The sequence below is a fragment of the Zootoca vivipara genome, chromosome 11, assembly GCF_963506605.1.
Source record: "Zootoca vivipara chromosome 11, rZooViv1.1, whole genome shotgun sequence".
NCBI classification, from domain to species: domain Eukaryota; kingdom Metazoa; phylum Chordata; class Lepidosauria; order Squamata; family Lacertidae; genus Zootoca; species Zootoca vivipara.
Genome location: NC_083286.1, coordinates 26,034,664 through 26,323,021, shown reverse-complemented (window position 1 = coordinate 26,323,021; position 288,358 = coordinate 26,034,664). Strand labels below are relative to the sequence as shown.

Genomic DNA, 288,358 nt, shown 5'->3' with positions numbered 1-288,358 from the left:
TTCATGAAACACTGTGAACCTGGCATAAATATTACTTTAGAATCCTTTTGCTTGCAGAGGGGGAAAAAGACTTAACCCCCCTCCCCCTTTTTGAGGGGGTAGACAGACGAGAAGGCTGATGTAACCCTAGGGAAGGAAGAAAGGTTGTTGCTAGAATGATAAAAGTTACACTTATTGCTTATTCTTTTTCACAGTAAATCATACAATTTTAAAACTCACCTGAGCGTTTATAGGCTCTGCAAAAACCTCTCCTCTCCTAGAAACTTCACAGGTCTAATGCTTTTGGTATAAGCCAAACACCTCCATATAAAAGTCAAATAAAATTATTCAACATCAATAGATGTTTTTTTTCAAAGTTTTATCTTGATTGGAAGCTCGATGCCCTTTTACTCTTCTCCCCAGTTATCTGCTCCCTTTGACCTTCCTAGTCAGTTCATCTATTAAGAATAATGCATGGGGAGAGATTCACCTCTCTGCTTTTGCATACGATTCACTGACAGTATATTTCAAAGTCCTCCGAGCGCAGATTCATTTAGTTATTTATTTAAGGAATTTATACATTACTCTCCATCCTATTCATCTTAGAGAGATTTCTAATGCGAATCAAAACTGCTGATTGATGTTTTAAAACTTTTTTTTTTTACCCTGCTCTTCAGTGGCTTACAAAGAAAAAAACCCCAGACAGGACAGTATTCAACCAACTTTTACGCAAGTAGACCCACTGAAATCCACGACCATACATTCATTAATTTCAATGTGCCCATTCTAAGGAAAAGTTAGTGGGAAATGGACATTTTATGTTGTACTTTTATGTTGTGAACCTCCCCAAGATCTATGGGTATAGGGCAGTATACTACTGAAGGGAGAGATTTGCCAATTGTGTTATTGAGCTAAATCTGATCATATAGTTTGCATTGTATAATTCTGATTGTATGGAACATTCTGATTGAATGGAACTCAACCCCGGTGTCGTTATTGACTGTCTCTGTCCCTGCCTGGGCGCAACTTAAGAACACTTATCAGCTAATAAGGCCACACTACTACTACTACTACTACTACTACTGCTACTACTACTGCTGCTACTACTGCTGCTGCTGCTGCTGCTGATGATGATGATCTACCAAGCATGAAGGCTCTCACTTTCTGTAAGCAAAACCAAATTTCAGGGATTTACTTTCTTCTTTTTGCCAGCTACTTAGCAAATTGAACCCATTCCATAACAAAGACTTGGGCAGCTATCATACTCCTTCCAAGTTTCATGTCACTTTTAGGTGTCCAAACTTGATTACTGTCTTCATCTGTTAGAATATTTGCTACACCCTTAATTCTGATTTCTACATAACATCATTCTTGGCCACCTTCCAAGAATAGGAGCCAGAAAGAACCCTCTTTTGTTGTATGCAGATGATGCGGCCATCCTCTCTCGCTCTCGACCTGGCCTGAAATACCAACTGAGGAAGTTCTCAGATTATTGCTCTGTCAATGGGTTGTCCATCAATTATGAAAAATAAAAAAAATACTGGTTTTTGAGAAAAGATTTTCCCCGTGTAAATGGGCACTGGATGGCCATAACTTAGAGCAGACCAAATGCTTCCAGTATTTAGGGCTCTTATTTCATCACTCAAAGTTCTGGAACTGCCACAGGCAGACCGCCTATCAAAAAGAAGAGATAAGCAAACTCGCCATACTCTGATCTTTTTTTTTTTTACAAAGGGAGGCCATTATGTTCCATCAGCCATAAGGATTTTTAATGCAAAATCTGTTTCCCAACTTCTCTATGCTTCAAACGTCTGGTACAACAGTTCATTTCACAAGTATAGGTTGTACAATGACAATAAATGTAGTATTATTTAGATGGGTTCAAGGCAAAGTTTCTTCGGTTCCCAAACTGTGTCCTAAATTTGATTCTGTTTCTGGAAACAGGTGAATGCCCACTCTCCACCACAGCATGGTGGGCTCAAGATCTTCACTATTCAGCCTGGGGAAGGGATTATTAGTACATCTAACCAATGAGAAGTTGTCAGCCTATGACTGAAAACTATGGCCAGGAAAGCCACCTCGGTTGGACTGCCATCATCCCTCATATCATCTGGGTTACGACACTGCCCTTGACACTGAGGCAAAGGCTTTGGGACATCTCACATAGCGACCTGCGATCCCAATCTTATGTGATTTGTAGCCCAGTCACAGCTGGAAGCCAATACGGGTGTGACTTTCCGAAATCCATGCCTTAGGAATTTGTCTGTACCTACCTATCAGCATTTATTTACCAAAGTCAGACTAAATAATAATAATAATTTATTATTTATACCCCGCCCATCTGGATGGGTTTCCCCAGCCACTCTGGGCGGCTTCCAACAGAAATATTAGAATACACTAATTTCTTAAAGATTAAAAGCTTCCCTAAACAGGGCTGCCTTCAGATGTCCTCTAAAAGTCTGGTAGTTATTTTTCCTTTTGACATCTCGTGGGAGGGCGTTCCACAGGGCGGGTGCCCGAGATGGCCCTCTGCCTGGTTCCCTGTAACTTGGCTTCTCGCAGCGAGGGAACCGCCAGAAGGCCCTCGGCACTGGACCTCAGTGTCCGGGCAGAACGATGGAGGTGGAGACGCTCCTTCAGGTATACTGGACTGAGGCCGTTTAGGGCTTTAAAGGTCAGCACCAACACTTTGAATTGTGCTCGGAAATGTACTGGGAGCCAATGCAGGTCTAAATGTATTTTCCTTGGAAGTTCTAAATGACAGACTGAGAGGCATCCCCTATCAGAATAGGCTTTGTTTTTGTTCCCAGGACGTTGATTGTATGAAGCATATCCTACTGGATTGTGAGCAATATGAGCAAGCAAGGGATCAACTGATCAAACCCTAACTGGCAAATTTGCTGGGAAAATCCAAAGCCTCCCATCTTAAATATCTTTTGGAAGACAGGTCAAATGATATTACACTGGCCATGGCAAAGTTTCTTTCGGAGGTTGTAAGAAACAAAGATCATTATGCCCTAGATAAAACAAAATGACTGCCTTGGTTTCTTCCATCTGTCTGTTTGTTTTAACTGTATCTAGTTTTGAAATTGTTTTGTAGGTCTTCGGAGCACAATAAAGTTTTGATTTTATATATATATATATATATATATATATATATATATATATATATATATATATATATACACACACACACACACACACACACACACACACAGTATATACAGTATATAAATTTGAGTAGACTATGAAATTATGCATCATTACAGGGAGGGAGCAAGCGATTTAATAGATTATGAAGTTATGAACTATCTCAGAGTTGTAACATTCTTCAGAAGAAGTTTATTTCAGATCTTTAGCTCCTTTTTATGCCCAGTGTTTGGAGAAGTGCTTTCCTAGCCTTTGAAGTTTCCATTTCTGTTTCGGGGATGAATTTTTTAAGGGCTTCTTGAATGAAATCGCTAGTTTTCAAGAATTCTTTATGCATGTGATCTAATTAAATTGGGATTTCAATCACCCACATGACACTATATTCCATCATCTTTTTACAGAAGTCATTAACCTTCATTTCATCTGATGTGATCACTGAATGAGACCATATTACTTGGATTTTTTTATTTTATTTTTTTACCGGCAAGAGGACAAATGACATCAGCAAGCCATTTTCACTCTTATAATATATTTTTTGAACGTTTTATGGTATTTTGAAAGAATTAAAATAAATACTGCACTACAGAGCCATATGTACTAACTATCCACCTTATTTCATTTGTGATCTACAGTGTTTGGGGGTATTGCTCCCCGCCCCAATTTTCTTCCGGCATTATTTTTTTACTCAGCTTCAGGGATTTAAATCAATAGCATGCTATAGACATTTCTAACACACAGCATGCATGCATGCATGCACGATCCATTCTTTCCTCCTGTTACCTATGCACACACATGGGGACATAAGCAGCTAGCACAATCGGATGTTAGGGAGAATGTGAGGTCCATGCACACAGGGGATAAATTAGTTTGGTTTGCATTTTAATGTGAACATAGCAATTATTTTTTTACTTCCAAAGTAATAGGTGACCAGCCGCCCTTTGGAATCTGCACAACTGCAATCTTCTGGCCAAATACTGAATAAATAATGTGCATAATAATATTGGTATTACAGGAAAGTGCATTCAAAATTGTATACATTAGTAGACATAATACAAATTTTATATGGGGAAATTCCCTGCAAAATATGTATATTAGGCAAAAATGCATATAGTGACAAAGCAGGTTCTCACTATAGGTGAGAAAGGGTTGCGGAAGGGTTAACAAGATGTCCCAGGGCTGTTAGGGGCGGGTCAGTCTTGATGACCTTGTTGTATCTTATTGGAGGGTTGATTGTTGCTGGGGAGTTTTAATTGTTGCAATTTCATGATTGACATTTCAAGTCTTACTTAAGCTTAAGAAGCAGTTTGTGCCTCCTCTTTGCTGCTTGCTTTGATCCTAAAAATGGAGCTTTCCCACTTTGCAAAAAAGATGCACAACTGTGAGCTGACCCCCCCCCCCTTAACGGTGTTTTTCCCATTTGCAAAAAAAGCTGCACAACTTTGAGCGGATCCTCAAAAAAATTGGAGCTTTCCCCCTTTGCAAAAGAAGCCTCCTCAAATATTTAATGAGGGGGGGGGGGCAAAGGCACCTGGGCCTCTAGGAGTTTGCTGCTATGCCTAGGACTATTCAAGAAAGCAAAAATAAATAAATCTTGTTTTCCTCCTCTAAAAACTAGGTGCGTCCTATGGTCAGGTGCATCCTATGGAGCGAAAAATATGGTGGATGTTTAAATCTATTGCCTGGCATCCATCTGTCTCGGAAGACAAAGGAAGGGGGTGCCTTCAGGGGCAAAGTCAAACCTCTGAAATGTAATATAACTGAGGATTATTTAAAAAATTCAGGCGTAAAGTTGAAATGAAATAGACTTTTAAAGATACATATATGAAGGTGGCACAGAATGGAAATAAACTGATCTTATGCATTCCTAGGAAATGGAATGGAGTATCCAAGGGAAGGGAAGGGAAGGGAAGGGAAGGGAAGGGAAGGGAAGGGAAGGGAAGGGAAGGCTGGCATCTAGAACAAGAGCATTCCACATTGTTTGTTTAAAGTCACCCTCGTATAATGATACTGTAACTTTAAAAAACAAACCACGATCACACAACATTAGAAACCAAGGTAGACACTCGTGAACCGCACACCTTTTCCTGCCAAAATAAAATGCATGTGGCTAACCCATTTGACTATAATTTCCATATGTATCCAATCTTAGAATCTGTTCAAAAATACTTTATTTGAATGGCAAATATGATTCGTCTAAATTTACATTATGTCAAAAGTGGTAGAAAAATCAAGTCATGTTTAAACAGCCAGAAGTCTACCCGGATAAACCTTACACCTGGCTAGAGGAAATGTTTTAAGATAAATAATGTAAAGTAAAAGTTAAATTTGAACATACTGATTTGGATATCTCCAACACTGAGCTTTCCTTTTTAGCTTTTGCTTGGCATAAAGCAATATGAATTATTTATTCTCCTGTAAATTTTCTCCTACCATCCCTTACTTTCCTCTTTATGATGTTGCCACTACAGAGGTAAACTTCATTCAACCTGATTTAAGGCACTAAAAATAAAGTGTTTGGAGTGGGGTTAAATCAAGAATGAAGACCTCAAAGCTGTTGGATAAATTCTGTCCTGGGCTGCACTCCTGTATATGGGAATTAACAATCCTCCAATGGGTTCCTTAATCCATAATTTTCACAGTCATAATTTTACATAATCAGAAAGTCAGGATTTTGGTATAAGTAAATAGTTTGCAGTGAAAACAGATAGACATACCTGCACTTAGAAAATAGAAAATCAAATCTTAGTCAATTGGCATTCATTCTTTGGCCCTGACCCAATCCAGAGTTAAATATTCAAGCCCCATTGATTTCAATTCAAGTCTTAATCTCTTTCCCACTGAAACCAGTGGGACAAGGATATAACCCTAAACTCACATTTTAGGTACATTTATGAAGGATTAGGCAATCAATGGCTACTTGTCACGATGACTGTATGTTACCTGAATCATAGCTGCCAAGTTATCCCCTTTTTTAAGGGATTTTCCCTTATGCTGAATAGGCTTCCTCGTGAGAAAAGGGAAAACTTGGCAGCTATGCCTGAATGCCAGTGGCTGGGAAACAACAATGGGAGGCTATGGCCCTCGAATCCTGCTTGTAAGCTTCCCAAGAGGGGATAGGGGAGAAAACTGATCAATCAAGTTTGCCAAGAGGCATTTGTGCTTAGAGAGCAAGTCCCATTGAGCAGAAGACTTGAGTCCTGAGTAAATGCAGTTAGGATCACTCTGCACAGCACTTAACTCTGGGTACATCATACTCTTTATGAAGTCACACCCAATCTTCCTGAATCAAGTAGAAAGGTCTGAAGGAGGGTGAAAAGTATATCAGGTCGAACATACTTACATCACTTACTGCAACCAGGAGCTCACACCTAGGGATGGGAGAATCTCTCATTTTTCAATTTCTCTTCATTTCACATTTTTTCCAATCTTAAATTCAGTTCGCCATAGTTCTTCATTAGTTTGATAACTTTTCAATAAAGCAATCCTCATGAAAATTCACCATCCTTTTAATGCAAATTTCTCCAAATATGCACATTTGTGTACAATTCCCCTAATATACATGTTCCCCTAATACACACAACATATCAATTTTTTCTACATATTGTACCCAAGTACGTGCATTTTTGTACACATTACCCGGCAAGCAAAATGCATTGCAAAATTCAGAGCAGTGCGAATTTCGAAGGATGGCAGTGTTTTGATTCACTTATCGTTTCAGAAAGTGTGGATGAAATAGTTTTGTTTTAAAATACAAACTTGATTGATCAGTTTTCTCCCCTATCCCTACCCACACCTCTTCCGTGGATACAAATTCAGAATGTCCAAAAAGGACTAAGGGGGAAACAGGCTATAACAGAGCCTTTGTTCCCCTCTTGTTGGCAATTCCTGTACCTCTTGGTCTAGACTCTAGCGGCCTGCAGTCTTAGAAGCTCAGGTTTATTACTTAGCCTGTCCATGTTGCTGCTTTGAAAACCTGTGGGCATTACCTACCTTCCCTCTGCCAATGTTTTGTCATCTCTAAATAGGTAAGGTAGTTATTATAATTATAATTATTAATAATAATAATTTCCAGTGTCGTAGATTAGGATTCATTAATGGGTTTTAAATACCTTGACAATCTTTTTTGGTAAATGCCTTTGTGTAATTAGTGAGAATGACAGCAGTAGAGGAGCAATTCTTTTCCACACTGTTTCCCCAACATACGCTATTAATTTTTCTTGTGCATCGCACTCCAGAGAGGTTGCTGTTCTCCATTTTAGCCAAGGATGCCTGTGGCCGTAAAAAGGAAGGAAGGAAGGAAGGGTGAACTTTAAGCTCAGTCACATGGCAGTACTAAGGCAGTGGGGATCATAGGCCACAGTCTCCATGGATCGGGGCATCTGGCATGGGCAGATTTCGAATGAAGAATGCCACAGCGGTCTAGCCAAGCAGTCAGTCTAGCATATGGCAAGGGAGGGAAAGTGATGAAATTTCCAGGAACAGGCAAACATGAGCCATGGAAGGGAGCCAAGCCATAGTGACTAGAGCCAAGCCTAGTCAGACCACAGCCTGATTGTTCAGAACAGAGAAGAGCAATCAGCTAATGTGACTAGGAAAGCCAGCTGTTTAAATTGCGTTAACTAATTCCAGTTATTTCAGTACTGCATTTTTCATACTGTTGTAACTGGGAACTGTATGCTGAAGGACGGTCAAATCCAATAAAGAAATAGAATCTGTTAGCTGGTCATTGTTTGGTCATGAGCAGGCGGTATTCAATCCAGGGTGTGTACTGCAGAGAGTTAGGGTGGAACCAGATGATCAAGAACTGAATATTCACTATTATAGCTGCTGTAACCACATTTGTTTAGGGTCTGGGGGAAGGCGGGTGTTGTCTGGCCACATAGAAAGGTCAGAATTACCACAACCCAACACTATGGATATGAAGAGTATTGCTATTCAGGAGAGATCTCAGTAGGTGTGCTTTAGTATGAGCTAATAAAACACACTTCCACTCACTTTATCCAGTCACATTTAATGTGGGGATCTGCTTTGGATCTTTATGTAACTACATCATTCCACACTCATATCCTTTGAGTCATATTTAAGTGCTGCAGGAGAGCCAAGCTTATATACAATTTCTTCTTCTTCTCTCCTCTTCTTCACGCTTGCACTCCAGTAGACTAATCAGTCTCCGTCCCTCAAGGAATCAGAGTTTTCAGAATGTTTCCTACGCAAGCCTTCCTTTCTTTCATTTCCCTTTAGAACAACCCCCGGGTACAAGCAATTGCATGCCTTTTTTTAAACACTGCTCCATTTGAACAGAAAGAGCTCTACGTTCTTGTTGTCAACACCAAAGTCCACAGAGATTTCCAAACCAAGTGGTGTTACGTACAACAAAACTTGCTTATATTTCCCAAGCCACATACAGCTATTAAGGAATAGAACAGGAACTAATGAATATGACTCGCATTTTTAAAGTTCAGGTCAGAGACTTGCCAAGAACTGAAGTGCTATGGTGCTTGCTATTTTTAAGGGCATTGTCCTGGACTTCCCTTGCTCTCTTCTTAAGAAATCATTGAGCTGAGTGGGAGTGGCTCTATAGTTAAATTCTGGGGCATCTACCCCTTACGAAATCAGGATGTTTTGTCCCATCAGCCTTTGGTCTGGGTGATGAGGGAGAAAGCTGATCAACATTCAAACCCATTGGATGACAAATGGCTGAGTAGCAGCTTGTTAGAGGCAGATCAGAAGAGCTTTAATTAGCTTTCTGCACCATTTTTGTTACTCATCTGAAGGTGTAGATATTTTTTTTAAAAAAAAAAATCTTTTGTGTGTCCCAGGTGTGCTTTTTTGTGTAATGTTTGAAATCCATTGCATACATTTAAAATTATGATGTGTTACTGTTCCTGTGTTATTCAGTAGAAAGAGATGGATGTGCAACTTTGATCACACAGGCTCATTGGTGGGCACTATGGATGTAAGTAATTAAGTGAGCAGGCCCACTACCTCTTCAATTTTGGTGGAGCAGGTACAGAATAAAGAGTGGACCTCTCCCCACCAAGCTCTCCCGGTGCACAGGAGAACTGCTGTCTTACATTCATTTCAATGCAAAGGAAACCTCAAACAGTATATACCGTATATAAAATTATGAATGATTTACGAATTACAAATTACTTAAAAATGATGGTGGCAATATGAATGAATGGTGACTGTATTCATTTGATTAATTTCTGTTCCAGAATGCAGATGAACATGTGACCTGCAGTGACTGCTGTTTCCTTTTCTGTATTTGTTGGAATTTTCTGGCATCCAGAGCTGGGAAGATCTTATCTACCAAATTCCAGTATCAGTATAACCCAATTAAGACAGGCTGTTCAACCATACGTTTTCTGAGCTGTACACACACACACCTCAGTCATCTGGTGCTTATCTTGGAAATGCCATGTACATCACCAAAAAAGGGGTGGTGTCAAGCTTCTGGGTGGCCATTATACATGGCGACTAAGCTGACTTGTATTGGGGTGAATAATGAAGCTGATAGAGCTGCCTCGAGAAAAGAAATAAGAAACCTTAAGCATTCAGGATTGAATAATCCCTAACATAAAGACAGCAAAAGAAAATCAGTGACCCTGGTATCTTTCACATACATGTGATTTTCAACCCTTCTAAAGTTGCCCTTAAGACAAGAACTCTTTCATGTACCTTTCTTCCTCTCTTTCCTGAGAACAAACATTTGCTTTCTGCCATGAGAAGGTTTTTACATATCCGATCTGCAATCGAGTCAGTTCTTCAGACAGAATAATTAAGAGAGAAACAGGGGTGTGGGGAACCAGAGCGCTTCATCAGTAAACAAATATTGAGCATCAAAGGGAATTATTGCAGGAAACTGGTGTGGCAAAGGGTGTCTAAAGAACAATTCACAGATATGGCAACTAGGGAGGGTGGGGTAGACCGTCAAACGGGTTGTAGTTACAGGTGGGGGAGAAATTCAATTCAAAGTTACCTAATTCACATTTTCCAAAATACAGCTAATCCTTCAAAATCCCCACTTCTCTATATTGTGCAATGCTCTCTTCAGCCAAGTAATATGTACATAAAATGTGCATATGAATGCAAATATTAGGGAGGGGCATGCAGAGATGTGTTCCATTAATGGAAACTGCTTTCCCAAAATGTCTGTGTTAGGCACAACTGCATACAAAAAATGTCTCCGTTAGGAAACAATTGCACCAGGATGCCGATGAAGGGGGTTTGTTTTTGTTTTTTGTTTTAAAAAGAAGAAGTTGTAAACAGATGTGGAAATGTGATGGGAAAAACGAGAAACCGAAATTGGCAGATTTGCTCATCCCTAGGGATAGGAAAGAAAAACCTCCTGCAAGTTGCAGAAATAAGAAGGCTAAGGATAGATAAACAGGAGGAGAGTTCTCAAATATTGTTTCAGAGTAAACCAAGTAAATCTCTATTCACTGTTCTCTTTTTATATCTAGAGACCTCATTCAGATTTTGGAGCCGATATGAAGCGTGTCAACATTCACTCCCATGCACAAATAAATTCTTGCATATCCTACATTTTTTTTCTTTCACATTTATGGATTAAGTGTCATGCCTATCTTACTTAAAGGTAAACAGGGTTACCTGCTACGAAGCACATAGAACGAAGCGCACATTTGTTCCTGTAAAGCCTTCTAAAAGATCTCGCCTTCTTCAGAGGAAGTTATTTCCAGCCACCTAAGCTCTTTAAATATTGCCTCTTTCAAATCCCTGTGCTTCGTTCCCCTCACCAACCTAAACGCAGGGATTATGATGGCTGTAATCCTGGATCCTTTTGTGTACCGCAAACACAGCCTTCTAATCCTCGTTCTGTTTTTGCAAATATGAGTTAAATTCCATTATAAGCTTTAGATGAGGAGGGCAGCTGAACAGGCTGTCTGCAAGATGTGCTGAGGTGAACTTGTCGTGTGTTATATTTTAATGGGAATAGTTGGAAAGGCCACACCTAAAGTCTTGGCCAGGGTGGCACATAATGTAATGCCTGGATGTTTGCAATGCACTCTGCAAAGGGCATCTTATGCCTCTGAGACTGAAGGAAGGTAGAGCAGTGTTGTGCTCACATCCAACTTGCAGGCTTCCCACAGGCATCCGATCAGCCACTGTGAAAAGAGAGATCAGGGATGATCACTTTTGTGCCCCTTGGGCCAAACACAATTAACAGCTCAGTTTTTATCTGACCTTTGAAAGTTCAGTGAAAATTCGATCAAGGTGTGGCAGCAAATGCCCTCATTTATTCATTCATTCATTCATTCTGAAATATGAATATTCAATATTATGCATGTTTACTTGGACGGAAGTCCCACTGAGTTATTCTTAGTGTGTGTATAATTGCTGCCCTTTGAGACAGCAAGAATCTTATAGGATTAGTCTTTTTTCAGGATTAGTTATTTCTTTTCTTATTTTTTGTCTTCAGGTTGCTAAATGTTGGGGAAGAACTGGGTGAAGAGGCCTGGACAGAACCCTGGGGACGTCCTGCGCAGCAGCCTGCCTGCAATTGGCCAATTTGCAGGCAGGCTACGATCCGACCAGGCCCCACACCCAGTGCCTCCTGCGATTGTGCAGGGGGACAATGCCAAATCACAACGCTGCCTGCTCAATAGGGGGCAATCAGACTTATAGGATTAGGAATTTTTTTACACAATGATGTATTACATTTGTATATCCCCTCTATACCCTCAGGTCTCAGGGTGGTTACAGCATAAAAATTCAATATATATAAAAAACATAATAAAAACAAAAAACAAAAACAACCCAATAACCCCCCCTCCGCAACCCATCTTAAAGGGGCATTGGGGCATTTTTGCATGGCTCCTAAAGGTGTATAGCTGTACCTTGGAAATTGAATGGAATCTGTTCCGGAAGTCTGTTCGGCTTCCAAAACATTCGCAAACCAAAGCGCGGCTTTTGATTGGCTGCAGGAAGGTTCCTGCAGCCAATTGGAAGCTGTGGAAGCCCCGTCGGACATTCGGGTTCCAAAGAACGTTTGCAAACCAGAACACTCACTTCTGAGGTTGCAGCGTTCGGGAGCCAAAACATCTGAGTATCACGGTGCTTGAGATCCAAGGTACGACTGTATAATGAAACCGCCAGTTGATTAGTTGTCTTCATGTTGCTAGATGTTGGGGAAAGCCTGAAGCTCACTGGTAAACACATTCTTTGCATACTAAAGGTCCCAGGTTCAGTTGCCAACATCTCCGCTAGGATTGGAAAGAGTGCCTGTCTGAAACCTGGGGGACTCACTGCCAGACAGTGTATACAGTACCAAACTAGATGGAATAATGGCCTGACTCTGTACAAAGCAGCTTCCTAAAGTATTCTGTGGCCTGGCACATAAATCATTGACGGCAGCATACCTACGCATTTACTAGTACATTAACGAGGACCACACTGATTTAAGAGAAGGCAAACACCGTATTAAGCACGCTTATTATAAACACATTTAGGCTGACAATCATGCCGTGCAGGTATGTCACTTTAAGCAATTTGCACATCACATGAGGCAGCACGCTATTGCTGAAAGCAGACAGGCAGCGCAGGAGCGAGAAATGGCAAAGCAATCTGTAAACAACAGCAGAGGGGGGGGGGAGTGTAGTCGGCCAGTGGTTATACTGAAAAACTTATTCATCATTTTGTGTGTGTGTATGATGGAACTGTTTGAGCCTGGCTGATTAAATTGCGATGAAATAGCTAGAACTACGGTGAAATGCTGTTTGATTTCCTAATTATTACCGCCTCCTGAGCCCAACCTCTGCTACTCTTCCTTCTGAATCGTTGGCAGCCCGTGTCGCTTCTCATGTATTATACATTAAACCCATATGGCACTTTGAGGTGGACGGTCTCGGGAGGAAAGATCCATACTGCTCTTTTCACTGCAGAGATGGATGGGAGAAAGGTAAGGTGGGGAGAGAAGGAAAGGGTGAGTAGGGGGAGCCTATATAGGAAGCAGCCTAGCTAACCTCTGACATAAAGAAAAGGGAAGCAGACGAAATTATACCACAGACACTTCTAGGAAGAAGGTGCTGCGGTCTGTGAATTGTGCAGCTCCAACCGCACTCTTGTGACCCGTGCCAATCACAAATAATAAATCAAAAACCTTCCTCTCCAGTTGCCAGAAGTAGAGACTTAGGTCTGAAACAGCCTCAGTTGGTTCATGGGTCAAACGGAAGGAGAGTAAGCTATATATCCTGATATGGATCAGTCTATATTCAGTCTATGCCCATTTTACACAGGTTTATTCCTAAACCAATTTTGTCCCATTTGAAAAGGTTCTCATTTAAAAAAACAACTGTACTTCTTTTGTTCAAACACATATTTAAATATGCACTCAAAGACCTATTTTGTTCCAAAATACGCATAATTACACCTGCATTGTATTTCATTGTTACACATACAGTAGTTTATCCTAAAACATGCACTTCTTCTTTCTGACATTCATTTGTTGTGTACTACATAAAATGTCTCAATGTGACTTACTGTAAAAAGCACACACCATACAAATACCAAAAAAGAAATTCAAATGAAAATCAAGAGAATAAAACATTATTTACTAAATGTGCCCACCCTGTAATATTATAAAAAGGATGATTCCTACCCCACCCTACTTAAATATGAACACAGCAACATTATTTAGTAAAAGTGCTTGTCTTGCAATATGGTAAAAGCCCACTGGATTAAAAGATGAGCACCATAACAGGTTGGGGTAACTTAATACCATAGAATCCCAGTTAAGAACCAAATCCCTGGGTAAATGGCAACTTCCTCACTTGTTGCCCCAAAGTTGATAATGATGGTGCCAGCTACATCTCTGGACCCATCTTCAAGGGCAGCTCCACATAGAGGACATTACAGTAGTCCAGGCATGGACAACTGAGGCCAGGCTATCCCAAATCAGCAATGACAGAGTGACAGGGCTATCTCAGGCAAATGATGCTGGATGGGGTGAGGAACAGACATAATAGAACAGAACTGTCCTGTGCTGTCCTCTCAGCTAGCCTACAACCACCAAGTGCAGCGAAGGAGGCACCCACTACTGAAGCAAGAGACAACTGTAAATATGAGGACCTGGAGCCTTCCAGAGAAACTGACTAGTGGAAGATTCAGAACAGGTATCCTGAACAAAGTGTATTGTTAAACTACGAAATTCACTCTTATAAGATGCAATGGTGGCCACCCAATGGGATGGATGTTTTTAGTCTTGTGGGATTTTATAGGAAAGTGGAGTTTATAAATATTTGAAGGAAAGAAATACAAATTCATGGAGGATAAGGCTATCGGTAGCTACTAGCCATGTTGGCTATGTTCTGCCTCCCAGTTGCTGAGAATCACAAATGGTGAGACTGGTGTTTGTGGACAGGACATCTTTTTGACCGCTGTGAGAACAGGGTGCTCAACTAGGCTGGCCTATCATCTACTCCAACAGATTCATGCATTCTCCTTGATGGGAATTTCTTCTAAATAACTGTAGATAAAAAATAACTTTTTTATGGTTGAACAGTGAGATTTTTAAGAAGTGGCAAAATAAGAAAAGATTGCATCTATAAAGCCAGCTCATATTGTATACAGCCCTCTGTATACAATAGAAAAAGAAATATAGATTATTAATGGAAGAAATATATATTAAAATGGAGTTTCATGGAGTTTCAGAAATTACTTCCTTAGTTTACCTCAGAAAGATAATGCACTCTTAGAAGAAGACTTACCGTAACAATGTTTAGATCTTGAAAGCTGAACCTCAGTATGCTTCAGTTTTGATAAATAGGCCTTTCCGGAGCTATCACTAACAATTTCCTCAACTTTTTGTGGCTACAGGGAATGTGAGGAGTAACAAGTAACCGAAGGGGTTAACTGTGTACTGTGTACCACCTGACCACTGAGGAAGATATCATGTTACAGAATGTGCCAGAAGTGTTTCTGTGTGTATCACTTGGTTTCGTTTTTGCCTGGGAGACGGTCGCAAGATGTCTGCGCTCTCACCAGGTTGTTTGTTATTTTCTCTCTAGAATAAACTTAAGTAGTTATTAGAACACCTCAGACTCTGTGTGTTCTTAAGAGGCTTTTTATCCAACGGCTATACAAGTTTCCGCTGTGTGAGAAGAAGAAGAACTCTGCTGTGTGTGTGTTTTACTGCCAGCCCGGGTCTACGGAGCAGAGGCGCTAGAGAAAGCGTGCCGGGCAGGTAATTAGTGGCTCCTAATTGAGTCATAAAAAACTCAACGGAGCCCTATATCCGTCACAGGTTATGGGTCACAGGTCATGGACCCACCTGTCACAAGTTCTGGGTGACAGGTTCTGGGAGATAAGAGGTCCTGAACTTAATAAATCACCAAAGCAATAAAAGGTGATTGCAGCTGTAAAAGCCTTGGAGAAAGCCGGTGTAAAGAGCTAGCTGGGAGAAACCTGTTGTTTTGCAGTCGGCAATTAACAGATGCACTCGCTAGCAGAAAGACCCTGGACCAGAGGCTGGGATCCGCAGTCTACCCGGAGGAGCAACGTCAGCTATTCTGAGTGAGTACACGGACACGGAGCCCGGGGGTGGACAAGATGGCGGAGCAGCTACAGGAGTCATTTGTCGTGCCGTTCCAGAGGTTGAATGGCGACAACTATGCAGAGTGGAGAGAAAGGGCCAGAATGTGGTTGCTAGGAAAGGATTTATGGACTTGTGTGTTAAATCCTCCAACCCCTGTCGCTGATAATTCAGCAGCTGAAGCACAGAGGTTTGCAGCAGAAACCAGGAAAGACAATAAGGCTTTATGTGCCATTGCCATGAGCTGTGATGCTACGCAACTGCCCTATGTGCAAAATGCTGAAAATGCCAAGCAAGCCTGGGACAGTTTGGAAAGGGTCCATCAGAGAAAAACAGCTGGAGCTAAGCTGCATGCTATGAGGCATCTCTTTGAGTTGAGACTGAGACCAGGGCAACCCATTAAGGAGCACATTGCCAATGTGATTGATGCATTCCATAAGCTGCAGCGGCATGAGCTTGTGTTCAAAGAGAAGGAAAAAGTTTATATTTTGCTGTCTAGTTTGGGAAACGCCTATGAGCATTTGTGCTTAACGTTTGAGGCCATGCCTGAAGCTGAACTCACGATTGCTTACGTTTCTGGGCGTTTGGCGGATGAGGAACAGAGACGCCAGAAAGAATCGGCTGAGAAGGGGGGCCGTGGGCGCAGAGAAGCCAGTGGGGGTGCAGTAAAAAGCACTGAGGATTCCACTGTGAGTGCGTGCGCAACAAGGCTTTGTTATCGGTGCCAGCAGCCTGGGCACGTAGCGAGATTTTGCCCAGCTCCGGAAGCAGCCAAGGTCACTCAGCCAGGTGCCAGGCAACCCAGCGGACGTGGTCGTGGGACCAGGCAGCAGCGCCGAGGCAGAGGACATGGGAAAACTCCAGATAAGCCTGTCAGCCATCTTTCTGCTGCCTTAGCAACGATTCGAAACAGAGGACAGGACAGTTTCACTTTTATTATCGACTCAGGCAGCACCCATCATCTTGTACCGCCTTCAGGACAGATCCTGAACTGCAGGCCACTTGAAGATGAAAAAAGCCTGCATCTTGCTGATGGTTCTTCTGGAACAATTAAAAGCAAGGGTGTTTTTTATATGCAATGCTTAGACACTAACCTTGATGTTTATGTTGTACCAGGCATGGAGAATGGTCTTTTAAGTGTGTCTTGCTTATTGCGTGAGGGCTTTGAAATAAGTTTTGCCAATGGTGTTTGCAAAATTGCCAGAGATGGGGCTGAGCTGGTAAGTGTTACTGTTGGGTCTGATGGTCTGTTTGTCCTAGATGGGAGGGGGCAAGCAGGTGAAAGTAACACTGGTGATGCTCAGGCTAAAAGTGCTAATACCCCAAAGGGCACAGAGGGCGCTATCCATAAGGATTGTATTCATGCTTGGCACCGTAAATATTGTCACATGTCTTTTCCTTATGTGGAAAAAGCCCCTGATTTTGTCAAAGGTTGCAGGTTCAAGCCATGTCAAAAACACCTGCAATGCCGCGCATGTGCGAAAGCGAAGACGAAGAGATGCTCTTATCCTAGGTCTGAGAGGAAGAGCACAAAGCCATTTCAGTTAGTGCACTTGGATATTTCTGGGCCTATGTCAACGTCAAGTTTAGGTGGTTCAAAATATGTTTTGTGTCTTTTGGATGATTTCAGCCATTTTTCCTGGGTCATAACACTGAAAGAGAAGGGGGAGGCTGCCAGAGTGATAAAAGAGTGGGTAGCCGAAGTAGAACTACAGTTCTCCGTCACTGTCCAGTGTTTTCAGAGTGACAGGGCGGGAGAGTTTTTGAGTGCAGAACTACAAGGGTTTTTCCGCAGCAAGGGAATTAGGCACAGGAAAACCGCCCCTTTTAGCCCACAAGAGAATGGTTTAGCTGAAAGAAAATTTAGGACGCTGTCTGAACTGGTAGAGGCAACGTTGTTTGATGCAGGACTACCCCAGAAGTTTTGGGGGGAATGTTATAAATTTGTGAATTATTGTTCAAACCGCGCTTTTAATTCAGTTGTGGACAACACACCCTACTACATGTTGTATGGCAAAGTTCCGAAGGTGCACTATTTCAGAACTTTTGGGTGTGAGGCTTGGGTTCTAATTCCAAAGCAGAAGCGCAGAAAGGGAGGATCAAGATCCAGGAAAATGATCTTCTGTGGTTACGAACCAAACTCAAAGGCTTGGAGGTTTGTACCAGCAGAGGGGGACCAAACCCGCGTTCACATTAGCAGGAGTGCTACGTTCTGTGAACAAGAGGGCTGGAGACGCATTCATGCTAACCCCGAAGTTCTTCTTGACTGGTCTTCAGGTTTTGACCAGGAAGAGGAAACTCAGGTGGCTGATGCTGGAGTTCCAGGTGCTGCAGGACCAGATCCAGGTCAGGCAGCTGGTCCAAGTGGTGTAGCTCCTAGGGAAGTGAAGCAAGTAGTCAGAAGCGCACCGACTTCACCCCAGGTCAAGCCTGGGAAGTACAGCAAACGTGGTAGGTCACCCACTTCACCCAAAGCAAGCCCAGAGGGGGCTGCAAAGCGTAGTAGGTCTCTTGACAGTGCTGCTAGTCCGAGAGAGCCACAGTCAGAGACAAGCAGTTCGGATTTAGAGGGGGAAGATGTGGGACCAAGGCGTTCAAAACGCACCACGAAAGGTAAACCACCTGAAAGGTTTTCAGCTGTCAGTGTATGGGCGAACCTAGCAGTGTGTGAGCCTGAAAGCTTTGAAGAGGTGCAACAGTTGTCAGTGGAGGAAGCTAGTAAGTGGAAAGTTGCAATGGAGAAAGAGTTGAACTCCATGCAATCTCTTGGTGTGTATAGCCTAACACAGTTGCCAGAAGGCAAGAAAGCAGTCAGTTGTAGGTGGGTCTACAGGTTGAAACCCACAGTGACTGGAGAGCCGCAGTACAAGGCTAGATTAGTGGCTAGAGGTTTTACTCAGAAGAAAGGAATCCACTACACAGATGTCTTTAGTCCGACTTCGAGAGCGGAATCTTTCAGGATGCTTTTAGCAACTGCAGCGCAGAGAGGCCTAGTGGTCAACCACTTTGATGTGGACACCGCTTATTTGAACTCTGACCTCCAGGAGGAGTTGTACATGTTGCCTCCTCCAGGGTTTGAAAGTGACGTGCCAGGTCAGGTGTGGAAGCTGCACAAGTCGATCTACGGTCTGAAACAATCCGCTAAAAATTGGAATTCATGTCTTGATTCTGTTTTGAAGAGCCTAGGTTTCAGGAAGAGTCTAGCTGACAGTTGTCTGTATCTCAGAGGTGAAGGAGAACAGCAGGAACTGTTGCTTGTCTATGTAGATGACCTGATTTGCTTGGCGAAGAGCCAGATGCAGGTGCAGAAGTTTGCAAAAGAGCTAGGCAAGAGGTTCAAACTCAAGAATCTAGGTGCAGTGAATGTTTATCTAGGTGTGCAGATAGACAGAACTGAGGATGGAAGTTTTTTGCTCAGTCAGAAAGGCAAGATTGAACATTTGCTTGAGAAGTTCAGAATGTCTGACTGTAAAGGGGTCAGAACACCCATGGAGACAAACTTTGTGAAAGAGTCACAAGTGAAGGACAAAGTAGCGTTTGAGAGTCCTGAAGTGTTTCAGTCAGCGCTAGGGAGTCTGTTGTATTTGTCACAATGGAGCAGACCAGATATTGCTTTTGCAGTCAATTTGCTCAGCAGAGAAGCATCGAAACCTAGCGTGCATGCTTGGAATGGCATTAAGAGAGTGCTTAGGTATTTGCAGGAGACCAAAGAGTATTGTTTGGAAATGTCAGCGCAAGGTGAGCCACAACTCACTTGTTTTGCAGATGCTGATTGGGCCAATCAGGAGGACAGGAAGTCAGTGACTGGTTTGGTAGTCAAGTTTGGAAATGCCCTGATTGGTTGGCGGTCTCGCAGGCAAAGCCTAATAGCAATGTCTTCCACGAAAGCCGAATTCTGTGCGTTGTCTGCGACATGCACTGAATTGGAGTACTACAGATGTTTGGTCCAGGAAATCTGGGGTGATTGTAGCCAGCCCATCACTGTTTGGGGCGACAATCAACCATCTTTGAGACTGGCGGAGTCTGGACAGTTCAAGGCCAGAACCAAACACTTAGACATCCGCTTCCGAAACGTATGTCAGAGCATACAGGTAGGCTTGGTAAAGTTGAGGTATTGTCCAAGCCAGGAGAACCTAGCAGATGGGTTCACAAAACCCTTGAGTTTCCAACGGCATGGGGAATTCTGTGAAGGGTTGGTTTTGGGGTAAGTTTGGATACCCGCTATCCCCAGTGTTCAGGTGAGAGGGGGTGTGAGGAGTAACAAGTAACCGAAGGGGTTAACTGTGTACTGTGTACCACCTGACCACTGAGGAAGATATCATGTTACAGAATGTGCCAGAAGTGTTTCTGTGTGTATCACTTGGTTTCGTTTTTGCCTGGGAGACGGTCGCAAGATGTCTGCGCTCTCACCAGGTTGTTTGTTATTTTCTCTCTAGAATAAACTTAAGTAGTTATTAGAACACCTCAGACTCTGTGTGTTCTTAAGAGGCTTTTTATCCAACGGCTATACAAGTTTCCGCTGTGTGAGAAGAAGAAGAACTCTGCTGTGTGTGTGTTTTACTGCCAGCCCGGGTCTACGGAGCAGAGGCGCTAGAGAAAGCGTGCTGGGCAGGTAATTAGTGGCTCCTAATTGAGTCATAAACAACTCAACGGAGCCCTATATCCGTCACAGGGAACTCTACTGACTTTCCATATGCATTGTCAAAACATTATGATGATCACAATTGTCATTTCATGGAGAAGTTGCTGAGTTTGAAAGGAACGAGTATGTCCAAGTCACCCTGTCAATCAAGTCAGGTTTCATACCAGAAGATGCACGATTTGACTGAGAGCTGGGCTTTGGATATGAGAATGGGGAAATTATATGTGTATCAGCTCTGTATCCCAAAATATGAGGCAGATTGCCTCCTTAAAGCAATTGCTGCATTTTTTATTTTTTTTATTTAAAAAGCAGTGAAACCAAGTTGACTAGGTTGAGCTCAACTGACAAGGTTAAAGGGCGGTGCGGATCTTTCATTTTGACATAGAATTTTTTAAACAGTGCACTCTGTTCACAGTGATTTGTGGGAAGGATGTTGAACTAAGCATTTAAAACAGTGCTGTTTTTCACATGGATCTACGCTACGTTTTCCCACCCCTTTCCCCAATGCAATGGAAATACCATTCTTTCCCACCTCCCAAATGATCATTGGGGTAACAGTGTGCTTGCTGTGAGCATGACATTTTCCCCAACCTTAATCTTTCCTTGGAATCCATGGCCTTTCCCCTCTATTTGTGTCAATCTCCCAGAGAGAATAATCTCTACCTCCAAAAATCCATGGTGGGGGAAGAAGCCTATTGCTCACCAATGACCCTTGGGGTAATAGGGTCCTTGTGGTGAGGGTGAGATTCTCGACAATCTTTTCTGGGCCATTATCCACCCTTCCCATTGATTTTTATTGTACTCACACTAAAACAGTATAGGCTGGTTTTGTCTCTTCATAAGAGGGACCCAGGTGGCGCTGTGGGCTAAACCACTGAGCCTAGGGCTTGCTGATCAGAAGGTTGGCGGTTCGAATCCCTGTGACGGGGTGAGCTCCTGTTGCTTCGTCCCAGATCCTGCCAACCTAGCAGTTCGAAAGCACATCAAAATGCAAGTAGATAAATAGGAACCGCTATAGCGGGAAGGTAAACGGCGTTTCCATGTGCTGCTCTGGTTTGCCAGAAGCAGCTTTGTCATGCTGGCCACATGACTTGGAAGCTATACGCCGGCTCCCTTGGCCAATAATGCGAGATGAGCGTGCAACCCCAAAGTCGGTCACGACTGGACCTAATGGTCAGGGGTCCCTTTACCTTTAAGGGATGCCCATGTCCCCAAATTGCTTCAAATTCTGGCAGAAAATAAAATACTCTTCACTGGGGGGAAAAATTAACAGAAAAGGCGCCTTGTACAAATCTACCTAGCTGTACTTGCCTAGAATCTGCCAGGTTTAATCCATTTTGAAGAGCTCCTATGCATGCAATTCCCACCCAGCTGTGAAAAGAGAGAGAGAAAAGTTATAGCTATTTTTAGATTCCCCATTATTGTGGAAGGGGGAAAACAGAACTTCACTTTTAACAGATCTTATTTGGTCCCAAATAACAAGTCCAATTGAAAAGAAACAGAGCAGTTCTGAAACAGATCAGGCTGTGTTCAAAAGCTACAGATACAGGTCAAATACTGTGTACTCCTTGTATTGGACATTAGGAAAATAATGTGAAAGGTTTTTATTACTAATTTACGCCACACAAAAAATAGTATGCACTTTTATGCATTATTTATTTCAAGCTGCTTTAAGACTCTGTAGGGAGAAAAGCATGGTTTAAAATGTTGTAATGAAAGAAAGAAATGCAGTCTGGGAAGATGATAGGGATGACATGGGAAGGCAGGGAAGCACAGGCAGGGCCGGCCCTACCTTTAGGGAGAGTGAGAGAGAGTTGCTTCAGGCAGCAGGTGTTGAGTGTCATGAAAGGGCAACAAATCATTAGCTGGTTAGTTTTTATTATTGTTGCATTTCTGCTGCCAGGGAGCTGAGGGAGAGTGGCTTGTGGAATTTTCTGCTTCAAAGAGACAAAATAACTTGGTTGGCCTTGGGAACTCCATGCCTTGACTTATGGTAAGCGGGTGACATTTGCTACTCTGCCAAAGACAGCAAAATGTTTTGGGCTAGTCCTAAGCCCAAGGTGGGAACCAATTATCTTTAGAATCCTTTTGGAGGATAAGATCCAGGATTCAGATTATCCGCAACTCTCTCTCTCTCTATCGGTCTAATCCAGAACCCAGTGCACAACCCTAATAACAAGTCTAAGGTGTTGATCCTGGTCTTCCACACCAGCAGCGGGCACCATAGCACACAACTGCATATGCTTTGTTTTCTATTGCATTGCATTGTTCAGGATACTTGTTATAGTTGATGCGCATAAGAGTGTTGAGACAATCACCGAAACTGGGAAGCCAACAGCCCCCCTTCTTCTCTTCCTCCAGGAGCCGGTGTCTCGAATGGAACACGACCCAGGGACCGCAGTAGCCTGGGCACGTACTTAGCAGAGCTTATCCACGCAGGGTTAGCGGAGAAGACGAAGCAGATGAGAGGCATCTTGTATTTCCATAAGCAGTTTTATTTACAGCATCTTAGAACACTTGGAAGAGAGAGAGAGCAGTGCTTCTCCTCCTATACTCCCACAGCAACTCATACAGCAACTACAGCACAAAACGGAAATGCATAGACATGTGACACACTATCTCAGCAACATGTCTAACCCTTAAGGTATAATGCTTAAGGTGGAACTGAATTTACCAACAAAGAGCACTTCCAGGCTGAGCGGCAGGTCAGATAAAATGGCATGCCTGGCACTTGGAAGATCTCCAGGCAAGTCCAAAGGGCAGACCAAGGACTCGGCAATGAACCAAAGCTGTTGCCTGGGGCAGAAATATTTCCAAAGGCACCAGTCCATGTTCTTCAGTCCAGGATCTTGTCATTTCTACTTAGGGAAAGGGATGTAGCTCAGTCCACATGCCTTCCATCCTCTTCATATCTCCATATATGGCTGGTAAGGCCCACTGTCCCCCGGGGAGCTTTTGCCAGTCATTGTCGATGATACTGAGCTAGGTGAACCAAAACTCTGGTTTGGTACATGGCAACTTGGTAAAGCACATTGTACAGAAATTTGGGGGGGCACAATTTTGGGCGACACAACTGCAAACTGCCTGTGCAGTCTTGCCAGAGTGGTACATTAGGGTTGCCATATTTCAAAAAGTGAAAATCCGGACACAAAAGTTGTTGAGCTTTTTTTGCTGAGGTCCAGTACACTGAGGTCCAGTACCGAGGGCCTTCTGGCGGTTCCCTCATTGCGAGAAGCCAGTTGCAGGGAACCAGGCAGAGGGCCTTCTCGGTGGTGATGCCCGCCCTGTGGAACACCCTGCCATCAGATGTCAAAGAGAAAAACAGCTACCAGATTTTTAGAAGACATCTGAAGGCAGCCTTTTAATGGGAGTCTTTTAATGTTTAATAAATTATTTTATTTCATTTTTCTGTTGTAAGCCGCCCAGAGTGGGCGGGGTATAAATAAATTGTTGTTGTTGTTGTTGTTGTTGTTGTTGTTGTTGAGCTATTTTTGAGGAAATTCACCAAGATCTACCCTTCTAACATAGGTGTTGCCATACGACCAGATTTTCCCAGACATTTCAGCAATTACCACCTGAACACTGAATTCCAGCTATGTTTGGGAAATTCTGGACGTATGACAGCCCTAGCACGCTCTGGTTATCTCCTGATTGGACTACTGCAATGTGCTCTACATGGGGCTACTTTGAAGGGGACTTGGAAACTACAAATAATCCAGAATACAGCAGCTAGACTGGTGACTGGAAGCAACTGCTGGGGCCATATAACTCCTAAACTCTGGTCCTCTGACTTCCAATACATTTCTGTGCACCAAAGTGTTGGTGTTAACCTTTAAAGCGCTAAATGGTCTCGACCCTGTATGCCTGAAGGAGCATCTCCATCCCCATCGTTCAGCTCGGACACTGAGGTCCAGGGCCGAGGGCCTTCTGGCGGTTCCCTCACTGTGAGAGGTGAAATTACAGAGAACCAGTCAGAGAGCCTTCTCAGTAAGAGAAGCCCACCTTGTGGAATGCCCTTCTATCAGATATCAAGGAAAAAAATAACTACCGGTATACAACTTTTAGAATAATAATTATTGTTATTGTTATTATTATTATGATTAATACCCCACCCATCTGGCTGGGTTCCCCCAGCCACTCTGGGCGGCTTCCTACAAAATATTAAAATACAGAAATCCATCAAACATTAAAAGCTTCCCTAAACAGGGCTGCCTTAAGATGCCTTCTAAAGGTCTGGTAATTGTTGTTCTCTTTGACCTCTGGTGGGGGCAACTTGGCTTCTCGTAGCGAGGGAACCGCCAGAAGGCCCTCTGCACTGGACCTCAGTGTCCAGGCAGAACGATGGGGGTGGAGACGCTCCTTCAGATATACTGGACCGAGGCCATTTAGGGCTTTAAAGGTCAGCACCAACACTCTGAATTGTGCTCAGAAACGTACTGGGAGCCAATGTAGGTCTTTCAGGACCGGTGTTATGTGGTCTCGGTGGCCGCTCCCAGTCACCAGTCTAGCTGCCGCATTCTGGGTTAGTTGTAGTTTCTGGGTCACCTTCAAAGGTAGCCCCACATAGAGCGCATTGCAGTAGTCCAAGCGAGAGATAACTAGAGCATGCACCACCCTGGCGAGACAGTCCGCGGGCAGGTAGGGTCTCAGCCTGCGTACCAGATGGAGCTGATAAACAGATGCCCTGGACACAGAATTGACCCGCGCCTCCATGGACAGCTGTGAGTCCAAAATGACTCCCAGGCTGCACACCTGGTCCTTCAGGGGCACAGTTACCCCATTTGAAGGCAGCCCTGTATAGGGAAGTTTGTAAGGTTTGATATTTTACTATGCTTTTATATTATATAACCACGCCCAGCAACCCAGTCAGATGGAAAGATATAATAATAATAATAATAATAATAATAATAATAATAATAATAATTCCCTTTGTTTATTGACATATATTTTCCCTGTGGTTTCTTTTCCCTTTACTTTAAATTTAGCACTATAACCAATAAATCAGCTATGGGTGAAGATGTCATTTTGATACTACTTAAAAGAGTGAGGTGGGTTGGTAAGACTAAGAGGCTTTTGGGTCCACACTTTTAAATACAAATAGATCAGATCTGGTGTGAATTTGCCAGGTTACTAGGTAGCACCATTTTTAAAACACTCACTCATGCCTAGAAATATAAATGTTGCCAATGTGCCAAATCATTTTATTTGGATTTCTTTCTTTTTTTCTTAAAACAACAACTGGTAATGCTTGAAATATTAATGGCATTTAGGTCAAAGTGCTTCTTAGAGCTATTCTAGCCAAACTTTAATTATTCAGTGCTTCAGGGATATATTATTAATCCTTTTAATGTTTCTTTCCCCCTGCTTCCCCCGCGTTTCACACATTTAATGTTCATAAGAAACATGCTTGTTTTTATTGACATACATGTGTGTGCATGTACACAGTCACATACACAACCCATAACGGTCAAGCATAGCAGGGAAGGAGTGGAATGGAGGAAATGGAAGGACAGCTTCTCATCAAGACCAAATAATTGGTTAAATTAATGAAGTTCTCAGCATACACAATAGTAGCTATGAACCTAACCACGTGGTCTGATGAATGCCATTTACTTGGGTACAAAAGAAGGTCATCTGATCAAAATATGACAAATGGAGAAAGCATTTCAGGATAAGGATACCGAACTCATTATCACAAGTATTTTAAGCAGTCAAAAGTTACATTAAGAAGTCTTTATTTGCAAAATTCATCAGTTTAAGGGTGTCACAAACAGGGCCGTCTTTACCCAGGGATACAAGGGGTGTGGGGCACCTGGGTGCCAAATTCTGGGGGGGCACCAGGCATCCGCTGCTGAAGCCGCCTCAGCGTATTGTATTGAGCTGCTATGCAGCAGCGGGGTCAGTGGCATCTTTGACACGACTGACGGGGGAGTGACAGGAAAGAGGGAGAGACAGACATAAAGAGTATGCACCTATCTAGCGACGGTAGCGCACACAGACTCCGGAACCTTCCCAAGAAGAACTCGTTTTGCGTGCTCGCAAGGGCCCTCCCAGCTCCTCTAGAAATAAGGTTACTCCCACAATGAAAGGCTGCCCAATATGGCTCTGCCACGCATACGCACAATGCCCTCAGACACCTCCCTATGTCCATAAGCTCATGCGTGGAGTCTTTGCACCAACTTCCAATGTGTTCTTTGTCTTCTTTAGAAAAAGCTGGTTTTAAACAAAACACGCACATACAAAAAAAACCCCTCCTTTTGGAGTCGCGCAGGCGTGAGCACTATTTATCAAATGATAATAGTGACATAAGCATAATAAAAGTTAATTTGGGGGCGGCTAAACTAAATTTGGGGGTGCTGGGCAGATCTTTGCACCCTGGCAGCGCATATGCTAAAGATGGCCCTGGTCACAAAACACTTTTTGTTGCAACACCCACCTCTTTGGAAATTATTACTACAGTAGCCTTTCATGTATGCAAAGCTTTTAAAGGGACTGTTCCCTCTTTATATTTTAAAAAGCCCACAATACTTGTTTTCCACACAGCTTGTTTCACAGACTTATGTGATCCAATTTCAACCACCCTCTTTCACACCACCAGCCATCTGTGAGATACAACGATGTTTTAAAGGTGCCAAGAATTAGCTTCTTGTAATTCCATAGTTGTAAATTGGGCATATCATAATTAGAGACGAAAAACAAACCTATTAATTGGAGGCTCAACTCTAATGACAATTTTATTAATCAAATGCTGGAAATTACCGCAAACAGAATGGTGAGGTTTCGAAAGAGGACAGGGAAGCACCTGAGATATACGGTGGGAAAGGTGTAATAGGGGGGAAATATAAAACGACTGGGGCATGTTCAATTTGTAGAAGGGGAATTGTGGAAACCTATAATAAAGAAGAAGAATGAAAGAATCATTCTGCCTAGTCAGCGGGAGAAAATCAAGAATCAGTCTCAGTTCCATTAAATTTTCTATAAGTTGGATATTCTGGAACAACATATGTAAGAACAGCATGGAAGGGCAGGTTGAACCCATATCCTGTTCCTCCGAGAAACTCGTAATGCAAAAACATTTTAAAGTTCCCTTAGCAACATGTTTAGAAGGAACTTTTGAAAGAACGGAACGGGAAATGTTCACTTTTTATATAACACAATGATTCAATAAAATAATGTCACCAGAAAGAACTGTCACGAAACCTATGACAACGTTAATTGCAGTGTGTGACATTGAAATCTGTAGTTCTGATCCGCTGCATGAGATTTAAAATCTGTTCCCTGGAAATCTAATGACTCCAAATCGAAATTCGCTTTATGGCACACAGCAGTCTGTAACACCCACCAGCTCGTCCCCACTGTGTCTTAGCACTCCCCTTTCATACCACTGTGAATCTGATTAACAACTTTCATTAATCCTTCTGTTGCATGCTACCACCTGTTTCTGATGATTATTATTAACCAAAAGAATTGCTGCTGATTGCCTTGTCTAAAGGTAATTTCAGCTCAGAAGGCATATGTTCAACATCGCCAGCAAGGCACTTCATTGATTGGGGGGGAGGGACCCCCCCCAAACAACAAAAAACAACTGCTCTGAGCCCAGGAGTTTTGTGAGAGGGTTGGCAGATATCACTTAACTACATTTCCTACAATCTGTTACTTTATTTGTTTTTTGGTGATCCTTTCAAACAAGTGGCAGTGCATTTTCATACCACATTTGTTGTGCTTCATTCTGAAGGCTCTTTTTCAATATGCATTGCCTACACAGAATACACTTTCAGTTTTGTTAAGGAAAATGGCAGCCCAGATCTCAAACTGTTACATTGACATGAGCTAATTGAAGCTAAGTGGATATTGAATTAGTGTCCTGTTGTCAGGCACAAAATTGATATGCAGAGGATGTGAGGTGGGGAAAGGCAATACCTTCTGAATTGGGGGGTGGTGGAGACACTCAACTGTGGTTTAGTATTTATTTGATAAGTATGGAACCCTCCCTAATTAGAAACTGTTGAGACAATTTAGGACTTGAGTAATTTAAGATGACCCAGGTGGCGCTGTGGTTAAACCACTGAGCCTAGGGCTTGCTGACCACAAGGTCGGCGGTTCGAATCCCTGTGACGGGGTGAGCTCCCGTTGCTTGGTCCCAGCTCCTGCCAACCTAGCAGTTCGAAAGCATGTCAAAATGCAAGTAGATAAATAGGAACCACTACAGCGGGAAGGTAAACGGCGTTTCCATGTGCTGCTCTGGTTTGCCAGAAGCGGCTTTGTCATGCTGGCCACATGACCTGGAAGCTATACGCCGGCTCCCTCGGCCAATAATGCGAGATGAGTGCGCAACCCCAGAGTCGGTCACGACTGGACCTAATGGTCAGGGGTCCCTTTACCTTTACCTAATTTAAGATGATGTGCTCCATTATCTGAATTTTATAGCCCTCCATTGTATGGAAGCAACTGGTATATTATTAGATTCCTTGGCCCAACTTTGTACATGCAGATACTCCGAATAGGAAGAAAGAAGAAAAGGAACTTATCACAATGGAATATCCAGCCTTATATAACCTATATGTTTAACTGTAATTAGTGCATGAAGGAGTTAAGACCATAAAGTAAGCTGTCCTACCAGGCTTAGCTAGGCCACTCCCCCTTATTCCTCAAGCCTGTGTTCTCCTCATTTTAGCATGTGAACCCTCCCAGCAAAGAGGTCTAAACTGGATGCTCCAAGCTTAGACCACATGGCTTCAGCAAGCCATCTTTGTGTTTCTATACAATTCAGAAACATTTTGGAACCTAAGTAATACTCCCTGTGTTTTCTTGCAGTGGGCAAGAGCAACACTAAAGAGGATGAGGGATCATACTTTATCCTATTGTGGGTTGGGTTGGTGCTGTGGAGCACTGACTCCACAGTTCACCTGATAGTAGCACTTCTGGGGCTAGCCTTGAGTGCCCTTCCTCAGAGTCCTGCCCTTCTTCACCCAGTGAAGAGGAATCTGACTCCTGGTCCCTGGCACTCAATAATTTTCAGTCTTCTCAAGTAGTCCCAGGAGCTGGAAAATCTGGGAACCTCTGGTTTGCTAGAAAGACATATGCAACTGTCTTTCTAGCAAGCAACAAAATGTCATTCCCTGACAGAGCTGGATGGATGCCAAACATGCCCACTCATTTACAGTAAGGAAATTCACTAATTCCTCACATTCTACCGAAGTCACAAAAGACAGACATTGATATATTCCTCTGTTTAGTAACTTGCCCAGTCCTACTTCCTCTCCCCCTTGCACAGCTATTCAGCAAAGAAATTCTTTTCACAGGGAGCCTATTCAGACTCTATGTGGGTGTCACATGGATTTCTTGAGGTGGGCCATTGTAATTCTGCAATATTTCAGAGGGAAACTTCATTTTAAAGTGTCTATTAACTAATTATAATGAATGCCGGGTGAAAATGAAACTCCTAAAGAGAGATACGCATGACAGCCACATGAATATAAAATGCATTCTTTGTGATTACACTGAATAGCAAAACAACAAATAAATCCTAAGTAATTGAACATTTCGAATGTAGCATTAGTTAAATGACTTACATTTCCTATTGCATGAGCCCATTAACTAGCAGGGTTAGAACATGTTTTAGATATTGGAACAGACTCAGTGCTGTGATTACATTTCTAGAGACTTCTAGAGTAGGACCAAAAACCTGCTTTCATGAAAACATGAGCACACCTCAATTTTATCACACACCTCCGTATTGTGGATACAGTGTAGCTGCTGATACTGTCTTATGATCTCTCTCTCCAACCTCCTCTAATGGCAAAGACGGAAGGGCACCAGAGTTTGCTCACACTGTTTTGTAAAGAACAGTAGGCCAGGATTCAGAAGAATATTGATGACTCCCATCAAGCTGGAGCCACCACCAAGAAGCTGCTGTTGTGTGCTCTAAAGGTTTTTTACACAGCCACCAGTGGAATCTGCAACAGGACATCCTTTGCTGCACTTAATATGCAAAAGAGCCCAGATAGAGAAGTCTCAAAACGGAGGTGCTTTTCATTGATTCTTTGCAAATATTTCAATAGATTAGCATGTCAAATGCTATTTCAGACTAGGGCCCTTGCCAATATACTGTAATACAATCGGCACAAATGTAACTGTTATTTCGGTACCGAGTATTTGCCCAGACATTTAAACAAATTAAATTGGTTTAATAATCTGCTTTGGTTGTTTTTATCTGCCTCCATAAGTTTTTGTGTGCTGTTGTTTGTTATAATAACATATCTTTGGTATGTTGTGCATTGGTTATGTCTTCTGCAGATCACCATGATCTCTATGCGGATGATTTAAAATATAAAAGTATCTGTATTCTAAATTTTGATAGCGTGGTGGCTGAGCTCTGCCTCTATGGCTGGAAACAGTAATGCTGTGGAATACCAGTTGATGGAAACTGCAGGTGGGGAAAATGTTCTTGTGCTGCTGCTGGATTTCCCACAGGCATTTGCTTGGCCACTGTGAGAACAAGATGCTGGACTAGATGGGTCTTTGGCCTGATCCAGCATGTATTAAAGAAGTAAAGGTAAAGGACCCTTGGGTGGTTAAGTCCAGACAAAGGCGACTATGGGGTTGTAGCGCTCATCTTGCTTTCAGGCTAAGGGAGCTGGAATTTGTCCACAGACAGCTTTCCGGGTCATGTGGCCAGCATGACCAAACCACTTCTGGTGCAACGGGACACCGTGATGGAAACCAGAGCACACGGAAATGTTGTTCACCTTCCTGCCCGAGGTACCTATTTATCTACTCACACTAGACTGCTTTCCAACTGCTAAGCTGGCAGGAGCTGGGACAGAGCAACAGGAGCTCACCCCGTCGCGGAGATTCGAACCGCCAACCTTCTGATCGGCAAGCCCAAGAGGCTCAGTGGTTTACACCACAACACTGGGTGATATTCAACTAAGTTTTACTCAGACCAGAGGCACCAGTTTCTCAGTATGATTGAGGAGCCCAGGGGCAGAGCCGAATGCCCTCTGAACATTGAGAGGGACCGGTCCCCTGAAAAGAAACATTGGGGGAGGGTACTTCTGCCCCAGGAGCCAGCACCTGCGACTCAGACTGTATCTATTGAAATTAATGCAGCTAACATAGTTGTGCTCACTAATTTCACTGATTCTACTCTGAGTATAACTTAGTTAAACACCACTCTATGGATTTGTGCCACTGACAGATGTGCAAAACCAGGACCACCATCAGGGATCTCATGTGAGCCAGAACTGTGTGCTATGAATTCATGTGGCTTATTTTTCATGATAGAACTAACGCCAGAGCAGGCCAAAAAGGCAGCCAGTCATGGAGGCAGCATATATTAATAACTCCGCAGCTGCCATGTTTGTGATAGACCATTCCCCAGATAAAGTCCCCTCTGTTGCTAGCAATGGACCACAATCTCGCCATAAATGTCTGATAAAGAGCAGCCAGTGTAGCTGTTCTCCTGAACTAATGGGCTACATTTTTCACTCTGAAACCAAGTTCAAATGCCATTTTAGCCACTGGGACAACAAATCTACAAGTCAAGTACGTTCAACCAGAGTCACAATGAACTTTTCAGACACTTACAAATTGTGCAAAAGATGGCTTGTGCTGCTCAGCTCAGCCGTGTGTGAAACAAACAGCTAGGCAAATGGAGAGCTTGCTGTTCCATTGCTTTCTCCCAAGCCAACCAGGACGAGCAAAAAGGGCACAGGAATTAATCTTGAGGTGCCCTCATTTTGTAACAGCTGACAGCTGCTTCAGGAAGTAGCACTTAGTGTCCTTATCAGCCTCATGGGTGATGGAGAGAAGCTCTAAATCACATTGAGAAAGTCATGGAACTGAAGAAGAAGAAGAAGAAAGTGAGCGCATTGGAACACATCGCAGCTATGAACAAAAGTAGTGTTCAGACTTTAAGGGACGCCTTTCACACTGCCTTTTGTTCTTTCCTTCACATGCCAAAGTACAAAATGTACACAGATTGCAGTGGTGGATGTGTGCAGTCCCATTCATAATATACGTGAGCAGCACTGGGGAAAGGTGTGGGCATCACCTGTGAGTGTTTAGAAGGAAAACATGGTGAATGATACCTAAGCTGTGCTGTTAATTCTTGACACAGCCCATCTGTGTTTCCTTTGAAGATACTATTTGCCACAATTCATGGTACGTTCTTGTACAACCTGCAAGAAAGGCAGGTGGTCCCCTGTCACTGTAAGCGCCACTATTGATTCTCCAACAGAATATCCACTTGTGGTTTTAGGAATTTGGGGATCTCCTAATTCATTACTACCCCCCAGCACACAACTGTCCTCCTTTCTCCAAGGAGCTCAGGGCCGTGCATGTGGTTCATCCCTTTACATTTTATGCTTGCATCAACCATAATGTGAGTACATGTGACCTGAGGTGGTAGATTATGACAGGGTCAAGATCACCCAGTAAATTTCACAGCTGATTCCTGTGTGTACCCAGACCTATTCAGACAACTAATCGCCACAAAGGAATGGCTCTCTAAAACATAAAATGAGATTACAGGCAACCCTCGATTGGTGCAGGGGTTGAGTCCTGGGTCACTGCACACTTGCATGAAATTGCATGCAATTGAAACCCACAGTTCCACCCCGGTTCTGCCCCCACCCCACCCTTTTATGAGGTTTGTGGGTCACTTCCAGGTCCGGCACTGTGTGTGTGTGTGTGTGTGTGTGTGCAATTTCACACATATTGGTTGCGCCTAAAAAGGGGGTTGCCTGTATTGTACTGTTCTGTTTAATGAAGATTTTGAAGCATCCAGATCCCAGAAGGTCTCATAGTTCAGTAACAATGTAGTATTACACTTGTAATCCATTGCAACTCTGCCACCTTTCCAAAATAATGTTCTGTACTCTACCTCTTCTATTAAGCATTGCTGCAAGCAAACTTATTTTTTTCAAAATGGGAACAAGTTCCACAACGGGCCTGGTGACTAACCATTTTGAACAAACAATGCACCCTAGAGCATCTTTAATCAGACCATTTTTTTGAAAGTTCACAACATATGGTAGGGCTGTCTTTTGTTCCCTATTCCACACCCCACCCCAGGGGCAGACCTTGTTAATATGAAGACTTGTGCAAGGCCAAAAATTGACACACACCCAAGCCCAAAGTCACCTTACCAAAGTTGGATAAGGGAGGCACTGAGTTTTGAGAAGGAGGCACAATGCGTTGGAAGGGTCCTATAACCCTCCCACCTCCTTCCCAAAGCTGGGCAAGCACTAACTAGGCTTTGGGAAGGAGGCAGAAGGATTCCGGGACCCTTTCAGAGCACTCACGTCTCCTTCTCAAAGCAGATTCTGACTAGGCTTTAGGAAGGCTCCCCCTTGGCTTGAGGGACTAGTCTTGCTGCCCTAAATCTGCCTCTGTCCTTCCCTAGAACTGAGCCAAAAGACGGGGTCCTTAGTAGTAGAGCTTAGAAACAGCAGCATGGCACAAGGGCGTGACTGTTCATACTGTAGCCTAACACTTGGGGAGAAACTCTTATGCAAAAAGGGGGTCCACCAGTAGGAAAAGTCTCTTACCCGTCCCCCTGATCCATCACAGGCCCTGGTTGCATAATTTCCAAGTCCAAAAACAAGTTAGGGACTTTGCTATTGGGCCAGCATGTAAACACACATTACCAAATTTCTTCATGTTTTTCCAGTGAGCCATGAGACCAAGGCTCAGGCGAGGATTATACGAGAGTTGGAGAGTTGATAGCAACAATGATGGTAGATCATTGGTGATGCAGATCTCTACTTCTACCCCTTGTTTTTTGTTTCAGTGATAAAATCACTTATGGTGCATGTGTGGAATCTGTGTGCTTCAGGCCAAGACAAATAGCCATTTAATTTATTGTAAAATCCAGTCTGGTTTTCTACATCAGAAGATGAATCACAATAATTGGAATGGAATCACTGCAGATATTTAATATCTATTCAAATTGAAATGTTGATACAAAAGGCATGAGAAGCCACCTGAATTCCCGTACAAATGCAATCCCTTTATTTATTGCTTCCTAAGGAAATGTTTGACATTTTTCTGTTTAATTGTTGGATTGATAAAAAAGAATGCTTTCAAAGGGAGGCAATTCCACAATCTGGGAGCAGCCAGAGAAAAGCCTCTTTTGTGTGTCATCATTAGCTTGGAGAATGAGGATCTTAGCACCTGGGTAGGTAACACCTTTCAGATATGATCTGTTCTCTAAGCATATCTGAATTTCATATATTCAAGCGAATGGTACTTGTCTGGGATTTTTGAAAATGGGACATGGGCCAATCATCCACCTCTTAGACATTTACAAAGTTCAGCTTAATTGCTTAACTGTATCTTCTTTCCTTATATTTTCTTTATAAAAACAGATTCTGCAGCAGTGAAACAGCAGCTACTTAAGCACAGGAAGCTATTTCATCATTTTTTGAGGTTAGGATTGTACCCTAAAGCAGAGGCAATATTCTATTCCCTGGACTGATGTGTTGCACAGCTAAAAATTGATATTCACTTTCTGTAATAATGGAGGCAGGAGTCTCTGTTTTCCCATAATTCAAAGCTGGATAATGGACAGAAGAAGAGGCAACCGTCTTATCATTTTGAGATGCATCCCTCTGGAATCTGTTGGTGGACATTTACCTTGCAGTTATCTGTTCAATCGTCCACATTTTGTTTTTGTTGTTGTTGTTAAGTTTGAAATACTGCATTACCTAAATAGAAATGCCAGACATAACAGTCCAAAAGGAGGGTGATTATGTCTGGTGAATTGTAAGGCATTAAACTTTGTCTGTTAACACATACAAAAAGTACTGGAAGACAACTGAATGATGGTTCAGTCACAGCGGGCGAATGCTTAAAAATGTTCCCAGATTCTTCCGAACCAGCAGGCTTAGGAAGAAAGGACATATGAAAGGTACTGTACACATCATTGCGTATTCTAATAATGTGCAAGATTCTTGGATATTCCATGGGGACAATAGCTACCTTTTGTTCATGGTTAATTTCCCAACCACATTTACAGCTGTGACTCAGCCCAATCTTTTAACTCCAGCTTCTGCCCATGAAAGGCACTTGTCAGCTTAGCTGAATCCCATAGGTATTCACAAATTCTTTCTGATTCCTGCAAGTTTTGATAGATGGCTAGAACTCCCCTCCTCAGGAAAAAAAAATACTGGGGAGGATGGAGAGAAGAAAGGAAACCTTTCAAGGGACTGCAGAGAGGAGAGTCCTGACAATAATGCAACCCTATAAAAACCACACTTGGTCAGGGAAATAGAATTCGGCCCCAAAATGAGATAAACAGCAGATGCTGTAGAATGAGGAAGTCATATGTAAGCATTTAGGGGAAAAGTGAAGGCTGGAACAGTTCTCCATCAGCCAGATGTCTGAAATGGACACAGTTGAGCCATTTCTCTGAAATTCAACAACAGAGTCAGCTGAAAAAGCAGAGACGTTCCCACCAAGGGTCACTTGCTGAAATTGTTGACTGCAAATCAATGTTCTGCTTTTGAGATCATTCAAAACTGTAAAGATGTGGCTGGGAGGGGGGAGGGGGGTTTATAAACACCAATCTGTAAAATATCCTTTTAGAGATTCAGTAACTCTAAAAGATTTACCCGCTTTGAGCCCGGCCTCGGCCGGGGAGGGCGGGATACAAATAAAATAAAATATTATCATCATCATCATTATCATCATCATCCTGGGTTGCAAAATGTCTATGATTACATGAGAAATGTCCTGATTATGCATGCTAATCAAGGCATAGCACAGAATTGGAAAGGGCAGCAGAAAAATCCCCAGCATCTCATCACAAGTTTATTGGGCGAAAGAAAGAAAGAATGGAATGTGTAAATAGGGAATAATCTCCCAGCATCCATAGTGGGAGTAGAGTTACACTGATCGAAATACTGAGTAGCACCCAAACTGTGGAACTCTCTCCTTGGGGAAACCCAGCCAGCACCCTCTCTTTCTGAGAATAAATGTGCTTTGAAAATGCTTTCATTTCAGATTCATTTTATGAGTCACTTTAATCTGGGTGTACTGGCATGTTAAGAAGATCCCATTGAGCTGTGTTTTACTTTGTTTTTTGTGATCTTACAGTTTTAGTTGGTTAAGAGATGGTTTAACTTTTTGCAAGCTGTGTTGTAAAGACTTTTCCTAAAAGGAGGAGTATAAATATATCGGATAATAAATGCCCAAGAACAGCCTTCCTATATGGCCTTGTTCAGAACTAGCAGCTGCTGAGATCATTGGTTTGGATCCTCACTTCTCTTCCATGAACAGAACAGAGTTCACAGAACGATGCCATCCTGCTTCCCCCTACCCTCTGCAGTCCCCTCCCTGCACATATATGTATTATTATTGACACAGTTGTGGTTGCATTTCCACAACAAAAGTCTCAACTCCCTAAAACACAAAAAAGGCCAAGAGATCAGTAGAAAATTAGATAACAAGCAAGCAAACAAGAAAAAAAACTGGCAAGAAACACATGGACTTCCTGAGGTGTTCCTCCAGCAATACTATAAAAATGGCAAATCCCAGCTAACTCAAATTAATGATGAGCACCACAAAAGAGGCCATAATCATACCAGGGCATGATGCCATTTAAGAGCCAATAGCCAGGGCAAAGAAGCCTGACACCAAAAAGCTTTCAGACATGTTCACTGGAAAATCCTGTTGTCACATTGCGATGTGAGGTGGATAGTGTGAATGTGGTCTAGAGAACCTTCCTTTACTGCTTCTATTAAAAAAATTATAACTAAAACACATCTGTGTGCCTAAGATCTTACCTAAGTTTTTACTGAATGATGTCTGGGGAGGGATGTCCCAACCTTTCTAGATACTGTACCAGTTTCTGGGATATTGTCCTCTGAAAGCCTGTACAAAAAACATGACTGTAGCTCCTGCCAAAATAGTAATGCTCTAGCCTGGATCGATATATATCTGATGTTTGTGTGTGGCCTCAGAATACTGCTTTGAACAGCACAAATCTCTCCCAGCCCATTCTGCTCAATTAGCCATTTTCCCAGGGATGCTGCACAGCTTTGCCAGAGTTGCTGCTGTCAAGTAGCTAGAGGAGCCTGACAATCTAAATGAGGTTGGTAGAGGCTTCTTGAACATGGCAATGAGCGTCTTTCAAACGAGCGTCTCAGGTGAGATCACAAAGAAGCCTCCAGCGCAGTCCTGACATGAACCTACCACAGCGGGGGAAGGAAGCCCTTCGCTATCAGCTGGTACTTAAAAAGAGAGATTTTTAAACATTTCAGAAATAAGGTTGCCAGCTGCGTACAGGTTAAATGATGAACGACTCTCCTCACCAGGCACAGTGTCCTTGTTTGGGGAATAAGAAGAAGAATTGATTCATTACCTTCCTTAATTAACTCGGACTATCCTGCTGAATCAAAGAGATCAGTGTTACTTATTGGATTAAATGAGATATTCTTGATGCTCTATAGCAGTGGTCCTCAACCTTGGGCCTCCAGATGTTTTGAGACTACAATTCCCATGATCCCTGACCACTGGTCCTGCTAGCTAGGGATCATGGGAGTTGTAGGCCAAAAACATCTGGAGGCCCAAGGTTGAGGACCACTGCTCTATAGTACCCAAGTATATCTTTTTTAAAAATAAAATAAAATAAAAAATCTAATTAATTGATATTTCGCTGGCAATAAAGACTTCTGGAGGGAAAGTGAACTCTGAATAAATGATTTCACCCATGATACCTTAAAGATTGTCTCACGCCTTTTATATCCAACTGAGCATTGCAGATACAGTCGTACCTTGAATCTGAAACACCTTGGCTCCCGAACAAATTGGCTCCTGAACGATCGAAACCCAAAAGTGAGTGTTCCGGTAATGTTCTTTTGGAAGCCAAACGTCCAACAGGGCTTCCGTGGCTTCTGATTGGCTGCGGGAGCTTCCCTGCAGCCAATCAGAAGCCGTGCTTTGGTTTCCAAACGTTTTGGAAGTCGAACGGACTTCCGGAATGGATTCTGTTAGACTTCCAAGGTACGACTGAACTTTGGAAGCTCCATTTTGTCTCCCATTGCATCGCTATTGCCTTTTAAACACCTACTGAAGAACTTCCATTTTCAACAAGCCTTTTAAGTGGTGGTTTCTACCCCAGACTGTACCTGTATTGACCTGGAATTGTTTTACAGATGTTTTTTTTATTGCTTTTACTGTTAAATAGCTTCAAGATGTTTCCCGGGAAACATTTCATAAAGGGTAGTAGTAACGATAATATAATGGTACCTTTTTCAACTCTGTAATTGCAGCTCTGGGTTGCTAAGCCTGAATGGGCAGCGAGGTCAGCATTGGGGCCAATTCACACAATGTCATATGCCCAAGTTAGGCTGAGTTGGAATGATCTTAACACGTGCCAGAAAATCCATGCCACCAGAATACCACCCACATTCCAGGGCTTACATAGATAGATACAGATGATAAAAGCAGATGAGCCAAGTCTCAAACTGCCAGGATAGGACAGGCTGGACTCAAATCTCCAACCAGTTTAAAGATGTGAATGCTCGTGTTAACTTCTCTCTTCTTGCCCATTTTATTTGTGTTTATTATTATTATTATTATTATTATTATTATTATTATTATTATTTATATACCACCCTTTACCTTATACCCGGAGGTCTCAGGGCAGTTCACAGAACAAAATCAAAATATAAAACCACAAAATATACAATCAAAATAAAAACAACAACCCAGTAACCCCCCCCGGCCCAAACCCCCCCCCCCCACATTTTAAAATGGCATAGGATGTCAATAAAATCAACCAAAGGCCTGGTTAAAAAGGAAAATCTTTGCCTGTCACCTAAAGGTGTATAATGAAGGCGCCAGGTGAACTTCCCTTGGGAGAACATTTCACAAACAGGGAGCCATTGCAGAGAAGGCCCGTTCTCATGTTGCTGCAAGAACGGGCCTTGTTGTTGTTCCATTTTATCACACAGAAAGCAAGTCAAGCATGTCCTAATTTATTTACAACGGTGTTAAGATTAGTGCCGTGCAAAAATTCCTCTTGTATTTCCTCTCCAACCATTCAAAAAAGAAACTGCATTCAAAGGGGAGATAAAATTTCAGTGCATTGCTCATGGATTGGGTGTATAATGCTTACCTGATTTCTGAGGTGGCCAAGGGGTATTTCTGAATGTCCCTTTCTTTCATCCTACAAACCACCTCATCAATGGTCTGAACTCTGCAGTATTCTCAGGTGCCCACACTTCAATTAAAGCCCATGGGGTAACTTCTCTCATGGTACCTTTTCATATCAGGAAGCCTGGGCAGCCAGGGAGGCTGCAGAGTACTAGAAAAATGCAGGAATGAAAAATACATGCTTCATCCTTGGCCATCCTGCAACAATCAGGTAAGCTGAAAAGCCATTGAGAGTGTAGTGTAGTGTAGTGATTAACGTGTCAGACAAGGAAGTCGAAGCGCAGTCAATTCCCACTTGGCCATGAAGCTCACTGGGTGACTTTGGGCCAGTCACTGCCTCTCAGCCTAACTTATCTCACAGGGTTGTTATGGGTCTTAACTGAGGAGGGGGAGAACCAAGTATGCCACCTTGAGCTTCTTGAAGAAAAGGTGGGATATTAACGCAATAAATTAATGCATAAACAAACAAAAAAACTAAAAAAACTCACCGCCACCATCAAAATTCTCTAGAAATTCTCAACTGCTTTGAGAATTCCCACTGAAAAACAGAAACCTCTTTCATGGAGGAGGAAAACATTTGAGAAATTGGAAGACGGATTCCGGCACAGCACTAGTTAAGATCCCTTTGTGACCGTAAATGTTTCTATCTGCCATGAAATAATATCTGGTCTTCATGACAGGACATGATATCATGTAACTGCCCTTAGAGCTGCAGAACATTTTTTTTTTTAACACCCAAAGACAAACCAACAGAACACTTGGCTTATTGCCAGTTCTATTTCCCGCACTGGGGTGTTTTGTTTTTGGCTTGGTAAACCAATTTGGGTGGAAATATTCCCTTCTTTCCCTGGGCTGAAAATAACTTTTTCAATATGATTTTAAAAATTAAAAGATGTGGAGTTTGTTGACCTTATACGTAGGTGAGGGGTGGGGAATGAGTAACATTCAGTAGCATTTAAAAAACAACAAAAGAAACAACAATAAGTAAGCAAGTACCGTGGTACCTCGGGTTACAGACACTTCAGGTTACAGACGCTTCGGGTTACAGACTCCGCTAACCCAGAAATTGTACCTCAGGTTAAGAACTTTGCTTCAGGATGAGAACAGAAATCGCGTGGTGGTGGCATGGCAACAGTGGGAGGCCCCATTAGCTAAAGTGGTACCTCAGGTTAGGAACAGTTTCAGTTTAAGAACAGACCTCCAGAACGAATTAAGTTCTTAACCCGAGGTACTACTGTAAATGAAACTATTTCCTCGTAGAAAGATCACACATATTCAGATAAATTATTCTGTGCCTCCCAATGCCATGGGATTGTATTTTCAGAACTGCACTTGCTGGATAAGTTTCTCCTGCATGAGAAAACTTTATAGACTTATGATAGCTTTGCAATATGGTATGTTTCCTAGCAATATGTTAGCTACACATGTACCCGTGTGGCAGACCTGTAAAGGGTGCAGAAAATTGCACACAAGCATAAAGGACTGGTTGGAAAGCAACATCAGCCCTGAAATCAAAGAAGTATTTTTTTACATTAATTTTTTTAGGGTGCTTTAAGATTACCTGTAATAGTTACACACACACACACACACACACACACACACACACACACACACTGCCCATCTGGCTGGGTTTCCCCAGCCACTCTGGGCGGCTCCCAACAGAATTAAAAGCAAAGTTAAACAGACATTAAAAACAGGCCTGCCTTCAGATGTCTTCTAAAAGTCAGATTAGTTGTTTATTTCCTTGACATGTGATGGGAGAGTGTTTCTCTTGACTGCAAGGGAGATTAGACAACATTGGCCATATAATGAGCATTCTGTATGATTTGTTTTGGAAGTGTGTTTGTGTTTGTGGGGGGGGGGCTCGATTAATTTCATTGTACACAGGTCGTACATTGACAATAAAGGTATTAGCAGTTGTAGTATTATCCAGAGCATTTCGCCAACACGTCTTTGGGGGAAAGTGGCCAATTATGCAAGATCTCTCCCAATCAACTATAATTTCTCAACCCGAACCTGCTAGTAAGAGATGGAATCCCACCTGAAAATAGGAAAACCAACCTTTCCCTAGACCAGGTAGAATTTTTTCCAACCGTCACTCTGGCATGAGGTCCTCAAAGTCCATTGCACGCCTTGATTTCTCTGCAAACCAGTACCTGATGTCTCCCTACGCTAACCAGGCCGTGCGTGAGCCCAGCAGGAATGTCACTTTGCATAACAGAGCAGGATGGCTGGTGGCAATATTCTTGCATCCGTCTCGGCTGCTTTGTTAATGGTTCTTTGGCTTCATATTAGCCTAATGATGCCAGGGGCTTATTTTTATAGTTTACAAAATGAGAACAGAATTCTGCCTATAATGAAATATTTGTATTAGCGCCTGACATGGCCAGCTGAGATAAGCTTAGCACAGCTTTCAAACGATCAGCTAGGGAGCCCTCCTGCCAATCAGCTATGGCTGTTCAGTGGGGTAGGGCCTCAGCTGTAGCGGCAGTCAGCTCAAACATTACATGCCCAGATTATGGACTGGTTATTCTGTTAATTGTGGGGCTCCATTGCTTTCTTTGGCCAGCTGTCACCAACCAAAGATATAACATTTTTGGGAGCCCAGGGAGGACAGATCAACAGATGAAAGAATCAGTAGTTGCAGACGGCAAATCAAATACCCTGGAGATATTCCAGTTCAATACGCCTAGGATGGGTGGTTTAAAGATTGCAGTCAGTTTATCATCTATGCACTATGTTGCAATACAGGAATTGTGCCAATAGTTTCCCCAAAATATGAGCCAGGCTTCCTCCAGGGAAATATGGACAGTTGCAAGCTCCTGTCTGGTCTACTTCTGCCAATCTGTAGTGCAGGCATCCCCAAACTGCGGCCCTCCAGATGTTTTGGCCTACAACTCCCATGATCCCTAGCTAAGAGGACCAGTGGTCAGGGATGATGGGAATTGTAGTCCAAAACATCTGGAGGGCCGAAGTTTGGGGGTGCCTGCTGAAGTGTTTCTGTGCATGGATCCATGTCACCCATTCAGGATGCTGAGGCTTATTGGGATAGAAGGAGCACAAAAGCAGTATTCTGTTGTTAGAAGCTTTATTTAAAGCATTATTATACACAGTGCAGGTGGCGCTGTGGGTTAAACCACAGAGCCTAGGGCTTGCCGATCAGAAGGTCGGCGGTTTGAATCCCCGCGACGGGGTGAGCTCCTGTTGCTCGGTCCCAGCTCCTGCCAACCTAGCAGTTCAAAAGCACGTCAAAGTGCAAGCAGATAAATAGGTACCGCTCCAGCGGGAAGGTAAACGGCATTTCCGTGTGCTGCTCTGGTTCGCCAGAAGCGGCTTTGTTATGCTGGCCCCATGACCTGGAAGCTGTACGCCGGCTACCTCGGCCAATAGAGCGAGATGAGCGCCGCAACCCCAGAGTCGGACACGACTGGACCTAATGGTCAGGGGTCCCTTTACCTTTATACCACTTTAACCTTCATAGTTTCCCCCAAAGAATCCTGGTAACTGTAATTTGTTAAGGGTGCCGAGAGTTGCTAGGATACCCCCCCCCCCACACACACACACTTCTCCTCCCAGAGCTAAAATGCCCAGAGTGGTTTAGCAAACAATCCCTCTTCCCGGGGAACTGTAGCTTTGCGAGGAGGGGAATTGGTGCTTCTCCTGAAACTTCTCATCAGCCTTAACAATTCCCAGAATTCTTTGGGAGAAGCTGCGACTGTTAATGTGGCGCAATAATGCTTTAAATAAATGGTAAGGATGTGGCCCCAGTGAGCTTTGTAGACATGTGGGGATTTGAACCCTGTCCTCCCCAGTCTTCCTCAACGCTTTAACCACTGACTATACTATGCTGGCTCTCTTCTGCTACACTTTCCTGAGGGGCAGCAGTGGTATGTTCACACATCTTCTCTGTGCTTTGCAGGATACCTTTGGAAACACCCCCATGTTTTAAAACAAAATTGATTATTCCACAGCAGCACTGCACCTCTGATTATGAAGTAGCCAGTGCAAATGCGTCTAATGCCTGTGCTTTTATTCTCCCCCACCCACCCTATTTATGGACTTCTGCTGCCTTTTGAGTACTCCTACAAATCTCCCCCTCCACCATTGCAATCTCTTTTCTTTTTCACCACCCCCTTGGCAACCTGAGATGCCACCTCTGCTGCTTCCCCACCCCCACCCCTTCCACCCTCGGCGAGAGTGAATGCTTCCAGATGAAGAGACTCTTCATTTTATCTCCGCAACACGTCTTGGGAAGGGGCAGGGCCAATTTGTGCGACCACTTTGGGTTTCATTTCCCATCTGTGGCAATTTTTCTTGTCAGACTTAATGCAGGGGTGGTGAACCTGATCTCTGATCTGCACCGTGAGGATTGTTCCAAATTGTTCAAAAAGATGCCATAGCAGCAGGCTGAATCCACGATGCTTTTCACAGGATTACTTCGGTACTCCGTGTAGACTGAAATACAAATCCATTACAGATGGAAATAGAAGACAAATAATAGCTGTGTGAAAATGATTTATCCAGATTAGCAGAGGATTTTTTTTATTTAAAAACAATAGTTGCAGGAGGAGATGTGCATATCACACCATCACTGCTTGCTCCCCGCGCTTCTCTTTTCCCATGCAAAAGCATGTACTCAAGGAATACTATATTTTGTGTGGTCTGGCTAAAAACCACTTGCTGTTCCTACCCTTTTGCTTTGGAACGGCATTGTCAGATTTTGCTTTTGTACAGTATTTACCCCAGTTGCAGAGAATAAGCTTATTCTTATGCACTTTGCATTCAGGCTACTGGGATCTGATCCTGTCTCATAACTTTTTATGCAGCTTAATTGCAACTTCAGGTAGTATTGGGACCATTCCCTACTGCCAAGATTGAGCAGACACCAGGAGAATGAAGGTCTACCTGCTTAGTCTGTAATCTCTGCTGTCAGTGATTTGACCTTGTAGTTCAAACAAGAACATCTCCCCCTTTTTAAAATTACCAAACCAAACAAGAAAACATTTGGCATTCAGTTTCAGATCAAAAGCGAAAGAAAACATTGCTCACTCTCAGGCTGAAGTCCGGGTTCAGTAAGCATTGTTGTTTCAGGTGTCCCGGGCAACAGTTCCTCCTTCTGCTATTTTATTTGAATATTTTATATTTAACCCTTCAAAGTTAAATTATTCTTAGTTTTTTGGCATGAAGAAGAATAGGTTTATATTGCTTCTTTTATAAATGAAATGCATTGTTGTTTTGCCAGTACCAAGAAAAAAGTTGTGGAACAAGGATGTGACAGTGTTATATATATTGTTAGCTGGAGGTGGGGGAAATTGAAAGAAGCAGAAATTGCTGCAGTTTCTGTGTCCGTCTGTGGTCAGCAATGTAGATCAGTCAAGTAAATACCATTGGTATTAATTCACATCATTCTTCCTGAAAATGATACAGAGTTAATTGCATTTTTAACAATGTTTTGATGTTTGCTGTTAATAATAATAATAATTGAATGGATGTAAGTTGCATAAGTTATGTAAATAGTCACACAAACTGTAACAACATGTTAAATAGCATGCAGCACAACAAATAGAGGAGTTGGGAGAAACTGAACTGCAGCAGAATGGAAACGGCACTGATGGTGATGCACACAGGTCAGAGCAGAAATCACAGCCTTCTTACATTTTTATCCCCTTTGAGTCTTACCCAGCACAAGTTTTGCACAGCCTAATTTTATGCATATGATCTAGAAGGAAGTGCTACTGCATTCAACTGCTGCAGAACTGACGCAGTTAGAGGTGCCTCAGAATATCCATCCCACGTTTGTAAGAAATCAATATTTTAGTGTGGCAGCGCCCACACTTTGGAACAACTTGCCTACTGCCATCAGGCAGGTGCTTTCACTTTTTTCGGTGCCTGCTAAAAAAAAGTTTGTTGAGACAAATCTACTCAGATACAAAGATTGTAGATGTGGGTTTTCATCTGGTTTATGTTTATCAGTGGTTTTAATTTTTTGAATGTTTTAAATAGTTGTCCTTAACTGTTTTTACTGATGATTTTATTGTTTCATTCTTTTTGTAAAACCTTTTGTGTGTGTTTTTTAAAAAATCAAGTACTTAATGAATGTTCATGAGATAAATAAGTAATAAGTAAAATAAATAAGTAATAAAATGGCTGTGGGGAGAAGGGAGGGAGGGAGAGAGTGCACAAAACAAAGGGAAAAGACACCTACATCAGCCACTGTTGCACTCACAGATCTCACAGAGAGAGCTTTGCAATTCTCTGCTCCGAATGGGTGGTACAATGCGCAGGGATGGGTGAATCTGTCAGTTTCAGTTTCTTATTTTGCCATTCTTAAATTCTGTTTTCCCTATTTCCACATCAGTTTGCCTTTTTTATTTTTTTATTTTATAAGGCCTCGTGAAACTTCACCAGCATTTTAGCACATATTTCTCTTAATATACACACATTTGTATGCAATTTTGCAACATTTATCGCAAAGCCGTTTCCCCTAATATTACGCATTTTATGATATTTTCATAAATATTTGCGTTTTCAAGCAGGCTCCACACGTATGCACTTTGTGCATATCAGTTGCCTGGAGAACTGTGTTGAATAATCCAAAGCAGTGCGAATTTTGAAGGACGGCTGCATATTGCTTTCCGAATTTCTTCAGAAAATGTGAATTAGATAGACCCATCATTAAATGCAAATGGAATCAAATTCCTCCTCCATCCCTAGTGGTGGGTATCCAGTCCTCTCATCCAACAAAATGTGGGGATGTATAAGGTTACGTTCAATGTGAAGAGGCTGAGCCAGTTACACCACGGACAAAGGACCACTTGTAGAATGGACTTCATCCCAAAGTATATGGTTGCTGATATGTACGCTTTATCAAGTCCCATATTCTCCAGCAGTCCTGTGAACCTAGACTTTGGCCTTTAAAGGGGTGAGGCTGACAATATTGATTTCTTGGAATGTAATGGGACAATTCAATTACAAACAGTTTTTCACTTTATTCACTTAAATTGTTCTATTAAATTTGTTGCAGACCTAAGTATTTAATGGCTCGGTGGATAATACTTTGTAGCAGGGGCGCATGTATCTGTGTAGAGAATGTACAAGATTTGCTGCAGCACCGGCAAGTGTTTGGTCTGCTGTATTATGCTAACACACAGCACTTTAAGAAATGCCAAAAAGGCACTTATACTTTGGGATGAGATCCATTCTACTCTTCATTCCGCTTTTATGCTTACAAGGTGACAGCTTTAATGCATCTTCGATTTTATGCTCTAACAGCAGATGAATTTTTTTAAAGTGTCACGGGGATAGGAGGTGTGCAGTTAATTTTTAATTTAACCTGTGATTAAGTCCAGAGGGACTAATTCATCGCTGGTGAATCTACACTAACATAAATTAAGTTACACTTGGGATAATTTAGACCTCAGGAAAATCAGAGATAAATGGATTACAGCAAGCACTGTTAACGCGGGACTATATGTGCTATCTTATTATCCAAATTCAATTTGTATATTGAAAATACATAGGGGGCAAATCTCAACTCTGAGGGAGGACAACTGAGGAGCTTCTGGATGCTGTAAACTGCCCTCTTTTCTGGTAGAGAGGAAGATCCACAGGTGGAGAGAAAGTTCCATGGGTGGGAAGAAAAGTCCACTGCTGGGAGTCTTCTCACTGTGAGGGCGGAAAGTTCTGCCACCATTGCTGGTCCACTGGAGGTGTTTTAAGAATATAAGAAAAGCATCTGGACCAGGAAAACAGCCCATCTAGTCCAGCATCCTGTTCTCACAGTGGCTAACCAGATGCTCATTGGAAGCCTGAACACAGGACCTGAGCACAACAGAACTCTCCCCACTTGGGGTTCCCAGCAACTGGTATTCAGAGCTGTACCTTTTGCTGCTATTGTTACAACACACTAACAAAGCTACCCCTCAAGAACTCCATGGAGAAATTCATGGAAGAACAATTCTGGAAGCTTTCTTACACTGGAACTCCACTGGCTAAACTAGTTCCTCTCATGGTAAGCGTGGTTTTGATATATCCTGTGTTTGTGCCAAGATATGCAGCCTGATCATGGGCACATTTGCTTAGAAGCCCCGTTCCATGCCCAATAAGCACAGGACTCCTTTGCCCATCAGTGCTTGCAGCAAAATGCTGGGCAAGGTTTTTTTGCCCAGGATCTTCTCTGTGTGATGCGCTCATGGGGAAAAGCTGTCCCATGAGCCCTTGCTGCAGAGGGGAAGGGAAAAGACTGGTGCTCGCAGCCATTTTGCTTTGAGAGCTTCCCGCCTGCCCACCCTTGGGTTAGAGCCTTCACTGAGCAATTTTGGGTCACTGGTTGATAGGCCAGAAAGGATTCCCCCCCCCAACCCGATTGGCACTTGGTTGGAGGTTTTTTCACTTTCCCCTCACTGAAATTATGGCTTTCCTTTGTTAGGTGGAAGAACATTGCATGAGGGCAGAAATGGCATTGGTCAGGATCAGCATAATATAGGGGGGGGGACATAAGAGGCCTGAGGGGAGGATTGGCCATGGCAAACCCAAGTGAGGGTTTGATATCTGCCTGGTTGGAATCTGCACCCTGTTCCCCCAGTGAGACCTTGCTTGCTTGGCTTGAACCATGGCAAGGTTCAACACTGGTTTGGAGTGATCCAAACCCAGTGGATCCATTCCATCAACATGGAGCTTGTGAAATGAAGAACTGATCCTGGGACCCAATGCCATGCCAACTCTTGTCCTGCCTGCTGCTGTCAATTTTGCCTGATTTTATTCCATCACCGTTGTACCATATGGTTATTTTGCTGCTCTCATGGGTCACGTAATACACCTGCCTGGACAACTAATTCCCTCTAAGTTTATTGGGGAAAGCCTCCACATAGGTTTGTATAGGGTTCCAATCTTTGAACCAGTTTCTTTTCAAAATGCAACCATAGCACCCTATGCATATATCCCAAGCAAACAGGATTAGAATTATTTAAATCCTTCATATAGCTCCTGAAATCTCAATTTATATATGAGAATTCCAGAGGATAGGAATGCAATCATTCAAGCTTTGGAAGTGTGGGTTGAAGAGACAGGCTACAGATCCTCAAAAGCTATTTATGTCTGGATTAACAAGCTGTTGAAAGAGAAATGTTTTCTAATATTCCGGTTAGCTTCCCTGAAACTGATACTTGTGAATTTGCAAATAAGCAATTTAAAGGACCTCTTGTTCTTCTTAAATTGTTACAGGTGCCAAAAAAAAGACATCTTCCACCCTTTCAGAAGCAAACACCACCTTGATTTTAAAAGAAATAAAATCTAAGACTTTGCACATCGAGTGTCTGCTGAAAATGTTATTCCTCCACCAGTTTGCTGGAATACGCTTTTAAAGAATCCATTGCTATAGCAACCATTTCCTAGCACGCATGTTGTCTTGAGATACCATGGGTAACTTCTTCGAATAAGTCAGTGCTGGGCGACAGTACAACATACCAGCTTTTACCTAAAGAAATAACTGTGTCTTGATACTGTAATATCATGGCTAATAAAAGAGAATGGTTAAGCCTATTTTGTTTGTTTGTCCTTAATCAAAAATTACCTACGCATGTGTCGTTCCAGAGTCCCTTTAATTATATGTGCCCGATCGTATAATTAAAAAGCAATCGTGTAAATATGAGTCATATGTGGAGAGTAATGTTCAATTTAAAAAATTGTCCACTCAGTCTTCTTTTGCGTTGTGGCGAAATTTATGTGGCCATATTTCAAGGAGAGATGGGGTGTGGAACTTGTTGCCCTCCAGATGTAGCGATGCAACGCCCCTCATTCCGGGCTGTTGGCCATGCTGGCTGGAAGCGTGAGCTGGAGTCCAGCAACATCTGTGGGTCCACATGTTCTCCACCCCTCCAAACTTTGTGGTAATTCATTGTTCTGGCAAAAAAAAACCACCACCTTTCTGTGGTTTACATAAAATGTGGCAAAAAGTTTTATTAGCAGTTCTTCAACACAGAAGTGATATTTTCCTTCTTCCAGAGGGGAAAAAAGCATTCCAGCAGAACCAGTAAGTGATGGAGAAAGCCAGTAGGGAAACCTCGACATGCCTCTAAAATAGTTTATGCACTAATTGATGTAACAAACTTTGAACACTTTTAGAAATCATGCATTCTGCTAAGACGGACAGCATCGGATGCATGTATTCTGGACCCATAATGTATTCCTGGATAATTACAAATTGATGCTTCATAAAATTCTTGGCAGTTGAGTCGTTTAAGCAGCAACAGATGTGTTAGAGTGAGTAATAAACTTCCACATAATTCCCCCTAAAGGCAACTGAAGTTCAAATAATCACAGTGAAGGCAAAGGTGAATTGACAGCATTTAATTAAATGTGCATGCCAAAAGACGCTTTTGCACCATATCTAAAGACAAATTCTGCATGCAACAGTATCCATATAAATCAGTCATTACTTTCACTTCAACGGGGCGTTTGGACGCGGGTGGTGCTGTGGCTTAAACCACAGAGCCTAGGGCTTGCCGATCAGAAGGTTGGCGGTTCGAATCCCCACAACGGGGTGAGCTCCCATTGCTCGGTCCCAGCTCCTGCCAACCTAGCAGTTCGAAAGCACGTCAAAGCGGGAAGGTAAATGGCGTTTCCGTGTGCTGCTCTGGTCCACCAGAAGCGCCTGGAAGCTGTACGGTGCCCCCCACCGCCACCAATAACGCGAGATAAGCGCCACAAACCCCAGAGTCGGTCATGGTCAGGGGTCCCTTTACCTTTACACTGTGCATATATGCATGTTAGTTTAAAGATTCATGGCTTCCCCCAAAGAATCCTGGGAACTGTAGTTTGGTAGGGAATGCTGGCAATTTTCTGTTAAAGAGCTCTAGCCTCTCTCATAGAACAATTGTTTCCAGAGTTCTCTGGAATAGTGCACCAGCGGTAGAATTATCCTGGACCATCCACACATCACTCTTCTTCATTAGTTGTTCTGTGATGCCATTGCCACCTGGAGGGAAACTCATGCACTATAATAGTACAACAAATGCTCAACGGAAAACAAACCGGAACATCTGCTGCATTAAAAGTTGCAGGATTCCAGCAGGAAGTTACATCGCATGGAGTGCAGGAAGTAGTATATCCACCGAAAAATGTCTGCAGACTCAAAGGGGATTGAAAGCAGAATCACGTATAACTGCCTCGATATCATCATGAGCACAAGTCATTGCGAATGCACAACAAAAAAAGATGTCTGGAGGGGGGCTTATTTTTGCTATGATAAAACAATATCAACAATACTCTTCAGTGGCTATGAGCAAGAGATGCACTGCCTATGCCATGAAACCTCCAAGAAATGAGCATGACCTGGCCAGCCAAACACAAGGCTAAGCCTAGTTTGTTGCCAATTGTCTTCAAGTCAAAACACAGTTGATGAATAGGATTGGATGATATCTCAATCCTAAATTTCTTTCACTTTATTTGTCCACTGAATTTTTTCAAGAAAATATAAATGTTTTTTAAAAAATAGTACTAGGCAGACCTGTTAGCAAAAATCCAGCTAACACTCCATATACAATATTCTAGGCTACAGCTTCTAGTCATTTTCTTCAAATTTATCAAACTCTCTCCCTGTTGAAACATGCTTCTCCCACACATTACCACTATTTGGACATAATATTAAAAACATTTTTGTCCATTCGGGTACTCAGAAAGTGGTGCGTTTCAGCAACTTGGAAAGCATTCTATATTCTGAAATGTGTTTTACGTGCTTTAACTGTATAATGTTTTCATTGTGTGTGTTTTTTCTGGATGGTGTTACATGACTACCCTGAGCTCAAGCAGGAGAAAGAGCATCATAAAACCTGAAATAACAGCAGCAACAATATAAACTATTCTCCTTAGATCCTCCTGTACATTTTTTAAAAATCTATTTACAATGTTCATTGTTTTAATTGTCACTGCTCCTGGCACCATTTGATTTAAAAGAACAAAAAAACACAACACAATGGGCATTATGAAAAATTAGCATTATCTATTGCCACAGCTATTTCGACTGAGCAGAAACATATACACCCTGATGTGTGTTAAAATGGATTGCAATAAATATAGGCTTTAAAAAATCCAGCAGTGTTCCTTGTGGATGGGAACAGATGTTCCAGCATTCAGGCTAGATAATGTAACCCTACAGGTTTAGAATTTAGTGGCATGTCTGAGGGAGCCTGAAAACATTTTGGACAGCTGAAAATGCCCAGTTTCTCAACGCTGTGCAAACATTACAGTGTTGACACCTCTTTGACTCATTCTTCCCGTCCACGATACCGACTATTTGCATGGCTAACTGAAATAATTGCATGTTGATAGGGAAGTGTCACAGACCTCAGTCACATGGTTGTTGTTTTTTCACATTTGAGCCTGCCGTTGGGAAGGCTCCATCAGGAATTCAGTCTCTAAAAAATGTTTTCTCCAATAGTCTTATTCACATGTTACTTTATTTATTAAATTTATATCTCACACCTTCCTCCGAAGGCAAATATGTCAATACTAAAAAATGCAATTCAAATTTCTAAAAACAGTTGAAAGTGACCTTCTGAAAACAACTAAAAACTCCTAAAAACAATCACGAATAATTTCACGGGGTGCCAGGTGCAGTAACTTATAGCCACCAGGTGCCCAGGTAAGCGGGAATGTTTTAAAATCTCTCCTAAAAGTTAATAGTGTGGGAAAGTGATTCATCTCGCTAGGAAGGACATTCCACAAATGTAGAATTGGCTTGAAGGCCTAGTTACAGGACCTGCCAACTGGGTATAAGCCCCAGTGATGGCATCAACAACAGAGCCTTCCTGCCGATCATGGGACCTGAGATGGTTGATTCTGGAGAAAGCACTCTTTCAGATACCTGGGTCCCAATCAATTTAGGGCTTTGTATGCTAGTACAAATACTTTGAATTTGGCCCGTTAGCTGACTGGCAACCCTTGCAGTGTTCTAAGGACTGGTGTTCATGTCTAGAGGGCAAACATGGCCACATGGGTTGTTGGACCACACATTTTAACCTTACCCTCAAAGTTGTACTCCTCCTTCTGTCCCCGTCACTGTCATGTTAAGCATCACATCTGGAGGGGAGAAACTTCCCTGTGGATGGAGGCTCCTCCCACAGTTTAGAAATCAGGGCAATCAGGATTTTTCAATTGCACAGGGAACCTCCATTTATATAGAAGACTCCCTGTTGCTCAACATGGCAATGGCAACATTCTGCATTGGAGAAGCAATGCAACTTAGGGACTCCACATCTGCTTTCACCGCCCTGGCCCTCTACTGGAGAGTAATGCATCAAGAGGACTATTTTGTTGCTATTGATTCTTCTAAGAACCAAATGGTTTACAGGTATCCATCAACCATTCTAAGATCTGACTGTCTTAATGGCTGCTAATGCTACCTGACCTATAGCAGACTGAAAAACAAGTGCTTTTCCAGGTATATAACATTTCGTGGAGAGCAAGACAAGGCTAACTAGGGAAGATGGATTGAAGTCTTTATACTAAAGATTGAGAGCACTTTGGTAACATTCCTCTGTTAATGAATTTACATAAAAAGAACAGTGAGAAGATAAGAAGAGACTGCTAGATCTCACCAATGGCCCATCTAGTGCAGCATCCTTTTCTTGCAGTGGCCAATCAGATGTCCGTGGGAAACCTGCAAGTAGGACTTGAACACTCCTGTGGTTTCTAGCAACTGGTATTCAGACTCTTCACTGCCACCAACCATGGAGGCAGAGCATAGCCCTCATGGTGAGTGGCTAGATATAAATAATATTATCAGGATATTTAAAACAGGCAATAGCTTTTCTTGACCTGAGTAACAGATGCACATGATTTATTCATTATCCAAACATAATATTCCCTGATTGTTCAACAAACACATTGTCAGGGTTGTTGCGACTACTCTAGAGTAACGACTTTCCACATGCTTGTCTTTTAACAGTCTTTATTGGTACACTCTATTTACAGTGTAACGAGCTGTTGGATGCATATCTGCTCATTCCGATCCAGAATCTGGCACTGCCCCTTTGCGCGATTTCGACCAATATAATAGCCTCGGGACAGTGAATCTCCTCCCCCTTCTCCTCCTCCTTAATTCTGGTGCTGGGGGAAAGGGTCTATGCTCTGTCTTTTCCCTGTCCCCCCTTTCCGCCTCTCTCTCTTCCCGCCTGTGGAGCAGGGGCTCTCCCATGCTGCCAGAGACCTGGCACTCTCTCTCCGCTTCCTGACTAGCCCCTTCAGACCCCGCGCTTTCATGGCTGCTTGGGGACGAACTGCTCCTGATGAGAGGGGGAGGTTCTCTATACTCTCTCCCCCTTACACACATATAAATAAATTTGTGAATATTCTGTGCTCTGCATTCACTACTATTCTGGCCTTTTTACAGAAGGACTTCTTCATTAATGCTGCAATTCCATGCATGTTCACTATGTTTGCCTATGTTCAGTGGAGTTAAGTAAACATGCATAAGGCTGCTTCCTAAAACATTTCTTTAAATCCATGATTAAGGACCTATTAATAGATAGTACTGGTAATTTAATGGAATTAGTCGTGCTATGTAACAGATCAAAACCAAATACGTTGATTTACAAGAAAATATTTTTTCCTTCTTCAGTTCCTTCCGGTTGTAAATGTTTGCCTTGTACATAAATGCCCGTTTTCCCATTAGGATTTAATTCACGAAGTATACTGCTGCAAAGGGATGTACAAGGGTTCATTTCAATTTTTAAAGAAGGGCTGGATTATGAAGATACATAGCAGCTTTGACAAAAGTATTCAGTAATCCATAAATGCCACACTTCTCCTTAACCTCATAACTATTAAAGGCACCAGAACTGAAGGTGATAACTCTACGACATAGGCTAGAACATGCTCACTTCATCTACCGGTACCTGAAAAAAGTTATTAGTGCCTTTGGAGCAATGAGAAGCTTGATTTGATAACCAGCAAGATGTAGCAAAAACAGCAATTGCTTTCTTACACATGGACTCTTAATGAGAACAGGGGTGCAATGCAAGAGAAATATGTGTTCTTGAAAAATTGTAAAACTTTAACTCATAGTTAAGCTGCTTTACTTGATTGGAGATACCTGCAGCAATACCACAGGCACAGCTCCACACTATTCCAAGGTCAGGCAGGTGGGTTTAGATATGCTGTTCTTTATTTGGGCAAACACCGTTTGAAAATACGAGATGAAAACAGCTACCATTTCTGAAGCTGCGGTAACGTTTCAAGAATATACACAACACTTCCCCGTGAAATTTCATGAGAGCACCTTGACAGAAAACATGGTGTCCGCTTTACCTGAAAGGAAAGATCTCCATACTAGAGACCAGAGAAGTGCAAATGAGTTGATTTGTAAAATTTGTACTCTCCTTGCTCTCAAAAGGAATTCAAAGAAGCATAGATAGAATTGCTCCATTTTAGCCTCACATCAATCTTGATAGACACATGAAATATAGTGCCTTGCCAAGGCTCACACAGAAAGCTCTGTGACGGGGGAGAGATCTGAACCTAGATCTCCAGCAACAAAGTCCTGAGGGGATGAGAATGGGCTGTACCACTTATTACTAAAGGTGCAGAATCAATTTTTCAAATATTCCTCTAGAATGAGAAGCTCTCATATGTGGACAACTAGCACAGCAGGAAGTGGACTGGATTAGAACTTTCATTCCTGGTGTGCAAGGTTTTTGTGGGAGAGGGGAGCACTGGAGTATTGGATAATGCCATCTTCCGCAAATTACCTAAAGTGGGTTGGTCTGCTACAAGAATAGCCAATGTGGTTGCCTCCAGATGCTGAGCACTACAATTCCCATCAGCCCCAGACAGCCAGGCCAGAGGTCAGAGATGATACAGATTGGAAGTCCAGAACATCTGGAAGGTATCCCTGCTCTGCTATATACTTCCTCAGGCTCTTACCACCTCATTCTGATGCAAGCGGAGACCAAGCCTTCAACCCACACTGGATCTGGATTGACACTAAAAAGCAGCTTTCTTTTTAAAGGAAGGAATAATAGGTGCTTTGGCAGTAGGTATTTCAACCCTTTGTCATGTGGAAGTCAGTCTATCTCTCACACATACCTAGCAGAGCTGCCAAATGCCTTTTGACAGGCACTGAGCTGTCCACATTAGCTCTGTTTTCTTGAAGGACAGTGACTCATAGAAAACCAGAGTCTTTTTTTAAAAAAATAACATCTGAAGGGAAGTTTGAGAATGCATGGAGTAAAATATTGCTGGCAACATAATGGCCTTCTTGAGATGTTTATCCTGTTCATGAGAAGCCCTAATTGTGCTGACAGCTAAAGAGCTCTTATTTGGTTTTATTTTTTTATAATAAAAAATCTTTAAAATGCCACATGTAACTAGAACCAATCTAATATATTTTGTCTTCCTATCCAGACATAAATCTATCTGAACTCTTGTAGCAAAATAAATGCAGGGCAAATTAAATCTTCCCTGTGAAATGACAAACGGAAGCTTTGGAAATGGAAGGAGAGGCTGAAAAATAAACATATCTCTCAGGATTTTATTTCTGTAGCAAGAAGGAACATACCCAAGCAGCAGGGAGGGACACAGTGATTTCCTCTTATATTTGATCCACAGTTGTCTTTTGGGCCTGGGTGTGCTATGGGGAAGAGTTTCTTGAAAGTACAGGACGGCAATACATCCTTGAGCTGGCATTAAGTTCCAGAGGACAATTGCTCTCCTCAAGGTTAGCCAGCAATAATACCAATGCTCAGATTGTTAAGAACACAACGCCTTGAAAAGATTGCACATGCAGCACCTAATCAAGAGGTGAAAATTTAATTGTGTGCTATTCTTGATAACGAAAAGGCTGAGAGATAAAGTTTTTAGAAGTCTCAAAAGATCTACAGCTAAGTTTGACTTGTATCTAATATCTCCATGTAGATTCTGAATCCATAATTTGCTTATCTACTCCCTTCTACTGAGCAGAAAAGGTTAAGTGCATTCAAAGGCAAATCTCCCAAACATTTACATACAGACCCACAGAACACATATGATTTTCCAGCATCCAATACTAAATCACCTGTCTCAATAGTGTAAGTTAGCTGGGAAGAGGCAGGGCTGCCAGATCCCTTTATTTGCAGGCTGTACAGCTCTATTGCTTGGGATAGCTGTCAAGGAGAGACTGCTGCTGCGATATCATACAGTGTGGCTGTTTTAGGTGGAAAAGGTTTGCTGGGAGGCTTCATCCATACATTGCATCATCTCATGCTAGCAAAAGCCTTATCTGAATTGATTTCCTGGTTTTTTTTTTACATGTATCTCCCTGGGTAAAGGGGCTAGAAAATAGACCCCCAAAACACACATTGCCCTCTGCATACGCTTTCTATTCAACAAAAGAACAATAACACTATTGTTCTGAACTGTGAAAAGGAATCTCATACCCTATGAAAGGAAGCATGGATTTCTGCCTTAAGATATAACATTGCATGTGTGCTTAAAGCACTGCTCTGGGCTCCTTTGAGAGGGAAGGTGGGATAGAAATTTAATGAATGAGTGAGTGAGTGAATGAATGAATGAACCACTCGATCAATAAAGTAACCATGTATGTTTGAAGCAGAGATGAGGAAACTGTGACCTTCTATTTGTTGTTGGATTCCAGATCCCATAAGTCACAGCAAATATTGATAATGGGATGATAGGAGTTGTATTTAAACAATGGATTGGGGGCCACTAGTTTCTCATTCCTGGCTTAAAGGTTGATATTCTCTCTCTCTCTCTCTCTCTCTCTCTCTCTCTCTCTCTCTCTCTCTCTCTCTCTCTCTCACACACACACACACACACACACACACACACACCTACCTTGTGGTATCTTGCCCAGACTGACCATGGCTGCTGGCAGGGGCACCATCTTGGGGGGGGAAGCTGAGCCCCCCCCCCATTACTTGGCTGGAGAATTTGCAGTGCAAATTTCACAGAAGTGCGAATTTCGAAGGATGGCTGGGTTTCAGTTTGTGTTTCATTTCAGAAAGTCAGAATCAAACAGATTCACCTTTAAATGTAAACTGACTTGAACTTCTCCTCCACCTCTAGCTATGGAATATTTTGCTGTCAAGAATTCCAAAGTGTAACAGGGGCTTCCAAATGGGTCATTGAGATCTTGTGAATGAATCGTCAGCAACAGGTATTTTTAACTTACTAGCTTTCCCCTGGAAATCGTGAATCTAGTCAGTTAAGGAAAAGGTGTTGCTGATGACTCATTTGTGATATTTCAATGGTCCGTTTTCCCTGGAAATTGTGACTGGCTTAAATGGTGGGGGGATATGGGCTGGCGTTTTGATGGCAATGGTGTTGTGTGGGTGTTGGGAAGGAAAAAGAAATCCTTGCATGCATGAGAAACACCAATCTCATTATACAGTGGTTTTCAACCAGCGTGCCCTGGCACTATGGGGTGCCTTGAATGATGGTCGGGGTCATAGCTGCCAAGTTATCCCTTTTTTAAAGGGAAATTCCCTTATGCTAAATAGGCTTCCTCATGAGAAAAGGGAAAACTTGGCAGCTATGGTCGGGGTGCTGTGGGCAACACTGGCCTCTGTCCTTCTTTCCTTTTCTTCCTCCTCTGATCCCCTCTCATGTGCCTTCCTCACAAAGGCTTGCATAGCTGTTTGTTGCAGCAGCTGTGGCTTCAAGCTCTGCAGGTGAATGGTGCCCCTGGGGCTGGTGTTAGGACTCTTAGGGGGCTTCACATGATTAAAAATTCCAAACTCCGTAGCTGGTTTTTACAGAGTTTTTATTATATACATAAGTACATCTCAAAGCTCAAAGAGTCCATGTCCATCTTATTCCGAATCAGAATCTGGAAGTGCTGCACGCCTGGACTTTTGCCAGCATAGGAACCTTGCCCCCCCACCTCCTCTTTTGCTCCCTGCATTTTTCCCTCCTGCGGATTTGGGGCGAAGGGGTAGGGATAGTTCCTTCTCCCCCTGAACTGCTCAACAGTCACGTCAATTCCCTGGCTTCCGATGCCTTCCCCTCTGCAGCACTTTGGTCCGCCACTTCAGACCTTCCCCAGTGCTCCTGTGAGCTGCTAGCATCTTCAGAGCCCTCCTCCACCATGAGACCCTCAACACCACCCTCCGAACGGTGCTCTGGCCAAAGCTCTCCCTGAGGCTCTGGCTCCGTTCCGCTGGGCTCCACAGTGACCCCTGGTGGTCCCCTGACATCCGGCCAGGGCATGCTGGTTGCCAAGAGCTAAGAAGGCCTCAGAGTAAGCAAGTAAGTAAGCAAGCAAGCAGGCAGGTGAGGGAGCCCTGCCAGCCAGTCCACCAGCCCTTGCTGTTGGGGATAGACAGACAAGTAGGAGGCCAGGCATGCAGGCAGTCGCTGCGCTGGCATTTCTTGTGCTTGCAAGGTTTGCCTGTGAGCTGAGTGCCCAGTGCCAAAGGGGAATCTTGCTGCCATGCAGGCCTGGCAGCACCTGCTGCTGCCACTGCTACCTCCCAAGGTAAAGTGCTGGCCTCATGTTCACCTTTAGCCAATCTCTATTGGGCCACTAAGGCTGGGGGCATGCTCTTCCCAGGCCCCTGTGGAGTAGTGTGTGGAGGCACCTCTCTTTGGGGCTTAGTAGTAGCAGCAGCGGCTGCCCAGAGGACACCCAAGGTGAAGGGAGAGGAGAGGAGGCTGAGGGAACACTCCACAAGGGAGGGTGTTTGAAAAGGGATGAAAGGATGCCAGTTCTGCAGGCAAGGGGTGACATAGCTGGACTCCTGAGCCCCACAAGGGTTCTGCAGGTGGTCAAGGGAGCTGTGGACTCAAAAAGCTTGAAAAGTTCCACCATAATAGTATATGCCTATCTGGAGGGACCCCACGTGATCTGGCACCACTCAATCCCATCTCCTGCCTTCTAATATATGGTTCAGATTTAAATTAGATCATCCATGAACATCTTCCAAACCTTAATAAATGTGATTAAAAGCAGAACTGTGATCCGTGTCTGTTGTTTATCATCGTCCCAACTGTTATTTATGTAAGCATTTCACATCTTCACGTCTAAATCTTACCCTGAAATGCAATGATAATAAAAACGAGAGCCTGCAGAGAATGGAAGGAAGTGAGTTTGGCTGCCTCTGAACACCTGCGAATACCTTCCTTCCTGCTCAGCAGCTGCAAAGGAATACCAAAACTAAAATCTTAGCATGGATTGATCCTGTTTCCCTTTGCATACTTGGCTCAGCAAATGAATGCAGATGGCTGCAACACTCTTCCAGGACATTGTTCTGAGCTGTTATGTATATCTTCAATGTATTGCTCTAACAGACCAAACAAGAGAAATACCTTCTACAAGAGGTTCAGGCCTTCCAGCAGAATTGACCCTATGCATGTTTTCTCATGCTCTAACTTGGGATACATCCAGACATGCACTTAGCAGAACAACCATTTCCACTGTGTCAGGTTGACTTCCACCTTATCAGTGTGTACAGTGTAAAAGCAGCAAAATGTCTTGTGGCACCTTGAAGCAGGACAGCCAATGTGATGCCCTTCAGCTTGGCCACAATTTCAGAAGGGCACTATGTCTTAAAGTCGAACACATTTATTATGACATAATAAATTTGTAAGACTGCAGTCCTAAGCCCACTCGCCTGGGAGTTGTTTGCACCTGTCTTTCCTGGAAGACAATGGAGGAATGTGCTTTTGGGAGGGAAGTCAAACCATTGGAGAGTTACAGCACCTGCTGTGGCTGAAGACATGGGAGAGACATGTTTTCTTGCAGCTGGGGTGTTCCCAGTGGTCATTCCTCCTCTGGTCGCCGCTCAATTACATGGTTGGGGTACAATTATGATGATGGTGATGATGCAGAAGGTCTATGGTTCATTAAATTTGCCAAATTGCTACTGAGCTAAAGCCCTATACCGTTCTGGACCTGAGCATTTGAGAATCTCTTACATTCTGCCCCAGTCACTTAGATCTGCAGGTGAAAATTTCTGAATGGCCCCACTCATCCCTGGAGTAAAGCACGCTGTGGCTTATTTCTACCCCTTTCCATTGGTTTAAGCAAAAAACTGAATAGCAGCTTCCCTAAAGCAGCCATCTCCAACCTGGTGCCCTCCAGATCAGACGCACCATCTCACCCTCAGGATTATGGGGGCCCTTTGCCAGAAGACGGACGTGTGATGTCACATGTACATGCTTGCACATAGTGCGTGCGACGTCACACGCACCACATGCAGGTGTGTGCATGTGATATTGCATGTCCACATTGTAGCCAGTGGTGGCTCCTCTTCCTCCTCCTCTCCACAGCCAGTGAGGCACCCTTTTCCAGGTGGTGGGGCTCAAACAAGCCCCTCCCCATGGAGGGGAGGACTTTCTCACTGGTTGCGGAGGGCAGGGCTGAACTGCTTCTCTTTCAGAGGAGGCTCCACTGCCACCTGCCAACTTTTTTTATTGACTTTATGGGTGCCCAGCGCCCACAATTATATTATTGTGGGTGTCCAAGCACCAACAGCACCCTGGAATTGGCACCTATGCTCCAGATGTTGTTGGACTGCAACTCCCATCAACTCCCTGACCAGTGACCATGCTGGCCAGAGCTGATGGGTTTTGTTATCCAACATCAGCTGGCAAGTACGTAATTGTTCACATGAGTCTTCCCAAATTATTCTATTGAGGTGTGTTATTCAGTGCCAGAGCACATGCTTTGTCTCCAGAAGGTCCAGGCTTCAGTTTTGGGCAACTCAAGGTAGAGCTAGAGAGTGCCATTGTTTGATTCAGCATAAGGTCACTTTCCATGTTCCAGATACTTATCCAAATCTCTTGCACTCTGAAGTGAGGTAGGAAGTGACCTCAGAGAGTGATATTTTCAGTTCATGTCAAATGCCCTCCTCAGGGAGAGTCTCCTGAAACCAGTTCTGATATCTTTTTTTGGCACCTGGCAAGGACCTTTGTATTTATTCAGGCCTCTGTGCAATTTTTTAATTTATTTTTTTTACCTCTGGGCTTAGCATGCTACTCATGCCTTTGAACAAGGTTTCTGCCTGATGATTTTTTTACTGGTGCTGCTGGTTTTTATTATGCTACCTGAGTACTCTTCCGCTGCGTTAATCAGTAAGTTTTATTTGATGCTGTTTTTACGACTGTTGTGAGCTGCCTTGAGAGTTTTATTGTGCTGAAGGGTGGCATAAAAATGATACAAATAAATAAGTCCAACTATATATTGTTCCCTTAAGTGAGCGCAGTTAAGAAAATGTTTCATATGCATCAACTGAAATCAATGGATAGAATACATTAAAGAGTTGGTGCTTATCAGTCAGGCAAGGGCTTCCCTACCCCATTGGAAGACATGCTTTTTCTTCATTAAAAAAAATGTAAAATAGGCAATTTTAGATCAACTTCAGTTTCGGCCTTGTTTTCATAATTATAGCCCAGAATTCAAGATCTCAGTCCTGGGCTGTCAATCTCTTATGTAGGGTGTCTTATTGCTAATTTCAATGAAAATGCAACAGGAAAAGTATGGTATTTCCTGTCTGTGCATATTTTCTATGTATTTTTTAAAAAAAGACACATTGTTGATTTCTTGTTTGCTACACTTAGGTCATTCGGTCCCTTCTTCTCCCCCACCCTCCGAGCTTGAAAGCCAAGAGACAAAGCAATATATTGTATCCATGTGACAAGCCCACTCCCCAAAACCAAGTGAGCTCATCTGAAGTGTCACAATTAGCTGAGTTTCTTCAAGTTATGTGTAAAAACAAGAGCCTCAGTTGTTGCCCCAGTCACATGTTGCCCCGTGATGCCGGCACTCTTAGCCATTTCTAATAGCTTTAGCAACCATGTCCAAAACTGCATTAGGAGGATAATATATAAAGTCCACATTAGAAGAAAATTGCGGGTTTTCAATAGCTTTGGGGTGTGTTCAAGGTAGGTGACTGTGGTTCCTTCCCATGATGTCATTCTAAGCATGTGAGTTCAAGTTCAAAATAGCATCCTGGAGGGGTTTTTATTTTTTCTCTCTCTCATCTCCACCATTCACCACCTGAGGAGTCTGGGACAATAATAGAAGTCAAGGTTGGCAATAAGGAGGCGAAACTGACGATGACAGAAAAAGAAGAAAAAACGGAAATGAACATGTCGTAGAGCTGTGACCAACACCCTCCATTTCCCTCAACCTTCCCCAGAGTTTTAGACAGGAATCTTTCCCTGCCCTGCCTGGAGATGCCAAATCTCGAAGCCAGGACATTCTGTATGCAAAGCAATTGCTCTAGCACTGAGGTATAGTCTTTTGGTCCAGTATACCTGAAGGAACGTCTCCAGCCCCATCGTTCTGCCTGGACACTGAGGTCCAGCACCGAGGACCTTCTGGCGGTTCCCTTGCTGCGAGAAGCCAAGTTACAAGGAACCAGGCAGAGGGCCTTCTCGGTAGTGGCACCTGCCCTGTGGAACGCCCTCCCACCAGATGTCAAAGAGAAAAACAACTACCAGAGTTTTGGAAGACATCTGAAGGCAGCCCTGTTTAGGGAAGCTTTTAGTGTTTGACAGACTATTGTATTTTAATATTTTGTTGGAAGCCACCCAGAGTGACTGGGGAAACCCAGCCAGATGGGCGGGGTATAAATAAAATAAATAATAATAATAATAATAATAATATTTCCCAAATTTCCATTACTTGTTAGGGACAACTGCTTATTATTATCATTATTATATTATTTCAGTGAACAGCTTTCATAGGGTTGTATCCAACTCAATTTTACTCAGGACAGACCCACTGAAATTAAAGGACTGAAGCTATTGATGTCCATTAATTTCTGTGGGTCTACTCTTGAGTGTGACTAACAGTGGATACAACCCATAGCATTTTAACCAAACACATTCTCTGTGCATCAAAGGGTACATTAGATACCAACGATTAGGAACAATTTATCATTTCATAAGTGTTCTTGTGCACTTAGCAGGAGCTTCCGATGCTTCAAAGGATGGTAGCAATGCATTAGAATGATAATGTACAATAAAAGGAAAATAATAATATTCCAGTGCTAAATACATTTGTCTAACTGGGTGCAATAATCATATTTGAACACAGATGAAGTCAAAAGATGCACAAGCAACAACAGCTACTCCTATCTGAAATCTCTTTCAGTCTGTTCTTATCTGTTTGCTGCCAGGCTTTTCAGATTTGCCTTTTCAGAGAACAAAAGGGATCCTGTATTGCATACTGTTGTTAAAGTACTTAGCTATAATTTGTTTTTTTGTCAAACAATAGCATAGATAGAATGTAGAAAGCTGTAAACCAGCCATTCCTCTTCCAGTTTCAGTTGAACAAACTTTTTTTACAGTAACTTCTTGCACTGCATGAGATTCTGTTTCTATAACACGTGATCGTATTAGCAAATTTTACTATATAATAAAAATGTAAGCATGCCATCATGCAGACCCCATTGCAGGCTTTGTACTGCTGTATCACAATTCTGGATTTGCATGAAGTCAGGGTTGGGTCAGAGAGTATAAATGAAGGCAGGTTGCACAACAGCAGTGACATGGGAGCTAGGAGGAAACGATGCTGAGAGCATCAAGTGGTGGGAGATGTCTAGATAGACTAAGAAGGGGGTTGGTTGGTTGGTTTTTTTAAAAAAAAATAAGAAGGAGAAGCACAGTGGGCTCAGCAGCCAAAAGTTGGCAGAGGTACTTCTAGCCCCTTGCAGATTTCCTATATCATCCTTCCTTCTGCATCCCTTTGCAGCACCCTCCAATCAATTTCTGGTCAGAGGACCTTCAGAAACAGTGCATAATGTGGCACAGTTTGGGAGCCCAGAGGCAGATTTAGGTCAATATAACCAGTTCCCACACACTGGGTGCCGAGCTTGCGGGGGGGGGTGTTTGCAGGGAGTTGCAGCTATGATATAGTGCACATGCAGAACAGAAAGTGAGAAGTGGGGGCACCAAATTGTGGCCTTGGACAGAGCTCCACTGAAATAAGAAAGACTAAAGTCTGCCCTTAAGGTGCCAATAGGTGAAAATTGGATAACTGCCGCCATTTTACTTGCAGAAGTACATTCCACTCCTTATGGGGACTCCCTGGATTAAAGCTCCAAAACAGAAGTCCTTTGATCAACCAAGAGAGGTGATCATAAACAACCTTCAAGGCAAATAACCAGCATTCTGTATATGTCAACTTGCCAGTGCCAATTTCCATCTAAATACACTTCCCAATTCACAATGGAGTTCTCATTTGACCCTTATTAAAAGGTTGAGATATATTACTTTATGTGAATGGGAATGCACAGCCACATCTAAGGTTACATATGACCAGTTGGCCACAGCAATATTTCATGCCCAAAACTAACTGGTTAGGGTAAATAGAGGGCAGCTTTACCCAACCTGGTGCCACCAGTTGCTGCTGAACTGCAATTTCCAACACCCCTGGCCTCTGGTTAAACTAGCTGGAGCTGATGGGAGTTTGACTCCAAAACATCTGGAAGGCACAAGGTTGGGGAAAGGTGATGGAAGGAATATCAAAAACCAAAATGCAACAGCCATTATAAGGAATTCCTTTATTGTCTCATATGCAGAATCTAAAGGATTGTGTAAATATTATTCTGTTTTCCGTGATGCTTACACATTGCTATTGTTTATCTACGTTGCTTTAACACATTTTCAGATGTGTTAATGAGTCTCGAACTCAAAGAGGGTACGCTGTGAAAATAGAGTTCAAGCTTTCAAAACAAACCCATTTTTTCTGCTGTCATCTCAATGAATGTCAAACCCGCCATTGCTCTGAACTCAGGATCCCCATTCTTTAATTAACTTTCTGACACTTTGTTTAACAAGATGTTCCACACTCCCATGTTAGGTAAAACAAACTGAGAGGTGTTTCCTGCTTCAATACTAAAGAGCTGCCACTACCATGTTAATTATTCTAAATATGAGCATGTGGAAATCCAGAACTGAGGATTTTTTAAGGAAGATATAATCCTGAGCAAAACTCTTTCTAGTATGTAATAGCATACACAAAGATGATGACACAGGAAAATGGTTATTTAACCAACTTCAGTTTTCCGAATCAATATATTTATTAAGTGACGTCACCAGCACTCCACTGGCGATGCATTGGTGACGACACGCTTGAGGTGGTAGACAGTTTTGTCTGCCTGGGCTCCACCAAAACCAGCAACCTTTCAATCAACACTGAACTGGACAAGCATATTGTCAAGGAAGCTAAAACAATGGCTCACCTCTCCAAAAGGTTATGGGAGTGTGTGGTGTTAATGACCAAGATGAAGTTCTACCAGGTTTGCATGTTAAACACACTGCTTTATGGAAGTGAATTGCAGGTAACTTACAACTGCCAGTAGTAATGACTCAATGCCTTCCACATATTCTGCATCAGGAAGAATTTGGGCATCACATGGGATGATAGAGATCCAAAGATCTGCTGTCCCAAGCCCACATTCCCAGCGTGTTCACACTCCTGCCTCAATGTTGCCTACGTTGGCTTGGTCATGTACACAGAATGGAAAAGGGCAGGATCCATAGCTGCCAAGTTTTCCCTTTTCTCGCGAGGAAGCCTATTCAGCATAAGGGAAAATCCCTGTAAAAAAGTGATAACTTGGCAGCTATGGCAGGATCCCCCCATGGACATGCTCTACGGGGAGCTGGCTTCTGGCACTAGGCCTGTTAGCAGACCACCTCTGTGCTACAAATATATCTGCAAATGGGACATGAAGGCTGGCAACATTAACCCCGCCATGTGGGAATCCCTTGTAGACAACCACAGTGCCTGGAGACAGACAGGTTGTGCATCCATAGCAGTGACCAGGGGAGGAATGACTGCTGGGAGGAGTGCAGAGAGAAGAAATGCCATGGTGTTTAGCAGCACAACCAGATGCCTTCATCTGCCCCAGCTGCAATAAAGTATGTATTGGTCTCTACAGCCACAGCAGGTGCTGTAACTCTCCAATGGTTTGACTTCACTCCCAAAGATGGACTCTTCCATTGTCTCCTGAGATGCCAACAACAGGTTCAAAATAAAGGACTATGAGTAAAGGGAATTCCATAAAAAGAAAATAGAAGCAGTAAATTGCAGCTAATTTTATGAATACAGCTTGCAATGAGACAATTTGAGACAAACCAAGAGCCTTGGCTTGGACAACATGCTAAGCCAAACCATGGTTTATCTCAGCACAGCAGGAGGAAGCATAGCTGCCAAGTTATCCCTTTTTTAAAGGGATTTTCCCTTATGCTGAATAGGCTTCCTCGCGAGAAAAGGGACAACTTGGCAGCTATGGGAGGAAGACTACAAGAAGAACAATACGGCCATGATCCCCTCTCCGGGAGCCCATACATTCCTGCCAAGTCATGGTTTGGCTTAGCATCAGTGCTATTATTTTTCTAGAAAAAGAGGTGCCAGAACTCACCATGAATGCCTCCCTTGTTCTCTTATAATGACAATGGCGCCCACCTGAGAGGTGAAAAAAACTCTGCTTAGCGTTATGTGCAAACTGTGGCAATTTTTGCTGCAACTTTTCATCCCTTTCGTTCATTTGCAACTTTTCATCTGTGTTGCTGCTAAACACACGCACATAGCTAAAACACTGCAAAAAAGCATTATGTATCATACGTACAGCATTTTTGTGCAGTGCTCAACCAATTCACCCCTGCACACTACTGAAACATTTCACAGGCAGTATCTTGATACAACCATGCACACAATCTTATCCTGATATTATTATGAATAATAATAATAATAATAATAATAATAATAATTGCCCACCCTTGGTCCTAAGCTTCCAAGGCAGGTTACAACATTAAAATACAGCATTAATGCATGGACAAATTAGCAAACCACTGCACTAAAACAGTGGGAGGAGGAGAAGACAGGAATAAACTGAAAAGGTTGGATAAACTGTGTACACACAACAAAAGCAGTTGCAGATAGAGGCAGAATATGCTCACACATGCAGAGGAAAAATCAAGGCTGTAGACATGGTCATTGCATATCTAAAAATACCCAAGGAAGAGCACCATCAACAATACAAACAGCAAGAGAGGGAAATAGGGTAGCTGGTCTTGTTATAGGATTCGCCTGAGGCCAAAAATAGAATCAATTTCACCAAAGCATTAGGGAAGTGCTTATTATTAATAAACTCACATCACCTACATGCTCTGTTTTCAACTTTCCACTTACTTCTACTTTTGTATTTCCTTGAGAATCAGCAAAATAAGCAGTATTAACTGTACCAGACTGGTAGGGCACATCTGGCAGTCCAGAAAGTGTATTTTGCCAGATGTTAGATATTAGGTGGAGGTCATTCAGTTAATAATAGTACTCTCACTTGTATTCCAATTTAAGTGAATTATTCTAAAGGTTTTTAGATTATATGCAGAATATAAGTAAAATACTTATCATCAGGGCATGTGAGTCTCCACACTATATCCGTTACTCTTCCGAGTTTTTGTTACAAAATTCTGCTATTTTGAGTTCCATCTACAGTATATTTGGGAAGCACTGTTAGCTGATGGTCAAAAGCTCATTGTCAATGGATTGTGGAGAAGAAAACTATATTTACAGATCTCTTTACTGCTTTGGGAATGCTGAAAGATCTGGCTAACAAGAAATCGTTTTCTCTTATAGACGCAGAGACACATTTTTCCTCAGGTGATTTTTCAGGCTCATTTCTGTGTGTGCGAAAATTGTAGATAAATACAATACAGCTTAAAAGCATACAAAGATGTCGTTTGGTTGCCAGTGCATATCCCTACATAGACAGCAGTTAGCCACAATCTCTCTCTCTTGATGCATATGCTTTGAATGTAAGGAAGCTGAGACAAGATTTTTTCTATGTGAGATCACCTTAATAGATGGTCCTGGTTGTGGGCAGGCCCTCAACCCGATCCCCGCACCCTGGCAGGGGTGGATCCATTGCCCTCATGCCAGGGTGGCATCATGATTAACTGGGGCTAATTGCCCAATCAATTTGAGTGGGGTGATTGTGGGGGGGGAGTATAAAAGCGGCAGCGCGATGTGTGCTAAGCACATGCTTCACGCTGCTGAACACACGCCCACCCTCCCTTTAATTTAGGTGTCCTCTGGCCTTGCTTTGGACTTTGGTTGGTTGCCGGTCTTGGGACAGGAACCGGGTAGGAATTTTTCCATTTGGCATGGCACTAGCCACTTGGTTTTCACCTACCTCTTAGCAATCGTCACAACTTTGAAAGGTTTGGCGGTTAGGCATTGGATTATAGTTGAGTGGGGGAGGGGAGGTCGGCCATCGCCTGCCCCTCCATTGTCCAAGGGTATTCTGTTAAAGGAATCCAGGGCCTGGATCCTGTCTGAAGTCCGCTTGAGGGGCTAGGGCCATGCCAGGGGGAGATGTAGGCGGGTTCCCCTGAAGCAGCTCCCCTTTGGGTGGTTTACCCTTACAGACTTCCTGCAAAGGGGACAGGAGTCCGATATAGTCTTTTGCTAATGCCTAAGCCTGCATTTACTGTAATTAATAAAGTTGTGGCCAAAAAATTGCCCAATAACCTTAAACCTAAAGTCTGTGTCTGTGTGAATTTCTTTACTCTAACGGGGGGTTGGCTTGAAGGTCTTGACACGCAACTCTTGAAAACCAGAACTGAGTACCTCTCTGAGCATGAACCTGACACAATAGACTAGCCATTGTTGACCAATTCTTCTTTCTCAGAATTTAATTTTATTATAGAAATTGTAAATATCACCCATCATGCCATGCTGGGGGTGCTTGGGGAATTTGTACTTTGTGAATTCTGGTGCTAACTGATCCAATCTGCACCTCCCAGACTAATGTGAGGATTGGAAGACATTTCCCCCTCAGAATTTCCCGGGAAGTGGGATTGATTGTTAAATGATTATAGGAAATGTAGGTCCGTAGCTCTGTGAGAATGGGTGTCTCCTAGCAACTCTCAGTCCCCTTATCAAACTACAGTTCCCCGGATTCTTTGGGTGAAACAATGACTGTTTAAAGTAGTATGGTACTACTTTAAATGTATAGTTCAGATAAGGGCTGACATGGGCTGGAAATACACTTAACTATGAATCCCAGCTCCATTTTCTTCTAGTAGTCTGTTCTGTGGAACAAACTGGTTCTTTTAAGTCTCATTGGCTTTGGCAGGAAAGGGTTAAACCTGTGCCTACCATCTCTCCCAGTCAAATCTATTGGATGCAGAACAACTTAAATCTTGCTGGTTAGTGTCAACTGAGTGCACGCCTACTAATTGGATTCAAGCATTTCTACTCTTACGCATATTTATGTAGTGAATAACCTAACTTGGAGGGCTCTTGTAGAGTCCTTCATTACGCTAAAATATTTGATTGCATAGATGAGCACTCAACAAAAAATAGGTTTCATATGTGCCAGACTTAAAATATTTATTAGCTGAACTCAACGATAATGTTTATTTATAGCTTCATCTCAAAAGATTTGCAAAGCTCTCAGTATTACAATAGGGCCCACACCAAGTTATCATTGCTACTCAGAATACATAATTTCCCCCTGCTTAGCTTCTTTGTGCATATCCATTTTTAGGCTAAAAGATTCCTAATGGCTTCTAGAAACTTCAGCTCCTTTTCAGACAAACAACTTGGGAATTGAGGATGTAATAAATCACTCTGATTGACAGCTCTGGCATTTCACTGAGGTGAATCTCTAGCAAGCAACTGTGGGACTGCAATTTTTTTGATGCATACTAGGAAAGCTGTCAGAAAGCATGTTTTCTATTCCTTCAAACAAAACACCAGACCACGTCTCGTCCACAAGTTCCCCCTCAGTTATTTTACAAGGGCAGCGAGACTCTGGTGACGTATGGAGAAGGCTTACAGCAGAGAATTGCTATTACTTGTGTAAAAACAACAACAGCAACCCTACCCTAAAGCTAAAAACCAGCTTGATAGTTTAATTATAAGTCAGTATATCCAGAAATGTTACCCACAGCAAACTCTGCAGTGATTCAGCCAAAACAACATACACATAAAAGCAAATATCATTTTCTTTCTTTCCTGCTTCTTCGCCAAGCACCTGTGATCTACTACTAAGATGACATTGCTTCTATTGCATCAATATATTTCCTGCTGTAGAAGAATAGGTGTTAAGAGTTCTGGGTCAAAGCACTGTCAGTCATATGCATATGTTAGGAAGTATGTTATCACATTCACCTAGTTTTTAAAGAATTTCCACATCAGGAATAGTAAGAAGGGTTGCCAATCTGGGATTTCAAAATTTCTGGTACTAAGGAACTGGACGTATTACCAAGCTATGGCCCTGCCCTAAATTTTATATGTGACAACTTTCCTAGCAAGAAGACCCATTGAATTCAATGTGCCTTACTTCTGAGCAGACCTCAGTACCTTAGGGATCACCTCTCCCCATATGAACCGATCCAGGCTTGCACTTGTCCAGCCTTCTGAGGCCCTTCTGTATGTATGACCACCATCCCAGAGAGGTTCGAAGGCTGTCAACAAAAGAACAGGCCTTTTCTGTGGTGGCTCCCCAATTGCGGAATGCTCTCCCCAGAGAGGCTCACCTGGCGCCATCATGTCTTTAGGCACCAGGCAAAAACATTCCTATGGTTATTAAACAACCTATGGCCTGTGAAAGAGTAGGAGATAGGACTGTTATTAAGATGACTGTTTTATTTAAATTAGGCTGTCTGTCGGTATGGTTTTTTTTTAATGCTTTTATCATTGATGTTCTGTAATGTGTTTGTAATGTTGTACACCGCTCTGGGATCTTTTGATAACAGGCAGTATAGATATAATAATAATAATAATAATAATAATAATAATAATAATAATAATAATAGAAGACGTGTATAGGTCTTCCCTGGTATGCTCTTAAAATAATCTAAGCACATTACAGTCCCATTTATTTTGATGAAAGAGAGCTAACCATGTCTCCCATTGAATTCTATTGTCTTCTAGATGCTTGTCTTTCACTCAGTTGTGAGATATATAATCTGCTCAAAGAAATACCTCAGTTGTGTAGCCCAAATCAGAGGGGAAGGCACAGTCACCAATGCTGTGAGTAAATTTTCTTTTTCTCATATTCATCGTAAGCACATGGAGAACAGCAATGAAAAGAGCTTGGGAGAATTGGAGGTGGGACTTAGGAAAGTATGGGTATTATTTACCCATAACCACTCTAACTACCAATGTGTTTTCATGTGAACTCTTGTCTATAGCCATAAGCGCTAGAAACTTGCTTCTAAAAATAAAACGGGCAATCTCCTCCTTTCATAACATATTTGCAGCCATGCAAAATCATGGTTTTAATTTATTTTGTTTAATGGCAAGTTGTGCAAACATAGAATAATTCTGTCCTGTTTCCAATGGTGGAAATAACTATGCTGCAGTTAAATCCCAGTTAAATACCATGGGGGACAGGGACAGGATGCTTAATATTGATGATATTCCCTTAGTCAGTGAGTCAGTGGCATAGTGTGGATAGGCACAGGGTCTGTTTCCCTGGGTGCAAAATTGTTAGGGAGGGGTGCAAAATTTCAACACCTGGAATCCAGCACTTCCATCGCTGGGTTCCATTGAAAATGGCTTCTCCATGCGAACCAGGAAGTGACCTCTCCAGACAATGAAACAACTCTTCTTTTCTTATCTCTGTGGCTGTGATCTCCTGTGTGATGCAGATGCCATTAGGCAATTGAATGTGTATGTATGCTCCATCTGTTTCCCTCCCTCCCAACCCTCCCAACCGGGCGTTGGCAACCCACAGTATGTCACTGCAATGAGTCATTCACTCACTGTTGTCTATTGTGCATTTACTACTGCATATCTACAGAAATTAGGGACCCAGGTGGCGTTGTGGTTAAACCACTGAGCCTAGGGCTTGCTGATCAGAAGGTCGGCGGTTCGAATCCCTGTGACGGGGTGAGCTCCCGTTGCTTGGTCCCAGCTCCTGCCAACCTAGCAGTTCGAAAGCACGTCAAAATGCAAGTAGATAAATAGGAACCGCTACAGCGGGAAGGTAAACGGCGTTTCCATATGCTGCTCTGGTTTGCCAGGAGCGGCTTTGTCATGCTGGCCACATGACCTGGAAGCTATACGCCGGCTCCCTCGGCCAATAATGCGAGATGAGCGCGCAACCCCAGAGTCGGTCACGACTGGACCTAATGGTCAGGGGTCCCTTTACCTTTTTATCTACAGAAATTAAAACTGTGCAACTACCTAGAAACAGCTGCACAGGTGTTATAACAATGGTAGTGTTTTCATTCTTCAAAACATTATGCTGTTTGTGTGGCCTTAAATTATGCTGCTATCACCTTATGTCCCTTCCCAAGGCACACTTTTGTCGATGTGATGAGGATCGAATATGCTGTGCTGAAAAGCCATAATTTTATTTTGCATGAACTTCTGGCATGGCAGTGGAAGACATCTAAATCAAAGCATGTTTACCGCTGTGTGCCCTGTAGGAAGCTGAGTACATCAATGCCACAAGGCAATTTGGAACACTCTGTGTCTATGTGCTGGTATATAAATAAGACATCAAGGAAAGATTAAGATTCCAACAGGAGGAGGGGAAAGCTAAAAGATGAGACTGATTTTCTTCTTAATTACTAGAAAAAACAGTCGCACAAACAGTCTCTCTCTGTCTCCGCTATAGCCAACCAAGGGCGTAGCCAGGATCAAAACTAGGGGGGGGCAAGCCATGATCATTCAGGGGCGGGGCCACAAAGTGGGAACGTGGGCGGGGCTACAGGGCCAGCTGGCCTGAGGACATCGTGGTGGCGGCAGCGGCGGCAGCGGCCACCTTGTGCTTCTGGGGCTGGCAACGGCGGCGGCTACCCTGCTTGGCTGGAGAGGACGGGAGGGTCGGGCAGGCAAGAGGGGGTGACAGGGTGGGCGAGGGCAAGGCAAGGCACGGCCGCAGTCACGACGGCTCCGAGGCGTTGCTGCATATCAGCATAATATTTCAACCATGTTGTGGGTTCAAGCCCCACCTTAGGAAAAAATTCCTGCATTGCAGGGGGTTGGACTAGATGACCCTTGTGGTCCCTTCCGACTACAATTCTATGATTCTATTGATATATTGCCATAGCATATGCATCATTCTGCTTTCTTGAAATGTCCTACTCCTAGGCATAGCAGCCAACTCCTAGAGGCCTAGGTGCCTCCCCCCCCCCCAAATACTAGTAAATACCGTATGTGAAAGAGTCATCCCCCCCATGTTGATGGGCTTTCTATGTGGGGCTTATCTGCCCCCCCCCATATTTTATTAAGAATGGAAGAGGGAGGGAAGGAAGGAAGAAATAGAGAGAGGGATAACTCATCTTTGTGGCTGCCTCTGGGTGACGCTGTGATGCTGGAACTCTGCAGCAAGAGGACGGGAGGGTCGGGCAGGCGAGAGGGGGTGGCAGGGCGGGTGAGGGCGAGGGAAGGCACGGCCGCAGTCACGACAGCTCCGAGGCGTTGCTGCATATCAGCATAATATTTCAACCATGTTGTGGGTTCAAGCCCCACCTTGGGGGGAAAATCCTGCATTGCAGGGGGTTGGACTAGATGACCCTTGTGGTCCCTTCCGACTACAATTCTATGATTCCATTGATATATTACCATAGCATATGCATCATTCTGCTTTCTTGAATTGTCCTACTCCTAGGCATAGCAGCTAAATCCTAGAGGCCTAGGTGCCTCCCCCCCCCAAATACTAGTAAATACCGTATGTGAAAGAGTCATCCCCCCCATGTTGATGGGCTTTCTATGTGGGGCTTATCTGCCCCCCCCCCATATTTTATTAAGAATGGAAGAGGGAGGGAAGGAAGGAAGAAATAGAGAGAGGGATAACTCATCTTTGTGGGTGCCTCTGGGTGACGCTGTGATGCTGGAACTCTGCAGCAAGAGGACGGGAGGGTCGGGCAGGCGAGAGGGGGTGGCAGGGCGGGTGAGGGCAAGGGAAGGCACGGCCGCAGTCACGACAGCTCCGAGGCGTTGCTGCATATCAGCATAATATTTCAACCATGTTGTGGGTTCAAGCCCCACCTTGGGGGGAAAATCCTGCATTGCAGGGGGTTGGACTAGATGACCCTTGTGGTCCCTTCCGACTACAATTCTATGATTCCATTGATATATTACCATAGCATATGCATCATTCTGCTTTCTTGAATTGTCCTACTCCTAGGCATAGCAGCCAAATCCTAGAGGCCTAGGTGCCTCTCCCCCCCCCAATTACTGGTAAATACCGTATTTGAAAGAGTCACCCCCCATTTTGATGGGCTTTCTATGTGGGGCTTATCTGCCCCCCCCCAGTATTTTATTAAGGATGGAAGAGGGAGGGAAGGAAGGAATAATAGAGAGAGGGATACCTCATATTTGTGGGTGCCTCTGGGTGATGCTGTGAAGCTGGAACTCTGCAGCAAGAGGATGGGAGGGTCGGGCAGGGGAGAGGGGGTGGCAGGGCAGGCGAGGGCGAGGCAAGACAGGGCCGCAGTCTCGATGGCTCCGAGGCGTTGCTGCGTATCAGCATAATATTTCAACCATGTTGTGGGTTCAAGCCCCACATTGGGGAAAAATTCCTGCATTGCAGGGGGTTGGACTAGATGACCCTTGTGGTCCCTTCCGACTACAATTCCATGATTCTATTGATATATTACCATAGCATATGCATGATTCTGCTTTCTTGAATTGTCCTAGGCATAGCAGCCAACTCCTAGAGGCCTAGGTGCCTCCCCCCCAAAAGAAATTACTAGTAAATACTGTATTTTAAAGAGTCCTTCCCCCCCCCCATGTTGATGGGCTTTCTATGTGGGCCTTATCTGCCCCCCCCCAGTATTTTATTGAGGATGGAAGAGGGAGGAAAGGAAGGAAGAAATAGAGAGAGGGATAACTCACATTTGTGGGTGCCTCTGGGTGACGCTGTGATGCTAGAACTCTGCAGCAAGAGGAAGATACCGGTACACCTGTACAGGAGCCTTGTAAGCAGCTTTCTCTCTGCTTGATTTACAGCAGGCACATCCAACAGGTAGATTGTGATCTACCAGTAGATCACTGGATGTCTGTGGTAGATCACTGCTAGATCACTGGCACCCCTAAAAAAAGCTCACCCAAATTTTTCCTCCTCCCTAAAAAAAGCTATGACCTGAAGCCCTAAACAAAAATGGGCCTCCCTCCCTCCTAAAAGAAGCTCAACAAGTTTGACCTAAACCCCCCAAAACAGGGCTTCCCTTCCTTAAAAAAACTCAACAGCTTTGACCTGAACCCCCCAAAAGGGGGTAGATCACTCCCAGTTTTTAACTCTGTGAGTAGATCAGAGTCTCTTGGGAGGTGGCCACCCCTGATTTACAGTATACAGATGCAGGAGGAGGGGCAGACTGGAACACCACTGCTTTTTATAAACATCACTGTGTCTATCAAAGCTACAGCCCCCCCTTCTTATTCACTTCCTTTTAGCCTTGCAGGGCCACCTTAGTCAAATTGAATCCTCTGCACCCTCATTAAATCGCCAATAGAACTGTTAATGCGATCCCTGAATGCCCATGAACAACTCCCACTGAATAACAATAGGGTGAATAGGGTGGACCTTGCCAGAAGGGATATTCTGCTCCATTGTCTTAACTGCTTAAGTACTGGTAGCCACTTTGCTTTATTTATTTGATGTGTTTTTGTTACAGCTGTGTTCCCGCCCCCAGCAAGTGGAGAGCTGCTCTTGCTAAAGCAAAGCCCTTTCCACTTCAGTTTTTGGAGGGGCAAAGTATTGGTTATGGTCTGTAAAATACAATAATTTTTTGCTTCTAGGGGGGGCAGCTGCCCCCTCCTGCCCCCCCTGTCTACACCCATTTAGCCAACTGGAATATTTAAGTAGGTTGAATCTTGACCTCTATTTCTGCTACAATTGCACCACTTTAAAAGCCATGACCACACAATTGCATAGCAGGCCACTACAAACGAAACAATCCCAAATGCACTTCCCACCCAAAAGAAAATGAAAACCTTCTGATCTTTGCTAAGATCACCTTGTGACATTCATCACAATTATGCCTCAATTATCTTAATTGAACATTTAGTGACAATTAATGAGCAGTACAAGTAGTCATCCATCAGGAAAAAAAATGTTTAAATAATAGCATGGATTTCAGGGCAAGTGATGGGGAAGGTTTTGGTGCCTGTAATACTTGAAACAGTTCTGAAAGGGCTTCTTTCCTGCATTCAGTGCTGGATTTATGTACTATAGGCTAAGTAGGCCTGAAGCCTAGGACCTCTAAATCTAGGAGGCCTCACCAGCCTGCCTGCTCCCATCTCCAAAAATTGCAAACCCAAGACTTCATGCAAGGGCAGGGTAACTCAGGCCCAACAACTATGAGACTCAGGGCTAGCCAGTGGGGCCCAATTTGAAGAAGTGGGGCCCAAATTTAGATTTTTTTTTTGTAGGACCCCAGTTCACAGCCAAAGTCTGCAAAATTGTATAGATATAAATAAAACACATCTAGATTGCCCTGGTGCCGGGGGGGTGGGGGTTAGGAGTAGCCCTGCACCTTCTATGTCCATGGTATCACTATTCAGAATACAGACTCAAGGACTTGTTATGGAAATAAAGGGGGGCACTTATTGGAAATCAGTTTTGTCACCTCTCCCCCCCCCCCAACACTGGGACGATGAGCCCAGCCACCTGTATTGCTGAAAGCAGGTAACCAACAGGAAACGCTTCAGCCCAGCCTTTGCACTGTTGACTAAACAGCCCCTGCTGTGCAGATCATGGAGAAAGCTCGTAAATTGTATCCCTTCTGGTGTCCTGGCCAACTCTATTATGCTGGTGTAAACGCTGGTGAACCAGGAGCCCAGAATAGCAGCAAATAAAATCCACTCCTATGTCAGCGACTGATAAGACTTGTCAATCAGTTCTTCCAAAGTCTTCCTAAATTATAAACTCCAAAATACAGGCCAAAAGAGAATAGGGCACCACCAGTGAAAAGGTCCTGCTCCGTGTAACTTCTGCCCTGTCATTTGATAGGGTGCCCACTTGCCCTCCTTCTTGACATGGAACGCTCTCTATTGAAGTCTCTAGTTGCAATATAAAGACCATAAGAAGGGAGAGCAGGGACCTTGAAGTTCCCAACAGCTGTTAATCAACCAAGCAAGCAAGCACGCAACAGGTCACCTTTCTCACAGGATGCCTATGTCCTGGCCAGGCCTGCACCCAATCTTGTTTTTGTGCAATCTTGTTTGTTCTCAGTAACCAAAATTATATTATCAACATATACAAGCAGAAAAGTTGTTTTCCTTCATTTGCAAGGAATCGTACAAAACAAAGTGGCACTAATAAAGAAAAGTTCCAGGGTGGCAACAGAAAACAAACTAAAAATGTTTTTGCAGTTCATCAGAACTATCCAGCAATACCATAAAACTTTCCCATGAACCCTTGCAAAGGGGAGGGGAAAGCCTATATAAGGCTGCTTTCCCTGCGCTCAGGGCCATTTTGCCTTGAAAGCTGCCTGTCTGTCCACCCACCCTCAGGAGCAACATTGAGAGAAGGCTATTGATTTGCACACTTCCCAGAAGGACCTGTTTGGCCATCGTGGGAAGCAGCATGGTGGACTACATCAGGAGAAGGAGAACCTGGCTAACAGTCAAGGAAGCTGTAGTCCAGGCATCCCCAAACTTCAGCCCTCCAGATGTTTTGGACTACAATTCCCATCATCCCTGACCACTGGTCCTGTTAGCTAGGGATCATGGGAGTTGTAGGCCAAAACATCTGGAGGGCCGCAGTTTGGGGATGCCTGCTGTAGTCCAACAACATCTGGACAACATTCTTCACCCCTGGACTAAAAAAATCTAATTTAGCAAAGTTCTCCTTTTGCTTCTATCTTCCCCACAGCCTACCTCTTTCTCTTTTAAAATTGCAATGCCCTACCAGCCCGCGGGGGAAATTCAATCTGAACAAGCAAGTAGTGACGGTCCTGGAGAAATTCATTTGTGTTTCCCTATAGAGGCAGTGTCCACAAGTTCTCACTTACAGCTGGTAGCCTGAAGCTTATTACGGCAAAACAAGGTCCCGTCATTCAGAAGTGTCACAAAGCATATATTATACACGGTATCAAAAGTGGATACCCTTCAAGCCCAAAGGCATCAGCAGTTAAGGCTTATCACCATAAGCAAACAGATGGCTGCAGTGCCTGGGGAAAAATACACAACAGACTTGTACAGAAAATAAATTCTTCTTCCATGCACCCCTCACTTTTACAGTCTCCAGGTCACATTTGATAGGCCATATCATCATCATCATCTGAAGTTTGCCTCCTTTTAATTAAACGGGGAGATTTCAAATAAGAATGGCCTTGTTTCCCCAGCAAAGTAGCTTCAAAAGCAAGATAAAGGAACTACTTTTCTTTCCCCCTCCTGGCTTGTGGGCCTGCATGTAACTTGTCCTTTGCAGCAGCAATCAAAGATAACCTGTGTGCAATTGATTACAGGCATTGTACCCTTTAATTACTTGTTTCTACACAGTGGCCTACTTTCAGGCTGAAAGTGGATCTCTCTGAGCTCTTGCTAAGCTGCGCTGCTTCCTTTGCTTACAAGGGTAAATAATAAAGCTATTAGTAAAGCACCACCTCATAGAACAATCTGAGCATTGACGGAGCCAGACTTCTTTCTGCTAGCTATCCAGTGTGTGAGCAGAAAACAAAATTAAAGGCAACAGGATTCCTTAGTGCCCCAGAATTTCTTTTTTAAAAAACAAACAAACCACCACACATGCAAAGCATGGTGACCACTTCTGGTTCACCAAGGAAGAGAAATTGCATTACCCCAAAGAAGGACCCAATGAGGGGCACAGATTTGCACTTCAAAAGGCAGAGGTTTACATAAAATTTCACGTGCTAATTTACAGTGCAGATGCAAATTTAGAAATAATTTAAATGGAAACACAGTGCATCTCACCATATAGGGGAAAGCTGTGACTAGGTGGCCCATGTGTCGCGTTAAACCGCTGTCCTCAGTTGCTGCTGTTGTGAAAATTTAAGCCCCTTCTCTTCCTTCTTATGATTCTTAATCATTAAACAAGACTTGGGCCAGATAGCGCTTCAAACAGAGGAGTATGAAGGAGAATTTAGAGCTTTGCCTGATAGGTTGAATCAGTTAAACTCCTGTCAAGAGAGGTCCCCTTCCATACCGTCCAATCGGGCTGCACGTCTTGCGGGGTTGTGCTCTTGCGGGGGCTAAAACGGGGCACCCCTGGATGCAATTAGAAGCCAAGATGGCTTCTGCAATTCTAGGATGTCCTGCTCAAAGCAGGACAGTTGAGCAGTATGACCTTCTATACCAGTCCAGACAGGTTCAGAGCATGTTTCAGGAGAGGTAATGCTACCTGACTGTGGATGAAGCAGCACTCTGTTGATTTTAAATGCTATAGCAAAGATGCTAATTCACCTCCAGGGTAGGTAGTTCAAATACAAAGAGCCCCCTACTGTGTGTGACATGCATCTTCATCCTGGCTACACTCCTACACTCATGCCCTATGGACCTCAATATAGGCCAATGTTTGTCACTTAGGGGATAATCTCTGCCTATGTCTGCCCATGTCCCTTCTTATACTTGCCCTTGCAAAATTAGGAAACTCTTGTATCCTTCAAGATCAGGATGGGTGTTTTTCCCCATTGTTTATTCTAATGGCTACTCACAAATATTCTAATACTCGCCACAAAGACACCTAGTAAGCTGTGTGCCTCCTCCTAACTGACTGGAAATCATTTCTGGAAACCATCCACAATCCAGCTGTGGATTTCAAATAAGCCATATACAGTAGTTCGTGCTAAACAGGCAAGCTTATGCTAAGAGATGCTGAATGAATATGATATATGTGTGTTTGATTCTAATCTGTTGTTGATTATGCATGTTTATAAGTCTGGCAACGATCCCCTTTAACAGAAGAAACATGGCCACCCCAGCAGGGCAGCAATGGAAAGAGCCTATTGCAGTTCAAGTGAAGGGAATCTGCCGACACACAAATACTGTTTGCAAAGTGGAAGCCGATCTTTGGAAAGAAGTCGATAGATCCATAGGCAGCTGATTACTTTCATTAGGCGCTGCTTTCTCATCAATAACAATGCAAATCACATTTGGAAGAAACACGAGCCCTGTGCAAACATCCTTCTCTGTGTATGGAGAGGGAAATTGTGATTGTGCCATTGACTGCACCCTACGCATGTGCTTGGGCTTCGTGCATTGGCTGGGTCTATGCACAGTGGCTAATGAATATTTCATTTCCCTTTTAATTTGTATACCGCCTTTCTGTATTATTTACACAAGGCAGTTTACAACAGCAAAATACACAACGAAGAGCATAGTCTTATAATAATCTGATCCACTATGAAAAGTCATAATAAAATATAACTTTAAAATGGAACGACTTATATCAAATAAAGTAATATTCAATAATCTATTAGAAAGCAATAGTACACAGCAAAATTAACTCTCAAAACATCAGCAAAGAATAATTAAATAGAAATCCACTCTTAACAATGCATAATTACAAAACCATGATCAATTAAAAATAACTGCAAGTCACAATGCATAAAATACCACAATGCATACAAACCCATGTGAAAGGATCAAACTGAGAAACAAAGACACACAACTTATAAAACTATTTTTTAAAAAATCCCTTTATACACCTGGAGGGAAATCATGTGAGCTTTACACTCCACCACTGCCGATCTGCTTACAATATTAAATGGATTTAAATTGTTCATTGCACCAGAATATCAATGGCCAAGATGTGAATGAGTCTTTTGTCTACACATGCAGCCCTTTCTGTTGAGATGTGCCTAAATGCCACTGCATCCTGCCTCAATTAGCTACAGTGTCCTGCTTCATGCAAACTGAGAAACTATAGTTGCCAGCTTTGGACCAAAACAGGATCCTCAATCAAATTCAAACCATGGTTTAGGATCCTGGTTTGTTCTGAAGTGGATAGCTAAAGTTTCCCATTTTGGATGAAATGGGATGTGATGGCTAATTGGAGATTTTGTGGCCCCATTACAGCTCTTGTGAAGAGAGAAGCAGAGGTGCCGTGCAGGACCAAAAGGAATATTCACATCCCAGCATATTAAATCAAGATGCTATTGTCTGAACAAGGCAACTGTTGTTTTTTTAGAGCTCCTGTTACTAAAATTCTGGGCATCTTATTGACTTACTGGTATTATTTATTTACTGATTGGAATTGCTTTTGGCGAAAGCCATACAGGCAACAGTGGAGAGTATTCTTCTTTCAAATTTTTATGGTCTTCCAGTGTTCTGTTGTTGCTGTACTTTGTTAGCTACATGAATGTGGCTATATTTTATTTTTCTAAGAATTAACTTATTCTTAGAAGCAGATCCCACAAAGGGAACTACTGCTGTCATCACTGGGCTGATGGAAGAAACACAAATCCATTCTTACAGGATGTTTCCTTAAGCACATGCACCATTTCAAATTACATTTTCATAAAGTGTAATAGTAACACCAAACACATCATAGTCTCTTGTCTGGGGTTACAGCTTCCCTGAATAGTTTTGCAGTTGTGGAGAGGAGAAAATAAAACTGTGCAATATCATATTGAGATGTCTTCACAGACTAACAATGCAGAAGAGTGTTCCAGAAAGTGCAGCGAATGTGCTTCTGAAAAGTGTCTGGACAGAAAGTGTCTGGAGAGTTCATTTTCTTGTAATCCACAGGCAGAGCAGGTTTATTTATTCCACAGTCCTGGCCCTAAAACAGGTGATACAAGATCTTCTGTCTGCTCCCACTTGAGTGACAGGATATTTGTGCTTGCATGGGCAAACCCAGAGGAGAAACAAACACCTACCGTAATGAGAGTAGTGAAGGTGCACAGCTAATCATTCCATTTTTGCAGATCATTGTTAGAGCAGGAGTTGGTTTTTAGGATCAGCAAAAGGGGGAGGGAAATCTAGCTTTATTTGAGAATCAGCTGTTGAAGTTTTAATTCCATCCATTTTTTGAAGGATCAGATGATCAGATTCACTTGTCAAGAGTCCCAGATTGTGAGGATCATTGTTGATTTGATGTTAATCCTTCAGCTCACTTCATGCTTTTATTATGAGAATTATAAGGGGTTGTGGGACTGTGTGGGGCTAGCTCTACTCATTTGATGATGCCTCACAAACTACTAACACTCTTAAGAAGATGCTGAATGAGCAACAGGGTCTCTGATTGGCCAAGGTTCCCATTCAAGTTGCAAACCTACGTATGATGAAGGTGTGGTCAATGCTGGAAGAAGGCTACCCCTGATCCTTATTACCGTTACAAGGGTCAACACTAAATGCATAGTATAGTGTTATTAATTGTTATTATTTGTTAGATTTATATACTGCCCTTCATCAAAAGATCTTAGTGTGGTTTACAAAATGTGTTGTATGTGTTTTGTTAAGCTATAAATATCAGCATAAGGGTTGGAGGGGATCAGGATCAGGACCATTGGGCTATGGAGGACAGGAGAATATATGAACATTATTCCCACCCACTTTCTCCTTGGAATAGGAAATCACTGCCCATTGGTACCAATGGCACCTTCCCTCCCTTGCCATATAGCAGCTACTGGGTCAGGACTTGTGGCATGGCAGGAATAACCCCACAAGGTCACAATACTGGCCACGCATCCACAACAGCTGCTATTTTCAGTTTTTTAAAACTATATATGAAATGTACAACTAAGCATTTAGCATCACGTTGAGTTTGGCCCAGGGTCCATGGACTTCACTAAGTGCTCCTGTTATTTATTTATCACATTTGTCTCTTTCCTTCCTCCAAGAGGAGCTCAGGGTGGGACAGCGCTTCACTGCTGGGCAGGATTTGAAGCCAGGTGTTCCAACTTCCAACACTCTATTCTTTACTCCAGTAATGGGAAAAGGGAAGATCAGGGTCTGTTGGTGGATCCCTGGGTGGTTTGCAAAAGATCAGCGAGAGTTTCTGACTCTCCATAGTTAAGCAACAACTAACAGACTTATTCAGTAAAGACAATCAATCAATTAGGCTGTTGAAAGGGAGATAGCTTGAGGGAAACTACCGTAGGAGTAGATATCTCTGCAAAGAGACTGTAAGTTGAGCTCTGGGGTGGGAAAGAAATTCATGGGCCGAGTATGCATGTCCTCTAAGGACAACTACCACCCTTAGCCACTATCTTGCCCTTGTTGGTAGACCTTGGGGCTGTAGTTAAAAACAAAGGAGACCATACAGTCCTAAAGTCTTCTCACTGCAGCATTACAGTGCCTAGGCTATTAAAATTCCAGCCAATGATTTGCACTGTAGCTGCAGAAAAGACCCCCCCCCCAAAAAAAAGTGAAATCAACCATAGCAAAACAGTCTTTTGGTAGTAACGTGAAAAACTTTGTTATTTGCCAAAGCAAAGTGCTGGAGTTTTTTCTCTACTGTTGTACTTCTATCCTCATTTTTAAATTACCGGTATATGTCCTCAATGTTACTTTATGCACTTTGTGGGAAATGAATGCTGTAAGCTAGATTCTATATGGCATGCCTGGGTAATGGCCCTTGCAGTATCCTCATGGTTGGCAGCATGCAAAATCTGCAGACCTTTCTTTCCACTTTGCTTCACCAAGGGGGAAAAGTGCATAAGAAGATTGATACCAAATGCAGGTAGATCTAACAGCTTTGCCTATTTTATATAAGCACCTTATCAGTGTTGTAATAGAACAGAGATATACAGTAGAACCTTGTTAATTTTCCAATAATGGCTTTGAGAGCCACTGCAAGTTACTGAATTTGCAACGTAGTGTGTATTCTAACAAGCACCATAAAAACCCAGACATAATGTATTTGGAAAATGAATTTTGTTCCTTTATCAGGAAAGTGTAAGTTAGTTATAATTATGTATGGCAGAATCTTGTAATACCCTGTTTATAAAGCTAATGAAGTTGAACCACAGAGTCTTATAGATTGTCTTCAGCAATCTGCAAACTTTAGTCTGCCATGGCCCCTAAAGCAGGATGCCAAAAATGGCAAATGGGACAAATAAATTCCTTTTGCCCCACTTCCTCTTGCCCCACTTCCCACTTCCCTTCACTAGTTGGGGACAATGGCACAGTAATCCTTGCTCTGTTCACTGCAGCAATCTCGAGGAGCAAAACACATCATTCATGAATATTATAGAATGAGAGAAGAAATAAAATCTCACTCGTCATCTTCACTCTCATCCTCAACTGAGTAGGACTAGAATAGAATACTACCCATAGGATTGTATCTAGTGAAGTTGTCTCTTTTGTACAAGGAATGGAGCTAGCCCTTCCACTCCTACACCTACTCTAATCTGTTCTGGGGTTCCCCTCAACTCTTTGAAGCAGACTTGGGGGTGTGGGGACATATGGGGAGAGGAGAGGGACAGGACGTTCTGTTGCACAATTGGAAACTCTTGCACAGAATGAACAACATTGTTGGATACATACAACCCATAGGATTGTGCTTGAAGTTCACACTTGGAAGGGAGAGAGAAAACACTTTGGGGAGAAAAAAGAGGAGCCCTGGCCCCCAATTAATGGATCAGCATTCTTCATCGTAGAAGTCAAAATCGAGAGACAACAAGATTGCAAATGGGGATTTGCAAAGCTCAGAAAAGTGGCTGCTTGATGAATCGAAAAGGTTTTAAAAACACTAACCTAGAAAGGCAGACCATTGTAAATTCTGGTCATGCTGCTGTAATAGCACCCTTCTTCTGTCGAGCCAGCTCCTTTGTGTAGTTTTCCCAATGACTGGACATTAAATTAAAGCTGTTCAAACCTACAAGAGTCAATCTGTCATCCTTGGATAGTTAAAAGAATGCTCTGCATTTGAAAGAATATGAAGGACATTGCTGCAAATTGGGCAACTATGACTCAGAAGAGTTTGTCCTTGGAATTAGAAAAGAAAGAGAACATCGGCAAGATATAAACTAGCTTTCGCTCTCCTCCAAGCTTTTTGAAGCTGAATTAAGACCTAAACCAGCGGAAGGATCTTTGATAAACATTTGCATTTTTACCTCATTGGTGTAAGATTCTTTCTTGGGTGGAGTATTCTTGTGCTTGGGTACAACTTGTGGATTTTCCACAGGTATCTGGTTAGCTGCTGTGAGAGATAAAGATAAAAAGGTAAAGGACCCCTGGACGGTTAAGTCCAGTCAAAGGCGACTATGGGGTTGTGGTGCTCATCTCGCTTTCAGGCCGAGGGAGCCGCTGTTTGTCCACAGACAGCTTTCCAGGTCATGTGGCCAGCATGACTAAACCACTTCTGGCACCGTGGAACACTGTGACAGAAACCAGAGCGCACGGAAACGCCGTTTACCTTCCTGTTACAGTGGTACCTATTTATCTACTTGCACCAGCATGCTTTCGAATTGCTAGGTTGGCAATGGGAACTCACTCCATCACAGGGATTTGAACCACTGGCAAGCCCAAGAGGCTCAGTGGTTTAGACCACAACCCCACCAACACACTGGACTAGGTGGGTCATTGGTCTAATCAAATTCTCTTCTTATGCACTTATAACTGCCACATGAGACCAGCTTTATCAGATTCCCTTGTAGGTCCACCACGTACATTTATCACATGGAAGGATCTCGGATCTGTTATCTTGTGCAATGGGAGATGTGGTGCTGATGTGGCTACATACAATGTGACTCAACTGATCCATGTGAAGCACCGTCAAATGTTCCTAAAGCCAAACGAATCCCTGACCACACAAATGGAAGCCACATTGCATGCAGACATTTGAATCATGCAATTGTAATTGTTATGTAATTAAATTGAATAATGCAATTCTACTGAATAATGCAATTAAAATCAAGCTATGGGAACAAGAAAAGGTATGACAGGAACTGAGGGGATATAGACACAATGGGACAGAGGCAAGAAGCTTTGGCTGCATGAAATCAAGTTGCAGCTAATTTATTTGCTGTGCAATTAAGGTAAAGCAGGATTAGAAGAAAATAGGAAAAGGGAAGTGATGTAGGAATGGTAGGAAGTTAAGTTTTAAGTTATATGTTTATTGATGTTTATTGATGTTTTGTTTTGTATATTTCTGTTTTTATGATCTACATTATTGAGTGTTGTAAAATATTGTCTTTGTTTTTGTTTCCTTTGTTTTTGCTCCTTTTTGTGTTTTCTTTTTCTTATTCTTTTTTGTAAATTTGATTGCGTTATTTTTTATGTTTGTCTTTTATGATTTATGCATTATTTGTATTTTGTACTATTTGAAGAATTGAAATAAAGCTTTTTTTAAAAAAATATTATTTGCTGTGCATAGATTAAGCATATTTTGTTGGTTAACTGACGGGTGCCGATTTTAATCGCCAAATTTTAACTTGGCAGCACTGCAAGTTAAGAGCACACTTCTTTTTGAAGTCTGTTCTTTCCCTGGCATGCTACTGTAAGAGAAAATGGGAAATGAAATATTAAAAATAGCCTTAACTTTTCAACAATGAGATGTTGTTTTTCTTTACTACATTGAAAGACACTTACCTTGAGGTGTTGCTAATATGCATATTAATCTAAATGTAATTAGCAGCTGGATCAATACATTGGTTAACGGGCTTGTGATGAATTTTATATTAATTGACAACTCTATAAATGACAGGTCAGTAAAACAATACATCAGGAACTAACAGTGTTGGTGCTGTTAATTATTTATAATATGAAGCTAAGCTCTCCAAACAGAAGAAAAGGACAAGTCCCTGCCTATGGGTTGCAGTCTTAACAATGCAGTTCATAATGCAGAACCGACACCACAATATGTGAGCTTTAAAATTACAGACTACTCTGCCCTTGCTAGGTGTCCAAGAAAAGAAATGAACTGTAGAGATTAAATATATATTTCTGAGTGCAGAAGGCACAGTTTTAAGTCCACACTTATTTTTGTCTACACGTTATTTCAGCCTTAATTTGGAAAGTTCGGGATTAGGAGGCACCTTGTGTTACATGGAGGGATTCCAGGATAAAAATGGAATTTGGAGGGGAAATAGCAGTAAGCCATATCAGGTTGTGTGTTTTGTTTTGTTTTAGCCCTGCTGGGAATATGTGGGTTCCTTTTAAGGCAAAGTAAACAAAAAAAAGTGACAGTCCTTCCATCAACAAAGAAAATAATTCTAAAAGAACATTATGCAAACCATCAATAGAAACCATATTGGATGGTACAGCCATATTTCATCACTGAAAGAGGTTGAGTTTTGGCCTATGAGGGGAGAAACATTCAGCTCTCTAGCCACTAGATCAGCCTTTGCCAACCTGGTGTCCTCCAGATTTTGGGATCATCAGATGTCCCCTCAGCCTTAGTCAGCATACCTAGGATGGACAAAGCTGCACAATGATAGGTTAAAAATGGGACCTCTGTTTTCATACGTAGCATGGCTCTGATTGAAATGTAAGGCCCAATGTTAAGCGGTCTCTGGGGACATCTGACTTGCCACACCTCGAGAAAGAGTTCTGGCATTAATGGACATATGGTTAGATCAAGCAAAGCATCTCCTGTTGTGATTTAAAATGGCATGAATATAATTTTACCTTGCTTTTGAATCTGAGGGAAATGGCTGCAAAGTCATCTCTCTGTGATTGTTGTTATTTAAATTGTATACTGCCCTTCATGTGAAGATCTCAGGGAGATCTCACTCCGTAAAAATGCAAGATACTGTAAAACATAAAATACATAATAAAAACAAATAAACAAACAAACCAAGAACCCTCTTCCCTCTCTGTGCAAGTATATCATCTGAGCAAATAATCATTGGAAATACAAGATCAAGAAAGTAAGGCTTTCCTTGTACCTCCTGGGAATGGAATGTGAAACAATTAAGAATATTGGTTGGATATGCTAGAAATACTGTATAAGCGCCCTGAGATCTGTGGCTGAAAGGCAGTATACAAGTATGTATATGTATATGTATACACACACATAGGTTACAATTGTGCTGTTACTAGGATGAAGATTGTATTCACTCTCTTGAGAGATTATTTACTGCAACCCTTTCGATTGCAGTAAAATTATAATAGCGAGGCAATAGAGAAGCTTATGTTCTCATGTGGCTGAGTACAGTGGTACCTCATGTTGCAAATGGGATCCGTTCCGGCGGCCCGTTCACAACATGAAAAGGCCGCAACATGAAGCGTCACATCTGCGCACATGCGTGACGCAATGTAGCGCTTCTGCGCATGCGCAAAGCGTGATTTAGCGCTTCTGCGCATGCACGCAGGTCACGGATGTGCCAAACCCGGAAGTAACCCATTCCGGGACTTCCAGGTTCGGCGCGTCTGTAACCTGAAAAGATGCAACAGGAAGCAGACGTATCCTGAGGTATGACTGTAGTTGAGAAATATTAATTGAATAAATCTATACAATACATATCTAGAATCTTCAGTCCTTATAAGAAGACCAAACATGCAAGCAGATGATTCACCAACATCTCACTAAGGCTATGAACACATTAGTTACTTGAAATGCAAGTGGAAGTGGAACTCTGCTGCACTAGTGGAAGAGCAGCATTGGATATGAAGCTGTGTTCCTGTGCTCTGCTAAGAAGAAGCTGCTTACCAAAACCAAAATAAAACAGAGGTAATAAAACACTGAATGTTCAATCTTTTACTTCCCTTATTATGTCAAGGCTGCAATGCAACAAGTGCCCATCAAAAGAATCATATTTAAAACTTAAATATAAATAGATCCAAATAATATGGTTGTTTCGTGAGAAGGTATTGTTTCAAAGATTATACACATGTTTCTCATTGTGGTGGCTAGATTTTGCAAATGATTGATTTTTTTCTAATTGCAAAATAACATTGCTCTCCCCAATCCAGAAAGCAGAGATCATATCTCAGTGTTGCTTCATCCATCATCCTGTACTTGTTTCACCCTAAAGCAAAGGCTGCTTTCAATTACAATTCAGAAATACTGATGGGAACAAGTAGTTGTCGAAAGTATGCAGCACGGCATTCAGATTCTATGCTACTAAATTCCAATATTTCCTACTGTATAAAGTGTAAAGTTGGATTAGTGCGTGAATGAAATAGATTCAAATAGTGTGATCCAACAGCATGTAACATATTAATGACTATCCAAGTAATTGAGATTTTAAATAGAAACTTCCTAAATAATTATTACAAGTATAAATATCCAATTAAAATTAAATGAAAACAGCTATAATATAATTGTCCGTGAAAACAACCAAAGCCTCAGACTGGCTGGCTGAACCCTGTCCTCAAAAGCTACCGTAGGTCACACAGCTCTTCCAAAATACGCTTAGACTCAGCTGTTTGCAAACCTTTATGGAATAGATATTCCATAGCAACCAGACTAGGGCCTTTTATATTCCCAAACTCCCTTAATTTGCCCAACCATTGGTAAACCTCAGGGATGATAGAGGAACCTAAGGAAGAGGAGAGTTTGCTCCTGGGTGTTTTGCATCAATGATTAAAAACTGTGATTTGAATTAATTCTGAAATATTGAAGGTGGTATTCAACCAAGTTGTACTCACAGCAGACACACTGAAAAGAACGGACTTAGTAATGTTTGTTAATCTACTTTGAGTTAACTACCACCCATATAGTACACTTTTGGAGTTGCTCAATGTCTGCAAATGAGACATGAAGGATGGCAACATTGACCCCGCCGTGTGGGAAACCCTTGCAGATCACCACAGTGCCTGGAGACAGACAGAAAGGTTGTGCATCCACAGCAGTGACCAGAAGAGAAATGACTGCTGGGGAAAGTACAGAGAGAAGAAACTCCAAAGTGCATCTGTACAGTGAAACTGGATGCCTTCATCAGCCTCAGCTGCAACAAAACATGTCTCTCCTGTATCTGTCTTTACAGCCACAGCAGGTGCTGTAACTCTCCGACAGTCTGACTTTATTCCTGATGGTATACTCCTCCATTGTCTCTCAAGACAGATGAATGCCAATAACAGTAGGTGCTTTTATAAACATGTTGGAGCAGTGCTCCCAAAGTGCTGTTGGTTACAGTTCTGTGGAAGCAAAATCACCGCCTTCTGCACCAGATCCAAGAGAATGCCCACATAGGATTTGGAACTCTCACAACAGATTTAAGGGATGCACAGAAGGTGCGCATGGAGAGGAGAGGGAGGGAAATTTCCACTGCACAACCAGATGTCCTTGTACTATTGTACTATCACTGCCACTGGCCAAAAATGACATCTCCAAGCAGAAACTAATAGAACAATCCTTTACATGTCTACGCAGAAGTAAATCCCATTGAGTTCATTGGAGCTTACTCCCAGGTATTTGGGTACAGGATTTTAGCCTTACCGAATGGAATTTTCTCTTAGCATCTGCTTGTTTTCCAGAAAATTGTGATTGGTGGGAAATTCTAAAAACTTGGGTGGCATTTTAGTTATTCAGAATTTAGTTTGTGGGCACATCTCCTGTGGTTTTTACAGATCTTTCCGGGGGGCGGGGGGGGGGATCCACTCAGGCAAACTGGAACATGTGAGACAGTACGGAGGCAGCCTGCTGCTAAATGTTGAAGATGCATGGCAGTGAAAGCCGGTGAAGAAAATATCACTCATCCGGCTCAGAAAGTCTAATGAGCCATTTTTTAAAACACAAAAGGAATGTGAAAGGTACTTAAAAATGAGTCTGATAATATTTAGACAAGTGAAACGATGGTCTAATTCACTCACCATGTCAAATTGCAAGCCAATTTCAGAAATCGCTCCTTTCCCATTATCTCTGATGGCCAAGTCACACAGCTTGATATGATGATGGCGCTTCTGTGAGTTACCATTTTTGCTTTGGTGACAGGTCTTGTAAATGCACCAACACGTGTCAAGAATATGACTCACATATGCCTGTTTCAACACATAACCCCCACCAGCAGCAAGAGGGGAGCAGCAGCAGCTGGGAAAACCCCAACACAGCTCATATACATCCAGCTGCTCTCACATGGTGGCAAACACTGGTGGAGGAAGAGGGGGGCGGGGAGCGCACCGCCCCCAGCAGCACGATCCCAGTGGGGTGCCATTACAGCTCTTCCCCGTGCTGGGTGCCACGCCCCCAGGATGCACGGCACGCCCATGCCACACCTGCTCTCCGCCCGCCCCGCCCCCGGTGCCGGAGCATGAAGCTCTGCCACTGGTGGCACAATGGGTGCTGCTGGACCAAGGGCTATCTAGGATTGGTGTGATCTTAAATGCCTACAGCCAGCTTCATCCTCAGCCAGCATCCAGATGCAGCATGTATCTGCACACTGTCAGCCATGTTGTCAGTCATGTGTCCAGGGCAGCTGTCTACCAGCTCCATCTGGTACGCAGGCCGAGACCCTACCTGCCTACAGACTGTCTCGCCAGAGTGGTGCAAGCTCTGGACTACTGCAATGCGCTCTACATGGGGCTACATGTGAAGGTGACTCGGAAACTGCAACTAATTCAGAATGTGGCAGCTAGACTGGTGACTGGGAGTGGCCTCTGAAACCATATAACACCAGTCCTGAAAGACCTACATTGGCTCCCAGTACGTTTCAGAGCACAATTCAAAGTTGTGGAGAAGAGAAGGTTAAGGGGGTGATATGATAGCCATGTTCAAATATATAAAAGGATGTCATATAGAGGAGGGAGAAAGGTTGTTTTCTGCTGCTCCAGAGAAGCGGACACGGAGCAATGGATTCAAACTACAAGAAAGAAGATTCCACCTAAACATTAGGAAGACCTTCCTGACAGTAAGAGCTGTTTGGCAGTGGAATTTGCTACCAAGGAGTATGGTGGAGTCTCCTTCTTTGGAGGTCTTTAAGCAGAGGCTTGACAGGCATATGTCAAGAATGCTTTGATGGTGTTTCCTGCTTGGCAGGGGGTTGGACTGGATGGCCCTTGTGGTCTCTTCCAACTCTATGATTCTATGATTCTGTGTTGGTGCTGACCTTTAAAGCCCTAAACGACCTCAGCCCTGTATACCTGAAGGAGCGTCTCCACCCCAGAGGTCCAGCTCTGAGGGCCTTCTGGCAGTTCCCTCACTGTGAAAAGTGAGGTTACAGTGGACCAGGCAGAGGGCCTTCTTGGTTGTGGCGCCCGCCCTGTGGTTTTATCGTGGTTTTAATATTCTGTTGGGAGCTGCCCAGAGTGGCTGGGGAAATCCAGCCAGATGGGCCGGGTAATAATAATAATAATAATAATAGTACCATCTCCATCCAGGGACTGGGTGCAATTCCACCACAGCCCAAACCCCAGCTGGGTTGGTTGGATGGAGCAGAAGTCATACAAACACAGTTCTGATCTACTTGTCATTTACTTTCCCCCTCCCATATCTAGTGTGCCCCCTCATCAGTCTCCCAAGTAGCTAGGAGAGGATGTGAATGAAGGGAGGATCTTAACCTTGGTCAGGACTGCCGTTAGGGCTTTATAACCTTAGCTTGTTTTGAACATCAGCTGTTCAGCCTCAAAGTCTTGGCCATTCCCATGCCTGTCTGTGCCCTCCCAAAATCACCGACCCCCATCTATAAGTAGGAAAGCCATATATTCCCTTTCTCCAGGTCCAAAGGGACACACTGATTCCCTTATTGGGTTTTTGTTGTTGTTGTTGTTCATGTGGTGAATATTTGTGATGCCTGTCAATACATTCAATATCAATGGATTTAAGCCTGACAAGGTCACTTTCTTTGTTCTCTCCAGTCGTTCCCGGCAACCGCTCCCCTCCACTTCAAAGTTAGCTTGTGCTCAATTTTCTGTATGTTAAATAGTTGCCCATCTTCAGCCTTTTTCTCTTTCAACAACACACTCTGCAGCCGAATTTGTTAGAACAGGAAGGTAATGACACATCAAGACAGTGGCAACTACGGTAGCAATTCTTGAATCAAAATGACGTTCGGAGATAAGAAGTAGATTCTTTCTATCCATCTATGATTGGGAATATTTTTCTATGCACATCTGATTCTTAGGGGAAGCAGACACATGCCTTAGAGCCTCTACAGCATTTCTTTCAAACCAAATATAAAAATGTTCATTTTCCATTCCCCCCCCCCTGCCATAGATGGCTCAGGACTGCTATGCCTCAAGGACTACCTTTCTCCTTATAAACTGAGCATGCAATAATCACCTGAGGCCTTTCTTTGTGTGCCCCCTCCATGAAGGGTCCAGAGGGTGGCAACATGAGAACAGGCTTATTATGGGGTGGCTCCCTGTTTATGGAATGCTCTTCCCAGGCTCCTTCATTGCATAGGTGCCAGGCAAAAATGTTTCTCTTCAACCAGATCTTTAGCCGATTAACATTCTATACCCTTATAAACGTGTTTCTTGATTACGTCACTAAGTTAATAATCCCAGCCCAAAGTAGGGCTTTTATGCTGGCCCGTTTGAATGTTTTTCCCTCTGCATTTGTCAGGGGAAGATATCAAAACATTCCTAGAAACAAGAGATTCTTCAGATGTTCTATGAATGTCCCGGACACTGTAGAGCATATTCTCTTTCATTGCCCATTGTACAGTACGCTCCACCAACGTGTGCTGTCCCCTCTTTTGGGTGGTCTGGAACCCCAGCAAGGTGAAAGTGTGGGATTCTGCCTATCTGACATTGACCAAAGGGTAACGGCGGGGGTAGCCGAGTTTTTGGTAAACCACAGATTCTACATATATATATATATGTATGTATGTATGTAGCCAACTGCTGCCTTTTTTATATACATTTCAAGGCTTTTATATGTTATTTTCTCTTTTATGGTTTTATTTGTAAAATGCCTAATAAAGGTCTGATAAGTATGTATGTATGTATAAACGTGTTTGTGGGAGGGCAGTTATTGGTTTGTTTTTGTTTTATTATATTTTGTACTTCAATTTTGCATTTTTATGTTGTGAACCATATGATCTTCAGATGAAGGGTAGAATAATAATAATAATAATAATAATAATAATAATAATAATAGAGATGAAGAGTCTTACCCACATTTCATTGCTACGGATTTCTAGGACTTTGCAACTGGTTCTTAGTTAGAAAACACCCTCATTTAATTTGTATTTCTGAGCAAGTGGTGATCAGTTTACGACTCAAGAAAGTACATTCGGACTCAGACACAGGAAGGAATTCTGGGGTAAATAGCCTTGTCAAAGGTACAGCTCATGGTCTGGTGCTTCTACCAAATCCAGTTTTCATTCCCAGCATAGTACTTCTGCAATACAGATGGGCAAGAAATTCATATTGGTACACAATTTAATGTGAACCTACCTAATTCGTGCTTCCCAAAATAATATGTGAACTGAAATGCAAATATGCTTCAAAATTCACACTTCTCTGAATTTTGTCTACAAAATGTTACATTTGGGGAAAGTGTGTGTTAATAAAATATATATTACTGAAAATAAAATATATAAATATTAGGATGAAATGCTTTGAAAATGTGCGTATTGAGCAACATTACATACAAAAAATACACTTAAATGCTGGACTTTTTTTTAAAAAAATCACAAACTAATATGGTGAGACGAATTTCAGATTTGAAAACTGAGAGAATCTGAATCAGGCAAAAATAAAAAATCCCATCTCTACTCCTGCACCAATGTCCGTGATCTTCTCCTGCAGTTGCCTCATGCCTTAAATAATATTTGGAAGAATGGGGAAGGACTACCCTGCCACAAATATCCAGTCAATCCATGCAGACAAAAAGAAGATTAAAGGTTGTTAAAGGCAGCTAATTATCATAATCTTGGGCCAGTGTCTGCCATATTGTGCTGTTGTTAACACAAACAAATACTTAGGAGACCAAAAAGGCCGATGTTGTGGGTGCCATCTTGGTCTCCCAGTCAGTGCTGGGAATAAGCACTGAATCATGGTATTTAAACAGGCTTGGGAATAGAGTAGAGGGAAAGGGATGATCCTTTTACAAATTTGGGCCACATAAACAAAGAGAGGATTAAAGGGGGAAGGTGCTAAGGGCAGCTAATCCACCATAAGAGGCCTTGTAAACTCCTTTCCAGCCTTCTTAGGAAGTCAGGCCCTTTTGCACCTTTCGGGTTTTGTCATTTTGCTTGATAGTTCATTTGCAACAGAAGTCCGGCTGCAAAGCCTGAGCTCAGTATTCGCAACCCAGCCACCCAAGGAGCTGTGTTTAACATCCCCCCAGATAGACGCACACAGCAGCCGTGTGTTTCACAGCTCACTAGGCCTATATAGATTAAATGGTTAAAGTTCCCTCTCTCCAGGGGCGTTTGTGTGAACAGGGTGGGAAATTGAACAATTGCTGAATAAGTAAGACAAATAGATGCATTACATCAGTTGGTCAGGACAATAGACACCCAGATTTCCTGTGATACAAGAAGCGGGGCGGGCAGGAAATAACATTCGGGCGCTGAGAAGCAATGGTATAAATCCATGAACTGGAATTGTTTTGTGTCATCGGTTTTCAGCATGTGCTTCAGACTGCTGAAAGGCAAGGCAACCCATTGTCCAAATACACACATTCTCTCTCTCTCTCTCTCTCTCTCTCTCACACACACACACACACACACGCACGCACGCACACACACACACACACACACACACCCCGGCTTGCTACACTCCGGAATGTGAGTTTCTGAACGCCACACTGGAAGGGCCTCAACGCCTCTGAATGCGGATCAGATTCAAAGGGCTTTGCCAGATTTCTTCCCCTCGAGCTCAGCTTAAATGCATCTGTTCTCAGACTGGGGAATATGTGGCTTAGGTGGCTGGGAAAGAATGGCCGGTTTGTCACAGCTGCAGCACAGTAGTCGGCTCTTTGTGTGGTCCTCTGAGGGGAGCTTTGCACTGGGCCTCCCCAGCTGTGCCATGGAGAGTGGGTGAAGGTGAAAACAGGGAACGCCGCGAGTACAGTGCTCTTTCATACTGAATAGCTCGGGGTGGGAAGGTAATGGCTGAGAGCAAGAGGGCCAAAGGCCAGTTTGTTCCCACTAGGCTAAGAAAAAGGGGGTGAAGAGACAAAACAATTGTTCACTCTCAGGTTCCCTGGAAATCAGAGGCTATGAAGGACTAATGCATTATTCATTCTAGCAGCCCGGGCTATTCTGATAACAGTACTTCAGTAATAAGCCACGCAGCTCTAAATACGATACGCGCTGCCTTTCTTGCAGCGTTCCTTCAAGAAATGGTTGAAATTATATCTATATAACCACTTTGGCGCTACAAAACCGAGCAGCATCCCAGCTAATGGCACTTAAGTTTTATTTGCACCAATACAATACCTATATTCATCGGGCTCTTGTATAAGCCTGTTGTACACTTTAAAGAATGTGAGGCTCTTTGTGTGAACTGCAGCACTTATTGGATGGCTGTTCACATTTGCAGCACTAGCCTGTGTTTCATTTAACGCTCAAACCGTCTAACAGCTACCAGAAATGTTCTGTGAACGCTCAGTTCTCCCCACCCCGCTTTTTTTTTAATCCTTAAAATGAATCAACACTTCTCATTCCTCTAGCCTCTGAAATGTTTCCCTACTGTGTTTCTATAGACTGAATGCACTGCTTTGAATGTTATAGGAACAATGGGTGTTAAGAGGTTCTTAAAAGGCTGGATTCTGTGGCGGCAACCGGATTCTTGACCCCACTAGTAAACAGAAGCATCTCATGTGACTTGCTGTTCCAATCAAAATTAATGCCTGCAGCTCAGATATCTAAATAACAAATGCCCAGTGGTCACTGAATGTACTCTGTGGAAATTCTCTTTCAGAAAAAGATTTATTTAGCCTAAGCTCCATTTCAGCTCTTGAAACCAAAATGGTGAGGGGATCCATTTTGAATAACTACCAATATATGGCATTTCCTCCATCTATTTCTGGCATATAGTGCTGCCATACGTCCGGAATTTCCCAGACATAGCTGGGATTCAGCCCTTGTTGACAGCGTCCAGGGAGAAATTGTTTAATGTTCGGGAAAATCTGGACGTATGGCAACCCAAGTCGGAAGTGCAGATTTTGGCGCGTTTCCTTAAAAATTGTTCAAAACTTCTTTTCTGGTTGAGGTTTTGCAAAAACCTCAACCAAAGAAGGTTAACAACTTTTATGTCCAGATTTTCACCTTTTGAAATATGTCAACCCTTTGTCATATATATTTTACCCTGCCCTTTACCATTTTGATTCCAGGGTAGATTACAATAGGTTAATGCAAATGTAATGTTCCAACAAATTCAGTTACCTCAGATAGAAGCACTTAAAATAAATCCATCAAAGCAACCATCATTAAACAATCTCTAGCATCCCCACATCCCTACAATTCACCTTGATTCCCCAACATGAGTCTTGCTCATTTTCATGGCCCTCATTTCATGGTGGCTCATTTAGCAGAAGTAATATATTTAGCGTTAAGTCTGGAAGTGTACACTCGACCATAGCTGCTAGAGGGCTGTGAAAATTTGTGTCCCGGGCTTTTTAGACTCGTCTACCCATGTACTATCTGAAACCAAATGTACTATCTGAAACCATGTACTATCTGAAACCAAAGGGGTGTGTTAGTTGACAGATGTGAAATATATTGACATTACTTTAAGCTCTCCTACCCCACTGAAAGGAATCTTTCCACATATGAAGCCAGCGATGGGGTTCAGGCTTACATACAAGCTCTTTCAATGGACGACAGCCATGCTGCATCTTATGAGCACTAAGCTCCCACACTATTTTTGATGAGGAGGATAATGATTTAAATCATATATTATCCTGGTGTGTTTTAATGTGATCTTGCAAGCCATTACTGTTTTTTAAACAGAGATGGGATATTAATTTAAAAACAAAACAAGGAAACACATATTGATTGGCTGTGGCTGTTTTGAAGTTGCTGGTTTGTTTGCAACTGCCAGCCTGCTAATCTTCCCAGTGAGAACACACCCCAATTTCCGTGTCTGGAGACAAACCTTCAAGAATCAGTAGAGTTATTCTAATGTCAGGCAGTGATAAGCATTGCTAGGTTTTCTGCCCCACTGTTTTGCTAGCGTCTGCCAGGACATCGTGTGGTAAAACCTCAAAACAAAAACAGAAAACCCTACCCCCCCCCAAAAAAAATCTCCTAAAATGTTTATTTCACTTTAGGTTTTGGGTGGCCAACTATTTTATTTATTCTTTATTTTACCTTTGCCACATTTTCCTGTCTGTGAGGATAGACTTTTAATGTGGACACATGGGTGCAAGTCTAGCCCAATAAAAACACAAATGAGAATTATCCTGTTAGGCCTACATGATAAACACGGTTCACACACACACCCTGTTCTCCACCCCCCCCCCCCCCGGTCGCCTTCAAGCGCACCTGGCTGGTTAGAAGGCTGATATCCAAAGAGCAGTTAGTTGGATTTGTTTCTCCTGGAACAAATCCAAGTATTTATAGAGGTAGGCTGCTGTTTTGTTTTTAATTGTTGGGGGGAGGAATGCTTTCAGGCCTAGCTGTTCCCTCCCTCCTTTCTGTAATTCTTGCACCTGTTTTTATAGCAAAGTCACCATCAATGCTTATAGTTTTATGCATGAATATAGAGAGGGAGGGAGGGAGTTATGTGAGCTAACTGTGATGCTGCCAGTCAGGAAAATATTGCAAGAGTTTGGTATGAAATCATGAAATAAGTAGCATTCTAGAAAACCATGTGCTCCTTGATGAGGCAGTAAATTAATCTGAGTCATGCTTTTTTTAATAGCACAGAGATGTAATAAAGAGGACCGGAGCCTCGGTATTTCCAAGTTTGATATGGATCTCCCTCAGGTTTTTTGCCCACGTTACAAAAGCAATGGGCTCAGGACCGTCTCCAATTTCAAGGCATCCCTCAGCAAAGCATCCTTGGTTGGATGCTGTGGGCCAGGGGTAGGCAACCTAAGGCCCATGGGCTGGATGCGGCCCATTCGCCTTCTCAATCCAGCCCACAGACGGTCCGGGAAACAGCATGTTTTTACATGAGTATAATATGTCCTTTTATTTAAAATGCATCTCTAGGTTATTTGTGAGGCCTGCGTCTCTAGGTTATTTGTGAGGATAGTTATTGGAGAGAAAAGATGTGATGCTACCATCAAAACAACAATGAACAATTGCTCTAAATTCCCCAAACAAGAGACAAATAAGGACTTTGCACCAAAATAGAGGTTTAGTGTAAGGCATAAAAGCATATTTTTAGCATGATATAATATGGTGTACAAGTACAATTTATAATATTGCATAAGGCATAATTTTATTAATTACACAAAATGTAAGCATTTAGTACAATTTATACCTAAGTAATTAAGTATAATGTGATGTTTTGATGCAACACATAATATAAGTGGTGTTTTATTGTTTAATGTGTATGTTTACTTGTTTAGTACACCGTTGCTTAATTGTTCCATATAATTTGTTCAAAACCATTGGTTTTTCATGTAAATTATTGTCACAGGGCCTGGTATGGCTACTCTAGAGTAACGACTCCAGCATGGTCTTTTAAGGCTTTTATTAAGTGCTGATTATTTACAGTGTTCAGAGCGGTAAATATGCATCCTTAAGGTGAGGTGTCAGAACTCCCGAATGGCGATTGGCGCGTTTTCTTCCAGCACCACAACTTTGGCAGACCCAACCTCTTCCCCCTACGTTTGCGTCGCAATTCGGGAGTTGGGGGGATTGGCCTCCCCCCCGTGCGTCCAACTTCCTGTCCCACCTGAGGCATGGGCTCCACAACCCTGCCTGAGCCTCGGACACCACTTCCTGACTCTCCGCTGGAGGCAGAGCTCTCCTTACTCTCTCCAGCGCTTGGTGATGGGCTGGAACTTAAGATGGGAGGGACTTCCCTGTATCCCTTGTCCCTCACATCCACCCCCCTCCCAGGCTCCTCTCTCCCCCTCCCTAGTGGCTCTCTGCTTGCTGGGGACGAGTGAAATCCCAAGAAGTCAGTGGCATCCGAGCCTGTGGATGTGAAAATTTCCCCCCAATCCGGCGATCTCTCTCCTTCCCCCTGAGAAGACGGAAATCCCAAGAAGTCAGTGGCATCAGAGCTGGTGGGAGTAAAAATGTTCTGCCAGTCCTCTCCTGCCTCTGACGTCGTCGACCTCGGTGAAACCCACACCTCTTCTTCCGTGTCCTCAAATTCCGCTTCCCATCTCCATGGGGAGCTGCTGCCTGCTATCCCTTCCTCCTGCTCCTCCCCCTCTCCCTCCCTTTCCATGTGCCAGGGCTTGGGCCTGTGGGGGAACAGGGCGTGGAACTCTTCCACTAAAAATTCCTCAGGTACTTCCGTGGCTGGTATCCACTCATTGTGGGATGGCGGAGTGTCCTCCCATGCTATCAGGTACTCCAGCCCTCTCACCCCTCTCCTTGAGTCTAAAATCTCAGTTGCCTCATTGAGCTGTCGGGCGTTTCCCTTCTCCCCCCCTCCCTCTGGAGGTTGATCGCTGTCCCTGAACCTGGTACTTTCCCTGTACGGCGACAGCAGTGATCTATGAAACACTGGGTGCACTCTCATGTCCTCCGGCAGTGCTAGCCTGAAGGCTACCGGGTTGACCTGTTGCGTGACCGTGAAGGGGCCCAGCCTCCTGGGTGCTAACTTTTTGCATCGCCCCCTGGTGGGAAGACCTTCCGAGGATAACCAAACCTTGTCCCCCACCCTGATGACCTCTCCCGGCCGCCTGTGGCGATCTGCCCCCTTCTTGTACGCTTCCTTGGCCCTCTCCAAGTGTTCTCGGAGCTGCTGGTGCACCGTCTCCAGGTCCTCTGCCCAATCCTCTGCCTGTGGGCCCTCTTCCTCCTCCTCCCCCTCCCTCTCCGGGAAAGATCTGAGGTCGCGCCCGTAATTGGCCTTAAAGGGCGACACCCCTGTGGAGACGTGCACCGCATTGTTGTAGGCAAATTCTGCTAGTGGCAGGCGATCCACCCAGTCCGTTTGCCTCTGGCTGACGTAACATCTCAGGTACTGCTGCAGAATGGCGTTGACCCGCTCCGCCTGTCCATTGGTCTGCGGGTGCCGAGCCGTCGACAAGCTGACCTCCACCTGCAGGAGGTTCATTAGCCGTCGCCAGAACCTGGAAACAAATTGGCGGCCACGATCCGAAATAACTCTTAAAGGCAATCCATGCAGTCGGAATACGTGGTCCACAAACAGTTTGGCCGTCTCTTCTGCCGAGACCGCCCTGGCACACGGTATAAAGTGGCACATTTTGGACATGAGGTCCACCACCACCAACACTGCGGTCTTCCCCCTGGACGACGGCAGGTCTGTGATGAAGTCCATGGACACTACTTCCCACGGCCTGTGCGGTGTGGCTAATGGCTCCAGCAAACCTGCTGGTGGCGCTCTGACCACCTTTGCTCGCTGGCAGGTGTCACATCCCCTGACATAATCCCGAACATCCTCCCGCACCCCTGGCCACCAGAAGTGTCTCATGACTAGGTGAGTGGTTTTGTCCCTTCCGAAATGACCCGCCGTTGGGTTGTCGTGCATCTGCTTGAGAACCTTACCTCTCAGCTGTTTGGTTGGGAGGTACAGGGCTCCCCTGTAAAAAAGCAAACCCCTCCTTTCCTCAAAGTCTTTGGCCTGCTCCCTCCCCCCTCTCAGGTCTCTGAAGATGCGGGTGGCAAATTCATCCGCTGCCGTCAGTGCGGTGAGTTCTGCCTCGCTCACCACTGCTGCACCGCATGACCATGCAGATGGGGGGAAAACGTGCCTGGGTGCTGGTGGCAACTCCTCCTCCATGTACTCTGGCTTGCGGGAGAGGGCATCCGCCCTGACGTTCTGCTCCCCCGGGATGTAGTGGATGGAGAAGTTGAAGTTCGAGAAGAACTCTGCCCACCGTATCTGCCGCTGGTTGAGCACCCTGGCCGTTCTCCAGAACTCCAGGTTCTTGTGGTCTGTGCACACCTGGATGGGGTGCTTGGCGCCCACCAGGAAGTGTCGCCAGTGCTGGAACGCAGCGTGGATCGCGAGAAGTTCCCTATCAAAAACTGTGTAGTTGCGTTCAGGCTGGGTCAGCTTCCTGGAGAAGAAGGCACAGGGTCTCCACTCTCTGTTGGCGTCCAGTTGCAACAGAATCGCTCCCACAGCTTTATCAGAAGCATCTGTCTCCAGGCGTAGGGGCGCATCCTGCACCACGTGGAACAGGTGCTGGTCTGAAGCGAATACCCTCTTGAGGCTTTCGAACGCTGCTTGTGCCTCTGGTGTCCACCTGAACTTCTGCTTGCCTCTCAGGCAGTCGGTGATGGGAGCCGTGACACGAGAGAAGTTCTTGATGAACTTCCTGTAGAAGTTAGCGAAGCCTAGTAGGCGTTGGGCATCTTTGCGCGTCCTGGGGCTGTGCCAATCCAGGATGGTCTGCACCTTGTCCTTGTCCATCGCCAGCCCCTTGTCTGACAGCTTGTAGCCCAGGAAGTCCACCTCCTTGGTGTGAAACTTGCACTTCTCCGGCTTCACATACAGGTGGTTGTCCTTCAGGCGCTGCAACACCTCCCTGACATCCTTCACATGCTGCACTGGGTCATTGGAATAGATAAGGATGTCATCCAGAAAGACCAAGCAGTTCTTGAAGAGGAGGGACCCCAGGACGTGGTGCATGAAGGCCTGGAAGCAGGCTGAGCCCCCTTGCAACCCGAAGGGCATCACCAGATATTCAAAAGAGCCCAGAGGCGTGAACATCGTGGTTTTCCATTCATCGCCCTCCCGGATCCTGATCAAGTTGTACGCCCCTCTTAGGTCTAGCTTGGTGAAAACCTTGCCCCTGCGTGCCGCTGTCAGAAGATCATCCACTCTGGGCATGGGGAAAGCCACTGGCTCTGTCACTGAATTCAGCCGTCTAAAATCCACCACCAGACGGCGCTGTTGCGTGTCTTTCTTGTCCACCCAGAAGACCGGGCTGCCCCCTGCTGCCTTGCTTTCTCTGATGAACCCCCGCTTGAGGTTCTTGTCGATGAAAGCGCGCAGATCCTCCAGTTCCTGGTCTGACATGGCGTACAGCTTGGCTGGGGGTATAGTTGCCCCTGGCACCAGGTTGATCTGGCAGTCAAAAGGCCTGTGTGGAGGTAGGTGGTCGGACTCCGCTTCGCTGAAGACCTCCTGCAGGTCCCAGTACGGCTTGGGTATCGCCTCACCCCCTTTGACGTGCATGGTGGCCACCGTGGCTATCGGAGGCCCCTCCCCTGGTTGGTGCTGCATGCAATGTTCCAGACAAAAGTCCGACCCAAACGTGATGCATCTCTGGTGCCAACTTATGGAGGGGTCGTGGCGCGCCAGCCAGCTCATTCCCAAAACGATGGGGGGGTCTGAGATGGTCGTGACGTTGAAAGCCAGTGTCTCCGAGTGCCTTCCCACTGTCATTCTCATGGGGGGGGTTTGATGAGTGATGGCCCCTCCCAGCAACTCTCTGCCATCAATGGTGGCCACGTGCAGGGGAAAATCCAGCTGCAGAAGTTGGATCTGGTGCTCTTCTGCAAAGTTTCTCGAGAAGAAGTTGGCTGAGGCACCACTGTCAATTAAGGCGAGGACTGTCAGGGGATAGCCATTTGGGAGCGTCAGCGTGACTTCTAGAACCACTCCTGCTCTGGGAGGGGTGGGCTGGCTCTGCTCCTCTCTGTGCGGGTGGGCGGGCTGGGGCTGTTCACTGCTGACTGTGCCTGGCTGCTGCCCCTTGTCTCCTGCAGCCAGGCTGTCTCGTTTCCCTGCTGTGGTGCTACGTCAGTGGGGGAAGGTACAACCGTTCCCGCCTTTCCTTGCCACTCTCTGCGATGAGGGCAGTCTCTGACGCGATGCCGGGGGGAGTTGCAGAGAAAACAATTCCCGCCTCTTCCCTCTTTGCGTCTTGGCGCCGCCGGGGTTTGAAAAGCCCGCGCGCGCGCTCCCCCGATCTCCATCGGTTCCGGCTCTGGGCTTGGTCTGGGCGGGTCTGGGGGCGGTCCCTGGGGTGGGGTTTGGTGATGTGGTCTGTCCTGAGAGCGTGGGAACCAAGGTTTTGCTGCGCGCGTCGCTTGTTTGTCCTACCATCTGGATTCCTGTCTCACCCCCACCGCTAGCGCCGCTTTGCTGAGCTGATCCATAGTCTGCGGTCTAGGACCTCTTGCCAGCTCATCCTTAACGTCTGCATGCAAACCCAGGTAGAAGGCTGATTTCACTGGCTCACTGTTCAGATCCCACCCCAGTTTGTGCACCAGCATGGTGAATTTCGCCCAGTAGTCCCTAACTGTCGATTTTCCTTGTGTTAAGTCATGAAGCTCCTGTTTAGTGGCCTCCATTTCACTGTCGCTAGCGTACATTAATTTTAAAGCTTCTAGAAATAAAGTTGCGTTCTTCATGCAAGGATTTTTTTGCGCGATGAGCGGTCTTACCCATTCTCGGGCGGCCCCCGTCAAATGCTCTATGATAAAGTAGACTCTGTGCGCGTCATCTGGGAATTCTGCTGCATGCAATTCCAGCGCATAATTTATTTCTGTCTCGAATCCGAGGTACTCCCTCGGGTCTCCGCTGAACTTGGTGACTAGGCTCTGTCCCCTTCTCACTTGGACTAGCTGCGGCTGGGGTGCCCCCCCACCTCTAGCGGCTTTCTCCTCTTCCAACTTTTTCTGCAGGTCTAATACCATCACCCTTAGCTGTTTCTCAGTCTCCTCTTTTGTCCTCACCTGGTCCACCAGCTTGTTCAGCTCCTCCTGCGCCCCTCGCGCTTCCTCCTGAGCGGCATGCAATTGCTGCTGTGCGTGCGCTGTGAGGTTCTGTAGCTCCTGCTTCGCTGCTTCGGCCTCCAGCCTCCAATGCTCAGCCTCTTGAGCGCTCATCGCTGCACTCCAAAGTAGCCAAAAAAAGATTCGGGAGTTGCTGTCAGAGGGCCTGGTATGGCTACTCTAGAGTAACGACTCCAGCATGGTCCTTTAAGGCTTTTATTAAGTGCTGACTATTTACAGTGTTCAGAGCAATAAAAATGCATCCTTAAGGTGAGGTGTCAGAACTCCCGAATGGCGATTGGCGCGTTTTCTTCCAGCACCACAACTTTGGCAGACCCAACCTCTTCCCCCTACGTTTGCGTCGCAATTCGGGAGTTGGGGGGATTGGCCTCCCCCCCCGTGCGTCCAACTTCCTGTCCCACCTGAGGCATGGGCTCCACAACCCTGCCTGAGCCTCGGACACCACTTCCTGACTCTCCGCTGGAGGCAGAGCTCTCCTTACTCTCTCCAGCGCTTGGTGATGGGCTGGAACTTAAGATGGGAGGGACTTCCCTGTATCCCTTGTCCCTCACAATTATCAACATGTTTTATCTTAAATAAATAAATATTGCAGAAAATAATAGTATGCAACTATTATTGCTCTACATAAAACCTAAAATTTATGTTTATTAGTTCACAATTTAACATACTGAGAATAAATGAGTCAAATTCCTATGTTTTCATCACTCGTAGTGAGGCAAAATTTCAATCTGTAGGAGCAGGGTCTAAATATTAACCGATTTGTCCCAAATTTGAAATTTGACTATGTTTATACCATACGCCTGATATAAGATCAAGGGAGGAAACATTTTCCCAAAAAAGTTTTTTATGACCCACCCTACTGGCCAACTCTGTTATGCTGGTGTAAACCCTGGTGAACCAGGAGCCCAGAATAGCAGCAAATAAAATCTGCTCCTACATCAGCGACAGATAAGACTTGTCAGCCAGTTCTTCCAAAGTCTTCCTAAATTATAAAGCTCCAAAATACAGGCCAAAAGAGAACAGGTCTGGGAAGAGCGAGCCATACAATGGGCACCACCAGTGAAAAGGCCCTGCTCCATGTAGCTGCTGCCCTGTCATTTGATAGGGCGCCCACCTGCCTTCCTTCTTGACATGGAATGCTCTCTATTGGAGTCTCCAGGTTCAATATAAAGACCATAAGAAGGGAGAGCAGGGACCTTGAAGTTCCCAACAGCTGTTAAGCAAGCAAGCAAGCAAGCAAGCACAAAGGTCACCTTTCTCACAGGATGCCTATGTCCTGGCCAGGTCTCGACCCAATCTAGTTTTTGTACAATCTTGTTTGTTCTCAGTGACCAAAATTATATTATCAACATATACAAGCAGAAAAGTTGTTTTCCTTTATTTGCAAGGAATTTTAATGTACAAAACAAAGTGGCACTAATAAAGAAAAGTTCCAGGGTGGCAACAGAAAACAAACTAAAAATGCTTTTGCAGTTCATCAGAACTATCCAGCAATATCAAGTTATAGGAAAACTGGTGCTATTAACAGTAACCCTTCTAGTTGGTTGATTGATTTGGCAACTTCCATGCACATGACGTCTAATGCTAATTCCCCTCCCCCCAAGAGTTAAATGATAACTCATCAGAGGCAGCTACAGTTGCAAATGGCAACAAAATAGCTGTTAAAGGAAGATGAGCAGGTTAAAATTGATTAATTCATTGACAAGGGGATTATAAGAAAAACACTGGGCCTAATTTGAATAATAGAGTGCCTGATATCTGGTGGGCAAACTCCTCCTTTTTTCCACACTGTGGCTGCAGACCAATTCACCTGTCAGGAGAGCTATGAGATTCAGGTGAGGGTCAGATGCCTTGTCAATCCCAGCAGGTATATAACAGGAAGACGTGGACTGCTCAGGCCTGCGGCCTGCCCAGCCGCGAACGGCTCTGGGGTTGCAGTGCCCATCTTACATGCTGAAGGAGCCGGCATTTGTCCACTTCCACAGACAGTTTTTTTTCGGGTCATGTGGCCAGCATGACTAATCTGCTTCTGATGAAACCAGAGCAGTGAATGGAAACGCCGTTTATCTACTTGCACTGCGTGCTTTTGAACTGCTAGGTTGGCAGGAGCTGGGACCAAACAATAGGAGCTCACCCTGTCACAGGGATTCGAACCGCCAATCTTTTGATCAGCAAGCCCAAGCGGCACAGTGGTTTAGACCACAGCACTACCTGCATCCCTAGCAATCACACTTAAGCCCATTTAACTCCATGTTTGGACTGTATGTTTGTTCCCAATGTCCTTTGGAACATCTAGCTGCTTGGCACTACAGACATATTTCGTTCCTGTAGCCTCTGAGCTTCTAGACACATTGAACTGCACTGATTTTAGGGCTTCCTCCAAAGAATTCTGAAAACTGAATACTGCTGAGGGTACTGAAAATTATCTCCTTGGCCTTCTGACAGACCTACGGTCCCTAGGGTTCCTTAGGGAGAGAATGACTGTTAAATCAGTCTAAACCTTAGCCCTTTCGGTCATTCGGTCACAGTTAATGAATATGCATTGGGCGATGAGAGAAATCAATGGGAGGCTCAACAGCTGGTTTTCATTGGCTTCATCCCATTCATTGAAGCATATGGACCTTTTTAAAAATGCAAATTGCAGGCACCAGATTACCAGGTCAGGAGCACCCCAGACCCCGAGATTTCAGGGTCTAAACCTGAGACCTATGAGTGGCTCCTGGTGATGTCACAAGGGGATGGCTCCCAGTGATATCATTGCATATGGTTCATTCAGCATTAATCACAATCACTGAGAGCATGTCTAACAAATGTGTGCACATGTCGCTGCTGGAAAATTGAGATAGAAGCCCTTCCTGCTTCCCTCTGAAATAATTCACCTAGCCTCCACTCCACTTCAGATGAAAATAAATAATAAACATCCCCTCCAGTCCAGACTCTCTGGTTCGCAATCCTGTCTCTCAGCCTTTCAGTCTCAATTTTTGTCCTCAACTTCTAAGACTTGGTCGAGGGATTGATGTGGGTGGTGGAGGTTCCTCTTGTTGCTCTGCATGTGCTCTGCTCACTTCTGCAACCCTATACCTTGCACCAGGTGTGCATACACCCATCCAATTCTTGAGCCCAGCCCAGTTCTTTTTCTTTCTCTACCCACCACTAAGCTCTACAGACAAAGGTTAATTCACAGCCAGTTCCTGCCCAGCTGAAGCTTGCAAGCTACATGTGCACAACAGTAGTAGGAGTAGTAATGGCATTTTTGCTCACCTAATAAATCAAGCCTGCCCCTTAGACTCATAGAATTGTTGGAAAGGAGCACAAGGGTCATCTAGTACAACTCCCTGAAATGCAGGAATCTTTTGCCCAATGTGGGGATCAAACCCATGACTGAGATTAAGAGTCTTGAGATCTGTTGATTGAGCTACTTGAGGTCAGCCTTGGAGGTCTTGCAAGGTGGAAGGGACATCTCTATCCAGACTGGAAAGAGTTTCTGTTGTGGGTGTGCCATATTTTTACTTTCATCTTCCTCCCCCCTGCCTTGTTTCAATGATTATTCAGTACAGCATTTATAGGTAGCACTTATTCACAGGCTGTTGTGTTTTAAAAAGAAAATCGCACCAAAAAACCAATTTAGGATATTTGAATGCAGGCTGTTTGGACTGAAAGAAAACACATAATCTGTAATAGTGGGCCATTAACTTCACTTAAAGAACACGTTTTCAGTTTACTTTATAGGCTTTATCATAATTTTTACTGCAAGCAGTATTGTTCTGTGATTGGACTTTGAAAATAATGGCCAATATAATAAATAGCCATTTCCTAGGACAGATAAATAACTGTGTTTTTTAAAAAAAAACCAACAACAACATAGAAAAACAATTCTGGATTCGAGAGTAAAATGGCACTTTGGGAAAGTGTTTTGCATGTTATGCATGTTTACTGGGAACTAAATCTTTTTGTGTCCAAAAGAGCTTATTCCACTTAGTTCTAACAATCCTTTTCTCCCTTCAGCTTGGCTTTTATGAGCTTTCACAGCATGGAATCTTTAATCTGCTTTGGCCCGAATACATATGATGCAGCACCTTTGCTAAGCAGCTCTGGTTCTGTTCAGTACTTCATTGCACCTCCTGGGAGCCTGTTTAACAGTATGTATGCAGCCTTGGCTTCCAAAGACAAAATGCGGAATAAAATTATACATGGGTATAACGTAATGTAATCTGTAGACATTAGCAGTGTCACTTGCTCACTTCTCCAGATCAAGCTGCTGTGAAAAGAAGAGCAGCAGCTTGGGCTAGCTTTTCCTAGCCATTTGGAACCCCCAAGAATGAAATGGGAGCAATGCTCCTGTTGCAATGTGAGAGTCTGTGCATTGCTATGTTTTGTTGCTTGTTTTATCGCCTCGTACTTTATGGTCAATTTGTCTGCTATCGATTTTGGAAAGCTGCTTGTCTCTTTGCCTGTTCTCTATGCATTTGGACACCTCTTAAGATACCGTAAGCACATTTTGCATGACATTTCCTGATATCAAAGAGCAGGTTTTTGTCTATGCATGGATACAAATAGATACAAAATGGTGGGTTCAACCTGCCAAAATTGCACTGGTTTCAACCACTGATTTCTTTTTTAAAATAATCTTTTCTTATTGATTTTCAAATGTTTTGACCTGTTTACAATGATTTTGTATATACATTATGAATATTTCCCATTTTTAAAATATTTATTGTCTTCTTGATTCCTGAGCTTCCCAGTTAGCTTTGCCATTTCGGCATAGTCCATCAACTTGATTTGCCATTCTTAACCACTGATTTCAAAACTGCATGGATCTTGTTGCTTTTTTAGAATTCCCAAATGATGCTGGGCACTTATCATAGGTGTATAATATTCAGCACCAGGCTGCACCACAATTTTGAAGTTGTTGTTGTTGTTGCTGCTGCTGCTGCTGCTGCTGCTGTGTGCATGCGTGCATGCTAAGGGTTGGATCCAAGCTTAGTCATGCTCAGAGTAGACCCAATCAATGGGTCAGTTCTAAGTATTGAACCTTACATAGGTGCCATCTCGTGCTGAAGATTGTGCTTGCCCGCCACAAGGGGCTTCAACTTTGCCCATTGACTTTGGGACCCACCCTCCAGAAATATACTATTGTGGGTGCCGAAGCACCCACAGCCCCCTGGAGTTGGCTCCAGTGGGACCTTGTGTGTCTATTCACACTCATATTTCTCAACATTGTTTGCTGCAGCTTACATGCATCTCATATAAGCAGGCAATATTCTAACAATGTCTGCTTGATCAGGACAATTTGTTGTCTGTCTTATTAAAACAGTATCAGTAAGTGGAAAGGTCATTGAACAGATGTAACCATCCCCATCCCCCCCATGTCCCCTGAGTGAGTGGATGAGAAACATCAAGGCATCTGCATTGTGTGTCTGTTTGCCTCCTTATCTTTTGGTCTAATGAGTCCCCCCACCCCCAAATCTCATCTGGGTACTCAACGAAAATCAATACAGCTAATGATGGGCATTTGAGGCTTGCAGTTTTCAAAGAAGTAGGTAGGAGTGGTTGGTTGCTATTATCTTTTGTCGCAAGAGGAAGAGGAGGCTGAAAGGGGCCCACTGACCATGTGAATTGTGAGGGTGAGCACTGACCCTCAAAACCAATCATTCAGGAGTAACATCATTTGTCTAACAAAAGTATCTTGCTGTGAGCAATACAAAACTATAGTGAAGTGTCCATTAACTTCTTATGCCTCTAAAATACTTATTAGTATGAAAATCCCATGAAGCAGTGCAGATTGGATACGTTTTGATGCTATTCTATTGGTTAAAAATGGTTGGATTTACTATATTTTGGTATTATCTTTCTCAGCCACCTGGAATGGAAGAGACAGGGTAGAACAGGGTAGATCTTTGAGGTTCAGCTTTTCACCTGTCGTTGTTCTATATGAATTGGATTGGCCCCAAAATACAGTCATCTAAAATTTTGAGGCTGCTACTGAATAAGACTTTGGGATTTCAAAGAACAATACCCCCTGATGTCATTTGCAATGTCAGGTGATTGACAGGTGGGCAACACTCCATCCCCACTCACACACATGTCAAATTTGGCCCGCAAGGCAGATCCTGATCGAGGCGAAACCAGCTTGTCATCCTCAAATAAGAACAATATGGATGAGTGAAATGAATTGCTCCATTTCTCAGATTAATTATAGCTTCATTTGCCAAAATCACTACCCAATCTCATCTATCTTTCACCAGGAACCCCAAAACCTGTGACATGATGGAATAGTATCAGTTTATGGTGCTGAAAAATATTTCAGAAACATTATCCTACCTTGTGGGAAAACTTCATTTGCTCTCAAGTGGCAATGGCTAATACAGTGGTAAAAAGGTAAAGGTAAAGGGGCCCCTGACCATCAGGTCCAGTCGTGTCCGACTCTGGGGTTGCGGCGCTCATCTCGCTCTATAGGCCGAGGGAGCCGGCGTTTGTCCGCAGACAGCTTCCAGGTCATGTGGCCAGCATGACAAAAGCTGCTTCTGGCGAACCAGAGCAGCACACGGAAACACCGTTTACCTTCCCGCCGGAGCAGTACTATTTATCTACTTGCACTTTGATGTGCTTTCGAACTGCTAGGTTGGCAGGAGCTGGGACCGAGCAACGGGAGCTCACCCCGTCACAGGGATTCGAACCGCCGACCTTCTGATCAGCAAGCCCTAGGCTCAGTTGTTTAGCCCACAGCGCCACCTGGGTCCCTACAGTACCTCGGTTTAAGTACACAATTGGTTCCGGAAGTCTGTACTTAACCTGAAGCGTACTTAACCTGAAGCAAACTTTCCCATTGAAAGTAATAGAAAGTGGATTGATCTGTTTCAGGCAGGTCCGCGACGTACTTAAACTGAAAGTACACAAACTGAAGCGTATTTAAACCGAGGTATGACTGTATTATTATGCAGCCATTCAACCTTATTTTGAGCTTTATGGTGGCCTTGCTTCTCCAGTACCAGTTCCCAACTTGATGTCAGTGACCACTTCAATGTAACTTGGCTAAGGCTCCAGGAAGGTTCTCCTATCTATGATATATCATGTTTCCTGCTTTGGTTTCTCCTGTATGACTTCTCAATTTGTTGGAGAATGATTTGATGCAGCACACTGGCCTAGATCTGTGCAGTACATTTTTTCCCCTTTAAACATTTATACCCAACTTTGCCATGTAGGTTCCAAAGCAGTTTACAGTAATAAAATATACAATTCATTGTGATTTGTCACACATTGCTAAATGGGCTGCACGCTTGTTCTGATAACAGAGGAATTCTCTACTTCAGTTAATTCCTTGGGCATGGATGGTGGGAGATGCAGGCTGGTTTAAAGAGGTAGGTCATCTTCGAAAGGAAATCATCTGAGTAGCAAAGGGCTGCCCCAATCTGATTCATTGCCAGCTTCAGCTCACCTTTGTGAGTAGGCAACAAAAGTCAAACTCTTGCCAACTGACTGAAGCATTCCAGGGATAAGGTGGTTTTGCCCACAAATGAGGGCAGGAGTGACAACCAGCTTGTTCCCCAGCTTCTACCTGCCCCATCCTCTTTTTTTCCCCTTGTTGCGTAATCTGTAGTTAAAGCCATGAACTTGATATCAGATCTTCCACCTTCATTCAGCTGGGGAGCAAAGGCCCTGAGTCTCAGCGGCTGATGATATTATAGGGATCTGGGGTACTGAAACAGTGCCAAAGGTTTTTCCAACCGAATCCATGTCTCCTCAAGGTTTTGTTTAGCAAGGAAGGCTTCCTTTGCTAGAGGATAAAGTCTTGAGCCTTTGCTGTTCTATTCCATCGTGGTTTCCAGCCAACGCTGTTAGCTTTAAAATTTTCAACACAAGTTTCTGTAAAGCAATAAAAAGTTGACTGAATTTTCCTTCTTCCAGGCGTGATTCCAGTTAGACACCTTTTTTGCATTTCTCTATTCATTTAGATTTCTGATGAGCTTCATAATGATCCCACAGTGTTGCACTGGCTCAAAGCAATTGACTGTGGGCTTAAAAAATCAAGCAATAAACTCATCTATTAATGTTTATTTTCTCAAAGGTCAAGTGATAAAAATAGGCATGTGCCTGGTAATTATTTGCTTTTTAAAAAAGAAAAAGAAAAGAAACAGTTCATTTCTGTCATCAGTTGTAGTAGCAACCCGATGCGCTATTCATTTCACACAAAACAGGCCGAAGGAACTTGTAAAACTTCAGCTGCCAGGGTGGCAATTCACAGGATTAGGCCATAAAAGACATCCTGGATATATTGACAGATCTCCATTAGTGCAGATAAACATTTGCTGCTCACAGATGTGGTGTTTGGAGGTTCTGCTGTGCTCTGCTAGCACTGTGCTGATGTTACGTAAGTTGTAGCACTCTACAGTATTCATCCAATTTCATTGCGAAACTTGTTGGAATTCACATTATCCCTATCATGCTAGCAATGAATCTTGGCCATTGACCATATGCAGATTTCCAAACCCACTGTATCCTCCTGCCCAAGTAGCCATGTGCAATTAGTAGCATTGTTAAACTAATCTTCTCAATAAAAGCCAGTGCGGTATATAGTGAGAGACCAGGGTTCAAATCCCCACTCGGCCATTAATCTCAAGGGGTGACTTTGAGCCAGTCACTGCCTCTTGGCCTAACCTACCTCACAGGGTTGTTGTGGGGTTAAATGACAAGGCGCCCTGGGCTCCTTGAAGGAAAAGTGGGGTAGAAATGAAAAACATAAAAATAAAATAAAAATGGCCATGCCCACCCTGAGTTACTATGGGCAGTGTGAGGGTATAAATATATTTGCCACCTTTCCTCTGGCAGGACTTCATGTCAAGCAAAGAAACCAGCAAATGCACCTTTCTCAGTGTTGACAAACACTTCACCAGTTGAATTTCTGTTTGCTGTGGAGCTGTTAAAACTTTAGAGAACATGAGTCCTGCTAGAAATGAAAGCTGATCCACAAACACATAGTATAATTGTAAGCAAGCTGTTAAATCTGGATGATGGTGAATATTCTTATTTTAAAAAAAAACCCACAATCTTCAGTTAATCTTAGCTTCTTTAATATTTTTCCCCAGATTATGTGAAGAACATTTATGGTATGTAATATAAGGAGCCTCCCATATTTTTAAATATCAGAGCAAATAATATTTGTGATCATGGAAGAACGTGGAAAGTTCAAACTTGTCCAAGATAGGGAGAATTAATTGGTATGTTCTGGGAGTTTCTTAGCTGGGTGAAATTAACACCTTACCAAAAATCTATTCTTCATTCTTAAATAAAATTAAACAACAGAAAATCTCTTGTGTGTATGACTTTCGAATATGGTGTCTGCTTTTTTGAATATAGTATTTTAAATTTAGTGTAAGAAAATATGTTTTTCTCAGAAGTTTTGTAGTTAGCTGATATTTAATTTAACTTATTTATATTTGATATTTGATAATTGATAAGTATTGAATCTCTACATATGTTTTATCAAAATAAAAGGCAAGAAATAAAGTTCTGTCTTTCTTTAACATGAACAGTTCAATCCTATGCATGTTTACTCAGGAGTAAGTACTACTAAGTTTCACAGAACTTACAGGCAGGGTTACATAGAATTGCTTTAAACTGTTTAGTTTTGTTGAAGTTAATCGGGCTAAACTGGTTTATGAGCAAATATTCTGGTTGAAGTGCTTAGTGGATCCCAGCCAAGAAAATACATATTTTCAGGTTTAAGTGCAAGTAAGCTGCCTTGAGTGGTTTATGAATCACAGCCAGGAAAAGACTATTTTGATCAATGAAATGAGATTACTGAATCTGAAACAAATCATTACTTCGCCAAAACAAAAAAGCCTCCATAAAGTACCTGCAAAAGTGTTAAGAAGTCAGTTTGCACCCAATATTGATGTAGTCGATCATATAATCAAAATAATGAAAGATAAAACCTTTCACCAGTCTCAAATGGTGCTTTCCTGGCTTCCTACTATCATCGGCTTAATTCACTTATGGAGTGGAGCAGCTGGCTTTTAAAGATAATCTCTAACTGGGAATCCCAGCACCGCTTGGAATTATTATTCTTTTCTCTTAGGGTTATGCCCTTGTTTTCCAGGACCAAATTTTCAATTGCAATGGCTTCATATTAAAGACACAGCCCCTAAGCCTGGCCAGGTGAACTGCTCACATAGCCTATCAGTGTATGAGCAAGGCTGCACCAACTAGGCCCTTTCCTCACATTGCACATGCCAACTCCCCCCCCCCCCGTGATGAGGTGAGCTCCCATTGTATGATCCCAGCTCCTGCCAACCTAGCAGTTCGAAAGCATGCAGTGGAAGTAGGTACCGCTCCGGTGCATGGGCGTACCCAGGATCAAAACTAGGGGGGGCAAGGGGAGGGGCCAAGGCACGGAAGGGGAGGGGCCACAAAGTGGGCGGGAACAGCGAACTCGCGCTCCGCCGGGCTGTGCCCCTCCCTAGAAGCAGGGCTGGTGGGCGGAGGCGGAGCCCAGCCCAGCGGAGCGCGAGTTCAGCGTTCCCGCCCGCCGCGCCGCGCTCTCTGGTTCCCCGCCGCGCTTGGCCTTGCCAGAGGGCGCGCCGGGGAGCTGGAGGGAGGGTGCGGCGCGGTGCGGCGGGAATGGCGAACTCGCACTCCGCCGGGCTGTGCTCCGCCTCTGCCCACCAGCCCTGCTTCTAGAGTAGGGCAGCTGCCCTAACTTGCCGCATGGTGGGTACGCCCTTGCTCCGGTGGGAAGGTAAATGGCTTTTCCATGTGCTGCTCTGGTTTCACCAGAAGCGGCTTTGTCATGCTAGCCACATGACCCAGAAAAAAACTGTCTGCGGAAGTCATTCACGATTGAACGTAGCTGCCAGGGGTCCCTTTACCTTTAAGAGTGATTGCACTAGGTTCAAGCATGCTTAGATCTGTGTTAGATTATTATCTCTTAGGATAATGTGGGAAGGCCACAGGCTCGGTATTGCTGTTATATACCTGCTGGGATTGACAAGGCATCTGACCCTCACCTGAATCTCATAGCTCTCCTGACTGCTAATTTGGTCTGCAGCCACAGTGTGGAAATAAAGGAGGAGATTGCCCAGATACCAGGCATTCTATTATTCAAATTAGGCCCCAGTGTTTTTCTTACATTCCCCTTGTCAATGAATTAATCAATTTTAATCTAGCATGTAAATTCTCAAAGCCTTATTATTTGTTAATTTGAGCAACTACTGCTCTCACTTCATTACTAACAGTATTTCTACCTGCAACACACTTGAGCAAACCTGCTCCTCTTCCTTTCACAGATATTTTGTTGCCATTTACAACTGTAGCTGCCTCTGGTGAGTTATCATTTAACACTTTGGGGGGGGGATTAGCATCAGACGTCATGTGCATGGAAGTTGCCAAATCAATTAACCAACTAGAAGGGTTACTGTTAATAGCACCAGTTTTCCTATAACTTGATATTGCTGGAGAGTTCTGATGAACTGCAAAAGCATTTTTTGTTTGTTTTCTGTTGCCACTCTGGAACTTTTCTTTATTTGTGCCACAAGTCTTATCGGTTGCTGACATATGAGCGGATTTTATTTGCTGCTATTCTGGGCTCCTGGTGCACCAGGGTTTACACCAGCATAATAGAGTAGTCCAGGACGCCAGAAGGGATACAATATACGAGCTTTCTCCATGATCTGCACAGAAGGGGGTGTTCAGTCAACAGTGCAAAGGCTGAGCTGAAGCATTTCCTGCTGGTTACCTGCCTTCAGCAACAGGGGTCACTGTTTGGTAGTACCCAATTGGTTAACCGTCAGATTCTAGAACTCCCTATTGGTGGCTCTTAGGTAATTCCAAAAATACAGAGTCCATTAATAAAACACAATGTTCATTCATAAAGCAGTAACATAAAACTCCATTGCTACATATTGGTTGTGTGATTCAGCGGTTGAACATACAGGTTTATGGCCATGCTGTAGTGTAGTGCTTATGTGACTGTGAATAAATGGTTGCTGTGCTCATCGTCCCGGTGTTTGGGGCGGGTGTAGAGGTGACAAAACTGATTTCCAATAAGTGCCCCTCCTTTATTTCCATAACAAGTCATTGAGTCTGTACTCTGAATAGTGACACCAGGGACCTAGAAGATGCAGGGCTTGTCAGTCCAACCCTTGCACAGTCTCATCAGGGCTGACCTTAAGGCAATTGGAGCAATTTGGCCAAAATGGGCCCCACGGGCCACTTCTAAGGAGGCCCCTGCACCAGGGCAATCTTGATGGGTTTTATTTATAGCTATAAGATTTTGCAGACTTTGGCTGTGAACTAGGGCCCTACAAAAATAAAAATTCAAGTTGGGCCCCACTGGCTAGCCCTGAGTCTCATAGTTTCTGGGCCTGAGTTGCCCTGCCCTCACATGAAGTCTTGGGTTTGCAGTTTTGGGAGAGGGGAGGTTGACTGCTGGGGAGTGGGCAGGCTGGCGAGGCCCCCTAGATTTAGAGGCCCTAGGCTTCAGCCTACTTAGCCTATACATAAATCTGGCACTTGCTACGAGCCACTATGTGATATTTTCTTGACATGAAGACCAAGGGGTGTGTGTGTGTGTGTGTGTGTGCGCGCGCGCGCAATCTGGAGCTCATTTTAAGATGTATGTCCCTCACAACGGTCTCTAGAGAAAGGGATTCCTCTGTTGTCATCAGGCATCTTATTAACACAGTCTTACTGGTGGGTAGACGGCAAAGTAATACCTATTAGAATCCCCTAAAGAATGTTCAGCTGGTCCATCACTTATCAGGTTCCAGTTGTTCTTTTCCATTTCTAATGCCAGAGCTTCAAAGGGATATGGTCAGTGTTAAGCCCTCTTCAGAAAGTGGAGTCAGTTGCTTCCAGTTTCTATTCACTGTGGGAAGAGAGAACGTGTGTCTAAGGAGGTGTGGAGAAAAATGCAAAACAGGTGGATGAACCAAAAAAATGCAGACAAGAGCCAATCTTAGTGCCTTAGACATGTTTGGCATCTGATTTGGGGGAGACGGAACCTGAAATGCTTTCTCTTCGATCAGCAGCACCCCATGGCAGTTGGTACCTCCAAATAGTCACCTTACCCACTTCACAGATAGCTTCAGCGACCGTTTTCTTTCCCTTATGCTTTGAAAAATTTTCCTTCACAAAGCTTTACACTTTTTTGAAAAAGTGAGAGCTGAGAATTACACCAAACCAGTCAGCAAAGCAGCCAAACTGTGGGCCAGGCAACTTGATGAAGGTCCAGGTGTTCCAAGAATGTGAGGAAGAAATCTATTTAATCTCTCATAACTGAGTCATGCTTTTCCTTCCTGAGTTACTGGTCTGGCGGTTTTGACCCTTGTAAGGTAAATCCCTGTCAGACCAGGAAGAGGCTTACACAGTGATGGATGTTGAACCTGCCCTACAATTTGCCATAAAATATGGTAGAAAGCAACAGAAACAAGGACACAAAGGATCACTAGGAGTGAACTGGATATCACCATGCTCACCTGAACAACAGTTTTTCATCTTAATCAAACCCTTAAAGTACAGTGGTACCTCGGTTTATGAACACAATTGGTTCCGGAAGTCTGTTCATAAACTGAAGTGTTCATAAACTGAAGCGAACTTTCCCATTGAAAGTAATGGAAAGTGGATTAATCCGTTCCAGACGGTCCGCGGAGTAACCGTTCATAAACTGAAGCAAACTTTTCCATTGAAAGTAATGGAAAGTGGATTAATCCGTTCCAGACGGGTCCGTGAAGTACTTAAACTGAAGCGTTCATAAGCTGAAACATGGGTGTAATTGGTTCCGGAAGTCTGTTCATAAACTGAAGCGTTCATAAACTGAAGCGAACTTTCCCATTAAAAGTAATGGAAAGTGAATTAATCCGTTCCAGATGGGTCCGCGGCGTTCATAAACCGAAAATTCATAAACCGAGGTGTTCATAAACCGAGGTTCCACTGTATTGTTATTTCTGCTGAACAACTGAATTCATTGAGGCACAATTCATTCATATGATCTCGTATGACATGAAAAAAGGTATTGTGTCACAACTTTTCACGGCAATTTTTACAGCAGTGTCCTGAGCCAACATTATCAGGTCAATGAAAAATTTCAACATTGGGTCTAGCAGCATAGAATTTCAAATCTTATCTGAAGAATGGATACGCATGATGTCTAAAACATTAGTAACATGTTTTAACATTGATTACTATGGATGATTAACACTGGATGACACCTCTCCATTGGTTACATGGAGGGGAACTAGCACATCTGCCTCACTTCTGCCATCCCAAGATGTCCAAGTACTAAAACACCATCCAAATACAAGATGTAGGTACGTAGGCCAAAAACCATGTGGCTGATTCGCTGGAGGGGCAGAATCTGGCAATTGACTGTGTTTTGGGGGCCTATGTGGTGCAATCAGTTTTACATATGTTGACTAGTTACAGGTAGGTAGCCGTGTTGGTCTGAGTCGAAGCAAAATAAAAAAATTCCTTCAGTAGCACCTTAAAGACCAACTAAGTTTTTATTTTGGTATGAGCTTTTGTGTGCATGCACACTTCTTCAGATACATTCTTCAGTGTATCTGAAGAAGTGTGCATGCACACGAAAGCTCATACCAAAATAAAAACTTAGTTTCCCCAGCCACTCTGGGCGGCTTCCAACAGAAATATTAGAATACACTAATTTCTTAAACATTAAAAGCTTTCCTAAACAGGGCTGCCTTCAGATGTCCTCTAAAAGTCTGGTAGTTATTTTTCTTTTTGACTTCTGGTGGGAGGGCGTTCCACAGGGCGGGTGCCACTACCGAGAAGGCCCTCTGTCTGGTTCCCTGTAACTTGGCTTTTTGCAGCGAGGAAACCACCAGAATGCCCTCAGTGCTGGACTTCAGTGTCCGGGCAGAACGATGGAGGTGGAGACGCTCCTTCAGGTATAGTAGACTCGTTCTCCTTAAGATGTGGAGAGGTGTCACGCAATCCAGCCCTGGAAAATTTACACTTGAGTTGAAGCTGGGCTTAATGTCATTAACCTTATTGAATTTCGAACGGACCAATATTTAAATGTGTCAGCATAATTGCAAGACATTTATCATTCACTACTATCATGGCATGACAAAAATTCATTGCAATTGCCTATTGAAATCATCTTGCTCTCTTGCAGCGGTTGAGATGTTAATGAAAAGTATGGCAGAGGCATTTCTTTTCCCTCTTTATCGTGTCTTAGCTCGACGTCATTTGCTTAGGAAGTGAACCTGCTGAGTGTAACATCATTTTAAAGAGGATTGTTTAGAGTGAAGTTCAGCATGAGGGCACCATAAGTACCAGTGTTCTTTATGGAAGATAGACTTATAGGAGCAATTTAATAGCAACGATGCTGTGTTGTTTCTTTCAAAAATGGCCCATTTCCAACAAAGTATTATTATAAAAGAGGTGGGACACTGATAAGGCTATGAATATATGGTGTTAAACACATTTCATTTCAGGAACCAGTCGAGAGAAATATTCCCAGAAATATGACCTTGAAGTTATGTGTGTTTCAGAGAGATCTAAATATTTGAAGTGCATAAAACGCTCCATTTGGCCATTTTAATGTATTTCAGCCTGTTCGTCTGCAGCCTTTTATTCACAGTTCCCTTTAAAATGGAAAGTCTCTCGACAGCATGTTTACTATTCAGAATGGATTCCTAAAACGCAATCGAATGGCTGCTCTGGATAAACTGCATTTGTTGTACCTACCAAAGGATAGCAAAAAAGTTAATTTCCCCGTCTTCTTTACTGAGCTACTAAGCGTGCAATTTTTAAAACTGAATTTGGTAGGAGAATTTAAAGCAAACTCATGGAGATGAAGGTCTGGACATACCTTTCAAAGTGATTTAACTTTGCCTAGGTCAAGCATGCCATCATAATTATTTTTACAGATTATTTTTTACATGAGATGAGCCGCCCCCCTAAACATAGCTGCCAAGTTATCCCTTTTTTAAAGGGAAATTCCCTTATGCTGAATAGGCTTCCTCACGAGAAAAGGGAAAACTTGACAGCTATGCCCCTAAAAGAGAAGGCCTCAAATAGTCCCTGTCTTGCCCCATATGCTCTACATCTCATTTATCCATAAAAGAGATCATCACTTAATCAAAATATTCGGCAAAATATTTCTTTTCCTCCACAAGTCCTTTAACCTACACTGGGTGGGGGCGGGGGACCTCACAAAAGCTATCTAGCTTTCTTTCTTTCTCAGTAGCAATGTAGTAAATATAAAATAGATTGCAGCATTTGAAAGCTCTTTAATTGCAGAAAGCAATTGTACCATATATGTCAATGGACAGGTCCAAGCAGGAGGAGCTGCAGTTATCCCTATATTACATGGAATCCTATTTCCTGTGGAAAGATTTGTATTGGCAGTGCAGTGAAGATGGAAGGTCAGAGTTTAATTTATACTGTAAACAGTTCTTCAGGACTAGCTGTGGAAACCTATCTGCAGAAACAATCATAATATTAGTCTTGGAAGCAGATTTTATGTTCGTTGCTTGAGAAACTGGGCAATCGCTTCCAAAAAACTACATTGTCTGTTTTTCAGCGGATAGAATTCTGTGCTGTTGTGATCGATGGGGATTTAAAAAACGGATTTCATCAGATGTGGATTAGTCCCCCAGCTACTAGTAATAATATGACAGATTCAAGAAGCTGCTCTATCAATAGGATCTCACTTCTTGCATCATTGAAACAATGGTGTCCTTAACCATAACCAAGTGATGTCAGAGTCTTGGTGACAAGATATGAATATCTAATATTTCAGATATTTAATGCAATTTGATTGTTTTGTCAATTAGATTATAAATGTAAATTCTCCTAGGTGAACCTTGCTGAACGGTTCAGTATTTGTCTGAACTTTAGATTGTAAGGCAGTCCCTGGGAGATTATAAAGGCGGCTGCTTGTATTTTCACATATCCTTGCACAGATTGGTTATGAATTTCTAAGAATCTGCTATGTCACTCCCTCTTACTCCTTCATTTATTTAAGACATTTCAGTCATTTTTCATCAATAACCTTCGCACTGCCTCATTCTACCAGGGCTTTTTAGTTTTTAGTTGGGTTGTAGAAAGAGCCCTGTGCTGACATTGATTCTTTGTAATCTCGTCCCAACACACATGCCATTCCCAGATCCTCACTTATAAATCCTGGTTCTCTATTACAAGACACTGCCAAGAGAAAGAACCCTCTTTAAAGTAGACAGTGATGCAGGTCCATCAGGTCCCCAAACTAATTTTCATTCTAACCCAGGTGTTCAAACTGGCTTCCGTAGGTAGTGACTCCTGGGTGAAATCAAAGGGCCCACGTGCTAACTCTTAATCCTCAGACTGACATCTTCTCTTCAGGAAGCTTTGATGTTCTGCGGGGTGTGAAACCTTCCTCGGGATTCATGTGGATTAGTCTCGCTGGGAAAGAAGAGTCATTCTGCATTTGTTTTCTGTGGATGACCTGCTCTCTCTTTAAACAGTGCCTGCACTGAGGCATAGAGCCGGGCCCGCTGATTTATGGCTCCTAAAGAGGCAGAAGTCAACAAGGAAATGCAGAATTTACCATAAAAGAAAATATTCTCAGTCATGGACATACATAAAGAACTGATGAAAGCCAGGCTTAGCAGCTTGTGGCAGTTGTCTGGGACATTAAAAAAGGGGGAGGAGGTGGACTTTGTAGGCACAGCAGATGGAGGCTGAAGAATGTTAGGCCCCATTAAAGGAGGTTTGTGCAATGCACGGTGTGGAGGAAATGGCTAAAAGCTTGGGGATAAGATGTTTTTGGACTCTGTGCCAGCGTCTGACTTCTTTATATTAATTCCATTGAAATAAACAGTTTCTCAGTTTTGCGCTATTCACAGATGCAAGCAAAATGTTTGGAACAAATGCTTGAAATTCTAACAATTAAAGGAAAGCAGGAACTCTGTACAAGTGTATGGGGCACATTTATTCTGGGATAAGGAGCCTCCATTAAAAACACAAACTGGGTAAAAGCAGGTACAGGATAAGAAAGGAAAACAGGAGTTCTGATAAGTGTACTTTTGGCATTAAATGTGATCATTTGGAAAAACCAGTGCTTTTTTTCCTGAGGGTTCTCAAGGGTATGCAGTAGTGGCATCTATTTTTTTTCCAAATGTTAAAAGTGTAACACTATAACAACTTCATGGTGAGTACCGGCACTTTTTTTCTAAAAAAAATGAAGAAGCAGCACTATGAAAAACAAACTGTTAAAGTGTTTCATTCAAAAATCTACCATTGGGATATAAAAACAGAAAAGGAAATTATAGCACCACCACCATCAACCCGTCTCCTTACAGAAATGTCTCAAAACAACTTAGAAACATTCTGGAATTGCAGTTACTGCACACAATAGTGGCTAGTTATACATGTTATTCCAGTGGAAGTCCGTTTGAATTCCGAAATGTTCAAAAACGATAATGTCTCAACAAGTAAAATTGATGTGTAAAAATGATGCATTGGGGGGGGGGAATGAGACATTACACTACCTTTGTAACCCAAGAAAATCTTTAATAAATATAATAATTATTATTTTTTAAAAAACCGAAGGATCAAAGGGCTGTCAGCAAGTTCAATGGGGGAAATTGAGAAACGCGCCTCGTAAGCTGTTCAACTTCCGAGGCGCGTTCGAAAATGGAAACATTCACTTCCGGGTCTTCGGCGTTCGTCTTCCGAAATGTTCAAAAACCACAGTTTGACTGTATTGAGATTCACATGCAATCACTCAAAGAAACATACGCCAGCTGCATTTGATCTAGTTGGGTAAGGCTGCACATGCTAATTTCAATCCACTGAAGTCAGAACTGTGGCAGGTATTGGGAGTTTTATAGCTTTTCTACTGTATGTCTGTTCCAGTCCAGCCCCATGTGCCTCCCACCCCCAGTTTCCATCCTTGGTCGTCCACTGCCATAAAATAGGCAGAAACAACCACCTGGCAGTTGCCATAGGCTGTTTTTATCCTTCCCACTGCTGCTGTTTTCGCAGCCTTCAGCCATGCACACTGATCTCCTTTGGACCTGACTCATGAAAATATAGAGCTCCCTTTTCAAAACCCTTCCTGCAGCTTTCCTTCATAGAGCTGTCAGACAAAGAAGAGATTAATACAAAGAAACCCCGTTTTCTAAACCTCCACCTGCCAAAAACATTGTTTAAATCACACAGTGAACTCAAAACACTGCCCCCTCCCCACCAAAGCATTTGTTCAAGTAAAGTCATGGGGGGGGGGTGTAGAGGGAGGTTTTCAGAAAGAGGGAGCAGAGAGAAGCAAGAGGGGTGGCTGTAGAACATAGGGACACAATGGAAGAAAAACAAAAAGTGAAAAGCCATACAAAAATAAGTACCGAAAAATGTAAATACAACGACACACCCATACTTAGAAATGTGGGTTTTGGCCTTTGGAGTAGGGGCATAGGAATTCAGTTCAGTTCGAATTTAAAGGGGGATCTATCTAATTTGCACTTTTGGAAATAAGGTGCAAACCAAAATAGGGCGATCCTTAGAAATGTGTTTTCCTCTGAATTTTGCAGTGCAGCACTCCAACCAAAGTAATGTGGGTGGGTTGGAGGTGGCAGTGGTGGGCTGAGTCAGCCAGGGTGGGTGGGGGGGCAGGGCAGTGGTGACATGATAGTTTGCAGTGTCCCAAATTTGGGACAGAAAAAGTTGGAGCGTATGCATTTTTGTTTAGAATTTTTACTAATATGTGCATTTTTCTACGTATTACTTATCTGGAAAATTGCATTGCAAAATATAGAGAAGTGTGAATTTTGAAGGATGGCTTATGTTCCAGTTGGCATATCATTTCAGAAAGGGTGAATTTGGTAGCTTCTCCTTCAAAAGCAAACTTAATCTAATTTCACCATCATCCCTACCTGTTTACTTTGGCCTTTAAGGTATTTTTGTGGGACCCACTTCTTCTGTTTTGTAGAATCTGCATTGTGCTGCTTTCTCTTTTTTTGGAATCGGTTTACTTGTTTTTATAAGTGTATATAAAGTGTTTTTTTTTTACTTCTTTGGAATTGTATATATAATGATGTAATCCAAGCAGGGACCTTACGGTAAAGAAATCTTATAAATAAATAAAAATAGACAAACGAACTTTTTCTGTCTTTTAAAGCTGCTCTTGTGTTGTTGTTGTTTTTGTAATGGAGGTTATGTCAAATGGCTGAGTTCCCTGTTGTGAGATCTTCTTAACCATATTTGGTTACAACAGAAGTAGCTTAGCTGTTATAAGATTATGAGCTAGGATTAGAACCATTACCATCTAGCTGGGAAAACAAACCCATTCTACACTCTTTGGGACTAGCTCTGTTTTGACAATGAGCACTCATACTTTGCACCGTGGGTGCCCTTTGCGGAATCGCGCATGGCGCTTTGGACCCCAGGGAAATTACCAGTTGTATGGGCTGGCCTGCCTCTCAGTGTTATTTTTTTGGAGGTTCACGCCCAGCCTCAGTTAGTCAATTTACACTGCTGGGAGATGGGGCCAGTCGCATAAATAGGGGGTAGAGCCGGCAGCAGCCAGGCAGTCGGCTCAGGAGATTAACCCACCCTATCCTCCTTTTGTTTAATGTTTTCTGTTTGGTAAAGGTAAAGGTAAAGGGACCCCTGACCATTAGGTCCAGTCGTGACCGACTCTGGGGTTGCGCGCTCATCTCACATTATTGGCTGAGGGAGCCGGCGTACAGCTTCCAGGTCATGTGGCCAGCATGACAAAGCTGCTTCTGGTGAACTAGAGCAGCACATGGAAACGCTGTTTACCTTCCCGCTGTAGCAGTACCTATTTATCTACTTGCACTTTGACGTGCTTTCGAACTGCTAGGTTGACAGGAGCTGGGACGAAGCAACGGGAGCTCACCCCGTCACAGGGATTCGAACCGCTGACCTTCTGATCAGCAAGCCCTAGGCTCAGTGGTTTAACCACAGCGCCTTGGAGGTTAACCTTTTTTCCTCCTGTTTAGCGGGCACTGCTACAGCCTTTTGATTCATTGCTGTTGAAGAGCTGGGAAGAAATTTTCCTGCATTGGCATTCGTCACAGCTTTGGCGGTTTAAGGCTTTGGGAGGAATCATTTAGTTTTTTCCCCCCTAAATGGTGTGTGTGTGTGTTTGTGTGTGAAGTGGTGACTCACCCCCCCCCAGCGGCGATTCCAGGGTCGCCTCTTAAAGGGGTTGCAATTTGGGTGTCACTGGCCATACACTGAAAGGTTGTCAATGAACTACCCTGTGTGCGGGGATATGGGGTGGGCTGCCTGTGTACACATATGTCTTACAGTGCACCCCCATATCCCATTTGCCCTGAGGAGCCCCAGTTCTCCTAGCTGGGGAGCTGGGAGGGGTACACGCCCAATGCCTAAGCCAAGATCTTCCTACATTTGAAAGTTTAATAAAGTTGTGGCCAGATTTTAATTCCATAACACATTGTCACGAGTCCTTTCTGGTGGTCCCTAGGGGCTGGGGCAACTATTGGATATCATATGTTGTAGAATTTTCTTGAACTGACGGACATATTTTCACAAAAAAATGATACAAGATTATATTGCCCACAAATATTTAGATTGAAGGTATCACTGCTAGAGAAACTAACAACTTTTATTTCTTTTTGCTATTTGCTTATAAACCAACAGTGGTCATGTTAAAATTAACAGGGCTGGTTCCTAAAACAGGACTTTTTTATTCAACTTTGTCAGCATATTCAAAGACCTTGTTTCCTTATGAGCATGTAAAATTTTAATGGGTGATGAAAGATCCTCACATTGTATTCCAGATGCCTGTATTTATTTATTTTTTAAGTACTTCATTGGATCCTTTCACACTTCTTTTGGCATTCAGGTCTGTGGTACATGTTTGAAAAGGTCATTTTGTTTCGAGGGAAACGCTTATTCCAAAAGAACAAAAGTCAGTATGATTATGTCGAAGCATTTCCCAGAGCTAATAGTAGAAAAGTAAACTCTGTGAATGTATCACATAAAATCAGCACCAAGGAGGAAACAATAACAAAAAACAGTCCAATACTAGGTTCACGAGGTCTACTCACAACCCACAGACATTTTCATCCAAAAAGACAATTTTTAAAGAACTAGTAAATTAACTACAGTAGTCTGTTTATTATTGCCTGAGAATATTTGTGCATTTTTAAAAAGCGTGAGGAGGGGTTGTTCTGGTAATCCTGGTAATCAAAATCCAAACACCTGGGCTCAGAATTCTTTAATTCTAAGAGCACATCTTATTTTTCCCATTATTTTTGCATCTAATTACATTTTTCTAATCCATTTTAGCTCCTTTTTATCTTAAGTATGTGTTACAACAATCTTGTTAACATTTTTAAAGTATATACAGTGGTCTTTAAGATATTTTATACCCTTTTTTATTCTTGACTGAATTTCTTATCATCTTGGTGCCTGATCCTCACAGTCATCTTTGTCATTTTGGGATAGTCCATCATCTTGGTTATCCACTCTTCTTTAGTTGGGACTTTCTCTTCTTTCCACTTCTGGGCAAGTAGCATTCTTGAGAGCAGCTCTTGGGTTCAAGTGAGTCTGGAAAGAAACATTACTCAGGATACCTCAAGATGATCAGGGTGAGGTGGTGACGAGGAGATTTTGTTGGGGTCAAGATTTCATTTTTTCTGTTTTTGTGAAAACATTTTTGTATTTTGTTACTATGAATGATGAAACAGAAGATGGAGTAAAACAAGAAGGAGATGGGGGGGGGGGACCAAGGAGGCCAGGAACTGAAACAACAGAGAAGAAATTATTCCAGACTGATGTTTACAGTATTGCAATATCAGAGCTACTTATGCATACACTTATACTGCAGCGTCCACATAATGTTGTATCCCTTGTATCCCCCACCCCATTTACTCCTGATGCAGCCTTTCCAGAGTAAATCAGATGAAAAAAACAACTGTTGCCATCAACCCATTTTCAACAACACCAAATGACCCATTTACAGTATGAAGCCGCTATCGAAAGCACCAAAAGATAATTTTCTGCCCCAAGCTTAAGTGCCATAACAAAGTTCTTCCACTGGGCTCTTGAAATGCAAATTCTAAGGCTGCCTTATTGCCCTCCTTTTTCAGAAAACATTTTCCCCTGAAGTCCGCCGGTAGTTAGCAGATTTAATTTCCCACCATATTCTGTCATCCAGTAGCAGTGGCAGACGTGGGGCTCTCAAATTTCAGTGGCACCCTGTGCAATTCTAAAATTCTGCGCCCCCCCGTCCCTCACGTTCCATTCTAATAGCATTGTTGTGACCCACCCCCCTGCTGTGTGGCCAAACCAGTCACGCTACCCTAAAACCGCCTCTGCCAGTGGGGTAACCAGACTTCCACCTTTTGTCAAGCAAATGCAAACAGACAAAGCAATAGATAACAGCTGTCCCTTCTTCTTCTGACTGATCACAAATGGTGCTGAAATTTCAGCAATGGTGGGTCCAGTTTGCGGGCAGGCTTTGCTTCCTTCCTCCTGAGGCTGCTGAATATGTATCTGAATGAAATTGCGAACCCCTCTAGCTTTCCATTAAATGCTCTTCCTGCTCCCTATTATCGCCCGTATGCTGGAGGGGGTAAAATGGAATGCCTATTTCGGAGACTCGCTCTTCTGCAGCGAATGAAAATGTGGACGTTCCCCTTGAAAGAGGAGTGACAATGTCACTCAGAATAAGTCTATTGTGAAAGAGAGAAAAGAGGATAATTTTCTCGTCTAATAGGATCCTTCACCCGTACATGCTGCTGATTTTTTAATAAAATGCACTGAATCATTCCTATTAATGTAAGATCACTTTCTGCAACGAGCGAGACCCAGATGATGACTGAATAATCAAGGCCTGATGAGGGTGCAACAATAGGGGTGTGCTTGTCCTGAATAAACCCATCCCAGGGGCATTTAAAGCATCATCTACAGCTGTGGCCCTCCAGTCAATCAGACGTGTGATTGCATCATGTAAACAGCACCCTATGGACTCCCCTTATCTTCTCTTATGAAATTCCTGTCAGTTTTTTTTTTTTTGCATAAATAATTCAGGCAAATGGCTTTGGCCGTTGCGAGTTGCCAATTATTACAATGCCACCGTTCACCATCACTCATTACGGTTGTGTCAGCCCTTCCATTACGCATCCCTAGATTCCAGACTTAAGAAACCTATTATTCCGTTTTTGCTCAAGGGCACTTATTTTCCTCCTTGTCTGTCAACCTTGGCAAAAAAAGTAGATTTTAATTGGGGGGGGGGGGGAGAGAGAGAGAAAAAGTTTGCCTGGCTGGTCTTATATTAGAAGATTGTGCTCTAGGCTCTACAGTACGGCCCACCGTATAGGGAAACCAAAGCTGTTTGCTCTGTCCATAGTTTGAATTGACCTTATGTGATATAATAATGGCTTATCTTCTCTTGGGAAGGAACTCTGTCTGATTTGTGGTGTCAGAAGTCTGAGGAGCCTCTGCTACTTAATAACTGAAATATGAAATTGCAGAAAAATGTAATATTGCCATTCCTCTTCCCGCAGGCCTTTGGTTAATTGTGCCATCTGTGGACTCTTAAACTGTGGCAGATATTGTTTTGTTTGTTATTATGTTATATATTTTTGTGTTTTGATACTGTAAACTACCCTGTGATCCTCAGATGAAGGGTAGTATACAAATCTAATAAGAAGAAGTAGTAGTAGTAATAGTAGTAGTAGTAGTAGTAGGTGCCACAGGCTGGTCATATACCTCCCAAAGCAGCCTGCTACCCTCAAGGACTCTGGAAGAAGTGGTCCAAGATTGACATAAGATTCAATTGCCATTACAGCAGGGGTCTATACATGGAATACAGTGGGGGGACGGGGCCATCTTGTCCTTTGCCCCAGGAAGGACCGGGGCATTTTTACAGCCAGAACTTGCCGGAACTCAGTTCCAGCACCTCTCAGGTGGGCACCATTGTCCTTCTAAGAAAACCCGGCAGAGGACCTTCTCAGCAGTAGTGCCCTCCCTGTGGACACCCTCCCTTCAGATGTCAAGGAAGTAAACAAGTATCTGACTTTTAGAAGACAACTGAAGGCAGCCCTGTTTAGGGAAGTTTTTAATGTTTGATGTTTTATTGTGTTTTTTTCTGTCCTGTTGGGAGCCGCCCAGAGTGGCTGGGGAAACCCAGCCAGATGGGCAGGGTATAAATAATAAAATTATTGTTATTATTAATGCAGGGAGGTGTTCATGGTGTGTTCTGGCACCTCTCTCTTTCTCTCTTTTTAAAAGAAAAATAGCACTGGGGAGAACCAAATATCTTGGGATGCCCCTGGTACTTGTGAGATTGTGTGCAAATATTTTTCCTGAAAACTAACACCTCAATTGTCCAGGATTGTTAGCAAAATGGAGTCAAGAGTAGGGAAAAAAAACTTACTGGAACTTCCTGCTACTTTGTTTCTAATAAACATGAGGTTACTGCAATGCATGCGAGAATAAATTCATTCCTTGCTTCCATGTTCTGATCTTCGTGGGACAAATTCTTTCTCTCTCTTTATTCCATGCCCTCTCCTTCTGGGTCATACATCCACAAAAGGGTTATATTTTTCACTGGTGCACAGGCAAATTCTTTGCTTCAGAATGGAAATCCTTCCCGTGTCCACCTTGAGGCTGAAGTTGCCAAAAAGATGACTGAGAACAGCTGTTTTGTATGCTGCTGAAAAAGGAGAAGCAGCAGTGGCTAAACAGATTTAGAGGGTTCCCCTTCCCTCGCCAAACTAAAATAGCAGCTGGTTAAGGAGTCCAACTGTCTTGGGGAGTTGTGGGATATTTTTCGCTGGGGGCTTGTAAGGACTGGTTCATCCATCTAAGTGAAGGAGCATAAGAGGCCTTGCAGCTTGCCAGAACTGTGCAGTCACTCGCCTGTCTCACACAGTTACAAATCCACTGACAACAGATGCACCTTTATCATGTTCCAGCCTGCTTCCTCTTGTGTGGGGAAAAAGGGGGTTGGTTCTGTGGTAGTGAACACATGGATAAAGGCTTAGAAAAATAGCTGCAATTTGTCAGGGCGCAAACTGCAAACCTAATAGCTTTCGCTGCATGCGTGCATCCATCTTGAGAAGAGACAAATGAGAAGGCCGCTGTTGCTCGAAGTTCCAACAGAAGTGTTTTCTATTGCTGAGATAACAACATTGTTTGAATTCAACTTACACAGATCGAGAAGGGTCAATATGTGCCTTAACAGGTCACTGTTTTTCGGCCAAGCTTAATTCACAGCGTTCTTGTGCGGCTACAACATCGTTCATTGCGCCCCCAAAAAAACATTGTTGCACATGTAATAAATCATACCCAGGGCAATGATATCAGTCCTTGTGGCATTGGTTCAGACATGCAAGGAAATCATGTTCCTTCCCCACAGTGTGCATGCTATTCTGCTTTAGGACTGCCTATGACCAGTGGCAGTCCTAAATCCCTGAGACGGGGTGAGCTCCCGTTGCTTGGTCCCAGCTCCTGCCAACCTAGCAGTTCGAAAGCACGTCAAAATGCAAGTGGATAAATAGGAACCACTACAGCGGGAAGGTAAACGGCGTTTCCATGTGCTGCTCTGGTTTGCCAGAAGCGGCTTTGTCATGCTGGCCACATGACCTGGAAGCTATACGCCGGCTCCCTCGGCCAATAATGCGAGATGAGCGCTGCAACCCCAGAGTCGGTCACGACTGGACCTAATGGTCAGGGGTCCCTTTACCTTTACCTTTTATGACCAGTGGAGATGATGCATTTTGCCAAATGGAGTGCTGCTCCACTAACCCAGTGAGTTGCATCAAACTAAGTGTTACTTAGTGAAACCAATACAGTAGATCAAATTGGTGCTTTTTCCTGGGGGTACACAGGGGTACGCATGCCCCTAAACATTTAGCAATTTTTTGTACTTTTGTCCATTTACTGTACATATTTATTTTTCCCAATTTGAACTATAAAATGGTGGTTTTCTTGAGCCAACTGCTGCACTTCAGCAACTTCACTTTTCCGATTCCATCACAAACGCTCCCATTTTCTACGAATCCTCCATTCTTCTTCCTTCTGTGCACCTTCAGGTGTCAAGAATTGAGATGCCCATATAAGGTAAATAACCAAGCAGGTCCTTTAAGAACCCTGTTCCTGAGAAGTACATCTCTGACAAGGCAGCTTTGCCTGCTGAAAGGGTAGTGCAAAAGAGACATGATTAGCCTTAATAACTCTTATTATGGGAAGCATATGGAAGTTTCTTTTATTATTATTGAAGCATCCAGGCATAATTGAGCAGATATGTTACAATCCGCTTTGTGCCTGCTTGGGGAGGAGAAGGCCTGGAGTCTGAATTAGTCATTGACCTTTGTTCCATTGCCTGAATTGCTATTCTGCGGCGATTAAATGATGCTTTGCGGGCCACTCAGTCAGTGCTGGTCAATAAGCTATTAGTGCCATCATTGCTAGTGTGTCGCACACGGGCCTGAATAGCGTGATTAGTTCCATTATCAAGACCTGAGCAGCCCCCTTGTCAAAGTGCGCCCTGCCTTTCTCAAAAGATTTATTCCTCGTACTGTATTCAAAGGAACAGCAAAGCCTTCAGAGTGGCTTGCATTTAGGAGCCCAGCAGACATTCTGTAGTCATTTGAGAGGCCGGGTTTTGCCCCCTTGACAGGCGTCATGTGAGTTTCTATGTTTCTGAGCTTTTGGACCAAAAGATCCTTGCATTTTGCAGCTTGTCGAACAAAAAGAGCAAATTCATATAAATGAACTTTGTTTGCCCAGCTCATTCCAGTTGTACCGTTTGTTTTTGATTCTGCAGCATTTAAAAACTTCAGGGTCGGGAACAGATCGATAGACGGAAAGCTGAATAAAAGCATAAATGAGAGAGCCTAGGAATCAAAAGAGTCATGAATGGAAGCACGGGTGCAGGGAGACTACTGCATTAGTTTTCCTGATTAAAATGCTACCGTAGCATTTCTGTCCCATTTTCTAATGCCTTTTCCACACTGCCTTACCTGTTGCATTATGGAACTGTGGCTTTTTGTCTGACATAATGGCATGTCACGCTAAATTTAATTCACAGCAGTGAACATGATGTGACACAATTGAACCTCATTGGACAATGTTTTTGTTTTTTTTACAGTGAGTTAAAGTAAATAAGAAGAAAAGAAAAAGAATACATACAACATTTTAAAAGGGGGGTGAAAACAACAGTAACAACATGAGAATAAAATAAAATTAAGGTTACAAAACGATATAATATATAGCAGGGGTTAGCAAACTTTTTTAGCAGGGGGCCAATGCACTGTCCCCCAGACCTTGTGGGGGGCTGGATTATATTTTGAAGGGGAAAAAATGAACAAATTCCTATGCCCCACAAATAACCCAGAGATGCATTTTAAATAAAAGTACACATTCTACTCATGTAAAAAAACACTGATTCCCGGACCATCCGCAGGCCAGATTTAGAAGGCGATTGGGCTGGATCTGGCCCCTGGGCCTTAGTTTCCCTACCCATGATATATAGTAAACGGATTAACTTATTGTTTCCCTCAAGTATACATTGATTCATAGGTCACAATGGTTTCGATAAATACGTTCCAAATATCATTAAATTTGTCCATGCATAACCTTCATCTCAAAGCAATTGTTCATGGATTGCAAGAGTTGTCATGTCATCTATCCATTGATTGAAAGAGGCCATCTTTTTGTCCTTCCAATGTATCATTAGACAATGTTGCTACCCCCCCCTTTCTTCCCCACATGTGTGCATCTGTTCCCCCATGAAAACAGCAGGTAAGAACCATATATCAATATACTACCCCAAATTTAAATTTTCCAGGTTAAGAAGGCTGCAAATGGGTTTTTCTCCTGGAATAAAATAACCCGGAAGTGAGTGCTTAAGATCCACTGTGTTCCATTTGTTTTCCATGTTATATCACCTGAAAGCTCAGATATAATGCAGAAATTAACTGTTAGGGAAGGAAGTAGAATGAACTGTCATGTGGGTGCAGCCAAGATGGCGCAGAGCAAATGTGTTTCTTCTGCCTGCCATGAGCCCTACCATCTTACATTCAGGTTGCCAATAACATTTGGTCGTCAGTAGGTGCAATTGCTGTGAAGTTGCCTCCTCCTGTTAGTGGCTATTCTTAGGACTAAAGATGCTAGGAGAAGACGACGAAAGCAGAATGAATAAGATCCCTCTGTGTCTATGGAGTCAATATACATATTCCAGACAGTCGTACAGAGCACATGCAGTATTATCTCGCTGATTGCCTGCAACAATAATAAAATGTGCCATTCTGTTTGATGTTGGGTTGTTGTTTTTAAAGAAGAAGAAGAAAGATGCTCGCATTGGTGGTCCTAGGAGAAATCTAACACCGAGACAACCCCCTTTGGGGGCATCTTCAAAGTGTCTTTTGTCAGAATATTCTCATTTGCCTTGTCAAAATGAAATACAGAGAGTGGAGGGGTTTCAAATTCAGAGAGATCTTTTCCCATCCAGTTCTGGAGCAATCCCCATAGCAATCATCTACAATGGACACATCGTGTAAGGCAACTTTACAAGAAACGGAGAAATCTCTGAACAAGAAAAGAAGAAGAAAACACTTTATATTTCCCTCTTTGTGGTTTTGAGACAGGAGGGACACACGTAAGAAATTGTTGGGGTTCTTTCGCTGGAGATGTATCTCGTGTTTTTTTTTTTTTTTTGGTTATTGTTTCAAGTTCCATTGTTTTCCTTCTTTTTATGCTTTATTCGGGATCTTTTAAGTAGAGCTGACAGTTTGTCAGGGCAGCTGTCAAAAATGTGTGAGGAGCAGACATTTGCCTGGAGGATGGTGAGCTCGGTTACTCCTTGATTCATGTGATTAAGAACAAGCTTTCAGTGAGGTAGTAGACCTGTGGATTGACTGTGCCCCTTCAGACTGTAGGTGGGGGGGGGGGGTTGTATCCATACAAAAGAAATTCATTCCACGTGGAAGACTAGCATGGGCTAGAATAGAACCCTTCTCCTTCCACCTCAGTTCAGATGCAGAAGGATTTCTTTCTTTTCTTTTTATACGAAAGGGATCATTCAGTCCCATAAAACTGCCAACTGGAGCCATATAGGCCGAACTAAGGATGGGGCATAAATTTGATTCTGTTTGCCTTTTAAGGAGAAACTACCTGATCTGCACTTTGCAAACCAAAACACAATTATCTTTTGAAATTTGCACTTCTCTGAATACTGCGGTGCAAATCTCCAACCAAATCATGTGTGCAAATATGCATATGTATGCAAGTATGCATATGTCAGGGGACAGTGTCCATTAAAATGTGTACATTGGTGAAAAACAATATGCAAAAATGGGTTACATAATGGGAAATTGCTTGCAAAAATCTGTATGGTTACCAAAAAATGTGTAAGGTAAACTTTCATTAAGATTCTGGTGTGTTTTCATCAGGAGTTTTTCTTTTAAAAAAAAAGTATTGTGTCAATAACAGTAAAAAAAGGTAAAGGACCCCTGACAGTTAAGTCCAGTTGCAGACGACTCTGGGGTTGTGACGCTCATTTCGCTTTACAGGCCGAGGAAGCCGGTGTTTGTCCGCAGACAGTTTTTCCCGGGTCATGTGGCCAGCATGACTAAGCTGCTTCTGGAAACCAGAGCAGCGCACGGAAACGCTGTTTAGCATCCCGCTGGAGCAGTACCTATTTATCTACTTGCCCTTTTTTTGGTGTGCTTTCAAATTGCTAGGTTGGCAGGAGCTGGGACGGAGCAATGGGAGCTCACCCCGTCATGGGGATTCAAACCACCAACCTTCTGATCGGCAAGCTCAGTGGTTTAGAGCACAGCGCCACCCGCCTCCCTGTCAATAACAGTACTGTGTCCGTAACCCAGTGTTTCTCAACCAGTGTGCCTCCAGATGTTTTGGGACTACAACTCCCATCATTCCTGACCACTGGTCTTGCTAGCTAGGGATGATGGGAGTTGTAGTCCCAAAACATCTGGAGGCACACTGGTTGAGAAACACTGCCGTAACCACAGTAGTTACAGTACAGATATTCTTGTAAGTGGTGTTACACACATTCAAAATAGAGACCTGAACAATAGATTAGTCATCTCGACCACTTTTATAGTAGAGGGCCGGCTTTACTCCTCTTCTTATATGTTAGTGGCAAAATGGTCACCTGATCCATTTGCTAAGAATATAATTGGGATCTGCAAGGCTGGGAAATTTCACTTCAGCTATTAATTCACTGCTTGGCCACTAACTCTCCATCTCAGATCTATACACAATACGACACAATACGACCTACCTTCTAAAGGTGAATTGTCTGTGAGGCAGCTCTTCTGACAGATTCTTCCTGAACAAGACAGCATCTTTGAGCAAAATTATACATGGAACACAAACGGCATGCAAATCTAATGACGTACTCAAAAATCAGTGCTATATTGCTATCAGCAGTATTTGTCCTTCTTCCTTTACTTAACATAAACGCCTTGTTTCAGCTGCTGTTGGCACTGAAGCAAGCACTTCATTCAAAGGCATCCTGAACAATGCCAGAATTAATCAGCCATCAGGCCAACAGTGAAAAAGAAAACTATATATTTGGAGATTGCTGCCTTCTTTTATGCAATCAATATAGCTTTCAGCAAAGCATGAGATGAATACACTGGAAAAATTCTAAATAAGTCCCCCCAGGATATATCGATATATGGATAGGAGGAGGGCAAGGGTAAACTTTGTCAGGTGATAGTCAGCAATTGTCAAACTTTTATGGAACTCCCATAATCAGCCTAATTTTATGGAACTCCCTGCTAGTTGAGGTGAGACAGGCCTCCTCTCTGTTGAACTTCTGGCCTCCCTGGTTGAACTGCTAAATACTTGCTTTATTCCATCAGGCATGCAAGTGAATTTTAACTGCATAATTTTCACAGATTTTTATTTTCATTGTATCAAATATTTTGTACACTCTTTAGAGACAATAGCAATGAAAGAGTATATAGACTGTTGAAATAATTATAAATAATAAACTTGATTGTGGCAGTTGCAAGATTGCTAAAGCAGTTGCCTAGGCAAAAGAAAAATAACCCCAACAATGTGGAAACATTCAACATTATTGATAAGTCATTAGGGAGGGCAAACACTCCAAAGAACATCTGTGACTAAACGAAACATTACTTCCATCATGACTGACTAAGTCTAGTACTGAATTTACTTGTTTTACTTTGCCTGCACAAAAAAGAGCCAGCAAGATCCTGTTATTCCCGTGACCAGATTTTTCCACCTGCCCTTCCTCCTTTTCCTTTGTAGGACTTTATCAAACCTGTCTTGGTCATGGTTTGCAGAAAAACCTTCTGTGTAGTCCTACCTGGGCTACCCTGATACCATGTGCAATCTCTTTAACATGAGCACAACACACGCCACCTTAACATCTGACCTCATTCTTGTACCTAGTCTGTTGGCTTTTCTAACTCAGTTATAGAGCAATGGTTTACATACAGAATGTCCCAGGTCTGATCCCTGGCATTTCCAAGTGGCCTTGGGGGGGGAAATTTCTGCCTGTGACCTGAGAGAGGTGCTACCAGTCATCATAGACAATACTGAGCTATAGACCAATGGTCTCACTCAGTATAAGAGAGTTTCCTACATTCCTGAGATGTCTCTGCCTGATTTGGAGACAGTTTCCCCCTCCCCTTACCCAAAGCAGTCCCAACGCACTCATCTCCTGACCCTCTCAAGAGACTTTTGGAGGTGAGGAATGGGCAAATCCCATTCCTTGAATTTAAGGCAAGGGCTGAAGCTCCATGGTAGAGCACACACTTTGCAAGCATGAAGTATGGGATTCAGCCCGGATCATCTGCAGGTGGAGATGGAAAAGCCCCAGGGAGCTGCTATCAGTCAGTGTAGACCAGGGTTTCGTAAGCTTGGGTCTCCAGCCTCTTTTTTTGGACTACAATTCCCATCATCCCTGACTACTACCTGACCACAGATGATGGGAATTGTAGTCCCAAAAAAAGCTGGAGACCCAAGCTTGGGAAACCCTGGTGTAGACAATACCGACCTAGATAATCCAATGGTTTGATAAGCTATATTGCCAGCTTCCTATAAACTGTGTCCAGGGTGGCTGTCTACCAGCTCCATCTGGTACACAGGCTGAGACCCTACCTGCCTGCGGACTGCCTCGCCAGAGTTGTGCATGCTCTGGTTATCTCCCGCTTGGACTACTGCAATGCGCTCTACGTGGGGCTACCTTTGAAGGTGACCCGGAAACTGCAATTAATCCAGAATGCGGCAGCTAGACTAGTGACTGAGAGTGGCCGCCAGGACCACATAACACGGTCCTGAGAGATCTACACTGGCTCTCAGTATGTTTCCGAGCACAATTCAAAGTGTTGGTATTGACCTTTAAAGCCCTAAACGGCCTCGGCCCTGTATACCTGAAGGAGCGTCTCCACCCACATCACTCAGCCCGGACACTGAGATCCAGCACCGAGGGCCTTCTGGTGGTTCCCTCATTGCGAGAAGTGAGGTTACAGGGAACCAGACAGAGGGGCTTCTCGGTAGTGGCACCCGCCCTGTGGGACGCCCTCCCAGCAGATGTCAAGCCAATAAGCAACTATTTTACTTTTAGAAGGCAACTGAAGGCGGCCCTGTTTAGGGAAGTTTTTAACGTTTGATGCTGTACTGTTTTAAATATTCGTTTTTTTATATTCGGTTGGAAGCCGCCCAGAGTGGCTGGGGAAACCCAGCCAGATGGGCGGGGTATAAATAATAAATTGTTGTTGTTGTTGTTGTTGTTGTTGTTGTTGTTGTTGTTGTTGTTGTTGTTGCATTTCTTTCCACCCATAGATCTCATGGCTCAAGTCACTGTCTCTACTTGTCTGCTATAGATTCTTGGCCAGCACTTGGCTATAGCCTTGTAGAACCATATCGCAAGGAAGGCTTTCATTCTTCAATGTGACGTAAATATCAGCGCTTTAAAGAGTTACGGTCTTTAACTCCTAAACTAAATCAGTTTTTAATCTTGTTTTTGGACTCATTCACTCCAACTTTACAGGCTGCAAAATCCAGATGTATTAACATCCGAAGGCAAAGATCAAAGAATGGTATGTCAGAAGGAGTTTGATTATATTCTTGGGTTTCATTTAGAAACAAACAAGACAGTAAAAATCAACTAGGTCAATCCGAGTTAAGGCTCAGCCACAGATTTTTTGCTATAATCCTTCTTTACCTTGGGCTTCCCAGCTGTAGGCAAAGCAACTCCTCTTGTGCTGGGACTCAGCTCAATGCCTCTCAGAGCTCTTCCACCCTGTTGGCTCATGCCAGGGTTCCAGTCTTAAAGGGGACATTCCAGGATCCAACCAGAAACCGGAATTGGCTTCTGTGATTTGGGACGTCCTACTTAAAACAGGACAGTTGCAGGCTATGCACTATAGCTCAGTGGCAGAGCATATGCTTGGCATATAGAAGGTCCCCAGTTCAAACTCTGGCTTTCCACTAAGGAAGGCAGGAAGGCAGGAAACATCAAATCGCACACACAACCACAGTGTAATATAAACTTTATTTATTTTTCCCACTTACAATTTTTACATTCAAATGTTGCTTCTCAGAGACGTAAGAAATGGTCACTGCAATTGCCAAACGTAAGTCAGGCATTCGGAGCCTGGCAATTGAAAAACTATTTCCATAGAAACTATACAAGAACCTGTAAGGATGTCCTAATTCAAATATGATTAAAATGCAGCTTTAAAAATGCACTGGCCTTTACAGCTTTAAAGTGCTGCAATTCTAGGATCCCAGAGCCACCATCTCAGTCTTGATCCTGCTTGCCACTGCCTTTCTTCATGAGACCACTGTAAGGTATGCTAACATTTACATCTGTTACTTTTAAAAACTGGCTTTTTGATCAGGCTGAAACCTTGCTTGCCTCAGGCAGGCATAAAATCAGCTGGTGAGAAAGAGACTTTGGGCGCATTTAGACATGGGGTTCATTGCATTTGTTTTCCTGACAATAATACTGTCGCTTCTGTCTCCAGTTTTAATGTTCCTTTTACACTGCATTATGGAACTATGACTTTTTGATTGCTATGCCACTACGTCGTGTTAAATTTTAAATGGCAGTAAAAACCAACAACACCTGTATTCTGGGATAATGCCTGAAATTTCATCACGGAAAGTTGCAGCACAAAACGCCCATGATTTCCTGAGTTAACCAAGTAACATGGAAAGTAGCACTCAATTCCTGCTAGATTCCCCTACTTTTCCAGAAGTGGCTTTTATGTCATATGAAAGATCACATAAAATGTGGAAATAATCAGGTATGGAAATCCTGTAAAAATGGAATGAAATATCATCAGAATGCAGCCTTAGAAATAACCTGTTCTAACAAGGTAGAAGGTGATTCTCCTACTCTGTCAGAGTCCTTGCATCCCAATCCCACCCTTTCTCTGCACTGCACTGATCCTGCTTGTGGAAGGAATTAAAGATCCACAAGATATAGAGAAGGCAATGGAACCGTTCCTGAGGGTGACTTGCTAATTGTGTGTGTCTATTAGGGGCACCAGGATTGCAGACCCTCCAAGTGTCCCTATTTTCCAGGCACAGTCCTGGATTTATAGAAGCCATCCTGGATTCTGATTTGATCCCAGAATGTCCCGCTTTTCTTTAGGATGTCCCTATTTTCATCAGAGAAATGTTAGAGGATATGGTAGGAAATCATTTTTTTATCAGAGAAATGCTGGGGGATATGGAGTTATGCAACCCCCAAGTCAAGGAGATAAGTAACTATGCAACCTTTTCTTGTTGTTGTTGTTGTTGTTGTTTAGTCATTTAGTCGTGTCCGACTCTTCGTGACCCCATGGACCATAGCACGCCAGGCACTCCTGTCTTCCACTGCCTCCTGCAGTTTGGTCAAACTCATGTTTGTAGCTTCGAGAACACTGTCCAACCATCTCCTCCTCCTAGTGCCCTCAATCTTTCCCAACATCAGGGTCTTTTCCAAGGATTCTTCTCTTCTCATGAGGTGGCCAAAGTATTGGAGCCTCAGCTTCACGATCTGTCCTTCCAGTGAGCACTCAGGGCTGATTTCCTTAAGAATGGATAGGTTTGATCTTCTTGCAGTTCATGGGACTCTTAAGGGACTCTCCATGGAGTTTTCTTGGCAGGGATACTGGACTGGCTTGCCAGTTCCTTCTCCAGGTGGATCACGTTTAGTCAAAACTCTCCACTATGACCTGTCCATCTTGGGTGGCCCTGCATGGCATAGCTCATAGCTACTCTGAGTTATTCAAGCCCCTTCGCCACGACAAGGCATTGATCCATGAAGGGGATGCAACCTTTAGAAGACATCAAAAGACATAGGGAAGTTTTAATGTTTTATTATGTTGTTATACACACATGTTGGAAGCCGCCCAGAGTGACTGGGGCAACCCAGTCAGATGGGAGGAGTATAAATAATAAAAGCATTATTAATATGGAATAGGACGTCCCTATTTTCACTGGAGAAATGTTGGAGGGCATGGTGGTGCAATTTGGTAATGTTAGACTCTGCACTTAAAGCACTTATGGGGGGAGTTTCTCTGGACTCAATGAGCTTAAATTCCCCCATCCCGTAAGTATTATATATACATCCTTTCACTGCCTACAAAAACTTGTAGGCCTGCCCTGCTGCCCTTTGAGACCCCCCTGCTCATTCTACTGAGAGGGACCCTAGACCTTTGCCCCAAAGTTTTGCCCTAGTAGTATTACTGGCAGAGGGCAATTGGAACAGAGCTTTTACTGTTAGTGCTCCACACACTGTGCTCCACACTATGCTGTGTAGCATAGAAGAAAAGTTATTAGAAAGCAATTGAAGAGGAAAGTGATTTATGAGGAGACTGGAGGCTATCAAACAACCCGAGAAAATATTTCGAAGCTCCTCACCGTCATCATAGTAACCTACATTGATATATCATCCTGATTAATTAACATAATTATAATGATTATCAAGATCTCAATTAACACCACAAACGATATTGCTCCAGAGTGCAAAACTGCTGTCATCAAAATGCAGGTTTGCCTAAAATTCTGTAAATAGTTTAATTTGAACCCCCCGAGTTTCTAAAATATAGTTATGCTACAATTAATGAATGCTCATAATGACACTTGCCCACCTTTCTTTCTAACTATTTCCTCACGACTGGTCAATGGTAAATATTTGATCAGCTGGAAGGACTAAGAAGAAAGCTTTTGTCTGAGCCATGGATCAATGCCTTGTCGTGGCGAAGGGGCTTGAATAACTCAGAGAAGCTATGAGCTATGCCAGCTAAAAGAGCAAAGTTGGGAAGTAATTTTGATGGGAAAACTGATTAGAGAATTATCCAAATTAAACGGGAGATTATAAGTGATGAAATACAGGGGAGTCCTGCCTTGCATAGAGCAATGGTGTCAACTTCAGTCATTACTGCATTGGAAACTAGATTGCACAAGAGCAGAGTGCGTGTAGCCCTTTGCTTCTTTTCTCTGCTGTCCCTCACAAAATCCATACTTTATTCAGAAAAGCAATGATCCAACTCAGGGGCAGCGGCGGTTGGGGAGGTCATGAGAGATATGATTTAATAAGATACGATAGAATTTTCCCTAAATTGAATAGGTGTGTAAATTCTTTGAAAGGCAATTGCACTGAAAAGCCCCGATTCAGCAAAATTTAGATATATGCATAAATACTTTGGCTCAGAGTCTTGGATTTTGATCTTTGGAGTTTCAGAATTAGTTTGGATCCCCCCCCCCTTCTTTCTAAAGTTTCTATTACAGGTAAACACAGAGAATCACATGATGCATGAGCCCACTATTCCAGGTGTATGTATGTGCACACATGCAATATAATAATTTTATATAGAAAAACTTGTGTGTGTGTGTGTTTGGAAGATTCTAGATCTGAACCGGCTACTTCATTGTTTAACTTCTGCCTCAGGAAAAGAAACAAATAGAGGATTTCCATTACCCCTGACCCTTGAAAGGAGAAGTTAGAAACAGCTGCATAGGGGGCGGGGAGTGTTTGACATTTTCTCTCCCATCCTTACCTCTTGCTGTGTAATGGTGGTTAGGAGCCATCTATACTGCAAAATTAACCCAGTTTCTATGGTTACAACATAGCAATCCCCTACTGATGCTGGCTTGAGTTCTCCCTTTCAAACATCCATTTTATTAATTTGATTTCTGCAGTCTGACATTAATTGGACGGCATTGATTTTAGGAAAAATGACAGTGCAGCCCTGGAGATCTTGCCAGATTATCATGTTCAAGATTTGGACGAGGCTTGGAAAGTTAACAGTGATCCAAGGCTCATGAATGTCACAGCAGATGAAGCACTAGATACGTTTTACGAGACTTTACAAAAGGAGGCTGATGAAATGCCAGAGATCTTGCAGGACTTCGGTGCGAGCCATTTTGCTGCCTGGAGCAAAGGGCAATATTCTCTACCCCACTTGATTACTAGCAATGGGACAATGTCTTCTGCCACATCTCAGGGCAGCAAGGCAGCTTGGGAGCGCAAAGCAGGCTGGCTGCATGGAGAGCACAACTTTATCCTCCAGCAGAGGGAATGATCAGAGCAGCCAACCTGGGGAGATGCTTTTGTAACCTGCAGTCTCCCAGCATCTGCTGCCCGAGGTGAGTGACTCACTCAGCCTAATGATAGGGCTGGCCCCAGGTGGGAAAAGCCAGGAAATGCAGCAAAGGTTTGGACTTACAAGGAGGGGAAGAAATTTAGGGGCAGGGACTCTACAGTTCTGTTTTTTTTGTCTTGGGCCTGATTCAAACTTGCATGTCTATTTGTTTATTTTAAAACATACTGTTCACTTCTACTTGGCAAGCCCACTTGGGGTGCTCGGCAGCCGAATCAATTACACTAGCACATTGTAATTACACTAGCTTTGTAATATAACTTGTCCTCGCCCTGTGCGCCCCCTGTCCACTAAATCTGCCCTGGAGGCTTGAGTGAACCCCCAGAGAAGATTATGGGGTGGGAGGGGGAGGGTGAAGCAGGAGAGGATGGGGAAGTTACATTGCACATTGAAAAGTTGTGCTAGCACAACTTTTTAGTTGGCTACTGCGCTTAGACTATGGCAAAACGTTGTAAAAGAAAGACAGAAAGAAATCAAACTATGCAAAACATTACAGAAATGTGAATATAGAATACCCATTTATATAAAAGCGTCTGTGCTGCCCTTCTGGTGCCCATGCATCAGTCAGGGTGGCTTACAATTTAAAATCACAATAAAAAGCATACATAAAACACACAACATACAAAATGAAATGCACCATCTCAGATAACTGGCAATATTAATAGCACAGCATTCATGAATGAAGATCCTGGGCTCTTTTGCAGAGGCTTGGGAGAATATTGCCTTACGGCAAAAAGGTGGATACAAGAGATGGCCTTTACTAAAACTGAAAAACATCTAGAATGTAGCCATCAAAAAAAGTGGAAATCTAAGGAAGAAATGTAACTGAGTCACTGAGGAGGAATCTGGAGAAGGTCGCGAAGGAAACTGTTGCATAAAATAATGTCTTTCATGTCCTTCAGGAAGCCTTGGAGAGTAGTTCTGCAATGAGGACACGAGAATTACTAAAAGAATTGTAGAGGAATAATAATCCCTCTCAGTATCCAACAGTAATTCTCAAACATGGCCAAACTAGATATGACAGAAATCCAACTTTGCATTTAACACATCTTTTTTAAAAAAATGAAAAGATTCATCAGCTGGTGGGAGGAGCTAATAAATATCAGAATTGAAGCATGAATAGAAGAAGAATATAATGCTTCCCTTCCCTGCAGAAACTAGTACAGTATTTGCATTCAGAGTTTAGGGAAGCTTTTAATGTTTAATAGATTATTTTAATATTCTGTTGGAAGCCGCCCAGAGTGGCTGGGGAAACCCAGCCAGATGGGCAGGGCATTAATAATAATAATAATAATAATAATAATAATAATAATAATAATAATAATAATATATTATTATTATTTATGTCTAGGGGGGATTACCTCACAACAGCTTCAAAAATGGGTTATTCACACCACAGCCAAGGAGGAAATGGTTAAATTGCCCCTCTCTGTACACTGTGTTCCTGATGAATTATCAGTCCTTACCACATAGCTGATTTAAAAATATGTGCATTTAAATACAAAGATGCATGACCATGGCAGTTAAGGTACAAATTGGGCAAGATTCATTGCTGGCCTTTATACACCTAGGACATGGTCTCTCCTGTAACCAAAAGCTACATTGAATCTTTCCACTTTTTTAAAAAGGTACCCAAAGATGGAATTTGGGAACGGGGCAATGAAGTGATCATTAGAAATGTAAAGTACTACACTTGGGCAAAAAAATTGAAAGGCACAAATACAGGATGGGAGACACCTGGCTTGAGAGCAGTACATGTGAAAAGGATCTAGGAGTCTTGGTAGACCACAAACTTGACATGAGTCAACAATGTGATGCAGCAGCTTAAAAAAGCCAATGCAATTCTGGGCTGCATCAATAGGAGTATAGCATCTAGATCAGGCATGTCAAACCTGCGGCCCTCCAGATGTTTTGGCCTACAACTCCCATAATCCCTAGCTAACAGGACCAGTGGTTGGGGAAGATGGGAATTGTAGTCCAAAACATCTGGAGGGCCGCAGGTTTGACATGCCTGATCTAGATCAAGGGAAGTAATAGTACCACTGTATTCTGCTCTGGTCAGACCTCACCTGGAGTACTGTGTCCAGTTCTGGGCACCACAGTTCAAGAAGGATACTGACAAGCTGGAACGTGTCCAGAAGAGGGCAACCAAAATGGTCAAAGGCCTGGAAACAATGCCTTATGAGGAACGGCTTAGGGAGCTGGGTATGTTTAGCCTGGAGAAGAGAAGGTTAAGGGGTGATATGATAGCCATGTTCAAATATATAAAAGGATGTCATATAGAGGAGGGAGAAAGGTTGTTTTCTGCTGCTCCAGAGAAGCGGACACGGAGCAATGGATTCAAACTACAAGAAAGAAGATTCCACCTAAACATTAGGAAGAACTTCCTGACAGTAAGAGCTGTTCGGCAGTGGAATTTGCTACCAATAAGTGTGGTGGAGTCTCCTTCTTTGGAGGTCTTTAAGCAGAGGTTTGACAGGCATATGTCAAGAATGCTTTGATGGTGTTTCCTGCTTGGCAGGGGGTTGGACTGGATGGTCCTTGTGGTCTCTTCCAACTCTATGATTCTATGACTATGTACCTTCATAGTAAGGCCAGCTCTAGAAATGCCAGTTTCAATGAAATGTTCTCTATAAGACTAACCTGGTTAAAAGAGCCCCTTCTTTCTGTAATTAACTTCATTTTTAAGAAAGCAAACACAACTGGCAGGCATTCCCCCTTCCTCTTATTTCTTAATATCAGAAGCTTCCCAATGTTGCTAACTAGGTGTTCAGCAACGTGTAATACGGTGCAGTGTTGAATCAGTAATGCGCTGGTGATGTACACGTCAGATTTGACATCAATTGTTCTTTAGGTTGGGTGAGCACATTTGTGATGCTTACTTAGGCTTATGTTTTAATTCAGATTGAGTTGTTCAACTCTGAACAGCAAGTCCCATTATGGGCACAATCGTCAATGATTCAGTACTCACCACTAATGCTTTAACAGAAAATTGTGATAAGCCATGGGAAATTAACTTGTTATCGTGAGGCTCGCTTAAAAGCTTTGAGGAGTGTACAGTTTTACCTGCAGATTACTAATCTACAAGGCTACTAAGGTAGCTGGGTTATTCCTGACATCTTACCAATAGTGCATATATGTTCTTAAAATCTGTTAGACCACGATAAGGGATTCTCCTGTTTTCTTTTTAAAGGGTTCTAAATATATCTAGGGGGAGATTGATTGATTTATATTGCTGGACTTTAGATGACAGCTGTCAGGAATTGCTGGTATTGTGATGCCACCCCTCTGCTCCCATTGTCCATTCACAGAAGCATCGCCTGAGCTCTGCGAGTGCGGCTTTCTCCCGATTGAAGTGCAGAGTGTTTGAGGACTGGGACATTCACAGGGAAACCAAAATGCTTGTTTTCAAAGCTATTGTACTACCAACCTTACTATATGCTTGTGAAACATGGACCACTTATAAACGCCATCTCCAACTCCTCGAAAGATTCCATCAACGGTGTCTCTGAAAATTTTTACACATCACTTGGGAAGACAGGCGAACTAATATCAGTGTACTGGAAGAAGCAAAGATCACCAGTGTTGAAGCAATTATTCATCAACATCAACTTCGTTGGACTGGTCATGTTGTGCGGATGCCTGATGATCGTCTTCCAATGCAACTACTCTATTCCTAACTTAAAAATGGAAAACGTAATGCTGGTGGTCAACAAAAGAGGTTTAAAGACTGTCTCAAGGTAAATCTTTAAAAATGTAATATAAACACTGACAACTGGGAAACACTGGCCTGCGAGCGCTCCAGTTGGAGAACAGCCTTTACCAACGGTGTCATGGGCTTTGAAGACACTCGATCTCAGGACGCAAGGGAGAAACATGCTAAGAGGAAGGCACGCTTGGCAAATCCACACCGTGACCAACTCCCGCCCGGAAACCAATGTCCCCACTGTGGAAGGACGTGTGGATCCAGAATTGGCCTCCATAGTCACTTACGGATCCATTGTTAAAATCATGTTCATGGAAGACAATCTTACTCGGCTACGAGTGATCGCCAAAGAAGAAGAAGACAGAAGCAGTGGTGGCTGGTAAAAAATTTCTTGGCTGTGCCCAAAGTTCCCCTCTGCACAGAAGTTATATACTGTATAACACAGTCTTTGGTCTTAAGAACCTAAGAAGAGCCTGCTGGATCAGGCCAATGACCTATCTAGCCCAGCATCCTGTTCTCACAGTGCCCATCCAGATGCCTGTGGGAAACCTGCAAGCAGGATTCAAGCACAAGGGCACTCACTCTCTCCTGAGGTTTCCAGAAATTGGCATACAGAAGTATTGCTGCCTCCAAATGTGGCAGAACGACACAGCCATCATGGCTAGTGGCCTTCAATAACTCTCTCCATGAATTTGCCTAACCCTTTTTAAAGTCATCTTGATTTGGGGCCATCACTGCCTCCTACGAGAGCAAGTTCCATAGTTTAGCAATGCACCGCATGAATAAGTCTTTTATCCATCTCGACTCTCCCAACATTCACTGGAAGACCACAAGTTCCAGTGTTACGAGATAAAACTTTTCTCAATCCACTTTCTTCATGCCATGCACAATTTCATACATTTCTATCGTGTCGCCTCTTAACTTTCTCTAAACTAAAAAGTCCCAAACATTGCAACCCTTCTTTTACCAGTCATGAATATTCCAACTTTCAGCTTCTGTAAAAAAATAATAATTAGGGGATAGAACTGTGAAAGTATGAAATTGTTGTGAAAAAAGTTGCCTGTGCTTTCACTCATTAGGTAGCAGGACCAGTGGTCAGGGATGATGGGAGTTGTAGTCCCAAAACATCTGGAGGGCCAAGTTTGCCTATGCCTGGAGTAGACTATACTAGCACCTTTCCGCCTGATGCACCAGTGTTTTACTTGCAGAAAGGGTTCTGTTTTGGTTTTACATGAGGAGCGGTAAAAAATGGTATCCCTCTCCTGCAATCATATAGTAAAATGAGAAAATCTGCCTTGTATCCTTTGACACCATTCACATACCCTAAGCCAGCTGGTCTCTTATTATGTTATGAGATATGAGAATTGAACCAGGTGGTGAAAAGTGTCTATTTGGTACTTTTGACTTCTTCATCTATTTAAAAACAGGACAGACATTTATCTTCTTGAGTTTTTGAGGCATTGTACCAAGGCAGCTACTGCCGCTTTGTTCTGACTTTATTATGCTAACATAAATGAAGTGGTGGAAGTCTTCTCAGTTTGTACTCCAACTCCTCTAATTTATTTATTTGATTGATTGCTGTAAATCTGAATGAGATGGACTCTGAGCTTCTTGACACAGTTGCAGTTACAATTAAAACAGATAAGTACATTTCTGAAGAACAAAGAGGCAGAAAGTGTGCGGGGTCAACGTTGCCAGCCACCTAGGACTTGGCACTCTCATCTCATAATTATTGTCAGTTCACAAATGTTTCAATTTGTGGAGCCAAAGCATTGCTAAGAGTTATATGGCACCCTCTCCCCTCTTTTGCATCTGGTCTTAATTCCACTGATTTACACAACAGGATTCTCTGATTTCATTTGGAAGAATGCCTTAGACTACAAGACTATGTGGAAAGAATGTTTATATTCTTGGAATTACGCTTGATGATCATACTGCTCGGGGAAAGTTCACACGTTGCCAGCAATTCAGTTCAGGCAATCCTCCAAAACTATGGTTTGGAGGTTCAGGCTGTGGAGCAGCTAGAGCTGGACCATGGCGCCCCACAACTCTGGGGACCTCAAATGACTACCCAAAGAGTGGTGGGTGGTGACAGCAATGGCAAACAGGTCTTGCATCAGCATCTCGACTGAGCCCACCAGGACTGATGTCGGTTGGTGTGGCATTTTCTTTTGTATTTGTTTTTGTTTTTAAATTACAGCATATACGTAACATAATGGGCATACACATGGTTGCAGAATCTGATGTTAATATTTTTATATTATCCTTTTCTACAACGAAATGGTGCGTATTCACAGGTAAATGTGTTTAGAATGAGGGTGGCAGAAGCAAACCCTGTTTAGTCCCTAAGGTGCTATGATTTAAGTGAGTTAAAGGCATACATACATGGCCCAGAGTTTTTACTTTTTATCAATGCTGACAAACCCTCCCCCCCCCCACCCTAACATTTCAGAAAAAATGAAACAATTGTAAAGCATGTACTGGCCACATTGGGGGGGGGGATGAAGCTATGGTTTTCCCAGTAGTGATGTATGGAAGTGAGAGCTGGACCATAAAGATGGCTGATCACCGAAGAATTGATGCTTTTGAATTATGGTGCTGGAGGAGACTCTTGAGAGTCCCATGGACTGCAAGAAGATCAAACCTATCCATTCTGAAGGAAATCAGCCCTGAGTGCTTACTGGAAGGACAGATCCTGAAGCTGAGGCTCCAATACTTTGGCCACCTCATGAGAAGAGAAGACTCCCTGGAAAAGACCCTGATGTTGGGAAAGATGGAGGGCACTAGGAGAAGGGGACGACAGAGGACGAGATGGTTGGACAGTGTTCTCGAAGCTACGAACATGAGTCTGACCAAAATGCGGGAGGCAGTGGAAGACAGGAGTGCCTGGCATGCTATGGTCCATGGGGTCACGAAGAGTCAGACACCACTAAACGACTAAACAACAACATGACAATCATCTATTGGTCTCAAATACCTCCTTAAAGCAAAACTGAAAAGGCCCAGAGAAACTAAAATAAAGATGATGCGTGACGTACCTCCATAAGCAGTGAGTTCCGTAAATAAGATGCCACAACCAAGAAGACCCTAACATCAGGTCCTTTAGCCTCTTAGCACCTTATAAGTCAGGATACATATGTTGAGGAGGGCTTAGAAGCAGATAGGCAGCCAGTGCTGACTGCAAAAATATGTGTGATATGACTCTGACATCGCTCAGTAACAAAGCTGCAGCATTCTGCTGGACTTTCTTGAAGAGCCGTCTCATGTAGAGTGCTAAGTAGGAGCACCAGATCTTGCTTCCTTCTCATGTTCCAAGGTGAGCAACATACTCTAAGGCCCTCCTGCATCTAAGAGCCCATATTTGTGCAGAGTTAACTTGGCTTGCCCTAAAAGACACTTAAAAAGCAACTCCGCCAAGTGAACACCATTGTACAGTAGAAGTTTAGTTATTAATGAGCACTGCCATATGATGGTGGTGATAATACTATCAGCCTTTTAACAGAGTCAACATAATGTTCTAATCAAAATTCTCTCTCCCAAGGACTTATTGGTAGAAGCCATGCAGACCTTCATTAATGCTGAACTGCTACCCGCAGGCTTGCCCCAAGTGCTCTGAGAACAAGCACCAGAGTTTTCTGATGCATGGTTTGAAGCTCTGAAAGAACAGAGGAAAGCTTGGAGCCTTGCAGAAAAGAGATCTGTATTGTAGGCTATTCCCTGTGCATAACGATAGGGCTTCACAATGAATGACGTCGGTCTGATTGGGATAACCTTCTATGCAGGTTCATACTCATCCTTCTCATTCCTGGAAAGGTGGGATGTTCAGGACAGCATTTATGAAGTCAATGTCATTTGAAATACTTGGGGGAGAGTCTCGCGGTGTCACAATAATTACATCTATTTACAAAGGTGCAAACTGAATAGTTTTCTAGCTGATCAAGAACAAGCATACAAGCTGGCTGTGAATCCCTAAATCTGTGTCAAAACTCTGGAAACTGCATTTTTTTAAAAGAGCAAAACATCTGAATAACACTTTGTAGACAGGGCCAAATTCTGGTGCCAGCCCTGATGCTGGCATGCGGGTGTGACTCAAGACATATTTCAAATAGATCTTGTAATCTGTACGTATTTCAAATCCAGATGCTTGGAACAAAGAGTTTCTTGATTCAGCCAGTTGTCCATCTGCATCCATTTGTTCCTCCAATGGTGACCAGGACATGCCAAAGCCTCAAAGAGCCCCTTTCCTTGACAGAAAGTCAGCCACCAGCACCACTGGCTCCAGGCTTTGGAGGGCAAGGCACCCTTCCATGGGACCCCTTCTCTCAGTGAGTCAACTTCCTCACTGCCAATATCACCAGCTCCAGCTGCTGTTCTTCTCCCTCATCATGGAGGCTGCTTGCTTGCCTGCCAGTCCAGGAGCCAGCGAGCATCAACTATTCTTCTGTCTGTTGGGTGGAGCAAAGAGAGAGCTGGGCAACCAAGCAGGTTGTGATGCTGAACAGGCCCAGGGGCTCCTCTCAGTGGACTCCTGCTGAGGTGTGGGCCCTCTGCAAATGCCTGGCCATCCCCTCCCTTGATGCTGACCTTGGGTCAGCACTCTCTCACACCCTGACCTACTCCACAGGGTTGTTATGGGGATGGGGGGGGAGTATATTCACTCTCTTGAGCTCCTTGGAGGAAAGGGGTGGCATATAAGTAACCTGTAAAAAATAATGATATTTTACCAGGAGCTGAGCCCCAACGCAAGACAGGAGCTGACCCAATTGTTGAGCATTAAGTTGCCTGTTCATCAATGTACTTGGAGTGACCTGAAGAAGGGTGACGAAACAGAGATTTTACCCAGAGGATGTCTCACTGTCAGAGTCCTCCTCGTACACAGTTTCTCAACCACAAGATTGAATCCGCACTCTGGTCTTCAGTTCATTACAGTTGAAACCTTGAACCTGGTGACGTTGAAAATTAATCTGTAAGTTTCTATATATCTCTTCAAGATTGATCTGAGACTGTATACATATACAGTGGTGCCTCGACTTACGGATTTAATCCGTTCCGAAGGCACCTTCGTAGGTCGAAAAATTCGTAAGTTGAAAAACGCCATTGGAAATGCGATTTCCCATAGGAATGCATTGGAAACGAAAACATTTGTAAGTCAAAGCAACCCTATCTAAAAATTCGTAAGTTGAAAAATCCCTATCTAAAACCGCCGCAGTTTCCTTTCGGATGTTGAGACATTCGTAAGCACGTGGCCATTAGCCCCATTCGTAAGTCAGTTGTTGAGTCATTCGTAAGTCGAGGTACCACTGTATATTCTTCAAGCTCACATTATTCTGAGTCATAGAACATGTTGCATTGAGATATTTAGTGTGCAATATACAGTACTCTTATTTCATATACAGAGTTGTGCTTGATACGTGTCTTTGCACTGCACTGACCTCCTTGCTTCCTCACCCCCACATCCTCTCCTTCCCAGCAAGCACTGGTGGCTCAGATGCCGTTCCACCATGTCTTCCAAGGGCCAAATGCTAGTGGTGGGTGGAGACAGAGGCAAACTGGGCTGAGCAAGAAACATGAATATAGCAGGCTACTTTCTTCACATTCACTCATCCCTCTCTATCCTTCATCTGGAAAAACAAAAACCATTGTCCAACGCATTCCAGTCAGGCAAAAACGCTCAGTTTTTAGAAACTCTCCCCTTTGGATCTCATAGAATAAAACCCATCACAAAAATAGTGTCACCTGCCTCCAAAGCTTTCCATAGTTTAGCAAACACTAGGAGAAATGGCTAGAGTTTACTCTCCCACTTTGCCTTATAAAAAGGAGACAGCGTAATAGGATTGGTGTGCTGAAGGCGGCTGCAGACCCTCACAGCTTCCACTTCCTCCAGCCTTGGATGATCAATAGGATACAGACTACCAAAGACACTGACACACAAAATCAGGGTCAGAAGACTGTTAAGCTGATTCAGTGGAAAGTAGCAAAGAAAACACCAGTGTGCCTGAACTCTGACTGACAGGCTGCTGTCTGATCCTAGCAATGTGAAGCCTGCTTGCCAGTGCTTCCTCTCTCAAGAGGACTCATCAAAGTACATCATGTCTGAATCAACCAAAGCTACGTTTGCCCTTTGCAAAGGGGTGCAGCCGCGGCTGTCAAAATCGGTTCCTTGTAGGTGCGTGTCTGAACCGACATGCATATGATACACATGCGTGCCACTCTGCTTCCATCCGCTTCTAACAAAATACGAGGTGGTGACATGTGTGTCTGCTTTCCCAACTAATATCCAGCAACATAACGCCGGTTATGTGATTTAGGTGACATAATTCTACCCTGCATTATTGATTCATTGTCTTGCATGGCTTCTGCAAAACTGGAATGGAAAGGGAGGCAGAAGAGGATCTAAAAGGAAGCAGATTATATATTCTGTGGAGGTTTCTGAAAAACTAAGCAATTTATTCATAAAATGTCCATCATAAAGTGCAATCTGATGCACCCATATCCATAAAACAAATCCCATTGTGTCCCATGAGGCTTATTTCCTAGGAAGTAAGCTTAAGGGACACAGGTGGCGCTGTGGTTAAACCACTGAGCCTAGGGCTTGCTGATCAGAAGGTCGGCGGTTCGAATCCCTGTGACAGGGTGAGCTCCCGTTGCTTGGTCCCAGCTCCTGCCAACCTAGCAGTTCGAAAGCACGTCAAAATGCAAGTAGATAAATAGGAACCGCTACAGCGGGAAGGTAAACGGCGTTTCCATGTGCTGCTCTGGGGTTGCATTGCTCATCTCGCTTTATTGGCCTAGGGAGCCGGCGTACAGCTTCCAGGTCATGTGGCCAGCATGACAAAGCCACTTCTGGCAAACCAGAGCAGCACATGGAAACGCTGTTTACCTTCCTGCTGTAGCGGTACCTATTTATCTACTTGCACTTTGACGTGCTTTCGAACTGCTAGGTGGGCAGGAGCTGGGACCGAGCAATGGGAGCTCACCCCGTCGCGAGGTTTCAAACAGCCAATCTTCTGATCAGCAAGCCCTAGGCTCTGTGGTTTAACCCACAGCGCCACCCGCAAAACTAGTGGGAAGGATGATATAACAAGGTTTTAAATGGATAAATAAATGCCCAGACAGCTAGGTTGATTTCATCGAACTTTATCACTATAGGTATATAAGGCCATGCAATAAAAATGATAAGATACAATTAAAATGCATCATAAGCATAGTTTGGCAAACCAGGCCCACAGTTAACAAAATACTTTATATAAAGCAGTGGCTTTTCTTCTTACCAATATACTGGAGAGGAGAAGGAGAAGATTATCTTCCCTTTTGGCTCATTTCTCTCTCTCTATCTCTGTGTCTCCCTATTTAAATGTTCAGCCGAAGCTGCTGGCAGTTCCTCTTAATACTGAACCTTCCATTTGGTGCGAGATAGCTGTGTGTTGTTTCCCGAACCCTTCACATTGGGAAACAGATTACAGGGCGAGTTTGCTTTTGACATTGCAACCAGTACTCCCACTTGAAAGACTTCTTCTCTCCAGCAGGAACTCTTCCCAGTTTTCATCCTCGTGGGATAAGTTAACATGCTTTCAGTTCCAAAAAGGTTCAGACACTTTTCAGATCATAAAAATGTCCCTATGCTTTAAAATCCCCATTAAGTCAAATTATTCAAAATGGAAAATCTTCAAAGAGCTTCTTCTAAGTAGTTGCCAAGGGGAATATCAGGGATGGGAGGGGGGCTTCTTTCTTTCTCTCCACAGACGCCACCCCCTGCTCCACAAGCAGCGGGCTTGGTAAAAGAATAGGAAGAGTATGGATGACATGTTCAAAGGGAAATATTTTAATTTCCTAGATAACCTTCACCACCTTGTTGTATCGAGTGGCAATGTTAACTGATAAGATTACTCTATTCCAATGTGGAAAAATACGTTAGTTGTTGATTTTATTGTATTTAGAAGCCACAAAATGTTTTGTCACACAGGTGAGAAACATTTTGGATAAATAAAAATGCACTTTGCATTCCTAGAGGACTAACTGTGTCAATCTGTAGCAGTAAAAATGAATCATTTGGCACCCTGAAGACTATGAAGGCATAAGCTTAAATTCAGAGTGCTGGAAATGCAAGCAGACTGCACAGAAAGGGAAATCCAGACTAGGTGAACGGGCAATGGCTGATTGAGGTAAGAATAAATAGAAGCAACCTGGGGCAAAAAATATGGACTTCACCTATATGCTGATGGGATCTAAATTAGTGCCAAACAGGAAAGAGACTCGGGACGGGGAAGAAACTTGATTCAGTTTGTATTTAAAGGCCAGTCTACTTTCAGAAACAATATGGAAAAGGAAATGCAGCCATCCTCTGAAACTGAATTTTGCAATGCAGTTCTCCATCCAAGTAATGTGTACAAAAATGCATATACTCGGGTAACATGTGCATTCAAATGGATAGTTGTTGGCGTCCATCTAACTCAAGAGACAATGGGGGTGAAGCCAGCTTGACTGCAGGAATTGCCAGAAGGAGGCTTACAAGGCACCATCCAATAGTGAAAGCAACATTAAATGCATTCTATTATAGAAAATTAATTCGCAAAACTCTGTATATCAAACATAATTGCATACAAGCATGTGTACATTAGGTGAAATCCACACAAAAATGCTGGCTGATTTTCATGAGGGGAAAAATGGTGAACTGATGTGGAAATATGAAGAACCGTAGACTGGAAAAATGAAAAACTGGGAGAAAATAACACTGACAGATTCCCCCATCCCCTGAGAAGAGACCTTGAAGCTGTGCAGGTCATTCAATGGAAATGTTGAATGCTAGGAATTATTAGGAAAACAAATACATGGTGGGGCCACAATTGGAATACAGCAGTTCTGGTTACCACATCTCAAAAGGACTATTGTACAGATGGAAATTTTCTCTATGAGAAAAGGGAATCCTTGTAGGTTGCAAAAAAAAAAAAAAGTGACGGGAAGAATAAAGATTTGTAAATTATGCAAAGTATACATCATGCTGAAGTTACACGTTTTATTATTTAATATTATTTATTTTATATTTAACTCTTCTGATAAGCTCCCCATCCCCATTCTGAACCATTACCATCTTAAAATAAACCCTTTTTCCTTTGGAGACCTGGAAGTTGGCTGGTTGTTTCAGGACACTACAGCATCTCATCACCCAGGGCAGCACTTTGATCCAAAGTTTGCAAAATCAGAATTTTAGGAGGAATGGGTTGACCCTCATGTGACAGGAAGGAGTCTGCTGGCGGTTTCCCAATTCACATTTTTTTAAAAAAGCAGCAGGATGGCTGTGGCGACCTCTGTTCTCCACTCGGCAGGGTGTAGGCAGTAGTTCCTAATTGTCAGAGCTTTATCCCTTTCCCCAAAAGTTAATTTTTACCTGGAGAGAATTATTATTATTTTTTAAGAAATAAAAATCCTGAACTGATCTGACATGTCAGGTTGTGGAAGAGACAGTTCTGTTCTGTTATATTCCTCTCCCTTTTATTATATTGTCCTTTGTTTTAAGAACAGCAGCTGGCTGATAAAGTGCTTGGATTTTTCCAATAATCATTGTGTTCTGAATCTGACAAGTGCTTCATTCTCCTCCTTAGCCTCAGAATTTCTGCTATATTGCACAGAGCTTAATTTGCTATTACCAATGGTGGTACAGTGGTACCTCTACTTACGAATTTAATGAGTTCCGAACGCACATTTGTAAGTCGAAAAAAATTGTAAGTCGAATCCCATAGGAATGCATTGGGAGAAAAAATTCGTAAGTAGAAAAAATCCTATCTAAACCACATCCAAGATGGCGGACGGAGCTCAATTCGTAAGTAGAAACATTCGTAAGTAGAGTTATTCGTAAGTAGAGGTACCACTGTATTGGTGACTGACTGACAGACAGACAGACAGACCTCTCCCCACACCCCTCTCTCACAAACACAAGCTTTGATAGCCAGTGTGGTGTAGTGGTTAAGAGTGGTAGACTCGTAATCTGGTGAACCGGGTTCGCGTCCCCGCTCCTCCACATGCAGCTGCTGGGTGACCTTGGGCTAGTCACACTTCTCTGAAGTCTCTCAGCCCCACTCACCTCACAGAGTGTTTGTTGTGGAGGAGGAAGGGAAAGGAGATTGTTAGCCGCTTTGAGACTCCTTCGGGTAGTGATAAAGCGGGATATCAAATCCAAACTCCTCTTCTTCTTATGTTCAAAACATTCTTACGTTTGTATGTGAAGAATACATACCTGCAGTGCTTTCTTTCTGGGGGTACGCATACCCCTAAACATTTTGTGAATCTAAGTTTGGCCTCATTAAGGGGCAGTATTTCAATATGAGTAGGAAAATGAGAGTACCCCTAAAAATAGTTTTTTGGGGGGTGAGCACTGCATACCTGTCCAGGGCCGGATTTAGGTTTGATGAGGCCCTAATCTACTGAAGGTAATGGGGCCCTTTATATGTCCAGCTGTCCTTTGTCAACAACAAATTGTCACTGTTTTTGTTTTGAATATATGCTATACGGTAATTTATGGACCTAATAGGTATCTAGAGCCATTTGCACACGCAGAATGTAGGCACCTTATAGGCACTCATAGAAATGAGCAAACCAGTGAGATTTTTAGGGAACAGGCTAGCAGGTGGTGCCCATTATTTACATCATAGGAGCTTACACAAAACAAAACAAAACAAAACAAAACAAAACAAAACACTGTTGCTGTATGTAGGTTTTATCTTATATTTTGGATATGTACATCCAGTTTTTTTTTCCTTTACATTTTTTTGGGGCCCCAAAGAGAGTGGGACCCTAAGCTATAGCTTGTTTAGCTTATACGTAATCTGGCACTGTACTTCTCTCTAAGCGAGAGAAAAAGAGAGAGACTTAAAAGTGTGTGTGCGTGCATGTTATACACGCATATCTTTCTCTCTCCATCTCTCACACAAAATACCTTTGTGTGAGTGAGAGACAGAGACAGAGAGACCTCTCTCATACACACTTTCTTACTCTCTCTCTCACACACATAGCTCTTTATAGTTATGCATTCTCCACACACAAACATACAAAGCTTTGGATTATGCCGAACACTATGCATTATTAATTGCACCTTCTCTCGCAACCTCCCACTGAGCTGCGCACTAACGCGCATATATACCTGAGCACAAGCAGGCACTTTGTCTTTGATTGTTTCTTGGTGCCGGGCTGCCCAACAATGCTCATTAAAAGAGAAAGGGGGGAAATTATAGAGTTCCTAGGCTATTATTCGCAAACAAACATTTTTATTAATAAATCGGCTTTTAGGAACCTCCTTTATGAACTAAGAAGAAATGGCGGCAATATCACAGCAGTTCCAGTAGGTCAAAATGCACAAGGAGGCCTTTTGAAAGTCAAATCATTGCCACCGAGGAAATAGGTTTATAAACGTATATGAGGACTAACCATTCAAAAGGGACGGTTCACGCTGCAGCTATTTTCTTTCACAGATGGTGCCGAAATAACTAAGAATATAAGAAGAGGCTGCTGGATCAGGCCAACCAGATGCCTGAGGGGAAACCTTGTGGTTTTCAGAACTGGTATTCAGAAGCAGAGCTGGCCCACCCATGGGATGCGGTAAAATGGCTAGCTCAGCCCCACTGCTTTCGCCACCTAACCCCACTTACCTGGAAATAAGCCCTTGGGTGGTTACAGTCGTGCTGCAAGAGTTTTAAGGATTGCAGCCTTACTTACTTAGGCTACAGTGCTATACATATCGTGGAACCTGGGTTTTTGAGCGTCTCAGAAGCCAAACGTTACAGTTTTCGAATGCCGAAAACCCAGAAGTAATTGCTTCTGTTTTCGAACACGCCTTGGAAGTCGAACGGCTTCCGCTGTGTGTTTTTCAATTTTTCCAATTGAACTTGCAGCCAGCCCTTTGCACTTTGGTTTTTGAATGTTTCGGAAGTCGAACGGTCTTCCAGAACAGATTATGTTTGAGAACCAAGGTACCACTGTGCTTGAATTCTGTTGGGCTGACTTCTGACATGTATAGGACTGCACTGTTGCTTGCTTGCTCTGTCTTCCACACTGTCCCAAGGGCTCAGAATGAGTTAAAGTTTTATAAAATTTAAAATAGTTGATTAAAAAACCCCAAAACAACAACACACAGCTCTGAGAAGATTGAAGATCGAGGTGGGGCTGTTATCAGAAGGGTGTGCAAATCAGAACATGTGACACAGTTTAGAATGCTGTGCACAAGTGACTCCGGATCAAACATCTGATCTTCCACAACTATGCTACGGAAACCTGAAAATTTCATGACAGATTATTTGTGATGAGGAACTCACTGTCAATAGTAGGTAGCTCCTACAGAGCCATAATTAACGGCAACTCAGTTTATGCCTAAATCTCATACCTATCAGTCTGGCCCATAGCTGCCAAGTTTTCCCTTTTCTTGCGAGGAAGCCTATTCAGCATAAGGGAAAATCCCTTTAAAAAAGGGATAACTTGGCAGCTATGGTCTGGCCTATAAGGCATTTTATCTTCATAGATATGACTGATAACAATCTCTCTTTCAGCTTGATTTAGCACTTCTTATCAGCATTCAGTTTGCATGACCACTCATTATTCATTAAGCATGAGCTGCAAAGTTACTTCTTTATATTAAGAAGTAGCGACCAAGGGCATTCACCCAAATGATTCAGCATATATTGATGGCAAGGCTTAGTTTGTGTGTCACTGATATGTGTATTTTAAAACAGCAAGTACAATCAGTAGATGGATACTATCCAAACTTTCAAAATTAGGTGTGCTATATCCTATAGCTGTGAATGTAGAGATACCACTATAGCATTTGGAATAGTGCATTTTTACTATTTTCTTGTAAATGTAACATAATGGGACGATTCAAAACACATTTAAGTATGGCAAGAAGTGGGTTGCTCTTAGAGGGATAGCATCTGCACATTGCAATATCATTTTGGGTTATGGTCTGAATGCGCAGAGAACTGCCTTAATGGCCACTCTTACAGGTTATGGGTTGATTCCCCCAATACTCCACTTGTAGCAATTTCTTACCATTTACAGTGCAATCCTCTGTTTGCCTATTATGTTGATTCAATGGGACTTACTCCCAAGAAAATGTGTATAGGATTCCAGCAAATTGTCCCAGTTAAGTAGCACCTGCTCCAGCGTTTAATGGTAAACATTAATCCAAAATTGGTGTTCCCCAATGCAAAAATTGTAGCATCTCCTCCAGGCCCCTGCCTTTTCTTTCCCAGCTGGATCCCTCTCTTGCTCCTCCTCTGATTTCTTGCTGAAACCTTTATGGCAGCAGAAACATTTTATGCTGCACCTGGAAATGTTCCCTTAATGAGTAGGGTTGCCATATATGTATGGAATTTTGGGGAATCGACAAAATGTCCTGGAAAAGCTCAACAACTTTGAGTTTCATTTCCTAAAGAGAGCTCAACAACTTTGAGTTTCATTTCCTAAAGAGAGCTCAACAACTTTCGTGTCTTGAATTTTACTTCTAGATATATGGCAACCCTATTAATGATTTTTGAGGCAACTTTCTACACTGGGAAACTGCCATAGCTTAGCCGGTAAAGCACATGCATTGTGTCCTAGGTTTAATTCCTGGCAACAGCCTCTGTCAGAATGAAACCCTAAAGAACTTCTGCCTGTCAGCATAAGGGCAATGCAGAGCCATAGCTGCCAAGTTATCCCTTTTTTAAAGGGATTTTCCCTTATGCTGAATAGGCTTCCTCGCGAGAAAAGGGAAAACTTGGCAGCTATGTGCAGAGCTAGATGGTCTGACTCTGTATAAGACAGTTTCCTGTATTGATGTCTTATGGTTGTGCTCAATACATATAAATAATCTGCTATGTTCCAGAAGGAGCCTATTTGAATTTAGTCAGTTTATCATAATCTTAACAAACTAGCTCACTTGTACACCACAATTTCATTATTGATTCTCCCTAAATCGCTGGAGCAGGAGTGAGTTGCAAGTTAATAATCACAATTATGAGTTTAGTGATTTAAAAAAACCAGTTCTGAGGAGCTAGAATAAGAAATTCAATTCCAGAGACTTACCCATTCCTGGCCTTTGCAATTATGAAAAGCTCTTGCATTTTAAATCTTGTAGTCCCTCACTCAGCCTTAGATTATTCTGCCACAGGCAAACCCCAAAGACACATATCACTTTCTAACTAAAGTTGTTAATATGAAGTTGGAGGAGCTTTCTGCATTCAAATCAACCTGCTGCAGATTCCCTGAACCTCAATTGCTTTTGAATCCAGACAGCTGCAAAGGAAGGTAGGCGAGAGCAATCACTAACCAGAGTATAGGAATATTCTAAATTGCCAAAGTGTCCCATTTTCATTAAAATCTTACCATTAGCTGAGAAATAAATCAGACAGCAATCCAGCTCTGCAGCTGAATATTGATACGAACCTTAAAATGTAACATGTAACAGCTGCATGAAAATAATGCTCTTGAAAATAAATCAAAATATATGTTCTAGTAAATCCAACTCGATGCCTTTGTTCAAAAACAAAACAACCACCACCCCAGAATGCATCACAGTAATACAAGGGAGGGGGGGAGCAGAAAATTAGACATTTGGCTTCTGCTTCTGGTATGATTATACACATTGCAAAAATTAATCTTCACCCTTCACAAAACTCTGCTGATGTCATTGAAGTTTAACCTCAGGTAACCCAGCTATCATTTTCTAAGTGCAATCTCAAGGTCACCCACCGTTTTATCTGTTCAATATGAATGTTATTTGAACTGCTGTCTCCTCTCCATGAAATAATCAAAAGAAGAAGCTTTTGGGTTGTTGCTGTGTTTTTTTAAGAGAAGGATCATTCGAGTTTTATGGCCTTTATGAGCAAATTAGATAGCATTGTCTTTAGTTATTGTTATTTCAGATCATTCTGTATTTTCCAAACGACTGAGTTTTATGAACATTTTCATGTTTCATTACCGCTTTGTGAAGAATTTGGGGGGTGGGGTGGCCCTGAAGCAGTTCCCCAGTGATTCTGCACTTGCTGCAGTTATTTGATGCCAGCCTGAACCTACAGGGCCCCGGAAAGAACAGATTCTGCATCATCCCTTGTATTGGTGACACAAGGCCCTTGGCACCCTCACCTTGGTGAGGTCATCCTTCCTTTCCTTCATGAATGTACTTAATTAATTGCTTTAGTTTATGGGCTGCTTTTCCAGCAGGAAGCTGCATCACTTTCACGGCTGATGCAACAGATTTTAGTTATTTATTACATTTATATACCGGGTCCTCCCTAACAAGAGGTGTTGCGGTGTGACCTGGCAACCAAACCCTGTGTTGTGGGTGGGAACGTTTGGGTGGCCACAACACCCTATTGGAGGTCCCTTGGTGCTAGGTGCAATTAGACCAATGGGTAAAGGTAAAAATAAAGGGAGCCCTGATCATTAGGTCCAGTTGTGACCGACTCTGGGGTTGAGGCGCACAACTCTTAGCAACCATGTGAGGTAGATTAGGCCGAGAACTGGTTCATGGCCATGTGCAGAACTCAGAACTAGCACTCAGCTATATAGCTGCAAATAAAATGTTTTAAATGTGTTGTAAGGTGCAATACACAAATGTGACACTAGATGGCGATATGGCAAATTCAATGTATTATTAGTTTTATTTTTTTAAAAAAAAAATAGCATTTTCACAGTGATTTTTTTGTGTGTAGATTCCACCCTTGTCTACTCCACCCACTGTACTACACTGACTGAATTATTCCCCTTCTCTCCAATTTATAAATGCCAAATCAGCATTGATAAGTAAAGTTCGGTAGAGCACGAGACTTCTGAGGGCCATGGGTTTGAGCCCCACATTGAGCAAAAGATTCCAGCATCACAGAGGGTTGGACTAGATGGCCTTTGCTGTCCCTTCCAACTCTACAATTCTAGGTTTCTATAATTCTGTTTTTTTCTTGCAACTATTAATACAGACTGATCCTGATATATCAGTTTGCCTAAGTCCCCTCATACTGCTTTCCCAGCAAACTAGTGGATGGACAGAGATTCGAAACCAAGACTTATTAGCTCATAGCTCATGATCTTATCCGCAAGGCCACATTAGCTTTCTCACCTTAATTGCTTATGAATCCATTTGAAAATCTTATCAAGGCATTAGAGATTTAAATTAAGACAAATAAATAAATAAAGATCAATCAGAGATCAATGACTTGTGTGAGGCAGTGGCAACAAAAAGAGAATTTCTAGGGATGTAATTAAGATGGAAAATTCTAGTGCGAGGGCAATTAGGAATTGTTTGGCAATGGAGCAAAGAGTTGCCAGGAGCAGCTGCTCAACTGCTATCAGTTCTTAGTTTTCAAGGTTACTCCTGACACCCATCAATTTAAAAAAGTTCAATAGCAATCAAATGATGCTGCCATAGGGGGATAGGATAGATGACCCACGAGAGATCTCTTCCCTATCAAATGATATAATGGACTATTTGAGACGAAACTAATGAAATGCTAACATTGTTGCATGGAAAAAGTATTAATATTCATTGCTTATCTGACATTCGCAAACTGGAGGGGGGGTGGAAACTGTCTTTTTGAGCACACTGTAATCTTCCCAGGTGTCTCCAGCATAACAGATGCATGCAGTATAATTTGGAGAAGAAAGGGGAAATAAACATGGATGATCTTGGATAGAAGTTATGCAACATGTGCTTCATCTTTCCAAGGGATGCGGGTGGCGCTGTGGTCTAAACCACTGAGCCTCTTGGAAGGTTGGCGGTTCGAATCCCCACAACGAGGTGAGCTCCCGTTGCTCTGTCCCGGCTCCTGCCAACCTAGCAGTTCGAAAGCACATCAATGCAAGTGGATAAATAGGTACCGCTGTGGCAGGAAGGTAAACGGCATTTCCGTGCGTTCAAGGTGTTCCGGTGCCCCAGAAGTGGTTTAGTCATGCTGGCCACATGACCCGGAAAGCTGTCTGTGGAACAAATGCCGGTTTCCTTGGCCTGAAAGCAAGATGAACACCGCAACCCCATAGTCGCCTTTGACTGGACCCAGGGGTCCTTTACCTTTTACCTTTACCTTTCATATTTCCAGGTCAAATGTCATCAAGGAGCTTGCAAAATGAGGTCGGTGCTCTCACCAAGAAAAGCAAAATTTATTTTGCTCCTCAATAGAAATAATTACTGTTGCCATGCCCCAATGTATTTCACTTAATAAGGCAAGGATGGGGAACCTTCGGCACAGGCGCCCAATGTGGCCCTCAGGCCTTTCTCTATGGCCCTTGTTACTCTCCTTGGGTAGCACACCCTCTCTTCCCAGAACACCCTGCTTCATGATCATGCTCCACACCCTTGGGTGCTTTTGCCTGGCTGGAACATGACCTGGGATAAAACTTATGTTTCCTCGATGGAGGGTAGCGGTATCTGTGTGGAACCCAGGTTGAAATGTAACCTGCCAAGGTCAGAGTTGGCTCCACCCACTTTTCCTTCTGACTCCACCTACCACTAGAATGGAGTCCTTGGAAGGCTGGCATCAAGGGGATGTAGCTTTGGGGCTAAAATAGGCCCCTCACCCTTTTCATGAAGCATAGGCCAAAGACAAACATCTTCAGCACCTCCATGAAGCTATGGTCAAGATATTTGAAGTGAGCAGTGATGTTCATTTTATGGAGACCCAGGCTGGGTCCTGGGGGTGTGAAGGGGTCTCTGGCATCTGTTGGTACCTGGAAAAGTTTATCCGCACTGGCAGTGACAATAGCAGATGGAACTTTACACTGGTTTCCCAACCAACTCTCACTTTTGCTTGGGCAGAAGACTGGGCTCCGGGGCTGACAGCTTGGCAACCTAGGGGCAACATAATTGAGCTCCTGAGACTCTGAGCATATTGCCCCACAGGGGAGCCGTAGAAAGAATGTGGTTGGTTAAGGGAGCCATGGACTCAAAAAGGTTAAAAACTACTTGAACAAACATGGTTCCAACAATAACACTTGGCTGTGTCTCTAGACTAATTTCGCAGATAGAGGTATCCCAAGATGGAGACAAATAATTAAGTACAGATCAAAATAGGAATGGCTGAATTGAAAGCGCAGAGAGTAGATGGAAGTCAACAAACCAATAGGGATCCAATCCAGTACAAGGGACTTTGTGAGCAGAACACCCAGGTACTGGTTTGAATTAAATAAATGATTTTTTTTGTTTGATAGGTATTTTTAGTCTTGTAATTTTTTATTGCCGTGTTTTTTTCTTTTTCTTTTTTTCTTTTCTCTCTATTTCTTTTATATAATACACATTTATTCTAGATGTTTGATGATTTGATTATGTATACTGTAATAACTATCTTAAGTCTAGAAATATTTTTTCTTCTTTCTCTGTTTTTTTTGTATGTAATATATGTTTAGTAAAACAAAACAAAGCAAAGCAAAAAGATTAAAAACCTTTGCTATAGATGTTAAATGGCACTGGGGACAAATTAACAATCCCCCAGTGCTGCAGTCTAAAGCCAGCCCCCAGCTCCCGCCTCACAAACCAGTCCCTCTTGTTGGTAAAGGGCACCAAACACCGTGACCAGGTTCAGATTCTGTCCCATAAAGAGGGCTGAACCCAGTTGCCTTATCCAAAATGGGTGCATCTGCAACTGGGTAGCTGACCAGCAGTAGATCCTGCGAGATACCTAGGACCCTGAGAAATGCCTAAGGATGTTGGGTGTTGCCTCCAGGCCTGGTGTAGCTTTCTAATAAAATGATGAGGACTAGAAGCAGGCACAGAGGGATTGGGTGGGGGATGGATGTGTACCAAATACAAATTTGGGAGGTGTAGCCTCATTAATCTCTTGCTGAAAAGTTGATCAAGTGTCTTGTGACCCTCTTAAAGACTCACAAATTTATTACGGCACAAGGACTAGAATTGTGATGTGGAAAACTTTATCTCATAATACATTTGTTATTCTTTCTTTTTTCAAATCATGTTTATTTGATTTTACAAATATAAATTTATAACATTCCGAATGCATATCCATATATAGAGCTTACTCTGGATCTCGAGACACCCCCCCCATCCCCTCCATGGGTCCTATTGTCAACATTTACAACTGCATATTATTCCATATTCTATATTTTAAATGAATCCATCTTATCCATAGTATTTGTTACATTACAAGTGCGTTGTAAATCCTGCTAATGTTTTCACATGCTTGCAGTGGTCTCCTAGAGAAATTATAAATTTTCCCCATTCTTTTTTAAAGTTTTTGTCCTCTTGGTTCCTGAGTTTTCCAGTCAGCTTTGCTATTTCAGCGTAGTCCATCATGTTTGCTATTCTTTAAGGAATTATTGCACGCTTTTATGGAAAACAAAGTTATCTTTCTTCCAAAACGACTCACCCTTCTATTCTGTACATCAGGATGTTGGATCAGCAGCACCCAGCAGCTGGAGAAATCTTTCTGCTTGCTCTCAACAATCCACTGTGTACAGATCAGCTCAAAGAAGCCTGTTTATTATACCAATGCTAATGTCATTGTGGATTCCCCCGCCCCTCTCCTGCCTCTAACTTTGAAGGTTAGCCAAAGAAGATGGGCAGCTTTCATTGCATCTTCGGCAATGTTTCCAGTTGCTTAAAACCCAAAGGAAACCCCAGAGGGGATCATTCTTCTAAGTGTCAGAAAGGCCTGGAAATCAGACAAAAATCAGGCAAGGAACTGCTGCCAAAGCCAAGGTCCCTTGTGTTGATGATGAACTGGAGGGGCCAATTCTGGACTGAATTACAATGTGTTTATTTCATTACTGTGTTTATTTAAAGCTAACAAGCTAAGTACTTAGACATGCTGCCTAATCTTCCTTGAGAGAAGGGAAAGAGCAGTTTTCTCCTTACTAGAGTGTTCTCTCATTTCCCAAGCCAGGGAAAGAAAGAAAGAAAGAAAGAAAGAGAGAGAGAGAGAGAGAGAGAGAGAGAGAGAACCCTCATTCATGACATGATACAGGAAGGGGAACGGGGAAGATGCTGGAACAGCATGACAAAACAACCTCACAGGCAAGCTTGCTTCCTGGGATTGCTTTGAACTCTTCCTCATCATTATTTCATGCCCAGGATAGCTTTTACGCTTATGAGAGGGGAGGGAGAGAGAAGAGAGGAACAACCAAAGTTGGCTTCAGGATTTTTAAAATCAAAGCTGCTGCTTTGCTGATTCTTGCTGCAGTGAGTTTTCGGTCGGGGAGATTCAAGTCTGGTGACCTATACATGGCAACCATTTTTTTTACGTTTACAAACACCACTGGGCCTGCAGATATGGCTATCCTATTTCTGGAAGATAATCACACATCTTGACAATGGAGTACAGGTCTTTGCTCTCATTTGATCTGATGTTCTGATGTCACTCGGACGCGTGCGCCATACACGCCATCCTATGGACTATGGAAAGATGGTCATTACAAATGTACTCAAGGGAGAATGGGGTATTAATGATGGTTAGGGTTTTCTGAGCTGTACCTTCAATAATTAAGGTGTTATTTGGGGGAGCAGGAACTCAGCTCAGTGAGCATGTGGCCAGCACAGCATCTTCTGCCAAAGTGGTTCCATCAGAGGATGTATTTATTTAATATATTGCAATGCAATATACAGTTTTAAAACTGTATATTGCACTTTTCTAGATGCCATATCTGAGTAAGGCTTAAAGGTGGCAGTGAGAGAGCAGGCTCTCTTCATACTATGCTCCCCCTCCAACATTTTCAGGAATGCTGTCCCCGGGAAAGCCTGCCTGGTACCCATATTATCATTTTGGCACCCAGCAAATACTTTATTGTTTTCCCAGACATTTGGGCAGCATCAGTGATAGGCTATTGCAATATAAAATCTGTTTTTAATCATTTTCATCGTTTGTTTGTTTATTTATTTGCATTTCTTTCTTTTTTTACTTTGGGTGTATGCTGATTGCTTTAGGACTATTTTTAGTGGGAAATAAAGTACAAACGCAATCAACACAATAGATGATGCTGTGATTTGTTTCATTCTAAAAGGAAAATGGAACCAGAGAATTAAAATATTGAAACACAGGCAATTATTTGACTATGTTTTATATAACTATAAGAAATAAATACAACACTTATGCCTAGGCACTGTGCTCCACAGATAAAAAGGAGATCTATACCTGATTCCTAGAATGAGATAAAAGTATTAATACATTTCTGGGCATTTGGTATATTTATTGAAGCCCCAAAGAGCTAAAATGCTGTTGCCCGGTTGAGAAATGTGGTGTTGCATTTTTAGGACACTTTCTTACAGCACCATCACTGCTGGTATCTCAAACTGCAGAACTTCAGTGACCTACAAACAGATCAATTTTTGAACCTGGCGTTTCAGGCCTTTTATCAGGCTCCCAAGTGGCTTTGGATACACACATGACAAAGAGCAAAAGATCATTGCTAGCCCCTCTCCTGCTGTCTCCCCTGCCCAGGCTCTTCTCTTCTTTGAACACTGAACAAGCAGCTCTGCTTGAAAAGGGAGAAGCTCCTCCTCTCCTGTTGAGAGGACATTTCTCCCCCTCCCCAATTATACCTCCTTTGTATCAGGGGGCAGAAACATTTCGAAAGGCACTAAAGCACTTTTATGAAAACTCCTGGCATGCCAGCAATAAAGATACACGCCTTTCCAATTATGCTGAAAAATGGCATCCTGCTTTAGCATATTCAAAACTTCTAAGAACGTTCCTATTAAAACCTATGGTGGCACCATATTACACATGGAGGGAGAGAAATAAATCAAAAAGTAGATTCTGAGCAGGCAAGCTCCATCCCCCATATTGAACTTCTAAAAACATGAGCACCATAAGACTAAAAATATTGACCAAGCTGATTTCCACCAGTTTTGCATCCAAATAGCCTAGGGCTTGTCGATCAGAAGGTCGGCAGTTCGAATCCCAACAGGGTGAGCTCCCGTTGTTCGGTCGCACCTCCTGCCCACCTAGCAGTTCGAAAGCACGTCAAAGTGCAAGTAGATAAATAGGTACCGCTCCAGCGGGAAGGTAAACGGCGTTTCCATGTGCTGCTCTGGTTCACCAGAAGCGGCTTTGTCATGCTGGCCACATGACACGGAAGCTGTATGCCAGCTCCCTCAGCCAGTAAAGCGAGATGAGCACCGCAACCCCGGAGTCGTCCGTGACCAGACCTAATGGTCAGGGGTACCTTTACCTTTAAGTATAGTTAAGATTGGAGCCTTAATTAAAAGTCTGTTTTAAAAGCCAAACTGCACAATAACTGAGTCGTTGCATTTAATGTGGCTGTTTTTGCTTTTGGTAACCACCATGTTTGGAGATCAAGACCCTCACTGGCCAGATAAAAATCCTCCCTTATCCCCTTAAACTGCTATTTGCATTGGAGAGAAGATCCAAAATGTGGCATGGGTTGAACCTTTTTCCTGCTCACTGCACTCCCAGTCTTGATTGCATCCCCCCCCCTACTAGTGACCACACTTGGAATACTGTGTGCATTTAGGGTCACTGCATCTCAAAAAGCGTATCGTACAGCTGCAAAAGGTGTAGGTGACACAAATGATCAAGGGACTGGAGTGACTCCCCTAAAAGGATAGGTTACAATACTTGAGGATTTTTGGTTAAGGGGGGGGGAAATGATAGAGGTATATAAAATTATGCATGCTGGGGTGATGGTGGAGAGAGAGAAGTTTTCCTCCTGTTCTCAGAATATTAGAACCCTGGGGTCTCCCAAGGAAACTAGATGCTGAGAAATTCACACCTGACAAAGGAAGTCCTCATTTACACTGTACAGAGTTAAGCTGTAGGATTTTGCTATGGGTGACTTTAAGAGGGACTTAGACAAATCCATGAGGAACAAAGCCATCAAATGTGGCAGGGGTAGACAACCTAAGGCCTGTGGGCCGAATGCGGCCCAATCACCTTCTCAATGCAGCCCACAGACGGTCTGACAATCGGCGTGTTTTTACAGGAGTAGAATGTGTCCTTTTATTTAAAATGCATCTCTGGGTTATTTGTGGGGCATAGGAATTCGTTCATTTTTTTCTCCAAAATATAGTCCAGCCCACCACATGGTCTGAGGGATGGTGGACCAGCCCATGGCTGAAAAAGGTTGCTGACTCCTGAAATGTGGCTAGTCAAGTTGGCTCTTTCTGCTCATAAAAAAAGACAAGGCCTCCCCCCCCCCCGGCACATTATTAGGAAACAAAAAGTGAGGTACAAACTGTGGCAGCATGGCGTGCTTCTGCTCAAGCCACTCTACTCCATCCAACTCCTTCTGGTTTCCTTTTCCATGCCCTCCTACTAAACAGTCATTCAACATTATATTTGCCTACTGAGCATGTTTAGTTCTCATTAGATTGTTTTTTTTTCTGGATTCCCCCCGTCTCTCTCCATTTCCTCCCTCCATTTTACTAATGTTTTACTAAGTTTTTTGTATATGCTGCAAGCCACCCAGAGTGGCTGGGGCAACCCAGTTAGATGGGCAGGTTAGAAATAAGTAGTAGTAGTAGTAGTAGTTGTTGTTTCTCAGGGTGGGGTGAACACAATTGTGTCCAATCCCAGCTACTGCATATTAAATTTATTGAATTTATCCACAGATGTCTATGGCCTGCAATTTCTTTCATTCCCTGGGAACATTTAAAAACAGCTTCTTGTGTGAAGCAGCAAGTAACTTACCCAGACAATGAGATGGTTCTTTCTTCCACATATTTCACTCTATTTCCTCCCTCCATTCAATTGTCAGGATCCTCCCTCCTGCACCAAGAGTCTCCCAGTATTCCATGCCACTGAGTTATCATGGGATTGTTTTAGCGCGCGCGCACACACACACACACACACGCACACACACGTTTACTTGTGCGTCACCAATGTGGTTTTGGCAACCTAAAGCATGAGCACCATGGGAAGAACTGAAGAAGTATTAGTTGTTCGGGAACCTTCTCTGATTTGCCCATTTCCTGAAAGTGGGACAATTTGCTTTGAACAATTGCAAACCAGAAAGTCAACTGAGGAAGCTTTTCCTAGCACCAAGGTAAAGTGATGGGGAGCTTCTGGTCTTAAATGGCTGCCTGCCATGCAGCTGATAAAGATTACAAAACCCTGGCAGAAACACAGCTGGGCACTACAGATTTCATGTTGTATTAAAGGTGCCTTAAGGCGTAATTCGGTACAGCAATCTGGATACTTCAAGTTAGCAAGCCAATTAACACACCTCAAGGCAGTGGGGCAATTAGGAGAATTCCTGGATACTGTACTAGCTATCCAATTCAGAGAGAAAAGGAGGACTCACTGAAATGAAAACACAAAGCCGAAGAGAGGAATACTAGTTTTACATGTCGCAACTGGGTGCAAGTTATTGCTAAAGTTTGGCTTTACTTGGCTTGGAATACAGCACCAGGACTTATAGTTTCTATGATGCACACAATAAGGACGAGGAAATTCTGCACCTCCCTGACACCTCTGTGGTTGAAATTGTAGAAGTTGGGGAAGGCATTCCCATCCCACAGCACTCCTAGTTATTATATCATGTCTCAGAGATGTTACGGCTTTGTCTTCCAGACCCTAAAGAGACCTATGGAAAATTTGCATGCCTGTCCATCTTATTCCACATATCCAGCTGCCAATCTTTGCCTGCTGGTAGCTGGAAAGTCTTGGGATACTGCATAGGTGACCTGGTGAGTGATCTGCCTTAGGTAATCTGCTGCACTGGGGGTGCCAAGGCTGATTAATATCTGGAAGATCCCCCATGTGAGTTGCATTGAGGAAGCCATTTAGGTGTAAGTATATAAATAAAACAAAGCCAAGTCTGGAATAAGATAACTGGGCTCTTTAACCCAGTCTGTACCGATTTCAAAACTATTTTTACATATGAAATTGCTTTTAAGCATCTGAAATGGTTTTTGTTGCTTGTATACATAAAAAAATTTTTACATATGAAATTGCTTTTAATTGTTGGTTTTATTTATTTATTTTACTGTAACTTCACTTCTTGATTTATCTGTTTGTCCCAGATCTGAAGAGGGGGCACAGGAGAACCAATACTTTCTGTGAAATTCAGGAGTGACCTCTGATTCAAAGAACGTGTGGAGGGCAAAGTCTCTGCCTGACTTTCCCAGGAGGGTGAGGATGCTCTCTGAAAAATAAAAAAAAGAAAGTTTACTCCAACATAAGAAGCCCTAGTGAATTCAGGAAAGCTACCCAAGCGATGGTGGTGTGCGAACAAAGGGACCCTCGACTTTCCTTTGCCTTCCGATTCTGCCTTGGGGAAATATCCTTTACTTATTCATTCATTCATTCATCCATTCCAAATGCAATCCCGCTCCAGAAATGAACTACTACTACAACAACAGATAATAACTGCTCTGACTGGCAATCAGAAAGGGAAGGGATGCAGCAGGAGGCGTGGGGATAATGAAACATCTGGAAATAAAAGAAGGACCCTGGAGGGGAAAAACAAAAAGTGGCTGACACTTTGAGCAGAGGAGGAAGGGAGGGAGAGAGGGAGAGAGGGAGAGAGGGAGAGAGAGAGTTGCAAAAGGAAGGCAAAAAGGCGCTTCCTGTCTCATGGCAGAGACCAGGAGGGGCAGCCAGCTGATGGTCCAGATGTTCAGGTACATTCCAGCGGTTTCCGCGAAGGGAGGGGGCGGCGAGCGAGAGGCTGGGACACGGAGCCGAGCCTGGGAGCGCTGCCTTCGCCTCCCTCATTTGTTTGCGGAGAGACCGTCGCGCTGTCGTTAAAGGCACCTCGTCGCCTGCCTGCGTGACTCCCTCCGTCTCACCCTCCCTCCCTTTGTGCCAACGCTACCGAGCGCAGGAAGCCGGAGCGAAGCGAGCGCTTCTGGTGGCGGATCCGGAGACCCCGCAGGAGCCGCACCTCCTCGCTCGCTGGCAGCGCGGGGAACGTCAGCGATGCAAGTGACGAGGCGATGCTCGCGGTGAGTTTCTTTTCCCGCGGGGGAGGGAGCGGGAGGGAGGAAGGAGGTGGTCGCGGCGGGAGGGGGAGATTTACTTTACGTGCCTCTCCCACTCCTTCGCGTCGGGGGGGGGGTGTCGGCCTCTCCCCCGCCCCAAATAGAACCTGGGAAATCACTTGTGGCGGGAATTCGCCTCGGGCCAAGTCAACCTCACACCTGGAGTTTTCAGGCGCTGGCGGGAAAAAGTGCTCCGTCCATGCGAGGCTCGGAGCGGCAGCCTGGCTCTGTCTGAGCCTCATCCGGCGGCAGGGAAGGGCTGCGGAGAGACAGCTGCTTGGGGATCGAGGAGCCGCGTACCCGGATCCTGAGCCACACTGCTTTCAAAGGGGCGGCGGCGGGGGGGGGGGTTTGTTAGTGTTGTGCACGCACTTTACTTGGGAGCAAGCCCAGCGCACACATTGGGATTTCTGAGTAAGCAGTCAAGAGATGGTGGATCTCGACGACTGGGGTGATCAGGTCATGCCTACACAAGGATCCCTTTATACTGAGTGACCAGATTGTCGTTGCAAGGATCTCTTTATAACCAGCGATCTCCAATGTCTGCCTAGGTCGAGCAACCAGCACCTGCTATAACTATAAGGAGCAGCGATCTTTTGTTATCAATAACTGAGATAACCCCCCTCCTCTTCCAAAGCACCTGGAGTAATTTTTCTTTTTTGTACTGTACTTGTGGGGAAGTAGTAGCCAGCTTGCTGCGGAGAATGAAGCAACCACATCCCATTGGTTCTCACCTGTCCGTTTTTATCCTCGCAACAACTCTGAGAGGTAGGCTCGGCTGAGAGAGGCAGGGAGTGCCCACCCAACGAGCTTCGTGGCTGAATGCACGAGTGTGGAAACCCCAAGTCCTGGTCTGGCTCTCTAACCACTATGCAACACGGCCTCGCTTTCAAGCGATTTCCTCGGAAGCTGCCCGTGTACATTACCCTGGAATGTCATTCTCAAGGAACTGCGGTCGAAGCGAATGCGCCCGCAGCTTTTGCTATCCTTAAATCGTTTTCCTTGGAATAAAATCTAGGCTCGGGAGCATCAGGCTGCGATCTTTGCATTTTCAGAGCGTGGTGATCCCACAGTCCGCTCCTAAAATACGCTTCATTGCAAGGAGGAAATCTCAAGGATTTCAACGGGGTTCCATACTTCTAAGCAAAGCCGGGGAGGTTGGTTCGTAACACCCTCTGTCAATTGGCAAGTAAAATCCTAACGTGTATATACTTGGGAGACACTGAGACTCTTAATCTTAGGGTCATGAGTTCGAGCTCCACGTTGGGCGAAAGATTCCCGTATAGCAGGGGGTTGGACTAGATGACCCTCGTAGTCCCTTCCAACTCTACAGTTCTGGGATTCTAAGAGTTTTCTGAGATATCTTTCTTAAGCGTGCCCATTTCCGCGGTTTCACCAAACTGGGAAGAGAACTGGTTTTGCCCGCACTTGACGCTGGAAGGAAGGGAGCCCCAAGCCAAGAACCAACTGAGCTTCGCGGAGTAAGTTGCATCTGATGTGTCCTTATCAATTTCAGGACAGTTAATCTGCAATGTCAGACCCTACCTCAAAAAAAGAAAGCAAGTGCGGGGAGCCCCCCACCCCCAGTCTTCCTGACAGCCTTAATCACCCGTGTTTTTTAGGAAAGCAAAGAGCTTGAAAAACACATTAAAGGGCTCTGTCTTCCTTGCTGGAAAGCAAGAGGTTAAACTTTGTTTCGGAGGGACGAGCGTGCTGGTTTCCTGAGATAAATGGGCAGGAAGCAAATTGCTTCCCCTGCTCTCTGGCCAGCGGCTCCCAAATGCTTTTTGCACCTGCTACTCTGCATTTTTGCAGTTCGGCGCTGCAACCCCCCCCCCGCGCGATCGCATCACTTCCTTCCAGCCTGGCTCGAGCAGAAAGCCCCTTTCCCCCGGCCCCGGGAAGAGGGACCGTCTCGCCGCTACCTTGATTGTTTTTTTATTTATTTACGATTGCTGTTGTTTTCGCTGCCGATCAGGTCCTGAACTGCCCGGCGTCACATCCTCGGAGATGCAGGTTTGACGACGCCCTCGGTTCGCTCGGCGCCATAAGGGTTAAAGATGATGTAAGTAGCCAAGTATTTTTTCTTCTTCTTCCCCCGAGCGGATTTATTAAGCGCTGCGTGGTGGGTGCGCGCGCGCGCACGCGTTTGTGCCCAGACTTCCCCAGATGGCCGGAGGAGAGAAGCAATGGAGGGAGCTGGAATGGGACCCCGGGAGTTCTGGGTACGAGTTTTGCAACTAACCCCCCCGGGCTGAATTTGTCCACAAACAGACCCCCATCCACTAAGTTTCCAGGGTTAAGAATCGTGTGCTGGCAAAACAGTTCTGCAAACGGAAATTGCATTTGGGGGGGGGGAGCAGTTAAAGGAGCTCACGTCTCTTCTGGGGACTAGTGGTGTTTGAAGGAGAAGCCACAGTTTCTTTCACTAACGTTCCTAGCATATGCTTGACACATGATCAGCTACATTATCCTTCAGTTTCACTTTCCCCTTCCCTCGGTTTTCTGTTTACAGAACAGTAACTGCTGGATCCTAAGTGTGAAAGAAGGCTGAATGGATCCCCGGTTAGGCGTTCATTCACATAGGGTCTCCCAGCCTAGCTGGGCAAACTAGGAAGGTGTTAGTGGCTGCGAGCCACTTCCAGGTGGAAAGATTTCACCCCTAGATACTTCATCTAAAAGCGTCTACTTTCAAGGGAATCTGTTCCCAAGGGAAAGTGCTCAAAACTAGGACCTTAACGCCTCTTTACTTGTAAGTACATCTGAGGTGTACTTGCCAATGAGCTTGCAAATAAACAAGATTATGGTGCTCATGGCTCTTGCCGTTTGACTTCCATCAAGTAGTCACACAAGTCCGTAAGGCAGTTAAGGACGAGGGGTAAATAACCGAGTGTTGTTCTTACAATTTAATGGATTTAGTAGGAGTCTGAAGTGCTCAGGTGCTTTGTGTGGATTTAAGCTAAAACCGTGTTGATGGCAGCAGTGGCGGAGCTTCATGCTCTGGCACGGGGGGGGGGGGCAGAGAGCAGGCAGGGCGGGGCTGGCTCGCGTCCTGGGGGTGTGGCATGCCGCCTGTGGGGGCATGGCACCCAGCTTGGGGGGGGGGGCAGCCGCGATGGCACCCCACTGGGATCGCGCTGCCAGGGGGCAGTACGCTCCCCCCGCACTCCTCTTCCTCTGCCAGTGGATGGCAGCGTTTTCTTGCTTTCTCAGAGTCCCGGCCGTATGCAAGGGATGGAGACACCCTCAGATGGAGGCCAACTCCTATCATCCCTGACCATTGGCCATGTTGGTTGAGGCTGATGGGAGTTGGAGTCCAGTAATATCTGGAAGGACACAGGTTCCACATTCCTGTCTTAAAACACACACACATTCTTCTGAGTAGCCATTTATAGGCTCGAAACTAAGTCACACTGAATTAAGTAGAGCCAACTAGTAAGTTAGCGGTCAAGGTGACCATGGCATTTCCTTCAAAAGGCCCCTGCCATAGGAACATGGTCGGCGGATGACGCACAGCATCTACTATTGCAGCTGGTAACATGTGGAACGCATGTGGGCCAAACTTAAGGGGGTCCTCCTTCAGTGTAAGGAGAAACTGAACTGCTCAGTGGTTTATTTCCAGTTTATGGTTTTGTTGGAACTTTGCAAACACATGCCAGCACTTCAAAAACCAAACTTTTTGGTCACAACAGATCTAAATAAGACTTCATTAGTGGATATCTTTTTTTTTAAGCAGGGGGAGTAACCTTTTTAATTCAGGGGTATTATGTTGGCATCAGCATATTTAATAAATAAATAAATAAATAAATAAATAAATAAATAAATAAAGAGAATGTATATGTAGCACATCTGTTAACAGTGACATTTATACCATTGCAAAAGATGCAACTGAAAAACTTAATTTTCCAGCCTCTCTACAACTGAACAATCAAGTCCCCTTTGGTGGAATGTAGCTTCTTTTAATGAAAGCTGTAACATTTCATGACCTGTGTGTTTACAATGACTCAAGAGCGCCCTCTACAGTGTGAAGGGCTGCCATGCAGTAGAACGAGAGCAGAGAGAGCCTTTTCCTCCAGCGGTTGTTTTTTTAAAAGTAATTTTCTTCATTCAGTGATGGTCTTCCTGTAATCTATGCTGAAGAATCAACTGCCCTGAAAACAAAAAACACTTGCATTTTATATACCGTGTTTCTCATATTATAAGACATGTCTTATATTCATTTTTTCCTCAAAAAAACACACTATGGCTTATTTTCAAGGGATGTCTTATTTTTTTCCTCCTCCTCCTGCCGCGGCCGGCATTGCTGCTGCACCTATCACTATGTCTTATTTTCGGGGTATGGCTTATATTCCTTGAATGCTTAAAAATCCTGCTATGGCTTATTTTATGGGTATGTCTTAAAATATGAGAAACAGGGTACTTATATAAGTTGACATATTTTTTGCCAACTTCAATTCATTTATCGGTTGGATTATTTCTGGCTTTGAACTATTTTCTATATATACCCTGACCTGAATCTAGTACAGGTTACAGCAGTTAACAGAGCTTTAAAGAGGGCAGGGCCCCAACTCTTCCAGTTGTCATACTTTAGAAATGCATAATTGTCTTAATGCAGGTAATTAATGCATAATTGTCTTATAGCACATGTTGTGACCAGTGTCTCTTTATTGTTTAATAAAATTACCAGAGACAAATGGTTTGTGGATCTCTGGCAAAACAGATATTTTACTATTTAGGCAAAGTGTTCTCCTATGCATATTTACTCAGAAGTCACTTTAAAAGGAGTAACTCAAAAATAGATGTGCATATAACTGCAGACTCAGTTCTACTGAAGTCTGTGGGAGTTGGAATGAAACAGGTGGCCTGTAAACTAGCTAAAATCACACAGTGATTTTATAAGATTTTATGGTGATGCTAGAAATTTGTACACCTTAAGTGGTTTACTTTGCTTCTCAAATGTATCCAATGAATGTGATGGCTTTGTTGAGAAGCACCTGGTTTTGAGGCAGCAATTAAATGCACTCTGTTTAGTACAGTTTGGTACATATTTACTCAGGAAGGAAGTCCTGGGTTCAATTAAGCTTACTTCCACATAAGTGGTAAAGAACTGAAACAACAGGTTCTCTGTGGGAGTTCATGCATCCCAAAAGCCACTTTTGCTAGTCATTATAACTGGATGTGCAGTGTGTACTGTCTTCAAAACTAGATTAGGGATCTGGAACTTGTGGTCCACTAGATGATGTCAGACTTCAGTTACCAACAGACCCAGATCAGCAGAGAAAATGGTCTGGGTTAATGGGAGTTAACACTGTAGTCCAATGTTATGTGGCGGTTCCCCATCTCTGCTTTAGAACTTGCTAGTCCACCAGCTTGTTATATAAACCACCTGAGTGTTGACTGTTGGCCCATGTTTGTGTGAATGGAGACAGCTGGTGCCCACTGAGGCTGGAGGGGCAGAATGCAGGGATCCCAAACAGTAGGCGGCGCTTGAGCCAGTTACAGACAGAGTCAAGTAATTTTAGTTTCCCCATCATCCTCTTTCCTGCTAATTTATACAAGGGCAACTCAGACTAAGGAAGAAGTTGATGGGTTCTCACACTACTCACTGCACTAGTCATGAGAAATAAGGTGGACAGGTGGGGGCTGATTGGCAAGGCACTGCCCCACTTGCCCCAATGAACCAGCCACCACTGTTCAGGATTCCCTGCCTGTATAGGTAGGTTTGCATTCTCTTATTGACATGGATATGAGCAATGGGGGTTGGGGGGATTTCATCTGCTCAACTTGTTGCAGTTCAGACTTTTGCCAAAGGCACAGCAGCAGCATTGCTTAAAACAATTACAAAATAGATTGCCTGGATTGCTTGCTTGAAATATGTGACTATACTGTTGTTCATAAGTGAAACCTCAAACACTCCCTCAAATCATTCCAAAGGCAAATAGCTTTAGAATTATGCTGGTATTTCAAGTTAGTTTTTGTGACCTTGGTGGGACTTCCAAATACTGTACATATTTGGGGGGGGGTTGAGGGCACCTGTTTAACAAGGCCCTTGTGCCCTTACTAGAGAGTCAATCCTCTTGAACTCAGTGGGGGGTACAGGGATGCTGTGGCTGCAACTAATAGCAAGTTTTTGCCTAAATGACTTCAGGATTAGGTTAAAGTAGGATCTTCAACATTTCCTCTGGCTCAGTTCCAGGCCTCTCATTTTTGCATAACAATTCTTCCAAGAAACAGCCTCTATCCAGGTTGGAGGAAAGAGGGTTAATAAAAAAAGGAGCCCTTCTGACTGCCCCAAGGAGATATGCGTGCGAGCTGATGAAAAGGAAAGTGTATTCAAGTGTTAAAGCAATTCATGAAGATTAGATTCCACTTTACACTTACAGATAAGGAAACTGGATGCTGTTAGACACCCCCCTCGCTTCCACGTTGTGTATATCCCGCCCCTCTTCGGCAGACTCCTTGTCCGCGTGCCTGGCAGCAATTTAGTACACCGCCTTCAGCCTCTGGATATGAGAGAGACAGAAGCAGCAGCTCAGTACGAGATCAGTGCTGCTAACGTTTAGATCACAATCCATAAACTATTTCTTTTTTTTTATATACAATCCATAAACTATTTCAATAAGAGCTGCCCTCCTGATAATAAGTGATTATTCTATACTAGATGCTTAGTCAAGGTAGCGAAACGCGGATTAGTTGCTCTTTCAATTGCCTTGACTCGACTTGCTTTTGGGAAAATACGCTCGGGCTAAGAATAGGCAGGTTGCTAATTATAATCCCCCCCCCGCATGATAATATAAATAAGTGGAGCTTCCGGTCTCCTTGTTGTTCTTTACAATTTACTAGAGAAGGGTGGTTGTTACGGATTAATTATACCAGTTCAAACAAAAAAAACCACCCTTTTAAAATGAGAACTGGAAGTGACCAATTGGAGGACGCCTCAGTCCTAATGACGACTAATTAAAAGCATGCTTGCTTAGGATGGCAACATTAAAGTCCAGCCCTTTTCTTTAGGGGTGCGCCTAAGGAAGTCGTATGCCCCACTTTCCCCGTCTAACAAATAACTTCGCTGCTAAATGGAGGACACAAAAAGTTAACAAGAAACTTAATTTGAAGCTGAATCTCTACCGGGAGAAGACACGGCGCTCTCTCGACCCCTTCAGGCAGAATCCTACGGGCAAACCGCACCCCTACCTTCCAAACGTGTTGCTGAAAACAAGCAGCCTTCAAGCTTGTTCCAGGATTCCAGTTTGGAAGGTTTGCCTAGTCAACGTTCCAGTGTTAAAAGTACGGGGTTGCGCTGTGCTGGGAAGGTGATTGGCCGCTTAAAAAGAAAAAGAAAAAAAGTTGAATCACGTGGGGACCCCCTCCCCTCGAAAGAACAGCTTAGATTACATCAAGCCAGCGCTCACCGGCCCGATCTCTTGTATAGTCTCGGCAGGAATGTGTGTGCTGGGAGGAAGGAGACGCGGCCCGGGGGTGGTGCATAGAGGCGCAGACTTCCCGGCAGCGAGGGGGTGGGAATCATTGGAGTGTGTGAGGGCTCCGCAGTGAAAACAAAAAAAGTCTCTTCCAGTCGGGCCGTTTCCTCCTAGTGTAGGGTAACGAGACTCTGCACTAAATCTGCAGCCTGCTTTATTCTTTTGTGCAATTGGCCAGAGCAAAAAAAAAAAAAACTACCGGCAGCCAGCCATTGCAAACAGTAAACACCTAAGCAGTAGTGCAGGCTCCTTGGAGGAGGAGAAAAATCTACTCCAGAAATTGGTTTAGTTAGGTGGAGGAGGGAGAAGGAGGAGGTAAGTTCCGGCCTCCTATGAGGGTTGCCTTTGTTTGGCTGAACGGGCTCTCTGAGCCAATGGGAGCGCGCCGGGAGGAGTGGGGCGGGCGGGCGAGCCGAGTGTGTGCGTGTGTGCAGAGCCGAGATTGCTTCCAGTGGGAAGGGTGTCGGTCTGCTTTTCTGCTGCCAGGTCTCGCTTCGCTCGGAGTGAGGACGGGGCCGACCATCTCCGGGGCTGCTCGGTGGCTTTCCGTTCACCCGCTTTGTGTCTCTGTTCTTTCTCCCCCCCTCCTCCTCCTCCCTCTCTCCAATCAACCGCCGCCTCTCCGCGATGCCGCCCTCGCTGGCCTCCGCGTCTGCTCCCGTGTGGCCTGGCGGCCTCTTTCCGCCGTGGGGTTGATCCGAAGGAGGAAGAAGAGGAAGCGCGGAGGCCCGATCGCCTGCTCATGCAGCAGCCCCATCGCCGCCGCCGCCCCGCCGTTGGAGTCCCGCCGAGCTGCATGGACGGGCATGGGGAGAGCGGCCCCTCTCTGCGCCATCGCCGCCGCCGCCGCCGCCAGGGCTGAGCAGCAGCAGCAGCAGCGCCGCCCCCCGCCTGCCCTCCTCGTCCTCTTCAGCCTGGGGCTGCTCCTACACACAGGTACCGCCTGGGCCCCTCTTTGGGCGGGGGTGGGGGGGTGGAAACCCCCAATAAAACGGGCCGGGATGGAGCGGGAAGCAACGCCCCGACGGCTGCGGAGCTGTGTAGTGAGACGTGTTTGTTCGCGAGTTGTTTGGTTTGGGGCTTCCCTTTTTCTTTCTTTTTTAACGGGACGTTTGGTGGGCGAGCTGGGCTGCCCAGATCCGGAGTTCGCTTCCTCGGGAGCAAGTTGAAAGCCCGCGATCGCGGAAAGTGCGCGCGTGCGTGTGTGTGTGTGTGTGTGTGTGTGTGTAGAGGAATCTGAAGTTTTTTGCGCGACAGTCCTGGAGCGTTGCAGGCGGGGTGGACGGCTCCTTGCTGCAGGCGCGTGGTGTTCCGAGGCTGCTCTTGCAAGTGGGAACCGCTTGTGCCAAAACGCTTGTTTTGCAGCCCGGAGGAATCTGACACACACGCGAAGGTTTCTCTCTCCCCCTCTCCCCTCTCCTTTCCGCGGTCTCTGCTTTTAAAAAGCAAGTCTGCGAGCCTTCTCTCCCCAGCAAGGCGGCGGGGAAAGGCGCGGAGCTGGCCCCGCTCGACGGAGCGGGGGAGGGGGCTGCCGTGTCTGGGTGAGTTTGATTGGCACCGCTCCCTCCCTGCCCTGGTGTTTACTAAGTCAGCGCCGAGATCAGGTTTCTCTTCTCCTCGCCTCCTCCTCCGCGGCGCAGGAAAGAGAGCGCCTGGGCTCTCCTAATCTGCAGCTGGCGTTGAAGGATTTTGGGAGGAGAAGGCGAGGCGATCTCGGTGAAAAGTCGTTGCTTTCCCTTCTTCCCATCGGCTGAACTTTGAATGCGGATCTGTTTGCGCGGCTGGAATTCTCACTTTTTATTTTCTTTTTGGGACCCGTGCTCCAATGGTGCAACTTGATGAGGCTTGCTGCTCCTGTTTTGTTTTCTGCAAGATGCCTCTGTCTTGCCAGCTGTTTATTTAAAAAAATTGTATTTCTGTTGGCCTTCCTGTAGGAGCCCAAACCTTGCTGGGTTGTAGCCTTCACCTTTTCATTTCACCCAGGGAAGCTTGCTGGGCAAAGGACTCCTCCTGCTCAGGCAAACTCACGAACAAAGGTTGGGTTTGTAACATGGCTTGGGTGGGTGGGGGGACTTTAAGAAGCTAAAAATAAGTTTGGTGTGTATGGGGAAGGGCAGAGTCTGGTTTGTGTGCAGCAGGCCCCAGCTTCAATCCTTGGCCATCCCCAGGTTAGGGCTGGGATGGGAGAGTCCCAAATCCCGGTGGGATCCTGCCAGTCAGTGTTAGGCAGTGCAGAGTTAGATGGACCATTGCCTGACTCCGTACAAGGTAGATTTCTTCTGTTCTTCCTAGTAAAGCTTGTTACATCAGTGTGTGATGGAGATCTGGGTCCCCAGCTATTTTTCCGATAGGGCTTCTGTGCCTTTAACACTTTTGCTTACAAATCAACCTTTTCCTGTCACTATTGACACACCACAGCAATTTTCAGCTTCTGTGAATGTCTTGCTTTTAAAGACTTTATTACTGCTTTTCTTTATTTTGGAGGGAGTGGGAGCACCCAAGAAGTTTCCTAAAAATGACAAGTCTCTGAAATCAATAGGATTTTGTGCTGGGGCATTTGGTTGCACACACACTCATTTTAAATATTTGTATGCCACCTTTCTGGACAACGTGCTCTGAAGGTGACAGCAGTGATATAAGATGCAATACTAAATTGGAAACTATTTAAAACTACAACAGTTAGTAGCAATACTTGAAAATATTGTTCATTCAGTAGAAAGAAACCGAGAGAGGCCCACTCTTTGTGTTCCTTGTGCAGAGATCAGATACATGAGTCCCAATGAAAATCTACACAGACGTAGTTTGTGAAGTTCTAGATTGCACAAAATTATGCAGTAATGCAACCTTGGAATGCTGTGAGAAGAGCTTACTAGAGACATTTCACAGAGTAACAGGAAAGTGTGAGATCACCGTGTCAGAGATGTGTAGAATTATAGAGTTGGAAGGCACCCAAATAGCCATCTAGTCCAACCCCCTGCAATGCAGGAATCTCAACTAGATCATACATGACAGATGTCCATCCAACCTGTGCTTTAAAATCTCCAAGGGAGGAGTGTCCACCACTTGTGGGAGTCTGTTCCGCTGTCAAAAAGATCTCACCATCAGAAAGTTCTTCCTGTTGTTTAGTTGGAATCTCCTTTCTTGTAACTTCAATTGATTGAGAAAGGTCCTAGCCTCCGGAGCAGGAGAAAAGAAGCTTGTTCCATCTTCCATGTGACAGTCCTTTAGATGTTTGAAGATGGCAATCATGTTTCCTCTCAGTCTCTTCTTTACCAGGCTAAACATGCCCAACTCCCTCGACCATTCCTCATAAGGCTTGGTTTCCAGACCCTTGATCATTTTGGTCACCCTCCTCTGCACACATTCCAGTTTGTCGATATTCTTCTTAAATGGTGGCGCTAAGAACTGGACACAGTATTCCAGGTGTGGTCTGTCCAAGGCATAAGAGAGTGGTATTACTGTGGTTGTTTTAAGGAAAGGGTTGATTCTAGTTTTGACCCAATGTCTCATTGCCAATGAGATTTAACTATATGAAACTGTATTTTACAGTTTCTGATAGAGCACACCACTTCTTGAAGTACTAGAGGCCAACATTGCTTGAATTTTAAGGAAGAGTGTGTTGACAAATTGGCTCCCGTCCCAATCTGAGAGCACCAGCTAAATTTAGGATTCCGGGTGTAGAATAGCTTACCTTTCAAATAGGCTTTGTGCTCTCTGTGGTCCATCGAGAGAAGTGATTGTCCTTAATCAAAACGGAACTCGTGTTTGTGGCTTGTGATTCTTGTGTGTAGGTTACCAACCTGGCAGCCGTAGAACGTGTGAGGTTTTTGTTTGCAGAAGGTGTAGCACTGACAAGTCAGTACTGAACAAAGAACAAATTCTCTTTGTGACTTCCTTTATGAAATATTCTGAAATATTGTTTCTTTGGATCCAGAACTGCTCTTTCTGTTTACAAAGAGGCCCTAGAACAAAGTCCCGTCTCTTTTGGAACTTTGTAACAAATACCGGTACTATGAACCAAAGCAATAAGGGAGAGTTCATATGGTTTTTTAAAATTTAAAAATCTATTACACTTTGGAATCATAGAACTGTAGCGTTGGAAGGTCCTCTGAAGAGCTTCTAGTCCAACCCCCTGCAATGTAGGAATATGCAACTGGATCGATCGAACCTGCAACCTTGGTGTTATCAGCACCATGCTCTCTAACCAACTGAGCTATCAACATTTCCCTCTTCCCCAAGGGATTAAATGTGGTGTACATGGTTCCTCTGCCTCCATTTTATTCTCACAACAATCTTGTGAGGTAGGCTTGACTGAGAGATGGTGACTGGCCGTGGCACAAGGTCATGCAGTGAGCTTTATGGCCAAGTGGGGATTTGAACCCTGGGCTCCCAAGAAACACTCTTAAACGTACACCACACACTTGCTGCATTCAACAAGTGTACATTCTTGTATCCCCTGGGTACGTAGTAGTTGAGTTGTAAACTCAAACAGTTACATACAATATTCAATGAGGGTACCTATCCAGTATGTATACATGTTTGCTCCCAGCAAAAGCAAAATGGCTTCAGTGACACTTATTAAGTGCATCAGTGAAGCAATTCCTTTTACTGGCAACAAGGCAAGGCATGCTGGGTCGGCTACACTTCCTGTTCCCTACCAAGATCAACATTCAGTGGAAAGAGTTGTGGTACAAAGTGGAATGTAGATCTACCCTTTTCATCTATTCCTCATTTTCTTAATCTTTAACCAAAGCACCAATTTTTAAAATGAAAAACCCCAACTTCTGTAACATCATAATTTTAGTTACTAAAATACTGTAAGTACAAAATTCTCATTGTCTGTTATTCCTAAAAGTATGTATGGCTTTCTTTAATTTACAACACCATCCTATACACATCTACTCAGATGCAAGTCCTATAGAGATCAGTGGGATTAATCTGGATAACTGCAGCCTTAAACACATTGAATACAGTGATGCCTCGCAAGACGAAATTAATTCGTCCCGCGAGTCATTTCGTATTGCGAAAATTTCGTCTTACGAAACGCGGTTTCCCATAGGATTTAAAACAAACCAAAACAAAAAAATATGCAAAAAAAAATTCGTCTTGCGAACCACGGCCATAGAAAAATTCGTCTTGTGAGTCACCCCAAAAATATATATCGCAAAGCGCTTTTGTCTTGAGAGTTTTTCGTTGCGCGAGGCATTTGTCTTGCGAGGCATCACTGTATTTACATTTCGAGGAGGATGGGGCTGCAACAAAAACACCAAGCTGTTTAAAATAGCATTTGAACTGGAAATTCTTTTTCCAGCATACTTTCTCTGATTCGCTCTTGGGGGGTATGTTAAATATACAGAACTGCATCCAAAATAGACAAGCTTCTGCGGGTTGGTGAATATTTTTAAAAAAGTACATTAAAGACACCAGGAACCCCTGTTAAGATTTTCCAACTAGGACCTGCTGAGAAATCCTATGCTAAGGTTGCAGATCTAGGCACATTTACCTGGGAGTAAGTCCGATTGCACCCCAGGAGATCTGGTATACAAGTCAACAAGTTTTTACAGATAGCATTGTAAATGAGAACATGTACAGAAAGAAGCAAGATGTTGACTGTGGCTACTCCAAGAGGATGCCAACTCTGTGGGCTGCAATGGAATGAAGCACCTGTGAGGTCAAGGCTGGTTACATTGCCGTCTTGGAGCAGGTGGGTGCACACCTACAAGGTGCCCACTACCTCAGCCCAGTGCCACTGCAGCTCTGCCCCCTCATGTGCCACCAGTTGTTGGAAGAGCTCCACGCAGGAAAAGTACAGTATTATAGTCATAATATGTTTTGATTCATAAAAGAACCCAGTGTTCGAAATTAGCCAGGTGCCAAGCGCGTTTTGCGACCATATGCAGATCTTTGGAAGCCAGGTTGGCGACTGACATCTCCATCTGGCTGGCCCCTCTAGCTTTCTTAAACACAAGAACTTTTTTTTTTTGCATTTGCGCCCCATCTTTTCCTTCAAGGGGTACATGGTTCACCCCCTCCTCAGTTAATCCCCACAACAACCCAGTGAGGTAGGCTAAGAGGTAAGTGACTGGCCTAAGGTCACCCAGCGAGCTTTATGCCTCAGTGGGGATTGGAACCCTGATACCCCATGTCTTAGTCCGGCACTCTAACCACTAGGCCACACTGGCTCCCTAGAGTACTTCTGCCCTATAAATTAAGTAGGCAAATAAATATGGGGAAAGCCAAATGTCCTTTAGAGAAGGATCTGAAATACTTTCCTTGGAAGCTTGAATTGGTTATATTCTGGATTGTTTTATTTGATGTTTCAATGTGTTCAAGCTCAAGCAGAAAGGTAGGTACACTCCAGGTTTTTTCATACATGGGGATAAGGGAGTAAGGATCAGGGTGAGTACTTCAACCCAATTCCAGCCCCCTTCTGGCAGAGCTTTTTTCTCCTTCCTGAGGCTCAGTCTGTACTTAGCAGGCATCCCCAAACTGCGGCCCTCCAGATGTTTTGGCCTACAACTCCCATGATCCCTGGCTAACGGGACAAGTGGTCGGGGAAGATGGGAATTGTAGGCCAAAACATATGGAGGGCCAAAGTTTGCGGATGCCTGTGTACTTAGTCATGAAGTTGTAGGCCTGTAATATTTTATTATTTTCTGTACACACCAGGGTGGATAAAAATCTATCTATCTATCTATCTATCTATCTATCTATCTATCTATCTATCTATATATGTGTGTGTGTGTGTGTGTGTGTGTGTGTGTGTTTAAATTGGATTATTTAAATTTGAATTGGATTTATTTGATTTAAATCAGATTGGATTTTTAAAATAAAATGCTTTTGGAGGAAAAATCGTTCCAAAGATAGTTTTCTATTTAAGTTACATTATAGTCCTAAGGCTATTCATCAGGAAATAAGGATTTTTTAAAAAGTTTTTCATGTGTGCTCAGTCTAAGTTTTTTTGTTTTGTTTAAACACATCAGATAACAAACATGGATACATATGCAGTAATGTTACTGTTTTAGTTAAATAAATGGTTTGAATTGTTATTAAGGAAATGATACTTTTTCTCCTTCCAATAAAGTACAGCAGAAAAGCTGTCCAAATATAAACAGTTAACTTATTAAACCTCACAATAATTTCATAAAAAGCTCTGGCTGCAAGCTCTCCTCTCCTCTGGCTGCAACACTCCTTCCTCGGCAATAGGAAGTCTGCTCTCTGCTGGAGTGCTATAACAGGTCTTAAAGGGACTATTGTGAGTGCAGTGCCTGGATGGTTGAACTAGGACCTGAGAGACCAGGGTTCAAATCCCCACTAGACCAAGCTCCTAAAATGCTTTCCTTCTTTCTTTCTTTCTTTCCCTCAAATATCCGCCCCCCCTCCAACAACAGTTTCTTAGAAACCAGATTCTTCTCAGAAACAAGTGCTTTTATTGCCGTGCAATCAGAGGCTGGCTATTTCTTTACTTCTGTTGATGTAACGAAACAGGCTGATCTATAAATCGTAATGCAGAAGGAGATAAAGCCTCCCAGTCAACAGGCAAACCAACAACAGCAACAAAACCCCTCAACGTCCTACCTTACCCTTATTAGGGATTTTATTCCCTGGTGCACTTTTGTGTTTAACCTGAGTTGGAAAACAAGAGCCGTTGCATTCTGGTGTCCATGGAAACCAGTTAATTAAAAGGGGGAAATGAATGCTATTGTCATTTATTTCGGTTGCTTTCTCCATTTACAACCAAACACAGATGCCTACTGTTTCTGTGTTGCTCTTCATCTTGGCATTTTGATTAGTTGGGAAATTGCTTGCTAATGTGAGCGACAACTGAATTTTGCAGCTTGCACTGGTGGACTCTCCTTCCTTGGAGGTTTTTAAGCAGAGTTTGGATGGCCATCTGTCCTGGATGCTTTAGTTGAGATTCTTGCATTGCAGGGGGGTTTGGACTAGGAATTGTATGGTTCTACAGTTCCCAATACACCACCCTTTCTTAAGAGAGCAAAGCACATTATGGCACTACTTTGAAATGCTCCCGCGTGATGCTCAAGCAAAATCCATGGTGTATATGGCTTAGAAATAGCTTTCGCTAAATGAGCATATCCTTAACACAAATTCAGGGCAATTTAATATGGCTAGCTTTTCACTGGGCAATGTAATTAAATCTGTTTTGAAAAGTGGCAAGGCTTTGTGTGTGGAATGCTGTTTTAGACTCTTCAGAAGTTTATCCTGGGTGGAATGCTGGAGAGTATGAAAAGACAAGTGTTCAAGATATTTGAGACTACACCCTTTAGCTGGGCAGTGAGCATGCAAAAAACTGGATTTAATTATGTCGGTGCAGAGCACTTCTAGAGCGCTGCTCTCGTTTCTCTCTCCTCTAAACTGCCTCCCCACCAATCCCCCAGATGTGAAAAGCTGTCCAACTTTATAATGGAGAAAAGATAATTTTATTCCTTCCCTTTTCCGTCATAGGTTTATACGTGTGTTAGCCAGCTTTATTTTTGGGAGGTTTGAAGATAATTCCCCAGGTGTAGAACATTCCAATTTCTTTTCAAGTATCCTGTAAAATTTCTTTTTAAACATGTCAGAATTACGTGTGTAAAGTTTGCATTAAAAGATGCAGAAAAAACGCGCTCAAGATTTCATCAGTTTGTGGTGGAAAGCTTAATTCCCTTGCAGCCTTCTTTGATTTCAAATTAGCACGATAAATTCTCTTTTGTTTTTAAAAGGGCATGTTCTTAATTCTCTCCCTTCCCCCAGTGGTGGACACAGCCCATCAAGTCTTGTATCTGCAAACTGTTTAACTGAAACGTGTGTTCAAGTAACATGATAAAAGCCCTGAAATTTACAAGTGAGCCTTGAAATTATCTTCTTTATCATAATTAAGTACTTTTTAAATAAAAAAAATCTCTCTTTTAAAGCTTATGCATAACATATCTCAGTGAGCCCCACAATGAATGCCAGCTTTTCTAAATTACTTAGCTTTGGATCAGTACTTTTATTCTGGGGGGTACTCAGGGGTACACACAGTGCTATTTTTCTACAAAAACTCACCATGAACTCTTAGAATGGCAATGAGGCTCACCTGAGAGGCATACCTGCCAAGTCCCTGCCTGAGAAATAAGGGACTGGACCGGAAGTAGCAGACCGGAAGTGGCGCTGCCGCCATTTTGGAACTGGGCAGAGCAGCATCAAAAGTCGCTTCTGAGCATGCTCCGCCCAGTTCCAAAATGGCCGGCACGCCAGAATAAACCGGGGAAAAACAAAAAAATCCATTTTTTTCGGCTGGGAACAGCCGGAAAAATGGGGGTTTCCCAGGGAATACGGGAGACTTGGCAGCTATGCTGAGAGGTGCCGGAACCAAGTTCCGGAGAGTTCCGGCTGGAAAAAAGCATTGGGTACACATTACCAGTATCTTTTTTCTACAAGAAAAGCATCATGACTGATACTAGGGTTAAATATGGGCACTATGTATTTTTAAGGGGGCAGGAGTTGCCCCAGCATCCTAAAATGAGTTTTGTACTCCCTGCTCACTTTCCTATTTCATGTATACAGTTGTACCTTGGTTCTCAAACTTAATACATTATGGAAGTCCATTCCAAAACCAAAGCGTTCCAAAACCCATAGAAAGTAATGCAAAATGGATTAATCCATTCCAGACTTTTAAAAACATCCCCTAAAACAGCAATTTAGCTTGGATTTTGCAATCTAACGAGACCATTGATCCATAAAATGAAAGCAATAAACAATGTGCTGCAGTCACACAATCAATCAGCCACTGTACTGGGTTCCACACAGTCACAAAAACAAAACAAAACAAAAAAGCCACAAAAACGCAAAATAAATAGCAAAAGCAGACCGACCTCAGCTTAACACTAAAACGGAAGTGTGGCACTCAACTCGGAAGCGTAACACTCAAAACGGAGCACGTTCGGATTCTGAAAAAAGTTCACAAACCAGAACACTTTCGGGTTTGCAGTGTTTGGGTTCCAAGTTGTTTGAGTACCAAGGTGTTTGAGAACCAAGGTACCACTGTACCTCACTTTTCCCAGAAAGTGCTCAAGATGGCACATGGCTCTCTTCTCTCTTCCCCTCCCCACCCCTCCATTTTATATTTGCAACAACCCTATGAGGTAGTCCAGGCTGAGGCCCCGCTAGGCCAGTTTTGCTAGGCTGCATCATTAGGGAGTGAGCAAGATACCCTCGAGGGACTAGCATGAAGCACCTCTGGAAGGACAGCTACAAAACTAGTGCTGTTCAGCTGCAAGATTTCCTTGCTGTTCTGTGGCTGAGGTACATATTAGTTGTCTTCTTCCGTGCTCTCGGCTGTTTTGCAGTAGGCAAACGTGCGTTTAAAGAAGCATATGCGCAAAAGGGGACCTCTGTCGGGTCGGGAGCTCCCTTGCGCATGATGGTTTGGCCATGTGCTCTGCATGCGCCTGTCGAAAGCATTTTACTAGGGCTCTCCTGGCTTGTGGGCTTTCAGCTGAATTAGAGCATGGTACTGATAATGTCAAGGTTGCAGGTTCAATTCCTATGTGGGACAACTGCAAATTCCTGCATTGAAGGAGCTTGGACTGGATGATTGGCAAGGTCCCTTCCAGCTCCATAATTCTATTATTCTATGAGTTTCCTTAATAACTGAGAATGAGAGAGAGAGAGAGAGAGAGAGAGAGAGAGAACACTTTTCCAGGCACTTACTGAGCCAGACTGCTGCCCCCCTAAAAAAACCCCAGGCAGTCATGAAATAGTGTGAAGTTGGGAGAGTCTGGTTTTTTTTTAATATAATTTAAATGTGAATTGAATTGTAAATTTACCACCTGCATTCCATAGCCCGTCTCCCCCTTAGGCTAGCCAGGCATAGCTGCAGCATGTGGTTTCCGTAGTTAACAAATATTAAGTGTAGTTTTAAATAATTATGGGACTGTGGTCGATAGGGAAGGGCGGGGCAAAATCTCTGTAAAAAATAAAATAAACCCCAAGTACTCAGCTTTCAGCCATGAAGGAAAGTCAGACCAAAATCTAGATTCTCCCAAATAAAGAGTGTGACTTAACAGGCTCTTTTCTTTCTGCTTTGTAGAATATGTGCAGGTTATGTGTACGGTTACATTCACACCATATGTTTAAAACACTGTGACGCCACTTTATTCAGTAGTGCCCCCACCAAATTCTGGGAGTTGTAGTTTGTTAAAGGTACAGAGAGTTCTTAGCAGTCCCCTGTTCCTCTCTCAGAGCAACAATTTCCAGAGTGGTTCAATAGTCAATCCCTCTTTCACAGAGAACTCTGGGAATTGCATTTTGGCCAGCCTTCAGCCAAGTTGAATATTAATAGAATCGTAGAGACGGAAAGGAACCCCAAGGATCATCCAGTCCAACCCCCTGCAATGCAGGAATCTTTTTGCCCAATGTGGGACTTGAACCCACAACCCTGTGATTAAGAGTCTCATGCTCTACCGACTGAGCCAGATGAAAATGGAAGCTGCAACTCACTCATCTGGAGTTAGTCTCACTGAAGTCGCTGGTGTCTTCTTCTGATTGAGCATGGATGAGATAAAGCCCTTTTTGAGCATGCTCTCATGGAATAAGAAAAAAAAGTTTTGCTGAAAGTCCTACAGATGTGTCTGTTTGAGCACATCATATATATAATCCGAGGGCCTTCTGGCAGTTCCCTCACTGCGCGAAGTGAACTTACAGGGAACCAGGCAGAGGGCCTTCTCTGTAGTGGCACCCTCACTGTGGAACTATTTGACTTTTAGAAGACATCTGAAGGCAGCCCTGTTTAGGGAAGTTTTTTAATGGTTGATGTTTTATTGTGTTTTAAAATATTTTGTTGGCAACTGCGCAGAGTGGCTGGGGCAACCCAGTCAGATGGGTGGCATATAAATGTTGTTGCTTGTTTTATGAAAATGAATCACGCCCAGTAATGTCCGCTCTTCTTTTTGCCCAGGCGATTGCCAGCTGCAGACGCCGTGTCGAATCCAGAAGTGCACCACGGACTTTGTGGCGCTAACTTCTCACCTGAACTCTGCCCTTGATGGCTTTGATTTGGAATTCTGCAAAGCCCTGCGTGCCTATTCCGCCTGCACCTACCGCAACTCCAAAGTCTGCCGTGGGAACCTGGTCTACCATTCGGCCGTGCTGGGGATCAGCGATCTCATGAGCCAGAGGAACTGCTCCAAAGATGGCCCGACATCCTCGACGAACCCTGAAATCACCCACGACCCGTGTAATTACAGCGGCCGCCAGGGAGCCGTCGAACTTCGCGGGGGAGGAGAGCAGGCCCCGCCCACGTACTTTTTCTGTGGCCTGTTTGGAGACCCACACCTGCGGACCTTTAAGGATCACTTTCAGACGTGCAAAGTGGAAGGGGCGTGGCCCCTCATAGACAACAACTACTTGTCGGTGCAGGTGACAAATGTGCCCGTGGTCCCCAGATCCAGCGCCACTGCCACAAATAAGGTGCGTACACAAGGCCTTATTTTCCTCTTTAAAAGGTTACAGTGGAATTTGAAATTTATAGAAGGCAAGATTTTGATGAATTGGGATATGGAAGAAAGGGCAAGGCGCAGAGCTGTGCCAGGCAGGGAATCCCTGGGCTGGCTTATGAGAACCAGCCTGGCTGGCCTAGTGGAAATCTGTTAGGATGACAAAAGGGTGTCCATGGGTCATCCCAGAGGAATCCTTTGGCCTGGAGAGATGGATGTTGCCCAGGTGATGGGGTGTGTTTTTGAGGTGGCAGGGAAAAAGAGGTGGGTTTTTTTTTTAATAGCAAGGTGTTCTGGGAAGAAGGGAGAAGAAAGACTGGGATCCATCTTGGGCAGGCTGGCTTCACTGCTGTGGGGGACAAGCCCCTCTTGAAGTGACCACGCTGTAAGATCTGGGCTTCCTCCATGCAGACTGAATTGGTAAATAGGCAAATAAATCAGATTTCTTAAAGCAACGACAGTCTCTGACGTATCTCAGTTCTGCAAAGGAACACTGGCCCTGGGTGAGTGCCTGGAACCCCCTGGGATCTTGCAGAGAGTAGTGGCGGCGGCAGACGATTTTTGTAACAATATTTTAAATCCAAAACTTTCCTCCCTCCCCCTTTTTGGTGATGATGGTGAGAAAGCAGAGCTGTTGCATGTGAATCCATGTTTAATTCTTTCAGACTAGAGAACATGTTATCAAAGCATGCTCACAGATAGGTGGCCAAGAGACAGCTGGTTTTAAGGAGCAGCTCACCTGCTATGCTATGCAGAGACCAAGGGATGGTGGGCAGAGAACATTGGCTGAGAGTTGGTGAAGAATGGAGGGTTTATGAGCAGCATTAAAGTTCTCCAAATCCCGAAGGAAAGGTGTGGTTGGAAATAACTAGGAAGGAATTGCATTGTGGTGAAGCACATTTGTTGTTGTTGTTGTTGTTGTTGTTGTTGTTGTTGTTGTTGTTGTTGTTGTCCAACTCTTTGTGACCCCATGGACCAGAGCATGCCAGGCACTCCTGTCTTCCACTGCCTCCCGCAATTTGGTCAAACTTATGTTGTCCAACCATCTCGTCCTCTGTTGTCCCCTTCTCTTTGTGCCCTCCATCTTTCCCAACATCAGGGTCTTTTCCAAGAAGTCTTCTCTTCTCATGAGGTGGCCAAAGTATTGGAGCCTCAGCTTCAGGATCTGTCCTTCCAGTGAGCACTCTAGGGCTGATTTCCTTACGAATTGATAGGTTTGATCTTCTTGCAGTCCATGGGACTCTCAAGAGTCTCCTCCAGCACCACAATTCAAAAGCATCAGTTCTTGGGCAATCAGCCTTCTTTATGGTCCAGCTCTCACTTCCATACATCACTACTGGGAGAACCATAGCTTTAACTACCGGTATACGGACCTTTGTTGGCAAGGTGATGTTTCTGGTTTACAGTCTGTAAATAAGGTTTGGTGGAAAGGAGGTTGAGCTCTACTATCCAGTTTTTGATTGGCTGTGTTGTGCCTGGTGGCTGAGTCCAATAGGAGATGGATTTTGAATTATTCTGTTATTTAGCAAGAGTACATACTTGGGATCACACGACAGAGATGTGTTAATGCCAACTGTTAAAGAGATCCTGAAAATGCACTCTTGTAAATGTAAAGTGTGCTGGTCTATGAGAATGTTAAATGTTTATTATTAGTATTAATAGTATTATTAAAATAAATACATTCAAATTAAATTATACAGTGGTGATGCTAGGAGGCTAAATGGCACTTCTGGCATCTGTTGTCTTAAATTTTGTGAGTAGTAGGATTAAAACACTGAAAGGACCCCCCTCCCCCAATGAGGAATATTTCCGACTTAGAAGAGCTGTATGAAAGACGTGATTTGTTTGTATGAATGAAAAAGGGGGAGGCTCTGGGTCAATGCTCTTGGCAGATTTAGTCTGACTTTACAGTGGACACTCAGGTTGCGATTGTGAATGTGATCCTTCTGGGAGGCACATTCGCAACCTGCAGTGTTTGCAACCCATGGGTTGCGATTCGGCGCTTCTGTGCATGCACAAAGCGCAATTTAGTGCTTATGCATGTGTACTGAAACCCGGAAGTAACCCATTCCGGTACCTCCGGGTTCAGCACGGAACACAACCCGAAAAGACACAACCCGAAGCGTCTGTAACCTCGAGGTATGACTATTTTAGTGGGTGGGGGAACTTCCCTCTTGACTGAAAGATGGCTTTGGCCCATATTGAGCCAGTGTTGTAGTCCATTAAGTACACGGAATCTGAAGAGGCCTGAGTTCAAATGCTAAGACTCGCGGAGGGATCTTGGCAGTTTCCAAGTAGGGAAAAATGGAGATTTGTCTTAGAAGTTGCTTCTGAGAATGACTTCATTAAGGAAACGCTGTTAGTGCCTCTGGGGCTTTTGGGCTAAAGAGTAATCTGAAGTGCAGGGTGGTTATTAAAAAACACACACACAAAAGTGATGTAATGCTGCTTTCAGAGTGCCAGTGGAAGCATACAATTATCAATTTGTAAGATAAGTATTTTGGGAAGAACAATATGTTTGGGCCTTTTCTATGCATAATTGACCCTTAATGCCTGTAATTGGGTGTTGAGGATCGCACAGCAGCCCCTGCCCCCCCCAAACCTCCCTTAATGGTGGTTTTTTGTTTGTTTTTTAAAAACCCTCATGACCTTCCAAGGTGCTTTTTTTTTGTAGCCATGGGGTCATTTTATGACCTAACTATTCAACATGCTATCAAGATCTTTAAAGCCCTGAATTGCTTGGAACCGAGTTATCCAAAGGCCCCCCTCTCCTTACTGGGAAGGCTCTTTCCACCATCTCAGAACGATGCTCATAGTTCAGCAACTCAAGAGAGAGCTTCTCCTGGGTGGTACCCCAGCTGTGGAATGCCCTCCCCTTTGAAAAATGGCTGGCACCAATATTATTTAGTGTTGCATGCTGGCTACCAACTTAGCTTTTCCACCAGGTGCTTAATTTGTCAGGCCAGCAATAGTGATATGGAGGAAGAGCAGTTGCAGTATTTGTGGTGGTTATTTTCCATAGAATCATAGAGTTGGAAGGGGCCGCGGGGGTCATTTAGTCCAACCCCCTGCAATGCAGGAATCTTTTCCCTAACAGGAAACCCACAACCCTGGCTTTCTATCCTACCATTTCTCAAAGCACCTTAAGGCATTGTACACCTCCCTCCCTCCCTCCCTCCCTCCCTCCCTCCCTCTCATCCTCACAACAGCTCTGCGGGGTAAGTTAGGCTGTGAGAGAACGATTGAGCCCAAATCACCCATCGGGCTTCATGGCCGAGTAGGGATTTGAAGCCTGGTCTCCTCAGCTCTTAGTTCAGCACTCTAACCCAGGGTTTCTCAAACTGGAGTGTTTTTGGACTACAGTTCCCATCATCCCTGACCACTTGTCCTGCTAACGAGGCATGATGGGAGTTGTAGTCTGGGGACAGCTGGGGACCCAGGTTTGGGAAACCCTGCTCTAACCACTGGCTTTCGGTAATTTTTTATCTTAAACTATGTCACCCACCGTGGGATCTTTTGCTGATGAAGACTGAGCTAAAGGTGAAATAAAAATAAATAATTTTCCGTGTGACATTTAGTTCTCTTTGGTGAATGGATAAGAGAGGTTTGAATAAGTGAGCTGTCAGATACCCGAAGTGGATGCTCTTCTGAGTGGCGCTGTCTTTTGTTACTACTTAATGTGGTTTTGAAGTTGCATTGCCCAGGCTCACAATCCTGGGGAAAGCGCTGTGTTCAACACACTGCCTTTTAACAACAGAAGCCAGCAAGCACAAAAAATGGAAATGGAAAATGAAAATACCATCGTCAGTGTTAAGAGGTGATTGATCCAAACTGTCCATCTGCATCCACAGGGATGTTGAAATAGGCAGAAGCAACTAATGGGATGTGGGTGGTGTGTTCATAAAGAGACTTTGACTATAGGATGTCTGAAAGAGGTTTCTTGGCACTGGTGATTCTATTGGATGCTACACAGACCTTGAGGTTTTGCTTCCATTGCCTGGCAATTAGGCTTTTATCAGAACACCTTTGTGCTGTCATGGAAGCCCTGAATTACATACCCCTGAAAGCCTTAATGCGTTTACTTGAAACCCTTTGAGTTCTGTTGCTTAAACATTCCCTTTTTAAAGATGTGTTATGGAAAAGTCTTCCATTTTCTATAGTTCTTTTCTCACGTTTATCCATGCAAAGTTGCATAAAGCGCCCACCATTTTCAGGGGGGCCTTGTACCTAGCTTAATGACAACAAGTCAGTCGCTTCTCTTCTTTGTAACAAGACACACACACACACACACCCCGAAATAATCTTCTTCTTCTTCTTCTTCTTCTTCTTCTTCTTCTTCTTCTTCTTCTTCTTCTTCTTCTTCTTCTTCTTCTTCTTCTTCTTCTTCTTCTTCCTCCTCCTCCTCCTCCTCCTTTTGCTGTCAAAAGTGATCTCGCCAAACAGGACATCTAGCGAGCGAGAACTATCACCTTTTGTTTGGAAGAACGAGTCTTCGGAGTTGAAGTCTGCATATTGCAAGTCCTGCTAAGCAGTATAGATTTCTCATTAAAAAGAGAACAGGCTGAATTTAGCTTGGAATAAAAGAAGAAACATACACAGTACAGGCCGCTCCCCCCCTTACATGGAGGTTGCTTCCGTGCACATAAGTGAAATCGCGTAAAGTGGGGAGCACCCTTTAAACGCACTCTCTCTCCAATCCAGACCCCACATACTGTATCCAGAAATGTCCACAACTAGGATGGAAGCTCTGGGGCTGGCTGGAGACAGTGCAGGGAAGCAGTGGCTGTTGCTGCTAGGCTACCGCACACATCAGCTGTTAGGCGGGGAGGCTGAGCAGCGCAAACAAAGCCCCATTGCACCTCTGGTTTCTTGGGGGCTTTCTCTGCCCTCAATGCCGTCCTCTTTGGGGGAGCATCTCCTCGCAAGCTGTGCGGACATTTCAGCTCTCTCTCGCCATATCAGGGTTTGAATTGAACTAGGTAATTATTTCCCGGCGATGGGCATATATGTAGTCAGCCACGCGGAAGTGAGGCTAGGCACCTGTATTGCACGCTAAAATGAATTTGGATGTTTGGTGACCTTGGAGAAAATAGGCGGGAACAGTAATTCACGTTGTCTGGAGAGACGACAGATTTAACCAGATTTAACCGGGGTGGAGAACCGGTGGCCCACTTTTCACATCTGACTCATAAGGCCTTTCATTTGGGCTTCCTGGCTCTCCACCCCCATCTTGCGTTGGTGGGGGGGTGGTGGAATGCCTTGATCTTCTTAATCAATATGCACATTACAAATCAGGAAGCACGGAATGAACTTTGCAAGTGTTGTATTCCCGTAGGCACCAGTGTGGGTTTTTCAGTAACAACTGTGGAATCTCCGAATGTTTTGGGTTTTGGCTGGCAGCAGAAGATCTTCAGCGGGTAGGAGACTGGACATAAAAGTTACTCACCTCCCTGCAAGAGTAATGCAACACTGCTGATTGCTGTGAATTAAGACAGCATTTTATAGAAACCTCTTCCCTAACACCCTGTTGTAGCTTTGATGATCTTAGGCTTACTTCCCATCAGGGAAGGTTTAAGAGGTCAGCTTCATTTCCTTTGCCTGTTTCTTGCAAGGTTGGGAGTAGCTTGCAGCACATGCAGCCATCTAGGTTGTAAACAATCTTGGTTGCAGAACAGTTCGCCTTTCTTGTGGTCTCCTTTGTTGCCTTTCGCTGACTGGCTCTGACTCTTACGGTTTGGTAAATGGCTGTTTTCGTGTCCCTTCTGTTGCAGTTTCTTTAATTTTCTGGGCAAATGTGCACCTCTCTGATAGGAGGCAAACAATTGGCACTAAGAGTTCTTACTCCTTAGTTGCGTGCTGTGTAACGTTGTTGAAATAAAGGATATTCTTAATCTCCAGTTAAGTTCCACATGCCCTTTTTTATTTGCAGAAGACGAGCATATCAGGTTTCAGGTCAAGAGTGTGGCGGCTTAGCTCAACTTTTGCAACAATTTGTTCATTTTCATAGAATTGTAAAGTTGGAAGGGATCCCAAGGGTCATCTAGTCCAGTCATCCCCAAACTGCGGCCCTCCAGATGTTTTGGCCTACAACTCCCATGATCCCTAGCTAAGAGGACCAGTGGTCAGGGATTATGGGAATTGTAGTCCAAAACATCTGGAGGGCCGAAGTTTGGGGATGCGTGATCTAGTGCAACCCCCTGCAATGCAGGAATCTCAACTAAAGCACTCATGGAAAGAAGCATGAATTGCTTCTTTTAGTGCCTGTTTCTGTGAGTTGCAATGCTTGGCAACTAGTAGTGGAGGCACAATTTACTTAACTGGTTGAGATGAGCTTTGTCTTCTGGTTTCTGTGACATTGAGGCCAAAGAGTTGTGTATTATCCACCTTCTAGAATTCACCTTTGTCATCACTTACTGTGTTTCTGTGCAGTATTTAATTTTGAGGGGAAAGGCTGAGCTGTCTCCCCAAAAGCTTGAATTGCTGCTGTCTATGCCGCAGGTGGGAAGAGATGCGGGTGGCGCTGTGGGTTAAACCACAGAGCCTAGGGCTTGCTGATCAGAAGGTCGGTGGTTCGAATCCCCACGACGGTGTGAGCTCCCATTGCTCGGTCCCTGCTGCTGCCTACCTAGCAGTTCGAAAGCACGTCAAAGTGCAAGTAGATAAATAGGTACCACTCTGGTGGGAAGGTAAACGGCGTTTCCGTGCGCTGCTCTGGTTCGGCAGAAGTGGCTTAGTCATGCTGGCCACATGACCCGGAAGCTGTACGCTGGCTCCCTCGGCCAGTAAAGCAAGATGAATGCCGCAACCCCAGAGTCGCCCGTGACTGGACCTAACGGTCAAGGGTCCCTTTACCTTTACCTTCATGCCGCAGGTGAACCCAGCAAGATCTTTACTTGGCAGCATTGTAAATCCAGACTTCTTGAAATCTACAGGGCAGAGTACTAGATCTTTCTGAACTGCTTTCCAGCATTGCTCTGAAGAAGTTAACAGATGGTTCAAATTGATTAGATCTCACCTGGAATCTACATAAATAGGTAGCAAAAGAACAAGAGAGAGGGGGGAAGGGAAATGGTGGCACTGACAAAATAAGAAAATAAGTTTGACCTCAGGGTTACCTTCTCTGTCCTTATGTTGGTTTCACTTCCTTGAAGAAGAAGAAAAGGAAATTGGTTGTCTAGTTTCACAGTGTCATTTGAAATGCCAGTTTTGTAACTGCTCGCACCTGTGTGCAGTGTGAGTCACAACCATATCTTGATGGGATCTTGTTCTTTTCCATCCTTCCTCACTTTTCGCTCTTCTAAAGGCATTGCTTATTTCAGGTAAATCCAGGTAACCATCTATTCTGGTAAGTAACACCCATAGGTTCTGTACTTCAGAAATGGCATTTGGGCCACAGGCATCATTTTTGAAAATATCTGTCAGAAAATGCAAGGAGTAAAAAATACCAAAAAAAAACCCTACGTCATATGTGGGCCTCCTGTTGAGTCAGCGTGCGATTTCAGCAGCCTGCATGACGACTGTGCTTTTGAAAAGATAGATATGCTAGCTAGACAGACCTGTTTTGGGATTGCCTTTGACTTGCATGCCAGTCACATTTCTGGAAGAGAATTTGGTACAGTAAAATATACAGTAGGCCTTCTTGGGTACGGCGAGAAAACACCTTTGTGTTCATCAGCATGAAAAGGGATTTGCATTGCTTACCTACCTCTGTAGTTAGAAAATGCACCTGGATTTAGGCCTTGTGCACAGAAGCGTTTGAATGCATACGGCTATCTGGGTCAGAGGGCAATATAACTCCTGCCCCATCTTGTTCTTCATACAAAAGCAGAGCAGGTTAGTGGTGGATCTTTGATACTGTTGATGGGACAATAGGGTGGCGCTGTGGTCTAAACCACTGAGCCTCTTGGGCTTGCTGATCTGAAGGTCGGCAGTTCGAATCCCTGCGACGGCGTGAGCTCCCGTTGCTCTTTCCCAGCTCCTGCCAACCTAGCAGTTCGAAACCATGCCAGTGCAAGTAGATAAATAGGTACCACTGCAGCGGGAAGGTAAACTGCGCTTCCAAGCGCTCTGGTTTCTGTCACGGTGTTCTGTTGCGCCAGAAGTGATTTAGTCATGCTGGCCACATGGCTCGGAAAGCTATCTTTGGACAAACGCCGGCTTCCTTGACCTGAAGCGAGATGGGTGCCACAACTCCATAGTCGCCTTTGACTGGACCTAACCGTCCAGGGGTCCTTTACTTATTTTTGATGGGACAGTATCCTCCACTGCATCTCAGAGCATCAGGTCACTCTGCCCCTCAGCAGGTGCATGAGACGCCTGCCTCTCTCTTTTCAAGTTTGAGTGCAAACTTACCTTTCCGTAGCGATAGGCGAGGTGCTGCTGGCTCTTTGTTATGGCTTAGAGGATGCTTGGAAAAACTTAGGCAGAGGGCCTTCTAGGTAGTGGCGCCCTCCCTGTGGAATGTTTGATGTTTTACCGTGTTTTCAGTATTCAGTTGGGAGCCACCCAGAGTGGCTGGGGAGGCCCGGCCAGATGGGCGGGGTATAAGTAATAAATTATTATTAGGTTGGTCTTATCAGCCCTGAGTCTTCCCCAAGCAAACCTCAAGCCTTCCAAGGAGGGACCTGACAACAAGGAGGTCTTGCTGGCGGCAGAACAGGGGAGGATTTCTAGGGCTGTGTACACACCGTTCATTTTTAAAGCGCATGAGTTTCCTCCAAAGAATCTTGGGAACTGTAGCTTAAGAGTGCTGGGAATTATAACCGGGGGGGGGGGGGGAGCTACACTTCCCAAGATTCTTTGGGAGAAGCTTTGTGCATGGAAGCTGTGGCTTTGTACGCAGCCTATGTCTTGCTCTTAAGATCTGAGCACTCGTAGATGTACCCAGGAGCTTCTCAGTCATTGCTCTTCAGAGCTAATGTCTCCTTGATTGCAGTTGTGAGAGGTTGCCTTATATTGAGGCAGGCAATTAGCCCATCTAGGCCAGCACTCCCTGTTCTAATGGGCACGGTTCCTTCCTGCTGCCTGATGTTCCTCCCTGGTGAAAAATAGGAGCTGGGACTTAAAAGATGGTGATGTACCTTGGAGGCGGGTTTCAGACTGGGCAGCTTGTGCCCATGAAAATGGCAGTTTCCTAAGAGCTTTTAGGAAAACAAAAACTTTCACCAGGACAACTTGTGTGTTTTATTTTTGAGACTGGTGGCTTGCATGGATTACATAAACATAAGCAAATTTATGGAATTTTTTTTTGTAATTTATAGTCTGATTCGCCTACTGATGTGCAGGGGCAATGTTCTTCGTGGGGCACCGGAGCTTCAATCTCTGGCTACTGGGAATCATGCACAGACCCACCTGTGGCATTAGAAGTTGCCTCTGTATTATCAAAACATATTTTTGAAACCCATGAGGCCTAGAAATTCTTCAGTGAAAATTGAGGCTTATGGGATGCTGAATTGGTGTCCCAGTTGTTGTTGTTGTTGTTTAGTCGTTTAGTCGTGTCCGACTCTTCGTGACCCCATGGACCATAGCACGCCAGGCACTCCTGTCTTGCACTGCCTCCCGCAGTTTGGTCAAACTCATGTTCGTAGCTTCGAGAACACTGTCCAACCATCTTGTCCTCTGTCGTCCCCTTCTCCTAGTGCCCTCAATCTTTCCCAACATCAGGGTCTTTTCCAAGGATTCTTCTCTTCTCATGAGGTGGCCAAAGTATTGGAGCCTCAGCTTCACGATCTGTCCTTCCAGTGAGCACTCAGGGCTGATTTCCTTCAGAATGGATAGGTTTGATCTTCTTGCAGTCCATGGGACTCTCAAGAGTCTCCTGCAGCACCATAATTCAAAAGCATCAATTCTTTGGCGATCAGCCTTCTTTATGGTCCAGCTCTCACTTCCATACATCACTACTGGGAAAACCATAGCTTTAACTATACGGACCTTTGTCGGCAAGGTGATGTCTCTGCTTTTTAAGATGCTGTCTAGGTTTGTCATTGCTTTTCTTCCAAGAAGCAGGCGTCTTTTAATTTCGTGACTGCTGTCACCATCTGCAGTGATCAAGGAGCCCAAGAAAGTAAAATCTCTCACTGCCTCCATTTCTTCCCCTTCTATTTGCCAGGAGGTGATGGGACCAGTGGCCATGATCTTGGTTTTTTTGATGTTGAGCTTCAGACCATATTTTGCGCTCTCCTCTTTCACCCTCATTAAAAGGTTCTTTAATTCCTCATCACTTTCTGCCATCAAGGTTGTGTCATCTGCATATCTGAGGTTGTTGATATTTCTTCCAGCAATCTTAATTCCGGCTTGGGATTCATCTAGTCCAGCCTTTCGCATGATGAATTCTGCATATAAGTTAAATAAGCAGGGAGACAATATACAACCTTGTCGTACTCCTTTCCCAATTTTGAACCAATCAGTTGTTCCATATCCAGTTCTAACTGTAGCTTCTTGTCCCACATAGAGATTTCTCAGGAGACAGATGAGGTGATCAGGCACTCCCATTTCTTTAAGAACTTGCCATAGTTTGCTGTGGTCGACACAGTCAAAGGCTTTTGCATAGTCAATGAAGCAGAAGTAGACGTTTTTCTGGAACTCTCTAGCTTTCTCCATAATCCAGCGCATGTTTGCTATTTGGTCTCTGGTTCCTCTGCCCTTTCGGAATCCAGCTTGCACTTCTGGGAGTTCTCGGTCCACATACTGCCTAAGCCTGCCTTGTAGAATTTTAAGCATAACCTTGCTAGCGTGTGAAATGAGCGCAATTGTGCGGTAGTTGCAGCATTCTTTGGCACTGCCATTCTTTGGAATTGGGATGTAGACTGATCTTCTCCAATCCTCTGGCCATTGCTGAGTTTTCCAAACTTGCTGGCATATTGGGTGTAGCACCTTAACAGCATCATCTTTTAAAATTTTAAACAGTTCAGCTGGAATATCATCACTTCCACTGGCCTTGTTATTAGCAGTGCTTTCTAAGGCCCATTTGACTTCACTCTCCAAGATGTCTGGCTCAAGGTCAGCAACCACACTACCTGAGGTGTACGAGACCTCCATATCTTTCTGGTATAATTCCTCTGTGTATTCTTGCCACCTCTTCTTGATGTCTTCTGCTTCTGTTAGGTCCTTACCACTTTTGTCCTTGATTATGGTAATCTTTGTACGAAATGTTCCTTTCATATCTCCAATTTTCTTGAACAGATCTCTGGATTTCCCCATTCTATTGTTTTCCTCTATTTCTTTGCATTGCTCATTTAAGAAGACCCTCTTGTCTCTCCTTGCTGTTTTTTGGAAATCTGCATTCAGTTTCCTGTATCTTTCCCTATCTCCCTTGCATTTTGCTTGCCTCCTCTCCTCCGCTATTTGTAAGGCCTCGTTAGACAGCCATTTTGCTTTCTTGCATTTCCTTTTCCTTGGGATGGTTTTCGTTGCTGCCTACTGTATAATGTTACGAGCCTCCATCCATAGTTCTTCAGGCACTCTGTCCACCAAATCTAAATCTTTAAACAAGGTATTTGATTCAGATTGTATCTTACTGGCCCAGTGGTTTTTCCTACTTTCTTCAGTTTAAGCTGGAATTTTGCTATAAGAAGCTGATGATCTGAGTTACAGTCAGCTCCAGGTCTTGTTTTTGCTGACTGTATAGAGCTTCTCCATCTTTGGCTGCAGAGAATATAATCAATCTGATTTCGATGCTGTCCATTTGGTGATATCCATGTGTAGAGTCGTCTCTTGTGTTGTTGGAAGAGAGTGTTTGTGATGACCAGCTTGTTCTCTTGACAGAACTCTATTAGCCTTTGCCCTGCTTCATTTTGAACTCCAAGGCCAAACTTGCCAGTTGTTCCTTTTATCTCTTGATTCCCTACTTTAGCATTCCAATCCCCTGTAAAGAGAAGAACATCCTTCTTTGGTGTCATTTCTAGAAGGTGTTGTAGGTCTTCATAGAATTGGTCAATTTCACTTTCTTCAGCACCGGTAGTTGGTGCATAAACTTGGATTACTGTGATGTTAAAAGGTCTGCCTTGGATTCGTATCGAGATCATTCTGTCATTTTTGAGATTGCATCCCATTACAGCTTTTGCCACTCTTTTGTTGACTATGAGGGCCACTCCATTTCTGCTACGGGATTCTTGCCCACAGTAGTAGATATGATAGTCATCCGAACTGAATTCGCCCATTCCCTTCCATTTTAGTTCACTGATGCCCAGGATGTCAATATTTATTCTTGTCATCTCATTTTTGACCACATCCAGCTTACCGCCATTCATGGTTCTTACATTCCAGGTTCCTATGCAATATTTTTCTTTACAGCATCGGACTTTCCTTTCGCTTCCAGGCATATCCGCAACTGAGCGTCCTTTCGGCTTTGGCCCAGCCGCTTCATCAGCGCTGAATCTACTTGTACTTGTCCTCCGCTCTTCCTCAGTAGCATGTTGGACGCCTTCCGACCTGAGGGGCTCATCTTCCAGCGTCATAACTTTTATATGCCTGTTGTCTTTGTCCATGGAGTTTTCTTGGCAGGGATACTGGAGTGGCTTGTCAGTTCCTTCTCCAGGTGGATCACGTTTAGTCAAAACTCTCCACTATGACCTGTCCATCTTGGGTGGCCCTGCATGGCATAGCTCATAGCTTCTCTGAGTTATTCAAGCCCCTTCGCCACGACAAGGCATTGATCCATGAAGGGGGGTGTCCCAGTATCCAGTTTTAAATTTGAACCCATGCAGTAGGAACATACATGGGTCCTTTCCAACTAACTCCTTCCACCAGCGCAAGAGTTTTTCCTTACACAATAGAGCTTTTCTTTCTGGCCCAAGGTGAGCTTCATGCCTGAGTGGGGATTCGAACCCTGATCTCCCAGGTCCTAGTCCGACACACTAACGACTACACCACATCAACTTCCTAGAGTACTTCTACTATGGGGCAGCTCTATAAATTGAGTTGGTATATACGGAAAGCCAAATGTCCCTTAGAGAGAAGGATCCGAAATATCTTCCTTGAAGTCTGAATTTGTTTGATTCTGGATTGTTTTATTCGATGTTTCAATGCATTGTAAACCACTTCTGAGATTCCCCTCCCCTTTAAAATATAAAGTGGTGTAGAAATTAAAATAATATCAATAACAATAAAAATCAAATCCCATTGGTGGGAAAGATGCCTAGATGTTCCATTGTGGTCACTGCAACCAAGGTTTACGGTGCCATTTGGTGATTCGTTTATACAGTGGAACCTCGTTTTTTGAGCATCTTGTAAGCCGAACGTTTCGGTTTTCGAACACCGAAAACCCGGAAGTAAATGCTTCCATTTTCTAAAGCGCCTCGGAAGTTGAACGGCTTCCAAGGCGCTTGTCTCCATTTTCTCAATGGAATTTGCCGGCCACCCATTGCGCCTCGGTTGTTGAACGTTTCAGAAGTCGAACGGTCTTCCAGGACGGATTACGTTCAACAACCGAGGTACCACTGTATATCTGAGCTTCGAACACTGTTTCATAGGTAACCTTTGACAGGCTGAGAGCGAGTGAGGTTGCTTTGCGCCACCCAGTCAGGTGACGCCGAGTAGAGCTTTGAACTTTGCGCATTAAGTATAGAGCTCAGGTGTTTGTGTGGCGTGGGTTGTCTTTGGAGAGCTGGGATTTATGGCAAGTGCTCCTTATGGGTGAGCTGAGAGGATCGAGTGGAATGGAAGTATGAAAAATGAATGAGCCAAAGTAGTTCGGAAGGAGAGTTGGGGAGGGCGGGGGGAGAGAGAGGCGAAATGTTTAACAAAGGCATCGATGTTTTAAATGCACAACAATATTACCTATTAATAATAAATGGTGTGGTAAGAGAGCAAGTGTGCCAGAGTAAATTATTGCAGTTTATGGATTAGGTCAGAGAAACAAGTAAGCAATGCGGATGGTGTTTGGAGGTTCAGTGACTAAAAAAACATTTGCACGGGCCTCCTCAAGGTGGGCTGGGGTGGGGGCAGAAACCTTTAAGGGGCAGTAATTGACACAGCAGCTTAGTCTGTAGCTTGGATAGGGTTGTCCTGAGGGGATATCTCCCCCACTCCTGTCGAAGACGAGCAGCCTGGGGAAAAATGCATTTGCAGTTCCTGCTTATTGCAGTTACATCCAAGATGGATGTGCTTACTGCATAGCTCGCCTACTTGCATTGGAAGCCTGCTAGCTAAATTTGGAAAGCAGTTAGTGACCATTGCAGGACTTTGAATGCTACACGGAGAGCGCTAAATCCTGCCTTGATTCTCTTTCATAGCAAAGACCGAAACAGCACGTTCGCTGGCGGGTCTGCTACAGCAGTAGCTGGCTGCGTCTGCCAAGACCCCATACCCTCCAACATTTCTCTGATGAAAATAGGACTATCCTGTTCAATATTGCTGCTACTACTGCTATTACTTGCACTACTACTAATATTTATACCCCTCCCACCTGACTGGGTTACCCCGTGACACTCTGGGTGGCTTCCAACATGCAGTCAAACCTTGAATCCCGGATGCCTCCGTTTTGGAATGTTTCGGCTCCCAAGCACCGAAAACCCGGAAGTAAATTCTCCGGTTTCCGAATGTTTTTTGGAAGCCAAACGTCCGACGCGGCTTCCGCTTGAGTGCAGGAAGTTCCTGCAACCAATGTGAAACCGCGCCTCGGTTGTCGAACATTTTGGAAGCCAAATGGGCTACGGAACGGATTATGTTTGACAACCGAGGTTTGACTGTATAAAGGTAAAGGGCCCCCTGACCATTAGGTCCAGTCGTGACCGACTGGGCTTGCGGTGCTCATCTCGTGTTACTGGCTGAGGGAGCTGACGTACAGCTTCCAGGTCATGTGGCCAGCATGACAAAGCCGCTTCTGGCGAACCAGAGCAGCACATGGAAACGCCATTTACCTTCCTGTAGCGGTTCCTATTTATCTACTTGCATTTTTGACATGCTTTCGAACTGCCGACCTTCTGATCAGCAAGCCCTAGGCTCAGTGGTTTAACCCAATCTACTTGCACTTTGACGTGCTTTTGAACTGCTAGGTTGGCAGGAGCCAGGACCGAACAACGGGAGCTCACCCCGTCACGGGGATTCGAACCGCCAACCTTCTGATCGGCAAGCACTAGGTTCTGTGGTTTAACCCACAGCGCCACCTGTATCCCTGTATATGAAAACTTAATAAAACTGTATATGAAAACATAAAACATTAAACATTTTTAAAACTTCCCTATACTGGACTGCCTTCAGATGTCTTCTAAAGGTTTTATAGTCACTTATCTCCTTGGCTCGGGGTCACATAACTTCATGCGCTTCAACATTTCTCCAATGAAAACAGGGACGCCCTAAGGAAAAGCAGGACATTCCAGGATCAAGTCAGAAACTGAGATGGCTTCCGTAAATCCTGGACTGTCCCTGGAAAATATGGACATTTGGAGGGTCTGCAACCAGCCTTTATCTCCAGAAATGTTGTTGGACTATTTATTTATTTAGAAAGATTCATAAGCTGCTTGATCACAAAGCTTTCTAAGTAAAAAGATTGTAGCCAAGCTAAAATACACAGAGCTGTTGAAAAAACAAATATACATAAAATCACTGTCTGTAAAGCACAGATAAAATCAGAAAAACCCTTAAAAACTAATTGAAGTAACTACATTATATGACTACAACTCCTGTCATCTCTGACAATTGGTACTGCTGGCTGGGGAGTCTGAAGTGTGTTGACCCAACAACATCGTGTTGAGGGTGCAGTGTTGGGGAAGGCTGTTTTTATGGTCTAGTCTGAAGCACCCTTGCATAGAAATAGAAATTGAGATAGGATTGGATGTTGCAGTTGGTTACTAGACAGTGTCCAATGTTACTTGGAGTAGACCCATTGAAATGAATCTCCTTAAGTCTATGGTTTTCAGTGGGTGGTATTCTGAGTGTGATTGACGTTGGACATTTCCCTGAAGCAGGGATGGAAGACCTCAGATCCGGGGGCCAAATGCATCCCTCTAACTAACCTGTGAATTCTCCATATGTCATATCCCTACTTTGCACCCTCCTTGGGAAGTTGTTGCTTGGCTAGAATGCCATCTTGAACTCTTATAATGCATCTTCCTTTCCTGGATAGAGGATAGGAGTGTGCGTATAAGTTAGTCTACTGTACAAAGGTAACAATTCTCCAATTCATGGAGGTACAGCATAGGCAATCATGAGTAGTAGCTTTGGGTAGCCCTCTCTCTGAATTTGTCCACTCTGCTTCAAAAAAACTGTCCAAGTTGGGGACCATCACAGCGATTTCCATAGTTTAGCCACACTTTCGCCTCTGGCCCCATCCTCCACTTGCTTGTGGTTCCTGGAAGATTGCTTAGAAGGGAATGCTGTCCTTGAGCTGAGAAATGGTTAGCAAATTGAGTCACAACCTGTGACTTCCCTAATACCTTAGGGCAGTTTGAGAATATTCTGCAGACCTGTTAATAATAGAGTTCTGCGCCTGATTGAAAAGTTAAATCCGTGAAAGATGATTGTTTATTTGCTTGATCCTGGCGTTGCTGGAAAGCAGCAACTCAAAATGTGTGGTTTAATATATTTTGTAAAAGGTCCTTATCCCAAAGGTGGGATGCTCAGCCAAGAATACTAATACGTTTCAGATTATATTGCATTGTGGTTTCTAAATTGAGAGAGATGTTTACATTGCCTTGCATAATGCATCCAATTTTATTTTCATTTTAAAAAAAAAATACAACCCCACTTAATACAGACTTTGGAAAACTTTGCTGCCTTTTAAGAGGAGTTGTGTGGCCTGTAGAGATGAGCTGCAGAGCAGTGCTGCACTCGGGGCAGCAGGAAGGCAGACAATTGCTTGGCACCTTTTCAAGGCTAAGTGGACAAAAGGCTAAGTGGACAAAGCTCTACTTCCCTGGGTCTTGTTTAGGCTTAATTCTCACCCATGCATTTGTTGGTGCATACCAGGAGTGGGGAACTTGTTTCTCCTTGAAATTACTGAACTCCCATCAGTCCTAGCAAGCATGGCCCAATAGTTGATGGGAGTTGTAGTTCAGCCACATCTGGAGGGCCAAAGTTTCCCTTTAGCTCATGAGTAAATACTACTACTACTACTACTACTAATAATTTTATTATTTATGCCCCGCCCAACCAACAGGTTTTTCCCGCCACTCTGGGCATCTCCCAACAGATTAAAAACAGAATAAAACATCACACATTAAAAATTTCCCTAAGCAGGGCTGCCTTCAGATGTCTTCTAAAAGTCAAATAGTTGTTTTATTTCCTTGACATCTGATGGGAGGACGTTCCACAGGGTGGGCGCCACTACCGAGAAGGCCGTCTGCCCGGTTCCCTGCAATCTCGCAGAGAGGGAACCGCCAGAAAGCCCTTGGAGTTGGACCTCGGTGTCCGGGTTGAACGAATGGGGGTGGAGATGCAGAAACCAAAAGAGAGCAGCTCACCTTTTATTGTCCATTTCATGGTACACGCATCCCCCCCACTTAGTGGGACTGCGGTGCCAGGATGTTGGACGAGCTCAGTGTTTCCTCAACTTGGGTCTCCAGCTCTTTTTGCACTACAACTCCCACCATCCCTAGCTAGCAGGACCAGTGGTCAGGAATGGTGGGAATTCTGGTCCAACTGGAGAGCCAAGTTGGGGAAACACTGGACTGGGTGATGCTCAGGGCCTCTTCCAATGGTATGATTCTGCCCTTCTACAACCTGATGCCCTCACTATTTTGTTGGTCCAGCCTGCATCACCAATAGCCAGGAAGGATGGGAGTTGTGTTCTAGCAACACTTGGAGGGTCGCAGTTTTACCATACCAGCCCTATTAAGCTAATATTGGGAGCAACGGTGTTTGTCTCCCCCCCCCCGTTTTTACCCACACACCCCAAATTATTATAAACCAAGTTCCTCCCAAGGATAGAACTAGCTGATTGACAACACAAAACAAGCCCCTTTCTGTGATTTCTCGGAGAGAGGTTCCCCTTCATCATGGCTGGTGTCGATTTCATGGCGAATATGGCAGTGGGGAAGAGAGAGAGTTCTGTCTCTCATTAGAAGTCATTTGTCCTGCTAATCTCTCACTTCAATGTGAGCAGGCTTGCACTTATTTCATCCGGCCTGCCAAAATTAACTTTCCCTCGCTGAGCGGCACTAGCGTGGCTGCAGAGAAAGGCCCGAAGTCATGTTGCCTTTTGCGTTTGGAGCTGCTAGATCTTTCCTGTTCTGGGGAAAGCAGCTGTTTTCAGATTGCTGAGGAGTTCTCTCTGAAGAGAGAAAGAGCAGAGGAGTTGGCTACACAACAGATTACTCAAAGAGACAATCTCCAGCATATCCTCCCTCCGGGTTCTCAAACAGAGATTTGACAATGATTAATGCCAAATGAGGGATTGCGGAGTTGCTCCAGTGGAGTAGAAAGGGGCTGAATTCTTGCTCCAATCCAGACAACACTCAAAGTCAACTGCTTTCTTCCTCCACCCCCCAAAGGCGAAAAAAAATTCCCCGCTGGTCTCAGCTGTGGCCCACGGCTATGCATTTAACAGATTGCTTGGCTGCAGCTGGTCTGCAGATTGGCGTGGAAGTGATTAAACTGAAGGAACCTTTGGAAAATTCCAGTCACCCAGCATTGGTGGGAGGAACATGTGGTGCTGAAATAATGAGGGTGTGTGTTTTGGGGTGGAGAGGAGGGAGGGGGGTTGGTTGGTGGGGGGGGCAGGGCGGATGTCAGGGCAAAGGGGTGTTTAAAAAACTCTGTGGTGATTTTACATTTCACTTTTTTCAATGTCCCGTCTTCTGCAAAGGTCTGGATAAGTTGTGCAGACTAATAGGCAACCTAACTGCATTTACTTTGCGCCAAGGACCTACCTTTCTTGTAGCACAAATGAGGTGGCGAAAGCAAAAGGGGAATGTTTGGTCTTTTGTGGAATAAGGCCTTTGTTTTAACGTCATGGTGGGGGAGCCCTCCTGCGTACCCCTTTCCTCGATTTCTTGGTAATCTTGCCCTGGAATGCGTGTGCAGATCTGTGGCCCTCCCACAGGGCCTGTCTTCTGTGGCCATGTTGGACAGCTAAGGAGGGGAGGGCAAGAACAGAGAGCAGCCAGTCCCCAGGCTGAGTCCAGACTCCTCCAGTATGCCGAAGAAAGGGCTCAGAAATAAGAAAGGCTTCAATGGAAGGATCTGAAAATCTCTTTGCCCCTGTGAAAGGCATAGGCTGAAAAGTGGAAGGTCATTTTGTAACCTTCCGTTTCTGAGTTGGAGGGTTCGCTTCCTCTCTTTCCCCCAACTTTGACTTCCTGGATTTTGGTGGCACCCCAATTTCATCACTTTCAGTGTGCCTGCAGGCCTGGTCTGGGTCCCTCAGGCATTGCAAAGTCTGCATATTTTTCAGAGTGCTTTTCCTGGAGTTCCTATGGGCTGCATCTCTCTCTCTCTCTCTCTCTCTCTCTCTCTCTCTCTCTCTCTCTCTCTCTCTCTCTCTCTCTCTCTCTCCTCCCTCCCTCCCTCCCTCTCTCTCTCTCCTGGCAGCATATTGCAGTGCAACACGTTACTTGCCTTCAACATTATTTCTCGGTCCCCCGCCATCTGCTAAAGTTCTTACTACTGCATAGCTCTCTGAAAACTCTGGGGTGTGGGAATGCCTGAAGGAGGCTTCCCCAAGCTTTATCTTTCAAACCAGTACTTCACAAAGAACTAAGAGCTTCCCAGTCCACTTCCCCAGGGATGTGTTTATACTCACAGGAGGGCATCATAGAATTGTAGAGTTGGAAAGGACCCCGAGGGTCATCTAATCCAACCCCCTGCAATGCAGAAATCTCAGCTAAAGTAGTTAAAACAGAAGCCCCTCCAACCGCTGCTTAAAAACCTCCAAGGATGGAGATCACCCACAATCTCCCGAGGGAGATCATTCTACCAGAGAACAGCTCTTACAGTCAGAAAATTCTTCCTGGAACCATTTATGGGACTCGGGGGGGGGGAGGGCAGGGCTGTCTCGCAATAATTGCAGTGAATCTTGCTTGGTTGCTTAGCATGGGACAGGTGGTTGCTCTCAGAAAAAAGCTTGCTGCTTCATCCCTCAATGTCCCCAAACGTTTTCCGCCCACAGGAGACAACACTGAAGGGGTGTTGTTTTTCCTACAGCAGACTCCTGGTCTGTAGCAAAGCCTGAGGAGTTTGTCTTCAGTACAAGCACACTAATGCTTGTTTATTTCATGCCATCTTTACTGCAGTATAAAACCCTCTTTTTATTACTCTGTAAAAGTATCATTCAATCCCGTAGTTATGGAGTTTGAGCACACCTTCGGTCCGTTAACTGGCCATTCAGCTAGAACTTAACAATACAGAGAGCCGCTCATTCTTCTTTCCCTCATGAAGTAGGAAGCCCAAGCGCTGGGAATGAACCTTTAGAAAGGTTGCATGTTAACCTGCTTGTGATTTCTAGAATTTAGGACAGCCTTCCTCAGCCTGGTGTCTGCAGTCCAAAAAATCTGGAAGGCATCAGGTTGGGGGAAAGGATAGCCTGAAAGTGTTTTTCAAGCTGGGGTGTGCTCCTGTTGTGGGACTACAACTCACATCATCCCGGGCCACTGCTCTTGCTAGCTAGGGATGGTGGGAATTGTAGTCCAAAAACAGCTGGAGACCCAAGTTTGAGAAACGCTGGTAGAAGGTGTTGTTTGCACCGTGATACACCATTTTTTGATGCTCCAAGACTACTTTGGGGCAAGGTTGGTTTCTGTTTCATTGAACGTTGCATGCTGATAATTGGACTGTGCTAACGGTAGCATCCCAGCAGGTGTTGAATTTGGTACCCGGCAGCGAATGGAGTCTTTTTGAGTGGATTTTAAACGGCTGTACAGTACGTAGCCGAGAGGCGTGTCGTGTCGTTTCCCTGCTCTAATTCTTCTCTTCTTGGCTCCCCCCTCCCTTTCCTTCTGCAGATCACCATCATCTTCAAATCTTACCAAGACTGCACTGATCAGAAAGTGTACCAGGCCGTGACGGACGATTTGCCTGCCGCGTTTGTCGACGGCACGACCAGCGGTGGGGACGGTGACACCAAGAGCTTGCACATCGTGGAGCGAGTGAGCGGCAAGTATGTGGAGATGCACGCCCGGTACATTGGGACCACGGTCTTTGTGCGCCAGCTGGGCCGCTACCTAACGCTCGCCATACGCATGCCGGAAGAGCTTGCCATGGCTTATGAAGAGAGCCAGGACCTACAGCTCTGCGTGAACGGCTGCCCCTCCAGCGAGCGCATCGACGACAGTGGGCACCTCCCTTTGCCCGTGATGGGGCAGCTCCCTCTGGGCGCCTCCAGCCAGGCCCGGTCCATGTACACCTTGGAGAGCGCCACGGCGAAATGCCACGAGAAGATGCTTCTGAAGGACATCTATTTTTACTCTTGCGTGTTCGATTTGCTGACCACCGGCGATGCCAACTTCACGGCAGCTGCCCACAGTGCCTTGCAAGACGTCGAGGCCCTGCACCCCAGGAAGGAGCGGTGGCACATCTTCCCCGACAACGGGGCGGCTGGCCAAGGGCAGCAGCTTTTGTGTCTTAGTCTTGGACTCCTGTGCTTGATGCTTGTTGTGTTTTTGTAGGGTTGTGTTGGGTTCCCCCATCCCCGAGAACAAAGGTTTAAAAATATATATTGTCATAATATATTGACTTAAAGATTATATATATGTATATACCATGTATATGAAGGGATGCTTCTGCCTTTCCTACCCCCACCCCCTCCTGGGACGCCCAGCGGATTGTACATATTGTGTTAGTTTTTCTTTCCTCATGTATGTTGGATGTAATTTTTTTTTTTTGATTGTAATAATTTTTTTGCTTTGCAGTTGGTGAAATGTTTTATAATGTCCTTTCATCAGGACCTGATAGAAAGCACTTTATTTTTTATATATTGAATATTTATGTGTATCTAGGTAATATGTAAAGCATTTAGCCACGTGTACATATATCATACCCAGTGCTCCCTCTTTAAGTATTACCTAGCTGAACTCGCGAGCTTCTGCGGTCCTTTCCCCCCCCCTCCTATCTCTGCTTCACCTTTTGAGGCATACCCCAAGAAGTTGGCTGGAGGGGGACAAGATAAGGTGCAGGTCTGGGATGAGCTAGTTATTCCTTTTGGACCCTGGGCCAGTAGCCAGCCTGTGTTCCATAAGAACAAAAAAAAGTCATTGGATGTTGATCTCACAATTGGAACCTGCCCTTGCTGCATCATTCCTGATGCAGGTGATTCTCCCCCCCCCCGGTCCTTCTCCTAAGGACTGCTTTCTTGGTGTGTGGTGGGGGAGGCGATACTTTGTGCTTGGGTATTGACTCGCCAAGTGCAAAGACCCATTTCTCGCCTTGGTCACGAAGGGCGCACACGTAGAAAAAGGTGTCTCTATCTCCTTCCCAAGCGTACGCGTGTGAAACCCAAAACTCGCCGAGGTTTTTGGGGCTCGGTCTCTTTAATATATATCGATTATATGGATATCTTCAAGTGGTTTGTATTTAGTGTGTTCCCTATGATAGTGGTAGGCCTCACTGGGTTAATCATGTCTGATTTCTCTCTCTCTCTCCTTGCCCTCCCTCCAAAAAAAATGTAGGAACCTTCAGCCTACCTAAATAAGTTTTTTTTTCAACAACTACAAAAAAAAAAAAAAAAACTCCAAAGCTTTGGGGATAAACCTTTTAGGATTCTGACTTAGGTGTTTGTCTTAAAAAGGAGAAAATAAGGGAACCCCACAGTTTAGTCCGAAAAGCTTGCTGTGCCAGCCTATATTTTACATTTGGAGCCTGAGCAGCCTAAGGCAACAGGAACTTTTGCTCAGAGGTGGTCTGGTCCTCATTTCCTTATTTATTTATTTTTTTGCAACTTGCTAAACTGCAGTAGCTTCTTCTGTTACAAAATTCAGACACCGAAAGAGAACTTTGAGACATCTTTAAATATCTGGCCGATTTACCAGATTGGTGATGCATGCGGTAACCCACAAAGCTGCAGTCCACCTTGGACATGTCTGGATTCTACCTCCCACCATTCCTGACATCGGCCATGCTGGCGGAAGTGGATGACGTAACACCTGGAGAACCGCAGCTTTTCTGTCTCGGGGTGCAGCTATGAAAGTGTACACTGTGTTAAGTCTTTGAGGTGCCCCAAGATCATTGCTTTTAGACGGCGCAGGCAGTCATAAACACATTTCATGTTTATAATGGCTCACTTGTTTTGAGGCTCCATTCCCGCTCCCGTGTTTTGCCAGAGGACCCTGTGGCATATTGCAGCTGCAGTTGGGTCTACACCCAGCTCTTTTTCAAAAGGCTGTCTGCCAACTGAGTCATGTCCCCCCCCCAAAAATGCTCTCTTAATTATCCTGGGGATGAGGAAGCTAAGAGTGCTTCTCCCTCTCCCTCTCCCTTATTACCTAAGAAAGCCCACTGGGACACTTGGGAGAATCTTTGAGGTCTAGGTTGGCATCTAGGCGGGTAGCAAAACTCGTGTAGGATCAAAGTGTCCACCTCGTTCCGGATTTAGTGAGCAGAGGGGTAGCTGGAATTGCTAAGTAAAGTAAGGTACGGAGCTAGGGCTTAGCTGAAACTTCTCAAAATATCACCCCCCCCAAAAAAAAGTAACCACCTGAACTATTGAAATTTTTTGCTTTCTGGATAATATTTGGCAAAAGGAACTGGTCCTAGATGAACATGAAGAATTTTGCCCAGGCCATTTTAACTGGAGTACCTCATCCACCTGTTTCTGACTTTTGGGGTCCAGGGCCACTTGTCTCGGGGCAAGATCTCCTGCCTGAAACGCAGATGGCAACGACAAAGGGATGAGAGTTGTAGTCAGCAACACTGGGAGGCAGCCATGTTGACTAGCCTTGGGTTAGCCCAGGGGATACATGTGTGGATTGCTTAGTTGTGACGAGGCTAAAGGGCATTTGTTCAGCAGAACCTACTGCTGTGAACCTACTGACACCCTTGGACAAGGTGCTTCTTTTTAGAATTGCCTCAAATCTAAAATGTGGCCATAGTAATATTGGCCTGCATTGCAGGGCCAGTTCAGGAAGTAAGAAGTACTGAAATAAAGCCAAACAAAAGCTTCATAATATTGGTTTCCTTTGTGGGAATCCTGATCAGTTTTGGGAGAAGAATATTCACATCCTTTAAAAAAAAAATTGTGGAAAAAGTTGGAAATGCTTTTGGAAAAGTTCCTAAGCGAGGTGAAAATGCTGGCTACTGTGTAAATGAATTGGGAGTATAGCGCTGAATTTGCCGCTTAGTCCTTTCCCCACTGCCAGAATGGTTTTAAAATGGCAGTGTTAAGCTGTCCTTTTTTTGTTGGTTAGGGCAGCACAGAATTTGAAGCATAACCTCCCCCCCCCCTCCCCTGAATCTTGTCTAGAGAGAAGCATTGATGGTCTTAGAATAGGTGGATTTTCCTGGTTTTTTTGTGTGCCAAGTGGAAAAGGTATTTGTGGAAGAAGCCCGATATAGACAAGCTTAGAGGTGTAACTGCCGTGTGAGCCCATCGTAAAAGAGCAGCTGTGTGCTAGCTAATTTCCTGTGTTCCCAAGCCCCACGAGTATCTGTGTACACTAATATCTAAATCATAAAGTCCAGAGATAAGTAATATTTCGGAAATGTTAGAACCTGGAGTGTGTGGGATTTTTTTTCTTTTCTTTTTCTTTCTTTCTTGTTCCTGCTGTGGGATTTCTTGAGAAAATGTTATTTGCACATGTTGGCTCTCCAAGTCCATCACAGTCAAGAGAGCTTTGGTTAATGCCAAACATATGGATAGTTTGAAGCGAGCGAGTGGTGTCTGGGGACAGCTTGCGCTTAGAAGGAACACTAGTTTTCACAGACACTCCAAATGGCTGGCTGTCTCTCGCTCCCTGAAGGCTTCAAACCTATTTTTATGCTTGAAAGAAGGGGGGAAAGGAAAGAAAGAAAGAAGGGAAGAAAAAACCCACAGTGTGCCCAGTCTTTGCAAAGCCCCCTTTAGATGTGGTTCATGGATATACGAATAAGTATACATTTGTGTAAAAACAAAAACAAAAAGTGACCATGCAGTGTACAAATACTTTTAAATTATTATGATAGAATAAAGCTACATACCATGTTGTGAAATGTTTGTAATGTGGTTTTACTGACCCCTGGTGGACGCCAGTATATGACACGCGAGATGATGGGTAATGTTCACAAGCTCTGTGTGATGCGGCTGGGCTACAAGGGTTTTTTTTCTGGCGCCAGCGTGTTAAGAAGATGGAACACAGCCTTATCCTGAGCCCAAGGCATAGGGCAGTTTTGTTCTGCACTGTCTACGTTGGCACAGGATCTCAATGGGTCTCGTGATCCCAGGGATTTGGACCTGTTTTTCTGTTTTCTTCTAGTGTGCAAAGCACGGCTGCTGCACTATGGACTTTCTCAGTAAGGTAAAAGGTAAAGGACCCTTGGACGGTTAAGTCCAGTCAAAGGCGACTATGGGGTTGCTGTGCTCATCTCGCTTTTCAGGCCGAGGCAGCTTGTGTTTGTCCACAGACAGCTTTCTGGGTCATGTGGCCAGCATGACTAAACCACTTCTGGCGCAACAGAACACCGTGACAGAAACCAGAGTGCACGGAAGCGCAGTTTACCTTCCCGCTGCAGTGGTACCTATTTACTTGCACTGGTGTGCTTTCGAACTGCTAGGTTGGCAGGAGCTGGGACAGAGCAACGGGAGCTCATACTGTCGCAGGGATTCGAACCGCTGACCTGATCGGCAAGCCCAAGAGGCTCAGTGGTTTAGACCACAAGGCCACCAGCTCTTTCCCAGTAGCAGCCAGCTTTCTAATGTGATTCACTGCTGAGCATGTAGGAATCTCTTTATATAGAGTCAGGCCATTGGTCATTTTGGCTCAGTATTGTTGACATTGCCTGGCAGTCACTGTTCAGGGTCTCTCACACAGGGATCTTTCCTCAGCCCTACCTGGAGAAGTGGAGAATTGAACAGATCCTTTCCATGCAAAGGGCCCCACCACTGAGCTACATCGCTTTCCACCACAAATCCATAGGATTACAATGCCATGCTATAAAGGTCAGCACACTAAAGTAAAAAAGTTACTGCAGGCGTCAGTAAGAATTACAACTCATCCTCAGCAGTAAATTGCTTAAAAAAATAATAATACCATAATTGTGTTTTATTTTTCATGGTTCCAAGTCATTCAAAAAAAAAATGACATGGAATCACTTTGATGTGTCTTTTGGTTCTACCTTTAGAGGCCTACTTTCTCAGCAAAACTCTTTTTTTGTCATTATAAAGATGCTTGAAACAAGGCTGTTATCTTGCACATAAAAGGGGCCCCTGACCATCAGGTCTAGTTGTGTCTGACTCGGGTTGCGGCGCTCATCTCGCTCTATAGGCCGAGGGAGCCGGCGTTTGTCTGCAGACAGCTTGCAGGTCATGTGGCCAGCATGACAAAGCTGCTTCGGGCGAACCAGAGCAGCGCACGGAAACGCCGTTTACCTTCCCGCCGGAGCGGTCCCTATTTACCTACTTGCACTTTGATGTGCTTTCGAACTGCTAGGTGGGCAGGAGCTGGGACTGAGCAACGGGAGCTCACCCCATTGCAGGGATTCGAACCGCCGACCTTCTGATCAGCAAGCCCTAGACTCTGTGGTTTAACCCACAGCGCCACCTGGATCTTGCACATACTATACTGCAAAGAAGAATGGCTGAAATGAAAGGGCAGTGGCAGCAAACAGCCTTTTTATGTGATTGTTCATTGACAAAACTCTTATTTGCGCGAAGGACAAAATGAGCTTTACCTTTAGACTGCTTCAGCTAGGTCTACAGAAGGCCTCTCTACATGTGCAGAGAATTGCAGAGAGAACATGGGATCGAGGCAAGAAAACCTGCAATTTGGGCTTTCCCCATGCTCTCCCTAGACTGTGCGAACAGAATAGGATTTAGCTCCCCCGTTAGGTGATGAGCAGATTTCTTGATGGATTCCCACAGGGATGGGGTTGACTGTAAGAATTAAGATGCTGGACTAGATAGGCCATAGGTCGGCAACGTCCGGCCCACAGAGGCCATTTATCTGGCCCACGGACCGCCCGTGAACCGAGCCGCCCGCTCTGCAAGTCCCCCGCCCGCTGCGCTAAACTGGCGCGGTGCAGTGACTCGCCGAGCGGCACCAGAAATTGCATCTGTGCAGCCGCAGAAGCGATTTCTGGCGCTGCGGACATTTTGAACATGGGCAGCACGGGCGCTGGAAATCGCTTCTGCACATGTCCGGCCCACGGCCGAAAAACGTTGCCGACGCCTGAGATAGGCCATTGGTTCTAAAACATTTGTAGCAATTCAGATCATTTCCCCAACGTCCATTTATAGTTCGATGTAATGCATGCTTTAACACATCTGTGACTCCTGTTGTTTTTGACTCTGTCCAACTGCATTCTGCTCAGCAAGAACATTGGATTCCTTCACATTCTTAAAGATCGCAAGATCTCCCGGGGAATCTCCAATTTCACTTTGCAATAATCACAGCGCTACCATCCAAAGTTTGCATTGTTGCCAAATCATAACAACCAGCTTTTTGGCTCGGACTCCCAGAGCAACGTAAGAATTTAAAATCAACAAAATTATGAAAACAAGTAGAAAAATTATGAAAACAAGTAGAAAAGTCTTTAAAGGTTTAGGCAAATAAAATGCTCTTCCCCCAGCATTTCAAAGATGGCAAGCCACAGCTTAACTGCCCTATCACTACCGCCACCTGCTGTTCTGCTTGTGACACTACAAGCAAGTTAGCCTGGGCTAGTTTCATCCATTCTCCCAAGAGATGGAGAATTCTTGGTACCATCCGACAAACCCTCCTGCAGCCAATTCCTTGTGTAACTGCTCGCCTTCAGTGAACTCCCCAAACATCCTGTCCTCTCCATTCAAGGAGTATAGATAAAATTGACTTCAAAATTACGCACCTCAGTTGGTTTTATGCTTTTCTTTGTAGCTTTTCTTTGTTCATGGTTTCACTTGGAATAAATCATTTCGATATCCCGGTCCCCCCCCGTCAGGTTGCTGAATCTGTGACTGAATCGGTGCTGAATTTACCAAAGTTCACCTGTTGCCAACACAATCATGGCTCATCAAACTGCAGGTCAGTGAAAAACAGCGGCTTGCAAGAACCTGTGAATCCAAGACGTAGGAATTTTGAGTCTGAATAAGTCAAGATTTGCCCATTAGTCTCAGCTAATGACAAATATTTTCAGGCTTTAAGCACTCAAGAAATTCCATCCATCTCATCAGCAGTGGCTGAGGAACTGAATGAGGCGACTCCCTCACTAAATCAGCAGTTAAATTAAAATGCATCAGCAGTAGAAGAAGCCAAACCCCTTCAGTAGCTTGACGGAACATTCTGAATCCAGTTTGCTGCATACACATACTCCATGTGCATTAAAACACAGGGACAACTGAGGATGGTATGTCATCTTATATTCACTATATAGCTGGCACAGCACCCCTGCTAAACCCTTCATACAGCATTTCTCAACTTCATGAGCTTCTAGTGTCACTCTTACTCCTATTTCACAAGCATGAACTTGAAAGGGCCCAAGACTATTCAGTATATTCATAATTCAGCAAGGATGTAAACACAAGCCGTCCAGAACAAAACTCAAAATACTCATCTGCCAGGACTTGGTCACTGTCTTCCAGAATTAGAAGCAGGGAACCCCCCCCCCCCGCCTCTTTGCTTGAGTCTCCATATTTATAGCATAGTAGTGAAACATCTGGGGTGTAGTCTTCTTCTTGCTCCGGTAAGTTAATTCTGGAACGTGCCTGTTCCATAATGGTAAGCATCCATGTCATCTGGGACCATATGCATACAGGAAGCAGCGTGCAGATAACAGTTCCTTGGCCTGATCCAGTATTTGGGGGCTGTGCACAAGTGGTTGTTTTAACCCTTGAATGTTTTTTTTAAAGAAAGCCACACACAGCCCTAGCTGCTACACCCCCTTTGGTTGAATTAGTGCCCTAATTTAATTCTTTAAACTGAAACATTTAGAATTAAAATTATGGATAATCGAAAAAACCTTTCCATGCAAGCTGAACTGTAGCAATGAACAGAGCCCTGAAAACAGCACCCAAGAAATTGCCCAGTTCAAAAGGCAGTAAGCGAAATTACTCACTTCCGTAGTGCTTTAGAAGATTACTACTATGGTGACTACATATGCTTTTAAATATTCAGTTGACCTTTAAGTAGCATGAATACAGTAAAATTGCTGTATCAAACCAGAAAGCATATTTATAAATTGATACCGAGGGTAAAGTAAAAACATCAGCTAGGGTCCTCTGATTCAGCATACATTTCAAAGTTGAATTTTGGTACTGAACAAGTTGTCAATCTCAGTCCTTGGGGAACAGCAGAAATAGAAATCTAAAGGAACTATGTACTGCTTAGTCTTGCTAAAATGAATTATCTCAAACTAATTGAAATTGTGATGGCCAATGTTTAAACATTAATTGAAATGACTATGCATGTGCAATCTTCAAATCCATGCTCACTTAGTGAGATTTGTTTATGTTATAAAAACAAAATCCAAGCATCACTCGAAGTTCTCACAGTACAACATCAAAGAAGCAGAATCTTAGTTTTTTAAAGGCGAACCAATAATTTAAATAAAATATCTTATTATATAGCTATGGTAAAGAGGTTACTTTTTCTCAGTTTTAGTCTGAACAATGACTCCGCATCAGATATTTTATTTTAGAAATTAATATTTTTTCACATTTGAGGAAGGTAGGCCAAGTCTGAACGGAAATGTCTGGGGGGAGGAGGAGGAGCTTAATTAATTAATTTACAATAATTTACAGCCATTTTGCAAAAGGGCATTACAACTGATCAAACTGGGGAACATGTGGCTATTTTACAATTGTAGGTACAGAATTTAAATATTCAAGCTTGTGATGAAAAAGCGGCAAGGTGGTCGCAGTGTACAATGTAAACAAGTAGCTTTGGAAAGTGAACAGAGTCCTTGAATCTTTATTTTTTTTAAAAAAAACAACCTCTTGATTCTTTCCTGAAATATGATCACAGGTCAACATGTAAATGCTCATCTAAAAACATAATTTAAATTGTGTTCAAAATAAAACCACTTCGATGAGGAGGAGTTCAGATTAAGATCCAGTCTGAGTGGGGCAGTGTTGAGGTCCCTGTAAAAAGTAAACATATTTTCTTTAAAAAAATGCACTACAACATTTGTAGCACAGTGCAGCATTAAAACTTTAAATACAAAAATATTTTCTCTTCTGTTGGGATAATAGACCTAGCATACTGGAAAGTAGTAACAATACTGCTACTCATAGCACATACGGTCCATGTCTTTCAAGTCATGTAAGGCAATTGCTGTGTTAGTTTATTGTGTATTGGGGGGCGGGGGGAAAGTCCAGGAAATGTTAGTCTTTGCTATGTCTTCCGGCTACTCCACATGTGTTCCGGTGTACTTTTGTGATCTGATGAATGTTCAAAAGGAGATCTGTGCCCTAAGGGAGATCTGGAGTCATAAGCTCTCTGATCTAATGGTGACCTAGGACCGCTGCTGGAAGCTCTGTGGTCCATTTGCCAGTCCGAGTGATACCTATAGTCCCTCGAAGATTTATGATGGCTGTAGTCTGAACTGGATCGATGGTCTAAGTGTATCCGATGATCTGAGTGTGACCGACTGTCTTTTAAGCTTCCTTCCAGACTGGACCTGTGATCTCTGTTCCTATGGTCATCTAGCTTTCTGTGCTTTCCATCACTGTAGTATCTGAAACACAAAATAAATACCAGTAGAAGCTATTTTAAAAGAGTAGGCCTTGTAGAAATGCAACAGGATTTTTAAACACACACACTCATTCGTCTAAGAACAAAACAATAAAAGATTCCTGAAAACTAAGGGGGGAAACCAAATGATTCTAGCATCCTGGTGTGCTCTGTGGTGTGGACAGGATAGCACAGCACAGCATAGCACTGCATCACTTTTCTCTCTCAGCAATGCAACCATGAACCAAACTACAGGTGACATTAAACTTTCCCCTGCACCGGACCATTTGAAAACTGCTATGGGTGCCAACGGACCTTTTAATGTTATATCTGCCTTTTGTTGAAATTGTAATGTACTATGTATGACATTTATTCGTATTTTTACAGACATGCCAGAGACCGCCTGAATGAAGCTTGCAGACCACAGTTTGGGGGCCCTTGCATGAAACAGATCTTTGCATCTAATTTGCTGATATTTTAAAATGCAAACTGCATCAGTTGTGGAGTTTGCACACCAACAAACTACAGCCCTATCAACACTCCTGGCCACCCCTTTCCCCAAATATAAAACAAAAAATAGCAGATGCATTCAGACATGTATCATCATCATACATGGTTTTGCCCTACACACAGCCAACAGTTTCTGAGCAAAGAGTCCTAATCATCTCATTAGTGAGAAATATTGAAAAAGAATTATGAAGTAATTGGGAAAACAGGGTTCCTTGGATGTCTGTCATGAACTCACCTGCTATCCTGTTTATAGTGATCCCAATCTCTATGATCTTTTCCATTGCTGAAGGTGGAATAAGGCCTTTTCCTAGAGTCACTTTTCTTGTAGGTATCACTGTGAAGTCTGTCTTTGTGATGATCGTGATATTGTGATAAGTGTCTGTCAGAGGAATAGCTGTCTCTGCTACTATCGTCATGATTCGTATTCTCTTTTAGGCGTTCCACATCTGCTTAAATGAAAGTGCAGAGATTTGTTTAGCTGTAAACAGGCAACATAAATTACCAGCTGAATGTTTTTGAGACCAGCAAATGGGCTGAAAAAGTGAAGAACTAAAGAAATGTATTTAAACAATCCATTTAACAACATTTAAACAGAAGGATTTTGCTTTCCCCACACATTCTAAGCCTGATTCAAAAGCCCTGAAACTTGCAGCCTGATCCTTAACACCCTTAGTTGGAAGGAAGTCTCACCAATTCCCAATGTTATCATGGCTGGCTGTAATAAACTGAAATTCATAATGAGAACTACCAATTTGCATGCATTTTAATGATTTGAGTAAATTGCAGGCTAATCTCAAGACTTGGTGCTCAAACAAATAATTTATACATGCCAACTGAGACAGCAGTACATCACTACACATTGATATGATGCTAGCTTCACTCACATACACATATGTTTAGGCAGCTCTCAGCCCCTCAGGCTTCATTCAGAGAACATGCCTGACTTTCAGGGACTACTCCTTTCCCCTCAGTCCTCCCTCCCCTCCAGTCCCCAATTCTTTGGGTGGGGTGGCTTGGAGAGCTGCTGGGGTGAGGAGTGGGGAAGTCAGTTTCTAGCAGCTCCATACAATTTTCTCTACATCAAACCTACTACAGTGGAAGCTTGGTTTATGAACACCTCGGTTTACGAATTTTCGGTTTACGAGCGCCACGGACCCATCTGGAACGGATTAATTTACTTTCCATTACTTTCGATGGGAAAGTTCGCTTCAGTTTATGAACGCTTCAGTTTATGAACAGACTTCCGGAACCAATTACACCCATGCTTCAGGTTAAGTACACTTTCAGGTTGAGTACTCCACGGACCGTCTGGAACAGATTAATCCACTTTCCATTACTTTCGATGGGAAAGTCCGCTTCAGTTTTATGAACGTTCAGTTTATGAACTGACTTCCAGAACCAATTGTGTTCGTAAACCGAGGTACCACTGTATATAGAACAGGAACTATTGGTTTATTGTATAAAATTTAGCATCCCAATGCTGAGGTTCTTACCTGGATTTCTAATCAAAGGTGTATTCACACTGCTGCTGATATTCTGGTCATTGTGCTGCTGGGGGGGAAAAATAAGGAAAAATTTTATTACCAAATTAAACCAAAAGAATAGAGTTCCAACTATGTCTCACTTGCATGAAGTACTAATACCAATGTTAGAATAACACAGCTAAAAGCTTTTTTGTTCTGTACTACCTGGCAGTCTATTAATACCTGTGTTTCTTGGCGTTTTTTAATTGCATGTTTGTACAATTTGTGTAGCTTTCTGGCATCAAATTCTGTAAACTTGGAAACAAAAATCCACAGGTTTCTAGAATTGGAGAGAAAAAGGAAGTGGTTTAGTTTTCTAAAAGATCATTAGCAGGTCACGTTCCTGGTTCTACAGTACATTGTTTTACTTGTACGGCACTATCACAGTTATTGCTTTTACTATTATGGAATGAATTGCATCATATATATATATATATATATATATATATATATATATATATATAAACAGTATATATAAATCTGCACAGCAAAGTACACCTCAAGCAAGTCAGAGATATAACAGAATTGAGCTTCCATCTAGTGGTTAGTATACATACTGCACTATGATACAGCAACTATGTAGTTCTGTTGCTTCACATAACTTTAAATTAAAATACAATTCAGCTGTCATCTTGCAATCTGTAAATGGGCTGAACACATTTTCTGCAATCCATATTTACTACTTTTCCCTCCATGTGGCCATAAAGAGTAGGCAATTAAAAATAAAGTGCCTAGGTATTAAAAAAGCTAGCTAGGCAGCAAACCATACTGCTTTTCCAGTATTGAACCTATTCAGGGGCATTTGTACACACAAGCGTTTTCAGAAGACAATTTTTCTGGATCTCTTCTCTCCGGTAACTGCAGGAGTTTCAAATGTGTGAAACTATGCTGAACCTTCTTAATAGGTTTCATTAATTTGTAAATTAAAGATGCTATTAGGAATCTCTATGACAGCCTCTGGCACTCCTTCCCCACCTCCACCATCATAATTACAAAGGCTGCTTTTCACCTCACAGAGAGAGAAGTGGCTGGTCCTGATCAAAGAAATGGCTGGCAAAAGGTTAAGCAGCCCCCCCCCCCCTCATGATATCACAACACCTCCAAGTGCCTTTCCATAAGTTGGGAAATAGATTTTTTTGCAAAATAGAGGTTTTGCCCATAGGTGCTAACAGGGGCACTTAAAAGACACATTTTTCCCTACCTCAAAGATTACTTACTTTCGCCACTGCTTTATTTGTTCAGGATTTGTGTACTCTTTTAGACACTCCGTAATATGATCTCCAATTTTGATAAGACACTGTCTAGTATGTTCCAGTTGTTCCCTTTCTGAAAGTCCTTTCTCTGGTCTATCCAGCTGTTTCAATGCTGCTTTGACAGGCCTCATTCGTTCTTTACACTGTAAAAATAAAGAAATATCCAGAGACCTGACATTCTATCAACATAACGTGACATTTATAGGCACTAGACATCTATAATATGAAGATTCTGCCCACCACTCTTGCTTTTACTGTGTTTTCTCAGAAAATGCAATTTATCCCCAATTTAGCCTTCGGGTAGTGGCGCCCACTCTGTAGACCGCCCTCCCATCAGAGGTTAAGGAGATAAATAACTATTCAACTTTTAGAAAACATCTGAAGGCAGCCTTGTATAGAGAAGTTTTGAATGTTTGAGGTTTTATAATGCTTTTGTATTTGTTGGAAGCTGCCCAGAGTGGCTGGGGCAACATTGATGGATGGGCGAGGTACAAATAATATTTAAATTTTGTATGGAGCATCAAACTTAATAATCCATATAAACATATAAAGCATCATTTAAAACTTTTTAAAGACAGTTTGCAGAGTACAAACTCATCAACATTTAATACTGTTGTTAAGCAGGGATGGCCATTATCTTTCAGGAGCCATATTTAACTGGCGGCCTAATGAACGCTTTTTCTGCTAACAGCGAATCACATGCCTCATGCTAATTAGTATGACCAAAGGACAAAATATTCTTAAGCGTTGACTGTTAGAAATGAAGAAGTCTTACAATACTGAATGTCTTCTGATCCAGTTCTTCAGATTCTTCAGATATAGGAACTGGCTCACTACTTGCTGTTATATGAACAGGTGTGTCTGCCGAAGGAGATTTCTTGCTTTTGTCTTTGCTTTCAGATTTGGACTCATTCATCTAGAAAATAAGAGATTCAAAATTTCTGAAATGATGCGCTGAATATTCACTTCATAAAAATAACATATACTGTACTGCTTGATTGCAAAAAACCCCAAAACCACCATCGAAGTAGAGTGATGTACATTAAGGCAAAGCAGCATTTCACACATAACATATATAGACTGGGTACACAATGATGTTACTAGAGAGCAAAATGAAGCATACAAGGCTTTTCCCTTCCTTTTGAGAGCTTAGTCACAATCCATGTGAAGAATACAGGAGAGCAAGGATTGGGCAGTTCCACCTGGTTCTGACTTTGCATCAGGCCTACCTCCCCTTCAGACCCCACCCCTGCGGGAGAGGAACTAAAAACACAGCATGCTTATTATGGGCACAAGGTGCTCTAATACGGCTCCAACTTAATCACCTTCTCTTCTTTTACTTCTTTCTCTCTCTGCATGTACTCTTTTGCTTTACTTTCCTTCTTCTCTTTTGCATCTTTTTCCCTGAATTCTTTTTTGTCCTCTTTTTCTTTTCTCTCCCTTTTCAGCTCCCTCTTGTTTTCCTTGGCCTCTCTTTTGTCATCAGCCTCCTTCTTCAGGACAATATCTGCATCAGATTTTTCTTCATTTTCTTTTTCTACTTTTATCTTTTTGCTTGGATGTTTTACTGCAGCCATTTCATCCTGGAACAAACAAGCATGTACATCAAAATGCTAATTTAAGAAGTTCACATATAAATATTAGAATCATTTAGTACTTAGTCATTTCTTTTGGTTCTATTGCCAAACTTTTGTTTGCCACAGCTGCTCCTTTTCCACCTACACATTCAATGGAGCAGAGGTAGATGGGGAAAAGACCTTAAGCAGACTGGTGCACCCACTTCCAATTTAAATTCAATGTTCAGTTTGTTCCACTTACTGTCGGTCTCCCATGGAGAGCTTAGAAACTCTCTGCCTCATGCGGGAGGCAAGGCCCACTCGGCTCCAGAAAGGTGGGGGTGGTTGTGGGGTGGGGGTTCTGGGGTTGTTCTGGCTATGCACAGTTTTAGCTGTACGCTCAATCCCTGGAACCTAATTACCATGCAAGTTGCACGTTGTCTGTCATTTGTCCAATCAATTATACTCTGGCCATATTGTTGCTATTGGTTCACGTCAAGAGAGGCAAGTTCACTAGAGGGGTGAAATGTCATCTGAATTTGTTGTGGTCTGAGGATAGCCACTAATTTCTCCACTACAGCCCCCTGGCTGAAATATGGGGGCTATCTGAATGATAAAACTTCAAAAAGACCAATCGAACAAATAAATCTTACGCTTAAATATTATTACTTTCTGAACAAATTCAAACTTCTAGATATTCACCTTACTATCTTCCTCTTCTTCTTCCTCAGACTTATCTGAAGGTGGTGGTGATGTATCACTCTTTGTCTCCTCCTTAATTTTTGCTGCTTTTATGGTCTTACTCTTCTTAGTTCTCATTTTCCTTCTTTTTGAGCCTCCCTGAATGTCAGAAAGTGCCATGTTAGATTATTTATTCAAGTTCAAGTAGGTGCACTTAAAAAGATAATACACAGAAAATAACTTACTGCCCCAGATAGTCTTTGTGCTTCCTTCCTTGCAAGATCCTTACTGAGTAATTTTATGAGGTAGTCCGCACGGGTCTGCAACTGTTTGGCTTGGGGTTTCTTATCTGGATCATCTGGTAGAATCTGAAAGGGCAATTTAAGATGCTTTTTCTCCAAGTACAGAGAGTTTTATCAGCTTGATGGCTAAGAAAAGATTCACTAAACTGGGAAAAGCTATCTGAATCTAGATTCTTTCTGCGTGTCTTTTTTTCTTCTTACCAAAAATGGAACACAAGAGTTCTTAAAAAGGCCTGGTTTTCACTTGATCCCTAAAGGTATCTAATGAAGGCACCAGACAAGGCTCCCTAAGGAGAAGGAGAGCATTCCACAAACAGGGAGCCACCACAGAAAAGGCCTGTTCTTCTGTTGCCACCCTCTGCACCTCTCATGGAAGAGGCACACAAAGAACAGCCTCAGCTGATGATTGCAGGGTGAGTCAGTTCATATGGAGAGGGGGTTCTTGAGGTACTGCATTCCCGAGCCATTTAAGACTTTCTCGGTAAAAACCAGCACTGGAAGCTAATCGGCAGCCAGTGCAGTTGACCCGGGATTATGGTAATATACCCAAACTGTCTTGCCCTGGTGAGCAACCTGGCTGCCAAATTCTGCACAAGCTGAAGTTTCTGAACCATCTTCAGAGGCAGCCCCACAAATAATGCATTGCAGTAATCTATCCTAGAAGTTACCAGAGCAAAGATAACAGAAGTTAGGCTATCCCTCTCCAGATAGGGGTGCAGCTGGGCCACTAGCCGAAGAGGCCACATGATCCTCAAGCAACAGCAATAGATCCCGTAGTACCCTCAAGCTACATACTCGCTCCTTCAGAGGGAGTGTAACCCCATCAAGAGCAGGCAATCTCCCATCCACCCTGTCCAGGGAAGTGCCTCAGTCTTAGCTAGTAATAAAGGAAGCCCTCTCTAAAAATTTCCAGGGATACCATGGGAAAAATAAAAATATAAAAGACTCAAGTGGGAATGCAGTGTGTGAGAAATGAGATACAACAGTCAGTCTCATCTAAATGTCTCAAAACAGAATACAGTCCACTTGGCTACCACCATAACCATCCAACCAGCAATTTTTGATCTCCTGAATAACATTACGTTCAGACAGACAGCAGGACTTACCTTGTGTGTCAAGTTGAGATCTGGGTCCATTTTGATCATTTCCCAACTACCATATCCATATTCATAGATGCCTATTAGAAGATTAGAGTCATCTTCCTTGCCCCAGTCTATATCAAAATGAGCAGCCTTAGTGTGACAAGGAACGGTGTATCTAAATAAAAAAACAATAAGTTCACAAGCTATTTGTATTACCTCTACTGGCAGCTAGATACAATATAATCATTTAAAAAGGAAGCAAAAACAGAAGTTTAATGACACTCTTCCTCTAAAGAGTTCAGTGCAGAACACATGATTCCCTCTCATTTTATTTTTACATTAGTGCTATGAGCAACAGTGACCCATGTGTGGGGCAAGCCATGGAGCTACCCTCTGGTACTGCTGCAGACTACCTGGCAGGGCTTGGGTGGGGGGACGGGACACATAGTGACAAAACTGTCAAGGCACACAGGTGAGAGTGCCATTCTGACTCTGTTGGTCTATCTGCATAGCCTTGACCTCGCCACGCCTCTGCCCAACCCCCTCCCAGGTAAGCTGCAACAATGCTGGTATCAGAAAGGGGGCTCTACCAAATAGGACACTACTTCCTGAACAGTCATGCACTCTAACCACTATATGACACTTGCTCTGCCCTTCATAGGTCTCACTCCTCAGATCTGTGCATAAGAGTGGCAAGTACAGGAAAAAGCTAGTTCAGCTGTGGCAAAAGCTGTGAACGGAGATATTCAAACTCCTGAGCAATGATGTAGTCAGAACTCCCTAGTAACATACTACCCCCCCCCAACATCAAAATAAAGCAAATGTAACAAACCTCTTCCTTTCCTCTGGATCGGAAGGAATGGATCTATGCAACGGTTCCAGCTCTTCTTCATGTGAGATGACTAGTTTTGCATTTACCTGCACTCCCGATATTCGGAACGTAGGGCCTTTAACTTTTCCAAGTCTGCCCCCTTTCAAATAAGAATATAAAACAGGTAAATGTTAGATCAGTTTTATGCATCACTATTCCAAAATGTGAAGGAACAAGATGCCCTTTAAACATGAGGTCACTAGAAGGAAGAGGTAATCAATACAAATGTGCTTCAAGGACATGAACCAACAATGTGCCAGATAGAAAAAAAGCAACAAGGAGTGCTGCTGACATGGACTAACAGCTTCAGGTCAAGTGAAGAATATGGCCTCATTTATACCTCACAAATCTACGTAAATCTTATCACAAAGTAACTTAAACCATTAATTGGTAACATCCAGCTTTTGTGCTTCACCCAGAAAGACAGGAAGGGTTGGGGGGGGGGGAAGCAAGACAGGCTCTAGTTTTTAAAGTGCTTATGAAAACAGGCTGATTCAGAAACAGTTCAGGGACAGAAGGATCTTGCTCTCTACTCTGCAACCTAATGGAATGGTTGCTGACAGCCAAAAGCAGTATATCTTTTGGCTAAGATCAAGTGTAGAAATATACAGTAACAATACCAAGCACAAGCCATTACAGTGAAATGAAAGCTCTTGAGCAAATTGTCTACCCCAACCCTTTTCATATTAGGGTCACTTCACATGTTTTCTGTCTGTGTCCTCAGGAATGGAGGTTTTTAATGTTTGAGGCTTTATTCTGTTTTTAGTGTTCTGGTGGGAGATGCCCAGAGTGGCTGGGGAAACCCAGCCAGATGGGCCAGGTATAAATAATAATTTTTTAAATTATCTTTTATTATTACAGTTATGAGTACAGCTGGTTTGGGACTAGGAAGAAGCACCATTACAATCATGGGAACTACTGCTAATCCCATATCCCTGATCACAGGCTGTGTCTGTCCACTCAGGAACATGGCCAAGGAAGGTTGGGACTGCTTGTGTGGGTAGAAAAAGAAGTGTCACAGGAGCTCACTTCTTTAGTTCTTGGCATGGGTTATAAAGCAATCTCTCCCTCCACCCCCTGGAAGCTGTACCTGCTCTTTCTTGTGCAGATGAGATGTCCTTTAAAGCCTTGATACATCCATTATGTACCAGCTCTCCAAGCCGTCTGAGGTCTGTCTCAGATTTATCGACTAATTCGGCATCTCTTGCTATGGCATCTAACCTGCAACAGAGCAGAAGTATCATAGCTCAGTAAGTATCAGTAAGTGAGAAATGAAAAACAGAATATACATTAATGCTAGATATTTATACAACCTTCTTAATGAGGAAATTCAAGACGTCAACCCTCCCCAATACAGTGGTACCTCTACTTACGAAGAACTCTACTTACGAATGTTTCTACTTACGAACAGAGCTCCGTCCGCCATCTTGGATGCAGTTTAGTTAAGATTTTTTCTACTTATGAATTTTTTCTCCCAATGCATTCCTATGGGATTCGACTTACAATTTTTTTCGACTTAAATTCGTAAGTAGAGGTACCACTGTAGCCTCTTGTAGTATAGCACTCCCTGGTGGTCACAGCAGGCAATGGATGCATTATTAAAAAAAATAAATACCTGTTCTACCCTAGCCTCCTCAGGTGCTCTAAAACGGCACACTCAGTATTTGGTCACTCAGCATACTGCACCGGCAAATTCCTTATCCATTGTTCTGGCAGCGGCTGACCTCCCCTCAGCAATATGAGTAGATTCCTCCCACCCCAAGCTTCTAACACACCCAGTGGGAGCCCGCTGCTAATTTCAGAGAAAGAGGGTTTGATTATACATAGTCCCTTGCTAAGTGGGTAATGTAAATTAGCTGTACGACAATTTTTCTTTCTTTCTAAAACACACACACACAAACACCTGCTCTCTGTGTGTTAGAAAAATAACACGTTCGTGAACATCTCAGGTGTGAATTATGCTTCTGACTTTGCTTGCTGCCTCTTCCATCTTTGGAGTGCAAGTCTCCTGTTATGTCCAAACATGGTGACTATGGTCAACAAGCTCAGAACAAGCCAAGGTCTTCAGCCAACTTCAAACCAAGAAATAGGTTTCCTGATTTATCATGGGGGGGGGGGGTGCCAAGCAGAAAGAAGATGGCATGGTTTGAGGCAAGGCTTGTACTAAGCTATGTTATGTTTGTTTGAACCACATCACTCAGTTTACTGACTCCCCCCCAAAATAGCAAAACCACCTTATCTGTGCTCCTTGAACATGCAAGGAGCAGTATCAAAGCTGCTTTTGGCCCTTTAAAAATGCAGTGCAAGAATACTTCATTATAATTTTAAAAGTTCCCAGCTGCTAGGTAGGCAAGCTTACCTTTCAAGAGGTCCCCCAAATTTCTTGTAACTCTTGATAAACCTTTTTTTGTAAAAACAAAAAGCGATATGTTAAGTATGTGGTCTTTATATCATATCTTTTTCAAGATAAATCAGTAAAATATGCATGCAAGAAAAATACACTAGGTGAAGTTAAGAAGGGAAAATATTTGGCAACTTCAGTGAATAAAGGCAACCTATACAGTATAGGATATTCTACTGAAGTTAGCGTGCCCATAAAGAATCTTTATGAGAGAATATAATGTGTAAATACAAAGCTAAGTTTCAAAATTCTTTTTAAAAATGTGTACTATCTTCCACAATAATACAAAAAGGTCTCGATCCTATATGCATTTACTCAGATGTAGGTCCCACTGAACTTTTGTGGCTCCCTCCTATATAAATTGGTATGGGATTGAAACCAAAGTCACTCCAGAAACCGTTGTTTTAGGTTGCCAAAATATGGCAATGGAGAATAAGAATACATTTTAAATTATGAAAGTAACCAGATTCATGTTGACTACTTTTAAGTGTCTAATCTGTCAAAATAGATACTATTAAATACTATTAAATATTAAATACTATTAAATATTTCCATACACCACCAGATGCCATGCAGAGAGAAAGAGATGCTACCTTCTCTATACTGAAATGCCATTATAGATTATATAAATATTAATTTATTTCAATCCAAAATCCATACTATTTGGCAATACAAGCAAAAGGAAATAATTTTATTTTCTTTCTAAAATGGCTTGTAGAACTTTAATTGGGGTGGGGAAGATGCAGGTACTGCGATATGAACCCAAAATTCTGTAAATGTAACCACTCTATCTGAATTTAAACAAATATGTACCCTCAATTTAACAGCTTAATAGAAATGTGTGAAACGGTATTTATCAAAGTAATTGTAACATACAAACATTTCAAGCTTCCAATGAAGAATTTTCCTATTACTTGCCCCTTGTAGATCTTCCCCCCTCCCCATTTCTTACCGCCGAATCTCTGCATCACTAAATCCTTTAATGTTTTCCCGTGGAATAGTCCGTGGTCTTCCACGTTTTTTGGGTCGTTTTCTTTCTGAGATAGAGTCACTATCTGATCCAGAATACCTTCTGTTTCTACTACGTCTGCCTTCATTTCCATTGAAGCTGATCTGTATTTTTTAATAATAATAAAGTGCGAAATTTAAGTGTTCCATTTGTGAAGCTAAAGCAAATTTCAACACTTCAAATGTAATTTGAAATTACAAAACTCAATGAGAAGGAAAGGCTCTCAGAAGTAATCTTTACCTGTTTTGCACAGTTTCTCATTCTGGGTAGCATATAAATTTCTTCTAGTTCCTTTTGCCTTTCCTCTTCTTCCAATCTTCTCCTATGGACCTCTGGAATGATTTCTTCCCAGTTCCTTGAATTTTGTTCAGGCTCCAGTTCAATGTCATCTTCATCCATATTGGAGAAATTCGCCACCTGTTAAAATGGTAGTTTTGATAAAAGTAATTTCTCTCTCTCTCTCCAAATACAATAAACAGGGCTAACCTAAGCATCATGACTTCAATGGATCAACTCTAAGCATTACAGTGGTTAAGAACTTAATTCATTCTGGAGGTCTGTTCTTAACCTGAAACTGTTCTTAACCTGAGGTACCAATTCAGCTAATGGGGCCTCCTGCTGCCACCGCGCCGCTGGAGCACGATTTCTGTTCTCATCCTGAAGCAAAGTTCTTAACCCGAGGTACTATTTCTGGGTTAGCGGAGTCTGTAACATGAAGCGTTTGTAACCCGAGGTACCACTGTATTAATCTGGGATCCTATCCTTTGTGCACTCTTCCCCAAATGTGTTTCAGTCATCTTTTGTTTGTCTGTGTTAGAGGCCCTAGCATAAAGTTACTGAGGGCTTGCTAACTTACAGACCAATCTTACGCATGCTAATGTGGAAGTTAAGTTCCAGCGAGTCCAAATATTTACTCTCAAGTATGTTCACAGGATAGCAGCCACAGTTGTCAGATGTTTATATATTTATTTATACCTCTCCAGAAACTCAAGGAAGTTTCTAACAACAGTAATAAGCTTTCCTCTTTTCTCTCTGGAGTACATACAGGTAGGACTGTGCAGAGTTTGTCTGAGGCCCAGGGCAGGAGACTTGCTAGAATAAAGTTATAAACTCGAACAAAAAAGCAGCTGGTCTCTGGTGGGGGGCCCTTGCCAGCTTAGCTTTCCAAGGCCCGGGGCAAGTGTACCTGGCTGCCCCCTCCCCCTGCATGGGTCTGCATACAGGGAAGAGGCACAAAGAGTCTTAGTGAGCTTAAAAATATATAAACAAATCCCAACCTCAAATCTCAACCTCAAATAGGGATAGAGGTGACTACATTCTTCTGAACAGATTTTGAAAAACTGTTTCCCAAAGAAAAACTTGGAGCTTTTAACAGAAAGCATTTCTAAAACGGAGTTGTTTTTAATACTTTTTGCTTAACATAATTATGGAATGAAAAAGTATAGTACCTTAAATTGGGAAAGCAATTCATCTCCTACACTTAATGGGCCAGTTTCATTTTCCCGTGTTTCAGCCCTCTTCAAGATTTCATCTATGTCCATTTCCTGGAAAAAAATAAAAATAAAATCTTACGGGTGAAATGTTGATTTGAATAGACCAGCAAATCAAACGCAAGGATGTTAACCTTACTTGTGGTTCCTGTTCTTCACCTTCCAGTTCCTTAAAAAGTTCCTCAGCACCAAACTTTAAAATAGCTGACAGCTCCTCTTTGTTAAAAGGAGTAGAGCTAAAAATAAAGGGAACATGTTACTCTTTTACTCAGCACAAGGCACAAAAATGTATGTGTCTAAGATACTAGATGCCCACAGACAATGAGCCGACACATTGAATCACAGTAACATAAATTCAGAGTTTCTCCTAGAATTGTGTCTTGGTTCCTTAAGCTTCTTAGGTCACCGTAATCCACAGCAATAGGGAAAAGGTCAGGCAGAGGGATTCTCTTCCTTTGTTTACTGCCCTCCTTTCTTCAGCCCTCCCCCATGTTTATCTTTCCATTATTATATTTTTCAGCAGTTCTGGGTCAATTCAGTTTGGCACCTTCAGAACAGTTGCTCTAATAAGGGAGGAAGGAATCAGTCTGAAGCCATCTTCTATCATTTGAGAAGGGCAGAAAGGACTGCATGATGGGAAAGCAAGAAATATCTCAGGTGATGCCTCCATGTTAGCCTTAGGAGCCAGGAGATTTAGCCCTGGCATCCTGAGGGAAAGAAGCCGATTGGCAAGTTTTGTAACCTTGGACAAGCCAACACATTGTGAAGGATTATCTGCACATTTTTGGGAAGTTGTCTGTTAGATATGTTTACAGGTCATCCCCAAAGATATACCTAGAAGGTGCAGAACCTGTATGCAGCACAGTCTTTCCTGTAGTGTCCATTCTCTGAATGACAAGGTGATCTAAAACCATTTTCTTCTTGGCTCTTTCCAGGATATCTTCCTCTACAGATCCTTTAGTGACTAGCCGATAAATGTTTACCTATGAACAACCAAACAAAAAATAAAAATTTACGGGAATCACTAAAGTATTAGGAAATAATGTGAAGTTCTAGTCACAAATACAGTTGTACCTTGGCTCCCGAACGCCTTGGGAGTTGAACGTTCAGGCTCCCGAATGATCAAAAACCAGAAGTGAGTGTTCCGGTTTCTGAACGTTTTTTTGGAATGGATTCCGTTCGACTTCCAAGGTACGACTGTATATTAAATTTTAAATGGCATTCATATTTTTAACTCCTCTTAAATGTGTAATGTGCTTGGAGCAATTATGTGACAGTATTTTAGAGTATTTGAATGAACAGTATATTCTAACAAAACAGACATGTTTCTACCTCCAGAGGCTGCAATCCTACAAGCAGAAACCATGCAAGCCCTCAATTCTGCAGTAAGAATCCAATTCTGCTCTATTCTCTGTGGCAGCCCCTAAGTTGTAGAATTCCCTTCCCGCAGGGGTGTGTCTGGCACCTTCAATGTACAGCTTCTGGTGAACACTGAAGATGTAGCTTATTACCCTGGTTTTTACATTTGAGGTATATATTTTTTAAGATCCACCTTATTTTTGTGATTCTAAGTTGTTTTAAACTAGTGTTCATATTGTGTTTTTGTGTTGCAATCTGCCCTAGCACCTTAGGGCGAAGGGTGGGCAAAAAATAAATAAAATTTCATATGTGAGTGCTGTTGCTGCTGTGAAACCCAAATCTAGTCTCCTATGGCCTTGCTATCAGCACTTTCCCATTTTCTGAATCATCACTGCACAGATGGCAAGGAGATGTCAGGCTGATCACAGTGGTGGAACATCGCCAGAATTCCATGGCTAACCTGAAAGCTTTGTGCATAGTTTATGGGGAGCAGAGCTCCTCTGTCTCTGTGGAGATGGGAGCACACACAGTTCATTGCTGGTGGACTGCAGTCAAGGTATATGAAGTGTACTTGCACTCTTTTAAATATACTCTATCACAAACAATTATATGCTAGTACCAGTACTGTGTTTGTTGGAGTCAGGCTGCTAGTTTTGGGCACATTAAAGTTGTCTTTCTATTAAAAAGTTGAATTCTTTAGTTAATTGTAACACACACCCAACAAACAAACAAACCGCATATTGATAAAGACAAGTAAACTAACACATCCATAAAACATGACCCAGACATTCAAACTACGTCACTTGAGGGGCGGGGGGAATAAACACAGATAAACACACGTATATATGTAAACTGGATTTCATATAATTTGTTCCTGTCCCCAACCAAGTATCTAAATCAAATAGAACATAAGTACCTGTTTCTTCTGCCCAATCCTATGAGCTCTAGCCTGTGCTTGCAGATCATTCTGAGGGTTCCAGTCAGAATCAAATATAACAACAGTATCTGCAGATGCCAAGTTTATACCTAGACCTCCAGCTCTGGTAGACAGTAAAAAGCAGAAGTCCTGAAATTAAGAGAGACGGGAAGATTGAAACAAAAACTGTAAAAATATACATAACAGGAGAGTTAACCGATACATTTTGACCTTCAAAGTACGGTATACATTAAAATTGTTTTAAACTACTTAAGAATGCAATTATTCTAAAACTGCCCAAAACTGAATCAAAACTTTTGTCTCCAACACAAACCATGTTGTAAAATAAACTGCTAGCCTTAAACAAAGTACTACAGTTCCATTTTGTAACATAAAATCCTGGATTTCTGTTTATAAGATGGTAAATATTCTTTTCTTCTGCTAGAAACATAACACATTCCTTAAAAGATAAAACACAAAACAGGCAAGTGAACACACTACCTCAGAACCTTCTGCATTAAAATGGTCCAGTGCTTGTTTCCTCAGTTCTCCTTTTATTGACCCATCTAGCCTCTGGAGGGAAAAAGACCAATTAGACTAAGACTGTGCTAGTGTGTAAACAGCATGAGGCTAATAAATAAAATAAATGTGTGCACAGTGATATAATTTAATAGTACGCTCTTACCTGAAAGGGAAACTGACGATATTTCAAATATTCAGCAAGGATGTCCAGCATCCGCACCATTTGAGAAAATATAAGCACTCTGCTGCCACGTTCTCGTAAGCGAATCAGCAGCTTGTCTAAAAGAATGAGCTTCCCACTACTCCGGATTAAATTCTTGAAAGAAAACACAAGATATAAAAAAAATCAACGACTGCATGGAAGATTATGTCTGTACATTAACATTAATGCATTTTTGTGGGAACTGCCAGCAACCAAAGGTTGAAACCACAAATCAAAAATTTAAGGAAGCCTGAATATGCCTAACGCAATTAGATCTATTCCTGTGTATAGAATTCTTAGATTTAAAAAGCTACACTACACATTCAGGATATTGCTATGAAACAAGGTGAGGCAGTGGGCAAGCAGGGGGAGCATTCTCAGCTGCAGCACCGTGTTTGTGGAACTTCATCCCCAGATATGTTTACCTGGTAGTAGTAGTAGTAGTAGTAATAATAATAATAATAATAATAAATTATCTTTCCTAGGCCATTTAATTAACATTTAAAAACCCTGTAATCTGATCATTGCATTTTAATTTGTTTTATATACCAATTTCTTCTATATACAAACAATATATGCAGTTTTACAAAGACATGAAATTTTACCTGTAAGGCCTCCTGTTTAATATAGAATTCATTATCATCTGGTGGTTTAATGAGGTAGCAATGATTGCAACACTTTTTGAGCTCCATCATGACATTCAGAAAGCCTGAGGTACTGCCCTTTGAACCTTTACTTAAGGCTTTGTAATTCCTAGTTAAAATCCACCTGGTATTAAAAAAAGTGTATTGTCAGTAATGAAATTGTGGGAAACAATTTTTTTTTAAAAAAAAATGCTTGCAGGCAGGCAGGCAAACTCTTTACTGTATGAAAGAAACCTGCTCACTTTTCACTGTATGAATTATTTTGACAGCCACAGTAAATTACTTACTTATAATATTGCTTTTGCAATGCACTCATCTCCATTCTTAAAATTTGTTCAACCTTGGCAGGAAGGGATTTTTCTACGTCCTTCTTAACTCTCCTTAATAGAAATGGTTCGAGTTCTTTGTGAAGACTTGCATAGCCAAATTCCCTTCCTTTCCCATGTTCCTCTTCAAAATCTTCCCAAGAAGAAAACCTTCAATATAAAATGTAATATTCTAAATTGTGGCAGATTTTCAATATAACCATTGTGGCAGATTTTCAAAATAAACATACATGCTATGCCAGTAGTCTTACTGTACTATTATACATGACATCCTGGACATACACACAAGTTCTCAGACTTGAGAAAAACAAGCGTATAATCAGCCAAGTTAGTAAGCCAATAGAAAATTTGAATTATGAAAAATAATGACCCTTGTTTTTAGATGTTTCACTAAGTTCTATGCTACTTAGTTTTAAAGCAGCTTAAGCACTGTACCCATGGACTGCAATATCAAACCTATCCATTCTTAAGGAAATCAGCCCTGAGTGCTCACTAGAAGGACAGATCCTGAAGCTGAGGCTCCAATACTTTGGCCATCTCATGAGAAGAGAAAACTCCCTGGAAAACACCCTGACGTTGGGAAAGACTGAGGGCACTAGGAGAAGGGGACGACAGAGGACGAGATGGTTGGACAGTGTTCTCGAAGCTACGAACATGAGTCTGACCAAATTGTGGGAGACAGTGGAAGACAGGAGTGCCTGGCATGCTTTGGGTCCATGGGGTCACAAAGAGTCGGACACGACTAAATGACTAAACAACAACAAAGCACTGTACACATTCCTATACACACTTACTTAGCAGTAAGTCCCACTTGAATTCAATGGGACTTACTTCTGAGTGACACGCAAAAAAAGCAGCTCTGTTAATTTATTCTCCCTTCTTTTCTGATAGTTCATCCCCATTTTAATTTCCTTCCGCTTTGTTCATATTTGTCCATAAGAAAAATATGGGCAAGTAGCAATATTTAGGCTGCTGTCACTCTCTCAACATACTGAAGGAAAAGTAAAAGGTGAACAAACAAGACTTTACTGGGAGAGATATAAAAGATTCTACTGACAGAGACCACACAGATACAAAAACAAAAAACAAAACAAAACCCCACCCCTGCCTTCAAAGGGTTCTCCAATAATAACCAGCAAGATTCCTAGTACAGCCACAATGCTCAGGTTTTTATCTTAATAAAAATCTGTATAGTAGAATAAGTAGAAGTAAACAAATAATCAGAGTCTTTTCAGCAGCTTTCTGTAGTTACACAAATTTACAAACTGCTAACGTAAGCACCCTTTAAATTAAACTGGTCTAAGTGACTCTATTTAATTTATTTAAATTGGCTGTTGCTGTTTGAGGGTTTTTTTGTTTAAATTGCTATATTAGTTTTCTGTATTATTAGAATAATCATTACTATCATTTTAATTTTAACTTCCTGTTTCTTATTATTTTGCTTCATTACCCTAAAAACAAATCTATGTTGAAGATGTAGGGTTTACAAACAAATAAAAGTAGCTAGTATACCAGAAGACCATTATTTATCTTTATTGCGAGACTATATTGAAAATATACAAAACAAAGGTTTGTTCTCAACTAAATTCTACTCAGAGTAGACCCACTGAAATTAGTATATATAAATCGGGCATGCCCATTAATAGCCGAACTTAGCTGGACACAAGCCGGTTGTCACCATTATGCTCTGCCTGTAAGCTTCCCAGAGGCATTGAACTTTTTTTGTTGTTTTAACATGGTTCCAGTGTCACTTAAAGCAGGTTAACAACATAGACAAATACTCTCCAGACATTATGCACCAAAACAAAGCAAGAGACAAACCAGCAAAGCTGTAGTCCCTACCATTTTTCAATACATGGTTAGTATAGTAAGTTTACCTACTTATCTGGCATGATGAAGTGCAGCAAGGACCAAAGCTCTTTCAGGGAGTTTTGCAGAGGTGTTCCAGTGATAAGGAGACGATGATTGGACTTGAAGTCTATTAACGTCTTGTACAGGAGGGAATCATCATTTTTTAATCGATGGGCTTCATCTACTCCAATAAATGCCCAGTTCAGACCACCAAGGAATGACTGTTCAAATAAAATGAAAATGAATGACCTTTTGTTTCAGAGATTAAGAATTTGAAATGGCAATTTAAGTGATGCTGTAGAAAAAAGCACATCTAATCTATTAAAAACTTTCTACCTCCTTCCACAAAACTGAAAATGACTGCCTTTTTCACTAACAGAATTCACAAGTCACTTCTTCTATTGAACCTATGGACTGTTGACAGGCAAGTCTAGTTCCTTCAGTATTCTGCTTTCATTTTGAGAAGTGAGTGGTGGTCAAATTACTTACCTTATCCTTCAGTAAAATTTCGTAAGTTGTCAGAAGGATGTTAAATTTCAATCTTTTGGTCTGCAGATGCATCCATTCATGTGTTCTTATCTGCAGACAAAGTTGGTGAGAAATTAGGTTATGAAATATTTCTGTAAATTCTGATAATATTTGATGCTATTAGCGTCTAAATATTACCTGACACACAAGCTAAGTGCTCATAAATATGAAAGTGAGTAAGTAGGATCAGATTAGAATAGCTGCACAACCAATGCAATATACTTCTGCACCAGCGCAGCTTAACCTGTTTCTTTGTAACTGTCTTGCAACTGTTCCTTTGCAGCTATGTTACAAAACAGAGAAACTGATCCAACTTTGAATGTAAACCACACATGCAGTACACAACACAAGCCATTACCTTGCTCATTCTGGTCCTTCTAAAGCAGGCATCCCCAAACTGCGGCCCTACAGATGTTTTGGCCTACAACTCCCATGATCCCTAGCTAACAGGACCAGTGGTCAGGGGTGATGGGGATTGTAGGCCAAAACATCTGGAGGGCCAAAGTGTGGGGATGTCTGCTCTTCAGCCTTTATGGAAGAAAGATCCATTACGAATGATGTAACCAGAGGCAGAAGCCAGGGAACTAGCTTTTATTTACAAGCACGTTTCACAAAAGAAAATGCATATTTTGTTTTTTATTTACTTGTAAATCTCTATTTCCCTTGAGGAACAAGATAGCAGCCCAGACTGTGGCAAAGTCATTCCCTCGGGGATGAGAGGAAGCAAGATTAAGATTGATGAGGGAAGGGCTTTCTCTCAAGTCCACTGAATGAAAAGTCATTTATTAACTTATCAGCCTAACCTTTTCCACAAGGTTGTTACAAAGATAAAATTGGAATGGGGACCAGAATCAAGTAGGTTGCCCAGACCTCCTTGGTGGTATTAAAATGCTGTATTATTTCTATTTATCAACACATATTTTATATCCATGTATCTACTTATGTAAAACCTGTATCTAACTATCTGTGGAAGTGTGTGTAGGCTCACAGATATAATTATAAGTAAAGGTTCATAACTATATGAGAAGTCCGTAAGTAAAAAAAAACACTACCTTTTCAAGATCCCAACCTAGGAACTATGCCAAATAACCTAATGAGACAAGTTTCTGTTGCTCAACTGCCTGCTAATATAAATCTTGGTAGTACACACCTGTTTATATGAATTAGGCTTGTTTATTTGCCAACTGATACTGAAAGTCCAGAAGGCGTAACAGCACTGCTTAAAGCTCAACATATTCTTTGACTGAAATGAATTCTGAGGAATTCTATGGAATTCAAATTGTAACACAATTTGCCCAGGCAAGTGGTGATGAATACAGCAACGGACTTCTGTTATATCTACAAAGCAAGGAAATATCTTGGTTGTGCTGCTGTGAACTTCAGCATCCACAACTTGGAGCACCTTTTCTTCAGCAATTTGCTGAAGTACTTGAGAGACAGAATGGCTCGTTTCCTCCTATTTATTTCCAGGATGGTGAAAAAAATATGCCCAATGCTTCATGGGCTGGAACCATTTCTAAAGCTTGAAACTGAAGCAGATATGATTGGTTTTGTACAAGTGCCTGAGAAAGCTCTTCAATCATGTACTGGGCACGGACCAATTTCTAGATTAGTATCAGCACTCAATCATGCACATTTTCTAGGATCAACTGATCTGATGCTATCATCTCTCAGATTGCCAAGTCTATAAATGACTGCCCACATACAAGGCAGGACAAGAGGGTAATGCCACTGGTTAGAAAGCACACTGAGATACTTAGCAGGGTCTTGGAAAACCCTTTATCCTCTGATACCTGAAGTTGCTACACTACTGCAACTGCAATCCCCCCCTTTCAGGCAATAACATCTAATCCAGATTACGCTATTGGGCCTTTAGGAGAGTTGGGTCCTATGGCATGATGGGGATCTGCAGGCAGACATATGAAAACATTTAATTGGTTTGAAAATGGGTATCTGGTGAGTTGGGAGATCCTATAAACAGGTCCTTCTGAGTCTAGGCGAGTACTGCCTGAAGGCTCAATCATGATAGTGACAGACAGGAGAGGTTCTGTGGAACAGGATTGCTTTTGGCAAGGCTATAGTTACTACTGCTACCTGGCTAAATATATCTTTATATAAAGAGGGATAAAGAGTAACAGTTAATCATGTTCTTGCCTGAATGGTTTGTTCCTCAGAGTGGTCATCTCCCCCACCCCGCACCTGTTTTACTGTACAAATGAGGAACTGAAAGATGGAACTGTTATTCTGCAGTTCTTTTTTGTTTCCTAGCTTTCCTTCCTTCTCGCTCCCCCTCCCTTTTGTTCCAAAACACTTCTTTCTCTTTAGAGGGAGGAAAGCATCTCACCCCTGCAAATACAGTGGAAGCTCGGGTTGCTAACGTGACCCGTGCGGGAGGCACGTTCGCAACCCGCGTCTGTGCACGCGCTGGTCGCGATTCGGCGCTTCTGCCCATGCGTGTGCGCCAAAACCTGAAAAGACGCAACCTGAAGTAGCTGTAAGCCGAGGTATGACTGTAAATTACTTGGAGAATAACTTGTCAATCTGAATCCTGCATCATCAAAGAGAGACTGACTTCAAAGTAGCTCAAACTGTTGCCTTGTTCCCGAGAAAGAATTAAAGCTCCTCAGATACCGGAGTTAAATGTGCTTAATGCTTGATCAGTAGAACACTTTACTTCTTGATCAACTATGAGGAAGTTTATTTTAACTAGCAACAGCAAAAAAGCTGTCAGTGAATTTTATTAAGAACATTTGTAAATTAAAAGACTGTGTTAAAATATTGCTTAGTTCAAGGGTAACAAAGAAGATTACATCAAAATTATTGGAAGTATTATTTTCAGTTGCATTTGTAGTAAATTCAAAAGAACTGATAAGCATAATGTAAATTTCACATACATGCTAAGACCTATAGTTTCATGTTTTACAGTCCATTTCATTACTGAATAAAGCTATTATCTGTAAATTCTAATGAAAGTAATCAATTATTACATTTTAACTACTTGAGTTCAGTAAATTGAAGCTTGAATGAATACTGCTTCTTGGTTAGTTGGCCTCCCTCTGTCTTAGCAGACAATGGAAGAGTCTGTGCCATTTCCTAGATAACAGCAATGTACTTTGCAAAAATGAAAGGCTAATATTTCTCTGTTATTCAACCAAGTATCAAAATATTGAAGAATACACACTTTATTTTACTCACAAAAATATTAAATATTACCAAAATGAGTAACTCTTTAAAATAAATGTGAAATTTGGTTACTTTTAAATTTTCCAATACCATCTCTGTATAAGCACTAATTTCAGATCTACTAAGAATATGGTGACATTGTACTATTTGATCACTTACCACATTTCTGCTAGTAATATCCCCCAGATAAACTACAGCATTCATCTGGGGAGCCCATATCTCGATTTCTCTTTGCCAAGATGTCAAAGTGGAAAGTGGTACTACCAGCAAGAAAGGTCCATATAACTGGTGTTCATGAAACAAATAATTCAGAAAGGAGATAGTTTGTATCGTTTTGCCCAAGCCCATTTCATCTGCAAGAATGCAACTGTTGCTCCTGTAAAGTGAGGTATATAAAACATGGCAAATTTCAGAATGACAGTTGCAGGATTTCTCCCACAAGAGCAGATGTCACCATTTTGCAGTGGGTACAAGAGGAATCATTTTTTTGGGTGGGGGGGGGCAGTGGGAAAAAGACAACACTTCCCCAGGAAGGACTGGAGGGGGACATTTCAGAGCCTAGTAAAGACCCTGTTACCCCAAGGATTTTGAGAGGGGCTTCTGTTCCCTCCCACAAGGAATTTTGGGGATAAAGCCACTTTCCCCCAGGATAGCAAAATTTCATCACTGCAAAGTGCGAAAGGGTGGCAAAAAAGGCCACCCTTTTCTCAGGAAAGTCTAGTGTATGGAAATATCCCCCTCAGCATATGTCACTGGTGGGGTTAGGTCATGGGCATGTGTACTATTGGACAACGGGTGCAGCAAAGCGATTCAGAAGCTCAGGTAGTCACTAACAGGGCAGAAATGCTTTGTTAATGAATGGCACAATCTGACCTAGGATCTGAGAACCTTCCCCCGTTCATTCAACTTGTAATTCAGGGTACACACAGAATCAACACACACCATTTAAACACAAATATTAAACAATTAAAACTGAACCATGTCAGTTGAAGTCCTATCTTCAGATTTTAGCTAGCTTACAGTTTTTGATGATCATGCTATTTTTTTTTTAAGTCTGCATGGAAATAAGAATGGGATAAAAATAACTATTTTTGTACAAGCCATTAAACATAACTACCACATGCACACAGATATGCCAATGTGTATGACTGTGTTCCTGTTAAGCTTGTAAAATAAAATAAAAATACGCGTGTGTATTTATCATATAATTGTAACATTTTATTATGCACTTACTTGCACCAAGAGTGAGCTAACCAGTTCAGTCCATTTAACTGATAATCTCTTAGCTCTAAACCTTCATGCCCTCCAATGTAAGATGGTTGTTTCTTGAGGGCCACAAACCTTGGCCTCTGCTTTAAAACCTGGCAAAAGAAAGGTGGTGAGAATATCACTTCTTCCAATTCAAATATAGAAAATTAAAACAATCGTTATACAAGTGAAAAACTGAATTACTACAGCAAAGGACTAACTTCCACCCCGAGCATCATGCTTAAAAAATAGTTCTTAAATAGTTGAAACCATTAAATCCTATACTACTTCTTGTTGGATTAGATTTCACATACAGCAGATGAAGTGATAAAGCTATGCCTAGCATCACTCAGTCAAATGCTCCTCTATACAAAATAATTCAGTGACACAGAAAATAAGACATTGGGAAGAATGTTAGGCTTAATCCCTTATTCCTAACCAATGGTATTCTATGCAGGTTTCTTCTTTTTGAATTGAGCTACCATTTGCAAAATGCTTGACACTGGATACCACTTCAACTGAAGGAGACATTGTTAAAAGAAACACTAATGTACCCACCTTACAGTCCTTAAAAGGAGTTGTCTTGGATTGATTTCTGCTAAAATACTCGTCAATGCGTGACTGGAATTTTTTTGCAATGAGAGCACCATCTTCCCAGCTGCATTCTGAGTAAGGGAGACCCTGCCATTTACAATAATAATCTGGATAACCTGCTGCTGACTTCTGATTTGAATGAGCTGTGGAAAATATATGTTTAAAATGAAAGTTAACACTGTAGTTTCTTATTCAGATGACACATAATTATGCTCAAATAAGGCACTATGCTGAACAACTCATGAATAGATGACTAACTTATGGATATAGCTGTAGGAAAACTAACATGTACATTGGAAGTCTTTAAAATAGTTTATAAAATATGAGATACAACTTCTTTCCAACTACATGAACACTGAAAAACACAAATGCATGCATTATCCCAGTATATTATTTTCAGTTTCAAAATCTGCCACTTACCAATTATTCTTTCTACTATTTGATACTGTTTGTGCAAATCATCTGTGAGTTCTTGCTGGCAGTTATAATATTCCACATCTTCTGGAGAAGCATTTTTTAACCTGGAATGAAATTACACAGCGTATTCATTATAGCCCTGTGAATGATTAGTTTATTCTTCTTCAAACTTTCAACAGAAGTACAGGAAGACTGATTAGAAACTTTTCTTGTGGGAGGCGGGGGGGGGGGAAGAGATGAAAGGTAAGTAAATTGGAAATCTATAAATAAAGTTAGAAAGCACAAAATGGAGGCAACATTCTATTATTCTCCCTCTTTTTATCTTTGCAACAGTCCCACAACATAAATGAGGTTCAGTTGATATAAGTACGTAAGTGGAATCCATATTTTCATTAATTCTTTCTTACCTAATGTAGCCCCTCCATCCTACCAAAAGGATATCGGTCCTTCTGGAACAGTATGGAATATGGCAGGGACAGACTACATGGAGTGGTCTCCAAGTGCTGTGGACTACAGCTCCCATCACCGCTGCTAGCATGGCCCAGGATATGAGCTGTAGCCCAAAAACAGCTGGAGGGCACCACACTGGTTATCCCTGTAATATGGCTTAAAGGGCTGCAATTGAGAAGAGGGACTGGTGAAAATTGGGTACCTCACATTGTTGTAGTGGAAGCGTTTCTGCTGGCTCAAAGCCACAACTGGATATAGCACACAGTAACTATTAAGAATCCCGCATAATGCTGAACCTTAAATCTGCAGATCAACAGTACTATAGTACTTTGAATTGTTTTTTTTTAAAAAAAACATTATGAATGAATTACATCTGCCTTATTCAGCATTCTGCCAATTATGTTCACGCATGAACAAAGACTTGTGCCAAATGAACACTTCAGTAATATACAATATGTGCTTGTATTATACTTTTATGATAAGCAATACTTGCCACCGTTTTGTTTCTTGATCCTTTTTCTTATAGTTGTCCAGTTTCTTCATTCCTTTAACGTTCTGCTGTTTCAGGGTTTCTTCAGTTTCCCAAGTGTTATGGATGTGAGACCAACCTTTCCATTTAATCAAGTACTGCACGTCACCAGGTTCTGTTGCTTTATCAAATCCTGCATTTGGATCTCCATCAGCTTCAACTGCATAGATAGTGGTTGTAGCACCAGTTGCTGAAGAAGAGCATGACAACAGCATCAACTGCAATACTAAATGGCTTTAGATAGAACAGCAAACATTGTTAGATTGGTTTTAGATGACAGAAGCATCTGTAATTACTCCATGAAGTTGTACTAGAATGCTGGTATTTAAAAGTTCAATACAAACTATATTAACGCCAGAGGTATATGTTGAAACAAACATATACAGCAAAACTACAGCAAATAAAGAGAAAAAAAGGACAACACTGAAACAGCATATATAATCAAAATATTTTGTAATACATACAAAAAAACTAAGTTTGATTAACAAGGATGTTAAAATATCAGTTACTGTATCATATACAACATGTATTTCTCACATATTTCATCCAACAGAAATAATTTGAAACATTCATCCACTTGAGAAATTTTACAAATATAAATCAGTATTACCTCCTTTTCGTCCAATGCGGCTATCCATAAATTTTTCAATTGTCTCAAATTCATCTTCTTCAGGTTGTGGGACATCTTCTCCACAGACTTCCAGCAGATCATCTGAATCTGTCTTTGCTTCTTCAGCTTCTTTGTAACTAACATTTACTGTTGCCTGGCGGCGAGATCCTCTTTTATCATAATCGTCATCGTCGTCATCTGATGAGTCAAGCTGCCTTTTCTTCTGCCCCCCACTTTTCTTTCCACTTTTTTGCTTTATTCTTAAACATTTGAAGAACAATAAAAGAAAAACAGACTTTCATAACACTCATCAGTAAAATCCCTAGAATAAATGGCACGCAAAGATGCTCAAAGCCCTGCAGGTTGTGCTGGAGCACCAATTTTTATTAACTTCCTGTAGTAAATCTCTGAATCTGCAAACTGTCAGATTTCTAAAGCCTTTGTCACCACATTCTAACCAGTTGACTTCGCCACAGCCCAATGCTTTTCTGTACTCTGGTCGTTGCCACTGCAGTCAATCAAAAGGAATAAAATATAATATTGACAGGACCCAGGAAAGCATTTGAACACTGTGAAATAGAGAATTAGCTTATATGTGCCTTCTCCTTCTGTCTCATCTGAAAATGATCCAGACACAGGGTGATATCTCTATAAAAGAGAAAGCAAGTTCTTTAGAAGAAAAACTAAGCTGACGGCTGAACTACGGGTAGGAAGCATCTCCCATTAGTATCTTTTAAGGATGCACCTTGTTTTTAGTGTTTTAAGTCGTTTTTAATTGTTTTTAATTTAATAAATTGTTTTTAAAAGTTGTTTTAAATTGTTTGTTTGTAGCACTGTAACCTACCTTGGGACTTTAGGATGAACAGTGGATAATAAACCACCACCTTAATTCATTACCCTAATCATCATAATTTGGTCTCTTGAATGTTACTATTGATGTAGCAATTTCCCTCTACAGTGATATAATTATTTCTGGCTAAGAAATGGGAACTGCACAACAAAGAACCTTAAGGCGATGAACCCAACACAAAACCCTCCAGAAACTGAAGGTCACAAACAGGAAAAGATGTTATGCCAGGGGTGGAGAGACACCAGGAGACACAGGAATGTTGGAGAAGGAATAAGGAACTACGACACAACTGGCTGGTGCTATGGTGCCTGGGATATGAAGTCAAGCCATAAGGCACAATTGATCTCTCATGCAGCCTCCCATTTTTCTTAACTATCTTCAATAAAGGAGGAAGACGGGAAGCTGTAAAATCGACTCCACTTGTCCTTGGAGCACAAAACTTGCAAGACAGAAAATCAGCCCAAGCTTTGGCCTAAAGCAGTCTAAATTAGATAGAAGATCATTCTGCTATGGAGGCAAGAAAAATAGTAAATATATGGAGATGCCCCCTCAGCCAAAAGACAACTTTTTCTTCTTCTGCATCCTAGCGTACAAAAACAAGCTTATCTACTTACTGGACTCCTAGATGTCAACATGTAGGGAGGATATTTATATTTATCCAAACAAGGGGGACACTTTACAATCTAAAATATTTTTCACATACCTGCTTGGAGGCTTCCTGCTCTTGACTTTGTTTTTTGGCTCATAGTCAGATTCGCTCTCTTCACAACTGCTTTTATCTCTGCTTTCTTCCAAATCAGAATCTGAAGCAGTTCCAGAGACAGACCCTGACCCAGACATTTGCCAGTCTTCACTACATAAATTAAAATTACAAAAAAACACATTTATATACCTAAATATAGATCAACAGAAGTTAGAATCATCTTATAAAATCAATTTTTTTCAGTATAAACTTTTAGGGGAGTGAGTCACTATCCTGACATTTTTGAAAACAGCAATGTTGAACAATAGTGAAATTAGCAGAAAAATATATATAGATGGAAGGGGTTATGGGGAAAGGGTTAAAACTTTAACTTTACATGACTGAAATCAACAGTTAATGATTTACAGGAATTTGTGGGATATTTAAGTATGTAGTTATTTGCCACTTTGTTTAAAAATTCTATCTCTACAGCTTTTCACACAGTTTAAGAACTATCTGGGATGATTCCAGATTCATTAAAATGAAATGCTAACTATAGATTTTCCACGTTAATGACTTTTTCTCACTGCCATCAATACTCAAACCTTCATATATTAAATAAACGAAGTAGTATGTAAATTCTAGGGAAAGCTTTTAAATGAAGTAAATCTCAGTGAAGCAAGGGGCACAGAACTGTCCTGACCTAGTAACATGCTTTGGAGGCATTATATCAGTATATATAAGTGTGATGTCAGAGACCAGATCTGCCTCAGTGAGAGAATGATGGGGTGATAGAAAGCAAACATTTTGGTTGGCCAACTGCACAGAAAACATTCACCAGATTACACTTAAGGGGCTTTGACCTCTTGAAAAGAAATATGTTCTGGTCAATTAAACTCCTAATACTGTTGCAGTTGTATGTTTCTAAAATGAGAATGTTTCCATGCTAAGCTCTTAAATATGCAAATCCTGACGTGTCACTATATGGATAGCCATAAAAGTATACAGATAAGCAAGTAGTTTACTCACTGGATACTAAGCAACCTCTGAGATAAAATAACATTGATAACATCATGTGCTCTACTTATCAGATAAATTTATAACACTACATCAAGCTATGTAATATTTAATTTCCTACTCTTTATGTTTCTTCCTCTTGATTTCACTGGATGAGTCATCGGCAGAATCTTCACTACTTGATGAATCCTACACAGAAAAACAAAATATAAGGTCCATAAGGATGTAAACAAACCGTCATTCTCCTAACACTGCTATACCATTTCAACACCGAAGTTGCAGGTAATTTTGCAGGTAAGATGAGGAAGGATGGTACTGTACATTAAGTTTGGATGGCAAGGGACATTTGAAAAGTTGATCCTCAGTCCAGCTACTGATTGCCTCATTAAAGCTGCTTGTCAAATTAGCCCCTGAATTGGTCCTCCAGCCCTTTTGAACTCGACACCTTTTTTTCTTTTACAAGGGAATTAGAATACATATATTATAATCTTGTCAATACTGAAAGGAAGAAGAAAGGTAACAGTTCGCATCTACAGTGGTATACAGGACAATGATTTGAAGGGTAACTTTACTTAACGAATGCTTTGACTCTGTTTTCTCTTTTAAGATACGGGCATTGCCTAGTAAAAATCTGTGTTTACATTTATATTTAAAATACTAGCTCTCTATTCACCTCTTCTGAGCCACTGTTTGAGGATGCTGCTTTTGACTGCTGCTGCTGCTGCTGCTGTTTCCTGAGCATTGCTGATCTCTGTACAGCCAGAATACTTGGGTTTGATTTCCAAAACTAAAGCAGAATTCAAATAAAAACATTATGTAGTCATATAAAACGCAAGCAATAAAATACATTCTTCAGTTAAGTCCCAAACTTTACAAGAAACAGGCAGATCCTAAATACAAGAAAAGTTATCTTAATCACTGTTCAGAAGCCTTACCTTAAGAAACAAATGAACACAATTGAAATATATCTACATTTCTTTCACTGACAACATAGAAATAATAAATTAATTCCAAACTGCAACATCATCAACTGGCACTTTTAAATAGTCCTTTTAAGCACTGTCTCACCAGGCATGCTATATTGGAGGGTCTATTGTGAACTTGATTCCATTGTTTGGTTGCAGGCACATCTAATATGGCCTGCTCATCTGGGACGGGGAGGCATCATTTGTTGCACAGAATGGCCACAGCTGTTCCATGGAGACCCTCTGAGACAGCTTGGGGGGGTGGGTGGGGTGGCCACCTGGTCCCGCTCACCTTCGACTGCAGCAGATCTTCCAGGTGAGGGACAGGCATCTCCTTCTGGGCCTATCAGGGGCAGAGGCTTGTGGACTGCACCTAGCCCACCTCTAGTTTATATAAGGGGGAGGCCAGGTGCAAGCCACCCTCTTCGCAGATTTTGAATGGCTCAGGTGAAACACCACAGCATGACACACCAAATTCAAACCACTCCAACTAAAATATGCCATGCTGAATTTGTGCATGTTTTAAGGTGGGGTGGCATGGGGACTTGATTCAACAACTGAAACAGTTAAAGTTATATTGATATGCTAAGGATATCATGTCATCGTCAAAACCGCATCTAAAAGGTTATAATACTGTTGCCTTTTGTGTGGCAAAAAATAGACACGATTCTTTAATATTTTGTAAGTTCCTTCTAAACTTAAAAGAGACTTTTACTTAAGGGTTGCCAGAAACATCCAACGTATTCACTGCTGCATGAACTGAGTTCCATATGTGGTACTTCTCTTTCCTCATGAATTCTTGCACCCACCAGACCTGCTCTGGAGGGTGTTCCAATCCTCTAGAGCAGATTTTGAGGGTGCATGGGAGAGGAGGGTGAAGTTGTGCGAGCGCAACTCTGTTACACAAATGGAATGGCACTAGTGGATACAACACACATTGCTAAATAACCCAGGCAGTGTTAATGTCAACACTGGGCATTTCTTAGAAATGTGAAAGTTTGGCACTGCTGCCATCTGATATTTTTATCAGCATTTCCAATGTTTCATATTACTAAAGTATTTTCTAATTTACACTATGTATGCAGATGCTCACTTAATACAACAACCATTTAAATAGAGTTTCCCATATGTGGAGAGAGTCCACCTTACCTCAGCTCCATCAACCTTTGGAGGTTTAGCCTGGACTTTCTTTTCCTTAGATGTATCAGACTCAGATTCTGATTGACTGCCAGACTCTGAACCAGAGTCTGAATCGCTGCTTCCCGATTGGCTGCTACTTCCATTGCTACTGCTTCCAGAACTTGAACCAGATCCAGAACCTGATGCTGAACCAGAATCATCATCTGACTGGCTGCAATTTTAAGTTAAAAGTAAATATTATAAGAAGGTTGAAGAACAGATCCAGGTGTGCAGTCCTCATTTAAAAGCCCCTTAGTGTTAGCCTTAGATAGTAAATGTTGTTGCTTCAACAGTATGCCCAGCTGATTATCAGTCTTTGCAGCAATGCCTGCATCTGGAAGTTGGAGTTCTCCCAATAAATCTCTCAAAACGAGTGTCAATGAATTAAGGACCCTGGAATAAGCTTCTTCTTTTTTGGAACACACATACTTAGAACATAGGATAAAGTACAGAATGGAATGACCTCAGACATCTAGTTGCTAGGTAACTGAACACTGCATGCTGGACAAGGGAATGTTGATGTTTCCCCATCCAGATAACAATTGCTCAAATGTTAATAACACCCTATCAAGACCTTGCCACGTGCTTTAGAGCTATGGACATGCAGTTGCATGCTTTTGCTTACATTTGCAAACAAGCAGCTTCCTCCGACAGACAGACAAAAATTTGTTTTAAACTTCAGACTCATATATTTAGAATGTAGTTTTTCTAATGGCTTGTGTTGTGGAGCTTGGCAACCAATAGTTGATATATTTCAAACAGAGCGATACACACAGATCTCTGACTGGTTTGAGGCTGTGTAGTAAGGATTCACTAGCCAGGGGAGGGCTTTTCCCCAACCCTATCTCCCCAAAACAAGCCAATTGATAAAAATGCTGCCACCACCCTTTGCAAATAACTGCTGCCAGCCCAGACAGAGGGAAAAGGGATAAGTCCCTCTGCTTTTCCAGCTGCACATCCTGTGTTCACTTTCCGTGAGCACAACTAAATTCCAAAACAGTAGGAGCGAGCAGTCTGGAGCACTTTAGACTTAGCTTTGCCTCGTGGAAGTTCCCCAAAAATCCACAGACTAGAAATAATCTTTTTCAGGTTTATTTAAAGAAAACCACATATCATATCAGAATTACATAGTTCCCAATTACAGGTTACAGGTAAACAAAATAAAAACATTGTAAAATATACTGACTAAACTCGAGAAAGTACTCACAAACAGAACAGAATTTACTAACACCTTGGCTCCCTCTCCCGAAGGTAGGAATCAGGCAAGAGTCTTAGGCAAGTTCCTCCAAGAAGTGACTAAAAGCCTCTGCTTAGAGCAGGGCTAAGAGCAATTTCCATTACAAAGAACGGGACTTTTTATCCAGGAGGGAACTTTTTATCCAGGAGGGAAAGTTTGAATTAATCAATTAACATACTTGTTTAATTAGGGACTAGCCAATAGCCGATTGATAGACATCCATCTTATAGCTTGACAGGACAAAAGCCAGATGTATATGATTTACCCATATCAAAGAAATAACTAAGGCACTCCCTTCTCCTATTCCCTGACACCTCCCCATGTAGCTGGCAAAGGTTAGACGCCCTTTCACAGCTAAGCCTTATCCTGCAACCAACCCATAATTGAAAATTACCCCCTCTTTCTTGTTATCTCACACAGAAGGCAATTAGCACGGAAAGGCACTTCACACAAGGCTCTTAAAGAAGACCAGAACACATTCCAGAAAAAGGTCGGCATAGCCCATTTCCCAAAATGCCGCGCTTTCTCAGTTCCAGAATGCATTCTACCATGAACCCCAGTTTCTGGTTATTCCCAGAGTCCTCTATTTCACTAAAGGCTGACATTAAGGAAATGGAGCCTGTTATTGCTTGCAAAGTGAGAGCTCTTATGACCTACAAGTGTGTACCCTGTGAGAAGATGCACTAAGACAGGCAGGGAGTGATGCCCAGTGGATTGCCACACAATGTGCCAATGACTACTGCCAGAGCATTCAACTTGCTGCTGTCAGTGGTAACACTTGCAAAATGTACACAGGCATGAAGAAAGCCTTGTACAAACCATCAGGAAAACTGCACCACTAAAAACCTAGTTGGGAGAGATCATCACAAGCTGCAACAAGTAGATGAAGCAATGAGCAGAGTACCATCAAGAACTGTACTCATAAGAAAACATGGTCACTGACACAGCAGTTGACAGTGTCCACACTTTGCCCGTCTTGAAAGAGCTGGATGTTCCTCCCTTGGCGAGCAGAAGAATGCCATAAACTCCCAGGAATGCAGTAAATTTGAAAGAGAAATAACAAACCTAGTACCCCACTCTTGCTCAGCATCATTAAGCAATTTTCTGAATTGGTCCTGTTTCCATTTATACTATTTTTAATGGGAAAATAGCACTGCAGAAAGGTCTCCATCAATAATTATTAGTGGCAATAGCTATTGGTCCTATGGCTCTGAATACCTGTTGGTGGAGAACATTAAAGGGTGAAGGCCATTGTTGTCATGGGACATCTAGTATGCCACTGCGGAAAATCGGATGGTGGCCTATTTTCAGCAGGGGCTCTCTTTACGTTATTATAAATGTTATCACACCTACATATCCAATTGAAATGAGGTGTCCTCCAAATTGTTGTTTGAATAAAGTAGAATCATGCACACACTCTCTCTATTTATAATCACCACAGCTTGCATTAGTAATGTTTATAGGTATCAGATGGTCTGCAGAGTACTTGACATAAGACAATTCCATTTATGATTTCCAAATACTAAATTGATTAACATTGAGTCTTGGAAACAATGATTTTCTTCAGGTCAAGGAGGGGGCTATTCTACTGATAACCTCCCTAGGTCCATCAATGCAAAGGCTTTATTTTGTGTATTTTTTAAGCTTTCACATCTGCAGCAAAATAATCTCTTCATTACTATTTGCATATCAACTTCTATTATTTCAATATGTTATTTCTAACTAGATGGATGTGATTTCCCTACTAAAACTTGATGTTAGTAATATACAATTTCTGTATTGGCTAGGATCCATTATTATTAATCTGTTCCCAACCTAGCTAAGGTGTTGATTTAATCAATTTGACCATACTATACAAGTGCCTCCAGATTGAAATATCATTTCCCCCTCCCCCATTGCATTTCATTATCAGCTTTCAGTTTCCTGTTCACCTACTCATCAGTTAATAAAAAGCAATTATATAAGTATCAGTTAAATTTGTAAGTGTTTCAGACAAACTAATTAGACATCATTTTGTTCATACACACACACACACACACACACACACACACATATACGTAAACTGGGCATGTGTGTTCCTCTCCAATGTTCAACAAAACCGCTGGACTGATTGCATTCAAATTTTAACACAAAGTCAAACGTGACTGAAATAGCAAGCTCATACCGTTTTCAAAGACAAATGTCACACCTGGGCCACGTAAAAACCCAAACGCCTGTGTTCAAAAACACACAACTCACCCTAAAGTGCATGTTGGTAAATAAAATCAGGAGACCTTGCACAACAGCGGCCTCTAGCAGTGGCTACACTGGTACTGCAGGTAGGAAAGCTTCCCACTCCACAGCAGCTTAGCTCGGCTTTGCAGACTAGGCCAAGTAGAGGTCTGCAGACTAGGCCAAATAGAGGTGGGGGCTCCCCTGGGTGGGGGATGGGGGAGGAGGGGATGGGAAAGGTCATGGATCGGGACAGACTGGGGCCAATCACAGGGGTGAGCCGCGGGGGGTGGAGGGAGGAGTTTGAAGGGGGACTCTGAGGGCCCATTTAACAGACTAATCCACAGTGGGGCCAACAGGGGAGTCTGAAGGGGGACTCTGAGGGCCCATTTAACAGACTAAGCCACAGCAACGCATGGCAGGGCCAGCTAGTTTGAGTATAACATTGCATTCAGATGATCACACCTTGGCCTAATAACAAAAAACAAAACAAAACACATAGACCACGGGTGTCAAACACAAGGCCCGGGGGCCAAATCCGGCCCGCCAGACCTCGTCATGTGGCCCGCCGAGCGCCCCAGCCAGCGGGACCCAGCAGCGGGACCTTGCTGCTGAAGCGCAGCGCCAACAAACAGCTGGGGGCAGGGGGGTAGAAAGGCAGCCGGAGCAGCGCTGGGTGGAGTGCCCCGAGCCACAGCAGGAGAAGGAGGAGGCAGCTTGCCAGGTCAGCGCCCGGCAGCGCTGCACGGAGAGTCCCGAGCCTCTGCGACGCAGCAGTGCTCTGTAGCACTTTGAATCCTCCTCCTCCTGCCACGGCTCGGCGCCTGGAAACGGCTGCTGCTGCTACTGAAGCACAGGCAAAGCACCCAGCAGCACCGCGTGGAGGAGGAGGATTCAAAGTGCTACAGAGCACTGCTGCATCCCAGAGGCTCGGGACTCTCCGCACGGCGCTGCTGGGCACCGACCCGGCAAGCCGCTGCCTCCACCTCCTCTTGCCTCACCTCCTCCTCCTGCCGTGGCTCAGCCTCATAAACGTGAGCTCAGCAGCGGCTCAGCCTCACGAACGTGCAACTCTGAGGCTTTACGCACTTCTCCTAAAACGGACACCCGCTGCCTCATGCTGCACGGGAAATGCTTTTTGCCCCTGGGTCCCTTCGCGCTCTTTTCTGGCGCTGAATCAAGGCGGCGACCCCCCCTTCCCTTTCTTTCTTCCTCACTCTCGTTCTTATTCTTTCTTTCCCTCTCCTTCCTTCCTTCTTTATCTCTGTCTTCTCTCCCTCTTTCTTTTTCTTTCCTTCTTTATTTTTTCTTTCCTACTCTTCTTTCTCTCACCTCTTTCCTTCCTCTCTCCCTCCTGCTCCCTCTTTTCTTTCTTCCTTCCTTCCTTCCTTCCTTCCTTCTTTCTTCCTCTCCCTCTCCCTCATTCTTATTCTTTCTTTCCCTCTACTTCCTTCTTTCTCCCTTTCCATCTTCTCTCCCTCTTTCTTTTTCTTTCCTTCTTTATTCCCTTCCTTATTTCCTACTCTTCTTTCTCTCCCCTCTTTCCTTCCTTCCTCTCTCCCTCCCACTCCCTCTTTTCTTCCTTCCTCCCTCCCTCCCTCCCCTCCCCTCCCCTCCCTCTCCCTCTCCTCAGAAACATAGGATGCTGCTTTATACTTCTGGCCCTTAAACCCTGGAACCAGGAGAGCAGCTCCAGTGAGTCAACCTCAGCCAGTCCCTTTGGTGAAGGGTGGTGGCTCACTGGCAGAACATCTGTCCTGCATGCAGAAGGACCCCAGCATCTCCAGGTACCAGTAGCTCCTGCATGAAACCCTAGCGAGCCTCCACCACCCAGTGCAGTTACCAAAAATCATTTTTCAATAAATTGTACAATAATTGTACATTTGAATATCTACTTGCCATTATTCTGACTATGTTTCTGCTTTCAGAGCTAGTTATTACTTACATTATTACAATAAACAGTAATAATTGAATGCAGTGACAATAATTTATGATAATAAAGAGTGGACACATAGTCCTACAGATACAACCGGCCCTTTGAGGGTGACCAAACTGCTGATGCGGCCCCCGATGAATTTGAGTTTGACACCCCTGACATAGACAATTTGTTCCTTCCTTCTCACAGGTTGGGAAATAAGCCAGGAATTCTCAGGATCAGTTTTACTACTGAACTGGAAAACTATGGCTTCTAAAAAAGTCAAGATATAACATCACAGTTTAAAGTTACAGTGGTACCTCGCAAGACGAATGCCCTGCAAGGCAAATTTTTCGCAAGGCGAATGCGTCTTGCGATCTTGATGGTGACTCGCAAGACGAATTCGTTTTGCGAAAAATTCGTCTTGCGAATCGCGGTTTCCCATAGGAATGCATTGAAATTTAATTAATGCGTTCCTGTGGGCAAAAAAAAGAAATTTCAATGCATTCCTATGGGAAACCGCGATTCGCAAGACGAATTTTTCGCAAAACGAATTGACTCGCGGAACGAATTAAATTCATCTTGCGAGGCACCACTGTAGTTTCATAACATGGCGTCTTTGGAAGCCATTAACCTATTGTGCCCAGTTTCAATATAGTGAGAAACTATAGTTAACAGAAACTTCCTGGCTTTCATTTGCTCATGCAACATGAAATAGCTGCATGAGGAGGAACAGGTCTCATTCAAATATCCTTTGAGATATGATCATCCAAACATGACAAGTATCTTGCTATATTTACTTCATACACTATCAGAAACAGTATTTTAAATTAGCCAAGAATGGACTTTGTTGGAGCAAGCATAATATCCAATCCTTAACTTTAATATGAAAACTCACGAGCTCCTTAATTGTTGCTAAAGCAGCAGGTGCAATTTTGTGAGATCTGGTGCTTCTGGGGTTTGAACATGGGACCTTCTGCATACAAAGCAGATGCTCTACCATTGAGCTACCCCCTTGCTGCAGCAGGTGCATTTTTGGTTCAAGTTTGTTTTGCTATTTTCAATAGGTGATATTCAGTCAGTGCTCCCAGAACCAGTGTGTCAGAAGTGGTTAGCCACTCACGGGAAAAGAGACAATGTGATTTTTGCCAATTCCCCTCCCTAGGTAGCTCCTAATACCACCCTCAACATCAACTCGAGGTTCAGATCATTTTTTGGGGGGGGGTGCTGCTACTGCTAGGATGTTGGGAAGTGGAACAAAAATGGCCTCTCATCTTCCCTGAATGGACATAGCCTACTGGATCAAAAGTCCAGGGGAACAACTGGATATTACACAAAGCCCCAATACAAATATAATTTATCAAAGTTCTGCATTACAAGAATGAGCTGTGCTAAGACTTAGGTTTGTGTACTTCCTTTGTGAATGTGGGATATTAAAGCTTTCACTTTTAATTTTGAATGCACAAGTTTTCTGTTGTTAGTTCAAACAAACCCAAATCTGAACTCACAGAAACTGAACTGAAGTGTAATTTAACATGGAATCTTTCAATTTCCTCCCCTTGCAAATGGAAAAGGGAGGAACATGTTAGGCCAAGATTTGCTGCATATTGTTATTACCGATTTTTTTTAAAAAAAACACACGGCTTGATCGGACAACAGGTCTCTGAAAATAAAAACATTTTAAAGTAACATTGTCTCAAATGAATACGAATTACATACAACTAATGGTACCATTTCAGAAAATAGTAGGATCTACAATGTTACAATACATTTCAGTGTCACATTGAAAGCAAAGAGCTAATGATTTTACATACAGTACTAACAGCTGCACCAACAAAATTAAGTCTCAAAAACCTCAAGTTAAAAACCTTTTGCTCATAAAAGCAGCACACCTAATTATTATTATTAATTTTATTTCTACACCGCCCTATACCTGAAGGTCTCAAGGCGGTTCACATAAAGGATCACATACATAAAATCAAAACACAGTGGTACCTCGGTTTATGAACACAATTGGTTCCGGAAGTCTGTTCATAAACTGAAGCGAACTTTCCTATTGAAAGTAATGGAAAGTGGATTAATCCGTTCCAGACGGGTCCACGGAGTACTCAACCTGAAGTGTACTTAACCCGAAGCATGGGTGTAATTGGTTCCGGAAGTCTGTTCATAAACTGAAGTGTTCATAAATTGAAGCGAACTTTCCCTTTGAAAGTAATGGAAAGTGAATTAATCCGTTCCAGATGGGTCCGCGGCGTTCGTAAACCGAAAATTCGTAAACCGAGGTGTTCATAAACCGAGGTTCCACTGTACAAACAACCCAATTAAAAAACCGTAAAAAGAGCCAGCATTTTAAAAAGGGTATAGTATGTAGATCAGGTCAGGCAAAGGCCCGGTTAAAAAGGATCATTTTTGCCTGGCGCCTAAAGGTGTATAGTGAAGGCGCCAAGTGAACTTCCATGGGGGAGCATTCCACAGATGGGGAACCACTGCAGAGAAGGCCCATTCTCGTGTTGCCACCCTCCTGACCTCTCGAGGAGGCACACAAAGAAGGGCCTAAGAAGATGACCTCAGGGTCCGGGTAGGTTCATATGGAAAGAAGCGGTCCTTGAGTTATTGTGGTCCTGAGCTGTTTAAGGCTTTATAGGTCAAAACCAGCACTTTGAATTGGGCCCAGAAACTAATTGGTAGCCAGTGCAGTTGGACCAGGATCAAATGCTCATTAAATAAGTAGACCAACAGAGCCTAAGTTCAGAAAAGAACTTTTGTTTTAAGTTCAAAACAATTTCCTGTACATGTATTGGCACTTTTCAATAATCCTTATTACAGAATTTACATTTATCCAATTTCCACAAGTTAAGAATTTTTACCTCCCACAATATGACCTCTGTGACCAGATTTGACTCCTAAAGACCTTAAACTGACCTTTGAAGCCTAGCTTTATTGTTCTGCCTTGCAAAGAATTTAAGTACTACCAAACTAATAAAGCCTGTTCAATGTATTAGTTGAAAAACGTACTCAGTGCTTCCCAGGCTCCTCTGAAAATCAAATTGGTTGAATTCAAAGTAATTTTGTAACTACAGATAACACAGCTCATTTGGTTCATAGCAGTGTTGAGGCAAAAGAACAGTGTACCAATAAAAAAACCCTGATTTATAATTTATAAATTAAGTTAGAATTAAAACTGGTCTCAGACAAAAGAACTAGAGACAGTAAGCTGCAATCTGTTGATTCCAGGGGAGATTGAGAATCTAGAATCAGTTTTGAGAATATGTGCCATGACACATAAAACAGACTCTACCCCAACAAACTATTTGTTAGATAGGACACATTTACTTATTACTAGGGCTGTCAACCAATCAAGAAATTCTATTCTTTTGAATATAGTTTTACAATATGCTACTTTGATTAACCAAATGATTTACTAAACAATAAAATGAGATATTGAAAGCTAAACCCAGATTTAACCATTTTTCATAATTTTAATTAAGGATACTTCTAAGGATCAGAGTGGCAAACCCAGCAGGGAAAAGGTAGTATCATCATGCTAATTGCCAATAATAATCACACACACATTTATACCATTCTTTAGTCTCTAGTGTTTCAAATACATACATATCAGACTATTCAAAAAGAAAAAAACCTGTAAAGGTAGGTTGTTGGTATTGCCCTGCTTTCACAAATGAGGATTAAGACGGAGGGACCATCTTATGAATTCATGACAGAAGAGACATTCAGATGGGAACATGTATTTTAATGCGGTATTAGCAAGAGTCAGAACCAGCAGCGGAGCATACATTAATAGTGCCCAGGGTGCACATGCGCCGGGGGATGGGTGCAGGAGGCGAAAGGAGCTCACTGTGCACCAGCCCAGTCCTCGCTGCCACTGGAACAACACCAGCCCTGAGCCATTTTGTGAGGCTGGAATGATCCCAGCCTCACAAAGCAGCGCACGGCTGGCTTGGAGAGGGCAGTGTGAGCAGCAGCACCCCTCCCCTGAAAAATGCACCCAGGTCAATCACTCCAGCAGCTCTCCCCCATGTGATGCCCCTGGTCAGAACCCATTTCCCCTCCTTCATCCCTGAGTACATGCATCCTACATTCCTTTTCTCCTACAGCCATATACCTCATGCTTTTCTTATTTCCCCACCACTCCACAGACACTGTTCCAGCATCCCCCTATCTCATTCCCTCAGCCTCCTGGCCTCTGTCTGTTAACTAGCCCTAGCCCACCTCTCTCCATGTCATCTATCTTACACAGCTATAGTTAATCCTTGGGTATCTAATACACATTATCAGTAGAATACAAATAGCTGTAAGAATACAAAAGTATGAGACTGAAGTGGTAGTGGCTGGCAATATCACAAAGCCTTCTCAGGCTGCCTTAAAGTGATTTTACTCAATGTAGTTTCCTGAGGGAAATAGACATTTTGGGAGGGTTTTGAAGGGGAACTTCTACAGCTGAGAAGTCAGATGCCACAAAGACACTCTATTGCATTCCACAACTTTCTGACCAAAACTTTCCCATGAATGCAAGCAAAGCTGTTAAGAACAGCAAGTAGACAGGCAGACTTCAGACATGTAGAGCATCTTTATAAAATATAAAAATGGCTCAATTACAAATTTATCTTGTTTCATATTAGTCTACCAATGAGCATGACTTGGGAATCTCTTTTATATTCCACTAATATGGAAAATATATGAATGAGTCCACCAATTACACTTATAGAAAAGCATACTCAAACTATCAAAATTGTTAAAAACAGAACATAAACTGGCAACTTTATCAGCATCCCAAGTTTTATCCATATAAGCACAATTATACTGCCTCTCAAGCACTACTTCCAAGTCTCCAATATATTTCCAGATGTATTATGAGAAATGACAAACTACCAGTCTGCAGATGACAGCTGGGATGTAAAGCAGGAGCAATTCTGGGTAGCTTCTGCTCCACATTCCACCAGGCTGAAGAAACAGGCAATGCCAAACCTCACTAGTAACTGCAGGCTGCTCAACTAGCACTGATGGGGACCACCTATCTACAAATCAAGCAACCATCTTTGTGACACAGCTGTCTGTGCTATAGTAGCTAAGGCTCAAATGACAGCTGCCCTTGAGTTTCCATACTACAATAAAAATGGAGGGTCACATTATTTTTGCACCAAAACATTACCAAATTCAGAATATTCATGGGAGTGTTAGGACAAAGGGGAAACCTTGTAATTTTAATTGGGCTCTTCCTCACATTTTAAGTTCAGAGCGGTAGTAGGTTCGAGAGTGAAAACAAACTACTTCTTCCATACAGCACACTTTATAGAATTCACTGTTGAAATTTGGTGTGGTGTACACTGCCTGAGATGGCTTTAAAGGAGGATTAGATAGTCATGAAGTACAGGAATAAGCAGCAATTGGCATCATGTTCTCACACGCTTATGAGAAACCCACAAGCAAGATATGAGCATGATAGCATTCTTCTCACTTGCGGTCCCCAGCAACTGGTATTCAGAGGTATGCCATCAATATACGCTAAGCAGTACATGCAGGTTCAGAGGCACAATGATACTGAATAGCAGTTACTGGGTTGTGGGGAGAGGACTATTCCTTTCATGTCCTACTGGTGGGTTTTCCAGAAGCATTCACTACATATAGCCACACTATGATCAGGATGGTGGATTAGAGCAGGGCTCCTCTCATTTTCTAAAGCTTCCAATTTATAAACATAAAGTGTTTTCAACATACATGAACAAACAAACCTATCCATTTGTTTTTTTTGGAATCCCTTTAAAGAACAAAAAGAGACACCTTAAGTGGCCTTCTAAGACAGGCCTTCTTATCAGAGGCAAGTCCAATTTTACAGCTAGCTACTCAGCTAGGGAGTGTTCTGATATCTAGCTTGTGAGAACCACTGCTCAAGACACTCTATACAGCACATAAGATATGAACATACAAGGAAAACTACATGATATATATAATTCAATTCACTACAGTACAATTCTCTCTCTCTCTCTCTTCACAAGTCCCATTCAACAGTATTTACTTGCAAATAAGATGGCATAGGATTGGATCCTTTACAGTATCTGCAAGACTGGGTAACACACAAGTATATATAAGAATTCTGCTGGACTGGGCCAAAGGCCTGTCCTCAGTGGCCAACCAACTGCCTATGGGAAGCTCACAAGCAGAATTTGAATACAACAGCAGCTTCCCCCACCTGTGATTTCCAGTATTCAAATGCATACTGCCTGCAACAGTGGAGACTGAACATAACCCTCACTGGCACAAGTCCCAAGATACTATGTGCTACTTCAAATGGGTTTACTCTGAAATAAGGCTCAAATCCTAAGATGGTATAGAATTGGATTGAAGTTTATTTAACCAGGTAAGTATGGAATGCAGGAATTAGCTACTCCATGTCCAGCACTCACTCTAGATGAAACCATTCCTTGATTCCATGCAAATATGGAGGTGGAACTCCCTCCTCTCACCTCAATCATAAACACAACACAAGGATGACATGAAACACCACTGAGACAGAAAGTGAGAAACGCAAGTGAGGAACATGATGCTGGAGCAGGAATCTGTCTAAGATATGGTCACAAAATGTATCCTATGGAGATCACTTAGTCCTGTGTAATCAGATACATATGACAGGCTGGGCTAAGCACCCTATCTAAACCATTACGTATACTGCTGTTGCAAAGACATGCATATTTGAGTGTTAGTTAACCATATTCCATTACTGCCGGAGGCACATTATTAACGGATTCACTAGACTTGGGTCCTGGTCCTTGTGCACACTCTGATTTTTAAGTAAATTCAATTAGTTTCCAGAGTCCTTATTTGAAATTAGAGTGCTTGGTCCAAAACTTCAAAACAAACAATTTAATTATGGTAAAGACTTCACTTTCACAAAAATGTAAGGAAAATATAAGATTTACCAGAGGCAAATCTTTAAGCACATACCTTGATTCTCCACTACTGTTCCTTGCACTTTCTTCATCACTGTGCCCATTCATTGTAAATATTTACCAAAATAAAAATATAAATAAAGTTCTTCCAGTTTGGAAGCTGGATATGAAAAGTCCACTTAAGAGAGTCGTTTTCCTTGCTCTTCAGATATTTCACATGTAACTTCAGCGGTTAATTGTTTTTCCCAAGTTACCCTAAAAAATGAATACACAAATAATAAAGATGTGAAATGTTTACAAATCTGTAATCTACTTGAGGATACTGCAGTAAACTAGCTGGATATGTGCAACTCATCAGATTCTTGAATTATTTGTTACATTTATAACCTTGCATTCCTATTCCCCATCCATGTTCTAATTACACCAAACCCGTGAGATAGTGACTGGCCCAATGTTGCTTTGTGGCTGAGTGGGGATTTGAACCTGAGTCTCTCCAGTCCTAGTTTGACAGTGAACACTCATAATGGATTCTCTCAGTGATCTTTACCCTGTAAGCTCACACAGCAGGGTCAGTACTATTCTTCAGAGGCTAAGTAACTTCATACATTGGAAAACCCAATTTGATCCTTTCTGAAGCATTTTGACATTGATCTAATTAGCAGTGCCATTAGTGACAGTGCCAAGGGAAAGCAAGGGAGTACCGTAGTGCTGAAGGAGACTGGAACTTTTTTCTTCTGAAAGTAAAGCTGCAATCCTAAACCACCTCACTAGAGCATGTCCTATTATAACAATTCATCTGACTTCTGAGTAAACATACATAGGACTGTGCTGTAAGCAACATGCATACATGAACCATTTTATAAATTTGCAGCACCGGTAAAATGCAGCTTGCTCACTCACGTTAAGATTATAGTCTCCTGTCTGCTTACTTGAGAACTGAAACTGCAAGTAAACATACTAAGACTGATTTATAACAAAATTGTCTTCCTGACCCACAGTGAATGTACAAATCACAGATCCCGACTATGATTTCTATGGCATTGCCCCTTTCAAAATCCTATACTAAGGCCAGCTCTGTTAAGTAGCTGAAATTACTCTTGTGCTGCTAAATCTTATTGCCACCAGCACAAGAGTAATTTCTAGCTACGGTACTTAGAAAGTCAGCGTCCTTCGGGCACCATACAAACTAACTTGGAATATCACAGCAGCAAAGATCATCCACTTGGTCTCAATCAACCCAGGTATATATATTTATTTAAGGGAACCCAAGCAAAAGGCGGGGCCACTGATCAGAGCAGCAGGAAGGCACCGCACCGAGTCCCTGATAGCCAGTCTGTCAGCCAATGAGCAGCGGGCCTCGTGGATTTAGTGGGTGCCAAAACAAATGGGCTTCCTCCCCTCCCTCCGGTTCCCCCCTTATCGCGGCGGGTGTCTCCCGCTGCTCCTCGCGGGGCGCCCTTCCCACTATTACTGCCGCCGCTTCTTTTTTAGGCCGGCCGCCTTTCCCCTCCTTGCCCCGCTTGCGAAAGCCTCGCTGCGTCCTGCATAACCGCCTCTCCTCGGCCGCCTGGTAAACAAAGGGAGATGGCGGGGGAAGCTGGAGGGGGGGAAAAAGACAACCAGCAGCACCAACGCGGCCGGCTCCTGCGAGCCTCTCTATGGGGGTGAAGGGCGGGGGCTGAGTGTGAGAAAGCGAAGGCGGTCGGACAAACGGACCGGCCTGAGGCGCACTGGCTGAACAAAAGCGGCGTTTCTCCCCCTCAGCGCGTCCTGTGTCCACCCGCTTTCCACACAGAACCGAGCAAAACCGCCAGGGCCGGGCCCTTTCCTTCCTTCCTTCCTTAGATCGGAGCCTCGGCTCCTAACTCCCGTCTAGCCGGAGGCTGGCTGGCTCCCTCCCTCCCTCCCTCTGCGCCCTTCCATTGCCCCACCGCGGCCTACAGAAGGCGCCCAAGCCGGGTATGGCGCACCTCTCTCCGATCCCCACAGCCTGCCCTCCGCGCGCACTCGCCTCCCCTCCTCCTTCGCTCTCCGTCGGGCCGCACTTACCGCCAGGCCTGCCTGGGCCTCTCCTGAGGAGTCAGCGAGGGGGAGAGCGCTGCAGCCGGGCCTCGAGGAGGAAGGAAGGAAGGAGCGCTCCGGGGCCTGCCGGGATCTCTTCCCTCTCTTCTCTTCCCTCTGCCGCTTCTCTGGCCCTCCCTCTTGGCCTACCCGGGGGGAAAAAAGGGAGGGAGGGAGGGAGAAGCAGCCCGAGCCCTCGCAGAAACAGAGAGAAGCGGCTTAATAGGGAAGAGCGCGACGGGAGGGAAGAGAATGGGTTAAAAAAACCACCCCGCGAGCCCGAGGTGAGCGGGCGCGCGACGCCGTTGCTTTAAGTCCTCCCGGCCGCCGCCGCCATCACGCTGCCGCAGCCGCTCCGTACAACGTCCTCCTCCTCTTTCCTTCACCCCCTCCCCTCCCCTCGTCCGATGGAAACCCCGGGCGTGATGTCAGTCCTGGGACAGAGCGGGAAGGGGAGGGAGGAGTCACGGGCGAAGGGAAGCGGGCGGCGCGGCTCGCGCAGGACGACGACGACGATAGCAGCCGCGAGGAGGCAGGAGGAGGGAGGGAGAAGGAGAAGAGGGCCGCGCCAGGCCTGCCGGGAGGGAAGAGAGGAGGGAGCCTGCGGCGCGCGTGGAGTGGTCACGAGGGGTCTGTGGGAATTGCGGCTCCGGGGCCCGTGGGGTGAAGGAGGGCGCCGTCAGTGACTCCACTTTATAAACCCACTTCGCTTTTGCTGCCCGCGTGTGTAAATACTCTTCTCCGCAGGAGCCGACTCCTAGGGGTCGAGGGGGTCTTCACCCCACCAATCAATTTTTTAAAGCGGCTGAGCCCCTCCACCCCCAGTTGATGGGCATTACCATTCAAATAGTGTGCAGTGCATCATGTGATCGATTATGCGGGGCGGGGCTTACCTGGGAGCCCCCCTCCCATTTTTTTATATTCAAATTGGCATTGCTACTTTTCTCTGCTCCCCAAAACTTACGTCTCAAATTTACTGTACCTCGATGAGGGGTTATGCAAACCTTGTTACGATGTTGGAGGTAAAGCTCTGAGGAAGAGAAACAGAACTTGTTGCTCTCTCTCTTCCTTCCCCTCTTTCCTTCCCCTCTTTTTTTTTGGGGGGGGGGGTGCATTCATCATCCTTCCGGCAGGCAGAAATTCAGCAGGTGGGGAGGATTTCCTTTCAGGGTTGTTGTTGGAATGTTTGCTGTCACAGTTTGAACTTTGCTTCCATTTGATCATTGTAATAGATTGCTTTGAAATCGTTTTTGCACTTTTAAGTCCCCCAATTCCCCACACAACCTGTCTTTTCTTTGCCTGACCTGCCCCGTATTTTGCCCAACTAAAAGTGGCAACCCTACTCGCTGTATTTATCCAGATCTGCTCCACCAACTTCTTGGCTGCTTGAGAACTCACAAGTTGTGTCCTACTGCCTTGTAGTAGTTTCAGGCTGCAATTCTGAAGTCAGTGGCTGTTTACTTCTGGAGTAAGCTTGCTTAGGGACAGGCTTCTGTGCTTGGTTGGTGAAAGTCCCCTCCCCCCCCATTCATATGCCTTTAAAGTGTATACGCTTTATAACTTCAAAAAAATGTAGTTGCTGCTTGTGGAAAGCTATATTGCCCCCCCCCCTTTTCCAGTTGGAAGGCTATGTGCGCTGGTTTTCAAGGCGGGAAAACGGCTCAAGCTGTGTATTCCTCAGAGTAGCCGAGTAATAGGAGCATTATGTAAGTCACTGAACTGTGGTTGAGTTCACAGAAGCTGTGATTAATACTGGGACACAATTGGGAAATCCAAAATTTGGTTGGGAATATAGCCTTCTAGTGCCAGGTTTGTAAAACAGCTTAGTTCACAGCCACACTTCACATCTGGCAAATGCTTGTGGTAGGGAAGGCTGATTTCAAGTAAATTTCAGAATCAGAATTCAAACTTAATTTCCTGCTCTTAATTATCAACTTGTGTCCCCCCTTTGGAAAGCACATTAACAGTTTTCATCTCTCAGGTCAAAACTGGGCTACGAAAGACAACTCCACACCAGCAAAACATGTGTTTTGTCCAGCTTCTTCCTACCTTATGTTTTATGGCCATTGTCATCTCTAAAAGCACAGCTGTCATGAATATAGCTATGCTTCCAGCACATCTCCTGACATTTGAAAGATGAAGCAAATACATGGTCACCCCTCATCCAGCAGAGATCAGTTGCTCTCTACAGCACATCCAGTCTTAAGGCATCTGTATGCTACCAACTTTGTTTTAACTAAATAAAAATAAAAAGATCCTTCCAGTAGCACCTTAGAGACCAACTAAGTTTGTCATAGGTATGAGCTTTCGTGTTTTAACTAAGATCAATTTGGTTTCTTGCAGTGAAATCTGAGAACTATAGGTTGTTTTTTTAAAAGTTTTGGTTACAATTCAGTTTTATAGATAGTAAAATTGTGTTCAGGGCTGCTAGATTCCTGCCTGCTTCCCACACTTCAAAGACTCTTAACTACAAAAATTCATTGGAAAGAAACTATGGCTGTTAAGTTTGTTTGTAGCATAGGTCTTAAGGCTGGAGTGGGTAACCTATGGCCCTCCAAATGTTGTAGGATTCCCATCAGCCCCAGCTGACATGGCCAATGGCCAGGGCTGAAGGGAGTTGTAGTCCAGGAATAGATTGTCCATCCCTGTCTCAAGGGCTTTTTCTTACTATTGCAAATCACAGTAGATTTCTAAGAGAATACAGGATGTTTGTTGAGGGGAATAACTCAATTCTTCCAGGTACAAACTGAAAAGTTTTCAGATGTTCAAGAAGAAGTTTCTCAAGGAGGCATTCTTTTTTTCCTTGTTTATACTTAGGTTATGCAATATATTTGCAGCCAACAGTATTTATATTATTCATGATGCACCTTTAAATACTTAGGCATAAATCCAACAGAGACATGCTTAATCCCACTGATTCAGCAGACTTAACCATGCCTAGTCCTTAGCACTTGAATTTAAAATAGGTTTATACTCGGTTTAATCAATCAGTTATGGAGATAGAAAGCCAGCCTGAGTACAGTAAGTACGGTAACTTCCTGTGTAATGTACAGGGCATCACATGTCTGCTGGCAGGGAACAAATTGCTGGTGTGTCCCTAAGACATTGAGCTCCTGGCTCTTTGTTCCCTTGAGGATAGGATAGCTAGCCTGGTTATGGCACAGTATAATCTGTTGTGATGGAGAATGGAGCCTTGGGGATAGGAAGGCAACATACTGAGGAAGAGAGAAATAGTTGCTTAAAAGGGGCCCATTTGATGATGAAACAGCAATGAGGTGGCAGGCGTGCTTACTGCAAGGTGACTTGTCTGCAAGGTGTGAATGATATGGATATTGAATTCCATCTAGAAAATGCATAAGAGAATCCATGGCTTTGGTGCACGTTGATCCCAGTGCTGTTGAGAAAAGTAGTGCTGCAGTCCTAGAAGAAGAAGAACTAAGATTTTTAAATTCAGGATCTCCAAAGAAGCATTTGAGGGATAAAAATGACCAAATCTGGAGCTACTTTCAGTGGATTGATAACAGGGTGTTGTTGTGGGGAAAGGGTTTATATAGCATAGGTACTGGGGAAAATTTGGTTCAAGCAAAGCTGGTAGAATGAGTTATAGTTAAACCACTGCGGAACTGGGAAACTGCCACTTGATATCAGAAAGCTTGCAGATCAGCTTTTAAATTCTTTTCTATTTGAAAGCCATCAAGAGCTTAGACTCATCTGATTCAGGATGATCCTTCCATAAAGAATAGTGGTATAAGTCTTCCAGGTAATATAATTAACGATAGGACACAGCCCGACAATATGCAAGAAGTCATGAAATGACATAGATGGAAAAAGGGGAGAAATGCTGCCTCTGCGAAGAACTGTGTAGCAGCAACATACCTGCCATGCCTTGCTTTGTTCTGAGGGAGGTAGATTTGGTACGAGAATTGTATTGCCATGCCTTTGCCAAAGCTATGAGAATAATCTTGAAATGGTTCTTTATTCTCAATTACTGGGAAAGTGAGCATTTGAATTCTTAGAAAGATCCACATCCTTTTGATATACAGTAGTAAATGCTTTGGAACACTTAATCATAGGATTCAGTCCAGGGTTGCATCCCAAGGGGTGCCCAAGATCTGGTGTGAGATATATGTGCTGTCAGACTGGTTGGAAACAGTAACCACAGTACTAACAAATATGTAAGTGGAAGGCATAAAGGTAAAGGTAAAGGGACCCCTGACCATTAGGTCCAGTCGTGACCGACTCTGGGGTTGCGCGCTCATCTCGCATTATTGGCCAAGGGAGCCGGCGTATAGCTTCCAGGTCATGTGGCCAGCATGACAAAGCTGCTTCTGGCAAACCAGAGCAGCACATGGAAACGCCGTTTACCTTCCCGCTGTAGCGGTTCCTATTTATCTACTTGCATTTTGACATGCTTTCGAACTGCTAGGTTGGCAGGAGCTGGGACCAAGCAACGGGAGCTCACCCCGTCACAGGGATTCGAACCACCGACCTTCTGATCAGCAAGCCCTAGGCTCAGTGGTTTAACCACAGCGCCACCTGGGTCCCAAGTGGAAGGCATAGCCACATTTAATTTAAAGGGGGTGGGGAATGGAGAAGTAGTTAAAAGGGAATGTCAAGAGGGCCAATTCTCTTTAGGATGCATGAAAGTTGTTTAAAACCACAATAACAGAAGCTTGGTTGGAATGTATGCTACTGATAGAAAAGCTGCAAACAAATCCAAGAGCATGTCAATATGGTTTACAAGTAGAGTCAGGGAAGCTGTCATAGTTGAGAAGGCTCCCGTGGAGCATGGAGATTTTGTCCAAACAAGGAGAATGAAAAGAAGCAGTAATACTGGGGGAAAGAATAGCAGGTAACAATAAGTGGGAAGGGAAATAAATTAAGAAGTATGTGGTGAAAAAGATAAACAATAAACTGCATTAAATATATCAGAAGCAGGAAACAGCTATGTATTGGACTGTGTGTGTCAACAGTTTTGGGACAAAAGTTTTTCTTATGACTAGCCATGTATCCCAGAACTCTGTTTACGATTGAACCTGTACTTGGAGCTGATGCTAAGATCGTGTGGTGATTTTATCAATAAAGCTTTCATGATTTCCTGACCTGAGAATCACGAATCTTTCATCCATGGGTGAAATCATTAAGTTAACATAGGTTCCTAACAACAACAACAACAACAACACAACTTTGAAAGGGATGTGAAGCAACTGAATGATGAGCAGATGTTGACTTGTATAACTGTTGCCGTTTTCACTGCCAAAAAGGTATACTATCATGGTATATGTTGCACTAAATGCCAGGAGAAAAGCAGCAGCGCTGCCGCAGAAAGGTAAGAGGTCATGGGATATTGTGAGAGAGGCACATTAAAAGCATTTAAAGTCTCCTTGCTTTTGTTGAGCAGTCCATAATGAAGAATAAAGAAATTGTGAACATACACAAAGTACATTGCTTTGTTGTCTGAAATCTACCAAGGTAATTTTGAAGACAGCAACTGTACGAAAAGCAATCCATTAAAAGAGGTGTACATCAATATCTGAGTTGTCTGAAGGTAGAACAACTGGCAGTAAAAAAAAATACCTTGCGTTGTTAGGGCGGGGAGCAGAGCTGCTATTTAATCTGAATGCCTCTACTTATGCTCTACTGCATTTGTTAATAAGAGAAAAATCACAAACTTACTGTAAGTTCCAGTTCTATCTCATCCAAAGAAAATTACTTGATAGCTGCTGGCTGAGAGCAGCAGGGCTTAATCAAACAATGCAACTGGTGCTGGATCCGCAGAAGTTTCATGGGGTATGTAGGAAAAACGCTTCTTTGCTGTGCTAGCTCTTGGGCTGCTACAGCAAGGAGGCCTGGATCAGGCCTGTTGCTGTCTTGTGACACAGCAGGGTCAGCTCAGGATCTAGCAGATTCTAAACGAAACATTTCCCTAAAAAACCACAGGCATTCATTTTGGGAATGGTGCAGATAGAAGTACCCAGCTGTCAGAATTTTAATTTTATTTTATGTATGCCACTACAGCAGCTCGGATCTTGTTAGCCCCAAAATGGGAGGTGAGTGAGGTCCCCAGTCAGGAGGATTGGCAATAAAAATGATAGAATATGTAGAGTTAGCAGGTCTAACAAGGAAGATAAGAGAACAAGAAAGTCAAGTATATAAAGAGTGGGAATTTTTTTGGAGCATTTGGAAAATAACTAAACAAGTGATTAAGGTAAATTCAACAGTATAATATATAACAAAGAATAAAGGGGGAAAGTGAACTAAATGGAAGGGGAAGAAGGGTAGTCATTTAATATTTCATTATAAAGAAATATATTAACGGAAATGTATATTTGAATGTGAATGTGATTTTGGAATTTGTAATAATGAAAATTATATTTTTTTGAAAGAAAGAAATGAAAGAGGATCTAGCAGATTCTGTGACAACCCAGCCCTAAAACAATGTTCTTTGCGGTGTAATTTGAAAGACCATTTCTAAATGATAAAGAAGCAGCTTTGAATCTTAAGAAAAACTGCTCGTGGGCATCTGAATTCACTTCTAAGTGTTCAGTTTTTTTAGATTTCAGCTACCCATCCAGTTTGCAATACCAGAAAAAGCTGTGACACTTGCTTGTCTGCACAGAATCAGTGCAAAACTGGGCAATGGCATATAAGTCAATGGCATTAAGAGAAAAGCATGAAGGTCAGTCATCTGCTGAAGTGAGAGCATATTGACAGGCTTTAAATTACTGACCTTACAGCTGAAGAAAGGAATCAAAATAATACCAAATAAGTAAATGTGCAGATAAGGTGGAGGGAATATTGACTCAGTCATCCAGAATTGGAAGAGACCACAAGGGCCATCCAGTCCAACCCCCTGCCTAGCAGGAAACACCATCAAAGCATTCCTGACAGATGGCTGTCAAGCCTCTGCTTAAAGACCTCCAAAGAAGGAGACTCCACCACACTTCTTGGCAGCAAATTCCACTGTCGAACAGCTCTTACTGTCAAGAAGTTCTTCCTAATGTTTAGGTGGAATCTACTTTCTTGTAGTTTGAATCCATTGCTCCGTGTCCGCTTCTCTGGAGCAGCAGAAAACAATCTTTCACCCTCCTCTATATGACATCCTTTTATATATTTGAACATGGCTATCATATCACCCCTTAACCTTCTCTTCTCCAGGCTAAACATACTCAGCTCCCTAAGCCGTTCCTGATAAGGCATCGTTTCCAAGCCTTTGACCATTTTGGTTGCCCTCTTCTGGACACGTTCCAGCTTGTCAGTATCCTCCTTGAACTGTGGTGCCCAGAACTGGACACAGTACTTCAGGTGAGGTCTGACCAGAGCAGAATACAGTGGTACTATTACTTCCCTTGATCTAGACGCTATACTCCTATTGATGCAGCCCAGAATTGCATTGGCTTTTTTAGCTGCTGCATCACACTGTTGACTCATCTGAAATCATTATGACAATTTATGACATAAACATCAGTTTGTTTTGATTATTTAACTTGATCAATGCTGTTAAAACATATGTCAAACCCGCCAAAAGTTACTGTTTTATGGTTGTCGGGGTTGTTGTTTTTGCTCAAGTATGTATTTATTTTGTAACAAAAATGATAACGGCAAAGAAAACGCAACATATAAGTGGATGTTATCTTGAAATACAGTAAGTAGTTTCTAAAATTGTACAATACTGTACAATTGTACAATACTTTAATACGTCAAGGACTTGCCAGTATTATTAATGTGGATTTAAATCTGCCAAGATGTGAATCAAAGCTGACTGGAGAAAGTCTGCTGCTGCCTCAGTCTCAGAATGGGATAGCAATACCAAGCAGAATGCATTTTTAATGGGAAAAGGAGATCCACATTCATACTAATAATCATTTTGATTCTCAGTGTTGCTCTTTACGATGCCAGAATAGTGCCATCAAAGCACAAGAGGGCTTGGGAGAACACCTAAGTTTGCACTGTACAAAATGCATGTAGAATAAAACCGCTTAAGGGGAGGACCCCAAAAGTAGCCCAGTGAGGACTGAGCATGCTCAGTGAGCTCAGAATTCTCACTTAGAATCATAGAGTTGGAAGGGACCATGAGGTTAATCTAGTCCAACCCCCTGCAATTGTGAGAGAAGCTGGAATGGAATGGAGCACCTAGAATCCTGCAACCTTAGAACTCCAACAGCAATATTTGTCCCCCTTGTACTTGATTATAAATCTTATACAAGTTCATTACATTTGGAAATGCGTCCTGAGAAAGTGTTGGCATGCCTTGTCCCACGCAACACCTGCAAGCTCTTCTAGCCTTTTAATTACATGTTAAGGTTACAATTCTGAAATTAAACTTGAGCTCATAAATTGTAACCATGAGCTTCTAATTTTATAGGCTCCTAAGTAGTTTCATAATATTGGGGCTTGTGAACTGTAAAAAACACATCAGAAGAACATAATTCTGTTTGTGCCTCAATCGTTCTGAGTCATTGCAGATCCTGACTCCCTCTAATGGAGAAGTATGTGTAAGGATAGCTAGAGATATGAAAGAAGGAAATTGTTCCAAGTTAGTTGAAATATACCAAATATCAATGTATAAAATGCTTGCATGTGAGAGGTCGTATGTAGAATTTCATAGCTATATGTGAAAGCAACACATTCCTACATAGATTAAGGAAACTGTTCGTAAGACTCCACTGCTAGAAACTTTAATTTTTATCTTTTTTTGAGTGCCACATGGCTTGCCGGGATCAGGTGTAGTGAATAGTGGTCAGAATCCCTCTCTCCCAGAAAGCCTAAAGAAAACAATGTTAAACCCCATTTGCCACCTGCTCTGGTTTGTGTAAGTTGGTTTCCTTTTCTTACGATAAATATATGTGAACACAATATAGACAAAGCTGGGGGGGGTGTGTGGAGCTGAGTTTGAGTACAGAGGAATGATAAACAAGCTTAGGACAAGGTTCTTAGATAGAATAGGTGCTTCCTGGTAATTATCCTACAGATATCCTACAGAGGTCTGGAGTTGAGTAGTATCTGAGGCACTGCTCCAACAAAGACCTTGCCTTAAAAGAACAGAGGAGAAAGGCTTCTCTAGGCATTATCCCCAGCTCCTTTCTTGTAAGATTTAAAAACAAAGGTGGGCTTCTTGTAGTTTTACCTGTGCTGAATTGGTTTGGTCAGGTTCTGTGACATTGCCAGCTCAACATCCAGGGAAGAGAGTTGTTATGAAATTGGTTCTACTTCCTCATGTGAATTGCATAACTATAGCTGCAAACTGAGTTTACAGCTGAGGTGATTTTGAAGAGAAGCTTTCAGCCGCTTAGCTGTAACTTGGTCTTTGAACTCAGAGTAAGAAAGCACTTTTGTTGTTTAGTCGTTTAGTTGTGTCCAACTCTTCGTGACCCCATGGACCACAGCATGCCAGGCACTCCTGTCTTCCACTGCCTCCCACAGTTTGGGTCAGACTCATGTTCGTAGCTTCGAGAACACTGTCCATCCATCTCTTCCTTTGTCATCCCCTTCTCCTAGTGCCCTCCATCTTTCCCAACATCAGGGTCTTTTCCAGGGAGTCTTCTCTTCTCATGAAGTGGCCAAAGTATTGGAGCCTCAGCTTCATGATCTGTCCTTCCAGTGAGCACTCAGGGCTGATTTCCTTATGAATGGATAGGTTTGATCTTCTTGCAGTCCATGGGACTCTCAAGAGTCTCCTCCAGCACCATAATTCAAAAGCATCAATTCTTCGGCGATCAGCCTTCTTTGTGGTCCAGCTCTCACTTCCATACATCACTACTGGGAAAACCATAGCTTTAAATATACGGACCTTTGTCGGCAAGGTGATGCCTCTGCTTTTTAAGATGCTGTCTAGGTTTGTCATTGCTTTGTCTAGATTTGTCAGGCACAGCGGGGTACCCAATTCCTGATCCTACTTCTCAGCCCCCAACACCTATCACTCTTGATACGCTCTTTATGAAGCAAATAAAATTCTGACTCAGGTTGCTAGATCTCAAACAGGGATGTACCTGTGAAAAAGGAGATTGGGGCAGTAGAACATCTGCCCTTTTCATCCCCTAGGGCTGGACCCTTGTCCCCACTTCCTGTTGTAGGCAGGGCTCTAATTTTGCCCTACAGCAAAATTAGATGTACCGTATGAGGAGACCGGGAGGCAATTTGGGTGGACAGAAGAAGCTGTAGCTGCATCCTTTCTCCCCTTGGCCCTTTCACAAAATATGTATCTCCATTAGTGGATTGGGCATTTTGTAAATTAAACAATAAATTAGTTGTGTGTTTCTCCTCACCTGCCTCATGGAATCCCACATCTTGAAGAAGAAAAGGCCAAGCATCCATCTTCTTAGGAGGCTAACAACAATAACCGGCTGCAATGACTTCTTTGTCCAATGCTTGTCCATTCTGAAGAGAATTGCTGACCTGAGGTGAATTCTACTCATTAATCCCCAGGAAATTCCCCGTGTCTTGGTCATTAAGGTCTAATTGCTAGGTTAAGCTTAACTATATCAATATAATTGTGTGTCACTTGTGCTTTTTAAGTGAGAGGTTAATGGTCGTGCTCCACTAATTTAAGGCACATGGGATTTTGTTTCGCTCATAAGATGCAAATTAGCTGGCTAGAGCTCCACCAGAGGAACAATATTATCGTAATGAGTCTGCACGTGGCCCCATGCTGACATTACAAGTCTCTTTGGGATGGCCTTGGGCAAAATACACACACTAGGGGTCATTTCAGAAGATGAGCAGGTGGAATAGACTGAGCAATTTGCTCTTACTGGTAATGGTCGTTTGGGGAAGCGTGATTTTATTTTTGGTTCCCTTTTCCTTCCCTAGAGTTTTCTATGGCACTTTTTAATTTTTTTTTAAAAAAAGTAACGGTAACAAATGATAAGTTAGTTGCAGACACGTTGTCTCATTAAACTCTAGCTTTGCAAGCAACTGCAATGGAGAACCTTATGTCAAGCATTGCTGGGCTTGGGCAGCTAAGTTTTCAGTTCATTGTGATAATGGCCAAAATTGAGGAGCATTTGGTAAATCACCTTTCTCAAGGTGTATTCTAATCTGATTCCAAGGGACAGTGAAAGGTTACCTGGATAGCCCAGTTGGTTAGAGTGTGGTGCTGATAACACCAAGGTTGCATGTTTGATCCCTGTATGGAACAGCTGCTAATTCCTGCATTACAGGGGGTTGAACTAGATGATCCTTTGGGTCCCTTCCAATGCTACAATTCTACGATTCTATAAGTTCTGGTAAAATTATTTGCCACCCCCCTATTTGCTCCACCAGCCTTCAGCCCAAGTATATGAAGGTTCTACGCCACATGGATTAAACACTTGCTCCCTTCAAAGTTTCCTTTGGCACCCAAGCTAGTTTTTCCAGAGTTGACTGGATTATTTAAAAAAGAATGGTAATTGTACATTGCTAATAAATAAATAAATAAATAAATAAATAAATAAAATATGCACCAAATACATGGGTGAAAACTACTGATGGTGACAAATTTAAATATTTTAGAACTACCCACATTTGAGTCTAAAATGCTCCATCCAGAATGCCCAAATTTATTTCAATGTGTATACTCTTTTTTTAAATAACACCTTTAAAGGCTTTGTGGGCCTGTAAACCCAGGGGTATCCACTGCCACAAGCATGGGAATTGTTGTTTCCAATTCCACTCAGTTTCATAAATTGTGCTGGTAGGCACTGGAACTTGCAATTCCCATGCTTCTCTTTGACAAAGCCCTTGAGGGTGAGCCATATGCAGCTTCTGCTTTCTTCAGCCACCAAGATTGCCAGCACATCCTCTTTTGCAAGAGCAAGTTTCCTTAGGGAAATGGCAGATTGGCAGAGAAGTCTGGAGACAAGCTCCTCTGGGCTTGTCTACCACCCCACCCTCAACATTTCTTGAGTGACTTTTTATGAAAGACGAAGTTTTCTATGTCTGTTGTCTTTGTCCATGGAGTTTTCTTGGCAGGGATGCTGGAGTGGCTTGCTAGTTCCTGCTCCCATGGACTGCAAGAAGATCAAACCTATCCATTCATAAGGAAATCAGCCCTGAGTGCTCACTGGAAGGACAGATCGTGAAGCTGAGGCTCCAATACTTTGGCCACCTCATGAGAAGAGAAGAATCCTTGGAAAAGACCCTGATGTTGGGAAAGATTGAGGGCACAAGGAGAAGGGGATGACAGAGGATGAGATGGTTGGACAGTGTTCTCGAAGCTACGAACATGAGTTTGACCAAACTGCGGGAGGCAGTGCAAGACAGGAGTGCCTGGCGTGCTATGTTCCATGGGGTCACGAAGAGTCAGACACGACTAAACAACAAAAGTTTTCTATGATAACTCGTTTTTACTAAGTCTTTCCAGAAGTCTAAGTACAACGCAGCTTGCAAGAGAGGCATCTCATCTACCACTATGGGTGGCCCAACTTTTAGCCTCAATTGACTGAGTCAGGTTAGAGGGATTCAGCAGGCAGGAGTGTACTTGGCTGCCAAAGGCTTGGTATGGAGAAGGAATGGGGAACCTAGTTCCTTCCAGATGTTGAACTCCCAACAATGGTCAGGGAGCTGTAGTCCAATAACATCTGGAGGATTACAGGCTAGCCACCCCCTGATAAAGAGGATTGTGCAGATGGAAGAGGAGGAGGAGGTCTGAGAGCCACACATGGCAAGGAGCTGTGGAGAAAAGGAAGAAGCCACGTTCAGGCAAATTTGTGGCCTCAGATCTCTAGTAAGGGTTATTAAGCACCATATCCATTTAAAATTCTGTATAAATATTTTTAAAGGTGAGGATAAGAGACATTATCCCTTGCTGTGATCTTACCAGTGGAAATCAGCTAATCATAAAAGATGGCCACAACTCAGCAAAGAGCCGTCTGCATACTTTCCCCATGTGACTCTTGCCTACTGCATACATACAGCTCATACACAGCTCAGTTGGTTAGAATGTGGTGCTGAAGATGCCAGGGTTGCAAGTTTGATCCCCATCTGGGACAGCTGCATATTCCTGCATTGCAGGGGGTTGGGCTAGAGGATCCTCAGAGTCCCTTCCAACTCTATGATTCTTATCATTTGCAAGAAGGTGCTGCAGAGGAAAATGGGGGCAAGAATCCATTGACTCATGCATCTTGTTTGGGCATGCTGTGAGTTTTCCAGAAGACTGTGCGTACCACTTCGCATGCCGTCTTTCCCTGGCAGGATAAATGGACATAAATCTGACATCAGGAATTAGAAGACAGAGAAACCAGTAGGAGAACACTTCAATCTCCCAGGACATTCTATACAAGATCTCAAAGTAGTTGTCTTATTACAATTTCAGAAATAGACTGGAAAGATAAGTTGCTGAATTTCAACTGATTACCAAACTTAAAACCATGGAGAGACCTGGTCTAAATAGAGACATTGTATTCTTATCTCATTCTACACGATAAAGCTATTTTTAGCCATCTCACCCCTTGCTTTTTCCTGTAAGTCCAATTGCAGCCATTAACAGTCATTAACAGACTGTGCGTACCACTTTGCACGCCGTCTTTCCCTGGCGGGTGATGAATGTTTGATCATTAATAAAGCATACATTTTTTGTATGTGTAAGGTCTCAGGTTCATTCCTTGATATATGTGTTTAGGGAAGCTTCTAATGTTGAATAGATTATTGTACTTTAATCTGTTGCAGGGGCGTAGGAAGATAGGGGTGGTGGGAGCGGATCGCCCCGAGCGACGCGATCCCAAGGGCACCATCGCCGCTGAAGCTCCGCCGCTGATCTGTTGGAAGCCGCCCAGAGTGGCTGGGGAGGCCCAGCCAGATGGGTGGGGTATAAATAATAATATATTATATTATTATTATTATTTATTATCTTGTGTATTTAAGCTACAGTACAAAAGACCTGTGGCTGAGACCTTACAGCTGGTCAGATACACCAATGGCCTCATCTACATGTTCTCTTTTCTAAAAATAGCATAAAATGAATTCTTGTGAGCTGCAAAAACACTGCAATGGAAGCCACTCTATATTTTACTGGGTTGTTACAATTCTGCTTTTGTTTTGTTTTGCATTAGCTAATCATGGCAAGGGGTGAATTGTGCTGCTGGATTTTGAAATTTCTGCAAGTGTTGCCCACATAATTTGAAACTAGTTTTTACCCTCATGAGGGCTAGAAAACCTTTTGAAAGAATGAAACCTGAGCTTCTCAGGAAGCTGATTCGCCTCCCTTCCCTGTATCGCTTCCTTCACTGCTGTGGAATAATAGCTTATACACATTTCTAATTAAAGAAGCAGCTCCTTATACCTGTTCTGTGAGCTGCTTTATAATTAGGAATGTGTCTATGCTATGATTCTGTGGATTGGGGTGTTTGTTTTTAATGACATCACTGCTGCATAAGTATAGGAATACATCTGCATTTCTGATATGTAGGTAGACCATGAAATGTCAATACATGTTTTATTTGAAAATTGCGCTAGACAATATTCTATCATTTTAATCAATCTGTTTTTCAGGATTATAATTTTTCTCTGAAAATAAATATGTATGCTCCATTTTGCTACTTGTGCTTAAAAACACACATAATTTTTTTCTAGATTTGCCCGAGGCTGTTAAATAGCAACTACGTGTATTATTAATGATTTACACAGTGAAAGCCTCCATTCATCTAGAAAATGAGCCCCTATGCAAGGCAAATAACTGTTGCAGGTGTGAGATTTTAGGATCAAAATACAAGGGTTATTGATTTTATAATAGCTATAATTAAGCAGTAATTGGGTAAATCTCTATGTTGTTATCGACTCCATCTCACTGGGGTAACTTCACATGAACAATCAACTCAAATAAAAGTAAATATAAATATTCAGACTGTAGATCTTAGCAGGTGCGTGGACTTGTGTGCTTCCAGTTCTATTACTCCTGAACAGATGGTGTGTTGCTGATTGTTTGCTTAAGGCTTTTAAAGTTCTCCAAGGTGCAGTAATGGGTAGAGCTAGACAAAACGGAGGATGTAACATTGAAACCAGACATTGCAGGCCTGTTTGGACGAAAATGGCTTCTAAAGTGATTTGATGGAAAAGTGACTGGGGGGGAAGTGGAGTGACCGGGGGAAACTAACAAAATTTAGGAAATGGGTAACTATTTCAGTTAAAATTTATATTTATAAACTTTTCAAATCAGGTCAATTAGTGTTCCGAAGAATGTCTTCTAACAAAAATATGCAACTCACCCCAAAGAACAGCCAACATACCTGAGAACTGGAGAGTGGCCAGTGTGACACCAGTTTCTGAAAAGGGATCCAGTGAAATGATGGAAACTGAAGGACAGTTAGTTTTATGTGTTTTCCAGGAAAACGGATGGGAAGTATGGTTGAAGATAAACTGATGAAGTATATAGCAGAAAATGAAGGTGATGAAGCAGAAGAAGCGTGGTTTCTGAAAGGACAAGTCCTGTCTCATTAACCTACTAAGAGTTCTTTGAGAATGTCAACGAGAATATAGTCAGAGGTGATCCTGTTGGTATAAGTGTTCTTTGAATTCCAAAAAGTACCCCACCCAAACCTCCCGAATAGGCTTACCAGTAGTGGAATAAGAGGAGAGGTCCTCTTGTCCATCAGGAACTGGTTAAGTAGCAGGAAACAGAGAGTAGGAATAAACAGACAGTTCTCCCAACGGTAGGATGTCGAAAGTGGCACCCATTAAGGGTTCATTTTAGGATAACTGCTTTTTACCTTTAACAATGTAGAGTTAGGGGTGATGTCACGGTCCGGTCGGCGGGCGTCAGGACCAGAGGCAAGATGGTGGTGAAGAAGCAGGGTCGAAGGCAGAGGCGAAGGTCCACGGGGCACGAAGCAAGGCGAAGGCAAAGCGAGGGTCCAGGAACAAGAAGCAAGGCGAAGGTCCACGGGGCAGGAGCAAGGTGAAGGCGAAGCAATGGTCCAAGGAGCAAGGGGCAAGGCGAAGGATCCAGGAACAAGAAGCAAGGCGAAGGTCCACGGGGCAGGAGCAAGGCGAAGGCGAGGCAGGGGTCCAAGAAGCACGGCAGCAACAAGGCAAGGGTCCAAGGAACAGGAGGCCAGATGCAACCAGGCAGGGATAGCGTTGCTGTGGCAAAGAGCTGAAGGGAAATGCTGGGCTTTTATCCCTCCCAGCTCCTGCCACCAGGTGCAGTGAGATCTCAAGTGGCCTCACCTGGGTGATTACTCCTTGCTTCTCCAGCACAAGCTGAGGACTTCACCTGTGTGGCCACGCCTTGCTTCTCCAGCACAAGTTGAGGCATGCCCCAGTCCTGCAAAGCACTACAGGCCCCAGAGCCTGACTCCTGCCCATACTCCTGACAGGTGAGCAGTGAGGTAGCCAAGTTTGCCGACTGTACTAAATTCTTCAGGATCAAAACAAAAACGGATTGGGAAGAGCTCCAGAAGGATCGCTTGAAACTAAGCTAAATGTGCGTAAGATAAGATATGATCATATGCATTAATCAGCAGAAATCTCTAAGCACTTTATATACGACAATGTAAAATATTCAAAACAAATACAGACAAAATCAAACGTTAAAAACAAATACAGATATAATACACATCACTATATGTAAAATCAGCAGTATATTGAAATAATTTCTTAAGTCAGCTTTCTGTCCCAGTGATAAGCTTTATTGCCTTCCCCCCAATCGTATGAGCCTCCATCTCCAGCCTTACGTGGTCAGAGGTGGAGCAAGGTGGGGGGGGGGAATGAGGGCGGCCTAGCCCGGGTGTCATCTGTGGGGGGGGGTTACATCGCTGCGGGCAGCACCCCCCTGGAACACTCCCTGCTGCCAGCGCCCCCACCTGGGACGTGAGCGGTCGCTGCTAGTTCCGCCTCTGCCCGTCCCTATGGGCATGGCGCAGCACGCCCCGTCCCTAGACCCTATGGGCACCGCACGGCGTGGCATGCCCTGTCCCTATGGATGGTTCGCCTGCCCCTGGGCGCACCACCCCAGGTGCCCAAAAGGCTTCCTCTGCCACTGTATGTGGTACAGCTCAGAAATATGCTCTGCTGTTTGTGTCTTAGGCTGGAGTAGTACTATGAAGTGGTCATGTGGTGTGTGTGTGTGTGTGTGTGTTAGCAGTGAAGGCCCAGCATCTTCCCTGATCAAGAACATCTCCATGTGGAATAGATCATCTTCACTCTGCCAGCTAATCAGCTTCTGGGGAAGGGGTGCACACAATAATTGGACTCCACACTTGCCCTTCAAACAGGAAGTTTTTATTGGCAGGTTTGATTCATACAATAGGTGCGCCAGGGGCAGCCTGCCCTGTTTTACCGCCTGTGGGAAAACTGTAAGGTGCTCGACCCGAAGCCTTGCTTACTAGAGACATGTGGCCATGGTGGTAGCTTCTGGGTTCCAGCAGTGGCCCACTAACACCACAGGAAAAGTGACAGAACCTGGAAACCAGCGCTGCAGCTGTTTCTGCAAATGGAGTGGGAAGAGGAGCTAGATATGCTCCCTTCCATGTTTCTGACCAGATTGCAGACGTAATAATTCAGCCGGCCTCTTTGTGCTGTTGAAAATGAATTAAAAAGTTGCAGCCAAGGAAGTTCTTCGAATCCAATGGTTTTAATCCATCTATCAATTTAAACAGTCCATGATGAAATTGGGATCTTCCCCCTCACACAGCCTTTGCTAATGATGAGATGTATATCAGTTACTGTCAGTGGTTTAGTATGTGTGTGGGACACACAGGGGATGGTTGCCCCAGCTGGAGAATTGTTAGGGGTGCAAAATTTTCAACACCCAGTGCTGCCTCAATATAGCTCAATATAGGTGCAACCTTTGACTAGACTTAACCATCCAGGGGTCCTTTACCTTTATAGCTGTGGGACGCTGGTGGTGCTGTGGTCTAAACCACTGAACCTCTTGGGCTTGCCGATCAGAAGGTTGGCGGTTCAAATCCCCTCAACGGGGTGAGCTCCCGTTGCTCTGTCCCAGCTCCTGCCAACCTAGCAGTTTGAAAGCACACCAGTGCAAGTAGATAAATAGGAACCACTGTGGTGGGAAGGTAAACGGCATTTCTGTGTCCTCTAGTTTCCGTCACGGTGTTCCATTGCATCAGAAGCAGTTTAGTCATGCAGGCCACATGACCCATAAAGCTGTCTCTAGACCAGGGGTCCCCAGACTTACCGGGCTTCGGGCCGGAGAGCAGGTCGGGAAAAAATTGCCGAAAATCGCTTCTGCACATGCGTATGGGCCTCCCCTGACCCGGAAGTGCATCGGAAATGACCTCTTCCGGGTCGGGAGAGGCCCATACGCATGCGCACAAAGGATTTTCGGTGATTTTTTGCCGATTTTGAAGATTGCCGCCGCGCCGCGCGCAGTAAGAGTGGGCGGCGGCAGCGGGCGGCGGGGGGCGTCACGGGCCGGATTGGGCGGCTAATTGGGCCGCATCCGGCCCGGGGGCCATAGTCTGGGGACCCCTGCTCTAGACAAACACCGGCTCCCTCAGCCTGAAAGCGAGATGAGCGCCGCAACCCCATAGTCGCCTTTGACTGGACTTAACCACCCAGGGTTCCTTTACTTTTTTCCTTTATACTGTAGCTGTGCACTTCCATTACTGAGCTTCATTGAAAACTGCTTATCCATGTGAAAGAGGAAGTGGCCTCTCCAGACAATGGAGCAGCTCTTCATATCTCAGTGGCTGTGATCTCCTGTGTGACACGGGCACTCTTAGGCAGTTGAATGTGCATGCATACTCCACCCCCATTGTTCTGCCCGGACACTGAGGTCCAGCGCCGAGGGTCTTCTGGCGGTTCCCTCGCTACGAGAAGCCAAGTTACAGGGAACCAGGCAGAGGGCCTTCTCAGTAGTGGCACCCACCCTGTGGAATGCCCTCCCACCAGAGGTCAAAGAGAACAACAATTACCAGACCTTTAGAAGGCATCTCAAGGCAGCCCTGTTTAGGGAAGCTTTTCATGTTTGATTTCTGTATTTTAATGTTTTTTTGGAAGCTGCCCAGAGTGGCTGGGGGAACCCAGCCAAATGGGCGGGGTATAAATAATATATTATTATTATTATTATTATTATTATTATTATTATTATTACTCTGTTGCACTTACTATAGGCATCTTGTTGGCTACAATGAGAACAGGCTGCTGAGCTAGACAGGCCTTGAGGGTGAATCCAGCTGCGTTCTTCTTATGTTCTCTAAAGGGGAAACGAAGAAATTAGTATAATAAAAGATTAGTGCCCTGAAATGCAAAATGATTGGCCATAAGGCACATTTAGCAATGAAGTTCAGTTTGTAAGCTTAAGACCCTTACCAGAGATTTAACTAATGTTAATGACCAAAGGAAAAGAGCTTGCTCTTCCTTCTCTCACCAGAGTCCTATTTACTGAAGAAATAATTCTCTCCAGCTGTCAGTAGATGTCCTCAGTGCCACACTTTATCATCGTACTTGCCTACTCACAACAGCTCTGTCCTCAAATTACAGTTT

At 43.3% G+C, this 288,358-nt stretch overlaps 2 protein-coding genes across 7 annotated transcripts; one reads left to right on the top strand and one right to left on the bottom strand.

Moving 5' to 3' along the window:
- Positions 1–172,975: 172,975 nt before the first annotated feature.
- RGMB (repulsive guidance molecule BMP co-receptor b) lies at positions 172,976–218,209 on the top strand. 3 transcript variants are annotated; one of them, XM_060280177.1, is made up of 5 exons: positions 172,976–173,163; positions 175,178–175,264; positions 181,381–181,613; positions 192,619–193,130; positions 214,033–218,209. In XM_060280177.1, exons 2-5 carry the CDS (start codon positions 175,260–175,262, stop codon positions 214,693–214,695), a joined length of 1,413 nt encoding a protein of 470 aa, XP_060136160.1. In that variant the 5' UTR covers positions 172,976–173,163; positions 175,178–175,259; the 3' UTR covers positions 214,696–218,209. The 3 variants fall into 3 exon arrangements, with proteins under 3 accessions (XP_060136160.1, XP_060136159.1, XP_034956132.2); XM_060280176.1 differs by lacking the exon at positions 172,976–173,163 and having other exon boundaries at positions 175,049–175,264; XM_035100241.2 differs by lacking the exons at positions 172,976–173,163; positions 175,178–175,264 and having other exon boundaries at positions 180,974–181,613.
- Positions 218,210–220,384: 2,175 nt separating this feature from the next.
- On the bottom strand, positions 220,385–269,418 carry CHD1 (chromodomain helicase DNA binding protein 1). 4 transcript variants are annotated; one of them, XM_035099672.2, is made up of 37 exons: positions 268,928–269,418; positions 266,934–267,133; positions 254,581–254,782; positions 253,140–253,253; positions 252,588–252,655; positions 251,471–251,620; positions 249,918–250,177; positions 249,272–249,497; positions 248,332–248,432; positions 247,876–248,054; positions 247,303–247,430; positions 246,229–246,445; positions 242,848–242,937; positions 242,389–242,579; positions 240,469–240,657; positions 240,143–240,305; positions 239,499–239,651; positions 239,315–239,386; positions 238,814–238,963; positions 237,373–237,521; positions 236,678–236,774; positions 236,497–236,592; positions 235,289–235,465; positions 234,992–235,152; positions 233,998–234,039; positions 232,729–232,859; positions 231,600–231,738; positions 230,792–230,942; positions 229,629–229,751; positions 229,405–229,542; positions 228,472–228,729; positions 227,922–228,062; positions 227,111–227,289; positions 226,077–226,173; positions 225,864–225,918; positions 224,606–224,819; positions 220,385–223,864 (listed from the first exon to the last, which is right to left on the bottom strand). In XM_035099672.2, exons 2-37 carry the CDS (start codon positions 266,984–266,986, stop codon positions 223,522–223,524), a joined length of 5,397 nt encoding a protein of 1,798 aa, XP_034955563.2. In that variant the 5' UTR covers positions 266,987–267,133; positions 268,928–269,418; the 3' UTR covers positions 220,385–223,521. The 4 variants fall into 4 exon arrangements, with proteins under 4 accessions (XP_034955563.2, XP_034955561.2, XP_034955564.2 ...); XM_035099670.2 differs by having other exon boundaries at positions 220,386–223,864; positions 225,864–225,921; positions 268,928–269,417; XM_035099673.2 differs by having other exon boundaries at positions 220,386–223,864; positions 224,606–224,816; positions 268,928–269,417.
- Positions 269,419–288,358: the final 18,940 nt, after the last annotated feature.

Bases quoted from the DNA above. Each gene is read 5' to 3' on its own strand.
- RGMB (XM_035100241.2), top strand. From the start codon at position 181,010: ATGAGGGTTGCCTTTGTTTGGCTGAACGGGCTCTCTGAGCCAATGGGA. The intron at 181,614-192,618 runs GTACCGCCTGGG...CTTTTTGCCCAG, and splicing joins GGGGCTGCTCCTACACACAG to GCGATTGCCAGCTGCAGACG. The intron at 193,131-214,032 runs GTGCGTACACAA...TTCCTTCTGCAG, and splicing joins GCGCCACTGCCACAAATAAG to ATCACCATCATCTTCAAATC.
- CHD1 (XM_035099670.2), bottom strand. From the start codon at position 266,986: ATGAATGGGCACAGTGATGAAGAAAGTGCAAGGAACAGTAGTGGAGAA. The intron at 240,658-242,388 runs GTAGGTAAACTT...TTTATATTGAAG, and splicing joins CACTTCATCATGCCAGATAA to GTTTTCTTCTTGGGAAGATT. The intron at 228,730-229,404 runs GTGAATATCTAG...TGTTTGTTCCAG, and splicing joins AAGAAGAGGAAGATAGTAAG to GATGAAATGGCTGCAGTAAA.